General features: G+C 43.4%; 9 protein-coding genes across 16 annotated transcripts in view; 4 read left to right on the top strand and 5 right to left on the bottom strand.

Moving 5' to 3' along the window:
• Positions 1-33,977, bottom strand: part of mib1 (MIB E3 ubiquitin protein ligase 1) — a 78,253-nt gene extending 44,276 nt beyond the window's left edge. The window contains exons 1-13 of one of the 5 annotated variants that reach the window (XM_080778773.1): positions 32,863-33,977; positions 29,359-29,530; positions 24,069-24,198; positions 20,169-20,273; positions 18,576-18,642; positions 16,021-16,225; positions 12,824-13,007; positions 8,890-8,901; positions 7,844-7,976; positions 6,928-7,061; positions 4,831-4,938; positions 3,387-3,584; positions 1,516-1,667 (exon numbers count right to left, since the gene is read on the bottom strand). In XM_080778773.1, coding sequence (XP_080634899.1) covers positions 1,516-1,667; positions 3,387-3,584; positions 4,831-4,938; positions 6,928-7,061; positions 7,844-7,976; positions 8,890-8,901; positions 12,824-13,007; positions 16,021-16,225; positions 18,576-18,642; positions 20,169-20,273; positions 24,069-24,198; positions 29,359-29,530; positions 32,863-33,091 — 1,829 coding nt within the window. In that variant the 5' untranslated portion in view covers positions 33,092-33,977. Of the gene's footprint in view, positions 1-1,515; positions 1,668-3,386; positions 3,585-4,830; positions 4,939-6,927; positions 7,062-7,843; positions 7,989-8,301; positions 8,314-8,889; positions 8,902-12,823; positions 13,008-16,020; positions 16,226-18,575; positions 18,643-20,168; positions 20,274-24,068; positions 24,199-29,358; positions 29,531-32,862 lie in introns of all 5 variants that reach the window. The other 4 variants (XM_080778772.1, XM_080778770.1, XM_080778771.1 and 1 more) reach the window with 4 other exon arrangements.
• A 2,920-nt stretch (positions 33,978-36,897) lies between these two features.
• abhd3 (abhydrolase domain containing 3, phospholipase) lies at positions 36,898-57,201 on the top strand. The gene is made up of 9 exons (XM_080777486.1): positions 36,898-37,160; positions 38,562-38,725; positions 43,004-43,186; positions 45,318-45,363; positions 48,882-48,994; positions 53,406-53,579; positions 54,718-54,766; positions 55,979-56,144; positions 56,986-57,201. The coding sequence occupies exons 1-9, from the start codon at positions 36,999-37,001 to the stop codon at positions 57,162-57,164; spliced, it is 1,236 nt and encodes a 411-aa protein (XP_080633612.1). The 5' UTR covers positions 36,898-36,998; the 3' UTR covers positions 57,165-57,201.
• A 10,499-nt stretch (positions 57,202-67,700) lies between these two features.
• Positions 67,701-108,318, bottom strand: greb1l (GREB1 like retinoic acid receptor coactivator). Its single transcript, XM_080777671.1, is given in 36 exon segments — positions 67,701-68,128; positions 68,934-69,072; positions 69,889-70,092; positions 70,740-70,881; positions 71,207-71,410; positions 72,172-72,337; positions 72,773-72,977; positions 74,158-74,319; positions 75,137-75,276; positions 76,351-76,506; positions 77,484-77,586; positions 78,483-78,599; positions 79,113-79,461; positions 80,176-80,353; positions 80,768-81,036; positions 81,995-82,110; positions 82,688-83,033; positions 83,739-83,890; positions 85,390-85,594; positions 87,715-87,895; positions 88,300-88,497; positions 89,327-89,467; positions 90,009-90,137; positions 90,806-91,141; positions 92,240-92,428; positions 93,122-93,268; positions 94,789-94,935; positions 95,942-96,067; positions 97,218-97,361; positions 98,749-98,901; positions 99,369-99,545; positions 100,280-100,456; positions 102,703-102,826; positions 102,829-102,920; positions 103,751-103,916; positions 108,208-108,318. Coding segments are annotated over 35 exon segments (6,141 nt in total). The 5' UTR covers positions 103,914-103,916; positions 108,208-108,318; the 3' UTR covers positions 67,701-67,964.
• Positions 108,319-139,532: 31,214 nt separating this feature from the next.
• On the top strand, positions 139,533-200,719 carry rock1 (Rho-associated, coiled-coil containing protein kinase 1). 4 transcript variants are annotated; one of them, XM_080778107.1, is made up of 35 exons: positions 139,533-140,435; positions 155,015-155,096; positions 162,259-162,359; positions 162,711-162,848; positions 163,595-163,770; positions 164,783-164,867; positions 165,515-165,659; positions 166,593-166,731; positions 167,802-167,893; positions 170,941-171,076; positions 171,426-171,449; positions 172,727-172,796; positions 173,361-173,449; positions 175,125-175,173; positions 175,923-176,058; positions 176,962-177,053; positions 178,301-178,420; positions 179,225-179,351; positions 181,719-181,825; positions 182,486-182,636; positions 184,507-184,667; positions 185,634-185,818; positions 187,018-187,087; positions 187,525-187,628; positions 188,024-188,189; positions 188,829-188,922; positions 189,823-189,911; positions 190,596-190,787; positions 191,160-191,325; positions 194,643-194,761; positions 194,871-194,959; positions 195,396-195,474; positions 196,071-196,332; positions 197,499-197,706; positions 198,643-200,719. In XM_080778107.1, exons 1-35 carry the CDS (start codon positions 140,343-140,345, stop codon positions 198,692-198,694), a joined length of 4,188 nt encoding a protein of 1,395 aa, XP_080634233.1. In that variant the 5' UTR covers positions 139,533-140,342; the 3' UTR covers positions 198,695-200,719. The 4 variants fall into 4 exon arrangements, with proteins under 4 accessions (XP_080634233.1, XP_080634234.1, XP_080634235.1 ...); XM_080778108.1 differs by lacking the exon at positions 171,426-171,449 and having other exon boundaries at positions 170,941-171,100; positions 194,691-194,761; XM_080778109.1 differs by lacking the exon at positions 171,426-171,449 and having other exon boundaries at positions 170,941-171,100; positions 199,137-200,719.
• Positions 200,720-204,615: 3,896 nt separating this feature from the next.
• LOC308326240 (uncharacterized protein) lies at positions 204,616-206,334 on the top strand (the record flags this gene model as incomplete). Its single annotated transcript, XM_080779048.1, has 1 exon — positions 204,616-206,334. One exon carries the CDS (start codon positions 204,616-204,618, stop codon positions 206,332-206,334), a length of 1,719 nt encoding a protein of 572 aa, XP_080635174.1.
• A 2,664-nt stretch (positions 206,335-208,998) lies between these two features.
• usp14 (ubiquitin specific peptidase 14 (tRNA-guanine transglycosylase)) lies at positions 208,999-219,252 on the top strand. Its single transcript, XM_080777685.1, has 16 exons — positions 208,999-209,132; positions 209,966-210,111; positions 210,551-210,583; positions 210,686-210,790; positions 212,206-212,309; positions 213,985-214,043; positions 214,143-214,273; positions 214,433-214,513; positions 214,915-214,997; positions 215,665-215,779; positions 216,008-216,073; positions 216,216-216,308; positions 216,413-216,550; positions 216,669-216,729; positions 216,854-216,961; positions 218,267-219,252. Exons 1-16 carry the CDS (start codon positions 209,117-209,119, stop codon positions 218,410-218,412), a joined length of 1,485 nt encoding a protein of 494 aa, XP_080633811.1. The 5' UTR covers positions 208,999-209,116; the 3' UTR covers positions 218,413-219,252.
• A 1,215-nt stretch (positions 219,253-220,467) lies between these two features.
• On the bottom strand, positions 220,468-230,099 carry thoc1 (THO complex 1). The gene is made up of 21 exons (XM_080778822.1): positions 230,005-230,099; positions 229,751-229,824; positions 228,792-228,852; positions 228,591-228,660; positions 228,356-228,474; positions 227,777-227,825; positions 227,600-227,695; positions 226,944-227,026; positions 226,023-226,096; positions 225,415-225,523; positions 225,103-225,237; positions 224,493-224,593; positions 223,791-223,857; positions 223,507-223,557; positions 223,311-223,381; positions 223,079-223,174; positions 222,929-222,994; positions 222,371-222,454; positions 221,833-221,980; positions 221,643-221,727; positions 220,468-220,848 (listed from the first exon to the last, which is right to left on the bottom strand). Exons 1-21 carry the CDS (start codon positions 230,050-230,052, stop codon positions 220,571-220,573), a joined length of 1,965 nt encoding a protein of 654 aa, XP_080634948.1. The 5' UTR covers positions 230,053-230,099; the 3' UTR covers positions 220,468-220,570.
• A 6,761-nt stretch (positions 230,100-236,860) lies between these two features.
• LOC308326239 (aquaporin-1-like) lies at positions 236,861-238,903 on the bottom strand (the record flags this gene model as incomplete). Its single annotated transcript, XM_080779047.1, has 4 exons — positions 236,861-237,166; positions 237,699-237,779; positions 237,943-238,101; positions 238,541-238,903. 4 exons carry the CDS (start codon positions 238,901-238,903, stop codon positions 236,861-236,863), a joined length of 909 nt encoding a protein of 302 aa, XP_080635173.1.
• Positions 238,904-244,267: 5,364 nt separating this feature from the next.
• On the bottom strand, positions 244,268-247,546 carry LOC308326438 (aquaporin FA-CHIP-like). Its single transcript, XM_080779322.1, has 4 exons — positions 247,110-247,546; positions 246,054-246,218; positions 245,509-245,592; positions 244,268-244,705 (listed from the first exon to the last, which is right to left on the bottom strand). The coding sequence occupies exons 1-4, from the start codon at positions 247,470-247,472 to the stop codon at positions 244,520-244,522; spliced, it is 798 nt and encodes a 265-aa protein (XP_080635448.1). The 5' UTR covers positions 247,473-247,546; the 3' UTR covers positions 244,268-244,519.
• Between the last annotated feature and the right edge of the window lie 40,812 nt (positions 247,547-288,358).

Below are 288,358 nucleotides of genomic sequence, written 5' to 3'. Positions count from 1 at the left end.
AGGACTCTCGGAGGGTGACATGATTGCGTCCTTCACAGGTGTTTACCAAGGCGTGAATCTATTCTACGTCCGACACAGACATGGCAACGCCCCCGCCTGCCTCTGATTGGCCTACCCGTCTTGCCCCCATGGTCTCACCAGACTGTCCTATAAGAATCATGTCAGCTTGGCACGCCAGCTTGGCAGCCTTGTAAGTAACTAACTTGTGAACTTTAGTTTTTGTTAGAAGAGGCAAACTAATGTTGTTTATGCCGTTTGCTTCGATTGAATAATTGATTGAACACGTCGTACGTTGTGCTATAATTTGATTTGGGTGTGTTCTAAATAAACTGTTAAGTGTTGATTATATTGCGGATTAATCTAATTATAGTAAAAACTAAACGAATACTATACTACTAAAAGATAAATAATCAAGGGAAAAGAGAACTTACACTAAACGACTAAAGTAAAATAATGTCTCAAGTTTACACATACTGTACAAATAAATTATACAACAATCAACACACTTTATTTAAAAACACACAATCAATTATTCTATCAAAGCAAACGGCATAAAGCAATATTAGTTTGCCTCTTCTACAAAAAAATAAAAGTTACAGTCAGTCTGTCGCAGCGTGCCAAGCTGTCATCCTCTTGCATTATATCCTACTTGTATTATTTATTTATTTCCCACACCAACGGAGTAACCTTGCGGCAGACTATGTTATCTTCCACCTGGGAGGAAAGTCTGGTGCGGCGGCCATTGAAAAATAGCAGATCTACAAGCTCATAGCGCGCCACCGAGTGGCGCGCTACGAGCTTGTAGGTCTGCTATTTTTTGAAAAATCGAAGAACCACTGACATGGAAAGAAGACATTTTTTAGAATCTGATCTCAGACGCAGGCGGGGGGGGTGTTACCGTGTCTATGCTCGGACGTAGAAAAGAGTCACGCGTTAGTGTCTCAAACCATTTGAATTCTGAGAGTGTACAAATGGAACCGGAACGTTCTCAAAGAGTTACACAGCCGTTACCGGGGGGCCCATTCACTCAAGGACAACATTGAGACCCACTACGAGGGTAAGCCACTAGCCAGAGTGTGCCAACATGTAGCCTCGGAAACCCAGACGTTTTCATTTCCAGGGAGAAGGAAAAAAAAGTCTGGGTCCGAGTCCACTTCAATTCGGCATAGAGCAGCGCAAACATCGCTCTCTCTCTGCTGATTTCTGATCGTCTGCACCTTTGTTAAATTGACACACACACACGCTCCTCTCTCTCTCTCTCTCTGTCGCTCTAAGTAATTAGTCTCATGTCGCGCAGCTGCGCATAGTTTCTCCCAGCGGATCCTGCCGGGAGATGCCTATATGCCATAAAAAGCATAGGTGAGTTCCAGGCTAGCCAACATGCAACAATAGCAGCACAACACCACCACCACGACTCTGGTAGTTCTTTCCACAAAACGGCGTGTATTATGATGTTGCATAGAAGCGGACGGTCAGAGGTGATTATGGTTAAGGTCGTGTTGTGTTGTCTCCTACCTGGGGTTCCCGCGCAGTGCGGCATGGTGCAGGGCGTTGAAGCCGTTGTTGTTGGTGATGGTGACGTCGGCGCCGGCCTCCAGCAGCACAGACAACATGTCGTCCCTCTTCTTGCTGATGGCGTCGTGCAGGGGCGTGTCACCCTCAGAGTCCTGGGGGGGGGGGATAAATGAACCCATTTAGGACTGACAACCAGTGTTGTTTTCGTCGACTATAAAACTAAGACGAAAAATGTTCGTCGTCTACCTTTTTTCACTGGCGAAAACTAAATTGTAACTAAATGAAGACTAAGCTATGATGACTAAAACTGAGACTAAATATATTGACAATTTCGTCAACACATAAAAACTAGACTAAAATGTTAGGAAGGGACTAGTGGACAAGAGTATAAGACACACGTCATTTTACACTTCGTTTCATGCTGAAAATAGCCGATCTACAAGCTCGCAACGCGTCACGTTGTGAGCTTGTAGATCAGCTATTTTCAGGAAGTGGGAGGTGGGAAATATGTCATTACGACGGCATCAAGCCCCGCCAAAATACATTTTAGTCGACTAAATCAACCGTAGATTTAGTCGACTAAAATCTTATGATGTTTAGTCGACTAAAAGTAGACCAACACTAACACATTCCAGGTGACTAAAATGTGACTGAAACTAAATTAAAACTATTCAAAAGACTATGACTAAAACTAAAATCAAAATTTGCTGCCAAAAACAACAATGTCTTCTAAAATCGTGACAGTTATCTTCTGGAAAAACCCCTTATGTTTCTATACGAGTGGTATAAAAAAAGAAGGAAAAAACCGCCCTCCATCCCTCCCACCCATACTGCTCAGTGACAACCGCATAGAATAAAGGTCAGTCATGGAAATGATGATAGACGGTCGACCACAGTGGTATCCTGTCCATTAGCCACATTTTGACAGATTCTATGTCTTCTACATCCTTTCTGAAAAAAGCTATGTGTCCATGTCAGTCGTTCTTCGATTTTTCAAAAATAGCAGACCTGTACAAGCTCGTAGATGAGCTTGTAGATCTGCTATTTTTCAATAGCTAAAGCATAACATGATGCTAACACCAAAAGAGGTGCTTCTACTGAAGTTCCTTCAACAACAAAAAAATTAACTACTTTTTCATTTGTGCGTTTCATATATGCTACTGTGATATTTTATATTATATATATATATATATATATATATATAAATAATTTTTGTATTATGTAAAAAGGTGGAACTTAAAAGTGTCAACATTAGGTGCAATGGCCTATCTTCATGCCTACCAATATTATCTTAATTCTGCTATTTAACCCATTTTGACCGGAAACCCCCTTTGGTGTTAGCATTATGCTATGCTTTAGCTATTGAAAAATAGCAGATCTACAAGCTCATAGCGTGCCACCGAGTGGCGCGCTACGAACTTGTAGATCTGCTATTTAAAAAAAATCGAAGAACGACCGACATATAGAAACATAAGCTTTTTCAGAAAACTCTCAGGATGTAGAAGACATTTTTAAGAATCTGATCTCAGGTCAAAATGGGTAAGCTCAATTGGTATAGCTTCTATAGGAAGGCCACTCGATAAGCCCCTTTGGGGTTTTTTTTGGCATTTCCGGCACATCATGTATGTAACTAATCTCGTTTCTTGTCTTGCTTTCTGTCTTGTGGTTACATACATTATGTTATAATTTAGCTATTGAAAAATAGCAGATCTACAAGTTCATAGCGCGCCACCGAGTGGCGCGCTATGAACTTGTAGGTCTGCTATTTTTCAGAAAATTTAGATTTAATTTTTTGTTATTTCGACGTCAGGCCTAAATGGGTTAAACTCAACTAAACTAAACTAAAGAGCTGGGACGGGGTCTCTGTGTACCTGGAGGCTGGGGTGGCAGCCCAGGTCCAGCAGCGTTTTGACCACCTGCAGGTGGCCCTTGTTGACGGCGATGTGCAGCGGCGTCTGCCGGCGCTTGTTGCGGGCGTTCAGGTCGGCCCCGCCCCGCTGCAGCACCTCGATGACCGAGCCCTCGTCGCCGAACGCCGCGTGGTGCACCGCCCGGTCGCCGTCCTTGTCCTGGGGAGGACAGACATACATAAGACACCAGAATGACATTGTCCTTGTACTGGGGAGGACACGGTCACACACACATAGACACCAGAATGACATTGTCCTTGTACTGGGGAGGACACGGTCACACACAGGGCAGAATGACATTGTCCTTGTCCTGGGGAGGACACGGTCACACCAGGGGGGCAGTCAGACAGATATTTTGTGAAGCCACTAAGGACATATAATGGCCTGTTGTGGTGCTGTCATTGGGCCCAAAAAAACCCATATCCCCATAAAGGCCCATGTATTTGGGCCCAACTTCACCAAGACTGCATTACCTTAATAAACATGGTCATGAATACTTTCTGCTTCCAGTCACTAGTTTAAAATCTCATTTCTCATGTGATAATATTCTTTTTGGAAAATGATGGTCCCATTTATTAAAGAAATGACCATAAAGTCTGAGGGGCGTGGCTACCGTTACAGTCTATGAACGGGAGCCACCCCCCGTTCGAGTCAAAATAAAAACCAACTAAGAAGAAGGGGGGGGGAAGTCCCGCCTCGTTGTCTGGGCCAGCCAATGGCCAGCTGGGCACAAACGGATCTAGAAAGATGGCGATTTACAATACAAGGACTGACTGGCTTCATTTTACGTCCATATCAGTCCCGGCGAACGCTTTGTCCATATTCTTTTACAGTCTATGGGTCACACAAAGACACCGGAATGACATTTTCCTCGAACTGGGATTCTACAAAATGTCTTCTGAATCCTGACAGTTTTCTGTCAGTTTTCAGCGGTGCTCAAACCCTTCCATGTCAAGAACTGCCAGAATGATCTGTATTTTAAATAATTGTGTTCCTGTGACCAAGCAAATATTTGAGTTAATTCGAGTTAAAAAAAATAGCAGATCTACAAGCTCATGGTGCAGCACAGAGTACTGCGCTATGAGCTTGCAGATCTGCTATTTTTCAACAGTTAAGTTTAAAATATTTGGTTCAAAGCTAAGGTGACATGGATGGATGCGTTCCAGGCCTTAAAGGGTTTTAAAAACCACATTTTCCACTTCCACGATATGAAAACCGCTTCCAGCCCCAGATGTAGTCTGTGTGCAGAGGGGGTGCAAACTATCTCCGCTGACTAATAAGAATTTAATGGCGTGGTGGATGATAAGAGCGGGTGGGAACATTGAAGGAAGACAGAAGCTCTTCTCTGAGCGGTGCTAGCCCCTGCTATGAGCGACTGTGTGCGTCCGTCCGTCTGTGTGCATACCTCAGCCTCCAGGTCCACGCTGTGTTTGAGCAGCAGCTTGAGCACGTCCACGTGTCCGTTCTGACTGGCCGCCTGCATGGCCGTGTGGCCGGCACACTGCCCGTTCACCTGCACACACACATTTTAATCATTTATTTATGTCCACATAAGAGATACAAATACAAGGACACAAATATTTACAAGGTGCCGTACAGAATGCAGTCAGCAAATCCCAAACAAATACCCACACACCCTTCAGGGGTACAGGTAACAGCGTCTTCGCCATATTTGGCGGCTACCGATAGTGGAAGATATTGCACAGAATTTTGCAACACACACACACACACACACACAATATGAGTCTTTCTGGGCGCATGACGTGTTCGTTCCGACGTACCAACAGTCCCTAACTAACAGGGACGATTCCGACAGCCTACCCAAAACCTATAAACCACGGGTTCGTTTTAACCTGCCACGCATGTCGTCGGGAGCCACGGGTTGGTTTTAACCTGCCGACTAGGGTTAGTTTTAAGCTGCCGCGTATGCCGGGAGCCACGGGTCAGTTGTAACCGGCCACGTATGTCACGAGCGACGGTGTTGTCGGACTAATGCAGGAACTGGGGATGGCAGTCGAAAAATGATGATGAGGTCTAACCAACGTATGCACCCGTCTGTCTGTCTGTCTATCTCTGTGTGTGTGTGTGTGTGTGTGTGTGTGTGTGTGTGTGTGTGTGTGTGTGTGTGTGTGTGTGTGTGTGTGTGTGTGTGTGTGTGTGTGTGTGTGTGTGGCGCGTGCGTGTGCGCTCTCGTGCACTTGTGTTTGTCGATGTGAAGCAGCAGCATTTTATGTCGATCCACAAAACTAGCTGTTCACCTGGAGCACCACCAGCGTAGTAAGTGGCTGGGCGCGTGCGTGCGTGTGTGTGTGTGTGTGTGTCTGTGTGTGTGTGTGTGTTTGTGTGTGTGTGTGTGTGTTTCATTGCTAACTGCAGCACTGCAATAACTCAGAGCATAAATATTAATGCGGACTCCTTTGGGAGTCTCGAGACGTCTCTTGTCCTGGCCTGGCCCGGTGTGTGCTCGGCTTTAAGAAAATCATTCCATTGAAAGGCGCTGGGGCACCTGGCCAACACACACACACACACGTGGTAAAAGTACTCAAATGTTTTACTTGCCAATATAGAAATACTCCTCAAAATGTACTTAAAAGTATATTCAGTGATTTCACTCATAAAAACCTTAGGTTTCGTTTTTGGCTAGGTGGCAAAGCCTTTCAGCCAATCAGGATAGAGAGCCACCGGACAGGGAGGAACTCAGCACACTCTATAGTAGAGAGGATTATCACAACAAAACAAAAAAATAAGTGATATTTGAATTAAGTGAAATCACTGAATATACATTTAAAGTACCAAAAGTAAAAAGTACTAATTGTCCCATTTTAACAAATTAACTGCTGATCTACAAGCTTTCTTGTAGATCAGCAGAAATAGATACAGAAATGTGTATAGGGCTGAAGTGGATAATAATAATCAAACTAACTTGTATCTAAAGTGTATATATTTCTAAATAAATGTAGTGGAGTAAAAGCACAATATTTGCCTCTGAGATGTAGCAGAGTAGAAATAAAAGTATTGGATATTGGACACACTTAGTGACTCTTAGTAAAAAGTAATATGTCTCGTATCGCCTCCCAGCAAATGGGCGTACCCCCCCCCCCCCCCCCCAGAGCAGCCCTTTGTCAGGACAGATCCTCTGGCCCAATGCAGGACTATAGTGGATATCAGCTGGACACACTCGGAGCGCCGCAATGCACCTCCATGCCTCCGCTGGGCGCCGGCTTAATGCCTTTCTGATTGAGAGAGGAGCTAGCCAGCTAGCTAGCTAGCCAGCTAGCTAGCTACGGCCGCATGCTCCGGCCATGGTAGCTCAGTGTAAACTGAGCTGGAAGAGACCGAGTGAAACGATTTTCAGAATGAGGTGCTTTTGCCTATTAAATTACTGGATGGCGCCCTGAGCCTCCACCACCACCAGACAGGTAAATGAGACAATAATACATACATTATTATAAAAGACCCCCCCCACCCCCCAACAGCAAAGTGTGTTTGAGGCAGCACTTACGTCCACATCAGGTCGTTTGAGGATGTCCTCCACCTTGGCCAGGTCTCCATTAGCCGCAGCCTTGACCAGCTCCTCATTGATGTCTCCCGACTCCTGCGTCTCAAACAGCTTCTTCAGCAGCTGAGACAGACGCTCTGCAGACACACACGCACACGCACGCACGCACGCACGCACGCACAATGGGGAGAAAGCCATTATCAGAATGGTAATTTGTGTGTAGGTGCACAGAAGGGAGACAGAAGAGAGAGAATGTTAGACAGACAAGTGAGCCAAAAACCAAAGTTTTTGTGCGTTATTCAACCCAATAAGACCAATTGAGGCCAATTAAAAAAAAAAAAAATCTGAAAAAAACCCTACGTTTCCGTCTCAGTGGTTCTCAAACTATTTCATGTCAATGGCCACCGCCGCCCCCATCTCAAACTATTTTGTTCCAGGGAGCCGCAGAAGCAAAGATTTGCGTTGCAAATGTTCAATAAAAAAATAAATAGCTGATCTACAAGCTCAGTATAGCGCGGCACTCGGCCGCTGCGCTGCCAACTACATATAAATGTGGGGGGTCCTCGACATGAAAATGTTTGGAGAACGACTGACATGGAAACGTTGCATTGTTCATGAAGCCGCGGTGGACTCTGTGGCGGTCGTTGCAGCGCGGCTGTTGCAGCCTTAACCCATTTTTGGGCGTGAACCCCTTTCGGTCTTAGCATTATGCTATGCTTTAGCTATTGAAAAATAGCAGATCTACAAGCTCGTAGCGCGCCACCGAGTGGCGCGCTACGAGCTTGTAGGTCTGCTATTTTTGAAAAAATCGAAGAACGACTGACGTAGAAACATAGGCTTTTTCAGAAAACTGTCAGGATGAGTAGAAGACATTTTTTTTAGAATCTGATCTCAGGTCAGAATGTGGTTAACTTTTTACCTCCAGAGGCGTTGGTGACGGCCGAGCCCGACGGCGCCACCTTGGTGACGGCGGCGGGGTTGTAGGTCCACGAGGTGCCGCACACCTCCACCTTCAGGTCGCTGTCCGAGTAGATCTGCTGCACTCGGCCCACCTTGCCCAGGGTCTGGGGGAGGAGAGACGCACAGCACACAGACTCATTAGAAACAGTGGGTTACAACTAGGTAGTAGGCATGCAGCGATATATCGTATATCGCGATATATCGATATATCGGGGCTAGTGTGTGATAAGAAATGTCAGATTTTGGAGAGAAATGAGACAGTAGAGGCCTGGAGAGAAAATTGGAGAAAATTGGTCATTTTGTCTGGAAAATCATTGTGTTGAAAATATCGTGAACAATCATATCGTGAACCTCATATCGTGATACGTATCGTATCGTGAGTTGAGTGTATCGTTACATGCCTAGTTACAACCCCACCTTACCCAGGGTCTGGGGGAGGAGAGACGCACAGCACGCAAGACTCATTAGAAACAGTGGGTTACAACTAGAGGGTCAGTGAAGAAATCCTGACTTCCTGAAAGTTCATATAATGGCCTGTTGTGGCGCTGTCATTGGGCCCAAAAAAACCCCATAGCTCCATAGAGGTCCATGTATTTGGGCCCAACTTCACCTAGACTGCATTACCTTAATAAACATGGTCATGAATACTTTCTGCTTCCAGTCACTAGTTTAAAGTCTCATTTCTCATGTCATAATATTCTTTTTGGAAAATTATGGTCCCATTTATTAAAAATAATTACCATAAAGTCGAGTATGTTCTGAGGGGCGTGGCTACCGTTACAGTCTATGATTGGGATCCACCCCCCCGCTCGAGTCAAAATAAAAACCAACGAAGAAGAAGGGGAGAAGTCCCGCCTCGTTGTCTGGGCCAGCCAATGGGCCAGCTGGGCCCAAACGGATCTAGAAAGATGGTGACTAACAATTCAAGGACTGACAGGCTTCATCTTACGTCCATATCAGACCCATATTTCTTTATTTTTTTACAGTCTATGGTTTCAACCCCACCTTACCCAGGGTCTGTGTGCAGAGACACACACCACACAGACTCATTACAACAGTGCTTACCCAGGGTCTGTGTGCAGAGACACACACCACACAGAGTCATTACAACAGTGCTTACCCAGGGTCTGTGTGCAGAGACACACACCACACAGACTCATTACAACAGTGCTTACCCAGGGTCTGTGTGCAGAGACACACACCACACAGACTCATTACAACAGTGCTTACCCAGGGTCTGTGTGCAGAGACACACACCACACAGACTCATTACAACAGTGCTTACCCAGGGTCTGTGTGCACTGTGCAGAGACACACACCACACAGACTCATTACAACAGTGCTTACCCAGGGTCTGTGTGCAGAGACACACACCACACAGACTCATTACAACAGTGCTTACCCAGGGTCTGTGTGCAGAGACACAGACCACACAGACTCATTACAACAGTGCTTACCCAGGGTCTGTGTGCAGAGACACACACCACACAGACTCATTACAACAGTGCTTACCCAGGGTCTGTGTGCAGAGACACACACCACACAGACTCATTACAACAGTGCTTTCCAACCCTTTTCATATCAAGGACCATTATTTTACACCGACGCGCAACAGCCAACACCATCTTTCACCATCGGGGCGACGGTACACAGTACCTTCGCTGCAGGCTAGGGTGCTTAACCCATTTTGACCTGAGATCAGATCCTAAAAATGTCGTCTACATCCTGACAGTTTTCTGAAAAAGCTATGTTTCTATGTCAGTCGTTCTTCGGTTTTTCAAAAATAGCAGACCTACACGCTCGTAGCGCGTCCACTCGGTGGCGCGCTATGAGCTTGTAGATCTGCTATTTTCCAATGGCTAAAGCATAACATCATGCCAACACCAAAAGGGGTCCCCGCCCCAAAATGGGTTAAAGATGGTTTGTTACCATAAGTATAGGACTTATGAACAAGCAGGCCCCCCATCTCAGTTCTGTGCATATACAATGTAATGCAATGCCTCTTGGAACTATGACCGGTAGCCTTTTGTTGGCATTTTGTGTCGTTTGCGCTGTTAAATGTCGTCAATGAATTGTGTGATCTGTTTGTGTGTGTTCTTTTTACTGCATGCTTGGCACAAAACAAATTCCCGCAAGGACAAATAAAGTATCTACCTATCCATCTTTATTCTGCATTTGAGCCACCATTTTGATGGCATTTAGCCTCTCGGACCCGAAGCCTTTTGATGTCGTTGGATAAAGATTTTGTCCACAGTTCTAAATGGTGTAAGACTTCTTATAAATTAAGCAATGCAGATGTTTAACGTTAGTTTAACTCTCGAGAGCGTAAAATAGAAACCAAAATGGACATCCATTTGGTTTCATGTTACACTCTCAAGACTAAAAAGATCTATAAGGGTCCATTTAGCTGGGGGACCTACCCTGGAACCCTCTCAAGGACCACTGGTTGAAAACCACTGCATTAGAAGAAAGCGGTGGGCATTATCGGTCTGTGCATTGTGTGTGTGCGCGTGTGCGTGCGCGTGTGCGTGCGTAAAATCCGCTCAACCTAAATCAGTCAGCCATTGAGATATGGCGACAGCCATGAAGCAGAGCAGAAGGTTGGGTTATTCGGCTGAGAAGGAGAAGAGGAGTCAAGTCATCGACAAGCCTGTTTTACGTGCAAGGGAGAAAATAAACACCGACAGACAGACAGACAGGGGATCATCACAGGCAAACGTGACGTTTTTTCCTCTCATTAGTCATTCAAATGGCATGGACAAACTGTACAAACAGAGAGACATACAGAGAGACAGAGAGAGAGCAAAGGGAGCGAGAGAGGGAGACTCATCTATTAGCCAGGTTATCCCATTTTGACCTGGGAACGATTCTACTAAATATACCAGTTAAAAACATTCGCTTTGAAAGATATATATATATATATATATTCAAAGATGTGCACTACATTTTCACGATTTTTTCAAAAAAATAGCAGACCTACAAGCTCGTAGCGCGCCACTCAGTGGCGCGCTACGAGCTTGTAGATCTGCTATTTTTTCAACAGCTAAAGCATGACATAATGCTTAGTTTAAAAAACACCAAGAGGGGTTCCCGGCCCAGAATGGGTTATTCCACATCTATACAGCCAATAAACGGCATCCTCTCCCAGGGTTTGGGAGGAGGAGGAGGAGGAGGAGGAGGCAAAATGCCTTCCAATTTTCCAATCATATTGTGCCGTGGCTGCACGAGGAGGAGGAGGAGGGGGCACTTTGGAGACCGGCGCGGAGCAATACAGTACCGGGGCCCGTCCTGGAGGATGCTATCAATAATGGGGGGGTTGGGGGGGGGGGGGGGGGGACACTGCTGCAATAAGCGGCATCCGCGGAAGACAGACGGGGAACAGCCGTGGTTAGTGATCAAAGCTACAGCCCCATCTCGGGGTTTTAACCCATTCTGAACGGGAACCCATTTTGGTGTTACAGCATCATGTCATGCTTTAGCTATTGAAAAATAGCAGATCTAGAAGCTCATAGCGCGCCACTCGGTGGCGCGCTATGAGCTTGTAGGTCTGCTATTTTTGTAAAATCGAAGAACGACTGACATTTTCAGAATCTGATCTCAGGTCAGAATGGGTTAATCAGACCAGTGTGTGTCCAGTGGGAAACCTCGTATAAATCTGATCTCAGGTCAGAATGGGTTAAGGCTCATTAGCTGCCGAGAGGGGGCTAGTTTGGCAGGGATAAGTGGCATATTGTAACTAGAACCGGCGTTACACACAGCCAACGGGCGTTATGGAGGGCAGCAATGAATAAACTTCCATAATGGGGAAAGAATACAGTCTCTTTGAGAAAGAGAGAGGGGGGTGTAATCACTACTACCATAACGGCCATAATCTTTATGGCGTTCCAGGGCTAATTTGGCACAGAGGAATCTTTGGCGCGTTTGTGTTATCTCTTACACGGGAGATGAAGTCAGCACTGGCTAAAAGACCATAAGCGAGGGTAGCAGAGAGATTACAGTGGCTGTAAACACGTTGAATTGTTTCATCCAACGATCCGCCCTGTTAAATACGCTAAACCCGCTGTTTTGTTTAATTTTTTGAGTGGTGCAACCACTCCGACAACCAGCAATGTCTGTGTACACCTATGTAATGTATGTATGTGTTCACCTATGTGTGTGTTAATGAGCACCAGTATGAGTACCAGTAGGGGGCGCTGTTGTGCCATGCAGAAACAGAGAGAGAGAGAGAGAGAGAGTGCTGACTGTTGCCTGCTAATGAGAGAGAGAAACTCAAGAAATCAAGCCATGCTCTCTGGGCTGCTAGGGCTTCTGGGAAAATGAGCCCCAACGCAAGTGGACGCCGTTCGTTTGGACTACAACATGCGGTGGAGGCGGTCATTGTTTCGCATTGTAATGGCGGCTCGTTTTTCTCTTCAAGAACAACAACCCATCGGACTATTTTTCGCCGGATTTTCGTCGAACAAAGCTGCAAATACTTCGGCGTATGCTCCAAAAGGTAATAAAGACAATCTAGGCAGTGTGTGACACGAAAATGTGAGCTGTAATCATATTCCATCATATTCACATGCTTTTGGAGAGAAATGAGAGACTCCATGCAGTCAATTTCAGTAGTAGAGGCCTGCAGAGGGGAGCTGTATGTGTCTGTGACTGTGCCCAGGTGATGGTCGTTATTGATGCTCATTAATACATCAAGGAAGGCAATTATGTTTGCAATGTAGTTAAATAACAATTGTGAAAAAAGCTTGGGGGGGGGGAGATAAATCATTAAAAAAAATATTTTTTTGGTCATTTGTCTGGAAAATAATTGTGTTGAACATATCGTGAAAAATCGTATCGTGAACCTCATATCGTGATACGTATCGTATCGTGAGTTGAGTGTATCGTTACATGCCTATATACAAATGATACACTTAACGTTCTAAAAGCAGGAGACTCCTACCGGCAGCATGGCCTCGGCCCACTCCCCGTGGCCCCTCTGGAGCAGCTTGATGCGGTCGATGTCGTAGCAGATCTGGACCAGGTCTCCCACCAGGAACTGAGAGCTTCCGCCCTCCGCCCCGGCTGCCGCGTCTCCGCTGCGCACCACGTTGGCCTTGGTCAGCACCGCGGGGTTAAACGTCCACCTGAGGACACACACACACACACACACACACACACACACACACACACACACACACACACACACACACACACACACACACACACACACACACACACACACACACACACACACACACACACACACACACACACACACACACACACACACACACACACACACACACACACACACACACACACACACGTCAGTAAACTCATAACCAGAAAATGTCATAGCGATGTCATGTAACACAGTGACGGCTTATAGTTGCACAATATAATGGGTTTTTTTTGAGTGGTGCAACCACTCCCAAGGAACAGCAATGTCCGTGTCCGCCTATGTGTGTGTTGTTCACCTATATGTATGTGTCGGTTAATGAGCACCCGTATGAGTACCAGTAGGGGCGCTGTTGTGCCAGAAACAGAGAAAGTGAGAGAGAGAGAGAGAGGAGGGGGGGGGGGAGAGGGGAGTTGCACCACTCGGTTCACACGGGTGTGATTTTTTCCTCAACTACAGAAATCCGTACGCAACTAAAGTCATAGGAATTTGCAGTCAACCCCCCCCCCCCCTCCCCCTCCCCTTCTCCGCTCCCTCCATTGGCTCCCGGTCGCTGCCCGCACAGAGTAAAACACTCTGATCAGCCAAACGCAGGGAAGCTGGGAAGTACATTCACTAAAAACGCTGGAACAACGCTCCCAATGTCCCACACTCTTCTCCCTTCTGGCTCCAAAACTATGGAATGCACTTCCCCGTTGCAATCGGAACTGCAAACGCACTCCCCTTAAGTCCCGATCTTCCGCCGTAGTCTGAAAACCCACCTCTTCAGACTCTATTTTAGACGGTAATAATAATAATAATAATAATAATATATACGATTTATATAGCGCTTTTATGGGTACCCAAAGTCGCTTTACAGAAAGAAGTACAGACATATTTATTAGAAAACTATTTAAAGTACGTAGCACTTGCCCTAGCCTCGCTCGGCTCAACTTATGTAAATTAGACAGCATTTAGACATAGCACTCTATAGAATATACTCATGGTATCATTATATTAGATATCCCACCGTTAGGTTACGTATTACGTATGATTCTTGAGGACTATTGTTATGTATTTGATGTTCTACCATGTTTCGTTCATGCTTACTGTAAATCACTCTGGATTAAAAGGGGTTATATGTAGAGTTTACAATTGTAGTCACAACTATAAGACCAAAGCAATCGATCGATGGACTATTGATGGGGACTACGAGGAGAAAGCCCTATTTACAACAACTTTGGTTACAAATTTGAACCGGCAGTAATAAATGATCATATCAAAGTAATTAAACATTCAATAATTGAAAGTCTGACTTAATTTATATCCAGGCATGGCATCAGATCAAGCTAGGAACAAAATTAATTAATCATGCAAAAAAGATTTCCTCCCCCGAAGTACTAAAAAAATAAGAAGAAAGAAAAAGAAAAAAGATTGATGGGACAGATTACATTCAGAGGGAATATTCAAATACACATTTCTGACAACATCAGCCGGGCACGAATTTACTGTAGGCAAAGTAAGGTATTTGCCTTAACCCATTTTGGGCGGGAACCCCTTTTGGTGTTAGCGTTAGCAGATCTACAAGCTCATAGCGAGCTTGTAGGTCTGCTATTTTTGAAAAATCAAAGAACGACTGACATGGAAACATAGCTTTTTCAGAAAACTGTCATTTTCAGACAGACATTTTTAGAATCTGATCTCAGGTGAAAATGGGTTAATCGTTTACGTTTTTGCCTCCTCTCAGCCGAGAGGCTTATTGTGCATTATTTGTGTTGTCTTTCAAGGCTGCCAGACAGTGTATCAGACCGAAGAACACACATCTATTCTCTCTCTGTGTCCTGTGTGTCTGGAAGGTGTTGTTGGGTCTTTTGACACTCGAGTGGCTAGCCCATTTTGGGTGGGAACCCCTTTTGGTGTTAGCATTACGCCATGCTTTAGCTATTGAAAAATAGCAGATCTACAAGCTCATAGCGCGCCACTGAGTGGCGCGCCACAAGCTTGTAGGTCTGCTATTTTTGAAAAATCGAAGAACCACTGACATGGAAACATAGCTTTTTCAGAAAACTGTCAGGATGTAGGATTTTTTAGAATCTGATCTCAGGTCAGAATGGGCTAGATGCCTGTATGTCTAGCATCCCCCCAGAACCGCTTTTCACGGGTCACGACACACAACAACAATGTCCCGACCTCATTCTTCATTTGATTCTTGAGACAGCAGAGAGACACGCGATGGCAACCGGAGAAAGTAAAACGTTTTGTCCCGGGGCAAACTTTATTTTCGACACGAGGACGCCTCTAAAACCTGTAGGCGTACATCACCACCCGCACCGGGGGGAGAACCAGAGGACCCTCGTTTTGCTGCTTTTGCTTCTGTCGCCGGTCTCCACAGAAACAACTTTTTGGCATCTGCCACTTGAATTAAGTTGACTTGATTGATTGACATAAAAAAAGGGCCTGTCAGCTCAAACCCATGATGCAATACTTTGTTTTCCTTACTTTGTTGCTGCTCACAAATGTCAGTAGAATTACAAATTAAATCCAAAACCCTTAACTATTCCATTTTCCTATTCCAAAGCCGCCCCAGGTACATTTTTAAACTACAGTATTTTCAGCAATGGGATTATAATTTTTTCGGTGAGTAGATCTTGTTGAACTGGTCATTTTCAAAGTATCTCACAAGTAAAAAGAAGTGTGGGCACCCCTAGATCGAGGACTCAGAGCCACCAACTCAACCAATCAATGGAAAATGTGGTCCGCCTGCCTCGTATAGAGCATCCCTTTCATGACGACGCCAGGAAATCATTTCCAAATACATTTCATAAAGTATTTTTTTAAGACCTTTAAAGCGTCGTACAAAGCCAACTTGAGTTCACAAAACACAAAACACAATATTTTGGACCAAATATTTTGGTGGTGGTTTTGGGCTTGTTTTTTGGAGGCGAGTTTGGCTTATTTCTCTCACTAAAGAGTCGTTCAACACTGGCAGAACACCTCACCTGTTCCCACTGGGGTACTGGACGACGATGTCGTGGTCCTCGTCGATGCCACACACCGTCCCGGTGGTGGTGAGGGTCTCGAACATGCCGTCCGTCCAGCCACCGTGACCGTGCTGCAGGGACTGGACGATCTCCAGGTCCAGGTCGATGTTGACCAGGTCTCCGATCTGAAGACCACCGGGGTTCCTGTTTCCGTTCTGCTCACCTGGGGGAAGGAGGACGGACAGTCGGGACTCGGTATAAGAACCAAAAAAAAGGGAATAATTGCTCAATCCCCTTAACCCATTCTGACCTGAGATCAGATTCTAAAAGTGTCTTCTACATCCTGACAGTTTTCTGAAAAAGCTATGTTTCTATGTCAGTCGTTCAAAAATAGCAGACTTACAAGCTCGTGGCGCGCTATGAGCTTGTAGATCTGCTATTTTTCAATAGCTAAAGCATAACATAATGCTAACACCAAAAGGGGTTCCCCTCTTGGTGTTTTCAAGCGTTACGTTACACTTTAGCTATAGAGAGTATGCACATGCATGATTTTCCCATCAGGACACGCCCCCCTCATCTAGACTGAGAGTGGCAAAACATTGAGCAGCATGGAGTGTTGGAAGCGCTCGTTGGAAATCACTCAACCGTCCTGCGTATACCACCCGTTTATAAATGTCACATGATGCAGGAGGCAGCAAAATGTTATTGAAAACAAGCACTTCCAAACTCTGACACTGGCATTTCTTGACAGAAAGTAGCTCATGGCGTTTCTATGGTAGATGTTTTATGAAACAAACTTTGCAGAGAGAAAGAGGATAATTCAAGCTTTTCGTGCAGCTGCAATGTTGGCGAGTTTAACATTGTTTAATGCAATCAGACAGGACTTTTCTGTTTGGATGAATGGGCTGTCAAGGCCAGAAAGTCGGGGGTTTTTTTCAACTCAGTGGGCATTCCCGCATAACTTCCAGGTACGATGATGTCACGCGCTATACCCTCTATTGAAAAATAGCAGATCTACAAGCTCATAGCGCGCCACCGAGTGCCGCGCTATGAACTTGTAGGTCTGCTATTTTTGAAAAATCGTGAAAATGTGGCACAAATCTTTGAATATATATACTTTCAGAACCTTTTTAACTCAAATCTTTGCTTCTGGGGGGGTCTCTGGAACAACATATTTTCAGATGGGGGTCGGCGGCAAAATACAGATAATTCTGGGGGTCCTTGACATGAAAAAGGTTTGAGCACCACTGACATAGATACATGGGTTTTTCAGAAAACTGATTTAGAAGACATTTTGTAGAATCGAGCTCAGGCCTAAATGGGTTAAAAAGGTGGTGCAATTTCTTTGTTGAAATATGTGATAAATAGCTCTAAATTAGTATAGTAGTAATCCCAGCTCTTCAATCAACAGAGAATTAAATCTTCTGGTTAGGATTGCACTTTTATTCAATCAGGAGAGAGAACTCACGCGGCAGGATACAGGAACACATTTAAAATAAAACGCCATCAATATTCTATTTCTTTCATAAATAGGGAAACTTTCACTCAATAGGGACTCCTGTCCCAAATTGATGATGTCATATGCCCATATGGTCTACCCCAATGGAATATGGAATGCATATGCTAATAAAAAACAATGTAATACTTCCTACGGTTAATATGAGCATCAAAACAATATTTTAAATACTTATTAGCACGTGCATTCCATACATTCCATAGGGATGGACCACACATATGACGATGGGAGCAGTTCCTATTGAGTGAAAGATTTTTTTACACTCATTGTAATGAAAGAAATAAAATATTTAAGGTGAAAAAAAAATGAAAATAAACAAAACGATTAATTTTTTAATTTTTTAGAGGGCAAGTATAATTAGGCAAATTTTTCTTATTAGCCAGGGATCCATTTAAACACTTGAGCCCCATTTTAAAATGTCCAGAAGATTTCTACAAGCTCACAACGCGTTGCATCACAATGCTGAGTTGTTGTTGTTTCATGATTTAAAAATCATGAAAATATTTCCTTTTTTAATTTATTTTTTAATGTTTTTTTGAAAATGTAGGAAACAAAACAATAAAAGGGACCCATAAAAAAAGTGTCCGTGACGGGGCAGTATGTAATGGAGTGCAGCAGGCTATGCATTCTATAAAGAAAAGCGCTGGACTGTATAGGGGATGATGATGACGCCATCGCACTGTACTGTACTGTACTGTACTGTAGGGGCTCTGCTGCAGTGTTGGAACGGGCTGCCAGGCCCTTGCCCAGATACCCCTTAAAGCCAGGAAGTCACTAAGAAAAACATTTCCCTACTGGGAATTCTTGGAATGCTGTGCAGGCCCGGCAGGCATGACCCAACGACTACCACCACTACCTATCAAGGCAACCAAGCAGGTGTGACTGTGTAAGTGCTGCCATCTGGTGGCCTTGGCGTGTAACTGCCGACAGACAGACAGAACACACACAACTCTACCCTAACGCCCTTGGAATCCACTGCACCAGAACACTGGAGAGAGGGAAAAGGGATTGGTGCAATAATGAGGGTGGGCACAGATCACTGGGCTGTAGTACTTACCCAGGACAGGGCAGTGGTCACGGTAGAACGAGCCTCCTTTGGCGTCCTGCACGCATTTCAGGTCCGACTGGAGGCAGAGAGAGAATGAAATAATTAGCCTGATCATGAAGTGTGTGTGTGTGTGTGTGTGTGTGTGTGTGTGTGTGTGTGTGTGTGTGTGTGCGTGTGTGTGTGCGTGTGTGTGTGTGTGTGTGTGTCCCAGAGAATGGGGGACAACAAAGTTACCCTAAGGGCAAGCAAGGACAATGAAACATTACGTTGCTGCTGCTGGTGGAAAAAATAAAGCGTGTTATCGCAATATCGTGTTATGTTTTTTTTTTTTTGATGACTCAGTAGATGTGCAGCCACTGTGGCAGCGTTAGAGGGCAGAGATGATTACAAGGCAGTGCAGACATTCCTCTGAAGTGATGGGACCGCGTAGCAGCACTATAGGCCTCGGGAACACACACACACACACACACACACACACAAGTCCAAACACACACACACAAAAAAAAAAAAGACAAACCTGCGCCGACAGGGATTAAAGTTGATCTTATTGTGATGCTGATCTGCACAAAATAATTACTATACACTGTCAAGATCGTCCGTGGTCATTTAACTCAACTTCAAATGTTAACCAAATGGATTTGTGGTTAAATGAGCACTGAGGATTTGACTGTGTGAGAACACAGGAGAGGGAGTTTTTGTGTGTACATTTACTAGGCTGCAGTGGCTGGTTTCTTTTTTCTTTTTTCTCCCATGTACAGGTTTGTTTTTAGTTCAATGTTTTAAAAATGCCATTGACAATGAAGGGGAAAATGTACGTCATCTTGTCCCCAACACAAACATTAAATGCCATTAACAATAAAGACAATTTAATGTTTGTTTTGTCACCGTTTGTTTTACATCGCCATTACATCACCTAAATCAACATGAGTTAGACTTAAATATATTAGCGCCCCTCACGGTCACACGGGTGTGATTTTTACACGTGCTCACAGTCTCTCACAGAGTGGGGTGCTTGGGTTAAAGATGGCCGTGCTGAAGGGGAGGGCTGGTTTAATCTATGACTTGCTTAATACAGCAGCAGATGCCGTCTACGGACTACCTTACCCTCAAGACCGTTTCAGCCTATTAGGACAACAAAGGACAAGTCTGTTACACGGCCGAGAAACCTCATTGGACCCTTCGAAAAAAGGCAGAGGGGGTCTCTCCACCAATGAGAGATGAAGCTTTCCATCGGGGGGTGTGTGTGCATAGCATATAGCCAGAGCACCCCCTGATAAAACCAAGGACGCCCCGTGTCCCTCTCTCATGCTGACCTCCATTTTCAACCCCCCGCCACACACACACACACACACACACACACACACACACACACCCCGCCAAAAGGACCAGATTGCCTTTATCATGTAGATATGTCTCTCTTTTCCAGCTGCCTACACAATAAGTGCCTCACGCATGCTGGCTGCGTGGCTCCTCCAACAAAGCCCCTGGCAACCCTCTCTGCTCTGTGGTCAAACACAAAAGCCAACATCGGGCAGCTGATCCTTTGTTAAGACGTGTGTGTGCAGTGCACTGCGCGTGTCTAGAAACTGGAAGTTAACTCACCATCCCCTCGAAGCCCACTCTGTACAGGTTCTTGGCCCCGTTGTCCCACAGCACGTAGGCAGCGCTGTGGGGGCTGGCGGCGCTCCAGTCCTGGATCTCCGTCACCTGCAGCGGAGGTTAGGCAAAAGGCAACAGAACAAAACCCAGTATTAAGTCAAAGCCGGCTGACCTCGAAATTTAAAAAAGTTTCTTCTAAATCCTCCAGTTTTCTGAATTTTTTCACGATTTTTCAAAAATAGCAGACCTACAAGCTCGTAGCTATGAGCTTGTAGATCTGCTATTTTTAAATAGCTAAACCAGATTCTACAACATGTCTTCTAAATCCTGACAGTTTTCTGAAAAACCTCATGTTTCTGTTGTCAGCGGTTCTCAAACTATTAAAGGACCACAATAATTATATGTAAGAATTATATAGAATTATATGTAACAACTAAAGTATAACATAATCCTTAAGTCCTGAATGGGCTAGCAAAAGGCATTAAAAAAAAGCACTTCAAAGAAGTTGTACGTCAATAATATGTCTTTTAGCCACTTAGGCCCTAGAATCTTCTAGGGCATATTGCAAAAAATCTCCACCCTTTGTCATACAATGACAATCACATTATATTGCAGTATGGGAGGGCCGTCTACCGACTGGCTATGCACGGGGGCAATAATTTGCCGTTTTAGATGAGCACGTCAGCTTTATTTCTCCCAACGCCCACCCCATCATGGGACAGCGCGTCGGTCTGCGTGCGGGACAGGTATACCGTAGTAGCTAATGCATAAGACTGCATTGTCTGCAGTTCTGCATGCCATTCCATCACCATGTCGAGACTTCACGGAAGGCAGGGAAATGTCAGTGAGTGTGGGGAAATCGGCAAAGGACCCAACAATTTGATTACATTTTGATTCTTTTGACTCGCAATTTGATTATGTCTCGATTCTCCGTGCGCTGCAATTTCTTTTTTTTCCTTCTTTTTCTTTCAATATGCTCCACTTTTCTCTTTTTACCGTTTTTTACTGCAGTGGAAAACCTCTCAGGTGATTTTTTTAATATACCTTTGTGACTTGCAATTGTTTCCAGAGAAGCAGTAAAAACAAGGATCAAGCACAAATGCACTAAAACACTGCACTTGTGCAACGCACGCAAGCCGTGATCCCCCCCCCCCCCCCCCCCCCAACCCCCTTCTTTTTTTAATTAAAAGTGACTGGAGTAAAGTCATCTGAAATGAAAAATCTTTTGCATTAGCAGTCATTCCAGATAAGTCTTCTTTGTCGGAATCTGGGACTCTCTTTGAATAACTGTACAGCATTCCCAGAGGACACTCTGAACCTAAGAGGCAAGAGTTGCCAATGAGCAGGAGTTGTGGAGAAACTTTGCCTTTCAAGAGGTCCTTGGCTGCCGTGTTTAACAAGAATGAAACCAATGTGAACTTAAAAGATGTCAAGTGGGTCCACAATTCCACATTATAAAAATATATGCCCAATTAGAAAACACAGAATCAAAATGATCTACATGAAGTGATTTTAACCCGTTTAGGCCTGACGTCGAAATTTAAAAACAATAAAAAAAAATCTGAAAAACCTCATGTTTCTATATCAGTGGTTCTTAATATTTCATGTCAAGAACCCCAAAAATTACATGAAATATGCCGCCGCCCCCAATCTGAAAATATGTTGTTCCAGGGACCTCCCCAGAAGCAAAGATTTGAAACTCTGAAAGAATATATTCAAAGATTTGAGGCACATTTTCACGATTTTTCAAAAAAAAGCAGACCTACAAGCTATGAGCTTGTAGATCTGCTATTTTTCAATAGCTAAATTATAACATAATGTTTAAAACACCAAAAGGGGTTCCCGCCCAAAATGGGTTAAGGCCATGTATGCATTTGTACCCATGGACGAGGCTACAGCAATTTGTAAAAAATTGCAAAAAGATGGTCGGAGCTGTGTTACAATAATTAACAGTTTAGCCTTCAGTAAAAACACATTTCAAATAATTAGATCATACGAATGCTCATTCCAAGGCATAATAAATTAACCCATTTTGGGCGGGAACCCATTATTGGCAAAATATAATAGCAGATCTATATAATATAATATAATAGCAGATCTACAAGCTCATAGCTCGCCACCGAGTGGCGCGCTACGAGCTTGTAGGTCTGCTATTTTTGAAAAATCGAAGAGCGACCGTCATAGAAGACATTTTTAGAATCTGATCTCAGGTCAGAATGGAAAACTGTCAGGATGTAGAAGACATTTTTAGAATCTGATCTCAGGTCAGAATGGAAAACTGTCAGGATGTAGAAGACATTTTTAGAATCTGATCTCAGGTCAGAATGGAAAACTGTCAGGATGTAGAAGACATTTCTTAGAATCTGATCTCAGGTCAGAATGGGTTAAGCGGCCTTAGGAGGCAACATTCGCACCACGCTGACAGCTCATCTCGGCTACGGGACATGTAATAGCGGTTTTCTGGGGAGCATATTGCTTACAGCATCATAAAACAATAATGAGATATGCCATTAAATAACAGCAAAATGAATTCTTAAATTGCCTGCAGGGTCTCTTAAATTGAATACATTGGGGTCTCTGGGGCCGGAGTCAAAATACAAGCTCTTTATGGCTCTCTCTCTCTACATTTTAATAGACAACCTCATCAGACTGCAAGGACAATTTGTCTTCTCTGAACATAATATGAATTTGAATGGGTGGGGATGAAACCAACATAAGATCTTAAAAATAGGGACCTTTTATCATTGGGGAAATTCGGAGTTGAAAAAAATAGAAAAGTTAATGTAATTCGATAGTCTATTTTTTTTTGCCAAACAATTAGCCGGCAATGTCTATTTTAGAATAACTTCCCTAGAGTACACGAACAATTAAAAAACACAGCTAAACCTCGGCTGGTTCACAACTATCTGCAGTCACATTTCATACATAACAGGGCTGTCGTATAAACGATAAAAAGATTTAGCCAGATTAATCACACATTAATAATTCATCGTCAACGTTCATATTATCCTAAAAAGATAAATGACTCTCTCCGTCGCGCTCACCCAGTTGTTTTAGCCAATAGCCGCTGCCTACTTAAATTGTGCAGCACGTTTCTGGCATGAACCCATTGTGGGAACCCCTTTTTGGTGTTTTAAACATTACGTTATAATTTAGCTATTGAAAAATAGCAGATCTACAAAAGCTCACGAGTGGCGCGCTAGGAGCTTGTAGGTCTGCTATTTTTTGAAAAATCGTTAAAATGTGCCTCAAATCTTTCAGAAAGTTTTCATGATTTTTTTTTTTTATTCAGAACATTTGTATGACTTTTTTTTATTTATTTCGATGTCAGGCCCTGAATGGATTAACTTAGTATTTTCCCCATTCAGATAGAGCCACGCACAGGATTGTTGTTTGGATCCATCAGCCCTCAGATAATAGAGCGGCGAACACACAAATCCAATTGGAGGGGGTATAATTAATGTATTAATCATTTACCACAAAATCGTCATAAACGTTAGTTTATGTTATAAATAATCTCCAGAGCGACTAGATCCCGTAGGGGGTGGAGGAGGCAAACAGTCCATCTCAAACCAAACATTATGGGAATAATAAGAGGGCTAATAAAAATTACAGTTATGGTGTGTGCAATATTAATTGTGAGATTACCATAATGACGGTAATCATTAAAGGACCACTTTTCAACCTATCTTCATATAATAGGTCCTCACTAATAAATTAATAATCATGATAAAATGGCACGGTTTTTTTTCTACTCGGTCTGTGTCACTTTTTCTTTTTTTTTTAACCGCGGTAATGAACCCGATACCGCGGTATGCGTTACATACCGGCGGTATGGCGGTATGGCGGTTATTGCACCCAGCCCTAAAACATAGCTTTTTCATCCTCCCGATGATATCGCACCTTTCCTCTCCTGCCGTTGCCCCCGTCCTGGTCCTCCCACTGCCAGTCCACTCCTCTCACCACCCGGCCCCCGGTGAAGATCCCCCTGGCCGTGATCTTCTTGGACTTGCGACGGGACTCCAGTAAGACTCTGTAAAAACAACAAGAAGACACAGAGAATGGTTCTCCGTTAACCCATTTAGGCTTGACGTCGACATTTTTAAAAAAGTACATTTTTTTAAATGTATTTTTTTCTGGAAAAACCTCATATTTCTATATCAGTGGTTCTCAATATTTCATGTCAAGAACCCCCAAAAATTATATGTATTTGGCCGCCGACCCCCATCTGAAAATATGTCATTCCAGGGACCCCCCCCCCCCCCCAGAAGCAAAGATTTGAGCTAAAAACGTTCGCTCTGAATTCAAACATTTGGGCCACATTTTCACGATTTTTCAGAAATAGCAGACCTACAAGCTCGTAGCGCGCCACTAGGTGGCGCGCTATGAGCTTGTAGATCTGCTATTCTTCAATAGCCAAATTATAACATAATGCACCAAAAGGGGTTCCCGCCCAAAATGGTTTAATGTCACTTATTTTGGCATTGGCATTATTCAAAGCTGTAAACCAAGAACACGGATGAATAAACAACAACGTATGCTGGACAAGAACGGCTACTGAAACTGAAAGCATAATAGACGTAGACAAGACGCATTTGGCCACTGGGTGGCCTCCATATTGGCACGGGGCAACTTGCCACAACTCCACTGCAAGAAATATGCCTGCGTCGACAGAAGTTGAACCGACCCCTATAGACATTTTCGGCTGTAGTTTAGCCCATTCTGACCTGAGATCAGATTCAAAAAATGTCTTCTGCATCCTTTCTGAAAAAGCTATGTTTCTATGTCAGTCGTTCTTCGATTTTTCAAAAATAGCAGACCTACAAGCTCGTAGCGCGCCACTCGGTGGCGCGCTATGAGCTTGTAGATCTGCTATTTTTCAATAGCTAAAGCATAGCTTAATGCTAACACCAAAAGGGGTTACCGCACAAAATGGGTTAGTTTCTTTTCCGGGGCTTTTGTCCTCGGGGAGGAGATGAGAAAAGGGGCTGGGAACGAGCCGCGGTTAGATAAAATGTGAAATGGCAAAATGTCATTTCAAACCACTTTCACAACCTGGCAACGCCTATTTTGAGCAAATGTATAATTTAAAAAACCTTTCTAAAATAGCTTATCGACACCAGTGCACTGCAGTGCTATTTAAAATGATAAAATGGGGCTTAAAGGAGTAGTTCGCCCCAAGATATATACATCAATCATTTTCTATCAATTGCACACCCCATGAAGCCTTGAATTCATAGATTTTTGTTTTGTTTAGTTTATTGCGTACACAAACTAAATAATGTACATTTTTTTGTGGGTGAACTACACCTTTGAAGGGATATTTCACTTTAAAAAAACTATGTTTGGTCATTTTATCGTCTACTCAGGTTTATGTGAACACCACAGACAGTTTTTGAAGTTGCTTGATTCAGTATTTAGACATTTGATATTCATTTTAGCTGCGCCGACCCCTCCTAGACAAACCCATTGTAACTTCCAAATTCCATTTTAACAAGTTAGATTCATCGAATACACCAATCCTTTAATACGGTGACTAATTTTCAATTACGTTTTAAAATGTTTGTAGACCAGCCTCTCCTCTGTAGGGGCCTGAGTAGACGTAGATGAAATGACCGAATGTTGAAAGAAAGTGAAATATCCCTTTAAGTGGTTAAAAGAACCTGGCACGACGGTGTGATGGTGGAGGTTTGCGTGCGTTTCCTTGGTTGCCCAGAAAGTGTTGTTTATAAAAGAATTGTCAGCAGGTGTTGTGGCAGCAACATACTCATTTTTATTCATTTCCACCAATAGTTCCCCCAGGACACTATCCAGAGAACGATATCATGGAGGCCAAGTTTGAGTGTGTGGTCTTTTTTCTTTTTTTAATCACAATGGAAGGGAAGCCACACTCCTTCTGACATGGGGCCAGGCTGGTGGTTTACCTTAACCCATTCTGACCTGAGATCAGATTCTAAAAATAAATAAATAAATTAAATTAAATTAAAATTATATATATATATATATATATATATATAGCCATGTGCTCGAATGCCCACTGTCGGTGGGTAAATATCAGCCAGGAGGCAATTTGAGGTCGAGTGTTGTTGTATTACTAGTGTGGCTAGCAATGGCCACAAGTATAATATAGTTATATAGATGCCTAATAAATTGCCCAGAAGATCTTACGCCGTCAAACTACAATGCACCTGTAGATGGTAGACATGGCAGCTGGACAGTGCAAGTCCAACCAAAGCAAAAACAGCTTGTGGCCTCTAGACACTCCTCCTCCCCCCCCTGCAGCAGTCAGTGAAAGAATCTTAACAAAAGGCCCCCCGACTGCTATATGCCGGTCAGAGCGCCGTGGACAGGGGACACCGCCGGCGTCCATTGTGTGCCACCATGCACCGACTGTCTCGGGGGAACTGAAGTCACACTTTAGTTGAAAAGGCCGCCAGCTGTTGGGCCATGCGTTCGTCTACTCAACATCACAATAGACGGTTTCCCCTGAAACGCGGTTGAACAGGATGCTCCCCATCTCAAATATTGCCACGGTGCAAGCTATGGCGAAATGCAGCGTGGTTTTGCTCATTCAACGCTATCTGTGGGCACATTCACGCATTGTGGAAAAACACAGTAGGAAGAATGTATCCGTCCGTCCGTCTGTCCCCCCTCCCTCCCCCTCATAAATCAATGCTATTGAACACACTTTACGTCTGTGTGTTGGTTAAGAACATATTGAACCAATGAAAGGTATTTAAAAGGTGCTTTGGAAAAAGCCTCTCAACTCCATTGGACCCTCAAACTGTCTGCTAAAGCAGCTAACTCCACCACCTCTCCCCCTCGCATGCAAGTAGTTGGCAATGTATAAAGTCACAACACCAACTTGGATGAATGAGGCCGTTTGGCATCGTTTTCTTCATTTCCTGAAAAATGTATATTTTAATGTGTATTTTTCATTTGCTGAACATTTTGTAGGTGGTATCTTCCCGAGTAAATGTGTAAAATGCTATCAAATCTAAAGTCTTGCTTTCAGCCATTTTTGTAATAAGGACAAGTATATTTGCATAAATGAATACTGTATAACAAGACAATGATAAGATCAAAGTAAAAGTTCTACGACTTAAATCACACACGTTACTGCAGTGAAATTTGTTTCCTGCATTTGACCCATCTCTTGGAGCAATGAGCCGCAGCCAAGGAGCGGTGAGCTGCAGCCGTGCCGCGCTCGGGAATCATCCGATTAGTTGATTTGACCCCCCAATCCAATCCATTGATGCCGAGTGCCAAGCAGGGAGGCATTGGGTCCAATTTTTACAGCCTTTGGTATGACCTGTCCGGGGATCGAACCCCGACCTCCCAGTTTCAGGGCGGACACTCTAACCACTTGCGAGACGTGGCCAAAGCATTTCCGGAGGTCCCCAGCCCAAAACGTTGAGAACCCCAGATCTATACAAATACATCTTCTAGTCCTTTGTAATAAGACAGAGCTATAGGAAGGGTATGGCCTGGTCAGCCTGCAATGACATGCATAAGATCTGGTCATCCCAGATTAGTAAGATGTTAAAAGTAAAAAAATATTTAGGACGACCGTTGAGCCGATTCTACTCTATGGCTCCGAGACATGGACACTTTCAAAGAAACTAGAGAAACGGTTGGATGGCACTTACACCCGCCTTCTAATGAGAGCGCAAAATCTGTCTTGGAAGAGCCACCCATCGACTAATCTAATATACGGCAACCTTCCCCGTGTTTCTTCACTAGTCCAATCCAGAGGATTTTTGGTTTTCCGGCCACTGCTACAGAGCTGACAATGAGGTTATATATCTTCCCTTCTCCTCTGGAGTCCTGCCTCAAAGCAGACCAGAGGTAGAAAACTGTCGTTCCCTGATGTCATCGCTATAGGGACACATGCATCAGTAAGCAGGAACTGGGGGTGGCAACGAAGGACCGGGAAGTCTGGCGTGGCGTTGTGAAATCCATGATCTCGACCGCGGTCGAAAAATGATGATGATGAATAGGAGCTACTATTACTATCATTATTATATGATCATCATTGAAAGAACCTATCCTGGAGGTTGAGCTGTTGCCTGGCAACAGTGAGCAAGGAGTGGTGAAGACTGGACACATGCGTTGTGGTTGGCTGAGAGGCAGGTCTCAGACAAGGACTCTCAAATGTCACATACCGTAGTAGGTAACGGAGTGAACTGCTGGGTCACCCCATACACGAGGTGTTAAACTGCGTTCAGACTTCGATAGTCAACACTTTTTTTTTTTTGGCCAGGGAATCTTTCAGAAATAAAGGCGCTAGAGTGCCAAGCAGATGAGGCAGATTTTACTCTGAAAAGCCACGCCCTTCCATTTCCCCCCCAAAACCGGAAGGTGAAATCTTCCATTTACTACCTCGCGCTAATAAGTCTGATCTCTCTATTAGAAGCGTTAATGTTCTAAACGAGATGCTTGATGAAGTCAAAAATTAGGACGCCGTTCTGATCAAAACCACGGACAGCGCTGTAGGGAGATTGTTGGCCCGTAAACCAGGAAGTGAATGGCTGCGTGCGCAGCAAAAACAGCCCCGGGACGGACGAGCAAGGCGTTGCCTATAGCTGTAAAATAATGGATTTTAACGATTTAATTTGAGAGGACATGTGGACTCGTCTTTAGCATCATAAGTGTTATGAGCGGTGCAAATACATTACAAAGTCAATGCAAAGACGAGAAGTTTTCCGAACGGCCTTGTGGCATCTTCGAAAAATCCAACTGAAGCGACCTTCTTTCCAACCCTCCGACAATGACCCCCAATAGCCAATCAGCGCTGATGATGTCCGGAACCCCCAGAAATGTTTTTGGCTGTTTGATGATGTCATTCATCCAGTTCCAACTGAAGTACTGAACTGACCGCCGCGACTCAGCAACGGTGGAATATATACACACAAACCCTCTGCAAAGACATAGGTAGGAACTAATTCTGCTGCTCAGACATGATATAGTAGCCGGTAGCAGGAATTATATAAAATATATTGAACCACTCGTTCACCCGTCTCGAGTGGGTCCATTTGGTTACACTCAAAGTTACATTACTGCGTCTCTACAGCCAATCGGCGCGCGACACGAGCAAAGGGACTTTTGTTTGTTTTTTTACCAACGCTGACCAAAGTGAAGCGATTTACAACCTGTTGGAAAAACAAAACAGACCAACGCCGCAGAGACTAACCTCTCGCTGCCAGGAGTGGTGATCCGGTAGAAGCGGTGTCTCAGGTGATGCTTGTCTCCATGGTAACAGGTGGTGCAGAGGTCATAGTTGGTGCACTCGGCACACTTCCAGCGAATCCCGATGATGGGCTGTTGGCGGCAGGTGTCGCACATGGTCCCGTCATGCTTGATGCCTGAGGGGGAACGCAAAGCAAGGGGGACACCTCTCAGTGGGAGCTATAGCTTGTAGATCATATCGCAAGAATAGTCGCCCACCATTGTGACATAGTTGACATGCTATCGTGTGGTTGAAACTAAAATGGCTTTGGTTTTAACAACTTTAAGTTCACCCTATCCCCCTATCCTGGGCAGGTCAAAATAGGGAAACAGGAAATAGGCAAACATTCAGCAAATATAAGAGTGTTACAGGCTCATACAACTAAGATTTGTCCAACAGTGGAATATCTACACAATTAAACTATGTGTATACACTATAGAGCGCTATGTCTCATGTCTATTGTATACATGAAATGCTATCATAATTACATAAATTGAACCTTTGCATACACCTGTAACTGTAAGGTCGTCGAGGCTACGGCAAGTGCTACGGGCTAAGATGGAATCTGAAGAGGTGGGCTTTCAGACTACGGCAGAAGATTGGGAGTGAGTCTGTGAGTGAGTTTTGGAGCCAGAAGGGAGAGGAGTTTGGGAGTTGTCCCATAACATAGCATTACGGGTAGTGGTCGACCAATTAATTAATCTGCGTCGTATGCTTAATTTTTAATAATTGTCATCAGCAGATGGGCGATTCTTCTTTTTCTTCAGTATCTGCAGTTTAGAACATTGACTGATCACGATTAGCTTTCTAAAATTCTATGTGTCCATGAACATGTGCATGTATCTAAACACAGAGGTAAATAACTGTTTCACATTATAAATGTTGTATTTAATTAGATCAATCACTAATCATGAGGTTGTAGATTGGCTCTTTCCCGGCCCGAGAGAAAAAAGGAGAGGTCCAAGACAGACCGCTGGGGGAAGAACAACATGGTATATAGGCCAGGGTTTACCAGGCAGGGACATTTTCCACCCATTAAACATGTAAACAAGGGGCACCCCGTGGCTCACCTGTAGGCTGGTAAGAGATCAATCAACAGCTACAACTACTTCCCACAGCAGGCTCCAACCTAGCTCTGGTCCATACTAGCTTTAATGTCGTTGCATTTAGAGCCATGTTACCGATGACTTCCCGGGGCTCGCATAAATGCAGAGCAGTCTCTTGTCTTCAGCGTAAATAAAAAGAACATTTTTGCTACTCACCAATACAAAGGCGGGTTGTTTCATTAGAAAGCCTACTTTCCTTAGTGGAAGCACTCTGAGCCCCCCACCACACGTATAAAAAGGTACGTTTTTTTGGCCAGAAAGGGATTTGTTTTCCACCAGAATTTTTTTTTAGTACTTACTTACTCTACCGATATTTCCAAGAGAAAACCTTCATAGAGAATATATTTCCTCCAGTGAAAAATAAACCCCCTTCTGGCCAAAAAGTACCTTTTATATGTGTGGTGGGGGGCTCAGAGTGCAAAGTAGGGCTGTCTAAGACACAACCCGCCTTTGTATTGGCGAGTAGCGAAAACGTTCTTTTTATTTACGCTAAAGACGAGAGGCTGGTCTGCATTTATGCGAGTCCCGGAAGTCATCGGTAAGTAACATAGCTCCAAATGCAACGGCATTTATAGAGCCATGGACCAGAGCTAGCTCCAACCTAGCCCCGCAAGCAGAACCCGAATGTAGTAAAGTTTCTGACACTTTTAAGACTTTACTGCATTGGGTCCTGCTTCACGTGGGGCTGTCGCCAGTTACGCACAAACAAATACTATGTAAACACTCCATGAGACGGACTTCTGCGCGCTTTTACCATGGTTATTCATGTATTGACTTACGAATGTGCGAACTATAAGTACCTTACATACCATACCGACACATCTCCTGTGTCGCGGAAGCCGTTAAGTATTTTTAATCCATGATTGATTAAAAATGTCGCTTCTTCCTACCTTGTTTATTGACACCTCATTGTACCGCCTATCTGGCTAGCTAGTGGTGCTACAGCTATGACGGAGCAGATCAAAGGCAGGGACGTTGCCCGCAAAGCCAACCGCACATCGGGAGGCGGTACAATAAACGGTAAATAAACAAGAAGAAATCAAAGCGACATTTTTAATCAAACATGGATTAAAAATACTTAACGGCTTCCGCGACACAGGAGATTTTATCAGAGGTATGTAAGGTACTTATAGTTCGCACATCCGTAATCAAACACAATACAAAGCGCGGTAATAGCGAGCAGATCGAAGAAAGGTTGAGTTTTTTATATCCGCGTTCCAACAATCGCATTGGAAAATCTTAGCTTGACCAGGGACCCTACGGGTCAGCCCGGTTCGGTTCGGATTGGGCTGACCCAGGGGGTTCCGAGAGGGGCTAGCTCCAACCTAACCAGGGCCATTTGATCTCAAGAGTCTGATGAGGGCACTGTCACTAGTCTACCAATCTCCACTGATCTTGTGAAGACAGACCGCATCTAACCTGACAACTTTTTTGGCAGATGGCATTTTAACATTCTGTAATGAAAAAAATGAAAAACACCACTTTAAGAAGATAAGGAGCTGAACTGAACTCTAAACTAAACTGGGCCATGTCGTGTGGTTCCCCCACCCAGGCTGCCGGTCACTGTCACATTCATTTGGCGAGGATTAAGCAACAGACATAGATATAAAAATAACATACTAATTCCCATCATCACAACCCTAATGTCCACACTAAGAGCAATGTGCTTGCCCTGGTTAACTTTGCAGCGCAGGTAAACCCTTAAGTTCACATGATCTATTTTTAATTCATTAATTTGTAAACCTGTGTACACCCTTTTTTTAGACCCTTATTGCATCTGTACACTCTTAAAGAGTTAAATTGGGGATTATAACGTGGAGATAAATTATAACGTGGAGATAAACTCAACAAATTGGTAATAACAGGTTGCCATGGGCAACCACTCTAATGCAGTGCTTCTCAAAGTGGGGTCCGGGGACCCCCAGGGGCCATTGAGGGAGTTCAAGGGGGTCCCTAGCTAAATAATAGATAGTTACGAACCATTCCAAATGGACCCTTTATATGGGTCTGTAACTCAAGAGTGTACAAATGGGTCCATTTGGTTCCATTTGTACACCCTCTGAGTTAAATGTAACATTGATTTTACAATATGAATTGTGGTCCCAGAGATGGAAATGCCAGGGGGTCCGTATCCTTATGCATGTCAATGAGGCCGGGGGGGTCCTTGAAGTTAAAATGCTTGAGAATCAGTGCTGCCTGCTAGAGCCGCAATAATCTTCTCTTATGGGGGTCCGCTTGGCAAATCTTTTCAAATGGGTGTCCGTGGTGGGATGATAATAAGTGTAAATGTGGGTGTCCTTTACCTTGACATGAAAAAGTTTGAGAAGCAGTAAGCACTGCCTCTAAAATGAGCTTTGACTACCTGTGGGAGCGCTGTCAAAGATCCTCACGTCGTAGGCGCCGGAGCAGCGGTAGTTGGCCGCGGTGCCGTTGTCCCAGACCACCACCACCTCCTCGGGACTTTCGAAACTCCTGACCGTGCCGACGTGCCCCTCTCCGCCGTCCTGTTTGCCCCACTTCCAGTCCGGTCCGCGGAGCACCCTGGCCCCGACCCCCTCCATCATCACTCGGTTATTCCTGCCCGTGGTCATTGTTGTTGTTGTTGTTGTTGTCGGCGGCGAAAAGGAGGACCCCGCAGCAGCAGCAACGCCACAGCAGCGAGTTGTATGAAGTTAGCCAGCCAGGGAGCTAATGTTGCTACTAGTCCTTTTTTTAGTGGACGAACGTGAACAAGCAACAGGACACAGAAGCTAAACAGCTAGCTACCCCCACACCACCGCCACCACCCCAAGGAAGCTGTTCAACACCACCACGCACTTTCTTACATTAAAAAAAGAAAACTATTCTCGGCGCTTTCTTTCCATGTTAACACAACGAGATGGGGAAAGCGGTCACCCACAAGCTCGCGAAGTAGAGCCACATTGCTAGATGGTTGCCAAGATCTTTGTTGGCAAACTGGATGGATGTCCCTCCTCCTCCTCCACACAACAAGAATGTATATGCCACCTCTTACTGAGTTAGCTCGGTGGCTAATGCTTCGCTAGCAAGCTAAAAAAAACCTTGTTCGTTCCTGGGTTAGCAATGTTATCGTTAAAGAACTAATGTTGTAGTCCGCCCTTCTCCTCCCCGGTCGGTGTTGTTGAATGCGAGGGAAGGGAGTGCTGCTGGGGGTTTCGTCCGTTATTATGCTGCCTTTCTTTGTCAAACGGCTCCCCGCTGGAGTCAACTCAGAATGGTCGCCATTATTGTCAATCAGACTCAGCGTTGAAGCGAGTAGAGCAGCAGAGCTAGGCTGCTAGCCACAGACAGTGAGTACAGAGTCAGACGGAGGAAACCGACCACGCACGAAGACGCCGTCGACTCGGGTCCGAAAAAAACACACTCTTGTCTTGGGTTTGTTTGGCTTGGAGCGTCATTTGACTGGCCTGACCGACCAGACCACCGGGGCGGGGCGGAGCAACGAAGAGGGTCGTCTGAGAGGATGAAGATGCGAGCGAGGGTCCATAATGAATGTGCAGGTTAAAACTCTGTAATTCTGCAAACTGTTAATAAATACTTCAATCAATAAATGTCAAGGAACCCCAAATGAACATGTAGAATAGAAATAAATGTGTTGTTGGGAACAGGGACCCCTATACAACAAGTTCACAACTGTGAGCTTGTATGATATGATATATGATATGATATACTAGGCGTCTAGGCCGATATGATAGTACTTTATTGTCAGTTTGCACTGAAATTCGTTTTGCAACCCAGCGGCCTTGTATGCAACACATATACACATTTGACATAACACAGGACAAAAAAATAATAATAAAATACAGTTACATACATAGAAAACATAAGGGCAGAGAGCAATGTCCACAGCTCAGTCTAGTTCTGGCCAAAATCCTGATTAAGCCTCAGAGTTGATTGATGGACAAAAGACCTCTTCAGTCTGACCTTATTGTATGCTGTACATCAGCTATTGATTTATGATGTTATATTAGCTACCCTCAAGGACCCCTGTGGCTGTGGGGTCCTGCAGAGACAGATTCTCGTGCATGCTTTTATTAATGACATTAAATCAGCAATTTGTTCATGTCTGCAGAGTACTCAAGGCCGGTCTTCTGGTCTCAGACAGGGACTAATTGCAGGTTGAAAGAGTCCGAGTCATGCACCAAGCTCAGATTCAGAAATATTAGTTACATACAGTACATACATACATACGTACGTGTATGTACGTAGGTACGTATACGTATGTACATATGTACGTATGTATTGGATTAAAATGGGTGAGGGTTTAAAAAAAGGCAAAAGCATGCTCTATTGGACTGGCCTAAAAATTGGCCTGAACATTCTGAGATTAGTATTCGGTTTATTGGCCACCAGATGGCATACCTTGCAAAATATGCCCTAACCTGACCTGTATGTCAGTTTGACTGTTGATGGTGACCTTTTCAAGGTTGGTAAGGTCAATAAAGGTCTAGGGATTTAGAACAGCAGAACTAGACATTAGTTAGTAGCAGTATTAGTTAGTAGTAATTGGCTGTCGATGGTGATGGTTCAATGTTGGGTGGATGAAAGGTAACGTGTATTTATACATGTATGTATGTCTGTAAGAATGGTGGTCCCTTATTGGCAGGGCCGGTTCTAGGCATAGGCGAACTAGGCGGTCGCCTAGGGCCTCAACCACTGAGGGGGCCTCGTCACAGGGAGAAGATTTTTTTGTTTCATGTATCCCTTACATGGGCTACTGGCCACATGTGGCCCCCACCTAGCTTCTTAATTTTGATCTCAAAGTGCACCAGATTGAAGCATTTTCATGGCAAATTTACAATTTTTATCCGGCGTGGCAAAGCAGGAGGGGGGGGCCTCTGTATAATATGTTGCCTAGGGCCTCAAAAGGCCTAGAACCGGCACTGATGGTCGGGGGGGTAGGACCAAGGGATTTGGGATTTGTTTATAAACATTTTGGTATTTGTTTATAAACATGTGTGATTTGTTTATAAACATTTGTGATTTATTTATAAACATTTTGGGATTTGTTTATAAACATTTGGGATTTGTTTACAAACATTTGGGATTTGTTTATAAACATTTGGGATTTGTAAGTCTCATGGGGGGGGTAGGACCACTACCAGTTGACCTGTAGTAAGTCTCATGGTCGGGGGGGTAGGACCAAGGGATTTGGGATTTGTTTATAAACATTTTGGTATTTGTTTATAAACATTTGTGATTTGTTTATAAACATTTGGGATTTGTTTACAAACATTTGGGATTTGTTTATAAACATTTGGGATTTGTAAGTCTCATGGGGGGGGGGGTAGGACCACTACCAGTTTACCTGTAGTAAGTCTCATGGTCGGGGGGGTAGGACCAAGGGATTTGGGATTTGTTTATAAACATTTTGGTATTTGTTTATAAACATTTGTGATTTGTTTATAAACATTTGTGATTTGTTTATAAACATTTGTGATTTGTTTATAAACATTTTGGGCTCTGTATAATATGTTGCCTAGGGCCTCAAAAGGCCTAGAACCGGCACTGCTTATTGGCTGTTGACGGTGAAGTAACTAAGGTAGTAAAGGTACGCTTCAAGGTAGGTATATATATATTTAGATCGAGGGCTGGTCGTAAATTCGTAGAGGTCGGCAGTATAAATGCTCGCTCTGCTTGCGCACAAGTAGGCCGCATCCTGTCTGTAGGTCTAATAAACTGTGCCTCCTTCCCATGATACTCATGATGCTTATTAAGGTTTAATTTTAATTGGAGAAGGTCAGGACAAACACTGTGATGCAGGTGTCATGGTTACAGCTTATAGCTGTGTCAGTAGGCTGGATTATATGCACACACACACACGCACGCAAGCACAAACATACACACACACACACACACAGCCTGTGCAAATCAACATGCAGGAATCCAATTACAAGCTGGCATTAATCATGACTATACACTGTACTGACTCAGCATGCATTGATGAGAAATAATAGACCTATACATACCCCCCCCCCAGCCTGCAAACTGTTAATAAAAAGTAGGCTATAGCTATTCAATCAATAAAACTGAGGCAGATTTGTTTCACGTTTCTTCTCGGTTGCAACTTTGAATCCTCACGTATATATTATAATTATGATATTATAATCTCCTTATTGTCCAAATGATGTGTTTCTGGGTTGAACAGCCTATCACTATAAAAGCTGGATCTCCGCATTTAATAGTGTCAGTGTGATCATGTGTTGTAGAACCGCTTTAGTAATGGTAGGTGGCGTCGTCAGACTCTGATCTGCTCGAGTTTATGGAATCATATAGTTGGTCAGAGAGCGCCATCATCCGCCAGTGTGTATATCGCTCCGGCTCAGCTCCCCTTGACGGTCTCCTTCACACTAGCAGCCGGCCGTAGCCTACACAGTCAGCACCGCAGGCATCCAGACAAGAGCGCTGACATTTCACTCGAGCCGCAGCGGCCGCTATATCCTTGCAGTGCGAGGAGGGTGAACATCGAGCGACCTTGCAATGATCTCCCTGGACTTCAATTTCAACGTTTTGACAAGGGACCTCTCGTTGTACCTCGAAAACCAAGTGAAAGTCGGGCTATTTGGATCTGGAGTGGCTCTGTCCCTGGTGCTGGGTTTCAGCGCAGCATATACCTGCTACTACTTGATATCTGTAGCAAAGGTAGGGATCTAAAAAAAAAAACCGGCTGCTTTGAAGAACGTACCATTCCACGTTTCATATTATGATCATATCGCGGCCACCGTTGGCGTTTAGTCAGCGTTATGTTGTCCTCAGAGGAGCACTGCTGTAAGCCATTGCACCCTAGCTGCACTGCCGCTGCTTTCGCTGATGGATGGATAGTATTGGATACATAGATTAGGTTGCTCTGCATCCCTGAAGCTTATACGCCCGCACGTGTGATGTAATGTTGTGATGTGATGTGATGGGAGGCAGTGAAAGTCTATGCCAGTGGTTGTCAACCCTTTTCATATCAAGGCCCGTTATTAATTGGGTATTTGAGCCACGGACCACCATTTGATGAGATTTAAAAATAATAATAATAATAATAATAATAATAATAATATTTTGTTGACAATTCCATGCTGTATTGATGTTGGTATACCAAGATAACAGGCAAACATTGAATTGTGTAGACTTCTTGTGTTTAAAAAATAATGTTAGTTAATAGTTACATAATTATCTATTATTGTCCATTTGGTTGGCAACTCTCCATCATTTAGCTGGGGACCACCCCCTCCCAAGGCCCACTGGTGGTCTCCGGATCACTGGTTGAAAACCACTGGTCTAAGCTATTAGCTATACCCTTCAAGTGTGGTGTAGACCAAAATGAGTGGCTACCTATTAGTTACCAGTCAATATCTTAATCTGTAGGCAGTAGGCCTACATTTCTCATGACGCAGTATTCATTTGAATTTGAATTTGTATTAATTTGAATCACACACACACAAAGCTATAATGTGTGATAAAGTAGAAAAGCCAATCATGCAGTGTCTTACAGATGTGCTGCTGTCATGAGTTATGACCTGCTGCCAGTGTGACACAGTACAGACAGTGGGTGAGAGGTCAGGCCCAGCAGGACCCTCCTCTCTTCTACAATAAACACTTTAGATTATAGTCCCATGATCTCATAAAGATACTGTAGGCATACTGTACGTTGTGTGTGTGTGTGTATGTGAGTGTGAGTGTGCCTGCTTAGAGAAACCAGTACAAGCGATAAAAACGGTGAGTTTCCCACAATATGTACTGTAACATATATATATTTATAAAATCAGTGTGTATGTTACTCACTGACAGTCAGTTAGACATTGACCAGTAATTTGATACAGAACTAAAGACCAGTAGTAAAAAACAACAATGACTCTCCTTCGACTTCAAACACATGATTCACCAGTTCATTTGTCACTTGTGATGGTGTTTTTTTCTCCAAAAACATTGTAATTTTCTCGATAAAGGTTGCGAGACTGCAGCAACATCGGACAAAAACGTGTACTTGTGACAATCAACGCTGTATAGGACTTCTTTCATGCTAATGTGAGCTATAATCCACATTTTGTTTTGTAGAAACCACAACTCATCTCGGGAGGTAAGAAGTTCTATCAGTTTCTGAGGGAACAATGTCCAGTGGTGTCAGAAACCTACTACCCCACCTTTTGGTGCTGGGAGAGTCGCATCCAGACCCTGCTGAGACCCTTTGTTACAGCCAAACCCGGGGTCAGCTACAGAAAGTAAGTAGTAGTAAGTATAGTATTAAGTAACAGAAAATGAAAAATTGCTTTGTTTTCTTGAAAAGCAATTGCTTATCCCGGTTGAAATGGAGCAAACTGGTGGCGTGCGTATATGGCGGGATAACGAGGTATACACCTCACATGTGTGGGATATGAACTTAAAGATGGAACATTGGGCTGTAGAGTAATTTAATACCAGGAATTATATTAGCCTTCTATTCCAGGCCATGCTGAGGGCAGGGTTGGTTTATTAAAAGCATAAGAACTTTGCATGTGGTGACTGGTCACTTTGCGTCTTTGATTCCTTATATAATACAAGTTTCACACCATGGAAACAAATCCCACTCTTGCTCGTGACCGAGACTCAAAAGCTCAAAGGTGAATGCAGGGTGATTGTGCCGAGATGTCGGCCCGAGTCCACTGTAGCTGCTACTGTACATTCTTTTGAGGATAAACGGTACTATTGGCCAATGCTTTCCAGTTTCCATACCCCCGGCCCCCGCATTGGAATTATTCAAAACTATGTGTGGGGAGGGGTGTTTGCGTCATCCTCATCGGGATTAGGTGGTCTGTGGACCATGTGAACATTGCCACGACATTTCATTCATATGGTCATACATGTGTGGATGCGGTTGACCCATTCTGACCTGAGATCAGATTCATACGAGGTTTCCACTGGACATGACACACTGGTCTGATGAACCCATTCTGACCTGAGATCAGATTCTAAAAATGTCGATTTTTCAGAAATAGCAGACCTACAAGCTCGTAGCGCGCCACTCGGTGGTGCGCTATGAGCTTGTAGATCTGCTATTTTTCAATAGCTAAAGCATAACATAGTGCTAACACCAAAATTGGTTCCCGCCCAGAATGGGTCAAAGAGACTATAGACCGGAGCCCGGCTGTATAGAGCACGGAGTCGGTAACGATGGAAGTGGGAGTTCCATGCCCACACCCGGCTATGCAATACCCGTTGAACCCGTGTCAGAGTACCCGTTCCGCCCATCTGTCTGTGTCCCTTTTTATGCCCATATATGGAGATTTCCGTATCTGTCTTTCTTTGGCCGTTTATTCCTATATATAGTTCTGGAGTTCTGTGTGAGACATGCCACTATAATATGGAGTGTGTTGTGACGTCAGAACAGGTCAGCTCCATATTTGGAGCCCTATATATCCAGAGCCCGGGGCATAAGGCCTTTTGTGGCGGTTTTGGACAACTGTGTGTGTCCGACCGACTTGACACCGGGCACTGACTGCACCCACCTGTGGTGAGTGGAGAGTGGAGAGCTGTCTCCTCCTCAAAGAAAAATAAATAAATTGTACTCGTTCTAAGTTTCCATCTTGCTGACGTCATCATCGTCCAAATTAACTGTGTTGGTGCTTAGGGCGAACAGCAGCGAGTGGATCAGCTACATATTATGAATGATCTTGTGGTGTGGAACGTGTGTGTCCAATTTGAAGTCGGTGGTGCGAAAGGTTCTCGGGTTACGTGCATTACAGACGTACAGGCGTACAGACAGACAGACAGACAGACAGACACGTGGGTGCATTTATGTCCCAAATGTTTACAAATCTACAGGCAAAGTCCTGGCCTGAGGATCCATAGTCCATAGTTATCACGTTCCTTAAAGTGATGAGTGCAGTGTGTGGTGGTCGGTTTTTTCCCCAAGAATGCTTATAGGTTTATCTGTAGCATATTATTTATAAATTGGTATAGGTGAGTTGGGGACAAAAACATACAGTCATGAAGTAACTTGTTGGCTGTCCGTTCTTTACATTCAATTACCAACAACACATAATTATGTTATGGATATTTGCCCCAGGTGTTTTGTCCCGTCATTCGCATTGTCTCCAGCAAGGACATTCACATTACCTTTCATATTTTGACTGTATGCCCTCTATCGACGAGAAACACTTTCCTACAATGCAGAGGGGCCATGTCAAGTCCTGCAGATGCACCCGTCTATGATCAAACCCGGTGACATTGATGACATGTTCTGACGTTATCACATTTTCCCTCCATCCATAAGGCATCTACCCATAATCAAGTTACCCCCAAGTTTTACACCCTGAAAGCTGTCTGATGTATCTATCTGTGAGAAAGTCCGCTCCTAGTAGACTGCAGGGGTGTCCAAAGTGTGGCCCGCGGGAATAATGTGGCCCTGGGACAAATCTTATATGGCCCCCCAGCTTCATGCCTGAATGGAGGGTATATGCACATGCATAAAGCGAGTGGCAAAGTGAGTTTAATGGCGTTTAATACAATCATAGGACGTTTCTGTTCGAATGTATGGGCTGTCATGGCCAGAAAGTAGTTTTTTTACCGGGTGCACGGTTGGGGAAGTAACTTTTAAACAAGAGAATACCAGCACTCACGGAACTGTCCTTTAAGGCACCTTATTGTTTCATCATATGGTATGGTATAAATTATGCTGCGAAGCAGACAGCACAACAACGTACGCGTTTCGGCGTCTTTTCTTTTCTTTTACCTGGGTGAGTTTCCCAGAGTATATAATTTATAGAGTATATCATTTGTTAGTGTTCCGTGTATTGCTTTCTTTCTTCTTTTTTTACCAGCTGCTGTGTGTAAGCTCGTCTGGTGACGTTTGGTAACGTGAAAAGATCAGTTACACTACACTTTTTGTTCACAGCACACACACCTGACAAAAGACCGTTCATATTAAATATTGATGTTGGTTAAATTGAATCGTTTAAATGTGATGCAATATGCATCATGTGATTTTGTTATAGTCCGAAGTTATGCCAGGAGGTGTATAGTTGGCCCTTGGGTGTTTAGACATGTTCTAATATGGCCCCCTTTGAGAAAAGTTTGGACACGAACAGCGAACGTCGTATACCTGCTATAAAAGACCATCTCCTCACGCTTTGTGTGTGTTGCTCACTGTGGATTTGGGCCTCCTTAACTTTCAAGTCTGGCCTTAAGGGTGCATATTTTATGGTGGTTCTGTAATTTCATGCTGATGTCTCCATGCAGCACGGCATGTACTGGCCAGGTTTACTCTACTGCTCTGCTCTGCTCGTGTGTGTGTGTGTGTGTGTGTGTGTGTGTGTGTGTGTGTGTGTGTGTGTGTGCGTGCGCACATTGCCGTTAAGATGGATTGCACTGGCCCTAAATGACCCCATCTTCCAGCCTACATTTGTAGCCCCACTGCTTATTAATTTGCCCTATAATAACCATTAGTATTCCTCAGCGTTTATTTATTCTCCTTGAGTGTAAAAATAATGACCAAATGGACCATTTAAAGGGTCCACATGGTTTCATTCGTACACTCTCGAGTCGTCTCTGAGTTCAATTAACACCGAGGATATGACAGAGATACAGTACATTGGTGCAAGGTCCCCCCCCAGCCCCCCTTTCTCTCCAAGAGTGAAAAGCACTCTGACAGGACGGACGACCTCAGAGGAAATGAAACGCTCGTCACAATGAGCTGTGCGCACCTGTGCACTGCAAACCCCAGAATGTTAACCCCCGAGAGAGTGTATACCAAGTAGAACCAAATGGACGCGTGAGTTCCTTTTGTGCACTCTGCGAGCGTCAAGTCGGCACTCAGAGTTTTCCTCCTGTGTGGGAGGACTCCACTAAAGCAGCCATATGCAATTCCCTTTGACGCCGTCGTCGATTGACGTGTCGTCGGGGTAAATCATTTTACCTGGGGAATAAAAAAAAGAAAAGGTGTAACGCAATTACGCAGAGAAGCTTGTCAGAAAGGAGGCTTGTTGTACTCTGCCGGTGTACAGTTGCCCCCGACGATAGGTTCACTTTAGCCACGTGATAATTATGAACAGCTGCGAGAGACAACGTTCATTTCATACACTGTGACAACAGCGGACTCGACCGTTAGCGGTGACAATGACCTGCACGCCTGCTGTTGGAATTTAAAGATGTACAACAATGTATCGCATTTGTGTTTATCTTTGCAGTATTGTGTGATACCTAATTACCGTAATTTGCTTGTGTGCATAATAATAATAATGGCATGCTTTAAAAACAAGAGTCAGGCCCAACAAGAGTCAGGCGTCTCTTCCTGGTTTTTAGACGGCTGGTGGACGGAAATGACGCGGAAATGTGCGCGTTATGATATCTCATTGTATTCCTGACACGCAGTAAAGTCTGTCGGGATCGGGAGTCGAACCCGCGGCACACTGCCAGACTGGATTACCAAGCCACGGGTGCCTGGACCGCTGAGCCACACAGCCCAGGCCTTCTTGGTCTAGTATCCTTGTCGCTGAGTCGTTGGTGTACACGTGTTTCCGCAGTGAGCTCATCAAGGCGGCAGATGGAGGCCAGATCTCCTTGGACTGGTCCGACAACGATGGCAGTCCCTCTCACCCCGACCCGGCCACCAGGCCCACGGTGCTGCTGCTCCCGGGCCTCACCGGAACCAGCAGAGAGTCCTACATACTGCACATGGTCCAGCAGAGCCGCGATCTGGGCTATAGGTGGGTGGTCCTGTCCTCCTCCTCCTCCTAGCTGGCAGGCATGCAGATCCAGAGACTCACCGGGCATTGTGCCCGGCATGCACACGACGGCGGAGCCCTGGTTCATGCTTTTGTCACACACTTTTGTGTGTGTGCGTGTGTGCGTGTGCGTGTGTGCGTGCGCGTGCCATTGATACGAGCCATTCATGTGAATATGTCTTCATTCAGGTCGATGTTTGCAGAACACACAGTAACAATCCTTTGCATTTCTACTCCTTTGCGTTTAACTCCAAAGCGCGTACGCTATAGTATAAATGCAACTATAAATCAATGGTTCAGATGAAAACAAATGGAGCCAAATGGAGCCGTATGTATCTAGGCTTAATTTGTACACTCGTCTGAGTTAAAGCAACACTGGGGGTCAGGTGAGCAGGTGCAGTGGAGAAGTGGTGCACCCCTATAGTGTCCAGTGCTGTCTTGGCAAATCGCCAAGACAGACATTTGCAAACGCATCGATGCAGAGGGAGACCGTATTTTCTCTACCCCACCCCCGCTCTCTCTCCCCCTCTCTCTCTCTCTCTACAATTCTCTCCCCAAACAAACCACCCCCTTCTGTGTTCCCCGCACTACATTCTTTCAAACGGAACGTGGAAGGAAATGAGAAGACACAGCAGGGCAAACTCAGCATCTTTTGGCCCGGATCCGCCGCTGTCTGCGTAGACTTTAATGAGTCACAGTTTATCCTGCTGCGAGCTGCGCAGCTTACAGTATTATAGTCCCTGTCCGGCGAGGTTTGCTCTGCTGCAGTGGTGGCAGAAAAGTACCGGTACTCAATTGTTTTACTTAAGTAAAAGTATCAATACTGCAACTTAAGTCCCGGAATCCGAAATGTACAAAAGTATTGGTATAGAAATGTACCAAAAGTTAAAGGTACTCAAGTTGTCAAATGTATAATAAATAATCTTTTGAAAATAGACGATATATAAAGCTCTAGACTAGAGGGTATGCGCATAAAGTCAATGGCAAATCGAGTGGCTAAGTGAGTTTAACGTTGTTTAATATTGTTTAATACAATCAGATAGTCTTCTTTTCTGTGTGGATGTACGAGCTGTCAAGGCCAGAATGTCATGTTTTGCCACTCAGTATAGGCGTTCCTGCATTACCTCCGGGTATGATGATGATGTCTGTGTATAGGGCTGAAGTGCTGGTTACTGTATGTTTTGTAATAATAATACAAATTTGATAAAAAGTAACTAGTAACTTAACGTTTTCAAATAACTGTAGTGGAGTAAACGAAACGTACAATATTTGCTCTCCGAAATGTAGTGGAGCAGAAGCAAAAGTATACAGCAAATTTGACATGCTCATAGTGAAGCAGCACAAATACCTCAAAATTGTCCTTACAGTAGCTACAGTATACTTAAGTAAAAGTGCTTAGTTACTTTTCCGCCACTGGTGCTTCTGTGCTGCAGTGAGTGAGCGGTATACGTACTGTACTACGTAAGCACTCCCACCTATAGCCCCCGTTTGACTGCACCCTTGCAGCTGCTGACTTTACAGTGATATAGAAACAGTAGCTGTGGCTCCTGCAGATACTAGATGACTAGTGAGCCGTGTGTGTGCGTGCGTGCGTGCGTGTGCGTGTGTGTGTGTGTGTGTGTGTGTGTGTGTGTGTGTGTGTGTGTGTGGGAGGGACTTTAGTCTCCAGTAGCTACAAACAACATGATTCTATACAGCTGTGTCTCGTTATGATATCTCATTGTATTCCCAGTCCACTTTCTTAAAATGAAGAACATTTAGGAGGGGGAAAAAAAGTGAATTTGGGCCAAGGTGTTCCCGTGAATGTGCACTTGGCACAGTCAGTAGGCTATACTTGTAGACTGCAGTGATGCACAGTTTTAAAAGCACCCACAGTTGCAGTGTACAGGTGATTTAACCACTATAACAACTATAAAAAGGACTATTTTATTTATTATTAATTATTTAATTTCAACCTGACATTTCTATTTGTATAGGCAAGAAAAGGCGTAATTGGTGATTAAACGCAGAATCTGGTAGAATCAAATTCAAAGGGCCGACAAAAGATGGCTGTAACTGTCATTCAAATGTATTTAATATGAATTCATGAGCACGTTTCTTTTGACCGTTTCAGATGTGTGGTGTTCAACAACAGAGGGGTGTCTGGTGAAACACTGTTGGTAAGACTCAGTCACACACACGTATACATACAATGTTTAAAAAATAAATAAAATAGCTGCTCAATTCCTTTTAGATATATTCTTTATTTGAACACCAGAACACCAGAGATGTGCGTGTGTGGTTACAAAGGAAAATAGGATTAGGACATTGAGCATTATAGAAATATGCCCTCTTCTAGTGCTTCAGCAGTCAGCCGGCTCAGAGCACGTCTATTGTGCACACGTGTGTCATGTGGACAGCATGTACAGACAGACAGACAGACAGACAGGGCAGGCCATGATGTTGACCCATAGCAGGGATTAAGTTGCAGGTGGACAGATAGTGTATTTTATTGCCTGGCCCAAAGGAACATGACCTTGTCACGGCACGTGCACTAGTTCAGACACCTGGTCTAGCTGTCCTCCTATTCTCACAGTTATATTTAGTCAACAAAATGGGCCTAAGCTCCCGCGCAATGTCCGTCTGTATTAACACGCGCTACAGTGAGTATATATGCTTCTGGAGGGGCACATTCTTTTCATGTCTGCAGAATAGCCAGTGCCTTTCTTATCATACTAAATATACTGTCAGTGTGTCACCCATGCAACCATCTCCCTTCGTCTACAACGGGGGTGGGCAACTTTGACAATGGAGAGGGCCACTGCATTTCCACACTCACTGCAGAGGGCCACATTGCATAATTATTACTGTCGTAGCAAAAATAAATGACAATCTACAAGGTCAAAATGTGTCGCACTGCGATGCGTTTACTAGATTTGAATTGAAATCCTGAATAATCTTTTGCTATTTTTTTAAATTGGAATCCTGAAAAGTAACATTTTTATTTAATTTCAAATGCATTTAGTCATAGCTATGTTAACTCAACGAACTAAATGCAAACATACATTGGACATTAAAAAAAAGACATTAACATTTTACTATTTTACTTTAATTAGCTGAAATCAATAATATATCAATGTTGGGATATTGACCTGCGGGCCGCATTAAGTGATGACGGGGGCCGCCAGTCGCCCACGTATATGCTCTACAAGACATGGTGGTGTGTCTTGCAGCCAAGGTTTTAGCTGACAATGTTTCCTCTTGATAAATGTCATTGCATCAATGGCTTGTCTATGCCTTGCACTGTATAGCCGCCATTGTTGTTGTCCCACACTGACTATAGCTGCTGCACATTTATCTCAGAGAGAGAGAGACGGGCTCTGAAATGTGTGAGAAATGCAAAATAGCTCATTTGAAAGTTTCTTTGAGATTTGGTGACCTCAACTGAACTAAAATGAAAAAAGGACACTCGTGTGAAGTGAGGGGCGCTCTTATCGTCATATACAGATACAGTACATCACATTCCGTTCAGCTGAGCATATTCTGCATATTCCGCACACACTCACACACACACAAAGCTGTACATAGGAGGGGCTAGCGCCCCTCCAAAAAATAACTTGACACTATATACAAAGAACGTGACGGTGGAAAAACACCCTGGGTATTTGAGCAACATTTCATGAAAATGACTTAGCATTCATACGTTGTTGTCAGTGTGTTCCGCCAATTGTGAATAGACTCCATTGTTTAAAAAATAGGCCAGTGCTTCAGAGTGGCCCACTATGTGAGAGATGCCCTCTGTCTAAAAGAACAGTACAAATGCTACTGCCCTAATTCTAGACCTCTGCTTGAATAGCAGTTACAGTACATTTTCTTTAGCACACGTATCTCTATATGAGATCAGCCAAAACCTGCTGGTTCCCTTTATTTTTTTACGGTACCAAGCAAGGCTGAATAATTATGGTACAAGTATTTAATCTCGATCTCAGCAAGCTTGTGTGTACCAGAGTTTTTAAACGGGCTCTATTATGTTAAGTCACTGCACCTGTGTTGTGGCCTATGAGAAGAACACAGCCTGCATGAGTGCAGAAAAACAGGCATTTTACTTTCCCTGCGCATTCTGCTTGAATTTCAATGAAGGGCCATAGCTGAGGAGAGACAACTGCAACACAAGAGTTGGCCTTGTTAAATGGACTCCTCCAAGTAAGAGGTGATTTGTTGTGTTCGTCAAGTAAAGGCGATTGCCTGGCAAACAGTTTCGGGCTCAGAAAGATTAACCTTGTTTCCCAATGGGCATGGATATCGGATAGTGTTACATTTTTATGATGTAAAAACAACAACGTGACCTGGTTGTTGTATATATATATATATAGGCTACTGGTGGTATTGTCATTATGTTACCATATTTCTATATCCCCAACTTATTCATTTCCTTTGAGAAAACCTTGGTATTTTGGTTCAAGATTTCCTTAGTGTCTGTGTTTTGCTGCACAGATCGAATACCAACAAAGTCACCCTTTTACCAACTCGTGCCGGGCGTATACAGCCGGCAGAACTGCTCAGCCTGGTATTTATAAAGTAACCTAAAGTAACTTATGCTTAAACGGTTAAACCTAACCTTATTCCTAACCTTAGCCTCAGTAAAACGGTGTCAAAACCTAACCCTATTCCTAAACTTAACCCCAGTAAAGCTATGCCTAACCCTAAACTTATTTCTAACCTTATTCTCAGTAAAACTAAATAAAGAATACAAGAAGTGAGGTTGTAGAAAAAAGAGGACGAGATGGATTATGGGCGACGGTACCACAGATATGCATATGGGTCATGTTTGTACGCTATGTCCATGTTAGATATTAATTAAAACAGAGATACCTCGTATCTCCGTATTTTAACTTTTTATGTTTTTTCGCCACTTAAAGCTGCTATAAGCAATAATGTGTCAACATTTTAATGACCTTTATTTTTATTTTTTTGTTTTTTATTCAGACAGCCAACAATGGGTAAAACGCTTCCAAAAAATGTTAGTCTCTCTGACACATCTGGGGCCACAATCTGCATTCAAAGACTTTGCTAGATGCTTTGTCATAGGTCGATTTGCCTGTCTACTTCCTGATCGATTAGTCATTTCGACCGGGTTATTTTTTTCGACCAATGACACAGCTTCTAGGAACATCTTTGAATTGTGGCCCCTAGATGTGTCACAGACTATACATTTCTTTTGGGAGCGTTTTACTCATTGCTGGCTGTCTGAATACCAAAAAATAAATATAAAACAAAGTCATTAAAATGTTGACATATTATACTACTTATAGCAGCTTTAATGCCCTACTTCGTCACTTCATTTACGAATGAAGTGAATCCATGAATTTACTTCGTTTATGTTTTGGACATGAGCTGTATTTTGCGTGTCTTAAGTACCAGGTCTTATTCCCTAACATGAGTAAACTAAAGACCGGACTAAAGACCGGACACGCATCCAGACTGGAGGCGTGATCAATGCTCTTTGGCCACTCAGAATAGCCAAATGGCATTGATCACGCCTCCAGGTCTTTAGTTTACTCAAGTTAGGTAATAAGACCTGGTACTTAAGACACGCCAAAATACAGCCCCATGAGATGTCCACCCGACAGTGACTATTATGTATTTCAGAAGACAAAGACTGAATGAGTTGCATTGTGTTTGGATTGATTCCCCCCAGACTCCCAGAACCTACTGTGCTGCCAACACAGAGGACCTGGAGGCGGTCATCGAGCACATCCAGCAGAACTATGAACTGTCTCCAATTATGGCTGCTGGAGTATCCATGGGCGGGTGAGTTTAAGAGACCAAGCTGACCAAAGGTTGTCAATGCTATACCGTGTCACTTCACACTGAAGTGAAGCAGTCCGATGCTATAAGGCTTAGGGTTGACGACAAGGGTTACAGTACAGCATCTTGCAATGGGCCTGGGTCTACAAGATTCGCTATACACCACCAATATACCCATGTACCCGTCTAAATACTTCCTTAAGTTCCTTAATGTCAACGTCCACACTCACAACACCTCCAGAGGCAGTTCAACAGACCACGTGCAACCCAGATTCGGCTCAGACAAGGGTTTAAATTAATTTAGCTCCTACGCCACGAAAAATGGGGCACGCCCTACCAACAGCCAATAAGCAACGTGAATCCCTAGACTCCTTCAAAACCAATCTCAAAGAGCACCTACGGGCGGCTGCAATTTGAAACGGGCATTCATCGAATTGCAGGCACTGCATGGTGCCAGCTCAAGTCGACTCTACTCGACTTCCAGCCCTACGCTAAGCAATGCTAAAGTTAGGCCTGGGCCGTGGCTCAGCGGTCCAGGGACCTTGGCTGGTAGTCCATGCCTGGCAGTGTGCCGCGGGTTTGACTCCCGATTCCGACGGCCTTTACGGCATGTCACACGTTTCTGTGCTGCCACTGCTTGTCGTACGTAGTGCGGAGCCTCCCTCCCTCTCCCCAGCCTGCTGACAGGCGCCACCCCAGCCCATAGAAGACACCCAAGACAGAGAACAGTAGAAAAGCAAGACACTCCCAGTGGTGGAAAAAGTACCGGCACTCACATTTTTTACTTACTGTAGGCTAAGTAAAAGTATCAATACTGCAATATAGAAATACTCCGTTACAAGTAAAAGTCCGGAATTCAAAAGTGAAAGAGTGAAAGTACAAACGTATTGGCATCAAAATGTACTTAAAGTACAAAAAGTAAAAGTACTCACTATGCACACAGCCTGAAGTGACATGGCTCGGCCAATAGAATGACGGGGGGAGGGGGGATGGAAACTCACTTACTTCTGTGTACAAACACTGGGAGTTGTCTATATCTCCTTTAAGTAAATGTATACTTATAGTTCATCTCCGCTTTACTTCCTGTATCCATTGAAAATGTTTGTAATTGTCGGGGTGAAAATCTAAATATTTCTGGGCTGGGCTAAGCCCCCAATGTTTGTGACGGTAGTCAAAGGAGCTGTTCCCAAGTAGGCCTACTTGGCAAACTACTTCTCCAGAGTAGGAGATGCTCAAACGTTCCCTAGTTCAAGTCACTCAAGGGTAAGAATGCATTGTACTGCAGTAGAACGCTAGCTCCGCCAACAGCCCTGAATGTGCTGAATTCACCATTACAGTTTAAAGGACCACTTCAACCACTTTTCTTCATATAATAGGTCCTCACTAATGTTCATGATAAAATACCACTGGTGGACACCCGTCCACCAGTGACATCATCAATGGGGATTCCAAGCTAATAGAAACTGCAGGCTTTCTTTTCCTGAAAAGTTGCAATGCGAAAATGGAAAGCCCATCACACACCGTCTGCGGCGCGACGCGTTGCCGCCTGGAAAATAGAACGGTGTTCTATCGGCGAGCCAGTAAATTATCTTTATTGTTAAAGACATTTAATGTTTGTGTTAGCGACAAGATACATTTTCCCTTCATTGTCCGATAGCGTTTTTAAAACAAACATTGAACTAAACACAATCTGCATAACGATGATGTCACTGGTGGATGGGTGTCTGTCTGAACTGATTGATTGATTGATTGATTGATTGATTGAAATATTTATTAACAGTTTGCAGAATTACAGTACATTTCAAGCACAAACTCACTCACTGTGAGTGGACGACCCAATTAAGTAGGCTACAAATAGACACTGCCCACAGCCCTCCTATGAGACACAGACCAAGTAGGATTTTTTTTGTGTTTTATCATGAACATTAGTGAGGACCGATTATATGAAGAGATGTTGAAAAGTGGCGAAGAGGTCCTATACAATCACAGTGGCGAAAAATAAAACTTCCTGGGAACTCAGATTAATACAATCGTGGCTCCAATCCAGCTAAATTCAAATGAGCTAAATTCTTTCGCCTCGGGGGCCTGAACTGACCTGAACTGACCCCAGAGGCTGAACACCTCTCCCTCCTTCAGGGGCCTGCCGGCCTGACCTGAACTGACCCCAGAGGCTGAACACCTCTCCCTCCTTGGGGGCCTGCTGGCCGGACCTGAACTGACCCCAGAGGCTGAACACCTCTCCCTCCTTCAGTGAGCGTTGCCATGTCTGCCATGTGCAGTGGTGGACCAAGTGACCAAGTACAGTCAGTTACTATAAGTACTGTACTTACAAACTAATCCGACTTCTTCTTCACCTATAGGGCCCACCTCTATGCGGAGCATTTTGACAGCATAGGCTGGCCCAGGGTGGAAGACAAGAGTCAAGCAATTGAAGATGGGCCTGACTTTCAAAATTGTAAATGCAACTTTACCCTCCATGCCCTCAGTACCCACTTACTTGACTAATTACTTTAAAAAAAAGTGAGCAACACCCACAGCCATAAAACGATCTGGTGCCACCCATTTTTAAAACAAATATGGGCAAATTCACCTTCCAAAGCACTGCTAAGGTGTGGAATGCCCTCCCCCCCATCGCTCAAAACAAACAAATCACTGGCTTCCTTCAAGACTGCAGGCCTAAACATTCACCTGGTCAGCAGGTCAAAGGGAGAGGAGGTGATCGCCTCAGCCTCTTTGTGCAAATAATCCCCTTCCGATTAACCTTCGGCCCCAACCTGTGAATACTGTAGATTTCATGTTTAGAGGAAACTTTTTTTTTGTTGCTTTAAATTATTATTGTTATATCACTTACTGTTACTGTGTTAACTTATTATTCATTAGTCATGTGCGAGTGGATAGCACCCGAATGTATAAACAAGGCCGCAGTGAAATCCTTTTTTGGACAAAAATGCCTGACTGTACATTGTGCTGTTTGCATTTATGTTGCCTAATAAAATATTCAATCAATCAATCAAAAAAGTACAGTTTTGGGGTATTTATGCTTTACTTGAGTATTTCCAAATTTTCAATAATTATTACTCCACTACATCTCGGATCCAAATACTGTACTTTCACTCCACTACATTTATTTGAAAACTTTAGTTTCTAGTTACTTTGTAGAATTTGATATCATTTGGTATATTTATTCGTCCATTTGAAAATAGCTGATCTACAAGCTTACAATGCGTCGCGTTGCGACGCATTGTGAGCTTGTAGATCAGCTATTTGAAAACTTGAAATGGAACATTCTGCATAATGAGTACTTTCGGTACTTTCCAAACTTTTCCTTGTAACAGAGTATTTCTGTATTACAGTATTGAAGTAAAACCTTTGAGTACTGCTCACGTGAGTGGCATAAAGTGTTTATGAAACTGTTATGTAACTAAAACTAAATGTAATAGGTGTAAAGTCTGTCCACTTCATTGAGAGCAAAGTAAAAGCAATTCTTATTGAAAACAAAAATAAGTAGGTGAAGTCAAGTTCAGCTATAGCCGGTATATACCATGTGCTGCTGTGGGAAAAGAATAGAGAAATGTATAGCCACAAAAATACTAACCCAGTAAAGTAAATAGACCCAAATTAATTCTTACACTCTAGTTAAAGCAACACTGAGGATTTGGCTGTGGGATTTAAATCAAAGGGTATTATGGCGTCACACTGTTCCGAACACTGTGGGGAGCTTTAGTTGTTTGTTGGACATAATAACATAATAACTCAGTTTTAACCCATTTCAGTATTTAGTATTTCACTATACTTGCAGTTACTTTGTGGCTTTTTGAGTTTTGATTATTACAACAAAACGTGTGCATTAACCACTTCAGTCCTACATATATAGATTTCGGCCATTTGGAAGTGGCCGACATACAAGCTCTGCTATTTCCAAAATATGTTTTATAAATTAGAAAACGGGACATTCTGCAGAATTGTAGGCTATACGGCGCTGCGTTACTACTAGCCTATCGGGCCTTGCCTCTTTAGTCGACCGGTAACGCACAGTTCCTGTGGAATGGGGAACCCGGGTTCATCTCCCGGGCCGAGGCTATACATAATAAGTACTTTCTACTTCTGGGTGCTTCAAGTACATTTGTTGTTGCCAATACTTTTGCACTACATTACAAGTAAATGTTGAATTCCCGACTGTTACTTGTAACAAAGTATTCCTACATTGCCGTATTGACACTACCTGGTAAAACCACTAGGGGGAGTGGTTTGGACAACATTTCAGGCAAATCTTTCCCACCACTGAGCATTTCCCCCAACGCTTTCCCTCTCTTTACAATCCTGTCTATATCGCTCCCTCTCTAAAACTGATCATTCTGATTCAGATTCATTTTCTGATTCTAATTCTGATTCCTCTTACCTGGATGTGTTCCAGGATGATGCTGGCCAACTACCTGGGCCGTGCGGGCCGTGCGACCTGTCTGAAGGGCGTGGTGGTGTTCTCGGCGGGCTGGGATGTGTTCGAGTGCACCGCGTCACTGGAGAAACCCCTCGACCGCTTCCTCTTCAACTCCTACCTCACCAGCTGCCTGCAAGCCTCTGTGGACAGGTCTGATGTATTGATTGAAAATTGTTATGAATCTTGTTTGTAACCGCTCCTATATCCAGCAGAATAACAAACGCTCCAACTGATATATCTCAAGGTTGTTTATTTCCCCAAGACAACGTGGAAAAACTGCAACACAAAACATAACAATATCCTTTTAAACACAATATGAAACATGAAATATGAATGTCCTTGTTGTCAGTCAATCATGACGTCCGTATTATATGTAAACAAACACATGTACACAAACAATTGTAACATACCGTGTGCGCCTTCTGCAGATTATTTTAGGAGAGCTACTTTATCTTCTCTTATATTCTTTGTTTAAGGACAGTTTTTTTAGACTGGGAAGAGCTCCTTGCACCACTCAGTCAGCTTGTTGTGACTGAGTTCAGCTCACACAGGTGCAATCAATGCTGCCTCACTCTAATCACAGGGCTCTGCTCCTGCATGCCCTTCTAAGTCATAATGAACGGCAATAAAGGACCAGGCACCAGGCACCCACAGCATGCAAATACAATATGTACCCAAATAAACATACATATAATGTTCACATATACGTTTTCAGAAAGTATAAGCAATAAAATTGAATATTACAAAATACCCATTGCTGGGACAGCTACATTGTTTAAAAAGAATCTGCCAAATGATGGGTTTCTGAACTGCCCTCCTATAAGACAGACCAAGTAGGAAATGTAGTGGAGTAAAAGTACAATATTTGGTTCTGAGATGTAGTGGAGTAGAAATAAAAGTATACTGGAAATTGGAAATACTTGAATAAAGTACTTAAATACCTCAAAAATGTACTTATTAGACCAGACAGTGTGCCTTGTGGTTAGAGTGTCCTCCCTGAAACTGGGAGGTTGTGGGTTCGATCCCCGGCCGGGTCATACCAATGACTTAGCTCAGGTCCATACTCCATAGCCTTCTACTGCTTCAGTATAAGGCTATGGGACTTTCGGTTTTAAATCTCAAATCGAAATCAGACCAGCCTCTCCTCTTTAGCGTAAATAAAAACAACGTTATAGCGTGCGGTTTTAAAAACAACACTGTTTGTGATAATGTTTGTGATAATGAAGTTCACCTTGACCTCGACATTCAAACCATTCCATCTGCCGTTTCTTTCCCCTCTCCTCTCCAGACACAGACCAGTGCTTGAAAAGTGTTACGACATAGATCATGTTATGAAGGTATACTATATAGACTTTAACTTTCAACTTTAATAAATATACATATATAGGCTATAATCCAGTGGGGTCACCAACATGTCCGCATATACACGGACAAATAAGACTTGGTCATGTCCGTGACACATTTTTGATTTTCTGTTTTTACACACCATTATAATGTTCTTATTTTGATCATAAGACCCGACTAGTGAATGTCAGTCTCCAGGTTTTCTTGAGAATATGTATGACACTATTTACGGTACATTAGGAGTCTGTGAGAGGGAGGATGGCTGATTTAAGCAGTCACACCTGTGGCCCTGAGTCAAACTAGAACTGGACTCAGAGCTGGGTGTGGCTGCGCACCTGTTGTGCATCATGGACTTGATCAAGGCACAACAGGTTAAATCAATCATCTCCCTCTCACAGAGTCCAACTAGTACTACTAGTTCTCACATGGTTTATTTGCAAAGACCCGCGGGTACAAATGGAACCAAATGGACCCTTGCGGGTCCATTTGTACCCTCTCAGAGTTACAGACCTGTCATGGTCATTCAGGGTTGTCAATTTACGTGTTTCTGGTAATATTATTGTCCACTCATTTTGTAATATGTCCGTGGCAACATTTTTTATTTGGACAGAAATGTCCACCACGGGCCGACATGGTGACTATCCATCCAATCAAATAATTGATGTACCCATTGTCATTTTCTCCATTACGTTTTAAAGGAGAATTCCATGCTAGAAGGCTTTCTTATACCTTTCTTTGTAGTCATTACGTCCCCACCAAAGAGGTCCAGGTGTGTTTTTTGTGCAAAAACTCCTTATTGGCTATTTCCCCTACCATAAGCCCTCAATGAATTGCATTGAATTGAATGGGAATTGAATGGGGCTATGGGGTGTTTCGCTAATTCGCTTATTTCCATCGAAATAAGTAGTAAAGTGTGCCGCTTGGGATATTATTTACATTATGAAGAGAGGATATATACAAAGAAATTATAATTTTGAGCGATGGAAATAAGCGAATTAGCACAACACCCCATAGCGCCATTCAATTCCCATTCAATTCAATGCAATTAATTTAGGGCTTATGGTATAGGGAAATAGCCAATAAGGAGCTTTTGCGCAAAATAACACCTGGACCTCTTTGGTGAGGACGTAACAACTACAAAGAAAGGTAAGAATGCCTTTTAATATGGAATTTTCCTTATGGAACATGTTTTCTCCCTGGGCCAGGCGAGGACCATCCGAGAGTTTGACGAGCGGTTCACCTCCATCATGTTCGGATATCCCACCAACGACGACTACTACCGCGACGCCAGCCCCATCCACAAGCTGAAGTCTGTGCAGGTGCCAATGCTGTGTCTGAACGCCGCCGACGATGTCTTCTCGCCGTCTCACGGTAAGGTTTCGGCAAAGCCCTGCATGCTGAAACCGACGCGTCCCGTCGGAGAGACGCGTCGTGAGCTTGTAGATCGGCTGTTTTCAAATGGCCCGAAATGTATGTATGTAGAGGCTGAAGTGGTTAATGCATGTTTTTTAATAATCAAAATCTAGTAAAGTTTTCAAATAAATGTAGTGGAGTAATATAATAATATTCCAGTATTTGGATCCGAGATGTAGTGGAGTAGAAGTAAAAGCGTTAAAGTAGAAACACCTAAAAGAATTACTAAATGTAAAAGTACTTAGTTACATTCCACCACTGGCTGAATGCCCGACAGACTGGCGTCAGTCAGCCGGGACTTATAGAGCAGGCCAGAGCCATGGAGTAAGACAGAGTTACGCAAACTCAGTTTCTCCCTGGAAATAAAAAACCTTTCCGAGGCCAGTCCAATGGCGGCTCTCCGAGAAATAGGGACAAGTCCTGGACCGGAAGTAGGCAGATACGCAGTGGACCCAGGCTGCGTGATCTTAAATCCCTTTATTTTAGATTGTTTTGTAGTAAACGCACAACATAAACATTACAGAGACTTTAGTTGTTACTGTACAATACTTTAAAACAGTTGGCATGTTGCACACATGCCTAAAATGGCTCTTTATTTGCGCCACCCTCGTTGAAAACAATGTATTTCAAACTCTAGCTTGTCCAGCTTGTCTCCAGGCTGCATGAACAGCGCTCCGAGCGCTCGTTTTTCTGCCCCCTCAATATCGTAACTCTTTCATTAGATGGCTCTGGAACAGGCTAAAGAAAAAACAGAATCTTCTGTTGAGTTTCGCGTTGTTTTTGTTCTCTACGTCTACAGCCATTCCAGTGGAGGCTGTGAAGCAGAATCCTAACCTGGCTCTCCTTATCACCTGTCATGGCGGCCATATTGGTTTCCTGGAGGGCCTGTGGCCTCGAAAGAACACTTACATGGACCGGGTCTTCAAGCAGTTTGCCAAGGCCGTCATAGAGGGCGGACTCACAGACCTATCTTGCTAGGAGAACCAATTCCTGCTCATTCTTTTGGTTGGTTCCTTCAATTCTTCCACGGCACCTTTGTGTTTTTCCTTCCTCGGTTTATTTCATCATTCCTTTTCTTTTTCTTTTGCCTTGTTTTTTCTTCCTCCAGCCACAAGCAAAAAGAAAAGGTTTCTCATTCATACATTCGTATATCTTGTTGAATATTTGTTTATATGCTGCATTTTAACCATGCACTTATACCTCCATGTAGTAATGCTCAACAACTGTATGTACAGCCTTGCACTCAATATGATATTTATTGATAGAGATGTCCCGATATCCGATACCAGTATCGGAAAAACACTGCCCCATATGCCCTTATTTGGTCATATCGGGACATATCGGGATGGGCGAATGTGCCAGTCTAACCACCGATCCGACACAGGGGGGTTGACACTATATGGCAGGTAAATAAAATGTTTGGGCATGTGGAGTTTGCTTTGCCCAAACTGCAAGTTGCACGCTTGAGTGAGGAGTCTGCTATAAACACAACACGAGATATACAGGTATAGCTACCGGTAGATTAGATATCTATAAACACAAACACGAGATATATAGCTAGATTAGATAGCTATAAACACAAGTTACACAACACGAGATATGTCTATAAACAAACACCTCCGCTCTGCTCCTTCTCTTTCCACACAGTATACATAACACAGCACACACACACACGCACACACGCACGCGCACACACACACACACACACACACACACACATGCAACGTCCAGTTAGTGGCTCAAACAGTTCATTAACTCTACTATGATGGGATGTGGTATTTGGAACGAATGTATCGGGACATCCCTACTCATTGGTGGTTTATCATCACCATGTGCAATGAACAAAACTACTGCATAACATGAGTCATGGAAAGTACACATGTGTGTTCATTTAACTCTGAAAGTTTACATTTTAACCCATTTAGACCGGAGGCTGAATCTACAAATGTCTCCTAAAATCGTCACAGTTTTCTGAAAAGCCTATGTATAGTTCTCAAACCATTACATATCAAGGAGTCGCAAAATTATATGTAATTGGCCGCCGAACCCCCCCATCTGAAAATATGTTGTTCCAGGAACTCCCCAGAAGAAAATATATGAGTTTGCTATTATATTCAAAGATTTGCGCCACATTTTCACGTTTAAAAAAAAAATCTAAAATAGCAGATCTACAAGCCCCGTAGCGCGGCACTCAGTGCTGTGCTATGAGCTTGTAGATGTGCTTTCCAGCAGACGCGTCCTCATGTCTAAATGGCTTAACTAAACGTTCAGAGTTAGCACTCCAGAATCTACTTTGTATGAAGCATAATCTTTTACAACTCATCATATCAGTAGGATGGTAGTCCTCAGGGATTTTCTTTTAGTTACCCCTCTAGTCCTATCCTGTGGAGTTATGATTTTGTTTTATCATTGTATCATTTTTCCATTCAACATTTTGTCCAAGCAGTATTATGTCCCAGTTAACACGTTTCCTTGACGTTTTCCTGCATGCACTTTTTATTAACACATTCTATCTTTACAACCAAATAGTTCTACAAATATATATATTATGGAAAACAAATCACTAATGACAAGGAATGTTATTAAATGGCACTATTTTAGTTCATACTACTGTACCATGCCTTTTAATGCCCTCATGTAAGGCACTTGATTTCGTTAGATATGGGAGGTTTACCCCGAAAGGCCAAGCAGACCACAACTGAAATTCCACGGCTGTCCTTGTCCCGGTGTAGATGGGATATGTAGTCTTAACCTGTTGTTGGCTGTGCTTGGTACAGTGTTGTGACCGGCATATTTGCACTTAGACCTTTTTCAAAGCCGCCATTTTATCATCAAATGGCACGGTAAACACGGGTATCACCAGTGATACTAATTAAGTTTATGTTCCATTCAAGTCAAGTCAGGGTGCTGCTATTGTGCATGTTAGCTAAAAAGGCTATAACCTAAACTTCTTTGCCTTTTTCTTTTGTTTTTACTATATTGAAACACTTTTTTGAATAGTTCAAATAGCCAAATCTACAAGCTCACAATGTGTTGATGTAGATGTAGATGTGAACCATTTTAAAAGGTTTTTCAAAATAGTAAAAAAAAAGAACGTAAGTTAAGTTTAGGGATATTGGGGTTTGCATTGATGAAAATTGGGCCCGGAGAGTTTTGACTGCTACACTTTATGAAAAGGAACCTTAATTGTGAATTGAATTACTGAAAGGAACCTTAATTATGAATTGAATTACTGAAACGGTTTACCTGCCCCATTTCACGTCAATATGGCTGCCGTGAGAAATGTCAAACTGACTTGATTGAAGTGAATGGCGAACGCTGCGTTACAAGAAGATGCATGGCATCATGGGAGGGGGGGGTGGGGGGGGGTTGTCTGCAGGCATCTGTTTCATCAGCCAACAAGGACCAAAGGAGCTGGGAATGAGTTGGCAATGATAATAATAAAATAGAAACAGGCTACTGTACGGACTACTGTACGGGTTTCAACCGTTGCACCGTGTGAAGGATGATGGCTTTCCCGTTCCTGTTTGGAGCTCTTTGTTCTGCCAAGTGGCCACATTGAGTATAGCATGTGTTTCATCAATGTGTCCAGCCTGATTTACACATGCATTTTATAGTTGCGTGCCAAGGGCTCCATTTTCGTCACCGCTAAACCCCTTAGCCTTTTTATTTACTATTTTGAAAATCATTTTTGAATAGTTCAACTAGCTAATCTACATTGACACGTTGTGTCAGCTTGTAGACTGGCCATTTTAACTATTCAAAAATGTTTAGCAAAATAGTAAAAAAAAAGGCAAGGAAGTTTATGGATAAGGGGTTTAGCGGTGACGAAAGTGGAGCCCCAAGTGTGCTAAACGTAGCAGATTTACAAGCTCACAAGAAGCTGCGTCGCTTTTGCAGTCCCATCTTTGAGCTTGTAGATCTGTTATTTTCTACCACGCCATTGGTGCGCATCTAAGGCGCGAGTCGTCGGACCACATCCTGAAACCTATACGATGACATCACTGCATAAACCCCGTAGCGCGGTTTTTGTTTTTCGTGGCACATTGAATTTTGATTTTGTATACATGACATACTGTATAATGAAAGGAACATTCTATATTTAACATGTTGCAGCAATAACATTTTAAAAATAATTGTCTGTATAGTATCGTAGGAATATATGCACATTATCAACATGACTGTACAGTATTATGCTGTATTTAATAAATTATTAAATAGAGTGTAGTGGAGTCCTTATTTGTGTCTTCTGCCGTGTGGTTCAGCTTGTAATGCATTGTCTGTCTGTCTGTCTGTCTGTCTGTCTGTCTCCTTCTTCTTTCGCCTGACAGCGTGCCGCGGGTTCGACTCCCAAATCTCAACGACCGTTGCTGCGTGTCATTCCCCATTCCCTGTCAGCATCTATCAATAAAATTCCCCCAAAACTATATCTTCAACAAAAGAAGATCCTTCCGGACGGACTAGTGCATGCAGCTTTAAGCTCACCACCAGTCACGTGAGGTGTTAAGCCTGCAGCCAGAGGTCTTCACCCTTTGGTGACATTGAGTTGTCCTCCTGAAGGTTGGCATTTGACAGCTTTATAGCCACTCTTGCTTCTAGAGCTCATCCGTATGACAACGTGCGTCAGAGAGCACTGCATCTCAAACTCACTCACTCATCTCACTCATCTCACTCGCTTTTTCTTTGGCAACGGCGCATTTTGGGGTTCCTGGAATCAGATTTGTTCCTGCTCCTGTGTCGGCTCCTTGGCTCACAGACAGCGATATGATGCACTTTGCTACAGTAGTGGTGGCTCTGATCTGCCAGAGGTTGACCATATTATAATCCCCAGCCCTCTCTCTCTACCCCCAATAAGCCCACTGACAGATGGGCTGCATGGGGGTTGTTAAGAGTAAGCTATAGCAGATTGGAACCACCGTTTATTTTTGAGAGGTGCCTCCGGTCCACTACACAGCTATGTGTGTCCCTATGTGTGTACAGTACAGTATGTCCCTGTGCGCGTCTGTCCGAGCACGGAAAGCTGCAAAGTGGTATAACTCTGTCATTTCTCCACCGTTTCGGACGCGGGAAGGCTCGCCGGAACCGGGCCGCCCCCCCCCTGGGCGCCGTTCCTGGGGGGGTCTGGATGTCCAAGGACCCCCCGGGGACCCCCACGCGGTAACAGACGGACAGACAGACGCGGACGGAATGCAAAACATACTCTCTCCTCATGCCTTCAGCCTGGCGGAGACAAATATCTACAGCTGCAGCGGCTATATGTGTGAGAATGTAGGCTATCTACCCCATTTTATAGTATATACTGTAGCTATATGTAACTATAGCCCTAACCCTGGCCAAATGTATATGTTTGTGTTTGTGTTGAGATTAAATTGTCAAAATGAAATGACCAACTTGCATTCCCTCTATTATAGCGCTAACATAAAACCGCAAGACATGTTTAATCATGTAAGTATAAGCTAAGCATTTGAAAGTGGTGTAACGTTAAGTACCACATTGCCCAAGGGCTGAGTAGCTAGAAATAATATGTCATGGGAAATCATCAGGAGACATTCCCTCCAAGGCTTTGTGGTAACATAATGACATAACATCGTTATCACTAAAACCATTACAGCTGAGCATGAACATGTAAACCAACAGCCATACTGTATATTATCCACAGTTTCAAGGTAGGGAAAGTCATTTTCTTTGGTTAACCCATTCTGACCTGAGATCAGATTCATACGAGGTTTCCACTGGACACACGCTGGTCTGATTAACCCATTCTGACCTGAGATCAGATTCTAAAAATGTCAGTCGTTCTTCGAATTTTTCAAAAATAGCAGACCTACAAGCTCGTATCGCGCCACTCGGTGGCGCGATATGAGCTTGTAGATCTGCTATTTTTCAATAGGTAAAGCATAACATGATGCTAACACCAAAATGGGTGCCCGGTCAGAATGGGTTAAATATAAGTGTTAGTACTCATTCCTATGTGTTGAAAACATAGAGAAACAGAAAATGCATTCTCAGGTTGGGATACCAATTTTATCCGGTCACACCCATATCTGAAAAATGTATTTTCTGTTTATTAAAGAGCTGGAGAGACAGGGAGACCTCTGTTACTGAAGCATAGCATTACTATCACAATATAGTGATTTAACCTTTAACAAAAAGGTTTGTTTTAACCATAAAATATCACTTATAGTCCACAGTTTCAAGGTAGGGAAAGTCATTTTCTTTGGTTAAATATAAGTGTTCATTCCTATATATGTGTTCGTTCAGTCTCTCCAGCTTTTCATGAAACAGAAAATGCATTCTCAGGTTGGGATACCAATTTTATCCGGTCACACCCATATCTGAAAAATGTATTTTCTGTTTATTAAAGAGCTGGAGAGACAGGGAGACCTCTGTTACTGAAGCATTACTTCAGCATTACTATCACAATATAGTGATTTAACCTTTAACAAAAAGGTTTGTTTTAACCATAAAATATCACTTATACCTTTAAGCCCACTGACAGATAAACAAACGCTAAAAATGAATAGGCTACGTACACACACAGACACAGACACACACACACACACACACACACACACACACACACACACACACACACACACACACACACACACACACACACACAATCTGATAGGAAGGTATGTGACGTGCTAGACTTACTTCAACAGACAATTAACCCCCTTTTTAACACACAAATGAAGGCTTATGAGAAATCCAAACACTCCAGAGAGAAATTAAGCCCCTTTTGGAATCCTATAATGTTGCTACTTTTCCCAACAGAGCAATTACAACAAGGTGCAGGAATCAGCGTGCTGAAAATAGCCTTGGTGTTCCAATAATACCCCACAGGAGCTTGATGGAGGCTGATGAAAAGTAGTTCCCATTAAGTCAGAGGATCTAAAATAGCAAAAGTCCACGATGGAAATGCCCTGTGCTACAGTGGTGTTAGAAACAGCCATCATAACATCCATTAAACAGCCCAGCCATGCTCTTGATAACCCAGAGGGGTTACCCGGACAAAAAGATATACAGTGGGTGCTCCCACACTGGGCTGACCAGGAGCAGATACTGTACACTGCATGGCTTTAACCCATTTATGATACTGTAGTTAAATAGACATGGACAAGAAATTAGAGAAACGGTTGGATGGCACTTCTAATGAGAGCGCAAAATCTGTCTCGGAAGAGCCACCCATCGACTAATCTAATATAGGCCTACGGCAACCTTCCCCGTGTTTCTTCTCTAGTCCGATCCAGAAGAACACAGTTTGCCGGCCACTGCTACAGAGCTGACAATGAGGTTATATCTTCCCTTCTTCTCTGGAGTCCTGCCTCAAAGCAGACCAGAGGTAGAAAGCTGTCGTTCCCTGATGTCATCGCTATAGGGACACATGCATCAGTAAACAGGAACTGGGGTTGGCAATGAAGGACCGGAAAGTCTGGCGTGGCATTGTGAAATCCATGATCTCGACCGCAGAGATGATGAGTTAAATAGAGTCGTTTAAATGCGATGCATACCGGTATGTAGTTCCGAGGGTGGAGAGAGAGATGGTGTTCTGGAGGTTGGTAGACAAGAAGCTGCTGTGGTGATCTAGCATGCATGAATTAATGAGTGCAGCTAGTCCTACTTGTAGCCTCCCACACCTGTGTGCAGTGAGCAAGCTGCCAGCCACTCAGTCTTGATTGCTTGATTGAATTGATTGGCAAGTGAGTCTTTTGACATGTAATGTAACTTTGTTATAGTCCGGAGGTATATTATGTCAGTAGTTGGTGTTTTAATGTTATCTAATATGACCCCCTTTGAAAAAAGTTTGGACACCCCTGGCCTAGTGTGTGTGTGTGTGTGTGTGTGTGTGTGTGTGTGTGTGTGTGTGTGTGTATAATCACATTCCAAAGAGAGGTCACGAGAAACCCATCATTGTGTCAGGTTCATATGTAGAATAAGGGCAGAAGATCATATTTTCTTGTGTCATTTTTTGTATTTTATTATACATTCATAAATTTCCAACAACAAAAGCACGGTTCCAAAGTCATACGTTATGTCCACAGCCCACAACTCTGCAACAGTAAACATGAGGTAGATCACGCTAGCACGTTAGCCAAAAGGCTAATGCTGGGGGATGGGACGATGTGGAAAAATGGTACGATTATTGCGATTAACAATACGATCGCGATAATCAGAATATGATTAAAACTCTTCTGTTAACCACTTGCACCCCCAGCATCCATATTCGGAGGGGGGGGGTTAATTAGCCAAAGATCTGCTATTTTTAGGTTTAGTGAGCCAACTCGGGTCCAGTGTGCAACGGACGATTCCGCGATAAATAAAAAAATCTCTGCGATGTGATTGTTGAGCGTTTCTTTCATCGCGACGAACGACAATCGCGATTTATCGTCCCATCCCTACGCTGGGCCACTATCCAAACGCAGTTGATACTTCAGTGAGAAGATTGTGAGAAGCAACGTTGCATATTACGTTTATGTGTGCAGCTAATTATCAAACAAGACACATTCTGTGGGTCATTCCGAGTTTGATGAATGTCAAAGAGACTTGTGTCAATATTTAGGGCAGTGGTTTTCAAACTTTTTGTGCACCCAAGGCACACCGATGGACAAGTCAATGGACAAGGAATTGTAAAAGAAATGGATTTTCTTCAGATTAAAAAAAACAACAAAAAAAAAACAGTAAAACATTTGGGTATCAAATGTAATATTTCATACCACTCTGTATTGGGACATGTGTGCAGACAAAGTACTGATACAGTCATTTCAAAAAAGAAAATTCATAACTTGTATGAATTGGAATTATAATACGGTATGTAGTGTCACAAAATCCCAAGGCACACCTGGACTTGTCTCACGGCACACCAGTGTGCCTGGAGTTGGCACACCGTTTGGGAACCACTTTTTGGGGGGTATGGAGTCATTGTATTCGGGGGAGTTCACCTAATAAAGGTCTGGTGACATTAATAAAATATTTTCTTTTCTTTTCTAGGTTTTCGGAGCTCAATTGTACCCAAAAAAAACCCATGAACTTTTAACATTCAGTAGATTTTCTGTGGTCTGGGGCTTTGCAGGCCTCAAACAAGTGTTCTGATTTGCCTGTGGACTCAGTCCTGTTATGTAACAGTCCACAAATCCCATATATGACATAACAATTTGCCAGCAAATGTCACTGTTGAGGGACGATTGCCTGTTTTCATTACAGTTCAAAAGGCTTCCGAACACACAGAGAAAACCCCAGACCACAGAAAATCCACCGAATGTTCAAATTGTCAGGTTGTGTGTGTGGATGCAAATTAGAGGTCATAAAACCTAAAACGAAAAAAACGAAAAATAAATGAATGTTCATGAAACCTTTGAACTCATCAGAATGTTTTTGGTTTGTTTGGTTTTTGCCGCCGGCTAGTCGTATAGTGCAATATCACATCCCGCTAATAGCCGCTTACCGTTCAGTAGACATAAGACTCCATTCAACGTGGCGTCTCTCTTGTGCAAGGCCTTCATTGGGTGGTTCCGTTGAAGAAGAGCACACACACACACACACACACACACACTTTGATTTAAGCCAGCTCAGCATCATGCAATAAAAAGATTACACTTCACTAATGATTATCAGTCCAAAAAAAAAAAAACGCTCGTCAAATAAATAAGAATCCCGAGTCGCGACGGGATTTCTGAATTTCATTTTCAATAAACGTCCGACACGACGACAGTGTGGGAGGGGGGGTTACAAACACATTGTAATAATAATAAGAACACATCTAGGTAGATTCTTCTTTTTGCCTTTTTTTTTGCCGACACACAACAAAATGCAGACAAAGACATTTAGTGACCAAAAATATAATACTAAAAGTTACGCAATGCAAAAAAAAACCAAAAACAAAGATATCAGCAACCCTCCGCTGTTATAAGGTTGTTATAATATATTAATAATGTAAACTTTAGACAACAGACAGTAGTCCTACATCCAATTAATTTGCCCTTTCTCTCGGTTTCCCGGGGGGGGGGGAAACTATATTTCTTCATTCTCATTGGTCCGTAAAATGAATTAACTTTTCAGCTACCAGTGACAAACATCACTTTAAGGCATATTCTTTGGACGACCCTGTGCAGTAACATATTAAAAACATTCCTACCCGCTTTCAAGTATAACATATGAATTGACATCTTGGTCATCTGTTAAGACATTGTACATTCCCTTTCTTAAGGATTGATTATCCATTTTTCTTTGTTTGTTTGTGGGGGGTGTGGTGGTGGTGGTGGGGGGGTTCAGAGCATATTATATAACCTTTTTTTTTTACTACCAGGTGTTTGCTATGTGACTGATGAATTATGTGACAGGGTTTAAAGGTGTGTCTCGTTTGGTAGCCACAGGCACAGAACACTATTACAGGGGCAGAATCACAGGCACACAGACGACAGTTTGGCAGTAGGAGAGAGAAGCGTCACTGGGATTTTATGCATACACTGCATAGCATGAAATTAAGATTAATAAAAACATCGGCGACTGCGTGCGAACCGATCTCGTTGTCTCCCGCGCTTCGCTCTCCCTTTTCCGATTGGCTTATAACACTTATATAAAGTAACAGTAGCAATTGAATGGAAATCCTTCAGGTGGAAAAAAAAACCACACGCCCGCTTTTGCTCTAAATCAAATGCAAAAAAAAGGAGCACAACTTTGACTCTCTTCCGGAGAGAGAAAAAATAAAATAGATACTCGCAAGGATTTCTCGTCCGAAAGAGGACCCGATGCCATTATAAATAACACAAAGGCACGAGAGGGGGAGGGGGCGTTCCTCACAGTGGGGGCTCCACATTCGTGTAGCTGCGCCGCCCCGAAGCAGCTCGGATACATATACCCACGAGTCGCGCCAACGCCCCCCGCCGACATTGTAGAATCCGATGCTCGCGTTAAAGGACCTTCCAAGTGAAGCCAGGGGGAAATCCAATACACTTGGCGACTCCACAAAACCCGGTCAAACGTCCATGAGCATTAATACATTCCTTTGATGCATATAGGGACACGCGGGGGGCCAAGGTGCAGCGGAGCTGAGGATATCTTTGGTGAGCCACACTGGGGGTACCAAAACGCAACGGCACGGGGGGGGGGGGGGGGGGGGGTACTGATGGGCACAATGCACTGACCGAGGAGAAAAAGGTCCGTTTATCCATCGCTTGTATAACTCTCCTTAAAAACCCTGAGATTTAGAAGTATCGTCCAGTTATTGGACGTATACCGCAGTCACAGTCCAACAGTATACATAACTGTACAGTCTTCATGTAAATCACATTTATTATCGATGATAGTCTGTTTTTTTTGTTTTTTTTTTGCAGGGGATAGAACAAGCTTGGAACAAAACAACAGGAAAGAAAGATTAAAACGTTCATTAGTCCGCTGCGGCGTTTTCTCACAGCAAAAAGTCTCTTTCAGTTGCAAAAACGGTGCTTTGGTTTAAGGATGAGTCCCCAACCAAAAAGTCAAGAAGTAGCACTATAGCCCCCCTTTGTCGCTGTGCCATGGTGTATAGTGGACTATGATAGTGCAGGTTCCATGTAGCCTAGAGAGAGCCTCCATCGATGGCCCCACGTGTCCATTGTTGTCGTGGCACTTTGGGGGACCTCAACAACAGGCTATCCAGGATATCCTCTCTGTTAAAGAACTGTGATTGCCGGCTGTTTTTCCTTCCGAATCAGTGGTTATCCTTTCATCTGATTGTGTTAAAGTGGAGAGGGGGGGGACGACGACACTCACGGAAGGAGAGGGTTCTTCTTAATACGATCAAACATGGCGGCCGGTGAGAAAGAAGAGGGGCCGGTCCTCGCTGCAGTTGGCCGTCTGGAACTCGTCCCTCAGGCGGAACTGCCACTCGTCCTCCAGCTCCAGCCGGACGATGGTCTGACGCAGGGAGCTCCGGTCCTGGCTGATCACGCACAGAGTGGCACCTGTGTGTGAGAGTGGACATTATGGTGGTTATATCCCATTCTGACCTGAGATCAGATTCTAAAAAATGTCTTCTACATCCTGACAGTTTTCCATTCTGACCTGAGATCAGATTCTATTTTTCAATAGCTAAAGCACGACATGATGCTGACACCAAAATGGGTTATGGTGAAGATATGCTCATCTCCGTGTCCACTAACGGTGTTGTTTTCGTCAACTAAAACCGTGACGAAAAGCATTCGTCGGTTACCTTTTTTCCCCTGACGAAAACTAAATGGAAACTAAGCTATGATGACTAAAACTGAGACTAAATATATACTGACATTTTCGTCAACAAATAAAAACTAGACTAAAATGTTAGGAAGGGACCCACTAGAGAAGAGATAAGTAATTTTACCCTTGGTTGTGTGCTGAAAATATTATAATTATTTATATATTAATTAATATATAAGTATTTTTATTACTATAAAAAAAATTCAGCAAGTGTAAAAACAGTCTTTACGACGGTGTCAAGACCCTCCAAAATGCATTTCAATCGACTAAATGAACTGTAGATTTAGTCGACTAAAATCTCATGATATTTAGTCGACTGAAACTAGACTAACACTAAAACATTCCAGGTGACTAAAATGTGACTATAACTAAATGAAAACTATTCAAGAGACCAAATGACCAAAAAAAACTAAAATCAAAATTAGCTGCCAAAAACAACACTGGTCCACAATAATAAAACGTCTGGGCATTAATTGGGCAGCTGTTGGGGAGTGTGGTGCATGTGGCTAGACAAGAGTGGACTCGCGTTTATACCTTTGAGAAAGTGGAACTTCTTGAGGAGACCGGAGACCACAAAGGAGTCACAGAGATAGAGCAGCAGGCCACTGAAGACCAGGCCCTTGTGGTCGAGGTTGGTGGAGTGTGGGCGCGAGTTGATGTAGCACACAGGCACCTGCACGGGGCGGACAGCACAGACAACAACACAGCACCGTCAGTCATTCAGAACATCAACACGGAGCGGACAGCACAGACAGCAACACAGCACCGTCAGTACGGGGTGGACAGCACAGACAACAACACAGCACCGTCAGTCATTCAGAACATCAAAGGACAGCACAGACAACAACACAGCACCGTCAGTCATTCAGAACATCAAAGGACAGCACAGACAACAACACAGCACCGTCAGTCATTCAGAACATCAAAGGCATATGACTATACACGGTGAAATCTCAAGCCATTAAAACCCATTTAGGCCCGACGTCAAAATAAAAGAAATTGGGACAGTTTTCTGAATTAGTGGTGCTCAATATTTCACGTCAAGGACCCCACAAATGATATGTAATTGGCCTCCGACCCCCCCCATTTGAAAACATGTTGTTCCCCCCCTCCCCAGAATTATCTGTATTTGGTTCCATTTGTACACTCCATGAGTTACTGACCCATAACGGTCCATTTGGTAATCCTATAATTATCATTTAGCTGGGGACCCCCCTGTGTAACAGAGTGTCTTCTAGGTGAAAGACCATGCCACTGATTGAGAACATTATTTCCACCTGTGCTGATTAGCAAGATCCCCTGCAGCCTGTTGTAGCCTCTGAGTGTGTGCTGTGTGTGTTCAGTTCTGCTTTGAAAGAGTCACCAAATGCTCTCCAAGTGTGGTTATTTAGAATTTTAGAGTCCCAGAATATTACACCCTGGAACTCTCTCAAGGACCCCTATAGGGGGGGACCCCACTTTGGGAACCAACCACCGTGACATGACATACCTCTGGGCCGATGTTGAGATAGCTGTCGATGCACAGCACGGGGTTGGTTCTGTTGTTGACGGCCTTGGGGAAGAGCCGGTGGCTGCAGCTCTGGAGGAACTTCTCCAGGAGGAACTGTGCCGGCGCCGCCAGCAGGGTCTGCTCGCTGTCGGGAGCACACACGTAATGGGCCGGGCTGATGGGAGAACCCGGGTTCTCCATCTCCTGCGAAAGACACAAAAAAGACCAAGACAAACGTTGAAATAATAACTTAACCCATTTAAGGCCTGACGTCAAAAAGAAGCAAAGATTTGAGTTAAAATGTTCACGAATCGGCAATTTTTTACTACTTCTTGCACATTTTGTTTTCTGGAATTTCTTTCTTTTATTTCTAAATGAAATTGCTGGGGGGAAAAAATCATGAAAATCCCCCCCAAAAATGTGTCCGTCCTGACCCACTGTTTGGGAACCAGTGACTTAAGGCTCATACATACTCCAGTTTTTGGTGATAGGTTATCACCGTTTTAGGTGATAGCTTATCACCTCAAAAAGTATAAAACATTTCAAAACATTTCGGGAAGAAGACAACCATTGCAAAGTTGGAACTGTGCTTCCAGAGCGAGCCACATTTTTACGCAGAATAAAAATAAAGTTATAATAAACAATAATGGGAAGAACACAACACTAGGGAGGAAGCCCACTAATTATGCCTCAAACATGCACGTACATTACTCATTATGAAACGTGATTCATCTGAGGGGGAAAAAAAGCCAAGTAAACATTGAAAGCATTTACAACAGAACCCCTGGCCGTGTTCTGGAACAGAAATGAATGAAGCGGATCTATGACAGGAAACGTGAACAAAGACGCACCATGAGTTTGGGTTTAACCAGGAAGTCCTTGTGGCCTCCGAACGAGATGTGTTTCTTCATCAGGCTGAAGTGGTCAAAGCGACAGAGCAGCAGGCCACTGCTGTTGGCTCTCAGGTTGAAGTCCACTTCCTCACAGCTGTACCTGCAGAACACACCAAAGTCAAAGTCGTACGATTAGTCACACACACACACACACACGTTACCACAGTGAAATTTGTTCTCCGCTTTTGACCCATCTCTTGGTGTCCAACAAGTGTTTCCAGTGAGCCGACACGCACGACAGCAGCACCCTGACTCTGTTTGACCAGAATGGAACAGAGCCTTCGTTAGAATCATCGCTAACACCTGTGAAGGGGAAGTATAAGGGAAGGGGCCCCAACAAGGTATTTTCCAAAAAGGGCGTGTATGTGTGCATACTATAGCGCCCATTTGAGAACCAACTGGTCTGCTCCGGGTGTCGGACTCACCGGTTCAGGTCGTACTGGACGTTCTGCGTCAGGTCCACGTTGAGCATGACAAAGTCGTGGAGGTGGCAGCGGGTGAAGGGCCGGGCGGGCGGCCGGCGGGCCAGGCCGCTGCTCCACTTGCGCGTGCCACACATGGCGTACAGGGAGATCTTGGGCGTGGCCTCCATGTGCTGGAGAACCGTCTTCAGGGACACGTTGGCGAGGCTGGTGGGACCCCCCTCTGGTGTCTCGCTGTGGGGGGGGAAGGTGAAAGCAACGAACGGTAAGTAATGGTCATGGAATAGATTTGAGGTTTGAAGTTGCTTTTTCGTGACATTTCTGATGTCCATGCATGTTTCTGGAAGATGCTTCTAAACTTGTGTTCTATTGCTATAGTAGTTTGATCACTTGGAATAGTCTTTCGTCTTAAAACAGCTAATGAGAAGCTCACCACGGGATGCACACGCAGATTAGACACACAGACGGAACCACCATGCGGTCCAACATGCGCCGCTCCCGTGCTCGCGGTTAGGGTTAGGTTAGGGTTTGAGCCTGTAGGTTTGTCGGTCCAAGGCGCTTTACATAGATTGTGTATTACATTCACACACACACACACACACTGATTGCGGCGGAAGCCATGCAAGGCACCAACCAGCACATCGGGAGCAATTTGGGGTTCAGTGTCTTGCCCCAAGGACACTTCGACATGTAGACAGGAGGAGGAGCCGGGATTCGAACCGCCGACCCATGGATCATTGGACGACCTGCTCTACCTCTTGAGCCACAGTCGCCCCGACATATCATGTCTAAACTAAAGCTTGTAGATGTAGATCGGCTATGCTTTCACAGAAGACACACTGTGGCTTATATGGCATATACCAGCTATCAGCTACGCCCGAATTCTCTGAACGGCATGACCATTGCTCCTGTAACTCTATGAACAATGTGGACTGTATGAATGTTCCTAAAAACATAAAGCGACGTACCTGCTGCTGCATGGAGGCTGCTGGGCGTTCCACAGCACACAGGTGTCGTCCATCATGACGATGAACGGCCACACGTCCTGCCTCTTGACGCCTTGCTCCTCCAGGCGGTTCCTCTCCAGCTCCAGGTTGTGGTAGGACAGCTCTTTGATCATGAAGCGAGCAGCTCCTACGACACAATATCCAGACGTTACATAAATGTATACAACTTGTTCCTTTTTGCTTCTGGGATGAGCACGTTGCCAATTAATTAACCACAAAGTCAAAGTCAGAGAAAGTAAAAATGGTGGTTTTATGATAGTGAAGCCTAAACTGACTGAAGAACCATTAACTCATTTTACTAACCCTTTTGGTGTTAGCATCATGTTATGCTTTAGCTATTGAAAAATAGCAGATCTACAAGCTCATAGCGCGCCACCGAGTGGCGCGCTACGAGCTTGTAGGTCTGCTATTTTTGAAAAAACGAAGAACGACTGACGTAGAAACATGGGCTTTTTCAGAAAACTGTCAGGATGTAGAAGACATTTTTAAGAATCTGATCTCAGGTCAGAATGGGTTAACCGCACAGTCCCCCCATACATGCAGTAAAAACCAAGCAACTCACCGACTCCGGCGCTGTTGAACATGGCGGGCAGCACCAGCAGGATGTGGTTGGACCAGTACTTGCGGTAGTGGGGCATCTCGTACTGCTTGACCACCAGGATGTGGAGGTGCGCGGCGCCCTCCATGGCGTGGAACAGGTTGAGCAGGCCGTGCTCCTGGCGGCCCGTGGTGGGCGTGAAGATGGGGCTCTTCAGCAGACCGGGGTCCTGGAAGAGGAAGAGAGAGTGAGATACATAGACCAGATATATACAGAGAGATGGAAAGAGATTGGCTGTTTTCAGCATGCAACAAAGTGTAAAATGACTTATACTGGATCTCTTGTCCACTAGTCCCTTCCTGACATTTTAGTGTAGTTTTTATTTGTTGACGAAATTGTCAATATATTCAGTTTTAGTCATCATGGCTTATTTAGTTTCCATTTAGTCTTCTCCAGTGAAAAAAGGTAGTCGACCAACAGACAGACAGACAGACAGACAGACAGACAGACAGACAGACAGACAGACTTAAAAAATAAATTAATCAAAAGACTACGATAAAAAACTAAATGTGCCGTCAAAGTTCTCTTGATTCTCTTTCTCTTTACACTCTTTGGTTACCAACTCTCCGTCATTTAGCTGGGGACCACCTGGAACCCCCTCAAGGTCCACTGGTTCCACTTGCTCTCCAGACAGTGAACCCACCTTGTTGGTGACCAGGGGCAGCCTCAAGGCCTATTCATAGTCTTTTCGGTGGTGAGGTGACCACCACTCCGGTGGTGAGCTGACCACCGGAGCTGAAATAACGCTGAGCGGTGGTGAGTAAAAACAGAGAGAAGGGCTGGAGCGGTGGCGGTGGTCTGCTCTTCACCGCGGCTCTGTGACGTCATGTTGTAGTTCGGTGGTCACCTTAACCACCGAAAATCCAGACTATGTATGAGCCTTCATGCTCTCCAGTGAACCCACCTTGTTGGTGACCAGGGTGCTCTCCAGACAGTGAACCCACCTTGTTGGTGACCAGGGTGCTCTCCAGACAGTGAACCCACCTTGTTGGTGACCAGGGTGCTCTCCAGACAGTGAACCCACCTTGTTGGTGACCAGGGTGCTCTCCAGACAGTGAACCCACCTTGTTGGTGACCAGGGTGCTCTCCAGACAGTGAACCCACCTTGTTGGTGACCAGGGGCAGCCTCATGCTCTCCAGTGAACCCACCTTGTTGGTGACCAGGGTGCTCTCCAGACAGTGAACCCACCTTGTTGGTGACCAGGGTGCTCTCCAGACAGTGAACCCACCTTGTTGGTGACCAGGGTGCTCTCCAGACAGTGAACCCACCTTGTTGGTGACCAGGGTGCTCTCCAGACAGTGAACCCACCTTGTTGGTGACCAGGGTGCTCTCCAGACAGTGAACCCACCTTGTTGGTGACCAGGGGCAGCCTCATGGACTCCAGGACGCTGCCCTGCTGGCTGAAGACAAAGTGCTGCTCCTTGGACTTGGGGATGATGAAGTGGAGCTGCACCTCCTCGCCCAGCATGGAGGAGGAGAAGGTGAAGGCGTGGAAGGTGCACTCGGACAGCTGCAACGCACGCACACACACACACACACACACACACACACACACGCACGCGCACGCACACACACACACACACACACACACACACGCACGCGCACACGCACACGCACACGCACACGCACACGCACACACACACACACACACACACACACACACACACACACACACACACACACACACACACACGCACACGCACACACAACAAACGTTATCAATACAGCAATGTATAGAACTACTCCGTTACAAGTAAAAAGTCATTCGGAATTCAGAATGTACTTAAAAGTACCCAAAAGCAGAAAGCCGTCGTTATGCCCGAATGTCTCGTTTCAACGTTTTCAAATGTATGAAAATATCTTTTGCAAAACTCACTATGTACAACTACTGTAGATATTATGCTCTATCTTCAAATGGCAGAAATCTATATAGGACTGAAGTGGTTAACGTGTGTTTTGTAATAATAATAATACAAAATCTACAAAGTAACTAGTAACTAAAGTTTTCAACTACCGTAAATGTAGTGGAGTAAAAGTACAATATTTGTACATCTGAATTGTAGTGGAGCAGAAGTAGAAGTACTGAAAATTTGACATACTTAAACCCATTTTGGGGCGGGAACACCTTTTGGTGTTAGCATCATGTTATGCTTTAGCTATTGGAAAATAGCAGATCTACAAGCTCATAGCGCGCCACCGAGTGGCGCGCTACGAGCTTGTAGGTCTGCTATTTTTGAAAAATCGAAGAACGACTGACATAGTTATATGACACATATTATGCATATTTCTAGAAAGCCGCTGGGGAGAATGCGGGGCGTTGTTCGTACCTGTGTGGCAGGGCTGGCTTCACGGTAGTGGTGACACTGCTCACAGTGGTGAAAGGCATTGTGGGCCGCGAACCTGCTCAGGCGGATGGACACGGTCTCTCTCTTCGTCGACGTTTGGCTCTCTCCTTCTTTCTTGGCGTCTGCGCGTACCAAAAATAACAATCATTTTTCACTTGCATACCAAATAACAACCACGCGTAATCATATTCCTATAAATACATCCGTATATAACGGTTAAATAATAAATACACATCTTACATTCCAGTGAATACAGTCCCAATTACACTCCCACACAATGCCATTTGTTTAATTTGATCCATTCATGACTGTAGAGAGTGTACAAGTAGCAACGGGTAAGTTAGTACAGTCTCAGGACTAAATAAAAGCTGCAATTCATAACGTTGGCATCAAGGCCCGCCAAAATACATTTTAGTCGACAAAAATCAACTGTAGATTTAGTCTAAAATCTTATGATATTTAGTCGATTAAACTAGACTAACACTAAAACATTCCAGGTGACTAATATGTGACTAAAGCTAAATGAAAACTATTCAAGAGACTATGACTAAAACTAAACTAAAAATGTTCTGTCAAAATCAACACTGTCTCCCACATGAGAAACCACATTCCTAGCATTATTGTGAGGAATCTCTGCAGAACTGGCTGCAGTACTACTTGCCAACCAGTAGATGTCCTACCAGACACTGATTTCCAACTTTATGTACTGACCTGACACCAGATTCTACAAAGTTTTCTGAAAAACCTGTGTTTCTATGTCAATATCTCAAAACTATTTCATGTCAAGGACTCCAAAAATTATATAGATTAGAAGAAGAGTTAAAAACGAAAATGAGCTTGTAGATCTGCTATTTTTCAACAGCTATTCCTGTAAGAAATAGCCTACTGGGAGGGGATGGGGAGGGAAGCCTCGCTAGAAAAAAACATTTGGCAAAAAACCCACTGACTATTTGACATACAATGAAGTGGTTGAAATGTGACTCTGTGCTGACCTTTCAGACTGGTTAAATGTGACTCTGTGCTGACCTTTCAGACTGGTTCAATGTGACTCTGTGCTGACCTTTCAGACTGGTTCAATGTGACTATGTGCTGACCTTTCAGACTGGTTAAATGTGACTCTGTGCTGACCTTTCAGACTGGTTCAATGTGACTCTGTGCTGACCTTTCAGACTGCTTAAATGTGATTCTGTACTGACCTTTCAGACTGGTTGGCATCTTGTCAGTGTAAACAGGGCTGGCCTTTCTGAACTTGGGGTCGCGGGGGCAGAGGTCGAAGGGCATCTGGCGCATTTCCTCGATGTCGGGCCACCGGGTGCCGAGCTGAGCCACGGGAACCTCGGACGTCTCCGTCTCTGGAGGGGTTCAAACGAGAGCAATGAAAGGCGTGAGAGAGTTTCAATAAAACTCGTCCAATGCCGTTCGTCCTTAGCAGAGAATTAGTTAATCCTGCTTGGGCTTCACCCAGCTGAAGGCTGTTCAGCTGGTCTTATGGAGTGCTGCCTGCTCAGGACCATTGCTATAGCGCAGTGGTCCCCAAAACACTGGCTCGGGACCCCTTTGATGGTCGCGGACACATTTTTACGTGTCCCTTTATATGTTTTTGTTTCCTACATTTAGTTTTTAATTATGGTTATTTCAAAACACCCCCCCCCCCCCAAAAAAAAACATTCCCAAAAAAAGCTTACATTAAATGTAAAATTAAAAACAAAATTCAATTTTTCCCCAGTAATTTCAAAAAAGAAAAATCTAAGAAAAAGAAGCTACAAGCTCACAACGCGTCGCAAGCTTGTAGATCGGCTATTTTCACTAGTCCCGGGGCAAACATCTAATCTCTATCCAATATCTCTAAACAATTTAGGCATTCAGCAGACACTCTTAAAATCCAGAGCGAGTTACAGTGCGCAAAGAACAAAAAAGATGGTAATACATGAAATACATAAAAGATTATCAAGAATCATAGGTATTACGTAAGCCAACAGCCTAAGATAACATGGATATTAAACAGGGAAAGAATGTAAAAAAATAAACTTGAGTGGAACAACATGAAACAGCTTTGCTTGGTTAACCCATTCTATACGGGAAACCATTTTGTTGTTAGCATTATGATATGCTTTAGCTATTGAAAAATAGCAGATCTACAAGCTCAAAGCGTGCCACAGAGTGGTGCGCTACGAGCTTGTAGGGCTGCTATTTTAGAAAAATCGAAGAGCGATTGACATTTTTTTAATCTGATCTCAGGTCAGAATGGGTTAATCAGACCAGTGTGTGTGTGTCCAGTGGAAACCTCGTATGAATCTGATCTCAGGTCAGAATGGGTTAAAATCCTCACCTTCCTCCACCTCTTCCTCGTCATACACGTCCACCTCCAGCAGGCGGATGAGCATGCGGAACAAGATGCGAAGAAACTGCAGGTAGGCTCCGGTTTTTCCCACCTAGAGGGCGCGCACACACACACACACACACACACACACACACACACACACACACACACACACGTCAGGCAACGAACGCTGCTGCAGCTGCGACTTTCCTCCCGTACTCATTTCAACCGGACAACCTTTTCTAAACGTATATCCCCGGCAATGTTTTTTTTCGTGAATCATTTTGAACGCCACTGAACGCGACAATTTCATCACCACCCCACTTAACCAGAATCAGAACAGTGGTCGACTATAGGGTGTCTATTTAGCTATTTGATTTTGGGGCATAAAAAATATATTAGAAGCTTTTTTTTTAATCAAGAATTGATCGATGTCACCATGGTCCACATACAAAAAATGGAAAAGGGCAGGGGCTCTGGCACCACTTGGTGTCTATCTGTGCACGCCACTGAGCTTGAACTTGCCTCCTAGCTTGCCCCAGACTGGTACGTACTCTGCCTTGGGGTCTATAGGCTTACTATCAATGTCTTCACATAATCGTACAGTTAATATAAAAGGCATATATTCGGGCACATTTCAGCCACCTCTTTTGCCCATTAGGACCACACAACGTCATCAGACAGCGACGCTCACATACGGTAAAGTTGGTAACATCATTCCACAGGCCACAGGTTTCTGCATTACACCTTATATGTTGGAGCTAGAGCTTCTAGTCATCTGAATGAAGGAATTCAGGACGGGAATACCCCTTTTGGTGTTTTAATCAGACCAGTGTGTTGTCCAGTGGAAACCTCGTATGAATCTGATCTCAGGTCAGAATGGGTTAAGCATTATGTTCTACTTTAGCTATTGAAAAATAGCAGATCTACAAGCTCGTAGCTCGGCACTTGTATAGGTCTGCTATTTCTGAAAAACGGTGAGAATGCGGCCCAGATCTTTGCACTGACCTGTGGCGGTCCGCTGAGCAGCAGGCGCCTGGGGTGAGGCACGGCCGTGGCTTCGTAGTCGGCGTGGTGCTGCCGGGCCACCGTCCACTGGCGGTAGAACGCGCTCTGCTCCGCACCCTGCAACCAATCAATGATTGATTAATTGATTGATTGATTCCAGCTGCCTCCCAAGGAAGCCCACCCAGCCCATATATGGACTTACAGGAGACAATGAGCCGACATGACAGTTCACAAACAATGATCGGATGAATACTAAACTAAAAAAAAAACACCCCAAGCTTCTTACATGGCAGATTTACATAATTATAATTATATACAACATAAAAATAAAATTACTATTTTCAAAAGATTTTTTTATACATAATTATACAACTTGAAATGAGGCATTCTGCACAACGAATACTGTTACTTTTGGTACTGTAAGAACATTTTTATGTCAGTTATTTTGTATACTCAAGCACCCCTTTTGGTGTTCGCATCATGTTGTGCTTTAGCTATTGAAAAATAGCAGATCTACAAGCTCATAGCGCGCCACCGAGTGGCGCGCTACGAGCTTGTAGGTCTGCTATTTTTGAAAAATCGAAGAACGACCGACTTAAGAATCTCAGGTCAGAATGGGATCAAACCGACCTGCATGTGGTGCGCGGGCGGCGGTCTCAGCGGGCTGCTCCAGGCCATGTCGGCGTGAGGCAGCAGCGAGCAGGAGCTCAGCTGACTGCCCGGCGACTCCCCCGCCAGCAGGTTGTAGGCGGCGCGCGACAGGATGACGGTGCGCGGGGACACTCGCCGCCGCGCGGGCTTATTGGCGGCGCCGCTGCCGCCGCTACCGCCGCGCTGCGTGGACTGGCTGGGCCTCTGCTGCGCCGAGGAGGAGCACGGCGAGGAGGACGAGGAGGAGGAAGAGGAGGAGGACGAGGAGGACGAGGAGGAGGAGGCCAAGGAGGAGTTGGAGCAGACGGAGGGAGGCGCTTTGGACGACCTGGAGGAAGTGGAGTTGGTGGTTGATTTGGGGTTACGGCACAGATTTAGATTTTTTTTTTTTTTCTTTTTAGTCCTGTATGTCTTTTGGAATAAATTAACATTTCATTTAGTTTCGAGTCACATTTGAGTCATGGAAATGTTTTAGTGTTAAAGGGCCACTTCACCCCTTTTGCAACCAGATCTTATTTTAATGATGTTCTTTGGGAGACAAGAAACACTTTCCTGGTGGTTTTCATGCTTTGTTTTTATTCAAAAGTTTTTTTTTATTCAAAAGTTTCTTCTTCTTTTTTTTACGCCAAATAATAATGAATAATCAAACACAAATCAAACATACGAATCAATGAAAACGAAAACAGAAGAAAGAAACAAAAAACATAACACAAAAAACCCCAAAAAAAACAGATATTTCAGTATTTCAAAGTGTCCATTGTGCTCCATGATGTCATCGAGCTCACCACTTCCTTCCTGGACTACAATTCCCATAATGCTTTGGTGCACTGCTCCTCCTTGTGGATAGGGGGGAGGGCTGTCTTACATGAGACAACATGTAGTCCAGGTAAGCAAGTGAGCCCAGTGTCCATGACATCATGGAGCCCATGGACACTTTGAAATACTGAAATATGGTCCAGTTTTAGTCGACTAAATGTCATGAGATTTTAGTCGACTAAATCTTTTTTTTATCATAGTATTAGACGAGGAAATCAACACTGACCTGGAGAGGTTGGGCGAGTCGCACTCCTGTTTGACCCGGTGAGGAGGCATGCCGGTCGTGGTGCCTTCGTCTCTGGTGAGGACGCCAGCGCCCTCTGGTGGGCAGGAGGACATCGAGGGCTTCGGGAAGGACTCTGCCACGAGGTCCGAGGAGCTGACGCCGTTCTCCGCACAGGAGCCTGAGAGAGCGCACACGCACGCACACGCGCACACGCACACGCACACACACACACACACACACACACACACACACACACACACACGGAAAGGAAGAGGAAAGGTGTTGGCCTGTTAGAGGCGGTTTTCAAACAGATGCAAAACAAAAACAACACAAGACCCATAAAAGGGGGGTCTGCACTTGCACAAAATCCCCCAAAATGGCCGATCAACAAGGTTTACAACATGCCACGACGATTGTATTATGAGCTTGTAGATCTGCCATTTTTTTTTAAATCATGAAAATGCGACACAAATCTTTGAAAATTGAACATATATTCTTTCATAAGACTTTATTTTTTATTTTTTTTCGACGTCAGGCCTAAATGGGTTAACATTGACATGGTGGCCTCCTCAAAGGGAGGTCAGGGACCCACCGGAGGCTCTGGTGGCGGCGCTGCCGTTGCTCGGCGGCCTCTCCAGCTCGTCGTTGCCGTCGTTGTTGCAGTGCCCCCCGGTGGCCATCTTCTCCGTGGCGTCTCCGGGCTGCTCTCCGCCGCCGCGGGTCGACGCGGACGACGCCGACGCCGGCTCCTGGACCAGGCCCGCCGACACGTACGTGCACGCCAGGCCCACCTCCTGCTCCAGGGCGGTGCGCGTCAGGTAGCTGGAGTCGATGAGGCGCAGGTCGCAGTACTTCAGAGACCTAATAACGGGAGAGAAGAAGAGCACAATGTATACGTTAACCCATTTTGACCTGGGAACAGATTCTATAAATGTCTTCTAAATCCTGACAGTCTTCGGGAAAAAGCTATGTTTCTATATGTCAGTCGTTCTTCGATCTTTCAAAAATAGCAGACCTACAAGCTCGTAGCGCGCCACTCGGTGGCGCGCTACGAGCTTGTAGGTCTGCTATTTTTCAATAGCTAAAGCACGACAGGTCACAGTACTTCAGAGACCGAAGAAGAAGGCGAAGAAGAAGGGCACAAAATTCAGACCTGAGGACAATTCGACAATTCGTTTTCTAAATCGTGACAGTTTTCTGAAAAACGTGTGTTTCGGTCAGTGGTTCTCGAACTATTTCATGAATTATTATGTATTTGGCTGCCCCCGTCTCAAAATATGTCCTTCCCAGGGACAGAATATGTAAAGAAAGAATATATATATTCAAAGATTTGCGCCACATTTTGCACGATCTTTCAAAAACAGCAGATCTACAAGCTTAATAATGAAAGTGTCATGGCGCAGCCGCCCAGTCACGTGACCACGTCTGTTCCTTCTCAAAGCTTCCTTGGATGTATAGTCCAGGAAGGAAGTGAGACCAGTGTCTATGACATCACTGGCACTTTGAAATACTAAAAATATATTTAAAAAAAACACGTATTACACACATACAAACCCCCAGGAAAGTGACATTCCATAAATTAGAACAAAATGTTTAAGAAGTGGTGCTCTCTGTAGCTTGTAGATCTGCTATTTCCACTAGTTTGGGTCCCCGGGACGAGAGAGAGAGAGAGAGAGAGAGAGAGAGAGAGAGAGAGAGCGAGAGAGAGAGAGAGCGAGAGAGAGAGAGAGAGAGAGAGAGAGAGAGCGAGAGCGAGAGCGAGAGAGAGCGAGAGAGAGAGAGAGAGAGAGAGAGAGAGAGAGAGCGAGCGCTGCGCTACCTTGGGAAGGTCTCTCCCAGCGGGTCTTTCCCTGTCAGGATGACGATGCAGGGCAGCCCTTCCAGGTCCTCGTAGGTGCGCGGCGTCCATTCTTCATTCTCACAACCTCGCCACGCCTGCAGCAAAAAGCACCAATAATGCATTCATTAAATATTTATTTACAACGCCCACGACAGACTTTCACTTTCATTTAACAAAAACAAAATTTTTTGGGGGGCCGCCGAACAAATAATTAGAAAGAATTGTTGTCATGAGTTGTCACGATCCGAGTTGGCCTTAAAGGCTTAAAATATTTTTTTAAAAAAAATACTTCGTCTATGGGGGAAAATGCATGGGAAACGCGGGACTGTATATCGTCACACCCCTAAACGGTAATGACGATAAGTCACGACAGCTTGGTGGTGGTATACTATGGTAGCAGTAACTCACCCTGAGGGCGGCTGGTGGTGGAGTTCAACAAATCACCACTAGGTGGTAATAATAACTCACCCTGTGAAGTTCAACAATTCTACAACAGGTCGTTAAGAGGAGACTTGGTCTCGTTCCTGACCGCATCCCTGTCGTGGCAATAATCACGTTAAACAACACCCTCTCGTGTAATAATTGCTTAAATCACCACTAGGCGGTGGCAATAACTCAACCATGTGAAGTTCAAACAAGTCACCACCGGGTGGCGGTAGAACATCAACTCACCCGGAGGCGGGCGGTGAAGTTGCGGCTCAGGCTGAGCTCGGCGGCGGCGGGGCTCCCCAGCATGACGGCGAAGCAGTACTGCAGGCCCAGCTTGTCGCGCACGTCCTCCAGGCGCTCGCGCGCCAGCATGGCCAGCTGCAGCGAGGGCACGCGCACCAGCAGCATGTGGCCGCGGCCGCGCGAGCCCTCGCGGCACGGCGCGCTGATCAGGTCCTCCACCATGGCGAGGGTCTCGGGTGTGATGTGGTCGCGCAGCGAGGGCGAGGAGGTGAGCGCCATCATGGCCTCCGTGTACTGCTGGATGAGCAGGTAGCTGCGGATCACCATGCTGTGCAGGTGAGGGTGTCTGTGGGGGAGGGAGGGGAAAGGTACTCAGATGTTTTACTTGAAGCCATTCAGGAACCCCTTTTGGGTTTTTTTTAAGCATTATGTTATACTTTAGCTATTGCAAAAAACAGCAGATCTATACAAGCTCATAGCGCGGCACCTACGAGCTTTCAATAGATATTCTTTCACAGCGAATGTTTTTAACTCAAATCTTTGCTTCTGGGGGTCCCTGGAACTACATATTTTCAGATGGGGGGTCGGCGGCCTATTACATATAATTTTTGGGGTCCTTGACATGAAATACTGAGCACCACTGATATAGAAAGATAGGCATTTCAGAAAACTGTCAGGATTTAGAAGAATCTTTTTTTCTTACGTCTAAATGGGTTAAAAATGTTTCTCCTTTGAAAACAAAGCGTGGCCTGTGGTTAACTCAAGAGGCTATACTTAAACTAGCCTCGGAAACCCAGACGTTTTTATTTCCAGGGAGGAAAAAAAAGTCTGGGTCCGAGTCCACTTCAATTCGGCATAGAGTAGCGCAAACATCGCTAACTCTCTGCTGATTTCTGATCGTCACACACACACACACGCACACATGTACACACACACTCCTCTCTCTCTCTCTGTCGCTCCAAATATAGTTTCTCCCGGCGGATCCTGCCGGGAGAAACTATGCCATAAAAAGCATAGGTGAGTTCCAGGCTATACTTCAACAAACACCGACCTCTCCAGCAGCGTTCGAACCATCTTCTCGAAGGCGTCGTCACAGCGCAGGATGGGGCTGGCCACGCCCCACTGCAGGGACCTGCTGTAGTCCCGCAGGCCGAAGTACGACAGCTCGTTGTTGCAGCTGCTGTGGGGCGACTTCTCCCTCTGCTGGAAAACAAAATGGACGTCAGTCAGTGTTATTTTCGTTGACTTTAAAACTAAGACGAAAAATGTTCGTCGACTACCTTTTTTCACTGAAGAAAACTAAATGGAAACTAAATGAAAACTAAGCTACGGTGACTAAAACTAAGACTAAATATACTGACAATTTCGTCGACAAATAAAAACTAGACTAAAATGTTAGGAAGGGACTAGTGGACAAGAGATCCAGTATGAGTCATTTTACACTTGGTTGCATGCTGAAAATAGCTGATCTACAAGCTCACAACGCGTCGCAACACATATATTATGGCTTGTTGCTTAGCATTAATGGAAATGAAATAAATAAGCTCTAAAGCTCTAAATATGTTTTGGTGAACGGAAATGACAACTCCCTTACTCGGATTTCGGGAGGTGTAGTTCAAGACTCTATGTGGCATTCGGAGATTGTGGAATAGTTATGAGAGCCACTGTGTAATTCCATCCTCATGCCTCTAGGGGGTGTAACTAGACCACACAGCTGAGGCACTGACCACTGCAGAGTACACTTTTGAGGTATTTGTGCTTTACTTGAAGTATTTCCCATTTCCAATACTTTCGGATCCAAATATTGTACTTTTACTCCACTACATTTATTTGACAACTTTAGTTACTTTGAAGATTTTCATTATTAATACAAAACATACATTAACCACTTCAGCCCTAATGTATATAGGGCTGATCTAGGGCTGATCTACAAGCTCACAATGTGTCGCGAAAGCGACGCATTGTGAGCTTGTGGATCGGCTATTTTCAAAGATTATTAGACACTTGAAAACTTTAAATGGCACATTCTGCACAATTAACACTTTTCCTTTAAATTAAGTACATTTTGAAGCCAATACTTTTGTACTTTCAACTCAAGTAAAAATTTTTACTTGTAAAAGAGTATTCCTACATTGCAGTATATGTGTTGCATATTCTCATGTATGTATGCGTTGTTTTCGTATATAAAATTGAAGAGATTAATTTTGATAATGAGTAGTTTAAGTTGAAGCACAGTAATTATTTAATTACAGAGGGATGGGAGTATATACATACGTTTTTTACGTCTTCTCACTCCTTTTCGGATATGCTTAAGAGTTGTTGTTTTTTTGTATTTTACTTTGTTTCGTTTTCTTATATTTTAAGTTATTTATTTTAATTGTCCTTGTAATTAGGAAATGCAAAGACTTGTTTCAGTTTTTATTTATTTTGAACCCATTCTGGACGGGAACCCCTTTTGGTGTTTTAACCAAGCATTATGTTATACTTTAGATATTGAAAAAAACCCAGATCTACAAGCTCATAAGCGCGCCACCGAGTGGCGCGCTACGAGCTTGTAGGTCTGCTATTTTGGAAAAATCGAAAGAACGACTGACATAGAAACATAAGCTTTTTCAGAAAACCGTCGGGATGTAGAAGACATTTTTTAGAATCTGATCTCAGGTCAGATTTCAAACTTCAAAGAGAGCCTATAGACTCACCACCATGTTGTTGCTGTCCTCGGGGCTGACCTGAGGCCAGTGGACTTCGTTGTGGACGCTGATGCGCGACTGGCGCGTCTGCAGCGTGAAGGGGAAGCAGCTGACCTGCAGCACCAGCAGGTTGACCGCCTCCAGGACCTCCTGGCAGTTGACCACGCGGTCGGCCAGGCCCTGCAGATCGCCGTGGCACACGGAGCCAGACAGAGCACTGGGGAGGAGGAGGAGGGAGAGAGAGGGAGAGAGAGAGGGAGAAAAGCATTAGATCAGGGGTTCCCAATTGACACTAATTAGACAGACACCCATTTGAAAATACATGTGTGAGAGAGGGAGGATGACTGATTTAAGCAGTCACACCTGTGGCCCTGAGTCAAACTAGAGCTGGACTCAGAGCTGGGTGTGGCTGCACACCTGTTGTGCATCATGGACTTGATCAAGGCACAACAGGTTAAATCAGTCATCTCCCTCTCACAACATGCCAAGGACCCCCCCCCCCCCCCATAAGAGATGATTTTTACGGCCTCTAGCAGTGATTCTCAACCAGTTTCATTTCAAGGACCCCCCCAGTTTTACATGCATTTAGCCTATACGGACCCCCCATTTAAATGGCATTTCTATGTCTGAGACCCCAATTTATATTGTAAAAGTTATACAGACCCATAAGGGGTCCATTTGGTTCCAAACTATCATTTAGCTGGGTGGCCCCTGGAACTCCCTCAAGGACCCCCAGTTTGGGAACCACTGCATTAGGAATTAGGAAATAGCGTTAGCGTTTTATCCACTCTAACCGTTATTTTAAACTTTTAAAGCCGTTGAAAAATCTTAAGTAAAACATGCGAATAATTTTTTTCCCCTCCATCGATGTCATGACATGAGGCTCTGAAACACATGACCCCCCCTGTCATGTGACAGCAGCACGTGTTGAAGCACAGCCGTCCCGACTGCTGTGCTTCAACACGATTATGTGAAGGACAGAAGGAGTCATGTGTGCAGAAAAATTGATTCTAGAACGTTTCTTCTAAATCCTGTCATTTTTTTCTGAAAAACTCATGTTTTTATGATCTGTAATTGGTCGTGGACCACATCCCAGGAGCAAAGATATGAGTTAAAAACCGTTCACTGCGAAGGAATATATATATTCAGATATTCAGAAGATTTGCACACAGTTTTCTTTTTTGGTTAAAGGCCAAGGAAGTTTGCACATATAAACTAAAGGCATTAATTTGGCTTGAAGGACATGTTTCAACACACAACTAAATATAATGCAAAATGACAGAGAGAGAGAGAGAGAGAGAGAGAGAGAGAGAGAGAGAGAGAGAGAAGTGTAGTCTAGAATTAGTGACGTGTCATTGCCTTGTTATTTTAAAACAGTCTGCACCGACGCTTGAGAAAATAAAATAACACAACGACACAAAAGACCCAAGGCTGGACTTGAAGCCATAACAGCTGGCTGTGTTGAAGAGCCGCACATCATCAGACAAACAGGGGAGCGAGAGGGACTTCCCACTGTTGATGTTCACAGTCGTCTTTTTATCCCATTTTGGGCCGGGAACCCCTTTTCGTGTTTTAAAACGTTATGTTGTAATTTAGCTATTTAAAAATAGCAGATCTACAAGCTCATAGCGCGCCACCGAGTGGCGCTCTATGAACTTGTAGGTCTGCCATTTTTGAAAAAATCGTTAAAATGTGCCTCAAATCTTTCCGAAAATTGTCATGATTTAAGATTTTTTTGTTTGTTTCGACATCAGGCTTGAATGGGTTATTATCACATCACAGTTTTAACCCCCCAGAAAACAGAGAAAGGGAAGAAGAGAGGAGTGGGGGCGATTAGGAGATCAAGGCAAAGAAAGACCATTTAGAAGCTCGTTCCACACACAAACGGCACACTCGTATAGGGTCTCTCTTAGCTAATTTACAAGCTATACTGTATGTACCAGCCGTATAAAAACCAAGGAAGAGGGGAGGTCTCTCTTTTTCTAGCCTCGGAAACCCAGACGTTTTTATTTCCAGGGAGAGAAAGAAAGGTCTGGGTCTGAGTCCACTTCAATTCGGCAAAGAGTAGCACAAACATTTCTCACTCACTGCTGATTTCTGATCGTCTGCACCTTTGTTAAATTGACACACACACGCACACATGTACACACACACACACACTCCTCTCTCTCTCTCTGTCGCTCTAAGTAATTAGTCTCATGTCGCGCAGCTGCGCATACTTTCTCCCGACGAATCCTGCCGGGAGCTGCCTATATGCTTATGCCATAAAAAGCATATTATGTGAGTTCCAGGCTATACTCTTTTTTCACACCAGAGAAATGACCACGTTTCTCATACCTGGTGAGGTCGACGTGCGAGTTGTCGTGGATGAGGACAAACAGCGTGTACGGGTTCATCTTGACCTTCCTCATGAAGGCCTCCATCTTGACGTGCACCTCCCCGTCCAGGCGCACCACGTACTTGTCCGACTTCTGGTGGGCCGACGAGGCGTCCTCCACCCCCAGGTCCACCAGCACGCCTAGCAGAGAGAGAGAGAGAGAGAGAGAGAGAGAAAAAAGGGAAAACACAAGCCCCAAATTGATTAAATCAATTAATTACCAGCAGCATTATTATTATTATTATTATCTGTGGGTCTAGCCTGCTGACGTTATGCCACTTTTTAGCTGCGCTCCGCTGTTATGCTCAAATTAGTGACCCTAAAGAATTCTGAGGCAACATGGCTATTATTTTTTTTAACTCTCTGGATTTAAGACATTTTTTAGAATCTGATCTCAGGTCAAAATGCGTTCAAGAACCACCATGCTTCTGTGCGTTTATAGAATCTGATCTCAGGTCAGAATGCGTTAAAGAACCACCATGCTTCTGTGCGTTTATAGAATCTGATCTCAGGTCAGAATGGGATATATATATATATATATATACCTGATTGTCGGATGCGCTGTGCGGTCTGGTTGACCAGTACGTGGGAGGGCGGCACCAGCACCAGGAAGTCCACCTTGCAGAAGCGCCCCAGGTCCAGACTGTGGCTGCCCGAGTCGGCGATGGAGCACACCTGGGACAGGAGGCTCCGCGCCACGTTCAGCTGGGGAGGGTAGATCTGGAAGGCCTCGCTCAGCAGCTCTGTGGACAAGGACCAAGGGAAGAGAGTGGTGCATTTATATAGCTGCCTTATAACCTCGAAATGTAAAAGAAAAAAAGTCTTCGAAATCCTGGACATTTTTCTGAAATACCTACCGGTATGTTTCTATATCAGTGGTTCTCAAACGATTTCATGTCAAGGACCCCCACATTTGGCCGCCAACCCTCATTGAAAATATGACCAACCCCCCCCCCCCCCCCCCCCCCCCTCCCAGAAGCAAAGATTTGAGTTAAGAACGTTAAAAAAGGTTATATATAATAATATATCAAATATTTGTGCCACATTGCCACAGGGATGGGCAATTAATCGGCCGTCGCGTCGGTATAAAAATGCATTGTCGGTATCGATTCGATATCGACATAATAATTATATCAGTTTTAGCGGATATTTTATAAATAGCCTATCTACAAGCTTTTTTTTAATACATTTTGAAAACTTGAAAAATTACTACTTTGTACTTTTGATACTTTCTAAGTACATTTCGATGCCAATACTTTAGTACATTTTGAATTCCGGACCTTTGTTGACCCATTTTGGTGTTAGCATCATGTTATGCTTTAGCTATTGAAAAATAGCAGATCTACAAGCTCGTAGCGCGCCACAGAGTGGCGCGCTACGAGCTTGTAGGTCTGCTATTTTTGAAAAATCGAAGAACGACTGACATTTTTTAGAATCTGATCTCAAGTCAGAATGAGTTAATCAGACCAGTGTGTGTCCAGTGGAAACCTCGTATGAATCTGATCTCAGGTCAGAATGGGTTAAGTAGAACATGCGAGTACTTTCTGCCCACCGGTCTAACATGACACATACCTGACTCGGAGGGCGGCAGCATGCTGGCCGCCGCGGCCTCCTGGGAGTGGATGTGATCGGCGGCGTCTCCCTGGAAGGGCTGGATGACCTGGCCCTTGCGCCGCCGTTGATATCTGACCAGCTGCTTGTCCAGGTTGTCTCCTGTTATGGGAACAACCAGATCACCACCAACGGTCAACACGCCTGCAATGCTTGACGTCAAGTTACACGACTGACCCACCCAGGTGATGGCAATGATACTAATCACCGTATAGTCTTATACCGTGCAACATGAAAACTCCTGCTGGGTGGTCGTTAAAAGTTGATTCCTCCCTCTGCCACACGAATTGACAAATATATTGATGTTATGTTATATGTGTTGTATGTTGCGATACTTCCTCCCGCGATATATATATATATATATATATTGTATCGTTCTCCCAATATCGTGAGATTGATTAGGTAGTACGTTGCCCCGACGTGTCTATTGCGGACGAGGGCGGGTTGGGGAGGGACTCAGCCAAGTATACGAGTACGCTAGTAGCAGGCGCTACGCTACCCACAATGGAACACTCGTGGCATTATGCGAAATGACGCCAATTCCTGCCTTTGTTATGGACAAAGTGTTTGTTCTGCAAAGAGGTCTCGTATAGGTGCTCAGAGAGTTGATGTGGTGTTGTGGGTCCCCAGCAGCAACACTCACCCAGTGAGGTGGTTCTGAAGTGAGAGGCCAGGACGCTGACCTTCCCCGTGATGAGCTCGTAGCTGATCTCCTTCAGGAACTCGTTGGTCGTGAGCATGCCTTCCGCTAAGGCCCGTGCTTGGTACTTCCCTGCAACATGGCAACAGTATTTCATTACCAAAACATTGTCACAATCGTATGATATAATTCGTTTCGCCATGACTATAGACATGTTCTATTAAAAGGTGCTTTGGACAAAACTGTCTGTCACGCAAGCTTTTCGCAAAACAAAAGCTTTTCTTCATTTCCTGAACATGTTTGGAGTTATACCGGTAGGTGGTTTCTCCCCGAAACAGCAGAGACAGTCATGTATATTTTGCAACATGATCACGACACTAGCTAAGTGCACAATCGTCACTCTTAACCCATTTTGGGGGCGGGAACCCCTTTTGGTGTTTAGCATTATGTTACGCTTTAGCTATTGAAAAATAGCAGATCTACAAGCTCATAGTGCGCCACCGAGTGGCGCGCTACGAGCTTGTAGGTCTGCTATTTTTTGAAAAATCGAAGAACGACACAGAAACATGGCTTTTTCAGAAAACTGTCAGGATGTAGAAGACATTTTTAGAATCTGATCTCAGGTCAAAATGGGTTAAACATTTGTATTTAGATTTTCATCAATCAATCAATCAACCAATCAATCAATCATTATCACAGGTTTATTGATTGCCAACCAATGGTATATGAAGAAGCCTATACTATACGGCACTAACTAAAACTCACCTAACACGAGCACGCAGAATTCATTTAAAACTCACCTAACACGAGCACGCAGAATTCATTTCCGCTCATCTTGGACGCGCAGACGATGACCACGTAGGTGGGCCGGCCCTGCTGGGGGTGTGTTGCGTGCTGCTGCTGTGCGGCGGCCGACGCGGGGTCGGAGATGGAGCGCAGGGACTCGGAGATGCCCTCGCCCAGGGAGTTGTGGCTGACCAGGACCTGGACGCTGCCCCCGGAGACGCTGGCCTCCAGCCGGGCCAGCCAGGGCAGCTGGGCCGGGAGGATGACGGCGGGGCCGCCGGGAGGACAGCAGAGCATGGCCTTCAGCGCTATCTGCTCGAACTCCTCCCTCAGCGGGATCTGCTCCGAGCCTGGAGCAGCACGCGGAGAGAGAGAGAGAGAGACAGAGACACAGAGAGAGAGAGAGAGAGATTATTAGCACATGAAACAACTCCGAACCTTGACTTGCCTTTGAACGTTTCGACCTGGTGTTTGTTTGTTGGCTACGACGAGAAGAAAAAGAAAAACAGCCCCGTTGTAAGAATTTTTCACAATAAAAAAAAACACTTGACAATGTATTTGTACAGCCACTATAGCCAGCTAGTGGTGTGTGGGGGAAAAGTACTGAAAATGCTTTACTTAAAGTACCAAGTATCTATACGGCAAATGAATGAAGAACTATACTCTGTTGTAGGTAAAAAGTTCCGGAATTCAAAATGTACTTGAGTGAAAGTAAAAAAGTATTATTGGCATCAAACTGTGCTTAAAGTACTTAAAGTAAAAGTACTCATTGTGCAGAATATGTGCCAATTCAAGTTTTCATCTGTATAAATATCTGTTGAAAATAGCAGATCAGCTAATTTCAAATGGCCAGAATGTATTGCTGAAGTGGATAATGTATGTTTTTACATAATAATCCAAATCTGCAAAGTAACTAAAGTTGCCAAATAATTGTAGTGGAGTAAAAGTACAACATTTGCCTCTACTACATATGTTTAGCAGGCCGGTGTTTGCATACGACATAAAATAACAATTATTTAAACTTTAGCAGACACGCTTACCCGGTGCGACTTTACAAGTGCGAGATTAGAGTAAGTGGAGTGTCAACAAACAACAGGGTATAAACAGTGAAATAAGTAGAATGCAAAGAGAACAATGCAGCGCCTCAAATAAGAGACCAGCGTGCCAGTAAAACACAGCTGTCATAACAATATGCTAATTACTCTTCACTGTCAGGAGTCTGATAAGCATGTAAAATAGAGAGAAAAAGATAGACAAGACAAACCGGCGTATGTTTTGCCTGTGAATCAATTAAGTTACTGAAAAATAACTAACTAAGCAACGTGTATTTGTCCTGTTCTGCGGGGCCGCTGAACACAATTTACAATTTTTGGCATTTATAACCAAATGACCTGAAATGGGAGTGACCGAGAACTTGAATCCGACGCGTGTTTTATCATCAGTCTTACTTAGTCGTGCCAGATACTGCAAGGTGAGCAGGATCTTGGTCTCCACGTTGAGTGTCTGATTGCTGCTCAGGCCCAGGCTCTCCAGGGTCTTCTCCGTCAGCTGGCCACTCTTCTTGTAGCAGCTGACCAGCAGGGGGCTCACCACGATGTCCCCCACGTTCCCGTAGAAATAGGGTAAAGTGCCGTGACCTGCAAAAGAAAAAAAGGGCCATTTTAAGACCCGAGTTAAAAAAGCATTCACTTTGAAAGAATATATATTCAAAGATTTGCGCCACATTTTTTTTTAAGATTTTTCAAAAATATTTAGCTATTGAAAAATAGCAGATCTACAAGCTCGTAGGTCTGCTATTTTTCAAGAGCTAAATTATAACATAATGTTTAAAACACCAAAAGGGTTAAAATACGAATTATGTGTTTGCACGTAAGAATATTGACGCTGAATGTCACAATTATACAGCATTCTCTATCTAGAATGGCATTGCACCGCACTGCGTATTTAACCCTCATTTTAAACTTTATTTGTTGACAAATAGCAGATCTACAAGCTCTACAAGAGCTTGTAGATCTGCTATTTTTTGGGGAAATCGTGAAAACGAGTGCATACTGGAAAACCAGTTATTGGCAGCCATGGGGATTAAAACCACTGCGTACTCCCTATTCTGGGGAGCAGAACGTTCAGTGTAAAAACAGCAGATCTACAAGCTCACGGCGTTTCATAGTTGTGACGCGTCGCGAGCTTGTGGATCTGCAATTTTTTTCCCCAGCGAAGATATTCGGTTGTAGATTAGGGACATTCTAGGTGGTCAGAAAAACAAGGACACCACCAGGACCGAGACACACACAGAGACAGAGAGAGAAGCCAGTTGTTTGTGTTCTCCGTACCAATGAGAATGACAGGGCGAACCCCCGACGTGTTGAGCAGGTTGTCGGGGACGATGACCGTCTCTCCGGCGGTGACCGGGTGGGGCGTCAGGACCCCTCCCGACGCCAGCGGAGGAGGCTGCGGAGCGGCCATGGTCAGCACGGAGCCTGCTGAAAAACAAGACAAGCCCCTGGCTGGTCATTTACTGGGTCGGTGTGTGGTGTCTCATCACACTGTTACTTATTAACCCATTTAGGCCTGACATCGAAATGAATAAAGTCTTCTGAAAGAATATATATATTCAAAGATTTGTGCCACATTTTCATAATTTAAAATAAATAAATAGCAGACCTACAAGCTCGTAGTGCGCCACTCGGTGGCGTGCTATGAGCTTGTAGATCATGCTTAAAACATGCTTAAAACACCAAAAAGGGGTTCCCGCCTAGAATGGGATAATCAGTTACTTATTTATTATTATTAATATTATTTATTATTTATAGTTATTTATTAAGCACATTTTGCAAACGACCAAGGTCATCCAAAGAAGAGCTCAAATTAAAATCAAACAAGCTAAGAGATATAGAGCAATATAGATTCAAACAAGATGATTCTTTTTTTCTAAACGAGCAAGCAAATATACTCAACCGGGAATATAAAAGTGGGCTAAAAACAGCATCAGAACATTATTTTCTCTCCACTAAAGAAAAGCATCTTTCTCTGTTGCCATGACTGTGTAAACTTTACACAGTCATGGCAACAAGAGAAGATGCAAAGGCAACTGAGCGGAAACAAAATGACTATGGGACTCGAATACAAGGGAGATTATATGCCTCTCTTTTTAGGCGGAGAGATGATGGCCGCGATGTGTTTCTGTTCCCGACGAGCAGCTCCAAGTAGTTGGAAAAGATGTGAAAAGAGGAGCCTATATTAAGAACTATAATAGCCGTCTGACAGACATCCGTCCTCAATCTGCAGCAAAACCTCTTGCTTGAACCAAATAACAATTTGAACCAAATGACGTCAAGTCACTCAAAGGTTTCGTGACGTTCATTTTCCTTTTCTTTTGGGAATAATAAGAGGGCTAATAAAAAGTACAGTTATGGTGTGTGCAATATTAATTGTGAGATTACCATAATGACGGTAATCATTAAAGGACCACTTTTCAACCTATCTTCATATAATAGGTCCTCACTAATAATCATGATAAAATGGCACGTGTTTTTCTACTCGGTCTGTGTCACTTTTCATTTCATAAAAAAAAAGGAAAAAATACTGTTTTTTCTTTTTTTAAACCGCGGTAATGAACCCGATACCGTGGTATGCGTTACATACCGGCGGTATGGCGGTATTGCGGTTATTGCACCCAGCCCTAGCTTCGTATTGATATTCTGTGCACTCAATTTTTATTTTAAACTAGGCGTCAGTAAAAAAGGAGCAGCTATGGCGACTGGGATGATATCATCGTTTGTTCAACATAAACAAGGGCAGAAAGAGCAGGCTGTGGTTATAGTCAGTCAGGGGCCAATCAGAACAAGCAGACAAATGGTGAATTACAGCTTCAGATGGAAACGGAGCAGCATATAGGGGCGGAGCCAGAGGGATCACCACACCTGGGCGTGAGTGAGTGAGTGAGTGAGTGTGTGTGTGTGTGTGTGTGTGTGTGTGTGTGTGTGTGTGTCGGACTGACCTGGAGAGAAGGCGATTGGCCGAATGGCTGGCACGGGCACGGCGGTCGGCGGAGCGTTATTGGCCGCCAGCGTGTTGGGGTGCCAACTCCGGTGGCGCTTCTTGGGAGGGCCGGAGTTCATGGCAGAGGAGTTCATGGTGGGACAAGCTGAACAGCCAAGACAAAAAGAAAGAAAGAAAGAAAGAAAGAAAGAAAGAAAGAAAGAAAGAAAAAAGAAGAAAAGACGATAAACAAAAGCTCACAATACAAGGAAATCATTGGATTCAGCAGATATGCGTTGCTATGAAAGTTAATTAACCCATTCTGACCTGAGATCAGATTCATACGAGGTTTCCACGGGACACACACTGGTCTGATTAACCCATTCTGACCTGAGATCAGATTCTAAAAATGTCAGTCGTTCTTCGAATTTTTCAAAAATAGCAGACCTACAAGCTCGTATCGCGCCACTCGGTGGCGCGATATGAGCTTGTAGGTCTGCTATTTTTCAATAGCTAAAGCATAACATGATGCCAACACCAAAATGGGTGCCCGGTCAGAATGGGTTAATGAAAGACCGCAATCTACTTTGATATGTACGGTATACATATGTGTTTAATCAACTGTATTCTAATGCTGACCAACGGAAGTGACAGTGATATCTGACAGAACAAGTGATCCATCTCTTTGCTATTGTGCTTTGCATACTGTAATACCCAGTTTTTTGTGTTTTTGTGTTTGTTTGTTTTGTGTTTTGGTTTTCTCCTTTTTTGTGTATTGTATTGATTGTAGTTATAATATTAGGACCCTCTCGAATAGAGATACTGTATATCAATGGGGTGTGCCTAAATAAAGAATTTCAAACAAACAAAATAGCAAAGAATACATCAAATAAAGCTCACAACGCATCGCAATGTGACTGTGCTAGTGTGAGCTTGTAGATCGCCTATTTTAGCTGGAAAAACATTTAGTGTCGAGTAGTGGTGGACATTGGGAATTATACGCAGGAGGAGGGGGGGCAGGGAGGGAGCCCCAGACCTCCCGGACTCTCCCGGACACTCTGAATGTATTCTCACTCGGAGTGTGTGTGTGTGTGTGTGTGTGTGTGTGTGTGTGTGGGTGTGGGTGGGTGTGTGTGTGTGTGTGTGTGTGTGTGTGTGTGAGGGGTTCTTACGAGCGCTGTCTCCCATGTCTGCGCTGCGATAGCCCTGGCCTTGAATACCGACGGAGACCTGGGAGGGAGTCAGTAAGGGAGGGCGCGGGTCAATGCCAGGTCCGTTCACCCTCAGAGCCGTGGGCACTGCAGAGACACACGAACAAACAGAAACACGCACGCAAACGTTGAGTAGGGATTTCAAACATTTTAGACATTTTAAATGTATCGTTTTAAATGGCTACACAAAATTTAAAAACCCATTCTGACCTGAGATCAGATTAAAAAAAATGTCTTCTACATCCTGACGGTTTTCTGTCAGTCGTTCTTCGACTTTTCAAAAATAGCAGACCTACAAGCTCGTAGCGCGCCACTCTACGAGCCCAGAATGGGTTAACGGATACTGTGCGCACTAAGCCTACGCAATAAAGAGAATTAGAAAGTGTGAAAAAAAACATGTATCTCTTTTTTTTTTATGGTTCTACATACAGTGCATGGACATGTGCTTAAGACGTTTACCGTCTAGTAAGCCGAAGCAATAAATAAAGATGAGTCAGGCCCAACACTAAAGATATTGATTTCCTATAGATGAGTGGCTATTGCCAATGACCTGATGGGGCGTTTTTCCAATCTCATATTCACTGTGTATGCATTACGCTAAAACATTGATTGGTGTGTGTGTGTGTGTGTGTGTGTGTGTGTATGTATAGCCTTTTGCCTGTCAATATCACAACCTTGTAAAGTGGCTAATGGATAGCGAGGCCTTTAAAAAGCCATTATGGCATTCTTGTGCGCGTGCATGGAGGCGATTTGTTTGCATTCATATCAGTCTATTGTATTCACACGTACAGCCCTCGCTTATATAATATAGGTGAGGTATCGGTGTCTCTTCAAACTAACGAGAGCCTGGATACAAAATGGGACGGCGGCGCGAAAGTGTTTTAACTACCGGTATGCTATTTACAATATTGATTTCCCACATTCTATGCGGAGATTGGGACTTAACCCATTCTGGGTGGGAACCCCTTTTGGTGTTAGCATACGAGCTTGTAGGTCTGCTATTTTTGAAAAATCGAAGAGCGACTGACATAGAAACATGGCTTTTTAAGAAAACTGTCAGGATGTGGAAGACATTTTTAGAATCTGATCTCAGGTCAGAATGGGTTAAGCTAAACAAAATTCAATATGCAATAGGGAGAGAGTAGAGAGAGAGAGAGAGAGAGAGGCGGGCTGACTGAACACTGCAGAAATATTGGTTATATTGGAGAGAGGAGAGAAAGAAAAAAAAGAGGTCCACCTATTGGCAGAGTCTTGGTCCCTGGCGTGGAAGCGGCCTGTGGCTTGAGAAAGCTGCAGTCCCTGCTCACGTCCGGCCCGCCTCCTCCTCCTCCTCCTCCGAAGAACATCGATGAGGCCTGTGTGCTTCTCATTGGTGGAGACTCTAGAGAGGGAGAAACCAGAAGCATGCCGTTAGTATGGACGATGTGACAATTAGTGGACTCACTGAAATGGTATGTTTCGTGGTAATTTCAAGGAGCCTTAGTTTGTCATACAATCATCAGGCCGCACGGACAGGTCTCCCATTTTCATCTCTCTTGCGTCACGGCACAATTCTACGGGGTTGTGTAAACCACAACAGACGGCCATATTTTGAATCTATAGCCCCGAGTTTCACAACTATAGGCTTCTTGTGTGATCATCGGCATAGTCGATTTGAAACAACAGTGCTTTGGGTTGAACTCCTAACTAACACACTAGTGAAATCCCTTAACGGGGAAGAAAAAGTTAAACATTTACACTCTCGGTATAGTATAGACTATAGAATGAGACCGTTGTCGCGGCTCGCCTGCCCTCGCAAAGAGCACATACTGTACAGAGCCCCGATTGGTAACACAATAATTCTTTGGGGGGGCTTTGACGGTATTGATTTCTCCTGAACCTGGAGGGCTTTCAGAGCTTGTCAGCACGCAGCGATCTCACAAACACTATAGCACGCTGTGAGCCGTGCTGTGTTGCAACCAGGCTCTCGTTGTTAGCATAACTCGCGGCCTGCTATCTCCCTGACTGCGACCTTGAGGCACATCCTGCTCCCAAAAAAAAGAGGTCGGTCATGCTCACTCGGGACGCGGAGGAGGAGGGAGGGATTGGCCCCGGCCGGCCGCCATGATATATCCACCACAACCCCCCCCCACCCACCCCACCCCCAGCCCATAAACGGCTGCTGGTTATGGAACCCGTGTTTGCTGATAAGCGATCAGCGATGAGCTTTTTTGGGTGTTGCGTAATGACAGTATGTACAGAATGTACAGTATGCTCTGGAATGCTTTTTAGTCATAGCAAAAAAAAGGTTTGATTGCACCGTGAATCAAATGAGACCATCAAGAGTAGCCATGGGAACCGGAAACATCCACCCAGCGAGATATCTGGTGTTTTAGCTATTAATCCAGAATTTATATTATACTTTTTTTACCATATTTTTATTATTTTAGCATCCCGTCCCGCTATAGGCAACGCTTGCTTCCGTGAATCCACCGAAATCCAAAAACTATCTTTAGTTGGAAAAGGTTTGGGAACCACTGCTATATTGTGGAACAGTCTGTCTGGCTTTGGGTGCAGTACTTAGTTTAGACAGTTTTTGGTATAAAGACTAGTCATTGGGTTAGACCAGTCATTAGTCCTACAACTACAACCCATCTCAAACCCTCACCCTATAGACCTAACCTCCCACGGGGCAGCCCACCTAAACCTAACCTTAACCCATGTCTAACCGATGACTATAGTCTAAACCAAGTATGCACCCCGTCGGGCTACGCGAGAGCAGGTCTCACCTGACAGAGGGAAGGGGGAGTTGTTGCGTTGGTGTCCGTTGGTGCCTCCTCCTCCTCCGTTCTCCTTGCTGCTGCCCAGGGAGGAGCAGGAGGAGGAGCTGGGCTTGGAGGAGGTGGGGGCGCTGCCGCTGGAGAACTGACGCGTTTTACAGTCTGAGGGGGAGAACGAGAGCCACGAGAATGGAGAGAAAGAGAGAGAGAGAGAGAGAGGACAGAAATGTGACACATGCCATGTTGTATACAATTGGAAAATAATTACTCAATTGTTTTACTTAACCCATTTAGACCTGAGGACTAAAAGGTTTTCTGAAAAACCTATGTTTCTATGTCAGTTTCTATGACATTTTCATGTCATGGACTCCCAAAAATATATGTAATTGGCCACCGACCCCCCCCCATCTGAAAATATGTTGTTCCAGGGACCCCCCCAGAAGCAAAGACTTGAGTTAAAAGTTAAAAAAAAACGTTTGCTCTGAAAGAATATATATATTCAAAGATTTGCGCCACATTTTCACACGATTCTTCTAAAATAGCAGATCTACAAGCTCGTATAGTCTTATTATAGGACATATATAAGCCCTGAACGGGAGGGAGGGAGAGAGGGCTTCTTCTTTGCTGACCTTTCCAGCAGATGATGCGTCCTTTGCACAGAGCACCCTGCGGGTTCTTCACCAGGTAGTATTTTAAGTGCTTCTGCTTCTTGGGCTGCGTCGACAGCTTCAGGTTGATGTGGTTCGAAAACTCCGTGAAGTAGCGGAAGCCCTTCTCGCCGCAGCCCACGCAGTTTCCTGAAAACCCTGGGAATTGGAGAGGGGGAAAAAACATGAATATTTAATCGTGTTTGTGCGTGTGTGTTAACGTGCTTGTGCGTGCGTCTGTGCGTGCGTGCGGGAAAAAGAAAATGTAGCGTTTTTTGGTAATTTACTGCTTGTCTTCAAATGTTAAAGGACCACTTCACCACTTTTCAACCTACCTTCATATAATAGGTCCTCACTAATAATCATGATAAAACGGCACGATTTCTTTCCTACTCAGTCTGTGTCTCATAGGAGGGCTGTGGGGCAGTTTAGAAACCGTCTTCCGTCTACTATTATTACGAAGATAAGGTTGAAAAGTGGTGAAGTGGTCCTTTTTAACCCATTCTGCGCGGGAACCCCTTTTGGTGTTAGCATTATGCTATGCTTTAGCTATTGAAAAATAGCAGATCTACAAGCTCATAGCGCGCCACCGAGTGGCGCGCTACGAGCTTGTATAGGCCTGCTATTTTTGAAAAATCGAAGAACGACTGATATAAGAAACATAGCTTTTTCAGAAAACTGTCAGGATGTAGAAGACATTTTTTAGAATCTGATCTCAGGTCAGAATGGGTTAAGAATGTTATTCAGATACTGCGCTGTCTAGAGTGTCCTCCTCCTGGCCTGAGAGGGCTCGACAACGTCACCCCCCACCAACGTCACCCCCCCCACCAACGTCACCCCCTGATGAATTTAGTATTTTTTTTTCTTTTTTAGATATTTTTTTGGAAACAAACCTAAAAGTGCATTTTTCCCATTCTCGTCGGGCAGGAACCGCCGGTCCACGGCGCACACCAGGATGTGCTCGGGGGCGCTGGGGGACTTGGCACCGACCAGCTCGAAGCCAGCTGGGGCCTCGATGCTCTCTGTCGCCATGGAGACCAGACGCAGGTCCTTGCCGGCCTGACAGAAGCCTGAGGAACAATGAGATGGTTTGTAAATTCAGAGAGGGAGGGAAAACAAGCAACACACAGGACACAGTATATATACAGCAGGGCTTTTTACTTCTAGTGATTGTTGCTGGTCGACTAGTCGCTTAGTTTACTAGTCGACTAGCTGTTTAACCCATTTTGGGGCAGGAACCCGTCTTGGTGTTAGCATTACGTTATGCTTTAGCTATTGAAAAATAGCAGATCTACAAGCTCGTAGCGCGCCACCGAGTGGCGCGCTACGAGCTTGTATAGGTCTGCTATTTTTGAAAAACCCCGAAGACATTTTTAGAATCTGACCTCAGGTCAGAATGGGTTAATAATGAAACTGTCAGGATGGAATAGACATTTTTAGAATCTGATCTCAGTTCAGAATGGGTTAACTAGGCCTACCTATTATGTCATCTTTTATACATTTTGTATTTATTTTTTAATAATAGTTGTACATTTAGAAACTGTGTTCGTTGGTGACTATCTAAGCTGATCTTGAGGCCAGCAAAATATTTTCTTATCAACTAGTCAACAGTGGATTTTACTAGTCGACTAGTTGAATAGTCGACTAGTTGCTCAACCCATTCTGAACGGGAGCCCCTTTTGGTGTTTTAACTAAGCATTATGTTATACTTTAGCTATTGAAAAATAGCAGATCAACGCCTCCTAAATCAGTAGGTCTTTTTTCCCCAATTTCTTCTCCCAAAAGCAGATACATAAGCTCGCAGCGCAGCACGAAGTGGCGTGCTGTGAGCTTGTATATCTGCTATTTTTCTTAATAGCCAACGTATAAGCTCTAAAATGACACGGATACTTTCCCAGGTTTTGATGGGCTATTCTTGTGCAGAATAAAGTCAATATACAATTGCTTATAATCCATACGTACACATATTGCATTATAGGACGCTCGGCAATAACTTCCATACAATATGGTTAGTGTTATACAAACACGTACTGTATGCCTAAAAGCTACTGTAAACCTAAAGTGAATGTCTTTTCATTTTCATTTTGGGGTCAACTTTCAAATTTCGGGGTAAAGATAAGTGATGCAAGGTAGTGGTGATTTTTGTTGTAGCCGCACTCAAAGGTCCTGAACTTGGCACGGATTAATCTAACGTCAATATGTACTCAGTAGTACTGACATGACGTTTAACGTACCCTTATCCTTAAAGGTACAGAGTACTCGGAACTCAATCCTAGAGGTGAGTGTCAAAGGTCATGGCAATATGACATCATTATTTCAAACTAGATTAATACACAATTCGTTTTTCTTGTCTTTCTTGTTTCTTCTTCAATTCTATGGTAATAATAACACTACGATGGAACTATGGACGAAAACTTAAAATTAACACCAAAAAAAAACTAAATTAACTGGTAGTTTACTTACTGTAAACCTGTGGTGTGATATTAATACCGATTCTGATTCTGAATGATTTAAAAATAGAAATAGTGGAAATAGTACAATGCAGCAAGTTGTTCAATCAGACTAATATATTTAGCCAATTAGAAAAATATAAATAAATCTATTTGAACTTAATAATATATATATATATATACCTGCTTCTTGAATATTCGATTAACCTACATGAGCAAGTCAGCTATTGGTTCCAAATGTGGGTTTCAGATATGGACCAGATTCTACAAATGTCTTCCAACAGTTTTTTCTATATCAGTGGTGCTCAAACGTTTTCCTGTCAAGGACCCCAAATATTATATGCATTTGGCCGTCGGACCCCCATTTGGAAATATGTTGTGTGCGTGTGTGTGGTGTGTGTGTGTGTGTGTGTGTGTGTGTGTGTGTGTGTGTGTGTCCGGAAGCAAAGATTTGAGTTTAAAACATTCGCTGTGAAAGAATACATAAAGATTGCTCGTTTTTTCCCCAACAGCTAACGTTTCAAATGATGGTTAAGGTGGTTAACCCTTTTTACCCCTTTTGGTGTTTTAACTAAGCATTATGTTATAATTTAGCTATTGAAAAATAGCAGATCTACAAGCTCATAGCGCGCCACTCGGTGGCGCGCTATGAGCTTGTAGATCTGCTATTTTTGAAAAATCGTGAAAATGTGGCTCAAAATCCTTGAATATATATTATTTCAGAGCAGAAACGTCTTTCTTATTTCGACGTCGGGCCTAAATGGGTTTTAAAGCTAAAAGACGACACAGACGTGTTCCAGGTCTCAATGGGCTAGTGATGGTTGGGTTGGACGTTAGTGGTGTAGTGTGACGTTGAGCCCCCTTACCGTCCAAGGTGCAGCTTCCATCCGGGACGGGGGTCTGTAGGTAGGGGAGGGGAGGGCTGTTGCTGGTGTCCGAACCGTCGTCCTCCTCCTTGACGTCGCTGGAGGTCAAGTGACCGTTCAGGAGGTCCTGCTGGCCGCCCGGGGGGAGGGGGGCTCCCCCCCGACCCCACCTCCTCCGCCGCCGCTGTGGAGAGACAGGCTGCCCTTGGGCTTCATGTCTGAGGAGGGAGGAGGAGAAACACGTCAAGACGTCACTCACAACGTTGATTCACTTTTATGTCAGTGCGGTTCTCAAACTTTTTCATGTCAAGGACTGGACACCCCGAATTGACACTAATTAGCCTCGCGGACCCCCCCCCCCCCCCCCCTTTGAAAATACATGTGTGAGAGAGGGAGGATGACTGATTTAAGCAGTAACACCTGTGGCCCTGAGTCAAACTAGAACTGGACTCAGAGCTGGGTGTGGCTGCACACCTGTTGTGCATCATGGACCTAGTCCTGATTGGCTCTGAAACCACATGCTCTGAAACGCCGCCTATAAGCCAATGGGAGTGCCTCCTCCTAAGCCCCCTGAAGGCTGCAACGCGGAAGTGTTGACCCAGAGCCAGACTCTTGCTATACACCGCAGTAGTGTGTATATATAACCCCAAGCTCCCCAGGGAGGCTCTCCAACGCTGAAGCCGCTCGGCCTACTACTGGCCAGAGCTGGGGACTGCAGGCGGACCCGTGGATTCATGACGAGGAAACCCCCCATGCAGCTGGGGGTTTAACGTTGAGCACTCGATGAAAGCACTAGAACGTTCTTTCCCGGGTCCTTCAAAACGCCACTGAGCAACTTCCAACGAAAAGGGGACAGATGCTCAACGGAGAGCGCTTCTTTCACCTGGCAGTTAATGATACGCGTGTGTGTGTCGTTCTCACGTTTTGATTTAGCAGAGTGTGGAGCGTTGGTTTGGTTACCTTCCATGCTCCGGCTCCAGATAGAGCTGGTTTGGTTACACTTCATACATTACATAGAGTTACACATAGAGCTGGTTTGGTGTAATACCTTCCATGTTGTTGCCAGGGTAGGACTGCTCCGGCTCCAGATAGAGCTGCGTGAAGATGGGCTGCGGGTCTCCGCTGGTGGAGCGCAGCGACGCCTCGATGGAGTTATGGAGGGCCTCCTCGAAGCGCGCCGACTTCAGCTGCCCGGCGTACGAGTTCCCCATTATCTGCAGAGAGAGAGAGAGAGAGAGAGAGAGAGATAGATAGAGAGACAAGGAGAGTGGCTGAATGAATGACGACGACAGCCACTTGGAAATGCACTGCTCACATCGTTAAGCAGGAAGGGAAAGACGCAAGAAGGGAGAAAAAAAAGAAGAAAAAAACGGGCAGCGTTGCACGGCAACAACATGCTCTACGCAAAGAGTAAAGGAAGAAACAGAAAAGTGCTGGATGTCTCGCACACTGTGGACACGCACGCACGCACGGAATGTGGCGGCTTTGAAAACAGTGGAGTGGTGTCTTTCTTTTCCAGCAGCATATCCATTAGTTACTCGGTTGCTGTTACAGTATGTGTTCTTTGAGTTTACTTGAAGTGTCGTCCCGTCGTTGTTCTGTCACTTGAGCTTTTGGAGTGATAAAAGGTTCTTCTCACAATGGGCACGCGCGCGCACACACACACTCACACACACGCACACGCACACCAAAAAGTCACCTCTTTCTCAATTTTGTAGCCCAAGCGTATAAAGGCCATGGCTCTTTTTCTCTTCTGTCTTATTCTGTCACTCTGCCTGTCGTCCCCCCCCCCCCCACTCCCCCTTCCCCCGTACCCCAATGTCCACTTGGGGACATCTGCCGGGGTCGGCTGTGTGGGCCTGAGGTTGAGTGGCTCTCTGGTGGCAGGTGGCAGCTGGACAGAAGGCCATACATGTGGCCAGAATGAGAGAGAGAAAGGGAGAGAGAGACAAGGGGGGAGGGGAAGGAGAAAGAGAGAGAGAGAGAGAGAGAGAGAGAGAGAGAGAGAGAGGGAGAGAGAGAAAGAGAGAGAGACAAGGGGGGAGGGGAAGGAGAAAGAGAGAGAGAGAGAGAAAGAGAGAGAGAGAGAAAAGGGGGAGGGGGTAAGGAGAAAGAGAGAAGAGAGAGAGGGAGAAAGAGAGAGAGACAAGGGGGGAGGGGAAGGAGAAAGAGAGAGAGAGAGAAAGAGAGAGAGAGAGAGAGAAAAGGGGGAGGGGAAGGAGAGAGAGAGAGAGAGAGAGAGAGAGAGAGAGAGAGAGAGAGAGAGAGAGAGAGAGAGAGACAAGGGGGGAGGGAAGGAGAAAGAGAGAGAGAGAGAGAGAGAGAGAGAGAGATGAGAGAGAGAGAGAGAGAGAGAGAGAGAGAGAGAGAGAGAGAGAGAGAGAGAGAGAGAGAGAGAGGGAGGGACAAAGAGAGGGAGAGAGACAGAAGGGGCGAAAGCTGGGCAGAGAGAGAGAGAGAGAGAGAGAATGGTAGAGAAATACAAAGCGAGAATGAATGTAAAAAGGCTCGTACAGTAAGGCCTTCCCATGATGTCCATCTATTAAGAGGCCGGTTCTTCATTCTGTATCCAAGCGAGCAGGAATATTTCCCTGCGTGGGATGGGACGGGGAAGATGCAAAACAAACAGCTCTTTCGGCTCATTTCCTGGCACACAAAGTCTTTGCCTAAAATGCCTCCCGTTTCTGTCCTTGAGCCACATTTGACCTGCAGTTGACTAGTGTTGTTTTCCATGGACGCTAACAGCCAGAGAGCAGGCCAAGTGGAGAACCCAGGTTGAAGGCTTCAGCTGTCTGGAAACAGTTCAGTCACCTCAACAACCGTCGCCCACCTCTGAAGAGTTTGTGCAGCTGTCGGACGCCACTGGTTCCTCAAACAGCGGCTCGGGGACCCGTGTGTGGGGTCGCGGAACACATTGTTATAATGGGTCTCCTTATAGTTTTTGTTTCCTATACAGAAAACAATCAGTCATGAAGAAATGAAGAAAAAGAAGAAAAACTGAGAAAGAAGCAGGTAAAATAGCCCGATCTACAAGCTCACAGCACGGTGCGAAAGCGCCACGTTGTGAGCTTGCAGATCGTCTATTCTCACGAGTTTGGGTCTCATTTCTGGTGTATATACATTTCTTAAGATTTTTCTTTTGATTTCTTCATGAAATTACTGAAAAGAAGTCATGACATTTTTTTGCTATTTTGGGGCAACGCTTTATGAAAATGTTTCAAAATAACAATAATTAAAAACAAAATTAAGGGGACCCACTGTTTGGGGAACCAGTGGTATATTATAAATCATTCAGCAAAATGTGTATAGGACCTTGCGACGCAATGCCGCAAGTTGTATTTTGTCAATACAGTACAGGGGGGGGTGGTGGGGTGTGGTGGGGCGGGGATCAAGTTTGGAGCTGCCTTTCTCCTTCCAAAGGTGTCCTTTTGCACCCCACCACGCCCGGACAGGTTTTCGGCAGCAATGTTTACCCATAGGGACCGTCCCGGACTGAGAGAGAGAGAGAGGGGAACGGGAGAGGAATCTCCTTTGACCCAGAGACAAAAGGACAAGATTAACAGTGTCTGATTGTGTGTGTGCCGTCACTGGCGATAAGCAGCTTAAAAAAAAACAATCACACACACCCGTGTGAAGTGAGGGGCGATCCTTGTATACGTCATCATCAAGAATGGTACGGGGTCCCTTATTGGCCAAGGGTGGCACCGACCAGAGTGGAGAGTAGGAGAGTAGGGACACGCTTGATCTTGATATTGGCTATAGTTCCAAACATTGCTCCTAATGGCTGGAACTATCCCATTGAGACTGAGTGAGCACTTCCGCATTCCATTGTTACAATGGGAGTCAACGCTATAGTGTCGCCACTCTCTTACTATATATTACTCCGACATACTCAGGCGATTTGCTCAGACACACCAATAATGACGTCACCAATAATAATAGTGGTCCCTTATTGGCCAAGGGTTTTTTTTTAATCGACATATACCGACAGACATACCGACAGCCGATTTGCTCTGCAAGGCACATGTGACGTAAATTCTCCATTCATTGTCAATGGCATGTTTGCGTTCAGACAGAATACGCACCATAGCCGTTTATAGGATGGGCTATAGCCTAGCGCCCTCAAAAAGACGTCAAACATTAAAGAGGCCCTTTACATTTTTTACTTATAGGGCCTCTTTCTTCATCCCTTTTGCAACCAGATCTTATTTTAATGAGGTTTATATAGGACACACAAACCACTTTATATGTGTAATAATGATTAAAATAATATTTTAATCATGACGCCATGTTCACGACCAAACTCTGTCGCGAAAATGTGGTCTCACTTCAGCTTTACAGTTTCTTCCAGCGGTGAAATGTCCCTTTAACTACAGAAGAGAGAGAGAGAGAGAGAGAGGGTTAAAGGAAAAGCCTGGGCCCTAAGGGTGTTTTAGGCAAACGGTCGCCCGTTTGATTGTGCAGTCAAAACAGAGTCCTTTTTTCTGGCTCGCTGACCCTCAGGCCTCAGTGGACAGATTTGCCATTAACCTCGCTCCAGCCCAGAGGTGAACGACGTGGCGGAATGACCTTTTATCACCTGCAACCTCTCAAAACAAAAGCATGTCCGACGCGGCCTAGAGGTCGCCTATAACGGATGTTTCTCGGGGTGTGACTCAGAGGAGTGAGAGGCAGGCGTTTGTGTGGCCGAGGTCAGGTTGCGAGGGGAGGGAGGGAGGGAGGGTGGGGTATTTCAGGTGAACTGGTGGCCCCCGGACAGCGTTTGATGGATGAACAAACAGACGTTAACAAGTGGTCCGCATGCAGCGCTCCCTCCGGGGGAGAAAACAATTAGGTGTTCAAAGCAAAACAATGGGCAAAATAAGAGGTCTTTTTTTTTCTCTAAAGTGAACGGGTGAACTCGGACCGTCGGTCGGTCGGTCAAGTCCATGCCACTGCATGCTTCTGGGTGGTATTAACCCATTCTGACCTGAGATCAGATTCTAAAAAATGTCTTCTACATCCTGACAGTTTTCCATTCTGACCTGAGATCAGATTCTAAAAAATGTCTTCTATGTCAGTCGCTCTTCGATTTTTCTAAAATAGCAGACCTACAAGCTCGTAGCGCAACTCGGTGGCGCGCTATGAGCTTGTAGATCTGCTATTTTTTAAATGGATAAATCATAACGTAATGCTATAACACCGCCTAAAATGGCTTAACAGATTGGATGAATCTGACCCCCCGGGGCAAAGCAAGACGATATGATATTCTGCCCAGCGGATTCTATACCCGACAAACCCTATAGCACACAGTGTCGTCGCGCACACACACACACACACACACACACACACACACACACACACACACACACACACACACACTCTCTCTCTCTCTCTCTCCGACTTAAATGAGCACTGAGGATGTCGCTGTGGTCAGTATAGTGGAGTCTCCAGTATTCAGCTACGGTGCAAAAACACGGACAAGGAGCTGACGCATTAACATTAACGAGGTGTCTTAAACTGTACCTTTTTCTGATGGTTCCCACAGGCGGGTTCAGGGCGAAAGGGACTTTGTTCTCCACTCTGCTACATGCTGCGTCGCTACCACTCGGAAGAAGCTCTCAGCGCCGGCATCTCGTTCTCAGGGGCATCGCTTTAGACCTGAGGAAGGGAAAGAACGGAAAGGTTTTACTCATTGGAAAAAAGGGGGCAACCATTATACCGTCAATGATAAAAACGTTCGTGAAGGTATCTTAGCTATATATACAGACCGACAAACGTATCGTCGTTGCTGTATGGAAGAAACCACCGAACTCCATTTTTGGGAGGTTTTTGATTTTTCTTTTCATCAATCAATGCTGTTGAACATTCTTTACGTCTGTGTGTTTGGTTAAAACGATATTTAAACAATGGATAGTATTAACAAGTGCTTCCGCCAAAAAAAACCCTCCTAACTCCATGAGAACCTCAAACTATCCAAAGCCAAACCACCCTTTTCGTCTGTGTGTTGGTCAAAACAACAATGAACCAACGGAAAGTATTCAAAAGCGCTTCGACAAAAAGCTCCTAACTCCACTTGAGCGGGATGTTTCTTTTCATTAATTTCCTGAAAAATTAAAACATTTTGAAGAGATATACTGTACACACAAACAAGGCCCAAAATCCCATATAGGCTTTACATTACCCATTTAAAAAAAAAAGGGACACATGAGTTTAAGAACCACTCACACTGTGAACCTGATCTGGTGTGGTGTCATTTTACCAGCACCAGAAACAATTGCTGTCACTTGCACGCTCATTCACTGAATGAATAGGTGCCCTGAGAACTCTAAAGGAAGGCCAGTCAAACGTTAAGAGGGAATGCAACAGATTGCATCAAGCCCACCCCCCTCCCCCCCCCCCGGACATAATGTAGTCAGAATCAAGGAGCTGGAGAGGGGTTACGTGATACCATTATGGCCCTGGGGGTATTTTCATAAAACACACTTGAGTGTTTGACTTTGCGGGTCACACACACACACACACACACACACACACACATACGCACACACGCACGCACACAGCACAAGTTAAATTGAACCGTAGCGTTGTCTAGCCACTGACATAACAGATGCAAAGTTCCTTTCAAAACATTGACTGACACAAAATAAATGGGCCGCGTCATCATTTCTGACTGTGTGTGACTGTGTGTGTGTGTGTGTGTGTGTGTGTGTGTGTGATAGTGCTCGGTCTAGGGACGGTACGACTATGGATCTTTATGGCATGATTACAGTGAGATAATCACGGCTATTATACAATTCCACAAAACTGTATACAGTATGTAGAAGATCCCATTTGTAAATTAGAGGTTTTATTATATTTTCCCTGCAAAAAATGCCTTTGTTGGCTTTTTTGTAACCGTAACGCAAATAATACAGTGTCCAAATAATACATACACAATATAAATAGAGTATATTTATTTATTTTCACGATTATACTGAGCCTATGCGGTTGTGATTGTGATAGTTTAAAATCACAGTCAAAATTCTTCAAATTGCACATTTACGCACACACACCCAACACACACACACACACACACACACACACACACACACAGTCACACACACACAGTCACACACACACACACACACACACACACACACACACACACACGATACTCCAACACAGCAAGGACTGAAAAATCACTTTCTGTGTCTCTCTCTCTCTCTCTCTCTCTCTCTCTCTCTCTCTCTCTCCCCCCCTCTCTCTCTCTCTCTCTCTCTCCCTCTCTCTCTCCCCCTCTCTCTCTCTCTCTCTCATATGATGCTGGCTGGCATTGTCTGGCCATACTAAAGCTCCAGGTGTGAATGATTAGCCAACCACGGCAGAGTTAATCAAACTCAACATTTACACTGTCAACGGGAAAGACAGAAGACAAAATAGAAAATCCATGGAATCTCACTTAATGGACAACTAACTATAGGCACGTTCCGGTATCATCCAACTTGTGTGTACACATACTATACACACAAACACGTGCAAAAGAATTTGAACCCCACAACCAAAGCCTATCAGGAGGTCCAAGTGGCTGACAGCAGCAGAGAGAGACTCGAAATATTTGGATCCTTATCTAGCAGTGAAGGGCGGGTGACACAGACAGACACACAGATGGCCACAGAGATGAGACCACCGGAGCCGTAAATCCGGCACAGCCCAAGGTGCTCTCAATATACCAGTAACGAGTTCTTCTGGTCTTGACATTTGAGGCAGCGTTTTCGTTTTGGGCTGGACTTGCTGTCAAAGGACTTCACCTCCTCGAGGCCACAAGAAGAAGAAGGGGGGGGTTTAAGGCGGCGGCTGAGAACACACCTACACCTCTCCCACTCCCATGCATACACACACACACACACACACACACACACACACACACACACACACACACACACACACACACACACACACAAACAGCCCTGTGCGCAACTTGGGTACAAGTGCAAGTTCATGCGTTTTGCAGATGCATGCACAATAGTGAACGCGCACGCACACCGCACACACGCGCACACACACACACACACACACACACACACACACACACACACACACACACACACACACACACACACACACACACGCACACACGCGCACACACACACACACACACACACACACACACACACAAGCACCTCAAACTTCTCCTACTTCTACTACTCAAGTCAAGCAAATAAACACTGATTTTGTCAAGAGAAAAGTATGGTTAGGTAATTTATATATATGGGAAATCTATAGAAAACCGTAATCTTACTTAGTGCTGACACACAATTTATATGACCATGTCCAAGAAGCAATTTTGCCTTAGTTAGTGTGTGTTGTTAAAAAAAAGAAAAAAAGACACAACACACTGAAGTTAAATGGTATCCAGCTTCCATCCCATAATAAACACATCCATCTCTTATAATTTAAATTGCTGCACTAAACAAGCAACTAATGATGACTGGCGGTTTTTGGGCCAAACGATAATAAAGAAATAAAATAAAAACATAGCTTAGCTTCAGTTCAAATCTTAAAAGGTCATCCAGGAAGTCTATCCTAAAAATGTTCCATATTATTCGACTCCATCAGAGGGAGCTGACCCTTGACCCCCGACCTCCTTTTGTTTACCCCTTCATCTGCATAATTACATTACAGCGCTGATAACAGAGAGGACAGAGGCAGGATTCATCTAAACTTAACTTCACTTCTTGATTCAAATGATTTAGGCTCATTTATATCTAAAGCATAGTACCACCATTATTATAAAAAAAAATATATCAACCACTTTCTACCTGGTGTCCTTCTTTTATGATAATGCGTTTGCGTGAGTTTTTTTTTTGCCATTTAAGCCCTTTTTTGCCGGAAAAAAAGGGGGCTTACCGGTAAGTGGTTTACAAACACAAGGAATCCCTCTTGCTATAGGTTGACAGAGATCTAGCTTAAAGAGATGTAGTAAAACTTGACACTAGGTCATTGCTTTGGCCAGTAAGTCATAATTTGGTTACCATGTATTTTATATATAGTTTCATTTAACCAAAAATGATGTCTGAGAGAGCTTTAAAGGCTTCACAGAAATGATGCAGTGTTTCGGTAAAATATAAACATGACAAAATAATCGATCAAATAGGCCTATACTTGTGTGTGTCCCCCATTCACGTCACTCTTACGGTTTTAAAAAACATGAAAGGTCCATAGTGACGAAAGAAATGCAGGAATGAGAGCCAAGCTTTACTGTTAACATTAGAAAAGCTTTGTTGAAAGAGACATCACCCATCAAGACAAGGGGTGGTTGGGGGGGGGGTGAAATGGAGAGAGGGAGAGAGAGAGAGAGAGAGAGAGAAACGACTAACAATTCTCAGTGTCGTCCTGAATTAGGTGCTAAAAAAGCCATGAATGCCATGTTAGGCCAAATGCCATACGGTGACAGTGGCAACACTGTATTTACAAAGCGGCTTCCTGTACTGTACTGTGTTACTGTACCTTCCATTAGTAGTAGTAGTAGTAGTAGTGCCCCCCCCCCCTCAGCAAGCAGAGACCCAAACCATCCGAAAAGGAAACCCTGCACTCCCAAACCGACGAGATATCCACAGCGTGAAGAAGGGAAAAAAAACCTTTATTTCAAATATAGTCCGGTGTTATAGGTCCATTGGAAGGAAGGAAGGAAGGACCATTTGACTGTACTATACTGTATATCCAGTCAGGAGAAGAAGGAGGGTGGTAAAAAGCAGTATAGGATCCTTATCTGGCCTGCTTCAAGCCACCTTGGTCATGATACTCCAACACACAGCAAGGACTGAGAGATCACTCTCTGTCCCTCTCTCACACCACAACAGATCCCCCCCCCCCCTCTCTCTTGGTCACACATGCAAACAAACACACAGTCACACACGCATACACACACACACACACACACACACACACACACACACACACACACACACACACACACACACACACAGAGAGAGAGAGAGAGAGAGAGAGAGGGCCCTCCCCCTCAGTCCCCTATGCCCTCCCCTGTTCTGTGCCATTTGCTGAGGAGGGAGGGAGAGAGAGAGAGAATTCATCGGGGGCTCATTCATCTTGCCCCGCTGACCCCCCGTGGTGACAGATGCTCTTGGAGGGCCACAGACCCGTGTGGGAGGGGGGGGGGGAGACAAAAGAGAAGGCTAAACATCTTCCCCGCTGGCCTGGCACACAGCAGCGTGGCGCCCTGCCACGCGTGACCCCCAGCGCGAGAGAGCGAGCGAGAGAGGCCGCCACCACCACCATCACCGCTGGCACTGAGTAATGCGGATGTGGACGGAGGAAGCGCCCAGAAAAGGTGGAAAGAGCACCCAATTGTAGAGTCAAAGTTATCAATACTTTAATGTAGAACTATTATATCCCCTATATATATCACTATGCAAGTGAAAGTTCCGGAATTCAAAATGGACTTGAGTAAAAGGATTGGCATCAAAATGTACTTAAAAGTACCAAAAGTAGAACGTATAGTCATTGTGCAGAATGTCCCATTTCAAGTTTTCAAAATGTATAAAAAAAAAAGTATATTTTGAAAATAGCCGATCTACGAGCTCGTATACCGTACTGTAGATCGGCTATTTTCAAATGGCCGAAATGTGTATATGGGCTGAAGTGGTTAATGCATGTTTTTTGTTTTGTAATAATAATATAGTAACCTAAAGTGTTCAAATAAAAGTAGTGGAGTAGAAGTACAATATTTAGATCTGAGATGTAGTGGAGTATAGTAGATAAAAGTATTGGAAATTGGAATTACAAATACAAAGTACAAATACCTCAAAATTGTACTCAAGTACAGTACTTAAGTAAATCTACTTTCTTTCTTTTTTTTCTCCACGCATGGAGGAATCATTAAAATCAGATCTTCTCTCTCTCTCTCTCTCTCTCTCTCTCTCTCTGTGTCTCTCTCTCTATGCCACCCCCCCCTTTTTTATGGGGGGCCAATTTGGAGATAGGAGAACCAATCCCAGGCGACATGGGGAGAAGAATGTCAGGTCAGGGGGCTTGAGCATTTTGTCTCCGCTGTGTGGCCCGGGCTGGGCCGTCCGGCCGCGAGGAGGGACCGCCTGAACAGCCCCCTTTTTCTGGGGAGATTGACCCCTCGCTGAGTCACTGTGACTTTTTTACTCCCGCTATAAATACCAGGGGGGGGGGGGGGGGGCTCATCTGGTCAAAATAAATAAACGGAGATGCGCCACAAATCAACATGGCGCAGCGCAGGGGCAGGGGCAGATGTTAGGGATTATGTGTCATTATTAAAAGCCCTTTAGTGGGGTTGGTTTTTGCATTTATCATTTACAGTTACTGTTTTTGGGACCAAGCTTTTCCACGTTGCTGCAGTAAAAGTTCCTCCTCCCGTGTAGATTCTGAGTGTACAAATGGATGAAAATGTCTGCATGACTGAAGACATTTTTAGACATAGGAGGAGGAATGTTTCCAATTTAAGCATCGGTGGATAAAGTGCAGGCGTGTGGAGTGAGAAATCATTACGTGAGACGAGGCTGATGTGTACTCCCTTTGCGGGTGTACTAGTTCCAATCAACTGCAACGTTCTCGTACTCCCTCTGAAATCAAAAGAGGCTGGATTTTATCGCCCCCAAAACATTCCCTTCGCAAGCACCCAGTCCGTGTGTTATCTCACGACTTTGACTGGTAAACACAGCCCCAGCCCAGCAACGCTGCCAAGTCAAACTCCATCTCCACACTCACGGCCCTGTATCTTGTTTTGGCTGCCAGAAACTAAAAGTTACCAAATGCTGGGCTAATAAGCCTTATGTTAATAATTTACTGCAGCCTTGGCTCGTGCGCCGTGGAATGAAGAGGTTACCGTGTACAAAATGTGACATAGTGTTCTGCCCTTGAGGCTGCCATTAATTTATGTATTCTTTTTCTTCTTGTTTTCCTGTGAAGTAATTAATTTCCATCCATTAAGTAAAGTCGGCAAGAATTTGTCAGGTAAATAGTAGCTCCCCACTAAACACACAGCTGCTTGGCATCGGCGCAATCACTCTCAACAACACTCTCACCATGGCAATGAGTTACTCTTTACCGTTCAGCTCAGGTCACAGACATTATTGTGTGAGGTATTCAGAGTGAGTCAGACAAATATGACAAAAAAAAAACACAAAAGTGGGATGCGCGTCTACAGTGACAGACAACAACACTGTCTGGCATTGGATTAAAATGTTAAACTTAACGGCTTGTTCACTTCACTTAACCCATTCTGGGCGGGAACCCCTTTTGGTGTTTTAAGCGTTATGTTATACTTTAGCTATTGAAAATGGCAGATCTACAAGCTCATAGACATTCTTTGTCTATGCTGTTTTTGAAAAATCGTGCAAATGCGGCGCAAATCTTTGAATATATCTATTCTTTCAGAACGTTTTAAACTCAAATCTTTGTTTCTGGGGAGGTCCCTGGAACAACATATTTTCAGATGGGGGTCGGCGGCCAAATACATATAACTTGTGGGGTTCTTGACATGAAATATTGAGCACCACTGACATAGAGAAACATAGGAATTTCAGAAAAATGTCATGATTCGGAAGACTTTTTATTTATTTATTTCAATGTCAGGCCTAAATGGGCATCCAAGGGGCTTTGCTTCAGTGAGGGCCAAGACTAGACAAATGTTCCAGTTCATTGCCACTGACACCACGGCCGGCCGTTGTTTTAATCAAGCCGTATACGGCTGTTCTCACCTCCTCTCCAACGGTTCTAATAGGCCACAGGCGGTGTGAGGGACAGCTGTAAACCACCACTCCGGGGCCAATCAGGGTCTCCATTAGTACTGACTTAACGGGGGCCCTTCATGCAGGCTGCAGTCCTTTGCGTCAACCAGTCGTCGTCTAAACATTGGGCTTGAGTTTGACTGTGAAATGTGTCCGCTTGGCATTGCCTCTTGGACCACACACACATTATTCACCGCGTTCTCAGAGATCAGATTCTAAAAAAGTCTTGTATACATCCTGACAGTTTTCTGAAAAAGCTATGTTTCCATGTGAGTCGTTCTTCGATTTTTCAAAAATAGCAGACCTATACAAGCTCGTAGCGCGCCACTCGGTTGGCATGCTATGAGCTGGTAGATCTGATATTTTTCAATAGCTATGGATTATGTTTGGGGGGAATGTCAATTATACTTATACATGTAAGAGACTAATCGAAATATCATTCACTTAAAAAAAAAAGAGAGAAGAAAACAAGAAGAAGATAGATCACGTTGCAAATGAAATGAAATCACAGTGTATTATCGATAGACCTGTCCCGTCCCCCCCCCCCCCGTCACCGATGCCAATGAAGTCGCAAGTTCAACTGGGGGGAAGGAAGAGAGAGAGCCGTCAGTTGTGATTTATGTCACGAGTCCCCTGACTTTGACGTAGCCAATTTTAAATAGCCCCATTGGAAACGGAGATAATGAGTAAAAAGCCACCGGCCCTCAAAAGAGGGCTGTGCGAAAAAAAAACCCAAAAAACAAAAGGAGGCTAAGGGTCTGAATGGGCCCGCCCCTGCCCCTGATCCAATCCTTCATCGCTGCATTGAGCCCCCCCCCACACACACCCCCCCCTGCTAAAGGGCCCTGACAAAGGGGGGAAGTATCCTTGCCAACGAACGCCACCTGAGGAAAGACGAGTCACGTGACTAGCCTACGGGGGGTTGTTGTGGGAGGTCTCAGTAGGGAGGGAGGGAGGGAGGGAGGGGGGTCTTCCACAATAATCTTAACAGATTCCCAAAGGAATGCCTCTTTTCTGCTTTGTCTTTAGCTGACTCAGCAGTGGACCCAACACCACATGCAGTGTGTCGGGTTGGTTGTGGGGGTGAAGCAATCTGGACTCGGCTATAGCAATAAGGCCAATGTTAAGAGATAACAAATATAAGAGCATCCTTAGCAGAGATGGAGTACTTGTAGAGAGGCTGGGGAATTGGGAATTGGCTATATACTACATTGGGAGGGGAGAAAATGTTTTTGTTTTTTCTTTTGTCTTGAAGGGGCATGTTTTGCACGACAACAGTCTTGTCATTATGTCTGCCCACGATCTTTGTGATTCATACAGTACGTTTGTTTACCCCATAAGTCACTGATACTAAATTCTGATATTTCATTTAAATTTTCGGTGACCTGAGACCCCACTGTTACAAAACGAAAATAAAAAGATTTTGAAAAGAAAAGAGCATCCTACATTTTTTTTAAATAAATTAAAAAACTATTATTTACGTCTATTCGTAAATTTGCAAGAGGAAAAAACCCTGGTCGAACGTTCGGTAAATAATAGAAACAATGTGGCAAAGATGCCGTTTTGAACGTGCGTCGTGTGACTGGGAAATAAATAATATTTGTAATCTTTTTAGGTTTTATGACCTGACAATTTACACCCAAACAACCTGAACTTTGAACATTCAGTGGATCTTCTGTGGTCTGGGGGGGGGGTTGAAAATCAGAGCACTTCTTCGAGCCAGAAAACGGCCTATAAGACCACAGAAAATCTACCGAATTCAGTTTTTTCGGTCACGCGAGCACATCGATGGGGACAGACGAGGTATGAAGTACTACCAGGGAGAGCAAGAGCAACAACCACGGTGCAAAAACGACACGTGTCTCGGGCTAAAAAGCTGTCACTACACTAAACTGACACGTGAAAGAATAACAAAAACAAGCAACACGAGGGAAAAACCCAACAGCCGGCCGGCCGGCCGGGGCCCCGACACGTGAGAATTCCCACGACAAGAGATTCCAACCCGTTCCTTATTTCCTTTCCGCCCTCGCGCCACCGCCCACCTCTCTCTCTACCTGAAACCAGGGAAGGTGTGAGGACTCGCGCCGTCACTTACTGTCTCTGCTCTCATTTCCTTATAAAAAGCCCTGAGAAACCCCCACACCCAATACCCCGCACCCAACCCCCGCCCGGCCCGGACTACCTGCTGAGCCCTGAAGTGCAAATCGGCCACTAGTGAGGATAGCAGATGAGCTTAAAGGTCATTCATGTCTTTCCTAGCGGGGCCACACAAACACAAACAAAAGGCAAACATTCCAGCTGAATGCCATTGCTGAAGTCGGGACTCGGCAGCAGCAGCGGTGAGAAGGAGAGAAGGACAGAGAGCATGCTCAATGTAGATAATAGCCCGAGGGTGTGTGTGTGTGTGTGTGTGTGTGTGTGTGTGTGGATTATCTGTGGAACTATAAAGGGGGGTGAACCAGGGTTTAAGGCTTGGAGTGACCGGGGGGGACGGACGGACGGACGGTCGGTCGGGGGCAGGGATGGCTGTAGGGGGCTGAGGTCTGGTGATCAGCGGACAAAAGGAGCATTTGGGGCAGATGAAGAAGTCATCATCATTAAGTCACTGAAAGTTTACTGTCCAGTCATAAAAACTCATTTCGGAATTAGGGTTGCCGATGGGTGTGTGTAGTGTGTGTGTGTGTGTGTGTGTGTGTGTGTGTGTGTGTGTGTGTGTGTGTGTGTGTGTGTTGTATGTGTGTGTGTGTGTGTGTGTGTGTGTGAGAAAGGGGGTAGCATGCCTGGGAAGGACTGCTGTGGATTGCCGAGGGACTGTGGAGCCAATTCATTAGGGGACAAGCGGCCATTGTGTTCACACCAGGTTGATTGGAGTGGTGACCTTGCAACACACTCTAGGCACCGGCGGATGAGTTTAAGGGCAAGGTATTTAACCTTAAACTGAATCCCCTGAAACAAAAGGGGCCAGCGTTATTGAATATGGGATGATATCCGATGCCCCCAAAAGGGTGATCATAACACATCTATAGCCTCCTAATAAATACCCAAGCCTCCTCCCTAATTCCTACTTTTGAAATGATGTTCTTCGATCAGCCACATTCTGGGATGAATTTATGCAGCACTTTATTCAGTTTGATCAATAATAATGTGTCCGTATTGCTCGTATCATGAGTTACATTTGATGGGTGCGTTTAGACCAAATAATCTGACATTACTACCCCCTAAACGCACGCGGAGGCCACGGGTGAGTCTTAAAACCCATTCAGGACTGAGACCAGATTCTACAAAAATGTCTTCTAAAACCTATGTTTCTATATCGGTGCTTCTCAAACTATTTCATGTCAAGGACCCCAGAAAGTATGTATGTGATTGGCAAACCCCCCCAGAAGAGAAGCAAAGATTTGACTTAAAAACGTTCGCCCTGAAAGAATATATATTCAAAGATTTTCGCCTGTTTTTCCTAAAACAGCAGATCTACAAGCTCTTTTTTAAAGTTGTTGACATGGATACCCAAAAGTGGAAACCTAAAGGTTATCTCCAGAAAAAATGAAAGAGAAAAATGAAAAAAAGCAATGCAGCGTACTGTGAATGTTATCAAATGTAATCACATAAAAAGCCATATATTGGAGGGCAACAAGTTGCTTTGTTGCCATGTACTGTATGGAGAAACTATACCTACTTTTGTATCGGTATCGGTCGCCATCTTTTATCCCCAAAAGAGCCTATAGTTTTCCAAAAAAGGGACCAAAAACAGATAAGATGTGATCTTTGGGCTGTATATTGGGCCGGCCTGATAGAACGAGTCAATGAAAGTGAAGGATGAGTGACAGTTTACAATGGACGTTCATGGCTGCGTAATAAAACGGAAGGCCTGTAAGTGAACCCAATCTGCATTTTACAACGCCAGCCCGGGGTTGAACGCCAGTTCAACCTCTGTCTGAACAACAGACACAGGCACACACAGAAACCCCCCTAATGCATTTATGGACTTATTCAGGGCAACCATGCCGAATAAGACAACAGAGAAGAGTTCTATTTCATACTGTAAATCTGTCACCCCATTAGTGGTCACCCAGCGGCCAATGGTAAATCAGAGAATGGGACCATGTGGGGGGAGATGTTAGTACTAGTTATTGCAACAGTAGCATGAGCGGTCAAATTGATTTCTCTGGGCTAAACAATTATGTCAGCTCTTACGTATAAGAACCATTTGTTCCTATTAACTTCCCCCGCCTATATTCAGGGACACTGAAAATGTCCCTTCCTCGAAAAACACAGCAAGACAACATTATTATTATTCCTCTCATATAGGGGGGACAGCGAGCAGTGAGTCATGTTTCTTATAATATCACCATCTGGTCAACTCAACACCTAGCTTAGCTCATCCACCGGTCAAGACTTAAAAGATCTCGGACGATGATGGTCTGAGCGGTCCGGGGGCCATGTCGCTGGCCTTAAATTATTGTTTAGACAGCCCTGTTTGTTATGGGGTGTAAAAAAAAGGGAGCCATGGATCATGTTGAGAGTGCCAGTGCTATCAAAACATTGGCTCTTATCAGATGACAGGCGCGGTGGGGGTCGGGTTCCGCTTCCACGGACCATCCTGCACCGCACTCCACCCTGTCCCTCCACAGTGTTGCCATGTCGGGCTTATTATAAGCGACGTTGGGCTTCTTTTTCCCCGGTAAAGTCGATTGTAAATGTAATTTGTCGTTTTTTGGGTTGCGGTTTTTTGGGGACTCGTTTCCAAAGTGTAGTTGCTTATTATTTAGGCTTGTTTGCTAATGTCGTTCAAACCAGTGATTCACACATTTTCATGTCAAGGACCTCCAGATTTGTCCAACTAAGGACCCTACATCAAAAAGTAAGTCTGTGCCCAGGAACCCCCAGAACCTGGTTCTATGTTCCCCAGGTTCTATGTTCCCCAGGTTCTATGTTCCTTAGGGTTTAGGGTTAGCGTTATAGGTTTCTGGTTTAAGGACTTCAGTGTTTTGTACTATACAATTGCATGTATAAGTACAGAACAAAGAATGTTTGTTTTTGCCATCTGTGTTGAAGAGTCTGAGCAATTATGTTTTAGTTTATTTTATGCCAGTGTTCATTTTTAAGTAGCCTAGGCAGGCCTATCAATCAATGGATTGTTCAAAGAATGAAGCTTGGCTAAAATACTTTTAGTCTCACTAGAATTACTAAAATTACTAGGTTAGGTTTCTGGTTTAGGTTTAGGTTTATTCTAAGTGGGGAACAAAGAACCTTTTTTGCATGGTGGCGAACATAGAACCTGGGGAACATAGGTACGCTCCCCTCTCCATGTAGAATGAATATTGGAAATACTCAAGTAAAGTACACATACTGTACCTCAAAACTGTACTTAAGTACGGTACTTACGTAAATGTACTTACTTACTTTCCACCACTGGATATGAGCCGAGATATGACTGACAGTTCATAGATTACAAACTATGTGTAACAACACCCCATGTGTAACACCCCAAATGACGTGAACGTCTTATAGAATAACCATTGCAATAAAAATAATCAACCCGTTTAGAAAATAATTACAATGGTTTTTCTTTTTAAACCTCAAAATGTAGACAAAAGGAATGCAACACACAATAGGACCCAGACCCTTGAAACGTTTCAGAAAGGCAGACAACAACAACCCCTAACTTAATTTAGCCACGAAGTCACAGTGAGCAACATGTGGAGAGGAGTAGTAGAGGACACAAGAAAGGGCTCTGTTGTAGGCCGAGACAGGGCACCTTTTCAACAATGGGAGACCTTCTCCTTTCTTTACCCCCCACCACCACCCACCACCACCAGTGAAAAGGAGTCACAGAGAGCCACCTTGAATCCATTTGAGTGACACTCCGACAAAGAGAGGGTTCTTAATGTCCTGGAGGAAAGAAGGAAGAAGAACCCCCGCTCCTTCTTCTCCTAAACCGCAAACTTCCTAAACCGGGCGATCAGCTGTGTCCATCACGCACAGTTTCCTGACCCCCAGGCGCCTACTGCCGCGTCAGCACCCCCCCCCCTCCCCCCCCACGTTAACCCCCATCTCCACCTTCACCCCCACCTCCCCCCGACAGGTTCAGCCCCTTCTGTCTATTATTAATACAAGCCACAGGTTGCCCCCGGTGACAGAGCCCAGAACTTTTTAAATCCCATCAGTCCATCTCCAGTCAGTCAGAGCCACAGCAGCAGCAGGACTTTTTTGGGGGGGGGGGGGTTTGTTTTTGTCTTAACGGGGACAATGGGGGGATGACATCCCTTTGTCTCCGCTGTTTGGCGCCACACACACAAACCTTGCTGATGAGGAAAAAGTGACAGTAAAAAAAGCTATTCAGGAGCGATATCACTGATCTCCTCTCCCGTGAGAGATGTGAGCTCCCTCCCAGACTCATGGCCAGATGTAGCCATTTTAAAACAGGACTTGGGTTAATCAGTTTTAAAGTAAAAAAGTGGAATGATGAGGGCTAAACGGCTAAGTAGGAGAAAAGAAGAAAGAAATAATGATTTGTTTTTGTAAACATTTTTTTTCTCCAGATGTGTGACAGCCCATACTGACGTCACGGACCCATGCACAGCATCCATTTAATAGCCAACTCATCTGAATAAGACATTCTGTGGTGTTTGAGCTCAAGAAGCCAGGACAGAACGTTAGCACGCATCACTCACTGTGTGGACACCGAGTTCCCTATCCTCTGGGCCAAAAAATTAAATAAAATAAATAGAAAGGAGGTATTGACTTGAGAATCAGACGCTGCTCCATGCTGGAAAATATTTGTCCTATGACCTATATACTTCTACTTCATATATTGCGGTTGTCGAGCGGAAACCTTAACCTTTAACTTCTTGTGTTTTTTTTCTTCGTAAAACATAATGCAATACGTGATCATACTGCAGTGTTGCACAAACGTTCGAGCTTGTAGATCTGCTACTGTCTATTATGCAGTAATGTAAGCATAAGCAAGGGATAGGATTCGACTCATTCGAGCGAGCTTGCTGCAGTCAGACGAGACAGATAGAGAAGTGTTCAGCAACAGGGCTCAATCCAAACCAACGGTGTGTGTGTGTGTGTGTGTGTGTGTGTGTGTGTGTGTGTGTGTGTGTGTGTGTGTGTGTGTGTGTGTTGTTGCAAGCTTCATGACGTGCATGATGCGGGGAGGCTTTTAGGAGAGGTCTCACTCGAGTGGGCTCTCTCTGTTCGTCTCTGCTTTTCATTGAGACAAAAGCAGCGCGCAGTCACACGCGCGCATGCACGCACGCACGTCGCACGCACATACATACAAACACACACAGAGCAGCCAGGGAGACATCTGACAATTTCTGTTCGCTTGACAACAACTATAATATAATGAATAGAATGGAAAGGTGAAACTGATTTCTGACATCAGTAGCAGCAGGACTGATTTCTGAAATCATGTATGCTGTATCCTACTGATTTCACCATCACATATGCTGTATCCTACTGATTTCACCATCACATATGCTGTATTCTACTGATTTCACCATCATGGAGGCTGTATCCTACTGATTTCACCATCATGGAGGCTGTATCCTACTGATTTCACCATCACATATGCTGTATTCTACTGATTTCACCATCATATATGCTGTTTTCTACTGATTTCACCATCATATATGCTGTATCCTACTGATTTCACCATCATATATGCTGTATCCTACTGATTTCACCATCATGTAGGCTGTGCAGTGTGCACTATTCACTTCATCCTCATGTGAGGTATGTGCGCATCAACTTATTATTATTATTTTCGATTGACTGAGTACTTCATTGACATAAATGCAAACAGCATGAGTACAGAGTAGTATAAAAGACAAGGATGACCTTCCCAGCCCAGGCAGGAACACTAAGTACAGGCAGCAGTGCTAGGTCCTGGTCACCCTGGCCTTGGCCGGTCTGTGACAGCCTGTGGCAAAGAATGACTACCAGAGACAGACAGAGACAACACGCACACACACACACACTCACAGCCTGCTGCTGCCACACATTATGACCTTGTGTTTCACTAATAAGGAGAGCGAGAGAGAGAGTGAGGCAGAGAGAGAGAGAGAAGGGGGGGGGGGGGTGACCTGTTTGGATTGCTGTGTTTGTAAAAGTGTGTGGGCAGCGAGGGCAGTGGCGTTTGGAACAGTTATAGAGAGAATATGGGATCTGAAGAAAGAAAGAAAAAGCCACAATAGAGTGATAAACAATATCCTCTGTCTAAAAGCGTTCATGCTTTTCAAACAATGGTAAATGTAGGAAGAAGAGGAAGGAAATAATAATAATATTCAGTTAAATCATTGCAAACTATAGGAACTATAGAAAGATGTTCTTCGTGGTGGAGCGCATATATCTGCTCCAGACCTGGTGGCCTACCCAGGGCTGTGCAAGTTGTGGGTTAGTAGCCATTTAAAACCCATTTGGGTGTTAGCATCATGTCGTGCTTTAGCTATTGAAAAATAGCAGATCTACAAGCTCGTAGCGCGCCACCGAGTGGCGCGCTACGAGCTTGTAGGTCTGCTATTTTTTTTAAATCGAAGAGCGACTGACATTTTTTAGAATCTCATCTCAGGTCAGAATGGAAAACTGTCAGGATGTAGAAGACATTTTGTAGAATCTGATCTCAGGTCAGAATGGGTTAAGGCCCTGTGGATGCTGCATTGGGATAGAGCGTCCACTATGGACAGAAGTGAACATACAACTCTAATTTCATTTGATATGGCGTTTCTTTTAATAGGCCCCAGCTGCCACTAATTTTGGAAGCTAATTACATTATTAATTACATTATCAATCAAAAAAGCTGCTTGACGCACATTGTCAGGTTTTTTTTGTTTTCTCCTGATCGGCCCGATACCGATTTTGTTTTGCAAGGGGAATGTTTTGAATATTTCCAAAAGTATTATTACGTCAAAACCCACAACAAAACTGTTCATGTGTGTGTGTGTGTGTGTGTGTGTGTGTGGGGAGAGGAAGGGGAGAATATTTAGGCCTGTCACAAAGATGCAAATTGATATTATACTATCATCTGATTGACTTTTTATACCACTGAAATGGTATAAAAATGGTTTCTACAGTTCTGGTGAATTGCAGATCAACCGATCATCTTCAGTGAATATCGGCCGATCACCAATTGGCGGGCGGCCGATGGATCGGAGCACCTCTAATCCATTTAGCCTCGTTAATTACCAATTGGTTCTACAACAACTGAACCGTCTGATAATTTCCTACTCCAAATTAAACACTGTGCAGCAGCAGTATACGAGATTCAAACACGGTAAAAAAAACTCGTGGCCAAACCCCCCTATAATATATGACCCAGTTTTACTTTACAAAAAAAGCCTGCAGATCGACTGCTGCCATATTAGAATGCAGTCAGACGGCGCGAGAGCACACCATGTGCTCTTTAACCCATTCTGACCGGGCACCCATTTTGGTGTCGGCATCATGTTATGCTTTAGCTATTGAAAAATAGCAGATCTACAAGCTCATATCGCGCCACCGAGTGGCGCGATACGAGCTTGTAGGTCTGCTATTTTTGAAAAATCGAAGAACGACTGACATTTTTCTAGAATCTGATCTCAGGTCAGAATGGGTTCATCAGACCAGTGTGTTGTCCAGTGGAAACCTCGTATGAATCTGATCTCAGGTCAGAATGGGTTAAAAATAATGAGCAGAGTTGCACACACACTAGGCCTCATTTTCTGGCTGCCGCAGAGCGTTACGGTTCCACAGGGGACGGCATCTCTGCACAGTGGAGAATACTACTGTAGACAATATGAGAAGAACACACTGTTCCACAACAGCAGAGCGTTACGGTTCCACAGGGGACGGCATCTCTGCACAGTGGAGAATACTACTGTAGACAATATGAGAAGAACACACTGTTCCACAACAGCAGTGGGGGGGGGGGATTGTTACCCCGGGTTGCTCTTCTAACCCATTATGACTTGTGATCAGAGTGTAAAAAATCCTGACAGTTTTCTGAAAAAGCCGTGTTTCCATGTCAGTCGTTCTTCGATTTTTCCAAAAATAGCAGACCTACAAGCTCATAGCGCGCCACCGAGTGGCGCGCTATGAGCTTGTAGATCTGCTATTTTTTCAATAGCTAAAGCATAACATAATGCTTAACACCAAAAGGGGCTCCTGCCCAAAATGGGCTAATTTCAATATACTCCAGACCACAGATACATATCATTACCAATGAAAACACCCCCTACCACCACATCCTCACACGTTGCTGCCTCGTGGAAGCACTTCGGACGGCGATGCGACGGAGCCCAGCGTACACAACGCAGAATAGCGCTGGTGGAAAGTAACTAAGTACATTCGCTTAAGTATACTGCAGTATATCGAGTACAATTTCGAGGTACTTTTACTTTACTGGAGTATTTCACATTCTCAGCGGTTTTACTATTATACTGCTCCACTACATTTCAGAGGCAAATGTTGTACTTTTACTAGTCCACTACAAATCTACAATTATTTGAGAACTTGTAGTTGCTATAGTTGCTTTGTAGAATTTACATCACATTTACATGAATCACTTCAGCGGCAGCCCATATACATTTCGGCCGATTGAAAATTGCAGATCTACAAGCTCACAATGTGTCGCATCGCGACGCATTGTGAGCTTGTAGATCTGCTATTTTCAAAAGTATTTTTTTTTAAAATAGCAGTAATTTTGAAATGGGACATTGGGGCATAATGAGTACTTTTACTTTTGGTACTTTAAATGCATTTTGATATCAATACTTTTGTACCGACTTTTACTTGTAACGGCGTTATAGTTCCATATTGCAGTATTGATACTTTTACTTATGTAAAAACTTTACTTAAGTAAATAAAAAATAAAAAAGGGGAACGGTGGTAGAGGTGTGAGGTCACTGCTCATGCTGCAGGGATCCGATTGCAATGTGATGCAAGTTGTCTCTCACACACACACACACACACACACACACACGTCGCCCAGAGAAGAACTGTCACCCTTAATGGTTATCCGTGGTCTTTGTTCTGGACACGCTTGCTGACGAATGACTCGGGGGCATGTACTAGATATAAGTTCCATTCATTTCTGCCAGAAAGGTATGTCAACTTTGATCTGATGCAGAGGAACACTGTCTGTCTGTGTGTGTGTGTGTGTGTGTGTGTGTGTGTGTGGGGGGGATTGAGGTGTGTTCGGTCAGTCACGTGGTCAGTAAAGGGTTACAGGACGATGCCTGTCCTATACACGTCAGAAACCAAGATAAGTTGCAACACAACAGGAAGCACCATTTATCAGTCACATGCACATGCACACAGACACACACACACAGACACACGCACACAGACACACGCACACGCACGCACACACACACACACACACACACACACACACACACACACACATCCTTTCAACTGATTTCCATTGATTTCATCCCCTATTGCACTTTGCATTGCCTTTGTGTTTATAAAATGTGGGGGGCACTGGCAGTGGGGTAGAGTGTCCGGGTGGGAACTGCAAGGTTCCCAGTTCAATCCCAGGCTCCCCTCCCAGAGTTATAGTGTCGAAGTGTCCTTCCTTGTGCAAGACTCTGAACCACTCCTGATGTGCAGTTTGGTGCCTTGCATGGTTTCCTCCGCCATCGGTGTGTGAACGGGTGAACACAAATCTATGTGTAAAGCGCCTCGGATAAAGGCGCTATATAAAATGCACATCAGCCATAACCATATAAGGAGTTCCCAATGTGGACTGGAGTGTGTTGTCTGAACCTCAATCTGCCGTCAAGGCGTCAGGCACAAACAAATCAGTCAGCCCATTATGGTCATATATACTATACTGACGACATCAGGAATCTCCATATATGGGCATGAGAGGGACACAGACAACTCCATTCATGATGAGCACAAAAGACACACAGACAGACAGACTGGTACAGCAGGTACTCTGACAAAGCCAGTTTTTTTTTTTGGGTTTGTTTTTATGCCTTGTCTCATAATGTACCGGTCATGTGCTTCACTGCCTGCCTGCCTGTTTCGTTTTTTTATGTTTTGTGTGGGGGGGACTGTGAATGAAATTTAGCATCTTTGCTAATCCCGGTGTATTTATATGTTGCATTTATTTCTTTGTATAATGTTCACGAATTTGCTTTGTCCTGTCAAAAATAAACAGATAAAGTAAAGTAAAAGCTGGACACGAACAAAGACATGCCAATGGGTATAGGGGCTCCAATATCAGTGTAACAGAGGTACAGAATGCACAATAGGGAAAATTAAGCCTTTTGGTTTACACAAAGATAGAACTAGAAACACGCGCGTGCACACACACACACACACACACACACACACACACACACACACGAGAGCTTCCCTCACAATAAAACAGCACAAGATGATCACGCTGGATGGCCAGCCTTTTTGGCTGTACACTACGTACTGTACTAGGTAGGTATGTTCTCTGATCTTTCGTTGTATAAATTTCTCTCAAATCGTCAATCACGACACGATGACGTCCAAGTGCTGCGAGCAAGAACGGGATTATATATCTGGCAGGAATTTAAAGTCCACACAGTCAGAGCCTTTCCCCCCCTTCTTCACTCCCCCGGCGGCAGGTCATAAACACCTGGGCGTGAAAGAGACCGTCTCAACACCCGACCCGACACAACTTCATGGTCAGATGTTTGGGGGGGGGGGGGGGCAAGTTGTCTAGTAGTGACCATAGAGTAGACGGACCAATGCTCTGCAACGCCGGTATCTTCAGATAACATCATCCAGCATCCAAAGTATAGCTTAACCCATTCTGACCTGAGATCAGATTCTAAAAAATGTCTTCTACATCCCCGACAGTTTTCTGAAAAAAGCTATGTTTCTACGTCGGTGGTTCTTCGATTTTTCAAAAATAGCAGATCTACAAGCTCGTAGCGCGCCACCGAGCTTGTAGATCTGCTATTTTTCAATAGCTAAAGCACAACATAATGCTAACACCAAAAGGGGTCCCCGTCCAAAGTAGCTTAATGCTATATCAGTTACTGAGCTTTGGTGAAAGGGATGAGGAGTCAGGACACGCGTCCTCCGGAAGAACGTGATTGATTGTTATACGTTGAATTTTGAGGTACCGGTAAGAAGAAGAAAGAAAATCCAGTCACTACTATGGTGAACAGTGCATGGAAGGTCATTTTGTTAACAATTTGGCTAAATGACCACAAATTGACGTTAAATATAGAGCATGCAAAATAAATACGCGTTCGTTTCCTCACCCGGGTGCAGGTGAAACTAAGATATAACATCTGATGGGAGAGGGATTTTGGGGCGAGAAAGCCCCACCTCCAAGCCGAGGGGATCAATGCACATAAATGGAAGAGGTCACAGACCTTTGACTTCTGCTTTCAGCTGGGGGAGGAGCGAAGGCCTTTGTGAGATTGGGCTTTAATGATCCAATTGTGCAACCCTGGCATACTCCTTATACAGGAGATACAGTTTTTCCCCTCATGGGCTCTCCACGCTGTCTTTCTTCTTTTTTGTTTTTGTTTAGAAAAGCAAAGGGACAATAGAACCTTGTTTACCCGATCCTCATGGAAATGGATGTGCACGAGAATGAATTGTAACTTAAAAAGGAGGGGATAAACCCCATGCGATGAATCATCTTGTTTTCGAGTATAGATCCTTCACACAGATGTACAAAAAAAATACAATACAAAACAACACGTACACAAACAGAATCTCTCCCAGGACTATACCCACTCCCACAGCCACACTCACTTCCCGTCACATTTTATACTTTAAAATAAGCATTTCATTTTAGAAATGTGATTATTTTACAATTTACAAGATCTACAAGCTGAAAACGTGTCGCACTGCAACGCATTTTCAGCTTTTAGATCAGCTATTTTGGCAATATTTGATTTGGAATCCTGGAATTATTTTCTTTGCCATTTTTTAATTGGAATCCCAAAAAAGTTACCTTTTTATTTTATTTCAAATGCATTTAGTCATAGTTCACAAACTAAATCCAAATACATTGGACACAAAAAAAGGACAATAACATTTTCAGTTTCCAATTCCAGTTGTAATGCCAGTTCCTTGGTCAAGTGCACTGGGCATGAGTACCTAACTACTACATGCATGTTGTTGTTGTTAGGTACTACAATTTTGCTGTATTTGAGTATTTTTACTTTACTTGAGTATTTTCATTTCCAATACTTTTACTTCTATTCCACTACATCTCAGAGGCAAATATTGTACTTTTACTCCACTACATTTATTTGAAAACTTTTGTTACTACTATAGTTACTTACAAAACATACATTAACCACTTCAGCCCATATTGAAAATAGCCGATCTTCAAGCTCTTTTTAATTGTAACATAGTATTTCTATATTGCCGTATTGATACTTTTACTTAAGTAAAAAAAACAAGCTGTGAGCAATCTTTCCACCACTGCGTTCGGGAGAGGATTTTAAAGTGCATCCACTGAATAAGTGAATAAGTGCATTGGTAAGCACGAGGATCATCAGTGCTGTCCATGTCCAGCTGTCTTGCTTCTCCACTCATCACTCCCACATGTTTCAACCTCAATCTACTTCAACCCCCCACACACACACACACACACACACACACACACACACACACACACACACACACACACACACACACACACACACACACTTCACTTTCATGCTGCATTTTATGTACTTGGTCAATAAAGAAGGTCTATTAGGGGAGCACAACACTATGAATGCTATTGGGGACGTTCCAACAATTGTTGCGCTATATTTGTAGTACTAAAGGAAAATGGGCATTTAAAAAAGTAATATTTTGATTATATTCATGTTATGTACTATTAAAATAACTTCCCATGGCTTGCCTCTTTAGTCCAAAACTAAATATTAACAGAATAACACGATATTGACATTTTGGCCCATGGGCTCTGCACGTATGAACGTAAACAAAAAAGATCCCATCTTGTCCCATCCCTTTTGAAATATTCTGCAGAAAACACTGATTGACGCCGTAGCCTTGATTATTGCAAAAGGCTTTTTCAGCTTCAAACATAAATATTATAAAATAAAATATGGCCAAAAGAAACAAATTCAATTGGTTCAATAGAATTTCTACGGACGATATTGTGTGTGTGTGTGTGTGTGTGTGTGTGTGTGTGTGTGTGTGTGTGTGTGTGTGTGTGTGTGTGTGTGTGTGTGTGTGTGTGTGTGCGTGCGTGCTTGCGAGCGCGTGCGTGCGTGCTACTTCTAATTCTGATATTTGGCACATCTGTATTAGACTATCAGTGTCAATATTTTCTTAGCCCCTTTCTTTCTTTGTACACAGAGCTGACAGTGCAGATCTGGGTTCCTGGCATTCTTCACCCCCAATAAAAAAGCACAGGTTAAAAGTTTAAAAGGTTAAAAGAGAGACGCTTGTCTTGTCTATGGTCTTGGCACAATAACAGTGAGACAATCCACAACACTGATGCTTGATGATATTAGGCTAAAGTAAAGAGGCTAATTGTATGAAAGCTTTGGATACTAAATTGAACACTTTGAATAGACACACACACACACACACACACACACACACACAGAGATAGACAGACAGACAGACAGACAGACAGACAGACAGACAGACAGACAGACAGACAGACAGACAGACAGACAGACAGACAGACAGACAGACAGACAGACAGACAGTTGTGCGGCAGTTAATTTTGTCTAAAATGGTCAAAGCTTATTACAGCTCAATTATTCATTTTCAAATAATAGTCTTATTTGTTGTTGTCATTGTTTGATTGTGAATGAATGTATAGGACCTTAATGGAAACGAGACTTTCTTCGGTGCTATCCTTTAGGACCAAGTGCTGAACTGTACCCTTTGCTCTTTGCATTTTTCTAACAAAGTAATCAATACCATTTACAATTTAGGCATTTAGCGTCAATGGAAGAATCCAGGAGCCATCTAAGCAGCTTCATGGTTGTTTTGATACCCATTTGTGTTCAGGATTCTATCACACTGACAAAGCCGATTTCTCTAGCTGGAACTATTGCCGCAACGTGTTGCACATTGTAAGCTTGTCACCTCAGAAAAACAAAAGAATAAAACATTGAAGAAAAGCAAAATACCATCTGATTGGCTAGTCCCTTAAGACTGTTTGACTGTTTTCGTGATCCAGGAAGACAATCGGATGACGTGCAAGTAAATGTAAATTAACTGTAAGGGTGGTTCTTGTGGATGAGTCTTCATAGTAGATCAATACTCAAACTGATATGTTTCTGCTGCTGCAAAGACCACAGAGGAACCTGACGCCTCTGCATTCCTGACTGTATTGGTAATCAATCACCAGCCTAGTGCTTTTTGTTATGACACTGACCCCACATCTGAGTGACCCACACCACACATTGGTTTGTCATAACAGAAAATAATAAATTAGAGAAGGTGTGATCCTCAAATCCTGCAGGTTTCAATGCTATTAAATAAACAATAGAATACATGACTTGAGCGAAGAAGAGCTTTGTGACTGGAATGGCAAAAGAATAGGGCATAAATAGTACACATGGCAAGATGACAGGGTGTAAAGTAAATCACCATAATGTTACCATGGTAACAAAGGCTTAAAAATCGTACGCAGTAGATCCTTGAAAAATGAAACAGGCTACATGGTAAAAAAAAGAAAGGGAGAAAAAAGAGAGGAGAAAGGTATCTGTGCAAGACCAAAGATTAATGCTTACTGTTTGTAAGCCTATATTAAAAGTATAGTAAAGTATAGGCCATTAGGCCTGAGTATTTGTATTAAAAATATGAGACTGAAACTATGTCTCTCAAAATAAACATAATTTGGAGTAGACTCATTCATTGTTACTAACTGTTCATGCCAAAAGTATAATTTAAATAATTGACAAGAAAAACAAGGGGATGATATAGAATAGAATAGATGGACACATTCTGGTCACAGCGCTGTCACCACCACCACCACACAACCACATACTGTATGTCTCGCTTGCAGTTTCACCAAAACCAGCATGGTTTGTAAATTCAAGAAGAGCCCATTCAACAGTTGAAAGCCTAGTGTCACCTAACTGGAAATCGTAAAGAATTATGCAAACGCTCATGGAAAGTGATGTCTCCTTCAAGGCTAGAGAGAGAGAGAGAGAGAGAGAGAGAGAGAGAGAGAGAGAGAGAGAGAGAGAAACCTGTCCTATAGTGCAACAGTTGTGTCACAGGGGCTGCATTTATCTCCTCCCTAGATTAACTCCCAATTGTTCTCAAGGAACAAAGACAGCTAGTGAGGAAGCACCCCCCCCCCCCCACCCCCACCAAGGCCAGATGGTCAGCGTTCAGAAACCCCTGAACCCTCCAGCCCTTGCCCTCTCTGATAGCGTGTGTGTGTGCTCAGGGCTGAGACAGACATGGGCCACCCAACAAAGTTCACAATCCACACGGCCAGCAAACATCTCTCTCTCTCTCTCTCCACATGACATATTATATACTTATAGGCCTATGTTAAAGTTACTTAACTTGAGTAGAGAACTGATGCATGACAACTCAACATAGATTTAAAATAAAGTCACAATCAGCAACATCAAAAATGGTTTATCTACTCTGTTCATTCACTTGCACTAGTCTGTAAAAAACCTAATCTAGTAACCACATAAAAAATGACATTGATGGGCTTCATGAAGTCCAGTGTTGCTGGAATGGGAGATATAGGCTAGTGCAGTAGTAGAGCGTACATGTGTATCTGGTCAAGATGGATGGCTGGGCTCCGAGCCTCCGATAGGCAGCACGAGCCTGCAAATACTAACTTATATTCAGGACCTTCAGGTTAATCATAAACATCGTCCTTTGCTCCAATTAAAGCAGGAGAGAGTGGTCTTGAGACATAAGAATGCTAACCTTGCTTAGGACATGATGAAACATGGGGGGGGACAGATTAGAATCTGGTCGAGATAGACTGGTTTGGTTAGCATAATTACATTGACTGACAGACCACACACTGTCACTATGCCTCTTCTATCTAGTCGCTCTTATCTGATATTATCTTGACTCTGGCTGGCATGGCTGCTGCAACACCAAGACCATCAACACCTCCCCCCAGGCCATGCATTAATTAAAAGATGAATACAATCTGTGAATTTGGTTTTCACTTTCTATGTCTACTTTGTTTAACAAATGTATACGGTATACCCGACGTATGCAATTAATATGAACTTAACTTGCATGGGAAGATTAAGGGTTTGGCTTGGCAAGCATATGGCATTCATTCTGATTTAGTAGACAAACAAGTCTAATATCTTCAATTCCAAATATATACTGATTGATTAATCGATATACAACACTGTACTGATATGGACGACTACTGTTTTAAGGTGCCCTACTGTAACATCCCTAGTCTATGACCTGGCCAAAGGGTTTATTTGTTACCATAATAATGTGAATTCCATCGGCATAAATAAGATGTAGATCGATTTAGCTGAGACAGACTTTTGGGAGAACGCTATAGCTTGCCTAATAAATTGGTCAAATAATATATTGCCCATAAGGGGACGAGCGACATTAAAATACGAAGAGGAAAAAAAACAGTCTGATTCTTTCGTTATTTGGTTTTACGGACAGTCTCACTCATTAATAACCGAGTTGTCTACTTGGAAAAAAAATCTATGTTGTGAAGGCTATGTTATAAATCATGTTCTGGGCCATTTGCAATGAAATTGCAAACTGCACATTTATAGTCTTTTACAGCAGCTAACTTGGTAGCATCGCTGACAAGAAGAAGAGAGCACTGGGCTGCATCAACGCAGAACGGACTGGTCAACTCAACAACATAACAGACACAGTAGCCTACCTACTGTATGTATTTCATTCATCAACGCCGCTTCTTCCAGCCCAGTGCAGTCATGCTGAGACACTTGTTGTGAAAAGTGTGTACGAAGTAGTCATTGAACATAAATATCGCCACGGCATGCTTACCTTTCTTCTTTTTTTATCCGAATTGAACAGCGCCACGCCGCCACGTCCATCGACACTGAGTTAATAGTATACCTCTCTCTCTCTGTTCTGTTCTGTTCTGTTTGTTGTTGCTTCTTCTTCTTGCCCAATGCCGCTCCGAAAGGCTTTGACACTGTTGGCCGAGGGAGCCACCGAGTGATGACGTCAGTCAATTACTGTATGTACCATTTGGTTGCGAACCGCCTGCGTTCAATGCTGGGGGAGAGAGAGAGAGAGAGAGAGAGAGAGAGAGAGAGAGAGAGAGAGAGAGAGAGAGAGAGAGAGAGAGAGAGAGAGAGAGGGGCAGCCAAAAAGCTCGCGTACCGTACGTACGACGGTGTCGCGCGCCGAAAACATATAGCCCCGTCCTAATAACTCACGGGCCGTAGTGGAGACGTGGACGTAGAAACGCGTCGTGAGCTTGTAGATCGGCCGTTTTCGGCGCCGCGCGACACCGTGGTACACTGGTACGAGTACGACCGACGGATGGAGCATCATGTTATAAATTCCACACCAGTACAAGAAATACAATGTTCAGAACAGAACGTGCATTGGAGTTTACCGTACATACATCCACACAATCTTGCCCAAGGCTAGGTCAGTGACATAATATCAAAAATGTCATTTTGATATGTCACTGGCCTATAGCCTTTGGCAATATAGTGTGGATGTAAAGTAACTCATGCTAACTTTATTTACTTTAATAATAATAAAATAATAAAGTTTGCATAAAAGTAATTGTTTTGTTGTCAGTTTATAATAACGTTGCACATACATACCGGTAGCCAAGCCTATACACATGACATGAGTTTGTAGTTTCAAAAGCTTGAGAACATCTCCCTCTGTTGGTAGAAATGCAGAATCGCTGGAAATGAAGCGACTGTTGTGTTAATACGTTCAGCATACATGGTTAAATAAAAAGCAACAAAGAATAACGTTTCCCTTCAATGGACATTCAACATATGCATTTGACATTTGTGGATTATTAATTATTTGTCACTTATTTGAATGGACATAATAGCTCAAGTTTATTAAGCCTATTTAAATTCCAATGTTGATAGGCTTAGGCTCATGGACAGCTGTTTATTTAAAATGTTAGCTAATCCTTATAGATAGGCTATATAATATAAACAAATAGCTAGGCTACATAAAATAAAACAAGACAATTAATAATTATTATGAATGATATGATAATTATTAATTATAATTATGATATTTCCTCTTCAACGCGTGGATAGACAGGTGCTATTAATCAGTGGACAGGTGCTATTAATCAGCGGTTCTCAAAGTGGGGTCCGTGGACCCCCAGGGTCGTTGAGGGAGTTCAAGGGCCCCCCAGCTAAATGATAATTATATAGGAACCAAATGGACCCTTATGGGTCTGTAACTCAGAGACTCGAGAGTGTAGCCTACAAATGGAACCGAACTCTAATTGGGATCCCAGAAATAGAAATGTCATTAAATGGGGGTCTGCTATTTTCCAGCATTGGACCGTTGCACAGTGAAGTATAAACAAGGCTTTAGGATTTATAAGTCGTTTTTAGAATCCTCCTTCTCAGGAGCATATACACGGATTACCCAAGCCGTGCATATCCACGGATGCATGCCTATTCCCACTATAGGCTGAGGAAGAAATGCCACTTGACAGTTTTCAAATCAGCCTCATGGTGGCGCTACAACAGGCCAAGTTGCGTCTCACACACACACACGCACACACACACACACACACACACACACACACACACACACACACACACACACACACACACACACACACACACACTTCATAACATAACAATAACATAACACAGGTTACAGCAGACAGCTGTAATGTTAAAGGACAACTTTGTTTTTGTTTTCCAACCAAGGTTCATGTTTTATAGGTTGTTATTAGAGAAAGTAAAAGATATGGTAAATGGTGCATTTATATATCGCCTTTATCCAAGTCGCTTTACAGAGATTGTGCATTATACATTCACACACACACACACACACACACACACACACACACACACACACACACACACACACACACACACACACACACACACACACACACATTCTCACACTTGCAATGCTTAGAGTAGGATATACTCTGAGTTGCAATGGGACTGGTCCACAAGATTCGATACACCACCAAGATACCCATGTACCTGTCTAAATTAATGTAAACGAAGTCCACACCCACAACACCAGAGGGAGTGCAACAAACCATGTACAACCCAGATTCGGCACAAACAAGGGACTAAATTATTTTCGCTCCTATGCCACCAAAATGTGGAACGCCCTACCAACAGTCATTAAGACATGTGAATCCCTTGACTCCTTCAAAACCGTTCTCAAAGGGCACCTACGGACGTCTGCAATTCGAAACTGGCCCCCGTAAAATCTGAATCCCCCCACCCCCCCCCCCCTTTTTCCCCTCACTGTATATGTTTCTTTTCCCTTTTTGCTTCCTTTATGATAGTTCTTTAACTAGAAGTGTCTATTTGTACGTCTTTAAATGGCAATTGGATGTCATTTTGTTCCAAAAATGTGTTTTGCTAAAATCCACCTGTTGGTGGTGCTATAACAGGCCGTTCTGGAAAATGTGGGGCAGAGGCATATATACTCTAAAGGCAGAGGTTCATGTAATCCTTTACAGTAGAGCTGTTATTAACGTGTAATTATTTACAGTAGAGCTGTTGCGATTCTTTACAGTAGATATGTTATTAATTAACATGCAATCCTTACGCATTACGTAACAACATACAACATGAAATCCATTGTAAGAGATGAGAGATGTCAGTGTGTGGTAAACAACCACCCAACAGCTATAACAACACTGTCAGTTGTATAACAACACTGATGAAGGCTGGATAGCCGAAACGTAATTGTTCAAATATGAAATAAACTATATATAACTGAAGTCTTGGTGCTGTGTGCGACCCACTACCTTTATTTTGGTATAACAACATGAAATCCATTGAAGAGATATCAGTGCCACCTGCTTTCTATCTATATCTATAAACATATGACAGACCTTACCTTGTGAATTAATTCGAAATATTGAAATATTTCCAAATATTGAAGTATTTTGTGTAATGGTTGTGCGATCTGCCTGCCTGGCTTTAATAGAGCGTTACAAATACAACTGACAACCTGACAACTTCTTCTTCTTTCTTCCTATCCCCCCCCCCCCGACACGGTCGAGGCAGATGGCCGCCCACCCTAGAGTCAGGTTCTGCCTGACGTTTCTTCATAAAGGGGAGTTTTTCGTTACCATTGTCGCAATATTGCTTACTCTGGGTGGATCTTTGTTGGTTGTAAAGTGTCTTGAGACAACTTGTTGTGATTTGACACAATAAATTTGAATTGAAGTGAATTGAATTGAACTTCCAATGCTTCCATATGAGGAAATCAAGAAATCACTTTGGCGTTTCCATTCATACGAGGAACTCACGTTAAAATACGAAGTAATGCCTGAACAACTCTATTATGTTAAAAACGGATGGCTTGTGTTAACAGTGCTGCATGGCTGGCTGTCAGCCTGTCACTCAAGACGGCCGTGGGCCTGCCTTGTTCTTTTGCGGTTCGAAAGCAGGCGTCAGTGGCAGTATGCAACTATGCATATATGCAACATGTAATCCATCAGTGTAACAACAGCGTAACAGCAGTGTAACTACCAGTAAGACGGCAGGCAGGCTTTGGCATGGGGGGTCAGATCAACATATGGAATGAATTCTGTAGGCCTACTGGCCATACTGTATATGGAGCGTGTGTCTTGACTTTATAGGTTTTGATTCAAGGTTCAAGGCACCTTGAAACGACTCAACAGCTTCCACCTGCGTTGTCTACGTCGCATCCTGGGAATCTCTTGGCAGGACAAAATTCCCAACACAGAAGTCCTGGAACGTGCTCGCTCCACCAGCATGTTCACCATGCTGAGCCAGCGCCGCCTCAGGTGGCATGTCCACAGGATGGACCCCAGCCGGCTCCCCAGGGCCGTCCTGTATGGAGAGCTGTCAACAGGCTCCAGACCTCTTGGTCGCCCACGCCTGTGCTTCAGGGACGTTTGCAAACGTGACATGAAGCAGGCAGGCATTGACCACAACAGCTGGGAGGAAGCTGCAAAGGACCGTGGCGTTTGGAGGCGGACTGTCGCTGCAGGAGCCCGCCGTGCCGAGGAGAGACACATCTCCGTGTTGCAGGCGAAGAGACAGAAGAGGAAACTGCGTGCAAGCAGCCCCCACTCCTGTGCCAGGCCCCTCTCGTTTTGTCTGCACCAACTGCGCTATAGGGACTGTCACTCCGGAGTGGGGCTGTCCAGCCACAGCCGTCGCTGCAAGAAAACATGACCACCCTGCAGGCGCAATCCATCGTCATCACTGACGGACGGATGCCTATGAAGAGTCAAACTGATTTTTGTTTGGATTCCTTACAGACATGAGGTCAGAATCAGATTCAACATATGGAATGTCAGAACGGGTCAGCTCCATATATGGAGATCTAAGGGTTTGAGGTCAGATATAGAGTTGCATCATATATATGCAGATCTAGGTGATGATCCAGTATTCTCCATGTATGGTTATCCAGGGTTAGATGAGGTCAGTGTCGTGATCTTCATATATGGAGATGGCCATATATGGTGGCGTGACATGTCACGGGGCACCATATATGGAGATCTATATCACGTGATGTCACGAGGCCTGACCATATATGGAGACGTGATGTCACGAGGCGTGACAATATATGAAGGCATGGGTCGGTGACGGACGGGAGATGCAGGTTCATAGTAAATAACAGTGTAACAACAGTGTAAAAAAGGAAAGGTAGCCTATATGTTTACCCAGGGTAACTGGACTAAGCTCAATAACTTGTTTACAGCCAGGCCCAACAACAGTGTAACTATTAATAACAGTGTAACAACAGTGTAACTATTAATAACAGTGTAACAACAATGTAACAGTGAATCCATTACTAGACCTGTCTGTGTGTAACATTGGATTGCGCAGCGAGGTTGCGCATTCAAGGGGTTTGTGAGTGAGCGTCGTCTAGGCGCAACTCACTCACTCAAACTCCTTGAATGCGCCTCGGGGCGCATGCGCAGTGCGTGACGTTTCGAAGTCGCTTCTCCGGGGTGTTTGAACAGGAAGGCGGACATGTTGGTCAGGCTGTGGGAGAAAATCGGGCATCGTCTGTTTTCTTTTTTTTTTTTTTTTCTTTCGAAAAATAACATAGCTCAAAAGCTAGTTTATGTGTTTAGAATCTGAAAAGCACCACCCGGGCCTGTCATAACAGACCGAAGGTGACAATGTGAGGCGTGCAGCGGAAGGGCTGCCATTGAATGTTTTAACGAGAGCCGTGTTTTAAAACTGATCGAAATTTGGAAGAAGTTTTTTTTTCTTCCTTTCTCGCCACTTCTACTTTGCAGCTGTCAGACTCGTTTGTCTTTTTTTTTTTTTGGCAAAGGGCCTGGCACAGATATGGACACGGGCCTGGACTAACCTCGCCGCGGATCGAGCGTCGCTAGCCGAGGCGCTCTCTCTAACTTCAACTTTTCGTTACCTTTGCGTTTGAATGCAGCAACATTTTTTGAAAGCCTCTTCTCTGAGACTGCGGAGCGGCGGCATCCTGTGGAGGCTCCACTAATCTGTTGCCGCATTTATCTCCTGCTGCTGAAGTTGTCTGCCTGCCACTTTCGACTGACTGGGGAAACGCAAGCTTTTCTTTGAAAATGTGGCTTTTGTGTGTTAAACGCAACTGTAAACGTTCCGCGGTTTGTCAGGACAAGAGAACAAACACGTCTTTTCTTTGAAGTTTGGTTAAAGAGTTCACACGAAGAAAGAGAGGGGACTATTTGGCTAGCTAGCTACCACCGACTGCTAAGCTAGCTAGCCTTCTGGACTCGTCCGCTGCTCTGGTTTTTAACCCGCAAGAACAACAGTGGAACTGAACGGAACAAAAATGTCAGCTGGAGAAAGTTTGGAGGCTCGATTTGAGAAAATCGATGCCATGTTGAAGGACCCCAAGTCGGAAGTAAACACGGATTGCCTTTTGGTAAGTTTCTAGCCTGCTAGCTGCCTGGCTAAGTAGCTAGCCAATCAGCCATTCGGGGTCAGGCTATTCCTTGGAGTAGAAAAACACAGCGCCTGGGCGAGAGGAGACGGTCAAGTTGTGTTTCATTGCCACGGAGAAGTTTCTCTAGCGAAAGGTGTTAAGTGTGGCGCCTGAGAGTCGTTTCTATGCACTTTTACATCTAAAAAGGGTTTGTTAAAACTGAAACGTGAAGTTATCAGCAGTTGAGCCTCTTCTGTTTCCTCTTTCCCCTCCCACCCATGCTTACTTGCAGCCCAAATCATGAGTTTGTAATTGCAAAATGTAAGGTTGATGTTTATTCTCCACTAGAATGGATACCACAGCCTCCATAGGTCGTGATACTACTGTATTGTCAGATAGAAGGACTTGAGAATTGAAGAGGCGGTTACCACCAGTTGAGATGACGGCAGCGTTTGACAGACATCATCTGATCAACTAGGCTAGGGAGTGATTTGGGCAGCCAACCTTCAGACATCGCATAGATTTTTGCGCGTGTGAGCCCCCCCTTCAATGGCCAAGTAAGTGGAACGTAAGGTTTTAGACTTGTGGGTGGGCTGTTTTGCCTAGCTTTTTGGTAGCCTGGTAGTGATTTAGTTAGAAGTGATAGACTGTGTGCCTATAGTGGCCGTGTACCACCGCCTGCAAGCCTGTTCTAACCTGCAAACCTCCAGCTGCATCAGTACACCTGTTGCCTGTTCACCGGAGCCTGTCCTGGCTGCTTCCTGTGTCTGCCTGTGTGACAACTCATGAAAAGTGACTCTTTTGTCTGTGGAAAGAAGACTGCTGCTGTTGCCACACGTGTGCTAAACCCCAGAGCAACACCTCCAGTTTTTATATTGCGTGACATAATCAACGTCACTGGCACACTGTGCTGTGCATGCGACTGGATGCTCCTTTTTGTGAGCTAGGATTTGTTGATGATCGGCGTAGCTCGGAAGAGGTAGCGGCGACAAGTATTTTCGCAGGCATTTTGGCTTCAGCAGCCAGATGTGACTCATATGGCGTTCTCTTCTCTAGTCTGTACTGGGGGATCAAGCCAAAAAGCCACATGCAACACTATTGTGATTTGATGGAAGATTCTGGCCAGGATTTCCCGAGATTGTCTTTGGCAGTTTTGGAATTTACTCTAGTTGGAGCCCACTCAGCCCAGCATTGGCATTTGAACTATCATGGAAGGACCAGTAATAGTTTGTGTAGGCTGTATAAGTCTAAAGAGTAGTGTCATCGTTATGAAATCAGGTGTCAAGATAGTGATCATCCCATGTTAATTATCCATCCATTTGTAAGTGAGAGTGTACTAAATGTAACCAAATAGACCCTTGCTATGGTTCAATTTGTTACCTTTTTAGTTTTACTCTTACAAAGGGAGCATAAAAGCAGTGTTTTGGGGAGGAGGCTTTTCCTTTTGCCACACCCACCTCAGGAGTATTTCTGTCAGTGTAGGCTGCTGTAAATGCAGTCTGCTGCTGTTGACAAGAGAAGTTACCTTGCCTCTCTAACCTCCCAGTCCCACTCTAGAGAAAGGCAATTAAACTCACCTAAAAGTGCACACACTCTGCATTTTAATGGCTAAAAGCTGTGGGGACTGTTCTGTCGGCACCAGCTACACACACACACACACACACACACACACACACACACACACACACACACACACACACACAAGGGTGTTGTTCCTCTCTCTCTCTCCCCCTCTGCAATCTCTCTGATCAATGAATGGAGGCCTTTTGCTGAGGCACTCTCCACCACCACCATGCAACTCCACCCACAGCTTAATAAAATTCCATGCTAATCAAATAACCTCTTGTCTTTGACTGGCCTGGAGTCCCCTGTGTGTCTCTAAGCCATTCTGTGCGTCTGGAGAGAGAGAGAGAGAGAGAGTTGAGAGCAGGCAGGCAGCTCTGAGGTAGCTTGGGTGTGGGCTTCGTTTCTCTACCCATAAACCAAAATTATGTGGACCGAAGACTCATGTTTCTGAAAGGCCTTGAATCGGGACATTTAACTCATAAAGCAGCCTCCGACATGTTTGGCCATGAGTAATAGGTTCCCTCAAAATGCACAATGCAAGCCTTTTAGTGCCCATGTTTCTGTGCCTTTTACTCTGGCAGTTGCTATTGCAGTGTAGTAGGACTGGTGTTGTGGTAAATGCATCCCCCCCCTCTTCTTCAGAGAAGCCAGGCCTGCTGTTGCATGATGTTGACATTTTGGCCTGCACCTTCCCACTCTGCTCAAGGGTGGCCTATCAAGCTGCTGTGTTCTTCTAGCCCTGTCATCCCTTATCTACTCCCCCTAAATAATTTCTGCCGGAGAGAAGAGAGGGGCCTTATCTGGTGTTGTGCTGCCCACCATCACTGTGCTCCAGGCAGGCTTCTACTGAGGGCCATTCTGAACAGGCAGAATTCCTGGCATTGTGATGGGAGAGCTCGCTGACATTAAAAGGGCCGCATATTGTTCTGTGTGTGTGTGTGTGTGTGTGTGTGTGTGTGTGTGTGTGTGTCTGTGTGTGTTTGTTTGTTTTTTTCTGCATGCCTCCCAATAGCTCGCGTATAACTGCTGCTTTTAAATTATAAACCATGGCATTGAAAGGGGGGATTTAAAATGGTTGGCTTTACATTTTAGATACGGTATCAATCAAGTAATGAAAACAATTTTTTAATGGAATAGTTACTGTATGCTTGGTTCCTTTTTACGGTAGAGCTGATTCACCAGTTGGTGATGTGGAATGACTGAGCTGATATGTTGGAACTTGTTGGGTGTGGGCTTTGGTCTTATTTGAAATATATGAGGGCTTCCTGGCACAGCCTTTGTTGTTCCTCCTTTGACACTTAAGGAGTTGGGGTGCATTAGCCCCCACTACGTTTTGATCTCTTTCATCTCTTATTTGAACTTTTTAAATCTGTAATAATACTAATCGCAGGAAATAACTGGGCTTTTAAGGCTGTAGTAGATTGGTTCAGACCGTGATTGATGGGGGGGAATTAGGCATTTTTCTTATCCAGAATGACTTTGAATATGTGCAATGGTGGAGTAATCCTAAATGGTTTAATACAACTTTTGCAGCCAGCTTTTTGGCTTAATGTGTCAGAATAACGAATCACTTTAATATTGATAGACTAGGCCTTCTCCAGGACTAGGATTATGATATTAAAAATGTAATGCTTTTTTAGTTTACAGCATACAAGTGAAACTTCACTTTCCCCACTTTCCCCCCCCCACACAAAAGTAGTGTTTTACCCTGGGAATACACTGGAGTCGTGGAAGGAATGTTAATGGGTGTGACATTTCTTGAAGTTGTCACCTGGCATTAGTCAGCGTCGAGTGAATTGGATGCAATAATTGTTGCTAATCGTATCATTGCTTCATGTCAATTAGAGGTGTGGAAATGTGGATGATTCTGCATCAATGCAGTGCAGTGATGTGATGTAATCGAGTATCAGCATAGCCTATTAACATTTATTGTTGGTTTTCCCGGCCTTTGTTGGACAATTTAAGCTTTTTTTGGACGCCGGTGCTAATGGGGCGAAATTCAATTTAAATTTGAACACTGGACAATGGGTGGGGGCGTGAATAATGATTCAAGGAATTAACACTCTTATCGCCACCTAGTGTTCATTCAGTGATACCGCACAGTGCCAAATAGAATGTTTCAGTTCTCATCCGGGTCACACAGCCTCAGACATTCGCAGAAGGAGGTGCGACTGGTTTTTAGCAGGAGCCGATGGGGCTTAGCTTTCGCCAGAAACGGTAATATGTCGGGCGCGATGCGATTGGACAACACATTTTCTTCTGAGAAAACAAGCCGCAAAGAAACTACAATGAATGGATTCATAATGGTGTGCGCGCGCATCCATCCCCATGCTGGGAAGAACGCTGGTTTTGATATAAAGCTTTTGAACCAGCGGGTGAAAACCTATGGCCGCGATATAGCCCTGTTGGCAGCCTTCACGTATAAAAAAATACATAAATAGAGATGATCAGGACTCGAACCCGCGGCACACTGCCAGACTGGATGCCAAGGTGCCTCGACCACTGAGCCACGGCCCAGGCCCATCATGATTGTTTACATGATAAATAATTTTAGGCCAGTTGTTGGCAATAGGCATCCGGCGGGCCAGAACAGCCTGCAGCAATAATATCTGGCCCGGTAGTCGATCATTTTGAGCATATGATTTATTATACATTTTCTTCCATTTTACAATATTGGTTGTTGAGATACCTGCCCTGTTTGTTGTAGGGATTGCTCCGATCAGGTGTTTTGGTACCGAACCTGATCACCGATTGTTTTTCTCATCTTCGGCCGATACTGATACCGATCTTGTGCGTAAGGGGAAAATTCGAATATTTGTCAAATTATTATTTGTCAAATTATTTGTTTGTGTCTGTGTGGGGTGGGAGAAGAAGAAGAACGTTTAGGTTTGTCACAAAGATGCAAAATGATATACTATATATACTGATAATCTTATACCACTGAAATGGTATAAGACGGCTTCTCCAGATAGGGTATATATTGGCGATCACAGAAAGGGTAAGTTACCGATCGAGTCATTTGGAGTGAATATCGTCCGATCACCGATCAGTGGCCGATTGATCGGAGCATCTCTAATTTGTTGTAAAACCTTCTGCATAAAGCCGGACGTCGAGTAAAGCAGAATGAGTGGCAGGAAGCTTTCGTTGTCAGCTGAAATCCTCAATTTCAGATGACTAGCATGCAGTGTATTAACCCATTCTGACCTGAGATCAGATTCTAAAAATGTCTATTTGAAAATGACAGTTTTCTGAAAAAGCTATGTTTCTATGTCAGTCGTTCTTCGATTTTTAAAAAATAGCAGACCTACAAGCTCGTAGTGGCGCGCTATGAGCTTGTAGATCTGCTATTTTTAAATAGCTAAAGCATAACGTAATCTGCTAACACCAAAAGGGTTAAGAATAATGATGAATAAGATTCCTTGAATAATAGTGGGAAGTTGTGGAGCCGTGGAGATATGATTGACTGTTGACTGAAAGTTTCAGTATTCTACTGGTCTCTGTGATATACTAGCATAATCTCATAGCTACTTTTGCTATTTCCCTGGTTGTATCTTTTCGTTGTAGTTCTCTATCTGTATGCCAGGTCCAGTATGTATGTACAGTATGTATAAATGAAGAGATTGTGACGTCGTCTCTGGTGGTGCGCTGGAGTAGTTGGTGGCCTGATGCTAGATGTCATACATATTTCTCAACCAGAAGTGAACGTTGCTCTGTCAAATTTGTTCTCGAGACTAAAGTACTGAAGGAATACCAACACAGTCGAAGTAAACCCAGTAAAACTATGCCTGACCCTGAACTTATTTTGAACCTTATTCTCACTAAAACAAAACGAGGGCGTAAAAGAAAGGAGGGCGAGATGGATCATGGGTGATGACGGTACCTGTTGCCTACTGGGAGGAGGGCTGGGGACAGTTCAGACATCCGCCTGCCAGACAGTGATCAGTAGGCCAGAACAATGGCTCTATAAAGTTTATATTATACCATGCTACCTTGCAGGAAGAGAGAGGCTGTGGTTGGGGAGCCCAGAAGTTCATCAAGAGGGCTGTACAACCCACACATGTGTGGGTTGTACCCCCTGTTTGACACATGTGTGGTTTTTGAGCGGTGCCTAACCGCTCCATCGCACAGCTGTGTGACAGTGTGTGTGTTTGTGTGTGTGTGTGTCAGTTTCAGCACGTACAGCTGGGGTGACACTGTAAGAATAGTACAGTATAAATAGTACAGTGCCAGTACGGTACAGTACTACTACAGAACATTACTGTACAAGTAGTACAGTACGTATAGTTGCACCGCTCAGTTCGCACAGGTGTGAATTATTTTGTTTTACATTTCAGCTTTTTTGTCAGAATACGGTAGTCCCTTTTTTCCCCTCTTGTTGCAGACCCACACACACACACACACACACACGCACACCGTCGCTGTAGATAATGGCAAGTTTTGTCGGCCCGAGTAGTCAAGAAAGTGAATGGCTGCGTGCGAGCTCTGAGAAAGGCGTTTTATATCAATTACTATCTAAAGTCCATGTCTGCATGCCATTGGCATTTGGGTGGTGCAAAATGCTGTTCCCTGCTTTTGGGCTCTCTAATACAGGATGCCTGCCCTCATTCTAGTGACCTTTGCCTTTAATGGACACGCCTACCCCACCTATAAGGTGTTGCCTGCACTGATAACACAGCCTGACGGCGAGATTATTGAAAAAAAATAAATGCATATGAATTCCTGTGTCCACACGTCATCATGAAATAGGATTTGTTGGACCATATCAGTGCCACCCATGCATAACATCTCTAGGGCCTTCTACACCTTATACTGTCTGTATGTTTTGTAAACTAACATACAACCGGAAACCAGACCGTGGCCTTGTGGTTAGAGTGTCCGCCCTGAAACTGGGAGGTCGGGGTTCGATCCCCGGCCGGGTCATACCAAAGACTATAAAATTGGGACCCAATGCCTCCCTGCTTGGCACTCAGCATCAAAGGGTTGGATTGGGGGGGGGTCAAATCTACTACCGGTAATCAAAAGATTCCCGAGCGCGGCACGGCTGCAGCTTCACCGCTCCTTGGCTGCGGCTCACCGCTCCAAGAGACGGGTCAAATGCGGAGAACAAATTTCACTGCGGTAACGTGTGTGACAAATCGTATGACTTTGACTTTGACTTTGTCTAGGTCAAGTGAAATCAGCTGGCCTCTTTTTTTATTTATTTAAATAAGCTAATCACTTCCTATAGGGCAACAACAATGGCTGAGATGATCACTTCCATTCTGCAAATGATGAAATCTCACTTCCTAAAGATGAAAACAAATCTCACATTTTTTGTTGTGGTTTTCGGCACTGGGTCCATCCCCTATTGTTGGAACGGCCCACGGCTGCCAGTTGTAAACTGCTCTCCTCAGCTATTCGGCTAAGGGAACAACAATGGGCAGAGCTATTTGTAGATCTGCATTTCCCTCAACTGACCGACCATTGGCAGGAATGCAGACTAAAATGATCTAGTCTTAAACCACGATGAAACCTAGTGGTCCTATATTGGGGGGCAAACATTCTACGGAAATATCAGATCTACAACGTGTATATGAGCAATATACACTAAATACGTTTTGTGTAGAGCGGAATAAATGAGCTGACCAAGTATAGACCCTGGTCAACATAAACAGGGTTTAAGGGGTTCCTCCTTTTGATTTAGCCCTTGAACTTCACAGCCCCCCCCCCCCCCCCCCCAACACCCTCCCATCTCTTACTTACAAGGCCTAGTTCTATTGTCCCACTTACAGAGGAATCTGCACCCCCCTGGCTAGTAGGAGTTGGTTGGAAAAGCGAGTTGAGATCCCGGGGGTCAATGTTTAATAAGTTGGTTATTTGTGGTTGAGGTCACAAGTGCTGGCTGGCGGAGGCAAGGCATCATGGTCTTTTTTTTGTGTGTGTGCTTGCGAATCCAATACTCAGTAGAATCACATGAGCGCTCAGTCTCTTCTGTAGGGATAACTCGATTGTATTTTGACATGAAAGCCTTTATGACAGTGAGTCTCTCTCTCTCTCTCACTGGGGCCTCATAAGGAAATGGAATGCCCTTGTTGTACCATGCCTGGGTTCAGTGTCACCGCCATGCATCTAGTAGGGTTTGTTTAGCTATGCAGTCTTTCTAGGTAAGTGGGATTTCCTCTCAGTAGATTATGATGCACTGCAGGAGTGTGCATGTGTAAATGGCCCATTCTGACCTGAGATCAGATTCTAAAAATGTTTTCTACAGTTCGACAGTTTTCTGAAAAAGCTATGTTTCTATGTCAGTCGTTCTTCGATTTTTCAAAAATAGCAGACCTACAAGCTCGTAGCGCGCCACTCGGTGGCGCGCTATGAGCTTGTAGATCTGCTATTTTTCAATGGTTAAAGCATAACGTAATGCATTGCTAACACCAAAAGGGGTTCCCGCGCACAATGGGATAGGGGCTTTGGTAAAGAATACCTTCCGAAAGAATCCGAAAAGAGAACAGAAAATTGTCTTTTTTGTTAGATTTTAGATTCCTAAATCATAATATCCTAGTATGCATATTGCATATTTTGGATGAGGAATGAACCAAGGTCTAAATGTGTGGGTTTTTTTTAAAAAATATAAACATTTTAGAATATCAGCCACTCCGCAGTTCTGTTGCGCATATACACATGGAACGAAGCCTGGCTGGCTGCGCCGCTTTGTTGAATTGCCTTTTGCATGATGGGTAAACTGAGGATGTTGGCCTGCACGATTTTGTTCAGATGTGGAAGGCATTATTGTCTTGAAGAGGTGTCGGAAAGGGGAAGTGAGGGCTACAGATTTTGACTCGGGCCCACAGTCGTCTGCATGCCTTCTGCTGGCACGGAGTGCAGGAAGATGTGGCTGCATTGCCCATGGAAATTTTAACTCCCCAAGTTAAATGTCTGGAAAAAGAGAGTTGTGTGTGTGTGTGTCGTTCTCTCCCCTTATAAGCTTAAATAAATGGTTGCCAACCGCTGGGCCACTTTTTCTGTATGGCTATGAAGTTGCCATTAACGCGATGAGAACCTTTGTCATATCTCTGCTGTCGGGAAGAAACCACCTTAAACCTCAAACGTTCATTTTTCAGGAAATGAAAAAATATATACATCTTTCAGGAAATGAAGAAAACCTTATATTAACAATGTATACGACAATGTAGTACTGCCTGCAGCCTCACCAAAGTTGCTATTGTGAATTTATATATTGTCAATTAATTGCATGAGAGGAGGAGGAGGAGAAGAGGCGGTTGCGGTGGAGTTAGCTGCTTTAGCAGACAGTTTGAGGGTCCAATGGAGTTGAGAGCTTTTGTCCGAAGCGCTTTTGACTACTTTTCATTGGTTCAGTATTTTTTTTTAAACAAAAAACTAAAGGTTAGCACTGATAGCACTGATTTATAAAAAATAAAAAATAAAAGGAGTTAGGGGGTTTCCAACCGACCGCAACGATATTTATCCTTATTACCCAGTAATCCCGGAGATGTGTCGCCATGCATGCCATCTTCCCTAGCCCATTTTGGGCAGGAGCCCCTTTTGGTGTTGGCATCATGTTATGCTTTAGCTATTGAAAAATAGCAGATCTGCTATTTTTGAAAAATCGAAGAACGACTGACATAGAAACATAGCTTTTTCAGAAAACTGTCAGGATGTAGACGACATTTTTTTAATCTGATCTCGGGTCAGAATGAAAACTGTCAGGATGTAGAAGACATTTTTAGAATCTGATCTCAGGTCAGAATGGGCTAGCATCAGCAGAAATGAAGAGAAGCCCCTGCTAGCTCCCCTTTTGTTTTTCTTAGAAAATGTTCCCAAGACTGCCACATATGATTTGTAGTTAGAAGTCCCAGTGCTTGAATTGAAACCTAGGCCAGTCGCGCCACCACCTAGTACGTAGCTGAAGTAGCTGAAGCAGGGTTAATCTGGGCCTGTACCACCATATTATGCAGCAATAATAAAGGAGCCGAGGCATGATTTATCAGGGTCTGTACTAGCACTAGACAGCCCATTTTGATTTAGTTTTTGTCATATTTTACTCTGAAATGCTTCTAGCTTTAGTCGAGTAAATATAAGATTTTAGTCGACTAAATCTACAGTTGACTAGTTGACGATGACTAAAATGTGTTTTGGCAGGTCTTGATGACGGTGTAATGCTGTAATGCCTGATTTTACACTTGGTTGCACTCTGAAAATAGCAGTGCGACGCGTTGTAGAGCCTGTAAATCGGCAATTTTTCCGCTGTTGACATACACGTATGGCAGAAACACCAAAGAGAACAACCATGCCAAGCGAGAATCATCGTGTCGGTGAATAAAGGTTGCACGTCGACAATTAAGGCTGGATATTGCCAACAACCTCACCATCGAATCGATGCGTATCGCCATACAGAGGCCACATATACCATAATTGCATTGTGATACGCGTTGATTTTGAATAATGACCGTGTGTGCTGCTACAAAATGTACCAGTCCTAGAGCACCGATGACCGATTGCCAATGTTTTGACTAATATATTGTCAGAAAAATGACTAAAACTTTTTTAAACGAAAAGCAAGGGGGAAAAAAATACAAAATGAGAACAATTAATGCTTTGATGGATACATGCAAAAGATTGAATCAAATATATTAATAACTGTCGGTGCAGAAACCGATCCTTATGTTAAACACAATTAGAGAATGTGGAAGAATTGTTGTTTTGATCAACGTTTACCATAACAAAGTATTCTTTAGTTTTGGCTCTGCGAGCCCGGGTATCATCAAATGGTGGGCCTTTTTAATAAACCATTATAATGAATAATAATGGGCCTTGATATGAACTGCTTTTCAGATAAATGTTGAGCCTTTTGCAGTGTTTGCCTGTAAACATGCTGTGACGTATAGTGTGTTGTTGTCGTCTTGTCTGTCATCTTTGTTTTGGTTATCTTCTGGGAGACGAGGTCCATGTGTACCCCCCCCAAACACACACACACACACGCTCGCTCCCGCGTCTTTTTGTTTGATTTGCTCCTGTGAAACCTTTCAAGGAGGGGGGGGGGAGAAAGTGTTTCAAAACTTTTTTCATATTTTCCTACTGTCTATTTCGTATTCTGGAGTGCTTTTACCATCCTGTGGGCTTAGGTTCCTAGCGTGGCTGTCTTTAGGGTTTTCTTTGTTTTTTCCTTCATTTGTTCTCCTCCTGGCAGAACATCCTACCTCTCTGTCGGTCGGCCCGCGATAATGCCAAGCACGACTCAAAGACAAGTGCCGATTGAAAATAAAGCTCCGCATTGCAACTTTGCACTTGGGGATGGATAGCTTTCCCCCCTCTCTCTCTCTCTCTCTCTCTCTCTCTCTTCTCCTTCACTTTTTGTCGAGAACTTGTTTGGCCGCATACTTAAAATAGCTCTCTGACGTGTACAGTCCTGTTAAGGAATGTTACTGCGGCTGTCCAGAGTTTCTCTGCGGCAGGAAGTTATGCAAACGTGCATTGCTGAGCACAGAGCTGTGTGATTAGGGTCCTGGAGGACTCCGTTCCTCAGCTTCTTTTTTTTCTCTCTCCCTTCTCCTTCTTCTTCTTCCACACAGCAGCAGCAGCAGCGCAGGCTGACTAGTTACTGTATGGTCAAAAAGGCTCCATTTTTTCCCACTGCCGTTCCATAGCCTGCCTTGTGTAAGAGAGTCCCTTTTGCTGCCCTCCTCCCCCCCTTCTCTCCACCTCCACTGCTGTGACTGACTGACTGAGAGGTGGTGGGGAGGAGGTGAGGTACATGGCAGGCTTTGATACATGATGAATCATGACTGGTTTTTCCCCCCACAATCATCTTTACTTTAACGTCCAGTCGGCTGTTGATTCGGTTCTTTTTCTTTTACTATAGTCTTTCTTTACCCCCGCTGATTATGTCCCTCTCTCTGAGACATCTACAGTGCCTTCGGGAAGGCCCCCCCAGTTCCCATCCTACTTTCTTCTCCTCCCATTCTTCTTCTATCTCTCTCTCTGTCCATCCTCCCTTTCCTCCCCCTCCCCCTCCCCTCCCTCCATCCCTGAGGCATTTTCTTTTCTCATGTATATTCCTAGGGGGGGGGGGGGGTGTTTCCATGGCCCTGACCTCTACTGTGCTGCAGGAGCCACAGAGGTTTCTTAAGAGGATTCCTCGACTTGTCTTGAGCTGCTGCTGATTCACTGTGTTGTGTGTGTGTGTGTGTGTGTGTGTGTGTCACCATTGTTTTGCTCAGAGGTGCAGAATGGCACTGTCTCATTACTTGGCAGGGGCTTCCCTCAGTGTTCAGGTGTTCCAGGCTTTGGTCCTAACGAATGCGTGTGCGTTCATACAGATAACCTGCTAATGGCCCGTCTCCTTTGAACAATGACAGCGGTTCTTCTTTTGTGTAACATGTCCCCATGGTTTATAGGCACATCTTATCCATGTGCTGCGTTCACACGGGCAGACGCAAAAGATGCAAAGCTACGCAGCGTATTTGTATCCACGTAGCTGATGTTGGAACCGGCGAAACCTTTTTTGTGTGTCTCGTTGTAGCCGCTTTTGCAGCAGCTACAAGCGGCATCAGATGTATCTTTGCATCTTTGTGTCGCTGGCCCTCCATTGAGAATGAGCGGTAGACTGTATCTTTGCATCTGCCTGTGCGAAGCATTATGGTTCTGTACTATAAATGTTCTCATCTGCAGGGTCAACTCTGCAAGCGGGGTGTCCCACACACACACACACACACACCGACTGGATGTTTTTGACCGAGGCTCTAGTATGTTAAGCGTTTGTACGCTCGCTTTGTGTCAACCATCCTGGATTAAAGAAGATTAGATTGAATCCGTGCCCGTGGCACTTCTGCTATGGAGGATAACTAGCCCTCATGTTTATAGCTGGTGGGGGGGAAACCCACCCACCCACCCACCCCTCCCTCCCACCCACCCCTCCTGCATTCTGGTGGTGTCTTCAGCGTTGAAAGCAGTTTGACATAATTCTGCACAGCAAAACTAAATAGTGTGTAGAATTGTGCATGCAAAGGCAAAAGGCATTCTTTACACTTATCACATGACCTTTTTGTTCTGGGTAGTTCACTGTTGGTATTCATGTTTGATGTAGAATTGATAACACTGTGTCATTCACCACTGCATGCTCTGACAGCTGTCTGAGATAATGCCGTAGCGCGCAGGGTTTATTTGAGATAGCAGAGGCAGGTCAAGCTTGTCCAACTTGCAGTGCCATCAACATACATTGTAGCTCTGGGCGGAAACAGGTGATTTCAATTTGAAATATAGCTGCGAGCAGCGATAAGGCGGGACCAAGGAGAGGGAGAGAGAGAGAAGGGTGGAGAGAGAGAGAGAGAGAGACAGAGAGAGAGAGAGAGAGAGAGAGAGAGAGAAAGAGAGAGAGAGGGGGGGGTGGAGAGAGAGATAGAGAGAAAGAGGGAGAGAGAAAGAGAGAGAGGGGGGTGGAGAGAGAGAGAGAGAGAGGGGGTGGAGAGAGATAGAGAGAGAGAGGGGGGGTGGAGAGAGGGGTGGCGAGAGAGAGAGAGAGAGAGAGGGGGGGGTGGAGAGGGAGAGAGAAAGAGAGAGAGAACAATATGCACAAATAAGAATCACAGGCTGAGTTGTCGCTACCCGGATTTGAACCAGTGACCCTGTGGTCCAAAGTTGAGAGCTCTACCGACTGAGCTAAGCAGACACTGTCAGTTGACTCATTCTAAACAGTAACATGCAGTATAGGTATTAGCTGCCAACCGTATTTGGAAGACGTATTAGTTGCATGAGAGGTTTCACAAAACAGCATTTTCGTTGGCTCATAAAAACTTCATTTTTTCACTTAAAAGAAATCTGTTACGATTTTTTGTTCGTTTAAGTCCAAAGTTCAAGTGTAGACGTTTTTGTACATTTTGATCAAAGATTCTGGGAGGAGATAGATTTTAAATGGTTTTCATATAATTCAAAATGGTGGGTAATGTAAAGGTCAGAGGTCAAAAGTCAGAATACGAAAGTTGTTCACCATGAGGAGACAAATATGTGTATCAAAGTGTCATTGCCAACGGTCAAACGGTTCATGAGATATGCAAGTTCAAAGTTTGCATTTTCAGTGCTATAGCGCCACCATTTGGCCAATGGTCATGGGCTTCACATGGTCACTGTTTGGCATGGCCCTCTACCAGATTACAGAGTTTCGTAAAAACCGACTGCACGGTTCAGTCAGAACAGCTATCACAAAACAGCATTTTCGTTGGCTCATAAAAACTTCATTTTTTCACTTAAAAGAAATCTGTTACGATTTTTTGTTCGTTTAAGTCCAAAGTTCAAGTGTAGACGTTTTTGTACATTTTGATCAAAGATTCTGGGAGGAGATAGATTTTAAATGGTTTTCATATAATTCAAAATGGTGGGTAATGTAAAGGTCAGAGGTCAAAAGTCAGAATACGAAAGTTGTTCGCCATGAGGAGACAAATATGTGTATCAAAGTGTCATTGCCAACGGTCAAACGGTTCATGAGATATGCACGTTCAAAGTTTGCATTTTCAGTGCTATAGCGCCACCATTTGGCCAATGGTCATGGGCTTCACATGGTCACCGTTTGGCATGGCCCTCTACCAGATTACAGAGTTTCGTAAAAAGCGACTGCACGGTTCAGTCAGAACAGCTATTTTTGGCGGAAGAAGAAAAAAAAACACAAATACAAGAAGTGACCAAAGTCACTGCGTGTCTTCTTGGTCCCTTAATTAGTTAGTTTTCGTATGTTTTTAGACATATGTTCTATACTAATCGTGCCCCCTATACGTAAATCATTCCACACGGGGGGCTAGCTACAGTGAGTCTGGATTAACCAAACTTTTAAATCATTTTTATGGATAAATTCTTAGCAAACGTCTTAATATTTAGGCTGGCAGTGAAATCTGAGCTTCGTTGGTCTTGTGAGATATCTGAAGACCAGAAAAAGCACCCTTGGTTGCTTTTTGTTTGACGCTGACAAGCCGAGACGTGACAGGCTGTAGTACTGATGTTTTATTTCCTTTCTTCACCCCCTGCTCCAGGACGGCTTGGATGCGCTGGTGTACGACCTTGACTTCCCCGCCCTGAGGAAAAACAAGAGCATTGACAACTTCTTGAATAGATGTAAGTACTAAAAGCACATACAATGCCTTTCGCTTCATCATGGCCTCCTTTTTCACACCCCTCCCTCCTTGTCTTTCGCTTCTATCGTTCATATTTGCAGACCCCCCCCCCCCACACACACACACACACACACACTACATATTGGCATAAGCCTCAGCCCAGGAACGAGGGCTTCTTTTTATTTTTTGGGTCAGTGCCTCCATGCAGGCTCCGGCACAATTGTGTCTGCTGCGTGTTCCCCCAACAAAGGGGCTTTCATGAATGGTTGGTGACCCACATGATGCCTATCATGATGGCTTCCATCTATCGCAGACTGGGGGAGCTATGGTAGAAAATACAAGGGCAGAGGAAGAGTAGGGATGCTCCCGGCCGGTTTTTTTTTCTTCTTCGTGATCGGCCGATACCAATCTTGTGCGTAAAGGAGAAAATCTGAATATCGCCCCAAATTATTATACGTCAAAACCACCTGTCAAAACTGTTCCTGTGTGAGGGGAGGAAGGGGAGAATGTTTAGGGCTGTCTCAAAGATGCAAAACGATATTATATTATCTAATATAACAAGGCTTAAGTTGGTCACGTGCCAAAAGCGGTGGACAGAAACTGGTCTACAGAAACTGCTGTTGCCCCACAGGGGCAGAAACAAGGCCTTTTAACCAGGCTACTTGCACACACTGCAACTCGCTTACAATTCGCAAACCTGGCAACACTGCTCTGTGTTCTCATAGGCCCACCAGGCCCGCCCCCACACTACTCTTCAGTCTCACAATCAGCCATCTTGCTTTTTAGGGCCCTCGCAGGATAACAGAAAGAAGGAAGGGGAGAAATTAGTGCTTATCCCTTCTAAATCCCTGTATTTACAAAATAAAACACTCAGCGAATCCCTTAGTTAAATCAACATTGTTCATTGTCACTACTTGGATTGTGCCGAAATATTTACGTTACACGTATAGCTTTTGCTATTTTCGCCTGCCAGCCCACCGCCGACTACACACGCCTGCACACACACACACACACACACACACACACACACACACACACACACACACACACACACACAGGAATGGCTATACGGCGGCGACACAGCAGTGCAGCGTTATAATTTTCAGTTTCATTAAATAACTGTCTTTCTCAGCGTGCGCACGTGCGCACACAACATTATTCAAGTGAAATGCGTAACGCCAATATTGGGCTCAACTACGTTCACTTAATGGGGCCAGTCCTTCACAGTGACACACGCGTTAGATGAACCACGCGACCGGGATGGTTTCTACCCCTCAATGTCGTGCATTTGCTGCGCCCTTCTAATGCTGCGCCACGCCTACTCTATACTGCTCCATGCGACTCGAACAGCGTCAGCAGCAGCAGCTCCGAGCCTCCGTCAGAAAGGCTGCCCACACCACTGCACAGCCCCACACCCAAATGAATCGAATGAATGAATAAGGCGCTTATATCGCTTTTGCTCAGTGGATGGGACATTTACATTAAAAGCAATCGGATGGACGCGTGGATAACGGCATGGCTGTGTGCAATCGGAGTGAAAGCTTCCATAATCCATATAGCTTCCATGCTAGCTGCTTCAGACACAGGGGAGGGAGAAATAGTGCGAAATAGCGCTTATGCAACAATTACCCTTAAAACAAACACCTCAACTCGATGTCATTGTGAATCAGAATTTCGAGCGAAAAAAAGTGTGCGTGTGTGTGTGTGTGTGTGTGTGTGTGTGTGTGTGTGTGGGGGGGGGGGGGGGGGGGGGGTGTGTGTCGCGTCGCCCTCCAGCTGCAATGCGAGTGTGCGCTGTGTGCAGGGCACACTACTGAGTTTAAAACACAGCTGAAACATGAAGTGGAGTCTGTCCAACGACGTCGAGTCTGTGGGGGCTATATGAAGAATTAAATAGCCCCTTTTAGTCCCCATGAGGATTTTCGTGGACATTTTATATTAACATTACAGATTTTCTGGGAATTATTGACACTCTGTGACTCTGTCACAGACTGCATACTAGCGTATTTACACATGCTCTGGAATTCCGCCGGCTGTTCAGAGGTGTTAAAAGTACTCAAATGCTAATCGGGTTTCTTTTGTTTTCACCTAGCCAGGTATTATATGCCTACAGTACAGTGCCCATAGGCGGCGGGTGTGTAAGGCAGCAACACTGACACTTTCAGCGGAGTGACTCGAGAAAAGACCCATATCGTCCAAAATAGGCTAATCCGTCGTTGTCTGTGTATAGGCTAATTCATTGGTAAAAGTATGCTAAATAACTCAATTTTAGACCATTTGGGAAATAAATAAATCCGCGGCGGAAAGTACAATGTGCATGCACACAATATGTAAATAAATAAATGTGTTACATTTTCTTGCATAAACACAAAGAGCTGTTTCCATAACTGCACAAATTATTGCACATAACATGAGTAGCTGTTATAATAACATAATAACATAACATGAGTAGCTCTTTGCCTGCCTGCCTGTCTGTCTGTCCATGAGTAGTTATTTGTCTGTCTGTCAATGAGTAGCTGTCTTACTGTCTGCCTGTCTATGAGTAGCTGTCTGCCTGCCTGTCTATGAGTAGCTGTCTGCCTGCCTGCCTGTCTGTCCAATTGTCCATGAGTAGCTGTCTGTCTGCCTGTCTGAGTAGCTGTCTGCCTGCCTGCCTAATTGTCCATGAGTAGCTGTCTGTCTGCCTGTCTATGAGTAGCTGTCTGCCTGCCTGCCTGCCTAATTGTCCATGAGTAGCTGTCTGTCTGCCTGTCTATGAGTAGCTGTCTGCCTTCCTGCCTGTCCAATTGTCCATGAGTAGCTGTCTGTCTGTCTATGAGTAGCTGTCTGCCTGCCTGCCTGTCCAATTGTCCATGAGTAGCTGTCTGTCTGTCTATGAGTAGCTGTCTGCCTTCCTGCCTGTCCAATTGTCCATGGGTAGCTGTCTGTCTGTCTATGAGTAGCTGTCTGCCTTCATGCCTGCCTGTCCAATTGTCCATGAGTAGCTGTCTGTCTGCCTGTCTATGAGTAGCTGTCTGCCTGCCTGCCTGTCCAATTCTCCATGAGTAGCTGTCTGTCTGCCTGTCTATGAGTAGCTGTCTGCCTGCCTGCCTGTCCAATTCTCCATGAGTAGCTGTCTGTCTGCCTGTCTATGAGTAGCTGTCTGCCTGCCTGTCCAATTCTCCATGAGTAGCTGTCTGTCTGCCTGTCTATGAGTAGCTGTCTGACTGCCTGCCTGTCCAATTATCCATGAGTAGCTGTCTGTCTGCCTGTCTATGAGTAGCTGTCTGCCTGCCTGCCAGCCAGCAAGTTGGTTAACAGAAAATAAATTGTTATGGCTGAGTAAAATAAAATACAATAAACACAATTTGCCTGAAAATAGATTACCCAGCTATGACCTTTTTCATGAAAAAAATGTAGTAGTGATATGGCTGACTGAGTAAAATAAAACAATCTACCTGAAAATAGATAGCTATAAGTGAAGAACTATTAATGGCAGCTGGGTTTCATCATTCAAATAAAATAGAATTCTGTCCGTTTAGCTATAAAATTATTTCAGGGAATAGGGATACACAGTATATGTCTTTCATTTGCATTGCATCTCCCCCCCCCCCCCCCCCCCCCGCCCCAAACTTTTATTGTCGTTCGAGTAATAGTACAACTCTAATAGTATTACTTATAATAATGTCATTAAAGATAACTTCTAGTACTAGTAATTCTAGTACTATATATCTGATTGACTTTTATACCACTGAAATGGTATAAGACTAGAGAGGTGTCAAAAAAAGAATTAGAATCGCGATTCCCGTTATGAACGACTCAAAATCGATTCATATTTTCCAAAAATCTCTCTTTTCTTTTCCTTTCTTTTCTTTTCTTTTTTTTGTGGCATGTCTTCAGTCATTTTCAAGTTACTGTAGTCACTTCAGTCCTATGTTTTGAATCAAGAATCATTTAGATTTTGAATCGAATCGTGACCCCAAGAATCTGGGACACCCAAAGATTCACAGCCCTATATATATGACGGTTTCTCCACATAGGGTAAATTGCCGATCACCGATCGAGTCATTTGCAGTGAATTTCGGCCGATCACCGATCGATCGGTGGCCCATTATCGGAGCATCTCTGAGTAAAAGTCTGTGTAGGCGGAGTCTGAGAACAACCGTAGAGTACCCAAGTCCTGACATCACTCGTTCATAACCTGGGTCGCACACGTTTTTCTCCATGGAGAATAACATTGGGTCATCTTAGAATCGTGGCTCAAAAATAAACCCAACTGTCTCTCTGATATTGTCGGGGAGGTGGCTCTGTATCGTTTATAACTGGTAATTCTGCGGCAGTAACAACATCGTTTTTATTTTCTCGTCGTCGGTTGATTCTTCATAATTATCCAAAATCCTGCGTTCACATGGGCACATGGCCAAAAGACGCAAAGATGCAAAGCTACACAGTGAATTTTTTGCTGTTCGCTACAAACTACAAACTTGCACTTTGCATCTTCGTGTCGCTGGCTTCCATTGACAAATGAATGGTAGACTGTATCTTTGCATCTGCCCGTGTGAACGCAGCATATTAATCAAACCGCCATCGCCATGTTCATTTTTGTTTATTTTTGGAACACAGTTCTCATTTGACACTATATATATATATAGAAAAAGAAGTCTATGGGAATTCAGAATGTGGGCAAAACGTAGGATAGACTTCTGTGCTTTATGAGGATGGTGTAGAAAGTTTTAAGGATAACCATGCAAAACGGTTATCGTTGTTGGAAACCTTGTATTTCCAAAAAGGCTTAATAACCTGTGTTCCTGTTCCAATGGCTCTATTGTAGTTATTATTCAGTCAGTAGTCTCAAGCTCTTGTTAATACACTTTTCACTGATACACTGATGCAGGGAATTATTGCATTTTTCCATATCGTTATTATCATTTGGCTCAACCTCAACATGGCCAATAAGGATATTTAACAACCAACATTTGAAAGCTGATGTGCTTTTATTGCAAATAGAAAAGTTTCTGAACGTCTCGGCATCGCCACGTGCTGAAAATAGCTGATCTGCAAGCTCACAACAACGTGTGGCGGACGCGACGCGTTGTGAGCTTGTAAATCTGCTATTTTCAGCATGCAACATGTCGTACAACGAAGAATATACTAGACCGTTTCATGTCTGCATCTTTGTTTAGTTTTTTCGGAGTTGATCAGTGAGCACGCCGCCGCCGCTTGTTACGACTCGCATGCGCACATGCGCATGCGCACATGCGCAGGCACGTCACTCACGTGCATGGCAGGCACTCAGGCCAGAGGCAGGCAAAGAGGGAGAGAGAGAGTGGACTCAGCGATTGAGCCAAAAGAAAGTAATATTTTCTTATCACACAGTTAAAAAAACAAACAAAAAAAAATGATCGGTTTTATTTATTTCTTTCCTTTTTTCAAGTATCACCGGTGCGACCTCGTTAAATTTTAAGTAGCACCTTAAGAAATTAAGTGTAATATGCGACCTATTAAGTCGCACGCTGGTGCGTGGAGCCCTGTACATATTACATAAGTATGCGTGCCCCGGTTATTTTCTGTAGTCTGCTCTTGACTGCATATTGACCCCATGTGCTGCTACAGCAGCAGTTCAGTTGTGTTTATATCATGACTTTTATTAAATTGTTTTATTTCTTAGTCCCAACTGGGGCCGTTCAAGACATGTCCAACAGTCCTGCCAAACTGTGAAAGTTTGAATTCTCTTATTCCAAGTGCCGCTGCTGACTGCAAACTAGTGAGTGCTGAGCCTTGGGGGCGAAAGCTGTCATTCCGCGTTTGTTCAATTAGTTTTGGTACAGTACTTTTAGTGTTCAACAAGCCAAGCGTTGGAAACGCTGTGATGGACATTAATGGACTTTAAGCTGTCTTGTGAGAAAAGACCTGTCGCCAATGGCATGCGCTGCCTCAAGGGCTCTCTCTGGTCAACTGAACGCTTTCCAGGAGCGCTGCATGCATTCTGCAGTGCAACCACCACCCCATCAAACATCAAACTGAACTGCTCTGTTCATAATATTTACAAGCCCTCGTTTTACTGTAGAAAAAGAATGTCCTATGAGGAAATTCTTTGAATAATAGTAGTTTGTTTGTTTATGATTGCCGACCCCTCCCACCCTGCCAGCTCTCTTTTTTTGCACCCTCTCTGCCCTCAGGTAAGAGACTTCGGTCTCTAAAGTGCAACACCCTCCCGCGTTAAGAACAGCACTTATCCCGAGGCTGTTCGCCTTCCTGAATGCCGACCTCTCTTTTCACTCGCACTTTACAGCGCGAAGCTGCGATGAATTGCTATTTATTTAGCGTGAATTGCAAACGATTTGCATTCTTCTTATTTATTGGCCCCTCTCATATGGGGGGAAAGGGTACTTTTGTATCTTTTTTTCTACTGTCTGAATATGTGATGTGAATATGCGTCTATTTGTACGTGTCTGTTTTTAGAGCACTGAAACAAATTCTAATCGACTCTGTTGACATGGCAAAAAAGAGTATTGAATCTTGAATCTTCGTACATTTGTTTCATCCAGCCAGCTAGTTATAGGAATCTTCTTTAACCTAAGTGGAAATTACTTCTTCTAATAGCCTCAGCCATGACTTATTTTATTTTTAGATGAATTGAACTTGGATGCCCCCCCCCCCTCTTCCATGCACTCATTTTTTGTGCCCGCTGTGACCCATGTGAATCAAATGAGTATCCCCTTAGTTCAACTATGACCAAATTTGGCTGAGCAGTGAATGTCGTCTCCCCTAGGGGAGAGCCAGCATTGTTGCATCAGGGAGAGGCCTGTTCTCTCCAGTATAAAGCAGCAAAAGTACTCCCAAGCCGTCCTCTCTCAGCTGTGCAGACGAGGTCCATTGTCAACGAAAGGGAAGGTTTCCTCTCCCGTTCCTCTTTGCCAACAAGTGTGGAAGTTCTCCATAAATCCACATAAATTTGCCCTCGTTTTATCCGGACAAAGCAAAGCACAACACCCACATTTGGTGAAAGGGGGAGAATCATAGCCAGTAAGCTAAGCTAAACCATCCATGTCCTGCAAATGTCACTAGTTTCAGCATTTAAAAAAATTATAATAATACTGTATATACTTTAGGTTTCTGAGGATAAGGCTCTTCCACTCATGAGATCAATGCAATAATGTTGTCTTTTGCTTCTGTTTTCCCAGATAAGGATACGATTAGTAAAATCCGGGATCTGCGCATGAAAGCCGAGGACTATGAGGTAGTTAAAGTTATTGGGAGAGGAGCGTTCGGCGAGGTGCAGTTGGTAAGTTTCCCCGTTGTCGCTTGTTTTGTTTTAGTTTTCTTTGTTTTAAAAGTGTTGTGTGGCACTACGCACACAATGTGTTTTAACAGGCCTTATACTATTGCACATATAGAAAGTATACATCCAAAGTGTTGTATTATTATTATTGGATTAATATTATCTTCTACTTTTTGGCATCGCTAAATACCGTCACTTTCACTTCATTTGATTGTTTTCCCAAGAGCGACCGACCCCTGAAAGGGCATTTAACTTTGATTTTTAGCAAAGTCATATTGTCTCACTTCAGGGGCATTGTTGCCATATTATTATCCCTTCTGTATATTAATCCCACCCCTTTTGACTCTTTTCCAGGTTCGACACAAAGCAACGAGGAAGGTCTACGCCATGAAGCTGCTGAGCAAATTTGAGATGATCAAGAGGTCGGACTCTGCTTTTTTCTGGGAGGAGAGGGACATCATGGCCTTTGCCAACAGCGCCTGGGTAGTGCAGGTATAAAAAAAAAACGACGAATGGCTCCTTTCAAAGCTTATTATTATTATTATAAATATCCTCACGATTTTGCAACGCAATTTCTTTTCACCCAGTGTCAATTATCTAATGTAAATCCTGGGCGCTATATACGCCCTCTGCCAACCTTGGTGAGAGCAACGGTGCATATGCATGAGGAGTCCAAGCCGTTTCTTTTCACCTGAGGGGGGGGGAACACACGTAATCCCAACCAGTTCCTTTCCCCTCCCATCAGGCACCCCCCCCCGGCTGGCCAGGGGGAGGCACTTCTGTGAGACTTCAATAGCATTCAAAATAACCTTTTCATGAAATTAAACATTTTTTTCTGTGGGGTAGGGTAGGTATACCCTCACAAAAAACATGCAGTAATCCTGGTCTCTTAAACTGCCTCCCCCCTGGCCAGCCGGGGCGCCTGATGGAGGGGAAAGGAACTGGTTGGAATAACGTGTTCCTTCCACGCGCTATATACGTCCAACCAGGGGAAACTTCCCCCCCACTGTCAGGTGTAAAGGAGAAACTTGGACACTCGGGCATGAAGGAAGCATGAGTTCAAGTCCGTTGCTCTCCCCAGTTTGGCGGACGGAGGGTGTGTGTAGAGCCCAAGGATCACATTAGATAATTGACACAGGGGGTGAAAAATGGGGTTACAAAATCGTGGGATAAAAACCATTTTAGTAGTAAAATGAAATTAAACAATTTTTCCGTTTTACCCCCCCCCCCCCCCGCAGCTCTTTTTTGCCTTCCAGGACGACCGCTACCTCTACATGGTGATGGAATACATGCCCGGCGGCGACCTGGTCAACCTGATGAGCAACTACGACGTCCCAGAGAAGTGGGCCCGCTTCTACACGGCCGAGGTGGTCCTGGCGCTGGACGGCATCCACGCCATGGGCTTCATCCACCGGTAAAACCTATACATCTAATGTTTAACCCATTCTGACCTGAGATCAGATTCAAAAAAATCATAATGTCTTCTATACATCCTGACAGTTTTTCATTCTGACCTGAGATCAGATTCTAAAAAAAGTGTCTTCTATACATCCTGACAGTTTTTCATTCTGACCTAAGATCAGATTCTAAAAAAATGTCTTCTATGTCAGTCGCTCTTCGATTTTTCAAAAAGAGCAGACGTACAATCTCGTAGCACTCAATATTTCATGTCAAGGACCACAAAACATTTCTGTATTTGGCCGCCGACCCCCATCTGAAAATATCTTGTTCCAGGGACCTCCCACAGTAGCAAAGATTTGAGTTAAAAACTCACTCTGTAACAATATATAATTAAAAGATTTCAGGCACATTTTCACGATTTTTCAAAAATCGCAGACCTACAAGTTCATAGCGCGGCACTCGGTGGCGCGCTATGAGCTTGTAGATCTGTCATTTTTCAATAGCTAAAGCATAACATAATGCTAACACCAAAAGGGGTTCCCGCCCCAAAATGGGTTAAAATCACCATTCATAGCGAGACACAGTATTGAGTATGAACTAGTTTCATTTATAAAAATCTAAAAAATAATTGACCGTACTCATTATGTATGTAAATAAGTTATGCATGCACAGCATCGTAATTGTCTATTATTTACAAAGTGGGCTTGTTGCAGTGAAGCCCTTTGCGAGGCATTGTGACAACAGTATATGTGTTGGTATTATTATCTGTATACATTCTCTGAGAATCTGGTATCAAATAATAAGGAAAGCATATAAACTACCTGAAATATCTGCTTATACGCCTATACATTATAATCATGCTTTCCCCCCCTTCATTGGATAAGAATAGCTTCACACTCTGGGAGAATAATGGCATAAACACTTTATCTGACCTCTATATTGGTGTTATTATCTGTGACGCGTGCAGTGCTTTGACAGTGTATCACAGCGTGTCTCTCTCTCTGCTTTGCTTCCTGTCTCCTCAGGGACGTGAAGCCTGATAACATGTTGCTAGACAAAGCAGGCCACTTGAAGTTGGCAGACTTTGGCACCTGTATGAAAATGAACAAGGTATCCCATTTCAGTCTCTAGTGTGTGCCACTAATATGACGAGCATTATTATCACACCACTCGCACGGTTATCTGTAGAGCGTCGCATTCCGTCCCCCGTCCCCCCTCGAGAGACCCGGAAAGGAAAAGAAATCCCCTTTCATTTTCCTCATAGTATTTATTTGAAGACGTTTTACGGCGCGGGAAAAAAGCCAGCTCTTGTCGTGACGAATCGTGACAATAAACACAAAGTTTTGGGGCCAAACAAAGTAGGAAAAAAATGGCAGGTTACAACACTTTTTCTTTTTTTTCTTCCTTTCTTCTTTGTAATTATTTGTTTGGTCCAAAATATTGTGTTTGTTGTCATGATTAATTTTGTCATGACTTCGTACTACGCTTATAAGGGTCTTTAAATAAATATTTTCTGAAATGTCTATGTGGGGAAAAATGCATTGTGGATTCATTTCCCGGGCCTGGCGTCGTCATGAAAGGGTGGCGCGACTGCGACGCTCTTATAGAAGAGATAATGTGAGTGAGTGCCGTGACAATTAAAAAAAAAAAAAAACATGTCTTGTGTTTACATTACACCACACCCGCTGCCATGCACCTGTTGTCTCGTTAGTGTGATTGAGATTTGCCTGTGTTGTTGCCCCTCCCTCTCCCGTCAGGACGGTATGGTACGATGTGACACCGCGGTGGGAACGCCGGACTACATTTCGCCCGAGGTACTGAAATCCCAAGGAGGAGACGGATATTATGGCCGAGAGTGTGACTGGTGGTCCGTGGGAGTCTTCCTGTATGAAATGCTCGTTGGTGAGTGTGACTATCAGTGTTGTTTTTGGCAGCAAATTTTGATTTTAGTTTTAGTCATAGTCTTTTGAATAGTTTTCATTTAGTTTTAGTCACCTGGAATGTGTTGGTGTTAGTCTAGTTTTAGTCGACTAAATCTACAGTTTATTTAGTCGACTAAAATGTATTTTGGTGGGCATTGATGCCATCGTAAGGACTGTTTTTACAACCAAGTGTAAAATGACTTATACTGGATCTCTTGTCCACTAGTCCCTTTCTAACATTTTAGTCTAGTTTTTATTTGTTGACGAAATTGTCAGTATATTTAGTCTTAGTTTTAGTCATCATAGCACAGTTTTCATTTAGTTTCCATTTAGTTTTCTTCAGTGGAAAAAGATAGTCGACGAACATTTTTCGTCTTAGTTTTAGTCGACGAAAACAACACTGGAAGGTGAAATGGCCGTCTGGGGGGACCTCAGCTGCCATGTTGAAATTTTGAGTTCAATTTAATAAGCTTCTACTACCGGCATAAATCATGTCAAGAGTGCTTTATGAAATGAATAAAAACTACATAAAATACAAAAAAATACTGACGGAACAGGAGTAAGACAAAAGAAATGAAAGCGATTTATTCGCCAGGGCCTGTGTGTGTTGGGCAATGACAGGAAAGGCCATGATTACAGTTTGTCACCTTTTGTATGCAACCTATTGAATCGAAAGGAAGGGTTTACACGGAGTGTTGTTGCCGTGGCACCTATCCTGTGTTTCATACTGCTATTTATTCTCCCCCAGAATGGTACATTCCAAGCTCTTGTGTCTGGCCATGTTTATGTTGCACTGCATTGCTTTTTTTTTCTCCTTCTCCTCGTGTTTGTCTATGATTGTTCCATCATGGGCAAATCGCTGTGTGGACATAGCAGTAACTCACGGGGCTGTGTTTTGCGTTGTTGTGTACAGGCGACACGCCTTTCTATGCCGACTCGCTGGTGGGGACGTACAGCAAAATCATGAACCACAAGAATGCGCTGACCTTCCCCGACGACAGTGACATCTCCAAGGACGCCAAGAATCTCATCTGTGCTTTCCTGACGGACAGGTGAGATATTAGCCACAGAATGGAGCCGCCACGGTGTGGCATCGTGAAGAGGAGGGCCCTTATCTTAAGAGCCTTCCCTTGCTTTGGGGCATCGAGTATCCCTCCTGCACAAATGCATTGCTGTAGGGAACCAAGGAAGCTCTGAGAAGGAAGGGAAGTGGTCATGTGACTGGGCTGCGCCATGACACTTTCATGGGAGCCAAACTCAAACCGGAAGTGCAATGAATACATGGCAATGAATGGAGCTGGCTGGACCAGCTCATAACAAACATTATTTATGAACAATTGAGACCTTTTGTAAAGTAATCACTTCTGGAAAATAACAGAAGACATATCACAGGTTGTTTTCTAATCACTTACTTTTCGATGTGCACAGTATATAATTTTATCTGAGGAGCTAAACAGCAGCAGGTATCGTTTCTGGCTCCGAAGTATCGCGATATTTTGCTGCCAGACAGGAAATGGTGGGAAGTCTCGCGATACTTGGTGCGTTCAGAAAGGTACTTTGTCCTCTTTAGATACCATACCTCTATAAAAATTACACAGTGTACACATCGAATAACAACACAGCAGACAATAATGTGTTACATGTCTTCTGTTATTTTCCAGAAGTGATTACTTTACAAAAGGTCTCAATTGTTCATAAATAATGTTTGTTCATGAGCTGTTCACTGAGGGTCCCTGTAACAACGTATGTGGTGCTCCTTGACATGAGAGAGTTTGAGCACCACTGATACACTGTTTGCCAGGATTTAGAAGACAATTTGTAGAATCTGATCACAGGTCTCAATGGTTAAACTATAACCTTACAGCTAATAAGGTTAACGACCAGAGGCAAAGACTTGAGTTAAAAAAACGTGCGCTCTGAAAGAATATATAATTCAAAGATTTTGCGCCACATTTTCTACGATTCTTCAAAAAATAGCTAAAGTACCATTCAAATGATGATGTCTGATGCCACAAACGCATTACAATCATAAGTCGAGCAGCCATAATGTGACAGAACGTTGATCACGCTCTCTCTCTCTCTCTCTCTCTCTCTCTCTTCTCCTCCCGACGCCGTTCACCAGGGAAGTGCGACTTGGCAGGAACGGCGTGGACGAAATCAAGAGGCATCCTTTCTTCAAGAATGACCAGTGGACATGGGAGAACATCAGAGAGAGTGAGTTGTAATCATCTGGTATACATTTGACTTTTAATTGTAAAATGGTGCATTTATATAGCGCCTTTTTTTTTCCAAGGCGTAGATTGTGTGTTCCTTTCACTCACTCACTCACTCAAGCACTCAAGCACTCAAGCGACCCCCCCCCCCCCCCCTTGCTTTAATGGAGACGATCACGGTTGTCAACAACATATCTTAAGTTGTAGGGCTGATGTTCTAATCGGCAGTCCTCTGTGTGTGTGTGTGTGTGTGTGTCTGAAATGCTGATAAAAATGTTGTTCTGCAAAGTTTACTCCAGTGATTTCACTGGGGAAATATCCCAATTCTAAAACTACAACCTTTTACTTCTTGGGTTTTATCCACTGTCAGTCCTATTGTATACTTCCCCACAAAATGCTTTATGGGAATTGACAGACACGAATAGACCGAAAGGAGAGTTTTCTCTTTTCAATCAAAGAGGAAAAAAAGAATATTGTAGTTTCTATATTGACTGACTGTAAAAGTCATGTTCATTTAAACTGAAATGCTCATCGAAAGCATATGTATGCCTTTAACTGCTTTTGCAAATGGCCAAACAGTGACAGGAAACTCTTGAAAAAAGGGGTCCATTCATGCTATATCCTCTACAACAGTGCTTCCCAAACCTTTTAGCCTGTGATCCCAAACTAGTGAAAATAGCAGATCTACAAGCTCACACCGCTTTGCTTCGTGCCGCGTTGAGCTTGTAGATCGGGGCCCCCCCCCCCAAAAAAAAATATATATTTTTTTTAATAATTGGGGGACCCCCCAAAAATAATGTTGTTTGTTGTTACAGAGTGAACATTTTAACTCAATTCTTTGCTTCTGGGTTGGGGTCCCTGGAACTACATATTTTCAGATGGGGGGACGGAGGCATATTACATATAATCTTTGGGGTCCTTGACATGAAATATTGAGCACCACTGATACATAAACACGAGGTATTTCAGAAAACTGTCAGGATTTTGAAGATAAAAAAAAAAAAATCGACGGCCCCTCTGCCACGCCTTTTAGCTATATGGCTACATCAGCTGCCCTGCTTGACCCTGGTTTGAACGATTATTACCAAGTAGTTTTACCCAAAGGAGATTTAGAATGAACGATTGCGAATGAATGGAAATTGCTGCACACTCTGCACAGAGCCCCTGCAGGTCATGGAGGTTCTTGTTTAAAGGCTAAACTTTGTAGATTATAAGCCTTTTTATCTACTTATCTATCACAGGCAATATCCAGAAGATATACCTGTATTCCTCAGAAGTTTCTTGAGGAAAATATTCATAGCCGATAACGGTGTGGAAGATGACAATCTGTGTAATTGGCGGTTGAAGCTTATCGGCAGTGACACTTCTAGTGATGTATTGTGTTTTGGGAACATTTTTTGTATAAATCTATAGCCTAAAGTTTTAGCAAAAAAATCTATAGCCCTAAGCCTATAGATTTAGGACGGCCAAGGACAAAATATTTCTATTTCACACATTCTTACATGACCTGTAGGCTAGCTCTGTGGAAGCCCTCGTTTTAAAACTTAAGTCTTGTGTAGATCTACAGGCTTGTAGATCAGTGCCAAATTGTGTGTGCGGCTGTGCGCGACTCCGACGCACACCGAACTACAAATCACCCTTGACAAGTGCCTTGTTCCTTAAACCTATAGTCCTGAGGACAATTCTACAAATCTTCTAAATCATGACAGTTTTCTGAAAAACCCATGTTTCTGTGTCAGCGGTGCTCAAACTATTTCATGTCAAGGACCCCCAGAATTATATGTATTTGGCCTCCGACCCCCCATCTGAAAATATGTTGTTCCGGGGACGCCCCTTTGAAGCTAAGATTTGAGTTAAAAACGTTCGCTCTGAAAGAATATATTCCAAATTTGCGCCACATTTTCGCGTTTAAAAAAGAATTAGCAGACCTATGAGCTTTCAGATCTGCTATTTTTCAATAGCTAAAGTATAACCTAATGCTTGAAACACCAAAGGGGGTTCCCGCCCCAAAAATGGGTTAACCATAATTTAATACATATAGACATGCCTGTCTGATGTGTATTGATTTGAGCGTAATATGCTACATGCCTGCCTGTCACTTTTGCAGCAATAGAAACCTTAACCTCCTCTTGTATGATGAAAAGAGATGTTGTGTATTGTATATTTTAATGTATCGTACCTTTTTCGTTTGTTTGGACCCAGTGTTTTATACAATGTCTATAGAGCCTCGCAGTCCCGCCCCCTCGAGAGACCCGGAAAAGAAATCCCCGTTCATTTTCCTCATAGGCTTTTCAGAAAGTATTTATTAAAAGACGTTTATGCCGCGGACAAAGCCAACTCTTGTCGTGACAAATCATGACAACAAACACAATTTTTCAGGCTAAACAAAGAATTAGAAAGTATAAAAAAACGGCAGGTTACAACACTTTTTTGTTGGTTTTCGTCTTTGTAATTATTTGTTTGGTCCAAAATATTGTGTGTGTTGTCATGATTTGTCACGACAAGAGTTGGCTTCGTACGACGCTTAAAAGGTCTTTAAATAAATACGTTTTTAAATGTCTATGAGAAAAACGCATTGGGATTAATTTCCTGGGCCAGGCGTCTACATGAAAGGGGGCGGGACTGCGACGCTCTATAGAGTAACCAACTAACTAGTCCATACGGTGTCGCTTTGCTGAAACTAAATGTCGTCTCACGACGTGTGACAGAGTGTTAATGGAGCGTCTGTGGCTCAGGAGGTAGAGCAGGTCGTCTAATGATCCCTGGGTCGGCGGTTCGAATCCCGGCTCCTCCTCCATGTCCTCATGCCAAAGTGTCCTTGGGCAAGGCACTGAACCCTACATTGCCTCCCAATGGTCGCCACCATTGGTGTGTGTGAACGTGGGAAGTGAGGACGCTGGCGTCGACCGTTCGCCGCTTCCTCTCCCAATGAATGAATGAATGAATGGACCTTTTGAGTAAGCACGTAGTGCACAGAAACTCCCTCCATTATTATTATTATTATTATTATTATTATTAACTTCTCTGAATGCTGTGTTCTTTGTGTAGCGGCGGCCCCGGTGGTGCCCGAGCTAAGCAGCGACATTGACACCAGTAACTTCGACGACATCGAGGAGGACCGGGGAGACGAGGAGACCTTCCCCATACCAAAGGCCTTCGTGGGCAACCAGCTGCCCTTTGTCGGGTTCACGTACTACAGCAACAACCAGTGAGTTTGAACCATTGTTGTTTTCCTCCACTAAAACTACAACAACCAGCTGCCCTTTGTCGGGTTCACGTACTACAGCAACAACCAGTGAGTTTGAACCATTGTTGTTTTCCTCCACTAAAACTACAACAACCAGCTGCCCTTTGTCGGGTTCACGTACTACAGCAACAACCAGTGAGTTTGAACCATTGTTGTTTTCCTCCACTAAAACTACAACAACCAGCTGCCCTTTGTTCGGCTTCACGTACTACAGCAACAACCAGTGAGTTTGAACCATTGTTGTTTTCCTCCACTAAAACTACAACAACCAGCTGCCCTTTGTCAGCTTCACGTGCTACAGCAACAACCAGTGAGTTTGAACCATTGTTGTTTTCCTCCACTAAAACTACAACAACCAGCTGCCCTTTGGCGGCTTCACGTACTACAGCAACAACCAGTGAGTTTGAACCGCTGTTGTTGTTTTCCTCCACTAAAACTACAACAACCAGCTGCCCTTTGGCGGCTTCACGTACTACAGCAACAACCAGTGAGTTTGAACCATTGTTGTTTTCCTCCACTAAAACTACAACAACCAGCTGCCCTTTGGCGGCTTCACGTACTACAGCAACAACCAGTGAGTTTGAACCATTGTTGTTTTCCTCCACTAAAACTACAACAACCAGCTGCCCTTTGGCGGCTTCACGTACTACAGCAACAACCAGTGAGTTTGAACCGCTGTTGTTCCTCCACTAAAACCTGAGACGAAAAATGTTCGCCGACTACCTTTTTCCACTACATGAAAGCTAAAGCTGACTAAGACTAAATATACTGGCGATTTCGTCAACGAATAAAGACAAAACTGTTAGGAAGGGACTATAGTGGACAAGAGATCCGGGTATACAGTAAGTCATTTTACACTTGGTTGCATGCTGAAAATAGCAGATCTACACGCGTTGTGGGCTTGTAGTTCGGCTATTTTCAGCAAGCGTAGAATCAGCCATTGTGATGGCATCGAGGCCCACCAAAACACATTTTAGTTGACTAAGTCACCCGTAGATTTAGTCGACTAAAAACTCATGACATTTAGTCGACTAAAACTAAACTAACATTAACACATTCCAGGTGACTAAAATGTGACCAAAACTAAGTGAAAACTAAAATAGAAACTTGCTGCCAAAAACAAACATCACTTACTACAGCAATTGCCAGTAAGTCAACCAGTAAATGGATTAGTTGCTGCAAACAACATGTGTACTCGGTAGTAGGGGTGGACGATTATGAAATGATGACCGATCTCATTATTATTTTGTCATTCAAATCTGTGAAAATAAGGATTATTTGGGACCGATCCGACACCGATATGGCATTTCTATGGCCGATTTCATCATTTCATCATGCCACTGATTATATTGTGCACCAATACTCGGACACTTAACCCATTAGAGACCTGGATCTGTGTCACTTCAGCGTTTAAAACACGTGAACCATTATTTGATACTTTAGCTGTTGGAAAAGTTCATACGAGCTTGCAGAGCTGCTACTTTTGGAAGGGGAAAAAAAGTGAAAATGTGTGCAAATCTTTGAATATACAAATATATTATTTCACAGCAAACGTTTTTAACTCAAAACTCCTGTTGTATCCTCCAGGATTCCCCGGCTCTCCAACACCAAGACCAGTGACAAACGCAGCAGCTCCACCAAGGAGGACAAGAGTCACGTGAGTTAGTGGGAAGGGGGAACTAATAACATTTACTGTTTGAGTTATTTAAAACAATAGTGAGTATGACATTATGAAATATAATATAATACTATTTTGATTCGATTAGTTGTTTACAAAGCCTATAAAAGGGAAGAGAACTTAAATGTATAATCCTGGTCTCTTAAACTGCCTCCCGCCTGATGGAGGGGAAAAGGAACTGGTTGGAATAACGTGTTCCTTCCACGCGCTACGTCCAACGCTACCCCCCCCCCCCCCCCCCCCCCCCCTGTCAGGTGTAAAGGAGCAACTTGGACACTCATGCATAGAAGGAAGCATGAGTTCAAGTCCGTTGCTCTCCCCAGGTTGGTGGAGGATGTGTAGAGCCCAGGATCACATTAGATAATTGACACCGGATTTATGTTATTATTCATGTTCTATCACCTAGCACCTTTTTTTCAAAATTGCAATTACAAAGTGCTTTAGACGCTGCTGTGCATCCAGGTTGAAGACGTCTGTGTGGACAGACGCTGCTGTGCATCCAGGTTGCAAACCTCTTTTCTCTTGTCGTTTTCTTGCGTTCAGTTGGAGAACCTCCAGAAGCGGATCTTCCAGTTGGAGGAGCAGCTCCACGGTGAGATGCAGCTGAAGGATGAGATGGAGCAGAAGTGCAGGTAATGGCATGGCTCACTTTATTCAGATCATAACCCATTCTGACCCGAGATCAGATTCTAAAAATGTCTTCTACACCCTGACAGTTTTCCATTCTGACCTGAGATCAGATTCTAAAAATGTCTTCTATGTCAGTCGCTCTTCGATTTTTAAAAAAATGGGATAATGGGCTCTATGCACTAGGCGTGTAACGATTCACTTAACTCGCCATACGATTCGTATCACGATATGAGGTTCACGATACCATTTTTCACGATATATAAAAAAATATATATTTTAAAGAAAAATGACAGTTTTTATTTTATTTTATATAATTTATCTTCCCCCCCTGATATTTTTTATTTAACTATATTGCAAAAGAAGTAGCATAACTTTTGACAGTGCAGAAACAATTGCCTTCCTTGATGAGCATCAACGACCATCATCACCTGGGCACAGACACACACAGCTCCCCTCTACAGTCACAGACACACACAGCTCCCCTCTACAGTCACAGACACACACAGCTCCCCTCTACAGTCACACACAGCTCCCCTCTACAGTCACAGACACACACAGCTCCCCTCTACAGACACACACAGCTCCCCTCTACAGTCACAGACACACACAGCTCCCCTCTACAGTACTCTACTACAGAAAGTGACGATCTTTTCCCTCCAAAAGCACTTTAATATGATGGAATATGACTAAAGCTCACTTTCTTTCTTTTTTTATCGATTTTTTTATTTCAATGAATCGATTCATATCGTCGGGATTAATATCGATATATCGTTACATGCCTACTATGCACACGGAATAAGTCTTCCTACTTCGGCCGCTTCCCTACTTCTTTCACGGGTGTTAACGATGACGGTAATTATTACGGCTCTGTTCCATTTAGTGTACAGTGGTTTTCAAAGTTTTAAATCTCAAGGTGCCCCCCATAACTCAACAGACCCGTTTCGGGCCATTTTGGAACCCACTCAAGGACACTTTGAGACCCTCTGGTGTAGTTTTCCTGGTGAGCCGACACGCACGATAGCAGCACCCGGGACTCTTGTTTGACAAGAATGGAACAGAGCCTTCATTAATATCATCGCTAATACCCGTGAGGGAAGTTCTTTCCAAAATGGCGTGCATGCATAGAGCCCCTTGCCTTGATCTTCGGATGGAAACATCGAACTGAAAACTTTTTTTTTTTCTTTCCAAAATCGCTTTCATTTCTTCTCTTGGCCACAGGGTTTTACAATTTAAAAAGTACAGTTTGGGAGAGATAAAGTGAATATACAAAGGCAATGAAAAGTATAACGTGGGGAGAATTGAGAGAAGACAAAATCAATGTGTCAAGTGTGCTAGAATGAGACATACTGTAATATAATCATTCACTTCATTTACAAAGTTGGTCCGTAACATACATATTTGACCCAGTTTGTCCACAAGTTAATAAACACAGCCTTCTGAATATGGGAAGAATTATTCATCTTTTCCATATCATAGATGTCATTAACTATATCTACTCCTGAATAGATAGTGGGGACCTTGGGAAGCAGCATAAAACTAATAAATATATATTATACTAATACTATGTACTTATACTATACTAAGTATTCATCAGGTCGCCGGACAGATCGATGAGAAGTATGTCTTGAATTGAAATGAACAGAAGATGAACATGCTTTTTTTAAATTTATTTTTCAGGACATCGAACACCAAGATTGACAAGATCATGAAGGAACTGGATGAAGAGGTGAATTATCCATTTAACCTCGCTGGGATTAGAAAGGGAAGTGTGCATTGACAGAACAGCACACATATTGTGGGACTGGTGTGCAGGTGGTTAGTACAAATCACACAATCCTGATGTTACAATCGAGCCGCTTAAACCATTTGTTCATAGAGCGAAGCAGTCCCGCCTCCTTCGAGGGCACATGGAAGGGAATTTCCCATTCATTCTTCCCATCAGAAAGTATTTATTATAGGCAATAATTCGGAAAATATATCCTCAGGCCCTTGTGCTTAATACTCGTCCAAAGATCCCTGGGTCGGCGGTTCGAATTCCGGCTCCTCCAGTCCACATGTGGAAGTGTCCTTGGGCAAGACACTGAACCCCACATTGCCTCCAATGAGTCGGTCGGTGTTAACTTGCCACCATTGGTGAATGTAGGAAGTGAGGACGCTGGCGTCGACTGTTCGCCGCTTCACCTCCCAATGAATGAATGAAATGAACCGTTGTACCTCCCAATGAATGAATGAAATGAACCGTTGTACCTCCCAATGAATGAATGAAATGAACCGTTGTACCTCCCAATGAATGAATGAAATGAACCGTTGTAAAGCGCTTTGAGCACTTGGAAAGGCGCTATAAAAATGCAATTAATTATTCATTTATAACATCCGTTTACGATGGCCGGTACGGGTGAATGAATGAATGAACGAACGCAGGGCGTAATGTGTTCAGTTAACATATTGTTTGGTTGTTTTCATCCCTGCTTACAGGCCAACATGAGGAAGAGTGTGGAGGCCAGCGTGTCTCTGCTGGAGAAAGACAAGATGATGCTGCAGCACAGGTCCACCGAGTACCAAAGAAAAGCCGACCAGGAGGCCGAGAAGAGACGCAACTTGGAGAACGAGGGTAAAGAAGGTTCCACTGACGTGTTATTCACATGGTGCTGTGAACACAGTGAAGTTATGCCCGGTGATGTCGTGTGACATGTGCTTTAATGGTGCAGTCTTGTGTTAAAAAGCCTTGTTGTGCCGTAACAACCACTTAAACCAATTCCTCTCTCTCTCTCTCTCGCTGTCATTTGATCTGGCCCCGAGCACATGTCCCCAAAATGGATTACTTGGTGTGTGACAAAGGTAGCCTGGCATGCCCTTTTCATCTTGCTCACTTGCCAGCGACGCGTCTGGGCCACACGGCAAAAAAACACCTCATTGTCTTAACCCGTTTAGACCTGAGCTCGATTCTACGAACGCCTTCTAAATCCTGACCGTTTTCTGAAAAACCCCATGTTTCTGTGTCAGTGGTTCTTAAACAGTTTCATGTCAAACCCCCCAAAAATATATGTAATTGGCCACCAACCCCCCTCCCCCCCCCATCTGAAAATATGTTGTTCCAGGGACCCCCCCCCCCCCCAGAAGCAAAGAATTTAGTTAAAAAACGTTCACTCTGAAAGAATATTCAAAGATTTGTGTCACATTTTCACGATTTCCCCAAAATAGCAGACCTACAAGTGCCGCGCTATGAGCTTGTAAGATCTGCTATTTTTCAACTGGGTTAAACACGGCCGACTGCACTAAGAGGATTCACAAGTTCTCAAAGTCATTAAGTTGTTTTTAATCGAGGGTTACATATTTGAGAGAGAGAGAGAGAGAGAGGAGAGAGAGACGTTTGCTCGCAGTGCAGTGAACATTCAGTGGCAGCGTAAATATTTGACAGATTTATTTTGTCTAAAGGAGGCTGCGAGTAACACAGAGGCACTTAAATCACGAGGCTAATATGTACAGTGTGTCCCCCTTTTTTAATGTTTTCCAGTGTCTACGTTGAAGGAGCAGCTTGAAGATCTACGGAAGATCAGCCAGAACTCCCAGGCCTCCAATGACAAGATTACTCAGCTTCAAAATCAGGTATGATAACAAAGACTATGTTCTTTTACTACCTTGGGGAGTATACATGAGTTCATATACATTGGAACAAATTTAAACAAACATGCCATTCCCCGTGGATTTATGCAGGGGTTCTCAACCCGTGGGTCGCGACCCCTCGGGGGGAGGGGTCCCCAAATTATTATTTTTGCAACTGAATGGCTGGAAAATAGAGAGCTTACACATAGTACTTTCCTTAATGATTATATCTGGGTTTCAGTATTCATTTATGATATATTTTCTCTATTACCGGTAGTAAGGTTATTATTTTTTGTTTGTATTGGGGGTGGGGAGGGGGGGCCGGGGGTCACGAGACATGGCCATGGCATTTCCGGGGGTCCCACCCAGCCAAAAACGTTGAGAAGCCCTGGAATAATGGACGTGTTTCGGCTAAAAGCTAATTATCAGCACGCCGATAAAAGGCTTTTCTCTGAAACTCATTCGTCCTCGATGAATGGAAGTATTGATCCGTCAATATGCTGGTATTCTGTTTGTTTTGATACTGCACCATATTGCAACAATTTGAGCCATTTATTATGCGAAAATGTCCCACGTTTCTAAATCGGTATTGATGTTGCATAATGTGTGGAAGTGGAACATTTTTTAAATGGGAGGACTCAAAATGATTGCAACAAATGGAAAAACACCATCGTCAATCATTCCCAGTGATGATTTTACTTCTTTTTTTTTTCATAATATGCGAAGAAAAAGAAAAACTGAGAAGCGAACAAACTGATATCGTCTGCTTCCAAGACCCCAGAAAACACAAAGTATCAGACAGTAATATAACATGTCATGGCATCCCGATGGGTTAACCCATTTGGTGTTGGCATTATGTTATGCTTTAGCTATTGAAAAATAGCAGATCTACAAGGTCATAGCACGCCACCGAGTGGCGCGCTACGAGCTTGTAGGTCTGCTATTTTTGAAAAATCGAAGAACGACTGACATAGAAACATAGGCTTTGTCAGAAAACTGTCAGGATTTATAGTAAGACATTTTTTTAGAATCTGATCTCAGGTCAGAATGGCTCAACCTGTCGGGAGTACGAACCAATGAACGGTGGTGACACACCCTGAGTTTGAATGTGGCTCAGTCAGCCTAATACATCTCTCTACTCCAGTTCTTCCTTATTTGATGATATCTTAACATTCCCTCCTGCCTTTTTTCTCTGTGTGTGTGTGTGTGTGTGTGTGTCTGTCTCTGATTGATTGATTGATGGATGGCAGCTGGAGGAAGCCAACGACCTGCTCCGGGCCGAGTCGGACACGGCGGCGCGGCTGAGGAAGAGCCACACGGAGAAGGACAAGGCCATGAGCCAGCTGGAGAGCCTGAACCGCGAGATGCAGGTACATGTGATCCATTTTGTTCTACAACAGCAGACCTACAAGCTCGTAGCGCGCCACTCGGTGGCGCGCTACGAGCTTGTAGATCTGCTATTTTTCAATAGCTAAAGCATAGCATAATGCTAACACCAAAATGTGGTTAAAGTTCTCAAAGTCGTCGCGACCGGTTTCACTCATTTTGGATTCCATATATACGATTGTTTTATAATATTCGTTTTATTTGGAAAAAACAATAGATAGATAGATAGATAGATAGATTTCTTTATTTTTGTGTCATGCACCAAAGGCGCCCAGCCCACATGGACTTACAGGACACACCATAACATTGCTTCAATATTGCATTGTGTACAATAAACAGATTTGTTTTGTTGATATTCCATTTTTTTCTTTTTTTTTTTACACAAACAAAACATTCTGCCTTATTTCCCACGCCCTGCATAAAAAGTCTGCCAAAGCAAAAATACCTTTCCTAAAACAAAATTCCAGTTTTTCATAGTCCTCCAACCAGAAAAAGTCAGCACAGATGGTTGTCATTTTACAAAATAATATATGTCTTAATTCTTCATATAATGGGCAGTAAAACAAAAAATGAATTTAATTTTCAATTTCTTTTAAATCAAAGTGTGTGTGTGCGTGTGTGTGTGTGTGTGTGTGTGTGTGTGTGTGTGTGTGTGTGTGTGTGTGTGGTGGCTCCTTGCACGCCGTTTCCCACAAATGACATATTAGGGGACTTATTGGCCCTAGCAACCTTTTTTTTCAGTCGTGAGAGTTTATTTTTACCTTTTTTTTTCCTTCTCCATGTTGCAGGAGAAGATCCGTGCCGTGGAGGTGGAGAAGGCCCAGCTGGACAAAGAGCTGCTTCTACTGCAGAGCACGCTGGACTCTGAGAGGAGGAGCTACAGCCAGGACTCTGAGGAGATCCGAGAGCTGCAAGGTATTCTATTATATACAGTATATAACTAGTGGAGGCTCACTTCAAATGGGGGTTTATTGCACAATGAATGAATGAACAACAGAGTGGCGCGCTACGAGCTTGTAGGTCTGCTATTTTTTGAAAAATCGAAGACCGACCGACATGTCGACATGTCGGGATGTAGAAGACATTTTTAGAATCTGATCTCAGGTCAAAATGGGTTAAAATAAAATAATAAACTCAACCAAAGCACCACTCTCACACTCCACCAGGTCCAGATCGGGGTTGTAGTCTGTCTGTGGACCTTTTTTGACCCAACACTATACTCTCAGATCATGATACAAGAGAGGATACAATAACATGGATCTCATTCTCCAGCTCAGTTCAGATCAATGATTACCAAAGCATTGGTGGAGAGCAGGCGCATATCTACTACCATACAGGCCAGGCCAGGTCAATTCCATTTGAAAAACATGAAGAGAGAGAGAGAGAGACAAACACCAAACCTGAGAACTAGTGGGCAGCGCATTGGTGCGACCCTCAATCACCCCCATAGGAATGCAAATGGCTGCCTTTCACTTTCAGTCTTTGGGGGGGGGGGGGCATCACCTCGTCTTGACAAGATACAATCTCTTTGATAACCTTTAGTGTTTCTGATTGGGGTCGGGCGGGGGAGGGTGGGGGGAGTGACGACGATGACGACACATCTCGCCTGCCCCAAAATTCAATGTAATTCCTGGAATCGCCACTGATGGAGAGTAGAATACTTCCATGGCACACAGATATTGTAGCAAGACTGTGGCTTCACTGACTGTGGCTTGGATAGAAAAAAAATCACGGTTTGTATTTGACTGCATTTTTTGGGGTTAAAAAAGACAGCTGCAGGATGGCACATTTAATCCATTCAGGCCTGACGTCGAAATAAAATAAATAAAAAAGTCTTCTAAATAATGACAATTTTCGGAAAGATTTGAGGCGCATTTTAACGCTTTTTCAAAAATAGCAGACCTACAAGTTCATAGCGCGCCACTCGGTGGCGCGCTGTGAGCTTGTAGATCTGCTATTTTTCAATAGCTAAATTCTAACATAATGTTTAAAACACCAAAAGGGGTATACCCGCTCAAAATGGGTTAAACGGATCCAGAAAAACCGGGCTAGATTTTTTCAAATGTAGAAAGAAAATGACCTCAGTTGTGGTTTCCTGGATCTTCAATTAAATAAATAAAAACTACTAATCTGCTCTCTTTTGAGCCCCAGTGCAAAAGACACAGCTGTGGAAATGTCCACCCCCCGGTAATAATATCAACCGTCGCAATACATCACTTTAACCCACTGATCATCTGAAACATGCGCTCAGGCACTGTGACAACGCCCAGAGCAGTTAAATCGGCCTCTGATTAATCTGTCAGCCAACACATTTTTTTATATATGGTACAAGTCTTTGAAAAACCTCATAGGATGTACTGAAGTGGTATAGGCGGGCGATGCTCTCTGACATGTGGACAGATCGGTAGTATTAATGAAATGGAAGCTGTATGCTACGTAAAGTATGACAACATTGCGCGGTGTGATGACACGGAGCATGCGATAATAATGGAGGTGATGACGGGAGGAAAGGCTGCCGTACTACAACATGATTCTGCATATTCCAGATTCTACAAAATGTCTTCTAAATCATGGCATTTTTCAGAAAAACCTATGTTTCTATGTCAGTGGTTTTTAAACCATTTCATGTCAAGGACACAAGAAATGATATGTATTTGGGCGCCGACCCCCATCTGAAAATATTTTTGTTCCAGGGACCCCCCCAGAAGCAGATAAAAACATTGAGTTAAAAACTTTCGCTCTGAAAGAATATATATTCAAAGATTTGCGCCACATTTTCAATGGCTAAAGTATAACATAATGCTTAAAACACCAAAAGGGGTTCCCGTCCTGATGCAGTGAGTGGTCTTTTTGGTTAAAATAAGTACGTGTTAAATGGCTGTATAATCTGAGTCTGAGTAATAATTGCTATCGAGGTCTTTTGTAAAGCTAAAACGCATTTCTAAGTTGAGATACCAAGTGATGACATGAAATGTGCGGACAAAAGTGAACCCCGGAACACTATAAAATGTCAGCTGATAAATGGGTCCTCTCCTGCTTGGATGAAATTGGCAACGCACCTGGAAATAATATTTGACCACTGTCATTAGACTTAACAACTTGAGCCAAAAAAATCTTTTTTTAAATGGCTGTATAAACAAAATGGATAAACGCACGACTGATACCAATGTCAGACAATGGCCGATGTATCGGACTCTAGTAATGGCAATTTCCCTCCGAAATGTGCGTCTCTACCGTTGAATCCTGGTAAATAGTTTGCCCTTTTTTGTCTCCCATTCTCAGCAAGGATGGCAGGAATACAAGAAGATAACAAGAACTTGAAGGTCAGCATTTCCAAAGTGGAGGGAGAGCGCAAACAGGCCCAGGAGAGGAGCAACAACCTGGAGAAGGTATGGAAGCACACTTTTACTTCCTGGGTCCAGGTCAAAGGGCAAGGACGGGAATGAAGTAATATCAGACGGGCGCTGTTGTACTGTACTCTCTATTAAATTCTCTATAAAAAAAAACTCTATATTGAATGAGGCCCAAGTAATCGGCAGACAACGATTTATGGTCTTGTTGATTATATTTGTGATTATTTGGCTCTGCCAACAAATCATATTATAGCAGCAACATCATATAATATAGCACAGTGGTTCACACACGTTTTAGCTCGAGAAACTAGGACCCAAACTAGTGAAAATAGCAGATCTACAAGCTCACAATGCGTTGCTTCACGCTGCATTGTGATCTTGAAGATCGGCTATTTTCACTACTCCTTAAACATTTTGTTTTATAATTTATGGAATTAATTTGACTTTTTCTTCATGAAAAGAAATTGGGGGAATGTTTGTTGAAAATGTTTTGAACTAATAATTCAAAACAAAATGCAGGAAACAGAGGGACCTATGGATCCCGACGACCCGCTGTTTGGGCAACAGTGATATATAGAGGCCATGTTTCTTTTCTCAGCTGACTAAAAATGTGTGCGGCTTTGTGACACTTCCCCATCTCTCTCTCTCTATCTCTCTCTGTCCCCCCTCCTCCTCCTCCTCCTCCTCCTGTCACAGGAGAAGAACAACCTGGAGATAGACCTGAACTACAAGCTGAAGACGCTGCAGCAGCGCCTGGAGCAGGAGCAGACGGAGCACATGGTGACGCGAGCCCAGCTCACCGACAAATACGAGTCCATAGAGGAGGCCAAGTCTGCTGCCATGCATGGTATGCAAGCACCCCCCCCCCCCTTCTCTCTCTCTGTGTCTCAGTGTCTCTCTCTCACGCTGTCATGCAGTCCTTCCATGTTCCCTCTCTCTCTCTCTCTGTCCCCGCACCCCCCTTTTACTTTTATTTGTTTTTGTGCACCTCATTTCCCTCCCCTCTCTTGACCCATCTTCGTCGATGTCTCTCACTCTCTCTCTCTCTCTCCTCCCACCTGCACCTTTGGGGCGGTGGAGCCACTTGAACAGACTCGTGCCCCGGGGGCCTTTATGGGTAGCAGGAATTCAGGGAGTGTGTGCACTGCACTGCACTCCACGTGGCATGCCAAGACTGTGCCTTCGAATGTATTATTTATATCCTTTATTAACTGTTTAATTTAATTTTTATTATTATTATTATCGTGGTTTTTATTTTATTTTATTGTTGCTTTTTTTTTTTGCTTTTTTTTCCGTCTCTTGTGATGGAACCGGGGAGGGTGGGATATATGTGGGGTTGTTTGTTTACCAAAATTGAAAATCCTATAAATAAATAAAAGACTGTGCCTTCGCCACAGTATATGAACCAGACGAGCTCTCATTACCGAATCCCAGTTCGATTTGTGTGCATGTTATTCAGCGTGATTTCAGCCTCTTGCCTAAGATGTCGCTCGGTTTAAATATATAGTGTTCACCGTGTCACACTTCTAGTTTTAGACCAGTGGTTCTCAAAGTGGATCCTCTGGGTTCCTTGCGGGGCGTCCAAATGGGCCCTTACAGGTCTGTACCTCTTGAAGAGTGTCGAAATGTTTGTACACTTTGAGAGTTACGGAGGTCCTTGGAATAAAGAGACATTGAGAACCACTGCCTTAGACGTCTCACCCTTGTGCGATGTTGTTTCATGCTTTCTTGTTCCGAACCTAGCTCGAGTTAACATGTCAAAAAACAAAAAGAAGCTTTCTTTCATGGCATCTCAGGATAGATGTAGAGTAGACCTGTTTGACAGTGCAGAAACATACTTGCCTTCCTTTGATGTACTAATGAGCATCAACGACCATCACCTGGGCACAGACACACACACAGCTCCCCTCTGCAGTTCTCTTACTGCTCTACTACAGAAAGTGACTTCATGGTCTCATTTCTCTCCAAAAGCACTTGGATATGATGTGATTGGATTAAAGCTCACATTTCATATCACACACACACCATAATTCACTAGCAACCCTATAAAAAATACAAAATAAAAAATCGATTGAGCGGAGCCGTCCAGGCACCTAGGCCGGTAATCCAGCCTGACGGCGGGTTCGAGTCCCGAGCCCATCGGACTTTGCCGCGTGTCTCCCCCTTTTCCTGTCTAGTTACTGTACCCTATCAATAAAGGCAAAAACGCAAAAAAAAACAAAACAAGCCCAAATTGATTAAATCAATTAATTACCACCTGCATTATTATTATCTGTGGGTCTGCTGCTGACGTTATGACACTTTTTTAGCTGCGCTCCGCTGTTATGCTCAAATTAGTGACCCTAAAGAATTCTGAGGCAACATGACTGGAGACGAGGCAGCCAATTAGAACTGCTCGACTAGCCATGCCGTGCAGACGATGGGATGTTATGGGTTGTTGCCAGTGGTGGCAACTGTCGTGACAGAAATAAGCTAAGCAGCCTCCAAAGACCAAACCAGGCAAGCAACTGTGAATGAATCCACGTTAGGCTGGAAATATGCAGGCTTGGCAACCAGTGTTGCCCAACTGGTGACAGAGCAGGCTCAGCAGAAAATGATCTCCTGTCGGGACTTTCACAAGCTAATATTGACCAAATCGATTTACGATATATATGTTTACACTCCGTCTCTAACTTACTGCCCCCCTGTCCCCCTCCCCCCCCCTCCCTCCCCCCCAGCGGTTCAGCACAAGGTGTCGGAGGAGAGCGGGGCGCGGATGCGGGCGGAGGGCCGCGTGGTGGAGGTGGAGAAGCAGTGCTCCATGCTGGAGTTTGACCTCAAGCAGTCGGTGCAGAAGATGGAGCAGCTGATGAAACAGAAGGAGAGGCTGGAGGATGAGGTGACTAATTATGGCAAACCCCCTTTCAGCTGCCCTTTTTTTGGGCAGCAAAAATGTGATTTGAGTTTTTTTGTCGTGGTCTCTTTTCAATAGTTTTCATTTAGTCACATTTTTAGTCACCTGGAATGTTTTAGTGTTAGTCGATAGTTTTAGTCGACTAAATCTACAGTTTAATTTAGTCGGCTGAAATGTATTTTGGTGGGCGTTGATGCCTTCGTGATGACTGTTTTTACACTTGCTGAGAATTGCAGATCTACAAGCTCCAACCAAGTGTAAAATGACTATCTCTTGTCCACTAGTTCCTTCCTTTAGTCTAGTGTTTAGCCTGGCCGTCCATTATTTTAGACAGATGTCATAGGACAAAACATTTCAAAATGTTTGGTTGCACTTTGAAAATAGCAGATCTACAAGCTGTAGATCTGCTATTTTCAGAGTGCAACCAAGCATAAAATTACTACTAGACCCCTCCACTAGTCCCTCCCTAACATTTTAGTCTAGTTCTCATTTGTCGACGGAATTCTCAGTATATTTAGTTTCAGTAATCATAGCTCCGTATTTATTGTTATCGTTTCTTTTAGTTTTCATCAGTGGGGGAAAAATTTCCCCCCACTGGTGTTAGCATTACGTTATGCTTTAGCTATTGGAAAAATAGCAGATCTACAAGCTCATAGCGTGCCACCGAGTGGCTTGTAGGTCTGCTATTTTTGAAAAATCGAAGAACGACATTTTGTCCCCCTCATAGTTTTAGCGGGTGGTAAATCATCAACCCTCCGTTCCTCCAACCCCTCTGTGTCCAGGTGAAAGCTCTGCGGGTGTTGGCATTACGTTATGCTTTAGCTATCGAAAAACAGCAGATCTACAAGCTCGTAGCGCGCCACCGAGTGGCACACTACGAGCTTGTAGGACATTTTTCCCCTCATAGTTTTTCCCACTCCGTTTCCAACCCCTCCTCTGTGTGTCCTCCAGGTGAAGGCTCTGCGGGTGCAGCTGGAGCAGGAGTCCAGCAAGCGCCTCCAGTCCCAGAACGAGCTGCGGAGCCGCTCCCAGGACACGGAGCGCCTCCGGGGCTCCGAGAAGCAGCTCAAGCAGGAGATCAACTCGGCGCTCGAGAGCAAGCGGGCGCTGGAGTTCCAGCTGGCCCAGCTGACCAAGTGAGAATCCAACCAGTCCCTCCCAACAACAGGGCCTATACCTCCCTCCATTTTTCAGAAATGTCCAAACAAAATAGTAATAATACTAAATAGGTTCTCAATGTAATAATGGGGGGGGGCCCAAGGGTGCTCTTTTTAGATGGAGTCCTATACTTCAACAACGTTAAGAGTACTGTACTGAGTAACTGTATTCTATTGCATCCCAGGACCCCCCCCCCCCCCCGGGAGGGTGACATGATTGCGTCCATTCTCAATTTTAGTGAGTCTAAAAGCCCTAACCACAAACCATGCAACGCCTTGCAACATGCAACTACTTGCAACCATTATTCCCAATGGCAGTTGGTTGGTTGGTTGCATTGGTGTGGTTTGTTTTGTTGCAAGGAGTTGCAGCTGGTGTGGTTTGGGCCTAAGGATGCAGGCTGTTTGCATCACTGCAACTACAAGCCCACAACGAGAAGTAGATGTGCTATTTTCGCTACTTCTGAAATGCTTGACAATTTCTGAAAATATAAAACGAGTGAATAAAAGGCGACACTTAACGCCATGTCACAATATTCATATCACAATATTCCCTTTTTAAGAAACCCAGCGTCCAGACTGATTTGCCCGTTTTGTCAACTGCTGCTGCGCCCAGTCGGTCGGTCGGTCGCTAAGGCTCTTTGGAAGTCGAGGCGTAAATGGCCCTACAATTGCCTGTTATTCTCCAATAAGAGCTATTATTCCAGCTTAGAGGGGGTGACTGAGGCAAAGCTGCTCGCCGGCAATGTTTACACCACAGGATTAGGATTTACCCAGAGTCCCAACTCCCTCCACCCCTTTTGCTAATCCCCTGGCTGTGTCTGCTGGGAGTGGTTGCAGTTGTATAGTTCCATGTTAAGCACAGGTCCTGGGTCAGCTGTTTGCCTTGTGTTTTACTAGGACATTTTTAGCACCGTCTTTTGAGTTAAAGCAGTGGTTCTTAAAGTGGGGTCACAATGTGTGACGTTGTGAGCTTGTAGCTCTGCTATTTAATCCTTCAAAGTTGCCCATACCACCCATGACCAATATTTAATTTTTTTACCTGTCACCTGGTACAAGATATTTCTAATGTCCGCAGCATATACATTTCGGGTCCTTGACATGAAAACCACTTGAGTTAAACTGTTAAAGTATAGAATAAATGAAATATTCTGTTGCAATAATGTGTGTTTGTTCACCAGGCAATACAGGGGCAACGAGGGACAGATGAGGGAACTTCAGGACCAACTTGAAGCCGAACAGTATTTCTCTGTAAGTAAAATGTTATGTTATACTTTAGCTATTGAAAAATAGGTCTACAAGCATCTACTACAGAGTGCCGCACTACGAGCTTGTAGATCTTAAAAATGTGGTGCAAATCTTTGAATGTATATTCTTTCAAAGCGAACGTCGTTTTTTAAATCAAATCGTGGGGGTGGACGGAAACATGGGTTTTTCAGAAAACTGTCAGGATTTAGAAGGCATCTAAATGCCTTAACCAATTTTGGGCGGGACGCCTTTTGGTGTTTTAAACATTATGTTATAATTTAGCTATTGAAAACGAGCTACGAGCTTGTAGGTCTGCTGTTTTTGAAAAATCGTGACGATATTTATTTCAGAAAACTGGAGGATTTAGAAGCTTCTTTTTAAAACGTCGACGTCGGGTCTAAATGCATCTAAACGTCCTCTCTCTCTCTCTTGGCCCTCAGACGCTCTACAAAACTCAGGTCAAGGAGCTGAAAGAGGAGATCGAAGAGAAGAACCGCCAGGTACAGGACGCTCAGAAGAAGGTGCAGGAACTGCACAGTGAAAGGTAAGACATGGAACTGGATCTCTTGTCCACTAGTCCCTTCCTAACATTTCAGTCTAGTTTTTATTTGTTGACGAAATTGTCAGTATATTTATTCTTAGTTTTAGTCATCATAGATTCGTTTTTATTTAGTTTTACTAGTTTTAGTCATTGAAAAAAGGTAGTCGACGAACATTTTTCGTCCTAGTTTTAGTCGACGAAAACAACACTGGTTGTCGCATGTCATTGCCTCGCGTCGCAAGTGATCCAGTTCAAAGGTGCATTACTCTGGTGTGCGTGTGCAACGCGTACGCCGAGTCACGAAAAAACACTTGTTGCCGCGGAGACGAGGATGCATGTTTTTAGAGGCAAAATGTCACGGTTTCGTTTCAACTTGTTGCGTCTGGTGTGTCCTTTAGGGACTCCCTGTCGGCCCAGCTGGACCTCACGGTGACCAAGGCGGAGTCGGAGCAGCTGGCCCGGGCGCTGCAGGAGGAGCAGTACTTTGAGCTCAGCCAGGAGAACAAGAAGGCCATCACGAGACACAAGCAGGAGAGCGGGGAAAGGGACGCCACCATCTCACGGGTAAACAAACAACCAATGCATCTATTACAGACTATATATATACATTTGAGCGAATTGCGAGCCCACGTTCCTCTGTGGGCGGAAGCTCACGTTTTTTTGGCGACACACAGAGGTGGCGACATAAAGTTAATTTCTCTTCAGAAGCGTTGAGCATCCAGTTTTCGGTGAGAGAGAGGGCGTTGAGCGAGGGCCGTGACCACCGCAGCGCGACGTCGTGTTTGTAGTTTTCGGTGGTCACCTCTTCACCGAAAACTGGACTTATGAATAGGCCTTTACTATTGTATAACCACGATGCAGCGTACAAATCGACATTGAATGACACGCTCGTCCATGCAGTGCAATGCATGTTGGGTTACAGGTGCATGTTGGGAAGCCGAGTTTTTAGTGTAACACCAATTTCATGTTTATTTTTTGGGTTTTTTCCCCCTTAGACTTGATTCTAGTTTATGACAACAATCATCCTCTCTCTCTCTCCCACACGTGTTAATATTCACACAGTCATGAAGTGACATATTTCTGTCTGAGCTGCAAGTGGTGGGACATGTAGAACAACGTTCAATTCATCATCATCCACTTTGAAACATTGTTTTAAAAAGGTGCTATATAAATCAAATCCATTGTCATTATCATCATCCGCAGCTGGAGGAATCCAATAAAACCCTGACCAAAGATGTGGAGAACCTGGCCAAGGAGAAGACGGAGATAGATGAGAAGCTTCATTCCCAGGAGGAAGGTTTGTCGGCCATGTTTGTCTTGTCGATGCCTCACTCGTCCCCATATCAACAAGTGGTTCATCACGTGAACTCTAGCGTCCCTATTCTGGGGGGAACATTCAGCATTAAAAAAAAAGCTGATCTACAAGCTCACAACGCGGGCCGTTGCGAGCTTGTAGGACGTTTTTTTAATTCATTTTTTTGACAGACATTTGGTGAAAAAAAGTATAGACCTCTGGGGGATATGAAATATAATCCTTGCTGTCGGGAGGAAAACACCTAACTCCATTTTTGAAGTTTTTGCACAAATCGAACACCCTTTACGTCTGTGTGTAGGTTAAAATACCATTGAACCAATGGAAAGTAGTAAAAAGCGCTTTGGACAAAACCCCTTAACTCCATTGGACCCTCAAACTGTCTGCTAAGGCTTCACTCGCGCCTTTCGATCTAGCATACAACATTGATGCATGCAGGATGTAGGCAAAGGGTTAAGTGTCATGGCCGCCCCAATGCATCTCCAATGGAAGTCACATGGTTTGACACAACATTTCTGTCGTACGGCTTTCGGGCTGTGTTTCGACTGCCCCCCACCCCCTCATACAACAAAAATGTTGTGTCAAACCATGTGACTCCCATTGGAAATGCATTGCGAGCTTGCGTCGGTAAACAAGTCTCATCAGCTATACATCAATCTGTTGTGAAGGTGTGAGTCAGGCCTAAGGCAGCTAATTCCCCCTCTCATGCAAGTCATTGACAATATATAAAGCATTGCTTGTAGTGTAGTATTGCTTTGTTTAAAAAAATAATTACCTGGAAAAATGAACATTTTGGAGTTAGGTGGTTTCTTCTATACTGTAGGGCTTAAGAAGTGGTTACTGGTTTATCATGCCGTACTGAGCCCAGACTGTCTCCCCTCACAGAGTATGCAGCTCAGAAGGAGGAGATTTCGAACACAATCAAGGCCAGCTACGAGAAGGTCCTCCAAACGGAGCGCACGCTGAAGACTCAGGTATGGATCCATGTCCTGTGTTACGAAACCAACCTATACCTACCGTATAGACCAGGGGTGTGTTACGAAACCAACCTATACCTACCGTATAGACAACTTTGACCACGGAGAGGGCCACTATAAGATTTCTCACACTCACTGGCTCCACTTTACATCTCTGAACTACTGCATGCAAAGCCAAACATACGTTCTCTCAGTTCCAACAACTAGACTCAAAAAACAAAGGGTGACCGTGCATTTGCAGTGGTTGCCCCCCACTTTATGGAATGCCCTGCCCCCTTGAGTTAAAGAATGCAGAGTCTTGTCGACGGTTTTAAGAACTTGTTAAAAACGTATTTATTTCGTCAGCACTTTATTTTATAACATGATTGTTTTACCTTGTTGTACAGCACTTTGTAACATTGTTTCGAAAGGTGCTCTATAAATAAAATGTACTTACTTACTTCCAGAGGCATATTACTGTGGTAGCAAGTTGCGACAAAATTTGTCAAAATGGGTTAACCTGTGGTTCAGTGACGGTGGAGGCTGCGTGTGGCCCCCCCGGGGGCCGCCAGTTTGCCAATGCACGGCATAGATCCTTGTCCTGTGTTTACAAAACCCTGTTAAAACCCCCCAGCTGAGAAGAAGCCCAGGCTGATATGAATATGAACCCAGTCTTATGTAATCTCAACCTCCCTTTATCAGGCGGTGAACAAGCTGGCGGAGATCATGAACCGCAAGGACATGAAGCTGGACCAGAAGAAGAAGGGCAGCACCGCCGACCTCCGCAAGAAGGAGAAGGAGAACCGCAAGCTGCAGGCGGACCTGAACCTGGAGAAGGACAAGTTCAACCACATGGCCATCAAGTACCAGAAGGAGCTGAGCGAGATGCAGGCGGTGAGTTCAGTGGACGACAAACTACTCGTTGCTGTAACCCAGGGGTGGCCCACACCCTCTTTTTTTGTTTCGGGACTTGAGAGCTTTCTAAATAGCCTCGGAAACCCAGACCTTTTTATTTCCAGGGAGGAAAAAAGTCTGGGGTCGAGTCCCCACTTCAATTCGGCATACAGTAGCGCAAACGTCGCTCACTCTCTGCTGATTTCTGATCGTCTGCACCTTTGTTCAATAGACACACGTACACACACATACTCATCTCTCTCTCTGTCGCTCTAATTAATTAGTCTCATGTCACGCAGCTGCGTCTAGTTTCTCCCGGCGGATCCTTTCTTTCCCTAACCGTGCTTCTCCCCCCACCCCCGCCCCCCACAGCAACTGTCGGAGGAGTCGACGTATCGCAACGAGCTGCAGATGCAGCTGGACAGCAAGGAGAGCGACATCGAGCAGCTCCGGGAGAAGCTCAACGACCTGCAGCTGCGCATGGACAACTCCAGCGTCACCAGCCTGCAGCCCGACGAGACGGACAGCAACATCGCAGGTAGGGCCTCTGTCTCTGCCGGGGGAACCCCTTTTGGTGTTAGCATTATGCTATGCTTCAGCTATTCAAAAATAGCAGATCTACAAGCTCATAGCGCGCCACCGAGTGGCGCGCTACGAGCTTGTAGGTCTGCTATTTTTGAAAAATCAAATAACGACTGACGTAGAAACATAGCTTTTTCAGAAAACAGAAGCTTTTTCAAAACTTCTTTGAATTCGATCAAGCTGGAAGCTGATACTACTCAGAAGTGGCAGATATACCAAAAGGGCTTTAAGCTACTGCTTTACGGATACCTATGTCATGCAAATGATGTAATTTTAGTTATTTTTCTTCCAGAAAATGTACCATAGGTCAGGATTTAGAAGGCGGTTTTGGAATCTGCCCCAGGTCTTTACTTTCAGGGTTCAATGGAGATTCAATGACTCCATATAACTTTTCGAATTATTAAGCAAATATTGTTCTCTCGGTAGAATACGACACACCTGGTGGTGATTGCAAGCAGTGACATCAGGGTGTACTAATTAACTGTCTGATTAACTGCACCGTATCATTTAAAGTCACACTTAGCATCCTCTTGTAGCATAAAACATGACGGAACCATTTTAGAGGATTTTCTAGACAGGTGACGAGGTGGAATACTGTATAAAAATAACTTTGTTATAACGTTAATATGACAATTTATACAATGTGCTTTTTTTTTTAAGCCAGCTAACACAAGATGATGTAGGGCAGAGGCCACTGGTAAAAACAACAGACAAGTGTAATGTAATATTTGTATTACTACACAGGTAGTTCTTCTGACCAAGCAATTGGTTGAAATAGGCTCTCCAGCCGTGCTAAAAATGAGCATGACGGCACACCTAACACAAGAACGGATTAATCGCATTTAGAAATATCATCAGGTGTGCTGATTTAGCGATTAGACAAGAGTTTTGTGAGAGCTTGGCGTCAGTTATTATGGTGGTACTTGGAGAGACAGATATTTCCTGAGGTGGTACTTCGGTATAAAAAGGTTGGGAACCACTGATGTAGGGGACACTTTGTTTATTCGTTCACTAAACAATCCACAACCATCGTGTTTTACCTTCTCTTGTCTTCAGCCATGATGCTCCGACAGCTAGGACATTGCATGCACTCTGAACTTCCAAAAGTGAGCAGAATTTCTCCTCCGGCGTCCTCTAGTTGAATGTATAAACGCACCAGTAGTTTCACCACAGCTCTCCATTCTACTCTTATTGGTTTCAAGTGTTTGGTGAAGTGGTTCATGGTTCATGCTAGGTTCCAAGAATATCTTTGTGTGCATACGAATAAAAATGGATAGCTACCCACCCTGAACTACACCACACACACACACACACACACACACACACACACACACACACACACACACACACACACACACACACACACACACACACACACACAAGGAGCAACAGAGCAGCCGTTGTCTCTCAAGGTTTTATTTTGAACTGGAGAATGGTATATCTGTATCCAAAAGAAAGGCAGTAACGTTTTGCTGTGGGTTAAATGATGTCGACAGAAGCACAGTGTACACATTAGGAAATTTATTTTTTATTGGCATTAACAGTTGCACTTTAAATGCTAAAATCATCGACTGCAGTCACGTACTCTGCTGTTTTCTCAGTTATTAAAGTACTTTAGATGCTACTTATATTGTGGATCAGGTATTGACGACTAGTGCTAGGCACCTTGCGTGCATTTTATTTTATTTAGCAATGTTGGTAGGTCACCAGACCTACCGGTAGATCAAATGGTGTTTTTTTTTTATATATACATTTTGCGTTGACATGCTTTTGGAGTACCAGGTGTGGGTTTGCCACATAGGAGAACGCAATGAGGGCCTTTAACCCATTTTTGGGCGGGGAACCCCTTTTGGTGTTTTAAACATTATGTTACAATTTAGCTATTGGAAAAATAGCAGATCTACAGTAGGTCTGGTATTTTTTTTAAACTGGAGGATTTAGAAGATTATTATTGTTTTTTTAATTTTGAAATGGGTCAAAGTCTTGACAATCGCAGGAAAGCGTGTGAAATTCAATTTGCTTTAGTAAGTTTTTCCAACCATGGCGTGGCACTATTTGAATTGTCCTCGTGTAACTCCAAACAAGTTAAAACAGACTTGATTGAATTGCTCGCGAAGCGAACTATACTCTTGTCCCAGGTGCTCTGTAACTCATTGATTACTGGTGTCTTGTCTGTTGTTAAATCACTTCTCTCATCTCTTATTTCCCTCCCTCCTCCATGTCCAGTTGGTTCTCCTTGCTCCTCTTGTCTTTGTAACTTCTATTCTTTCCCCTCTGTGAGTAACTTTTGGAGTGTAGGTGCCTGCCTTTGTGCCTCTTGGCCTGCACTTGCTGTTGCTGCCGTTGTATATGCTCGTGTCTTGTGGCCTTCTTGTGTTATTTTTCCATTCTCTTGTATCAGGGGTGCGACATTCTCTTGTATCAGGGGTGCTTGAAAGAAGCACTGTCTTGAGTGGGGGAGAGAAATTATCTTTCGTAATTGTTTGAGTGTATAGCCCCAATGAGGCTCTCAGACTAGAACACACCAGAGATCACTCTCAGCACCTTTCAAAACGTGTCTGGAAACTGAACACACCCTTTTTTTCTTTTTTTTTCTTTTTCCAGTTCTGTGTGCTTCAAATACTAGTTAAAACACCTATTATTTTGTTGGCAAGTGGCATGTTCACCTCAGATGTAGAAGTATAGTGCTCTGTGGAGACAAGAAACTCCTTCACAAAGTCATGTTGGCACTCAAGCTCCCCCTCTTAGTTCACTATCCCCCCTGTAGCTTTCGTTGTGCCAAAGGCATGCTTCTGCACTTTCAGTTGGTATCACTTTAACATAATTACCAAGATAGACCAGCCGATAGTACACATCACTGAGGATATCGGTTCTGTTTTCAGTGAGGAAGTTGGTGACCAGGCTTGTGGTGAACTGACAAGAAGTGAATGAAAATGTATTTAGACTGAATCCTTTTCACACACACACACAAAAATACAGAAAACGTCCTGCAACGGCTCTAACATGCTAAGAACAATTTCTTAACCCATGTTTGTATGTGTTCTCATGCATTGGGAGTGTGAAGTAACGGCATGGGATATCGTACATTAATTCTTGTCACTTACTCCCAGTTCAGTTATATTAAAGTGAAACCCTTGCAGAACTCTTGTGTCTGAGTTCACCTGTTTGTTTTGAAACCTTTGCAACCTTTGTCACTTTGAATCGTTGTCGTATATATCGCAGTTAAGTTTGAATTGAAATCACTGCATGGCGTTTTTTTCCCCTCCCCTACAGTGTCAACGCAGAATACTTTGGTATTTACTTCCTCTTTGCATTTTCTAGAATCGAGACTGGAGGGCTGGCTGTCCATTCCTAATCGTACTAATATCAAGCGATACGGCTGGAAGAAGCAGGTACGTGAAGTTTCCTCCATTAACCTTCATAATTATGAACTGCTTTGTTGAAATATGCTGCCACAGCCCTTTGAGGCCAACACCTTCATTGTCTTTTTGATGCCTGTAGTATGTGGTGGTGAGCAGCAAGAAGATTCTGTTCTACAACGATGAACAAGATAAAGAACAGTCCAACCCATCTATGGTACTAGATATTGAGTAAGTATCCTTTTTATTATTCTGTTCTGGTTCTCTTTTGACTTTAGAAAACATTATTTCCTTGTAGAGGACATTGTTGTTGTAACACTAAATAAAGGGCCTTTTCAAACGGGAAGCGAGGAACGCACACGTTGTTGCGCGTTCACGTAACGAGCACACGCGCAACAAATTCACGGGACTGCGCTCGCGTAAATACGCTTGCGTTGTCGCACCGCGACTTCGCACCGTGCAAAAAAACGCAGATCTCATTGAAAATAAACTATAGGCGCGTTATATCGCTTCACGTTTGAAAGGCCCCTGAAGGATATAAACCGTCAAGTTTGCCCTTTCGTGTGCCAACTTACTACTTGTTTGTCAGACTGTTCAGAGGGAGTTTGTCAGCATTTAGTGTGGTGTTACGGACACTTCATTGCTAATGGTTTGTGGTGCATTACAGCAAGCTGTTCCATGTGAGAGCAGTTACACAGGGAGACGTGTACCGGGCTGAGACGGAGGAGATTCCAAGGATATTCCAGGTAACTGTAGTTCACTGGTTCCCAAACCTTTTCATGTCAAGGACCCCCTAAATGATACTCATTAGCCTGCCGACCCCCCCCCCCTCCCCCATATGAAAATGTATGCCAAGGACCCCATAAGAGAAGGTGTTTGCGGCTCTAGCAGTGCTTTTCAGCCATTTTTAATTTCAAAAGGAACACGCTTTTGACCTGAATTAGGCTAAGGTCCCTCATTTAATGGCATTTCTATCGAAAAATGCCCCAATGTATATTGTAAAATCAAAGTAAATGTACGGTTCCATTTGTACACTCTCTGAGTTACAGACTCATAAGGGTTCCTAATTATTATCATTTAGCTGGGGGACCCCCTGGAACTCTCTTAACCCATTTTTCGGGCGGGAGCCCCTTTTGGTGTTAGCATTGTGTTATGCTTTAGCTATTGAAAAATAGCAGATACAAGCTTACAGATCTGCTATTTTTTGAAAAATCGAAGAACGACTGACATAGAAACATAAGCTTTTTCCAGAAAACTGTCAGGATGTAGAAGACATTTTTTTTAGAATCTGATCTCCGGTCAAAATGGGTTTTAAGTCTCACTCTCTGTCCACGACGTCCAGATTCTTTACGCCAACGAGGGCGAGTGCAGGAAGGAGGTGGACATGGAGACGGTCCCCCAGGGAGACAAGACCAACTGCCTCCCCCACAAGGGCCACGAGTTCATCCCCACGCTGTATCACTTCCCCTCCAACTGCGACGCCTGCGCCAAGCCGCTGTGGCACGTCTTCAAGCCGCCGCCCGCCCTGGAGTGTCGCCGCTGCCATGTCAAGTGCCACAAGGACCACCTTGACAAGAAGGAGGACGTTATCGCCCCTTGCAAAGGTAAAACGTGACACCATGCAGGGGCTTTGGTGGGTGGCAGCCGTGTGGTCTATAGGAATGGCGAGCTTACGAGGGAGGGTGCAGTACTTAGTTCAGACTAGTCATTGGTCCGACAAACGACAAGCCACCTCGAATCCTAACCATAACCGTAACCGGGAGCACGGGAGCAGCGCATGTTCGAGCCCATGTCGGACTAAGGTTCGATTCATACTCCTAGAGCCGAATAAAAGTCGGTTCGGCTCTTCGGTGCTACTGAACATTTCTGACGAGCCGAAATCATTTCGGCACTACAGCGCCGAAACGGCGGTAAAATAGGAGTATGAATCGGCCCTAATGCTCCGTGCCACAATTCAGAGCTATCAAAAAATACCTGTCCTTAATTGCATTGTTGGTAACTAATCATTCATTGCAGAAACACAAACCTGTTAACATTCTATTGATAAACAAAACCATTAATAATGAACTGGGGTTTTTACTGTTACTGTACTTGATTGACGGAGCATAGTTTAATGTTTTGTTTACCCGTGCCAGCCACTCTACATTTGACCACGTGTGCTTGTCTGTCCCTATGTATGTATCAGCACGGCATGAACAGCTGCAGCATGATTGCAACTCAATTACACTAATTAACTAATTAACACAAACGAGAGACAGTGCATCACACACACACACACACACACACACACACACACACACACACTGAATAACAGTGCCCACACACAAAATAATGTAGTGGTACCACAGTGAATACCAGCGCCCGCATATCAAATAGACTAGCAGCACCGCCTGAATATAAGGGTTACACCACCCCATCTCGTTTAATATTGCTTAACTAGCAGTCCGACAGGCATTAGTCCGACAACACCCGTCGCTCCCGAACCTGCATGGCCGCTTACAACTAACCCGTAGACGGGTTAAAACTCACCCGTGGCTCCCGCCATGCGCGGCAGGTTAAAGCTAACCCGTGACGGGGGTATTGGTTAGGGTGTCTGACTCATGCACTGTTAGTACGTCGGAACCAAACGCATCACCAGTCCTGAATACCAGCCAGCACCCAGTCACATCAAACAGTAGCAGTACAGGCACCGCTTATACTTGGCACAGGGTGTGAAACCCAAGGTGACTGTGTGTGAGGTCATGGGTTTAAAGAGTTTTGTCTTTGGCAGTAAACTACGACGTGACCTCTGCCCGAGACATGCTCCTGTTGGCCCTGACCCAAGACGAGCAGAAGAAATGGATCGGCCACCTGGGCAAGAAGATCCCCAAGACGCCTCCCTCCACCTTCTCCAGGGCCTCGCCGCGCACCATGTCCACTCGCTCCGGAGCCAACCAGTCCTTCCGCAAGAACCCCAAAAGCATCACCGGAAAGCCAAGGTAAAACCTCAACGCTCTGTTTCTGTTTCTCTTTTTTAGACCCAGTGCTTCCAAAAATGTTTCAGCCCGTGACCCAAAACTGAAATTAGATAGATATTCGCCCCCCCCGGGGACCCAAACTAGTGAAAATAGCAGATCTACAAGGTCACGCGATGTGACCTTGCCCACCTCCTATCCACACTTTTCCTGGGCTGTGTGTGCTCCAGTTCCTGTTGATTTCATTGGATATCATTGGTCATCTGACCAGTTTCATTGGCTTTCATTGGATCAAATCGACAGGAACTGGAGCACACACAGCCCAGGAAAAGTGTGGATAAGTACCAATTTGTTCTATAATAAGATCTTTCTTGTAGATCGGCTATTGTAGATCGGCTATTTTCACTAGTTTTGGATTATGTTTAGAAATGATAATAATTGAAAACCAAATGTAGGAAACGACACCTAAGGGGACCCATAACAATGTTTGAGGAAACAATGCTTTAGATCACAGGTTTTATACATTTTCTCATTTTGTTCTAGTTGCAAACAAAATGTCATTATAGGAAGACAGTAGCACGGCGTGCACTTGAGTCACTGAGATGTACTATTTTTTTAAATCCATTTTGGGCAGGAACCCCTTTTGGTGTTTTAACTAGGCATTATGTTATACTTTAGCTATTGAAAAATAGCAGATCTACAAGCTCGTAGCGCGCCGAGTGGCCACCTTTAGATCTGCTATTTTTGAAAAATCGTGAAAATGCGGCACCCAAATATTTGAATATATATATTCTTTCAGAGCAAACTTATTTTTTTTCTTTTTTGACGTCGGGCCTAAATGGGTTAAGCAAGTTAGCGAGGGTGTGCTCCAGTCAGAAGAGCTATTTCTGTCCCTCCTGGTGGACGTGGATGTGGTCAAAGTCAGTCATATGACGGTCTGTTTATCTCCTGTGTTTATAGCAGAGCGCAGTCCAGCCTCCAAGCAGCAGACACCACATCCAGCACTTGTTGACAACGTCTAGGTTTTAGATTTGTTTTCGTCCTTTCAGATTTTTTGGACCCTCTGCGTATTTATTTATTAACCGTGTCCGTGGGTGTTTTCTAACAAGCGAGCCACTGCTCTTTTGGCTGCGTTGTTGTTGTTGCTTGGCTCCTGGGGGTTGTTCTTTCCATTGACACTTTGGGGGATACTTTGTCTAATAATTGGCGCTTAAGTATTGTTGGGTTTCAACGACTAACACATATAAGCCACTCTTCGACCCCTGCTGTTGGCGTGTTGTGGCCCACGTTGAATGTTTGGCATTTCCTCTTATCAAATATGACGCAGAAGTGTTAACGGAGTTTGCAGTGGCTCTGCCTGTCGTACATTAACTTAGTCTGGGTACTAACCGAGTTAGAGAAAGGTCTTGGCGTGCTTTTACTGGACACCTGTCTCTGTTCTTTTTTTCTTCCAGCTAACCGCCTGACCCATTGGATTATCTTTTTGGACTCTGTAATCTCCTCCCCCCCCCCCCCCCCCCCCCCCCCCCCCTCTCTATTAATTATGAAAAGTCAAACAAAAAAAAAGACCAGCGCTGGAAAATTGGGACACTTGTCAGACCTGAGGTATCAGGGACATTGAGGCCTGTTCACCCCCACTTTCCCGTCCTTCCTCCAAACCCGAGACACACACACACACACGTACAGCTCAAGCCTCCAGAAGATGTCTCACTTCGTTGTAACCAAACTATGGACCTGAACAAGAAGGAGGGACACGTGGCACCATGTGTTGCTTCATGATGGAAGAGGATGGATGAAGGGGGTTTTGCTGGGACTCTTGTATCATGTATGTACTGTACATGGTCCACACTGAGGTACTGTATAGTGCAGGTATTGGCTTAATCTGCGCTGAGTGGCTGGCTGCATCCCGGGGGGGGGAGGATGAAAGCGTATTTTGTATTCCCTTCCCCCGCCTGTAAAAGCAGATACTAATGCAAGCATACTTCTGTTTCCAGTTTAAGAATGACTTTTGACGCCTTCATCCGACGGACTTCAGTGGCCTTCTGAGTATTGGGAAATGAGTATTAGATATTTTGAGTATTGAGTGAGGAGCATGCAAGAAGATCATCATTTAAATCTATGCATTATTTTTATTATAATAATTATTTTTATTGCTCCAAGCCATAAGAAAATTCCATTGTAATGGCATATAGGAGACCTAAAAACTTCATTGATTTTTTTTTGTTTGTTTTTATGTGTTCATTGGGTACATTGTTTCTGTAATAAGTTTGTTTTCTTGTATTGTTTTTTTTTTTTCATTTCTTTTTTTTTTTGTAATGTATTGCCTTACATTGATTCATAGATAAATGGTTCAAAAGGAAAAACATTAAGTTAACAAATGTAAAAACTGCACTGTTTGAATTGTAAATTATTTGTAGAAGACTAAACAGGTGTAGCATTTGGCCCACCTAGTGCCTTAACGTTTGGATAATGATTTTACCGCCATATCTGTTTGCGTTTATCTCCAAAACAAGACAAATCTTAACTCTTCCACCTTATTTTTTAAAGAAATCCTTTGTTTGGTTTTTATCAGAATTTTCCTCTCTGGTTTGAATATATATATATATATATATATATATATATATATATATATATATATATATATATATAGCTAACCTATCCATGGATATGGATGGATTGCGATGTGTCAATACAAATTCCAGAGTCCATTATCAACATGAAATGTTTCAGGATGGTATACCTGTAGGCTAAGGCCTGTCAATGGATGCCCTCTTCTAAGTTTAAAAGTGATGTGGTATTGTCCCGTTAATGCAACCCCCTCCCCCCCCCACACACAGTGTACATAATTAGAGAGACAAAATGCTCATGGAAATACCTCCACAAGAATCAAAAATGGTTTTATACATGTTTTGTTCAGTTGAAAAAGCACTGGAACTATGATCTACTCTTATTTTTGTCTTGGAGGAATTGCATGTTTAATTGCATTGGAGGCCGCACTGATGGATATGTGTCAATAAACATATCTTTATCTATCATTCTCTGTATTTAGGTTCCCTTTTTGTTTTGCTGTGGTTGAGACTTCAGGGCTTCAATAGTTTATTCAATCGGGCATCTACAGTACATGTTGTTAGAAGTGCTCTTAAAGCTTTCACAGGGTATGTAAAATGTTGATTTTTTTTGTGCTTTTAAGAAAATGTGAGTTAAAGACTTTAAATGTGGCTTGGAGGGTTGTTTGGTCCATAGAAATCAACGTGATTTAAAGTTCTATATTTTTATAGAAATCAAGTATTTCGTTTGATCTTAAGGTGTATATTTCACTTTAAAACACTTCTGGCGTCATTTTAATGTCATCTACTTAGTCTTTTGTGTGCACCCCAGGCCCAGACTGTTTTTAAGTAGTTTGATTCGACATTTAGTGATTTGATATGTGATGTTCATTTAATCAGACCTGCCCCCCCCCCCCCTCCTATATGAGCCCAGATTCTACTTCAAAGCATGTTGGACTCATTTAAATCAACCACGTGCTTGTGGTGTCCTAATGCATAAAGCGCCCTTCATATTTTAGTTTAGTTTTGTTTCCCCCATGTAAAACACTTACCTAATTGATGTATCTCATAATCTGCTGCTGAGCCAATCAAATTAAGCCATGGGGAAATGAACCCAGGAAACGGGTATACTACCTTCTGGATGCACAGAGCCTATTAATTAACCAATTTTCGGCGGGAACCCCTTTTGGTGTGTCAAGCATTTTGAAGCACTTTGAACAGGCATAACTTGTGTGTGTGTGTGTGTGTGTGTGTGTGTGTGTGTGTGTACGTACAGCTGCAATACTGTTCGGCCCTAAACATAGGGATGGACATAGGCACATTGCTGTTCCTTGGAGTGGTTGCACCACTCAAAAATAGCTAGTAGTCACTGCCAGCCAGGTACCTTGTCATTTGTGGTAGTAGCCAATTTAGCCGTTATGCCAATTAATTCCTCCCCACACACATTTCTGTTATCACTGCTGTTGCATGCATCCTACCGACTCACCGGGAGGACAGGGACTCCCGCCCAACATTCCTACTGACGGGTGCCACCGCGACCCATAGGAGTACATGCAGTGACCAACCTTGACCTTGGTGGTGACGGTACGTGACGGGCAGGCCCGCCACGCTCTCCAGCACCACGGTGCTGGTGCTGACGACGGAGCCCAGGTTGTGGATGGACTTCTTCAGGCCATCCGCCTCCGACCGGAAGTCCAGAATGCTGCTTCTGGGTATGGGGTGTGTACGTGACCACCAGTGGTCAATGTGTCCATACCTTTACAGTCTATATGGTCCATACAGACAAATGCCAAGTCTCTTGAGAGTTTTCTTCAGAATATGTATGACATGAGTATGACACTGATTTACTATGACACATTTTAAAACATGTCACGATCTACAAGGCGTTGTAAGCTTGTAGATTGCTATTTTCACAATGTGTTCATGCCATAAAATAGGGATTAATGTGTTAGATTATAGAAAATCTAATGTGAATTTTCTTTCACAGCTATTCATGGGTATATGAAGAATAACAAATCTCAAAAAAGAAACCAACGCACTTCTCCATTATTTGATTGATGGAAAAGGCAATAATGGAGATAAATGAAGCATAGTGTTTTAGGGCTGACCTAAGGGTGATGGTCAGCTCGCCGAGTCTCTCACTTAGATGCTTCTTGACCAGCAGCATATTTGTTTTACTTTTTCACCTGTGATGATATTTCATTTTGTTGTTGTTCATGTCATGTCTATGAATTGATTGCATAGGGCCTAAATGGAAACAAGACCACAAGATACTATTTTGGTGCTATCCCTTTTGTACTGAGTTTCTTGACTGTACCCTATTGCTGTTTTTACATTTCTATTCAATCAATCAAAAAAGCACATGGTCTCGGCCTCGCTGCCGTGACTCTGTTCTGTGAAGTTACTGCTGTTGATGCCGTCCTGCAGGCTCTTTTTTTCTCCAAACTATAACTATAACTATAACTATACTTGAACGCAACAATTTGTCTTACGTGTAGAAATCCATGTCGTAAAGCCGCATCTTCAGTAGCTAAAGAGTGTGGGGTCACTCATGCCCCGAAAATAGCTGATCTACAAGCTCTTAACACATTGCAGCGTTGAGCATTGAGAGCTTGTAGATCCGCTGTTTGATATTTTTGGCCAAAAGTGTCCTTTTTAGGGAATTTCAGCCCCTGCCTCTCTAACATTCTCTGCACGTCCCTGCTGTACCGAGCCTGCAGGATTGGTTGATTGCAGAATGGGTACATTTCACATGAAAGCACAACTCAATACAAAGACTGTTACTGTGGACGACACACCGATTAAAGCATTGCACTTGTTTACAACAGGATCCACCATTTTCAATTCATCAGAGCTTTTAGAGACGTACAAATATACACTTCTATAGCCTATATAAAAAACAGGAAATCTTGTAAGGCGGTAAAAAGGGAAAAGAAACATATGCAGTAAGTGGGAAAGTGGGTGGGGTGGAGTCAGATTTTATGGGGGCCAGTTTCGAATTACGGACGTCCGTAGGTGCCCTTCGAGAGCGGTTTTGAAGGAGTCAAGGGATTTGCATGTCTTAATGGCTGTTGGTAGGGCGTTCCACATTTGAGTGGCATAGGAGCGAAATTAATTTAGTCCCTTGTTTGTGCCCAATCTTGGTTGCACACATGGTTTGTTGAACTCCCTCTGGTGTTGTGGGTGTAGTGTAGACTTCGTTGACATTAAGGGAGTATTTAGACATAGACATGGTGGTGTAGCGAATCTTGTGGACCAGACCCATTGCAAGATGCTGTACTCTGTTGTTGTGCCATTCCAGCCTGTCAAATTGGGCAGGGGTGAGGTGGGTTCGGGGAGTTTGGCCAAGTAGTAGCCTGACCAGTTTGTTTTGGGAAGGAGATGTCCAACTGAGATGTCCAACTGGGCCTGCAGGACCTGGACATCATGCACACACAAACAATATGCTATTAATTAGCCACAGTGAGTGAATTTAGTATTTTTTTTAATTCTTCATTTAACAAATAAATAGTTCATAACTGCATTTAAGTGACATTAAATAAATCAAATGTAAACACGTCTCGTGAAAGAGATTAAAAGGTTAAAAGGAGAACAGAGACAAAAGAGATCAATGTATCTGTAATCTACTATTGACACTTGTTGGTAATCGATTGGTCACGCCTGCAGAGGGAGCAATAAGAGTGAGAGAAATTTGAAAGCGGGCTTGTTTGTTTCGTTTTCAGCTGCTGACAGAGAGGAAACACTTTTTTCTCCAGTGTTAACTTTACTGACAAGTCTCACTCTCCCCTTGTACAGGTATAACAATTGGTATTTCTGCTCATGAATAATTGAATGTGTTGTCAACTTGTCATGATGTTTTGTTTATAGCTTGAGTGACTTTGTGGAGTGTTTTGAAAGTATTATTGTGGATCCGTGCCCAATGCAATGCAGCACATGGCTATGATAGGTGCAGTGTAGGCCTACAACGTTGCTAATGTGTGTGGGCATTTGGGCAACTCGCGTGCATTTTATTATAATAGGCAGAAAAGAGGTACCGTTTGTAAACACAAAATCGTTTTAGCTTAACTCTTAAGAGTTAAGCTAAAACGATTTTGTGTTTACACTGGTTTTGCACTTTAAATTGATTTAAGTTCATGGTCATTTATACAAAGTATACTTAGTCTTACATCAATATTTACCTTTTGGGTTTGACCTGTTGGAAAAGAAAATATAAATGGCATTACATACCTGAATACTTGAATTTATAACTTGTATGACAGCAGCATGTGCCAACATTCTTGAGCTCTATTCTAATATGATGATCAGGATCAGATTCATTACTAGTACCGAGTATAGTAGCATTCAATAATTACATGTTTTTCCCCATGTTTATTTTCAGTGTATAGAAATGGCGTGTGCCAGCAGTCTCCTGTCTGAAGAGCAGTACCTGTGTTCTATCTGTCTGGATGTGTTCACTGATCCAATCACCACTCCATGTGGACACAACTACTGCAACACCTGTATCACACATTACTGGGACACCAGTAGTGTGTGTCAGTGTCCACTATGCAACGAAACCTTCAGCAAAAGACTAAAGTTCTCTGTTAACAAAGTCCTCTCTGAGCTGGCTGATCAGTTCAGGAAGACACACAAGCTGACAAACCATTCCAACGCAAACCAAGAACCTGTTAAACCAGATGAAGTGTCCTGTGATTCCTGTACTGAGCCAAAGCTGAAGGCCCTGAAGTCCTGCCTGGTGTGCCTGGCCTCCTACTGCGAGACTCACCTGGAGCCTCATCTGAGAGCCACAGCGTTTAAACGACACAAACTAATCGACCCTGTAAAGAACCTGGAAGACATTCTGTGTAAGAAACACGACAGACCTCTGGAGCTTTTCTGTAAGACTGACCACATGTGCGTTTGTCAGTTCTGCACAGAGTCGGACCACAAGTTACATCAAATCATATCTCTGAAAGAGGCATACGAAGGGAAGAAGGCTGAGCTGGGAAAGATGGAGGCTGAAGTTCAGCAGATGATCCAGGTGAGACAAGTGAAGATTCAGGAGGTCAAACACACTGTACAGCTCAGCAAGAAAGATGCAGACAAAGTGACAGCAGACAGTGTGCAAATGTTCATGGCTCTGATCAGATGTGTTGAGCGAAGCCAGGCTGAAGTCATTGACGTTATTGAAAAGAAGCAGAAAACAACAAAGAAACAGGCTGATGGCTTCATCAAAGAGCTGGAACAGGAAATCACAGAGTTAAAGAAGAGAAGCTCTGAACTGAAGCAGCTCTCACACACTCAAGACCCGCTCCACCTCCTCCGGAATATCACACCCACCAACATCCCTCCACCCAGCAAGGACTGGACAAACATCAACGTCCATTTGTCTTCGTACGCGGCGACTGTGAGACCAGCTGTGACTCAACTGGAGAAGACACTCAGTCAAGAGATTGAGCTGCGGAGGACACCTTCAATCGAAAACCAGAAACGGACCATGAAGTCAGTATTAAAAACTACTTTGCGAATAGGCGACGAATGGTACTTGATATACTATCGGTGGTTCAAACAGTGGAGGTGTTATGTAGGATTTGACGATTTGAACAGTGTCGGACAGCATAGCCTCTACCCTGGACCTATTGATAACTCTGGACTGTTCTCAGACCATGAGACCCAAGTCCTGAAAAAGCACCTTGTAGATGAGCGTGACTATGTCCTAGTTCCTACTGAAGCATGGAACAAGCTGGTCAGCTGGTATGGTTGTGTTGAGGGCCAGAGAGCCATTGTCAGGAAAGTGGTTGAAGATGTATTTGATTGTAAAGTGGAGGTCTATTTGTTGGAACTAAACTTGTTTGAGAATGACAACAGGGACAATATGGTAACGCGTCAATTCAGTCGAGCTGACACTATAGATACCATAGAGAAGGAGATGAGGTTGCTTTTTGAAATTCCATCAGAGAAGGAGACGCGGCTGTGGAAAATAAGCATGTGGAACACGTACGAGCAGCTGAACAAACCAGGCAGCACTGTGCAGGATGCTCGTCTGCGCCATGGATGGGAGTTTCTTAAGATTGAACGGAAGAACGAGGATGGCACGTGGCCCAGAACTAGGGCCACATACAAGTAAGCCAAACTCCTGGACTAAATGGCCCGACACCGACGCTCAAACACTGTCATGATATCTTATTTCCAACTACTTCCCGTCTGCATTTACACCCTATTCTCCATGTGCATCAATCACACTCATTATTCACACCAACACCTTCTTTGCTCACACTACAATTAGCAGTGCAACATTTCAAGGGTGACAACGTCGCAACGATGCGTGGAACTAGAATCGAGACCGGCCGGGGTCGAGTTTCTAGTCCAGTCAATGTGTCAGCCATGCCTGACTGAGCTTGGTTGAATTGGAGTTCATAAGTGAGGGAGGCAGGGAGCGTTCTCTGTACTAGGTGTTCGGTCTGAGCAAATCGGAGCATGGGAAGAGAAACAAAAAGTGACCAAGTTTGGAATGCCCTGACGACCCCTTCCCTCAAAAAATGCCAATCACAGGCCTGAAAGTCCACCTTTCAGCAGGCCAAAGGGAGAGGAAATGATCGCTCCTCCTCCTCCCTTAGACAAGTGACTACCCCTGCCTCTTTAAGAACCCCTTCTTTTCCCCCCCAACCTGTACACGTCTTTTAATTTTTTTGGTGGTTGTTTTTCATGTCATGATTAAGAGTTTAATAAAAATCCAGTACCTGAATGGAAACAAGACTGCAATGGCTTTTCCCGGTGATATCCTTTTAGACAGAAGTGTTTGACTGTACTCTGTATTGTTTACATGTATGACTAATAAAGTAATCTAATCAATCAATCCTCAGGGAGGTTTTACTATGAGGTTCCGGTTAAAGGGGAAAACTGAGTGGGTCCATTAACAGCAAAGGGGAACACACACTGAGCTACTGGACTATAGTGTTGAGGAATGGAAATCTGTACAAGGCTTTTGCTGACTCCCGTCCTCCCTGTAAGGAGAGGACGGTTTTTGGGAGTGTTTCTGGTCTCATTTTATGATGTGGAGATCAGAGTTCATTCTTTCACTGGCTGCACCTTCACTGAGAACCTATCCCTACTTCAGTCCATGTCCTAATGATTCACACTGATTAGACTAATTTAATCCTCAGTTTTACATGAAAATGTTCATTTTCAACAAAGACAACACGTACAGTAGGGCCAGGCTATGTATATGGAAGGGCTATTCTTTGTGTCATTTAAAATCAAGACTTTAATTGTTGTTCCTAACATACATCATGTATTCTATTGGCAGTGGTGGAAGGTGTAATTAACTTTAAGTACATACAGTATCAAGTATTGTACACTAGGCTACAAGTACTATACTTTGGCTGTTTGAAAAATAGCAGATCTATAAACTGACAACCTGTGGCAAAGCTTACAGATTGGATATCTTCGATAAAGCTGGACAGACACTAGACTAGAGTATATGTTATAACTTGTCTCCCTGCTCTTCTTCTATTGAGACATTTAGGTGAGAGAGTATGGGTACAACAGCAGTGGAAACAAAAATGTCAGGGGATGTTTACAAGTCCAGTATGTGATATTGTTTTGTTAAAATAAGTTTTAAATAGCTATATTTTGATAGTAATCAAGTGTTTGTTCAGTAACAGGAGTCTCTCTGTCTCTCAAGCTCCAGCAGTCAACAGATTGAACAGAAAATGCTTTTTCAGGTCGGCATACCCATTTTAGCCAATCGGCGTAGAGAACTCACTGAATCTAGGATAATCGGATGGTGATGACAAAAATAAATTAGCAGACAAAATTGGAAATGGAACACTATAAAATTGAAGCTGATTATAAATGGGTACTCTCTCCTGATTGGATAAAACTGACCAGATGGTTATCACTAGTCATCACAAATGTGATGAAGTCATCACTTTTGGGGTGGCTATGGCCGAATTTAGTGTTTTTGTGCGAGAACTAATGCTTGCATAATGAAATTGTGAAATATTTGCCGTAGGTTGTTATATCCCCTTATAATGAATGTAATATAGAAAATATTTCATGCCAATAAAAAAACATAATTATTTATATATATATATATATATATATATATATATATATATATATATATATATATATATATATATATATATATATACACACACACACACACACGCACCAAATTTCCCACTTTATAAATAATTATTTTGTGCATGAGACTTTGTATTGGGAACTTAACTCTGCAGATGCTTGTGAGACCACGCCACCACATGGTCACATAAGTTAACAACACATGCTTAGAATAATATTATGATAGAATAACTGTAAAATATTAGCCCTGAAACATAGCGTCATGGCGTCATGTGAACCATGGCTAGTAAAATATAAAAGTTCTTCAAGTTCAACCCATAGATATAAAGATTTAGACTCTAAAATGTCAGAATCGATAAATACATATACGAGAGTCTAAATCTAACTCGATAAACTGGATGGGCTGTGCTCACTGCTCGTCATTAATCAGGTGTTTAAAGAATTCGGGTCCAAAGGATTCCTTGAGGGGGTTCCAAATCAAAATTAATATGGGGGTTGAAATTAAACAGAAAGTTTGAGAACCACTGATATAATATCATATGCACCTTAAGTTGCTTGCCTTCTGAAAAGGTTTTTTTTTTTTATTGGCTGTCAGGTGACTGTCAGGTGGGGTATTCGATCCCTAGATCGACTCGATACGCATTCCTGCTAGTCAATCCCAGAGCGCGTGGTCGTGGATCAGTGTTCAGCGTGTGTTGTTGCAGCGTCATTCTGTATGAATGAAGTTCGCAGCCAAGTCAACTACACACACACACACACACATTCGCGCCCCGGTGGACAGTCTGTCAAAAGAGAGCTGAAGGAAACAAAAGTGGCCAAACATGCCAGTGTTTACAGGTAGGATGGTATTGACGCACCACATTCGCTGGGATATTATGTATAAAACCTCACACGTGTTTTTAAGTCAAGTGTTTTCGCATGTTGGCTAGCGTTAGCAACACTGGACTGTTAGCAGGCTGAAGCTAGCCAGGCCGTCTTGGAGGAATCACTATGAGGAAGATGTGCACTAAAGTTAAAATACCAAATTATGATGTTCTCATCATAACATTAATCAGTGTTACTGACTAACTGCGTCAAATGAGTGGAGTAGTCTGCGTTAGCCTGGCGCCTTCTGCTAGGAAACTGATTTAGCGGCAAGCTAGTTAGCTAGCTGGCTAGTTGTCAACTTGTTTATAGCTAATAATGTCAACACATTGCTGCCGCGTTACCTGCTTCTCTAGCAGTACATTTATATAATGATATCAGATCAAGAAGAGTTAGTAGTACATGTTTCTACTAGCAAGTAAAGTATGCAAGACAAACGAGTCAAATGACTGACTGTTTGCTTGTTAGCCAACATGATATTGCCAACAGAAGTTAGAACGTCTTCCAAATTGGTTTAGTAGTTATATCAAAGTATTAGCTACACATACCAGCTGTCATCTTTAACTTTAGAGCCATAGCTAATAGGAAACCATCTGAGCACTTTTGTACTGCGTTCGTTTCTGTTGCCTTGTATGCAACAGTTACGTACAGTATTATGCTGTGTCATCATGGTTTGATAACATTTGAATTCCGCCATTCTGCATATTATTTTGGAAGCTAACTAAAGTAATAACCTGTGCTGTAACTGTGTGTGTATCTGTGTGTCTGTGTGTGTGTGTGTGTGTGTGTGTGTGTGTATTTTTTAGTAAATGTGAAATGGGGTAAGGAGAAGTTTGATGGAGTTGAGCTGAACACAGAAGAGCCGCCCATGGTGTTCAAGGCTCAGCTGTTTGCCCTGTCAGGAGTTCAGCCAGAGAGACAGAAGGTCATGGTGAAGGGAGGCACTCTAAAGGTAACAATGAAGACGTATAACGGTGATGCAAATAGCCTGCATCCTTAGACGCGCTACATTGAGAAAAGACGCAGTCATGTCACCCTCCGGGGATGCAATACTGTACTCAGTACTGTACACTTAACGTTGTTGAAGTAGGACTCGTACAATGTCCCTGGGACCCATCTAAATGACCATGCAATGAGTCCTGGGACCCATTACTTTGAAAACCTATTTACATCACTGGTTGTATGCAGCCTCACTCGGAGATGGGCAATAGGTTTCACATTACAAATATAATGCACCCATCATTCCTTAACACCCATGACAAAAATCTACAATGACACACTTTTAAGTAACTACTAGTCAGTAGAGCATGCTTAGCTTGGGACTTCGGTCTTGTAGTATTTTAATGGACAATATGTGCTAATATATATATATGTCTGTACTTCTGTTGTAGGACGATGAGTGGGGCAACATCAAGCTGAAAAATGTGAGTGAATAGCGGATTTTTAAGTGTTTTGTGTTTGTCCCGATTTAATTGGGAGCAAGCTGAGTGCTGGCCATTGAAAGTGAAGATGAATGTCTCTTGTAGGGAATGACCCTGTTGATGATGGGATCCGCCGAAGCCCTGCCCGAGGAGCCGGCTGTCCGACCCATGTTCGTGGAGGACATGACCGAGGAACAGCTAGCATCAGCGGTGAGTTAATGTAAAGGTTTACCGGATGGATTATACGTCTATATCTTTTGTCTCTATGTCTTTCTAAGACAATATTTTGATGAAGCTGTTTACAATACATAGGAGGCTATTTAAGTATTTATAGAACTATTCATATTATCATGTACATGCTTCAGAGCTTTAGCCTGATTAATGACTACAGGTGCCACCTTCACAGCAGCTGCTTTTTAACATCTAGTGGTTTTAGGTTTGTTCAGACAAATGCACCTCTCTACCTTCATTTGATTAGCTAGTTACCACTACAATGTTTGCGCCCTTTTAACAACTTTATGCTATGCCTTTAAAACCGGTGCGTTGGTGCCAGTTTCGGCCTAACCACAAAAATGCTTTGGTATCAGACTAAACAAGGTTCACAACCACCTGAACTGCTTGACCATGAATGCTCTTATTATCTGCCATGTGTTGCAAATCTCTAAAACAAAAGTCCAATAGAGAGTTTTGGTTACTAGATTAAGGTGGAGAGGAGACTTTTTCCTACATTTTCAATAATTTGTCTAAAATTGGAATAGGTCTTAATTGGATTAGGCTTATTCTTACTATGACCTACCTTATATGGTTTACGATGCTGTTTTACATGACTATTTATATTCTGTTGTACATTTTCTTCATCTGGTTTTCTGCTGGTTTGTTTATATTCTGATTGGTTGGTGGTTGGTGCTTTAGAATATTTCTTGAAATACAATGCATACGTGCTCCCTGGACGATAGTCGCAATGATTTTGGCGACCAAATGAGAAATTACCTTTCCTTTTGTGCCACCTTTAGACCATAATTTCCAATTTCCCCACACACTATCTCAAAATCTAATGGACACTTTGCCATGAAAAGGAATGTGCTCAGAAGGAATGAACCCTACTGATTTTTAAGGGGAAGATTGAAGTGCATTCTGTTTCTTGGAAGAACCCAAGGTTAATTAAATGAGGTTAGGAAGCATGTGCTATATGCAGCCAACACTTCCGTGTTCAGCTTCCTTGGTCTCAATTGCGCATGGTGTTTCTTTCCTTCCAGGGAGCAACATGGAGCTTTTCCTCTAGCTCCATCCTTCAGTCATTTTCTATTCGAGTGTAAGGAGCAGCATGAGCTCTAGAGGCTGCTAAAAGAAAAGTTTACCGCTGTCTTCTATGATGAGAAGTTCGGGTATGGAGTCTCTCTCTCTAGCTAGATAGAGAATTCGGAACAATCCCTGTGCTCAGAGCTTAGGGGTAGGACTAGGACAGAGTCTGTCACCCTAAATAGTGGGCGGTGTGGCTATTGCTGGGCCCTTTACTCTTGTTGTTCCCATAGTGAGCCTTATGAAAGTTAATAAAAAGGAAATGAAGATGCTGTTTCCTCTTATTAAATAGAAGAACTAACCCCTTGTTTTTCTATGGTCCAAAGCTGGAGCTGCCTTGTGGGCTGACAAACCTGGGCAACACCTGTTACATGAATGCCACAGTGCAGTGTCTGCGCTCTGTGCCAGAGCTCAAAGATGCACTCAGAAGGTAGGGTTTCTTCTAAAATGTGTTTATCCGAAAATGTATGCAAAGCCTAGATGTATTTATTTTGCGATCTGTGGGTACTGTTGAAATGTACAGTGCTTTTTCTTGTCAAACATGGACCAATGTTTTGCTCCTATTATTAAATGTTATTATTATATGTTAATGTGTTTCATCAAATTAATCGTGTTATCAGTCTTGGTATCAATGTTTTTGTGTATACTGCGGTGTTGGCTTGTAGATTTCCTTTTTGTATGCAACGCCGGTGTAAATTGGCATACATTGGGTTGTACATGTTTTTGGTACTCTGCAGTATTTTTGAAAACCGCTTGATGAATGTACAGTTTTCCGTCGTAAGTCCATGCATGACTGGACGCGGTGGTTACACCGTAGGAGAAAGGAGGGACACCGCCACTTGTCAGGTTCAAGAGCATTTATTTTTTAAAGAGCAACGTTTCGGTCTTGCGACCTTCCTCAGGCTAATGACCTTTTCCCCTGCCACATCAGCCAGACCTGCCTGGTATGCGTTCCCAATGCAAGCAGGGAGATATAATTCCCCACCTGGTCCTTGGTCTGCACGGTGACCTCTTACCAGCGCCTGCCTGGAAAACGTCCCTGGGGAGGGGACCAGGAAGCATCCTTACTTGATGCACAAACCACCTGGCTGCTTTCTATGCAAAGGAGCACCACTCTGGGAGGATGGTGGCTGTCCCACCATCCTGAGTGAACCCTGTTACCCATTTGACAGCTTGTGTCCACGATCTTGTTCGGTCGGTTCATGACCTGCATTTCATTGCCATAGGCGAGAGTAGGAACGATTATTGACTGGTAGATCAAGAGCTTTGCCTTTTTCTTTTCATCAAAACGGTATGGTACAGAAAACTCATTACAGATCGTTCATATGGGGTCAGGAGTCAGGACTCATTCCCTACCCAGAATGGGCAATGCATCAGTTTTCTGCTGAGAATCAGATTTAGAGATGCTGAAGCTCATCCCAGCTGCTTCACACTCTGCTGCAACGGATCCAGTCAGAGAGATCTGGAGGTCACTTAACCAATGTCATCAGGAGGACCACACTGCAAAAAGCACTGCAGTCCTCAGCTCTCCGTAACCCTTAACCCGATCTTCCACAACTGCGCCTCGAGATCCCGTCAATGAATAACACAAACGCGATGGGTATCTGCGCAGCTCTTTTGGAGGCCAATCACCCACCGAAAACAAGTCCAAATTGGCCGTCGGTAGAGCTCCCCTCACCCCCATACTTCCACAGCAGTTCCCTCAATATATATCCTGGGGGACCCGGTTCTATTCCTTCTCCAGTTCCACTCTTGTCATACGTTCATTTCAGAATTAGGGCCTCTTGTGTTCAGTTCTACACTTCTTGTCAGACATGGTTAATTTCATGCGTCTCTTCCTGCTGAAATGGTGGGGTGCATACTTACCGGTAGTTTAGTTTAGACTAGTCAATAGTCATTGGTTAGACATAAGGTTGGTGAGGGGTGCGTTAAGACGACCGGTTTAAGGTTGGTGAGGGGTGCGTTAAGCGTTGGGAGAGGGTTAAGGTTCGGTTTAGGTGTGCTGCCCTGTGGGAGGTTAGGGTTTTGTGAGATAGGTTGTAGGACTATAGACTGGTCTAACCAATGACTGCACTCGAAATTGTCTCCTTTTCTCCACCTAACAGGTACGCGGGTGCTCTGAGATCTTCAGGAGCTAATGCACCATCCCAGTATATAACGGCAGGTTAGAGGGAATTCCTAGATTAACAATATATATATATATATATAGTATACAATATAGAATGTAAAAGTGCAAGAGTGATTATTCTGTTCTCATCCTCAGCCCTTCGTGACCTGTACGACACCATGGAGAAGACGTCTTCCAGCCTCCCACCCATCATCTTGCTGCAATTCCTTCACATGGCCTTTCCGCAGTTTGCAGAGAAGGGAGACCAGGGCCAGTACCTCCAGCAGGTAAGGAACTCATCTCCACTACCAGTGTTCCTACGCCCACCACCAGCACCCAGAAGGCTCTAACTTCTGATTAGAGACAAAGATGGCTACTACTATTTGAGTGACGGGAGTGCAACCGAATCCATTTCTATGACCGTATTCCCTTTTGTGTTCTGTCAGGATGCCAACGAGTGCTGGTTGCAGATGATGAGAGTCCTTCAGCAGAAGCTAGAGCCAGCAGAGCCAGAGACTCCAATGGAGGTAAACAAAGCATCTCTTTATTAAAAACCCATTTAGACCTGTTTTCTGGGAAAACCCATGTTTCTATGTCAGTGGTTCTCAAACATTTTCATGTCAAGGACCCCCGGAATTATATGAAATTGGCTGCCGGACCCCCATCTGAAAATATGTTGTTCCATGGACCTCCCCAGAAGCAAGGTTTTCAGTTAAAACATTTGCTGTGAAAGAATATATATTCAAAGATTTGCGCCACATTTTCACGATCTTAAAAAAATAGCAGACCTAAAAGCTGGAGCTAAAAAGTGGTTCCCGTAAAGAATGTGTTAATATACAGCTATATTATAATAATGGATGAGCAAGGTATTGGTAATGTAGAAGAAATGAGAGTGTATTGAACATTTCCACCTTTTTATTCTCCCTAGACCGAGTCCGAGGGTGGAACTGTCGCTGCCGCTACAAAGAAGAACTTCATTGACCAGTATTTCGGTGTGGAATTTGAAACCTCGTATCCTTAATCAGATTTGTGTTTGACTTGGACATTTGAATTATGTTTGAACCCGGCGAATTACATTTTTAAACTGTGGTGTTTTTGTATATAGCCATTGGAGCACAGAAGGCCCTTTTGAAGTGAAACACTTGGGGCTATGTTTGCACAAGGTACTTCCGTTACCTCTGCAATAACTGGAGACGGCTACCATGTATCGAGTGAATGATAATGCAGATAGGTTGTTTGCAGTCTCATAGGCGGGTTATGTATGGGTGGAGAAAATAACTTTTGTGAAAAATACACAAATGGCTAAGGCTATTCTCAGCACTTAAGTAAAAACCGGTGAGGCATGCCTTGCTGCTAAATGGATAACTATCAAAGATAAGTCTTAGTAAGAAGCAAAAGAACGTTCCTGTTCTCCCTTTGAGCTTCTTCGGTACTGTATTTATGAGCATTGTATGTCTGTCCTGTTTTTTTTTGTATTGTTTTTGTTACTGGCTGTGTCACTTATTTTTGCCTCTTGTCTTGGCCAGTTCACACTTGTAAAAGAGACTTCAGTCTCAATGTGTTTTTTACTGGGTAATTTTTTTTAATTATTATTAGTACCACTATAGAGCCCTAATGATACATCAGCGGTTGAATGTAGCCATCTGTCTGTCTTTTTCTTAACCCCTCTTGTACTCAGTATGAAGTGCACAGAGTCTGAGGAAGAGGAGCAAACGAAGGGCAAGGAGAGCCAGCTTCAGATCAGCTGTTTCATCAACCAGGAGGTGAAATACCTTGCCACGGGACTGAGGCTGGTAAGTATCACGCTTGGGGAGGTTTATGGTTTCTGTGCTGTATCCAATTTAATGGCTGTGAGCCGCATCCAGCGAGATGCATCATGTCCACTTCTGGCAGTTGGAATAGATGCTATATTTTTGCTCGTCTCTAGTGTGACAAGACCACACACACACACACACACACACACACACTGGTATGTCTATCTCCATAGTAACAAGATCTAATGTGTTTCTTTCCCCCCCTAGAGACTGCAGGAAGAAATCACGAAGCTGTCCCCATCTTTGGAGAGAAATGCCTTATATATAAAATCTGTAAGCTTCTTTATCATGCCCAAGTTGATTATAAAATGAAAAAAAGAAAATAGGTCAATATCGATCTCTGACTTGACAGATCAAACGACCCAAATGTATCTTATTTATTTGAAGGGGTTTTGTCTTGTTTGCATCCTCCCAGTCAAAAGTCTGCCGTCTCCCTGCCTACCTGACTGTTCAGATGGTCCGTTTTTTCTACAAAGAGAAGGAGTCTGTCAATGCCAAAGTGCTTAAGGTTGGTGTTTTTTTTATATTTGTGAGGTTTGAAAATGAGTGGAGCTCCAAATTCAGAATTAAAGAGTTTTTTTAAAGCTGAAATATCACCGTCTGGTTCAATAGGATGTCAAGTTCCCCCTCATGCTGGATGTCTACGAGCTGTGCACTTCTGAGCTCCAGGAGAAAATGGAGAAAACCAGGTCAAAGTTTAAGGAGGTGGAGGAGAAGACGCTGGAGAAACAGGGGCAGCAAAAGGACCAGGTAAGACTGGCTTAAATACGTCCCAGCTCTTATAATCACATTTGCCATTTTATGTCTATGCAAGTGTAATTTTGGCTTTGAATGGTGTCACAACCTTTTGCTGTTTTTCTTGCAATAGTTGAAGAAACCAGTCACAACAACGAAAGCAGTAAAATATGAACCTTTCGGCTTCCCTGACGGTAGGTTGGTTACATTGGTGCTCCCATGTTGCTATACCTGTATGTCCCCTATAGAGCTAATATTGTGTTCTATAAGCTCGGGGGAGCACAACGTGTTGTAACGACGCTCTTCTGTTCCCTACAGACCTCGGTTCCAACAACAGTGGCTACTATGACCTACAGGCGGTGCTGACACACCAAGGTCGCTCCAGCTCATCAGGTCACTATGTGGGCTGGGTCAAGAGGAAAGAAGGTAATCTTTAGTTTATCTCTCTGCTTGTCAGGAAGAAACTCCAAAATGTTCATTTTTTTCCAGAAAATGAAAAATATACTTTTTTCAGGAAAATGAGAAAGCAAAGCAATACTGCCTCGTCAAAGTTGGTGTTGTGAATTTATAAATTGTCAATTACCTTGCATGAGAGTGGCAGAGGTGGTGGAGTTGGCTGTTTTAGCAGACGGGTTTAAGATTTTGTCTGAAGCGCTTTTTACTTAACCTGACGCTGCCAGATCCAAAAAGCTTGCTACACAAATTTGTTTCACAGCTTATTTGGATCTGGGATCGCGGAAGCAAATTCGATGACGGGGCTGTTCCTTTTTTTCAAGATACATGGTAGATGATTGGATGGGAGCGTCTGTCTATCACCGTGTGGGCGTGCAAACACAACCAATCATATCGACGTGTCTATATACCGTCACATCCGCATCCCGCCTTTAGCTCACGCTGATTGGTTCGGTACGAAGCAGATCTGACTCAGGGCTCAACTCCGTCAGAGATCCCAGATGAGTGTTGTGTTGGGGAATATGTTTCCGCAATACCGCCCTCATCTGGCAGCGTCAGGTTACTTTTTACTAGGGATGCGCAATAATTATCGTCCCGATAGCAGGAATTATGACATAATAATTATCGTCCCGATAACATTATTAATAGCTCAGATAATAATATATTGAATATATATTTTTTATTTCATGTATTTTCATATGCTTGCAGTTATGCGAAATGATTATTCGTTTCATCTGCTGATGGTATTTGCTGACAAAGCACCCATCGTGTAATGGGTATAAAATGTAATGCTTAGGTCAAAGCTATGTTAAATGTACCGTTACTCAACTAGTATTTTTTTTATGTATGTGTCTATATATTTTCATTAACTATCAGTATCGCCGTATCGGTCTTGAGAAGCATGAAGTTATTTATCAGTATCTGTTTCAAAAAACCATTATCGTGCATCCCTACTTTTCATTGTCTCAATATGTTTTTAACCAACACACAGACACAAAGGGTGTTCAATAGCACTGATAAAAAATTAAAGAAAATCAAGTCCGGCAATCTCTAGGGGTCCACTCAAAAGTCCCCAGAGAGATCTGTCCTGAAAAGAAATATATATATTAAACGAAAATACAAAATATTGTCAGATTGCGGTCCCATGGCCAAATACATATTAATGTAGGGGTCCTGTTGACATAGAAACCCTAACAGAAAACACAAGTATCATAGTAGAAATGTCATGCCTCTAGTCTGTACTACCTATAGAAAGTAATTGGTTTCTCTGTCCTACAGATGAGTGGGTTAAGTTTGACGATGACAAGGTGAGCGTGGTGTCTCCAGAAGACATCTTGCGGCTGTCCGGTGGTGGAGACTGGCATATAGCATACGTTCTACTCTACGGACCCCGGCGGCTGGAAATACTTGAAGAGGAACAGTAAAAAAAGAAAATGCAAGAGCTCTAAAATAGAACCAGAAACGACATCCTACATGCATACAAAAATGCCATTTCCAAGCACTGTCTGCATAGATGTGCAATAAACCTGGGTTGTCTTTCAAATTTGATTACCATAACTTTTTTTTTTGTTGCCGTTTTTATAACTGCCACGGATACTTGTAAAACACATTTCTCCATCAAAACGGAGTTGAGTATTCTTACCAGTTTATGATTAGAGATTTGGGGAAAGGAGGATCCTGGATCCATGGAGGCGTTTGTCTTGTTCTGCAGGTTTCATTAAATGTTTTATACACATTGTATATTTTTTAAAGCCTTCGATAAAAGGTGCTCATGTCATAGAATCAAAGTAAACCAGTTTGTACAGAAATGTGTGGCCAAGTTATTGTACTTGGACGCATCCAGGCTTGCATCTCTTCAAATTGGATGCATTATGAAGGATCTTAACACTGTTTAAGACTCTTCGTCACTTATTGGGTCTCTGGATAATTCTGTTTTCCTAGTTTAGATTTTCTGGCTTGCATCAGCTCTGCTTGACATGCTATGAGGTGCTGTCCCCTCATTTTCTCAAAATGTGGGCTTTGGATGATGCGAGTAGAGTCCAAGCTCAAAACTCAAACTCGGGACTGAGGTTTGACGAGCCTTGCATGATGTCCTTGTTGGAAATGATTTTCAGAGTTCACACAGCTGCTCTGACATGATGCTATGCTTCACTCTCTTCATGCAGTTCTCCCAGTCACATTGCCCCCAATGTTAAACGTCTAACCTTCCACTCTGTAATAACTTGACTGGTGGGTTTTCATAGATGGTGAAAATAAACTGTTATACCAAATGTGTGACTTATCTTTTCTTAACCCATTCTGACCCGAGATCAGATTCATACGAGGTTTCCACTGGACACACAATGGTCTGATGCCGGGATACTCAAATAGATTTACCTGTGGGCCACATTACAAAAATGGCAAGGGGCCAGGGGCCAGTAGATAAAATTACCAATTTAAAATTACCAAATTGTCTATGAGTAGCTGTCTGCCTGTCCAATTGTCCATGAGTAGCTGTCTGCCTTCCTGCCTGTCCAATTGTCCATGAGTAGCTGTCTGCCTGCCTGTCCAATTCTCCATGAGTAGCTGTCTGTCTGCCTGTCTATGAGTAGCTGTCTGATTGCCTGCCTGTCCAATTCTCCATGAGTAGCTGTCTGTCTGTCTGCCTGTCTATGAGTAGCTGTCTGCCTGCCTGCCAGCCAGCAAGTTGGTTAACAGAAAATAGTTATGGCTGAGTAAAATAAAATACAATAAACACAATTTGCCTGAAAATAGATTACCCAGCTATGACCTTTTTCATGAAAAAGAGTAGTGATATGGCTGACTGAGTAAAATAAAACAATCTACCTGAAAATAGATAGCTATAAGTGAAGAGCAATTTCCGCAATTACCATTTCCGCAATTTCCATTTCCACCATTTCTGCAATTACCATTTCCGCAATTTCCATTTCCGCAATTTCCATTTCCGCAATTTCCATTTCCAACTATTAATGGCAGCTGGGTTTCATCATTCAAATAAAATAGAATTCTGTCCGTTTAGCTATAAAATTATGTCAGGGAATAGGGATACACAGTATATGTCTTTCATTTGCATTGCATCTCCCCCCCCCCCCCCCCCCCCCCAAGCTTTTATTTTCGTTCGAGTAATAGTACAACTCTAATAGTATTACTTATAATAATGTAATTAAAGATAACTTCATTCAGATTTATTTTTATTTCATTTTCCAGATTTTTTTTAGATTTTCATTGGTGGGCCAGTCATAATGGTCCCGCGGGCCTGATGTGGCCCGCGGGCCTGAGATCAGATTAAAAAAATGTCAGTTGTTCGATTTTTCAAAAATAGCAGACCTACAAGCTCGTAGCGCGCCACTTGGTGGCGCGCTATGAGCTTGTAGATCTGCTATTTTTCAATACCTAAAGCATAACATAGTGCCAACACCAAAATGGGTTCCCGTTCAGAATAGGTTAAGCATCTTACAATCAATGGAATAATTCACTGATTACTTGGAAAAACATTTATTAGATGTTTGCTTCTAGAGCTGAAAAAAAAAAAGATAACAAATTACATTTAAAAAGAACATTAGGCGACTAGCAAAATCATCTTTATGCCTCATTGAGGCTGTCTGCGATCTGGGAGAAGCCTGCGGCATTGAGGGCTGCGACCAGGTTCTCCACGGTGGCTTGTGTTGGGTCTCTGTCCTGCCAGGCACACAGGAGCAGCTTGGCCTGCATCTCTATGTCTTCGCTGTCCGTCTCGAACTCCCGCACCTCGGCCGCTTTCATCTCCAGCTGTGTGGCCAGGGTCTTCCACTGACCACCCAGTTTGGCTGCAATGTCGTCCATCTGCAGATTTGTCACCAGCTTGCTCTGCATGCTCGGACCTGGACCAAAATAAAATACTAAGTGAATGCAAGCTTTTTTTAATAGTTTGTTCATTTAAATGTCAATCTCGGGAACACTTTAATGGCTGCTGCATTTACAGTATGAGACGTACCCTCTGATACTAATATGTGTTAAATTTAGAGGACAAAAGTACAGTGAAATCTACATAGTACATGTGCTGTCAAAACCCCAAATTGGCCTAAATTGAATCACTGGTCAGTCAGCACCTGGTGACAATCACTGATTGGGGAGAGGCACAGAAAACAGGAAGTGTTTGTTCAGTATGAGAGCAGCAGCAGTGGAGAGAAGCAGAACAACTGAAAGACTAACCAAACATTGGAGCCGGGAAGACCGAAACCTGTCAAGCCATCAAGGGGAATGCCACTGGTGCGTTAAGTGTTCCTGCATTGCAGTTTATTTTATTGCTTAATAAATTTGATGCAAGATATTTATTGTTTTGTGCTGCTAGGCCACATTTAACTGCTATAATTAGCTATAATAGTTTGATTTAAGTTGCATTTGGTTTCATGTTATGGTAATACGCTCTCAAGAAGTTACATAATTGGAGACTTTGTTACTTTGATCAACGTTGGCCTGTTATCTCTCCTATGGTACCAACATTAATACAGCATGGCATTGTGGACAAACATCTAAGTTTTGGGTCTAAATCTCATCAAATGATGGTCCGTGGCTCAAAGTTTTCTCCAGCTCCCGCATAATAAACAAACGGCAGGTGGTCGAGGAAACGACATTGAGGGGTGCAAGGACACCAACAAGGAAAGGGGGAACTTACTATCATTGGTCTCTTTGAGAAGGTTATCTCCGTTCTCGTCGTCATCCTCCTCCCCCGTCTTGATCTCCTCCGAGGGGATGTCCTTCTACAGATGAGGAATAATCAGAATGCAAGCATTAATATGAACGTCTTGTGACATCTCTGGGTACTGGAGTGCACAGTTGGAATATTATTGAAAAACTTTGCTCACCGGCAGCTCTTTGGCCAGTTTGCTGACCATGCTGTCCAGGTATTCTGCCAGGCTCTTGAACTTCTGGGGCATGGGCTGAAAGAAGTGGGGACTCCTCCTGGACAGCAGTCGTAGAGCTCGCCAACCGTAATTGGAATTTCGCACAACCCTGATTTTACCGGGAGAAAGGAGGAAAATGTTTATCCCCAAGTTGAAGTTAAAGACACTTGTATCGTCACTGTCAGGTTCGAAAACCTTCCCTCCATCCATTCACATACTTTATGTATACTGTGTGTGTCGGAAATAATTACCGGTACATATGTACTGTATATATTATACATATTTTTTTTATATTATACTGTTCGTTGTAGCGCAGTGTCATTCAAGTGTACTAAAAGTTCAATATGACATCTCCACCATACCACTCTGAGGGTGTAGATCTAGGTTTAAGTCTGTGTTTCATAACGATGTAATGAATACATTTCCTGAAAAGTAATGGCTAATGGAACAGTATGTTGCGTGTGACACTAACTCAAGGGCTTTTAAAGTGAAGACATACTTGTACTCATCCTCCACCATGTTAGCGGGGTCGGCCTGTTCAATGGCCTCCGTAAAGAACTCGTCCAGAGACGGCATGAACTCCCTGGATGGAAGACATTCACACACGGAGATGAAACAACTTCAGAAACGGAGAGCGAGCACGGTTACAGAGTACAGACTAGGCTGTATATGCTAGCTAGTGCATGGGTTTTCAACCTGTGGTCTTTTGGCCCCCTGGTGGTCTGCAGAGTTATTGCAGGTGGTCCCTGGCCATGCATTTTCTGGTAATAAAATGCTTTGAAAACTAGATTTTGTTTTTGTTCCAACTCATGATTTTAGCCTGTGATAAACCCATGGAATGGTGCATGAACCCCCACCACTGTTGTGTCAGGTGGGTCTATGATGGACCCACCCGACACAATAGTGGTGGTCCCCCAGGTTGCTCTTAGTGAGGATGGTGGTCCCCTGGGTCAAAATCTGTTTAAAACATTTTTAGAATCTGATCTCAGGTCAAAATGGGTTAAACAAGATGTGCTTTGATTAACTGTACAACGTAATAAAAGTCTACGTCACTGACCTGTTGTCTGAACTGCAGGCCTCCATGTTATCGTGGTTCAGGTTCCACAGTCTGGTCAGCTCATCACTGGAACGACACACACAGGGTCATACAACAGGAACCCATTGGGTCGTTTTTGAATTGTATTCACGTAACATCGAGAGATCTTACTTCCCCATGAAGATCTTGCGGTCCGGCCCTTTTCCTAGGAAGTCTTCCGGAGCTTGTCTTTTCCTGGTGGGCCTCTTGGGTTTGTCTTCTACCGTTCTGTGGGAGCCAGAGAAATCAAGACAAAGAGCATGGCATCATCAAACAGTTTCTTGCACTTAAATGCTGGCTTAACGTTTGCACATGTCTAAAATGACCTTCCATAATTAAAACTAAAACCAAGTAGTTGTCGTACCTCTCTTTGACAAAGCTTGCGCATCCCTCGTTCTTCCAAACATTCCAGTTCTCCTCCGTGTTCAGGATATGCTGTGAGAGATATAAGAGGTGGTTGACCAACAAGTCAAATCACTTCTGACGGAACTAAAACATAATGCCATCGCTGGCCAAATGCATTGCACTAGAATAGATACATTCATGTCAACATCACTTACCTCAACCATGGTGGCAAACTGGTCTCCATCTGGCGGGATCTCTCTCAGCAGCTAGAGTTTAACAGTTGAACATTAGCTGAAGTTTGCTTTCCCCCCCCCCCCCCCCAAGACTGGAGCATTTACATTAAAAAAAATATATATATACACACACACTCGTATATCTACTGTATATTCTAATACCTTGACATATTTGTGTACATACCGTAACAACCAATATAATGTAAACAGCAATATGACAGTCTTGTGTACAACAGTGACATTTGCAAGGAAGATTAAAGACTAACCTGGTATACCAGTTTGGTTGTCTCTTCAATCCACGCAGTCTGGTCATCATTGAGAACACAGCTGGAACTGAAAGATAGTAAGAGGCAGCAAATAGATTTCAGTAAAGTGCAGAGATAACATATTCCAAATTGCTTGCTAAAAATAAAAGAACTGGTTTCCAGATACTGGGTCGGGACCCATTTGTGGGCCGCGGACACATTGTTATGGGTCCCCTCATATTCCGTTTCCTAAATTTGGTTTTGAATTATTATTTCAAAACATTTTGAAAAAACATTCCCCAAAAAAAATGCTAAACTAATGTATTAAACCAAAATTCAATGATTTTTTTCCAGTAACTTCATGAAGAAATAAAATAAAATAATGTAAAATCTAAGAATCTGATCTAAGAAATTCCATAAATTAGAAGAACAAGAAGTGGTGAAAAAGTTTGGGGAACCACTGTTCTACTAGCCTAGAACTCACCTATGCTTTTTATGGCATAGGCAGCTGCGCGACATGAGACTAGACAGAGAGAGAGGAGCCATGTGTGCGTGTGTATGTCAATTTTACAAAGGTGCAGACGATCAGAAATCAGCAGAGAGTGAGCAATGTTTGCTACTCTATGCCGAATTGAAGTGGACTCAGACCCAGACTTTTCTTTCCTCCCTGGAAATAAAAACGTCTGGGTTTCCGAGGCTACTGTTCTACATGCAGCGGGGTACCTTTTGAACTTGACCTGGCCCTTGAGGTACTGGAAGAGGATGAGGTACTGCAGGAGAATGTGTCGCCTGAAGTTACTGTCACTGAGCTGCAGGTCCATGAGCTTGAGGAGGCCAGACAGAACCACACATGACAGAGAGAAAGACCAGGTAAGCATTCTTTTTCTTAACCCATTTTGGGGCAGGAACCCCTTTTGGTGTTGGCATTATGTTATGCTTTAGCTATTGAAAAATAGCAATCTACAAGCTCATAGAGCTTGTAGGTCTGCTATTTTTTGAAAAATCGAAGAACGACTGATATAGAAACATAGCTTTTTCAGAAAACTGTCAGGATGTAGAAGACTTTTTTTAATCTGAAAATGGGTTAATGTACTGTATAGAATGGCACCTTTCACAACAACGTTAGAAAGGTGCTTCACATTTATACAACCAAGCCGAGAGACAAACTGAATAACATTCCAAATACACACACACATAAATCACAATCTAACCTAAAGGACACACAGCCATATGACTTAAGTCCCAGGTGGGTTTGTGGAAAACACTAAAACGAGAAACAAAAATATCTTTATGGGAGTTTATTGCCGACTGTCCTACATAAATCCGTTCTCACCTTCTCACTAGTGAGGAACTTGGCAAAGTAGACGTGTTCTCCACCAGATGTCCTCAGGTCCTCTAGCTTCCTCTTAGACAGCTGCATGTCATCCAGTTTGTAGCTCTTGAACACGGCCAAGGTCTCGTCCGAGTACTGAACGGGACAAAGAACAACTCTACTGTAAGTGCACATTCTGACCTGAGATCAGATTCATACGAGGTTTCCACTGGACACACACACACTGGTCTGATTAACCCATTCTGACCTGAGATCAGATTCTAAAAATGTCCATCAGCACAGATCTTGCTTCTAGAGTGGAAGCGGCTTTACCTTGAGGAATGTCATCCAGGAGAATTTATCGTAACACTGCACGGGGTTTCTGAAGTAGTCCTGCAGCGTCCAGAACTTTCTGTATAAGTTGTAGTCAATCGGAATGGAACTGAAAAGTCAAACGTTCAATCAATGTTGTTGAATGGATTAGATCATTAGATAGAAGCTTTGAATGACAGAAAGGGACCAATGTGAAAGCAAGGAAATATGGATGGCTAATTCTTAGATCATGGTTTTAGTTATGTAGACACTGACGTCTCCTAATATTTAACCCATTTTGACCCGAGATCAGATTCTAAAAATGTCTTCTACATCCTGACAGTTTTCTGAAAAAGCCATGTTTGCCATGTCAGTCGTTCTTCGATTTTTCAAAAATAGCAGACGTACAAGCTCGTATCTGCTATTTTTCAATAGCTAAACCATAACATAATAACACCAAAAGGGTGTCCCGCCCAAAATGGGGTAAACTGCAATGGTCTGATTATGACAATAAAAACCAAAGAATATCAGTGAAAATGACAGCTTTTTAACTGAATTGCATTGTTGTTGCCGTCGATAAATAGAATCATTGATCTGTGAGTGCCGTTTGTTTTGATGCTACCACTTACCACGGTGCAGGTACGTCTTCTTCACCCATCTCTCCCTCTTCTACCTCCATTCCATCTTCCTTTTCTTCTGTGTGCTGCCATAGACCAAAGTTTTAATTTGAGTAAATAGGCCATCTACAATCTCACAATGCATTCACAATGTGGCTCGCCTAGCTTGTAGATCCCCCCATTTCGGCTTATGTTGTACAACAAAGTATATAGGGCCTACGTGTTTAACAAGGTACTGATAAGAGTGTCGTGTATGGGAAAAATGTATTTCATACTGATTTACAACATTATGAATACAAGCCTATTGTATAAACCAGCTAAAGTAGAAGCTTGTTTGTTTTTTTACTGTCCTGATAAAATACCACCCTGACACTGACCTTATGTTTGTACCCTGAACTGTATCACTTCTCTGTACATAAAGAATACTACTCCTGTAAATCTTTAGAGAAGTTGGTTCCTTTCCTCGGTCTACGACATTTAAATCATAGGGGGGGTGAAGGTGTCAAAGCGAGCATCCTGGTATTGTTGACCTGACGTGTTGAGGCTGCTTACAGTTGGTACTTCCTCTGTTCCTTAGCAATGACCCCAGTAAGTGGACCACATTTAGCTGAGTGGGTAGAGGGGCAGCCTGGGAAACAGACGGTTCCTGGTTTGTGTCCCGACCTACGCGTCCCTGAGCAAGGCATTCCTAACTCGCTCCCCCGAGGCACTGCCCACGTAGTGCCCACTGCACCCGATACTTAGAGGACGGTTTAAATGCAGAGCCCACATTTCACTGCATTATGCAAAATAACATGAAGTGACAAAAGAGTGTGAGCCACTACCACTAAAAGTGCTTGCAGACACACTTTTTTGACTTGTTCATGAACAGACCCTTTTTTTTTAAACATGAATTTCCATCACAAATGCCTCAACCCATTGGCGTTTGTTTACCTTTTGTCCAAGGGTGCTCTCTTGTTCATTCTTGTTGTATACCGTGATGTTCTCCAGGTTGAACTGGCTTTGGAGATTGAGGCCTGAGAGAAGTAGAATAAATAGCTACATGAGGAGCAGGATTATGACCCATTATATTTAATTGAGGAGGCAATGCTTGCACACCTCCCCATTAAACACTTAAACCGTCTATACTTAGTAAACTGGACAGGAGTTGCTTCTATACTTCGTGCGTCACAATGCTTTGCCAGCTTGTAGATCTGCCATTTTAGGCAAATGTTCCCCCGGAATATGCTGGGATGCATGTGGTTAATTCACTATTTGTCAGCCTTCTGATTGGTCCCCGATTGTTTATGTTGAATTTGCTTAAACATTACATTTGGAAAAAAAACGAAAACGTGTGCTGCACATGATGGTGATGTTTCTTTTTACTGACACCAAGTTTAAAATAAAAATGTAATGCACAGAATATCAATATGAAGCAATTGAAAAACGTCATTTCAATGGTAGTGGATGGAGAGAGAGAGAGAGGATTTTTGGAAAGGGGCTCAACAATTTACAATTTCACGGGTGGGACTTGACAAAGGGTGAATTGGCTTCGGAATCTGACATCGATTCATCACATCAAATGCCATGTATACAAATTAACCACTGACCCGATTTCTCAGACAGAGGGAAGAGACGAGCCAGGAACAGTTGGATTCTCCCGCAGAATACTGTATTCTGAGATTTGGACAGCCTCCTCAACAGATCTAAAGAGATGAACCATGTGTATTATTACCTTTACTCCATTTATGCACCGTGATGAAAACGTCTACAAATATTATCCTTACCGTTACACATCCTCAACAAGTAATTCTTTCCAGCGGTATAGAAGGAAGTCTGAAGGGTAGAGGAAAAATGCACATTTAGGTCACATTCTCACCTCAACTTCGGTAGACTCGATACGAATGGGCGGAGAAGTTTTTAATTTGCCGCGTTTGTGTTCACACTGCGCTCATCAACCGCAGCAAGGAAACGCAACAGGGAACTTTATCAATGATAAACCGTCTCCAACTGTGTTTACTGTTCACATTTGATGCGGATTGCATTCACACCTGCAGTGAATTCTAGTCCGGTGCGCTTGCGAAGCGAAACCCCCGTTTTTTGGCGAACTTGCATGCCATTGTTTGATCCGCACCAGCATTTGAATGAGCCTTCACACCCGCCAAACGAAGTGCACTTTCCGACGATACGCAGCAGGATTCGTTTTAATCGCAGTAAAGCATTCTGGTGTGAATGCCACCTTAATAGAATCAAACAGGATATTCGATCTGGTCTTCAATGGAAACAATGACTGTGGATATCTCCCGATAACACTTCAAACACCTTTACTGTAAGCCTCTAAACTAAGGGTTAGGCAGCCAACTTACCGATTTCCATGTGCCGACATTCTCCTCCACAAAGGAGAATATCCTGTCACATTGATCGAGAGGCAAGCAGTCGAGTACGTCTCCCAACAGGACGAATGGAGTTGTAGCAGAGCAGATACCTGCATGGAGAGGGCTCTTCATTAATGTCTTAAGTCTTAACTGAATCATGCCTGATCATTTCACTCACAAAGTGTTAAAATATAAATGGAATGATTGTTCCACAATAACATCCTACCTTCTGTAACTGCATCGATGCTGAGGTATATGAGAGACAGATAATCCTCACTGCTTGCCTTCTGTTCAATCTGCAGGAAAAAATTAAATAAATGATGCTGGCTCAGAATCTCCAACGAGCCATAGTGCCACAGTGCACATCTATTATGTGTACAGCTGAGATCAAAAATAAGAATTAAAAAAAAAAGAAAATAATACTTACAATCTGATCTCCCAGAACGCCCCTCAATGATTGGTCAAGTGTCGTTTTCTTCTCCGTCTCACTGGTTGGGAGAGGGTAAATAACACGTAATGTATTAACAGTAGCCACAAGCAACTTTAGATGCTAAATGGCTTGGGTTATCCGCTTTGTCTCCGTCAAGACTATTTGTAAAGATCTACCATGCAGAGCAACTTTCTGTCAATAAACTGAATGTATTGGCCTGGTCCCTGGCTCATGGGTACCCAGGCAGCCTGGCTGGTAGTCCAGTCCGGCAGTGTGCCGCGGGTTCGACTCCCGATCCTGACGGCCTTTACTGCATGTCAATCCCCCCCCCCCCCCAGCTGCACTGGTGAGTAAAGGTAGGGTACGTGAATTTATTTGGTTAAAATACGTGTTAAAAGCTCTATATTCTGATAGTACCGGTACTCATTGCTATATAGAGTGTTTGTTCAGTAATAGGAGTCTCCATTTGTCTCCAGCTTTTGTATTAAACAGCTGTCAGGATACAGATTAATCAAGTGGAATTGTAAGTGATGATGACACAAAGAAATGAGCAGGCAAAATTGGAACTGAAAACACTAAAAGGTAAGCTGACAAATCATACATGGCTACTCTCTCCTGATTGGCTGAAATGTTGTTACCTACCCTGATTACCCTGATTATTAAAGAGCTGTAGAGACAGGGAGAGTCCTGGCTGTTACTGAACAAACAGGTATAGCAATGATTGATTACTATTACAATAGTGATTTAACCTTTTAACAAAACACTTTTAGTTTTACCCCAAAAATATCACTTACACTTACCCTACCTTTAAAGAACAAAGATAGGACACAGACTTTCCCATTTGGGCAATTTCCCGAATGGGCTCTCAATGGACGGATGGAACTTTGCACATAGCATCTAGCAGATTTTTGCTTGCGGCTTAAGACAGTATTCTTGTATTCAGTTTGTTAACTTACTTTCCAGGAATCTGGTTGAAAGCGTTGATCAGAGGCTTGCTGTTTCTGCCCGCCAGAGCATTTGCAGTAGACGCCTGTGTGTTTATGTGAGCAGAGGAGGGAAATGTAGCTTAGCCATTAGCACTGATAGTGAGGAGCAACACAAAAGACAAAGACACAATGAAATAACCAGGCTGCTATCGTCTCAATAAAAAAGGGCACTTGTTCATGAATGCGTATTTTCAACAGGTAAGACAACTAAGTAATTTCCTCACCGTAAATTTGTCTCTAGCGTCGACAAAATTAAATAAGGACGGCGACATGTTTACTGCTGAGAGAGCAATCTGTCACTAGTATAATAAGTATATACTTCCGGGTGAACACTGAACATGAATGTCCCTCTATTTTATTGAAAAATAAAAGAAGAACGTCCATGCATAAAGACGCTTCTTTATATATAATTAGAGTTACTATATTGTAAATTATAGAAGAAAGACACTTCACAGAGAGACATTTTATTCAAATGCAATACATTTTACTAGTTAGATAAATTAGGAGAAGGCATAATAAAGGCATGTCATACACTGGCGGTGCCAGAGGGTGGTAGTATTGTATAATTGTACACGTTTTTTCATGGTTTTCTCATGCTCGAGAGAAATTGTAATATTTAGTATTTTCCCTCAGTGTATTTACTCCACACACAGCACACATATTGGTATCTTTCTACTGTTTATTATTATTATTATCTTTTATTATTATTATTACAGTATTATTTATTTATTCATCCATAATTCATTCATTCAAATATTTTGTAACAATATGTAACAATTCTATGTGATGCGTTTTCTCACCTGGATTATGATACATATTTTTGTTCAATAAATAAATTGCACAGGCTACTGCGGCAAACTGTTGTGGCAATTGACTGTCCTGCACTAACTATGCCAGAGGATGGCAGCATTTTACACTATACACCATGTATTCTCCATAATGGAGTTATAAACTGTCGAATACATGTATCTGTTATCTGCTTATAATGAAGTGAGTTGACACTGCTTGATGCACCTGAGTTTATTGTTTTATTTGTGGTGTGGCAGTAGCTCAGGATGTGTAGAGTAGCTGTCTGGGAACTGGAAGGATCTCAGTTTTATCCCTGGTTCCTGACCTCTCCAGGCTTCACATATCGAAGTGCCCTTGAGCAAGTTGGTTGCATGTGTAGCAGAGTGGCTCCCAGCCTCAGCCGGATGGCATAAAAAGTCTAATATCTCTCTTGAATCATAATCATAGGGAATTCTCTTTGGGTTAGTGTGGTTAAGATGTTGCATTTCCACTCAGGAGACCCAGGTTCGATTCCCAGCTGTTACATCGGTGCTCTGATCTGGATTGGGTTTCCTGGGAGGAGGTCAAAAGGTGCGTGAGTATAGCAGAGTAGCTCACAATCTTAGCCTGAGTGATGGCCTGATCTCCCCCAAATCCGTTTCCTTTGGCTTAGTGGTTAAGATGTTGGCTTTCCACGTGAGAGACCCAGGTTTGAATCCCTGGCGTTACATGGTTGCCTCTGCCATTGGTGTCTGAATCAATAACTGTAAAATGCTTTGGATAAAAGGCACTACTATATGTAGACAATTTACCCAAGGATGTGGATTAATCCTCGTGAACACCAATTGGCCACTTAAGCACCTGTAGACATTTTATCGTATTTATATCATGTAAGATATAACTATGAAATATTACGCTTCATATACCACCAGAGTTTTAGGGTTCCTAATAACATACAACATACCTTTGTTCCAGCCACACACCCAGAAACGGAAGACAGAACCTATATGTTTGCAGTGGATCCATTCAATGTATCAAAATTATTTAGTAATAAGCTCTTGTTATTACGTTTCATTGATTCAATATTTATAATACTCAGACACCTTTAATCACTTTCAAAATGAGAGCAAAGTGTCCTGTTAAGTCAGAGAGCCACATAGGAGGGGCCTTGTGCACGTGCGGAATAGGCCGAGGGCTTGTAAAATACATTCACTTATTTAGGGAGCGTTCAAATGGTGTGTGGATACCTTTTCTTTTCACTAGTTCATTTATAATGTATTTATTTGTATCCAGCACCTGAAATTCATTTTGGACGTGCATGCATTTCCTTGCACTGCATAGGCTGAGGGCCCATATTTCAGCGTTGCCCCATATACATTTTTTTCCTCCATGAGTCACATCATTTAATCTTGTCCCTGCATTTACCATTCAACACCTGACATCAGCTTAATCATGGAGCTGTTTGCACAGCATTTCATATAGAATGGAAGCCATACATTGGAACGTGTAACATGAAACATACATGAAATTGTATACTTCTTCCCGGTATAGCCATCCATATAATCGTGTCCAAAAATGCTCCTTGCATTTCTTCCCCGGATTTAAGGTTGACATGAATCTCCATGAGAAATGAGCAGTGGGAATCATAGTAATTGCTCTGTTTTACTCCCTTCCATTCCTAAGGAGAGATCTATGATATACTCTCAATGTGTTCAGCTATCTCTGCTTCCAGGTAACAGGTGGCCGTCGGTTAACCTTGATATGAAAACGTATGGCATTCAGGGGTTTTGGGACTTTAGTGGAGATCATGAGAATCTAGTTGTGTGTGTGTGTGTGTGTGTGTGTGTGTGTGTGTGTGTGTGTGTGTGTGTGTGTGTGTGTGTGTGTGTGTGTGTGTGTGTGTGTGTGTGTGTGCCGCGCGTGCGTGTGCCCTCATGAAATATTGCACATTCATAATTTGATATGCTCAATTATTAAAAAAATGTCATTAAGGACATTTGAGGTGGCATAGCAGCCGCATCAATGATTAACTCTCTGGAACTTTCTTCCATAAAGGTTATCACCAGCAGCAGTTTCGTCATATTTCATCAGCTCCTGCTGATGAATCCACCGACTTGCATAGAGAGGTCATTTATTTTGTTGGTGGCACCCTCGTGGGCCGAATAGTTTCCTCGCGTGTTGTCACAGAGCTTTGATGTCATTTAATTATGTCATTTAATGAGTTCATTCGATGCCCTCGCATCGAATGAATGCACAATCCCTAGAGGCTCAGCGGTTACAAGAAATATCTATGAGGATTGTAAGGGTTCTGAGTCGCTTGTCTGCCGTGTCAGCTGTGTCGAGGCCGTCGTTAACTGAACGTCAGGGTGTTATGATGTTATATACAAAACTTGTGAAAATGGGGCCTGGAACGTTGGAAAGAGCTCAAACATAATTGTCTTGTGTTTATTGTGCACAGTTGCACACACTGCAGTAGAGAAAGAGGGAAGCCATGATTGCTTTATTATACAGGTTTGAGTGGCACCTTGTTTCACTTACACAGAGTACTTTCTCTGCTTGCAATGACAACCTGCTCTAAATTAACCGCCCGTTAAACACTACACAATTCACAAAGGAGTATGGCTCCTCACTTGACACAACGTTTATTGAGCCGTTGCCAAAATCTGACGAAGAACAGAGAGGGAGTGAGCATGGTAAGTTACTCTGTGGCTGCAGATAAGGCCTCGACAACACTCAGCACAGAGCCCTGTAGAGATGAGGTGGATAGGGTTAGTGGGGTTATATAGTTAACGCATAAACAAGTTAGTCTTAAAACTCCCTCTTATCTGGGGGAACACCACAGCCACTGTTGGGATTGATGGCAGACGTTTTTTTTTGTTTAGTTTAAATAAAAAGAAAAGCAAATAAAGTTTAAAAAAAAAAGGAAAATGTAAAACATTACATTTAGGGCAATCTGGGAAAGATCTGCCATGCAGACCTCTGAATCTGTTTTTAGAGATTACATTTAGGGTATTTGTTGGTGTACTGTAGGCAGTTTAAAAACAGTGGAATTGCATTAAATATTGCTCTGCACTAAGACATAATCACACTGAGCTCAACACAGGAGCCAAATATGGATGTGAACGATTCTAAGACAAATGACAAAAAACGAGCAGTGTCCTTGAAACTTGCTTTTTTGACTTTGGAGGTTAAGCTTAACCCATTCTGACCTGAGATCAGATTCTAAAAATGTCTGTTTGAAAAGGACAGTTTTCTGAAAAAGCTATGTTTCTATGTCAGTCGTTCTTCGATTTTTCAAAAATAGCAGACCTACAAGCTCATAGCGCGCCACCGAGTGGCGCGCTATGAGCTTGTAGATCTGCGATTTTTAAATAGCTAAAGCATATAGTAATGCTAACACCAAAAGGGGTTCCCGCCTAAAATGGGTTTTAATGCAAGTAAATGTGAGACAGGCTTGTCACATGAGATGACTGAGCCTCACAGTTGCAAACAAATGAACAAATAAAGAGTCACAAACTATGTATGTACTTTATTTTCTATTTTCCATAATTTCATTTGTTTTGATATTTGATATTTTAATGTTTTATCTTTTCATGTTGTAAACGTGTGATGCGACAATCAATGAGAGTTGATGAACATTTCTGTAAACTTGCATCCATTGATCATCTCGATATGTCGACAAGAATAGACACAACCGGTGTGAGCTCTCTGTTGCCAGAATAAAAGCATACTGTACACCTTATTCTCCTTGCGGGCCATTACATTATTTATTGGAGTTGAAAACATGTGAGGTTATTAATGATCGTATCGCACCCAGTACAGAACAACATCAATGCTTAAATGAGATACAGATTGTTGTCCTGCAGCAGAGTGCTGCATGTTCAAAGCCCATCATGAATTCACAAACGTCAATGTGAAACCAGTGATGATAAGTGCGGGCCCCATAAATAATTGGCAAAATTATTTAAGTGAATGGCTTAAACTAGAGGTCCCATCCGTACAATCTGAACTAGGAAAGTCAGCCTTTTGCTTCGATGCCCCAAACAACATGGAACACTTTACAGCAAACATTGAAAATGAATACCCCAATATCCTATATGGTCAATTTAATAACCTGCTTTTGAACCTCCCTACCTCAATATGTAACTGTTTTTAACTTATGTATTGTCTCATTGTCTACAAAATATGTCTATATGCCTTACATGAAGATTAGTTTTGTGTATTACACCTGCATGTCTTAAATTGTTTTTTATAGCCTACTGTATGTAATCTCGTCAGCATTGAAAATGAGGGAGAACCTCAATTGCTCTTTCGAGAATAAATAAAGGTTTCAATCAATCAATCAAAAATAGAGATTTTGATAATATAACCTTAATATAAAAATATATTACAAAATGTCATGGTATTTCTTCTTTAAAGTATAGATACCGATATGTATATATAGGAACTTAGAGTATACTACATTCAAGCCGGAACACAATTGATATTAATCACTGAATTAAAATAAACCTGCTAAAATAGACATGCTCTGAAAAACCACGGCTTGCCCACCCACTTGCCGTTGTCCAGTGGTCAGATGGGGTTGACCATGAACACTTTCTTTTCCACCCATTAGGTTTCCATCCAAGAATGATTTGCTTGTGGTATGTAAAGTCATTTGGTGGTTATTCAATGATTAGCGCAGGGTGTGGAGACTGTTAAGTACGCAGAGCAACATGGGATGTCAAGAGCGGTCATGTGCAGTTGCGCACTACTGGAAAAGGAACAGTAGGCCTTGTGATGCTGCCAAATGGGAAATGAATTCTCCCTCATGTCCACTTGTCTAATCATACTTGTCCTGCAGGATAACGAATAGTGTTTTAACGTGCAGTTGATTCACATCCTTTCAGTTGTCCCGCTATAAGGCCAGACATTCTGGAGTGCAGCCAAATCCCTTCAATTAAATCTCATTCCAGATTTGCAAGATTCTATAAATCCTGTGTTGACAATAGGGTGTTGAGAATGCAATCGCAAAACAAATATTTTCAATAAAACAGAGGCTACATTCTCTGCCTTTACTTTGTGCAGTGCAATGCTGTCCAGCCTCTGGACCATTAATGGTCCACAATATTGTCACTAGAAGAAGCTGAAGGGTGGCGTTCAACATAAATATAGCCCATCTACAAGCTTAATCTTGCAAATGTAGCTCGGCTAATGACTGCTATTGCTGGCGAATTAATCTGGCACAAGTGCAGTCCGTTTTACTAAGTATAGATGGTTTAAGTGGTTAACTGCAAAATCAAGATAAACATTAGTTTACAGAAATATTGCAAATGAAATCTCAATTTAAGGAAAAAGTCCTTGCATCCCACTAAGTTTTCAATTGTACAAATCAATAGTGAGAAAATTACTGTTAATTGCTTAATGCTTAATTTATGGTCTGCCAATGACCAGCATACCAGCAATCTCAATGCACCTCAGCAGTCAGCATTGGGCCGATTGTGGGCTATTTTCAGTGCATGACACAGTATAGATCAGGCTTAAGACGGATGTCAAAAGACTTTACGGTCAACCGCTTACCATATTATTAAAATGCCAAGCAAAAATAAATGCGTTTTGGTCCGATTGCTTTTACAATGCTGTGTAGACAGCCCCAAGCATCTGAGCCAGGATGTGTAGACAGAGCATCCAAGGCCACTGTTTTGGCAGCAGAAGTTTACAGCAGGGTTCAGATGGGCTCCGCTGACAAGACCCAAACAGCAGACACCAGTGTGTCAATAAATGGCCAACACAAAGGCCAGGGAGATCTTCACTTCCTGGGCTTTCGCCGTTTTGCATTTCCAATAATAGTATATATTATAACAATGATTATGAACATATAATCATATCAGATTCTGCAGCCAACAGCTCAACCTTTTACATCCATCCCTCCACGTCTGTGTGTCGTTTCGAAAATATTGAACCAACGGATAGTAAAAAAATAAGAAAAAACGCTTTGATAAAACTTCTGATCTCCATTGGACCTTAAAACTGTCTGCTAAAGCAACCAACTCCACCACACTTTCCCTCTCATGCAAGCAATTGACAATATATAAAGTCACAATACCAACTTTGATGAGGCAGTATTGCTTTGTTTTAAAAATAAATGGTTCTTAATTTCCTGGGGGGAGGGAAAAAAAAAGTATATTTTTCATTTCCTGAAACATTTTGGGTGGTTCTTCAGCATTTTTAGATCATCGTTTATAGTGTAATTTGTGCAAAAGGGTAGTAGGTGGAATGAAAACGGGAAAGAATGTCTTGCAACAAGATGTTTATATAAGTTTTATTGTCTCTTTAAAGTGAAGAACCCTTCGGGGTGATGCTCGCTTGATGATGATGCTGCTCGCCATGATGATGCTTGCCATGATGATGCTTGCCATGATGATGCTGGCCATGATGATGCTCGCCATGATGATGATGCATATGCTCGTCGTCATTAACATCCTCCAGAAGTGGCGCTCGGTCAATGTCGTCGTCCTCTGGGCCAAAGCAGCACAGGACTTTGGCCCTCTCTCTGAAGGCCTCTTTCCGAGGTATTAGCAGGTAATCGTAGAGGAGAGCTGCTGCCAGCCCTGCACTCATGGGTGCTGCCCAGTATAGCTGAAATGGAGAAACAAGAGGGAGTCATGACTCATGACCCATACATACATGCATGTCCATTGTGGCTTGAAAGAGCTGAGGGATAATATCAATCATCTATTGATAGGTCTAATGTCATCAGTTGGAAAGACCCATAGCCGTAGTCCTAAATGGGTTACTTAAAAGAAGACTAGTACTACAGCAGATTATTAACACATTGTGAGCTATATGCAGCTTGTGCAAGCATACAGTATAGCAACACCATTTTCAATGCACACCGACACAATCTCGTGAATTTGCTTACATGTAGTATAAGGTCAGCCTTATATAGACTGCCATGTTTTAACCTGCTGAAGTTTTTAACCCGAATAGTCAACGATCTCAGATATATATAAGGTGGCATGTTGAGGATGTGTTGAGCTTGTAGATCTGCTAGTTCGATTTCACCTAGAACGACAGGCCTAAAACAGGAATGCCAGTGGTAACATTTCTGAATCTCATAATCATGTTTTGGTGTATAGTGCAATGTGTCACTTTATACTGTGGTACATACCCAATGATCCTCAAAAGACTGCTGAATAAGTGCAGGCCCAAAGGATCGAGCTGGGTTGATCCCACACCCGGTGTAGCTGATCTGTAAACATCAGAGCACAGGAAGAGAACACTTACTTTGCCTTTTCTGGCACCGATTCATGATTCTATGCAAGCCAAGGTTGTGAAGGCCGTTCATATGTCATGCCAATCCATTGTATTGGGCCACACAAAAAGAGGGGAAAAAAACTTTGATGTATACTCACTCCTGCGAGGTGTCCCACTGCAACGGACAATCCAATAGCCAGAGGTGCAAACCCGTTAACGTCACGCCGCTCATCAGTCACCGATATAACACACAGGACCAGCTGGAACGTCAGGAGGAATTCCACGGCAAAACCTTGACCTGGGCTGATGTCATTGAGCTACAAAGGAGACAGGAAGAGAGTTAGAATGTCCTCCCCGTGCCTCATCATAACTCTTGGGAACTTCAAATTAAATTTTGCATAATTTGTAATGCACCATAGACGGATGGGTTTTAAATAGCCTGCCCCAATCAGAGTGAACATGAAGACAATTTAGTAACACAGACCAGGCTTTCCTCCAAGGTGGAAAGCCTGGTGACGAGAGGTTATAGCTCTGAGATGGCTGCCTGAGCTAGCCCTGTGGGATGCATCTTTTTTTATACATTTAGCACTCTTTGGCGTTTACATAAAAAAGGGGGTTGTCAGCAGTCATCTGAGAAGGCAGATTCTTAAATGAAAGACTCGAGAAGTACAGTATTGAGGAGAACAAGATCAGGCAATTTCCCCAAACGCCTTCCCATTTATACAACATCAGCAAACTATGAATTCACATCCTTACCTTGTTAACGCCAAGGGAATTTTGGTGTTCCTGCCTGATGCCATATACAATAGCACTGCCCACCACTGCTCCCAACATCTGAGCCAAGATGTAGAAAAAGGCTCTGAGAAAGCTCATCTGGCAGGTGGCCAGAAAACCCAAGGTGATGGCAGGATTCAGGTGGGCTCCGCTGATGTGACCTATACACTGGGCCAGCGTAGCAATGGTCAGTCCGAATGTTAACGCTACCTTCACTTCATAGTCAGGATAAGTATCATATTTGTCCCCTATAGCAGCTGAAATGCCAATAAAGATGAACATGACCATGCATAGAAACTCAGCCAGAACAGACCTCCAAAATGACCATGTTTTGATTTCAGACATTCTGTGAACTGTACGCTTACTATGCTAATAGTCTAGTCTACTCTAGGCAGTATTCTGTGAGCTATATAGTTCTCTATACAACACTACCCTCCTGCCACACCATGAAGTGAATGAAATGATCAATTTGCTCCAGGTGTCTTTATTTAAAGGATCAGGTGGGCCCAATCAACTGAGACGTTTGCCATCTTAAAGGGCATCTTGAGTTTTTTTTTGTTATGTTGTTATCACTGATACACAAGGATTCTTTTCATGGCCACTACAACCTAGCACTAATAAATAGATTATCTCTCCTATGGTTTTTTACTGGTTAAATAAAGGTTAAATAAAATAAAATAAAATAAATACAGCATGGAATTGTGGACAACATGTTATTCAACAACAGCAAAATATGCGAAGACAAGTTTTGGGTCTGAGAGGCTATAAATGTCATTGGTGGTGGTCCGTGGCTTAAATGCAGAATAAACAATGGACCTTGACAATATGAAAATGTTTGAAAACTGCCCTAGAAAGGCAGACTAGACACACTCCAGTGAATTAATTGGCAGACACTCCCTGAGCACTGATCAGTCCTTCAAGCGCCCTCTTTAAAATCCTCCGGTAGCCACGCCCCCTCTCCCCTCCACACAACTACACACACCTGCGTCCTCGCCGTCCTGCTGTAAACAAACAAAAATAGTTGAAAAACAACTTATAATGTAACTTTACACCTCATGGAAGTTGAGTGGAGTAGTCTGGGTTGTTAGCCTGTTAGGAAGTGAAAACTGCTCAGGGACAAGTAAGTGTGTGACAGTCAGACAGTTTTAAGTTAACAAACTGCTTGGTCGATTCATTGTATTCATTCTGCGGGTGAGTTAGATGCTAATTGCTAAGCATTAACTTGTGCGCGTGTGTGCGCATGTGTTTGTGTGCGTGGGTGGGAGGGTGATATGAATTATGAACAAACATAAAGGTGCTTGAAGTGCTGTGTGCAACTGTGCATGGGTCCTATTATACATTTATAGAATAAATATGCAGAGTAGACACAATGTTTTGTTTGGGGTGTCACAGCATCAAATCCCTTTATGAAACGCCATTCTTAACTGTTTACAACTAATGATGGTTTAATTGAAAGTAATGAAGTTGCACATCTAGATTTCTATCTCAATTTATTTCAAGGTAGGCCTATACCCTAGTGAAGTCCACTGTAGTCCAGGCATGTCCAAAGTCCACACAGCTTCCTTCCTAAAATGTATTATTTTTCTGATATAACATTACGTATATATGACTATATGTACACCTATGGCTGTGTTGACAGGATATAATAGGCTATTATGTACTGTATACTACTAGACTGTAATATATATGTAACCGGAAGGATGAAGTAGCCTATACGTTCAGTATACAGACTGTGTATGTGGCTCTTGGTGAGCTCACTTTCTTTCTCTCTACCTTACTTTAATACTTATAGCTTATGGTGTCTCTGTCAACCTGCTCCACACAGGTGCACGAGTTAGGGTGATGACCCCAGACACCCAAGCTCAGCTTTTTCGACAGCCCTGCCCTGAGTCCATTCTCCTGTGACATGCTGGACCCTATAGGTCTAAATCCCTGACCACTGCACGACGCCAGAATGTAAGTAAGTAATTAAGTAAATTTTATTTATAAAGCACCTTTCTTAACAATGTTACAAAGTGCTGTACAGTGACACAATAAAATCAATCATAATTAAAACAGGACAGTAGAACAAGCAAATAAGAACAACATAATCAAGTCAAATAAAATCAGAAAAATGTTCCCGAAATAAAAAAGTTTTCAGCAAACTTTTAAAAATATTTACAGAATGCTATGTGCAGTATTAAACATCCAAGGCTGAGTGAGAAGATGGCAGCCAGGAGAATGTGGCTGGTCGGTGCCATTGATACTGGGAGGAAAGTATAGTGGCCAGCTAGCCAGATGTATGGACGATGGAGACGATGACTGGAGATGCCGCTGGAGGGCTCATCATGGAGAGACCTGGAGGCTCCTCTATCTCTCTGGGTTCCAAAGTTTGACCCTGGCATCACGTACACAACTGAAGTCAAGTAGTAGAAGACGGCTCAAGGTAGGAACTTTGTTTGTTTCTTCTTTGCTGCTGCTTGTGTTGTATGCTGCCATGGGCATGGTGTATACTAGTGTGCTTCAAGTTGGTGTACTATTACTGTCATTTTGGGACCCAATGACCCGGGTGGCAATGCAACATGTTCAGTGACTGTTTGTGGCTCTGGAATTGAATGCTGATGTCTACTACACTGCTACAGTTTGTATGTTGTGTTGAAGGTACTGTACAGTATGTGAGTTGTAACTGGTAACGGGTGAGGGAACAATATGTGTGTACACTGCATGTGTACAGTATGTGGCTCTTGATCACAAGATCTATTTATTTTGGTTCAACTTCGAGCTAGAGGTTTTAATTGGGCTTTGACATAACGGCCAACAATTCCAAATGCAAACGTTCAATTGATAAAAAGGTTGTTTTGTGGTTGCTGAGGTTCCCTGTGAGTTATTGTGACAGGGTGGCTGACTGCATTGGTTTATGACTGGCATGATGGCAAAGACTGTCTCTATAGGCCTATTCCCCCTTTATTTTTCCTTCCTGTCTTGAGTGTACAGTGTTTGATGAGGTCAGATCAACATATGGAATGTCAGAACAGGTCAGCTTCATATATGGAGTTCTAAGGGTGGCAGCGGGGGCAGTGTCTTGAGTGTACAGGGTTTGATGAGGGCCCAGGTAGGGCCTGGCCTTAATTTTCGGGCCTGTTGATAACTCTAGTGTTCGCCAGCTGCCGGGCACGGCTGCACTAATAACTTTGGGGCATCACGTGATGTCACGACTGACTGACTGACTGACTGACTGACTGACTGACTGACGGGAAATGCACAATTTCATAATTGACTGCGAAATGCGGTCGCAATAATGACTTTGAGAGCTGTTTCAGTGTACAATGTAAGTCAATGAGGTGCTAAATAATAAATAATACATCATCGCACAACACTCACCGAAGCTTAATTGAAGAGTAAATCTACTGGCTGTTCTATTCAGCTATTCTGATTTCGTTACACTTTTGTAGCAAATCACAATAGGAGGCAAGACGATAAAGCATTTTTCAGGGCACTGTAAGTAAATGGCAAACGCAATCACCAACATTAATGTTATGTACGCCTGAAAGGCATTCTACTTTGCTATGATACATAATTTCTAACAAATAATCAACACCATTTGAGTGTGAGCAGAGGGAGTCATGGAGCTTTTGTATGTTCTCACAACACGGGTGTGTATTCAGCACTCTCATCTACAGTAGCGCATACCTCTGGGCCAGCAGATCTGTTTACCAAATCTAATGATAGTTTATTCTTACTTAAGTTAACTCCTGTCATGTAGTGATAATCCTTGAGATCCTATTAAAGGTGGTGAGTGACTGGTCATTCAGTTTGCATAACTCCTCTCTGAGCAAGCGCGAGATATACATTTGCACAAGCCATACGTGACAGAAAGACATGTGAGTCAAATAAGCAAGACATGTGAGCCAATTAAGCAAGATGGGATATGGGGGGAATAGATGGAAAACATGATGTGTTAACAAGCAGATTTCTACACTACCTATATATAGTGACATCCTGTATACTTTGTTTGAATAGTTTGTTTGACTAGTTTTAACAAGCAGATTTATACAGTATATATAGTGACATCCTGTATACTTTGGCATGTAGTATCCTGATAAAGAGCATATACAGCTTAGATGTAAATGAGTACAGTATCATTGGATGTGAGCAGTGGTGGACAATAATGAAGTACATACTTAGCTAGTACACCTAGTTAAAAAAAGGTGTATCTCTTCTGTACGTTACTTATTTGTATTTCTTTGGATATTTACTTTCACTCGAGACAAATATTGTACTTTTGACTCCACTACCTTTCTAATAAGTAAATTAGGAACGATCCACTTAAGCCCTATTCAAATATAGTTGCAATGAATGATAATATGTAGATGTATTTTCAAATGGCCGAAATGTATATAGGATTGAAGTATTTAATGTATGTTTTGTAATAATAATCAAGGTAACTAAAGTAACTAAAGTTTTCAAATAAATGTAGTGGAGTAAAAAATACAATATTTTCCCCTGAGATGTAGTGGCGTAGAAGTATTGAAAATTGGAAATACTCAAGTAAAGTACAAATAATTCAAACTTGTACTTATGTACAGTACTTAACCCATTCTGAACGGGAACCCGTTTTGGTGTTAGCATCATGCTATGCTTTAGCTATTGAAAAATAGCAGATCTACAAGCTCATAGCGCGCCACCGAGTGGCGCGCTACGAGCTTGTAGGTCTGCTATTTTTTGAAAAATCGAAGAACGACTGACATTTTTAGAATCTGATCTCAGGTCAGAATGGGTTAATCAGACCAGTGTGTGTCCCAGTGGAAACCTCGTATGAATCTGATCTCAGGTCAGAATGGGTTAAGTAAATGTACTTTACACCACTGCTAGTTGATTAGTATGGCCCTACGACATGGAAAATGTTCCATTCATTGTCCCTCAAAATTGGGGACTGTGATGAAGTGATAATCTGAAATGTACAGTAGCGTTACCGTAGCTCAAATCCACTATATGAGAAACAAATGCAGTTATGCCACGACGTCATCCATCCATGACTCCATTTGTTCAGTTTGGTGTCTCCATTATGTCAAAAATGATACTAACAGTATCAACCACTTAAAGTCACATTGGCAATTTATTCAAAACTATTGGCTATTTCTTTCCATCCTCAGAGAGTCATAATGTACTGTAGGCTACTGTTCATGACCTTATAGGTGTGCTAAACAAAAGAGCAATTCACAGTTTATATGGAAAATGGAAATACTATATGTACTTGTAAAGCACCAAACTGTAACTTCTGTAACTTGGAGTATTATTAGATGTTTATCCCTAAATTTCCACGACATACTCAGAACAACATTTGTTACCAACAGTCAGGTGTTTTTATTTTACTTACAAAAGTGATGGACAAGACACACATAATACATTATACAAAAGAAATATAAGTCATTGCTCATAAAGGTACTTAGAAATATGTATACAAAAACAAACGCATAGAATACTGATGAGGGAAGACATTTTTAACACACAAAAAGTAGCTCACTTGAGGTTGTTACAAATCTAAACACATTATGCTCGGGCGGCAGTGGTCTGGGTGCAAAATGGTATGTAGTCAAATTTGAGTGAATTAGAATTAGATCCTAAATGACTATTACCACCATAAAAGACCTCATGAAATAATCATTGGCATTTCACAATGGCATAAATCACTGACACGCCGAAGCAAATTCAATAGCTCCCCCCCCCCCCCCCCCCGTCTTTTTACAAGAGTCGATAGCACCGATCCTCAGTACTTCAACACTAAACGCTGGTGCTGAATTCACTGAAAAACACAGAGCGTTCATTCAAATCCAAGTGTACAAACGGAACCAAAATGGACCCGTATATAAGAGTCCATTTGGTTCCGTTTGTATCCATTTTCTTTTCTCTCCATTTGTTCCATTTTTGTACACTCTCAGCGTTAAATGAACACGTCTGGGACTTCATAGTGCTGGTTGTTTACTACTTTGAGGAGGACAACTCCACGCCTGTGGCTTCGTGATCGGCTCCGTTGACGTCGTAGTCTCCCACAGGCCCGCTGACGAGGACCTTCAGGCGCTCGGGGAAGTCGTCGAACTTGGGGTACAGGAGGAAGTCGTAGATGAGGGCCGCGGCCACGCCTCCGCACATCGGCCCCACCCAGTACACCTGCGTTATGGGTTAAAAGATCAGATTATTACCATGAGTCTAGTCACATGAGTCTAGATCTGTGTCTGGGACTGGAACTGCACCTCCTCTGAGATCTCTTTTGTAATTTTCTCCCTTCGTGAAAATTTCCATTTAGGCTTAAAACCCATTCTGACACGAGATCAGATTCTAAAAAATGTCTTCTAAAATCAGACCAGCAGACCTACAAGCTCGTAGCGCGACACTCGGTGGCGCGCTCTGAAACAATGCAGTTGTTCTCAACATTATATATATTTTTTTTCCTTAAAAACGCCATTGACAATGAAGGGACATTTTCGTCATTTTTCGTCACACACAAACATCACAATTGTCCATGTTTGTTTTACATCACCATTACATCACCTAATCATAGCAACTTGAGTTAGACTTTAATATATTAGCGCCCCTCACTTCACACTGGTGTGATTTCTTTTTTAATTTCAAGGACCCCCATGACTCTGAGAGTTGCAGACCTGGAAGGGTCCCATTTGGAACCCCCTCAAAAAACCCCACTTTGAGAACCTCTGAAATCAAACTATCACATGGTTGCATTGGAGCGATATACATTCTTTCCCTTGTTAGGCCTATGTGGTTTTTATCTGTGTTGGGCTAATAATAAAACAATTGATGTTATCACACGTTGACTTTGTAACATAATGGAGGATTGCTGGTTATTCAGTTATTGAATTGTCTAGGCATGGCACAGACTGTACAATGGCCCCTCACACAAGAATGCGAGGCATTAGAATAGTGCGCAAGATTGCGCGTTCTGATCTGTGACTCACCCAGTGGTGTTCGCCGAAGTTGTTTAGGATCAAAGCCGGGCCGAAGGAGCGCGCGGGGTTGATTCCACAGCCTGTGTAGCTGATCTGTGTTCAATAACAAAGAAGAGACATTAGATAGCTATAGTTTTAGTGAAACGCTTTGGTGGTCTGACTTTTGCCAGACAAGACCATGCAGGGAGCTGCAGGTATATGATATTAAAAAGATGTTTTATTGTTACATTCCGTTTTTAGACAATATAAGACAATATGATTGTTAAGTTGCCAGTGAATGTGTGTGTGTGCGTGATTGTAAAGTGTTTGTGTGTGTGTGTGTGTGTGTGCGTGTGTGTGTGTGTGTGACTGTGTGTGTCTGTGAGAAAAAGATAAGTGCATGAAAGTCTGTGGTAGAGGTTCCTGTACATGGAGAGATCACACATTGGCTTTGTGTTCTAACCACCTTTCCACAGTATATACTAGTACTACGTACAGCACAGGCTTTGTGTGGGTAAAAAACAAGATACTGCACCGTGCACAACAACGGCTAGCAGAAGAACCTATTAACTTACAGCTGCCAAGTGTCCCAATGCGACCGAGAGGCCAATGGCTAAGGGTGCCGAGCCGGTGACATCACGCCGCCTTTTATCAGTAACGGCAATGACACAGAGGACCAGCTGGAAGGTGGCCAACATCTCGATACCGAACCCTTGACTAGCGGTGAGACCGGGGCTGAGCTGTGGAAGCATGGGGTGGGGGGGGGGGGGGAGCGGAGGGGCAAGCCAAAACAACAACATTTTGTCAGTTTGCATTAGTGTTAGATGTTTTCTCATCACTAGAACTTCCCATTTAGGAATTAGCTGGCAAGTATAGCTGAACTGGCCCCCATGGGGGGGAAAAAAGCAATTCTTCATTTGGCTTAATTATGTATGACAGCAATTGGGCAAAAGACCCTGCGAATGCCGGACTGCTCATTTATTTTCAAATTACGGTAATTACATTTTTCAATACTACTATAGTCTGCGGTTAACTTGGAGGCACTATAATACAAATACATACATATAGGACTCTCCTGCCTGAGTCGATCTCTCAACTCGGGCAGGTGGAGGTCATGCCTTGTACTGTATATAGTCGGTCAATGTTTAGCAAGACATGCAATTACTGCATTAAGACAAGTGTTGTTTATTATCACCATGGAGAACAAGTAGTCCAGTATAGTCAAAAACCTCCTGCATTTTCCAGAATACAGCGCGGAGAACTTCCCAAATGTAAGACATTTAATCACTGTCACATGATCATGTTAAAGTGCTTTCATCCGGTGCATCACAGCGTGGTATAATTGTGCATCAGCACCACCACCACCACCATCTAATTGTGAGCAATAATAACAACTATAGTGCCAGCACCACACGTTATCACCACGCTACATGCATATTCATATGGTATACCTACAAACAGTTTTGCACTGTTCTTTTTACTCTTACGGTAAAAGTTTGAAAGAGATGCACTCTGAATACATTAAATGACAATGAAAGTAATTACATTTCTTTAGCTCTGCACACACATACAACAACATACAAAACAACAACAACATACAAAACAACCACGAGGAGTAATAAGACACTTACCTCATTGAGCCCCAGTGCAAGAGTCGAATTCGGACGCGTTCCGTACACGATGCCGCTGCCCAGCGCCGAGCCCAGCATCTGGGCCACGATGTACATGAGCGCCTTGAAGACGCTGATCTGGCAGCTGACCAGCATGCCCAGGGTGACGGCGGGGTTCAGGTGGGCGCCGCTGATGTGCCCCAGGCTCTGCGCCAGCGTGGCGATGGCCAGTCCGAAGGTCAGCGAGACCTTGACCTCCTGGTCGGGGTTGGCGTTGTTGGAGTTGCCGATGGCCGCGGAGATGCTGAGGTAGATGAAGACGATCATCCCCACCATCTCGGCCAGCACGGCCCTCCAGAAAGCCTTGTCCCTGAACTCTCTCATGGTGTGGCTTGTATGACAGTGCAGCTATAGAGAGAGGCCTGTGGTGGTCCTTAGTGCTGTGTGTGTGTGTGACTGTGTGTATACACTCACTCACAAACAGCAACAGGCTGCATATATATGGCTGAGGGCTGATAATGGTGAGGGGGCGGGTCCTAAAAAGTGAAAGGGAAGGCCACACTGAATTAATGAGAAATCCAAAAGGCTGGTCTCCCACTTGCCTCCCTTCCTCCTCTCTCTCTCTCTGGGTTCCCTCCCTCCCTCCCTCCCTCCCTCCCTCCTCCTCCTCTCTCCTCCTGCCCACTCCTGGGACCTCCCCGTGCACCTCGTTGTGCTCTTTGGACCTTTGTGTGTGTGTGTGTGTGTGTGTGTGTGTGGTGGTAGTATATTGGCCCCAAAAGCTGCTGTATAGACACTAGACAGTGGGTTAATGTTGCCCTTGCACAAAAGGCATTGGAGTGTTATTGGTGGGATTGATTCAGAGTCTATGATTATGAGTCAGGGTTTGTGATTTAGAATCATCTGTCGGTGATCCTATAAAACGCTCTCCTCTTTTAACCCATTCTGGGCGGCCGGGAAGCCCTTTTGGTGTTTTTAAGCATTATGTTATACTTTTAGCTATTGGAAAAATAGCCTACGAGCTTGTATAGGTCTGCTATTTTTGAAAAATCGTGAAAATGTGGCGCAAATCTGGAATATATATTCTTTCAGAGTGAGCGTTTTTAACTCGAATCTTTGCTTCTGGGGGGGGGGGGGGGGGGTCCCTGGAATAACATATTTTCAGATGGGGTCGGCGGCCAATTTCATATATTTTTGGGGGTCCTCGACATGAAAATGTTTGAGAACGACTGACACAGAAACATGGGGTTTTTCAGAAAAGAATTATTAGAAGCAGCAAAGTTCTGCTGTTTATTAAACACATGCACGTAGAAAACGTATGACTTTAAACGTAAGTCCTATTATTGTGGCCGAAAGATATATGCGAGTCAGTGTACCTGTATAGCAAGATGGGAAGAAGAACATGAAGCGACAGAAAACCTGATGATCCATCTAGCAAGCGAATTACCGTGATACCTCTATAGTGGCATCCTGCATACTTTGGTCATGAAGTTTGCTGGTGAACCCTAACCCCTAATGTGTCTAACCCTAACCCCTAATGTGTCTAACCCTAACCCCTAATGTGTCTAACCCTAACCCCTAATGTGTCTAACCCTAACCCCTAATGTGTCTAACCCTAACCCCTAATGTGTCTAACCCTAACCCCTAATGTGTCTAACCCTAACCCCTAATGTGTCTAACCCTAACCCCTAATGTGTCTAACCCTAACCCCTAATGTGTCTAACCCTAACCCCTAATGTGTCTAACCCTAACCCCTAATGTGTCTAACCCTAACCCCTAATGTGTCTAACCCTAACCCCTAATGTGTCTAACCCTAACCCCTAATGTGTCTAACCCTAACCCCTAATGTGTCTAACCCTAACCCCTAATGTGTCTAACCCTAACCCCTAATGTGTCTAACCCTAACCCTATGACACATTCTGGAATGCCTTTGCTGTCAAACTGCAACGGTCAGCAAAGCTCTATACGTTATGATGAAATGAACATGACGTGCTGTTGAACGTGGGTTTATTTCCCCTCACTTTGTTGTGGTTTGCATTACAACACATTCATTCCAACATTACATTACAACACAGTGAGTGATCGGCAGTGTTGTAAAAGTAACTAAGTACATTTACTTAAGTACTGTGCTAATTTTGAGGTATTTATTTTGTACTTTACTTGAGTATGTCAACTTTTCAGTACTTCTTTTTATTTCTACTCCACTACACTTCAGAGGCAAATATTGTACTTTTACTCCACCAGTACAATTATTTGGAAACTTTAGTTGTTACTTTGTAGATTTGGAAAACACATACATTAACCACTTCAGCCCTATACATTTATACGGCCACATTGTGATCTTGTATTTTCCAAATGATTTTTTTTATACATTTGAAAACTTGAAATGGGACACACTGTATAATGAGCACTTTTACGTGTGGTACTTTAAGGACAATTTGATGCCAATACTTTTGTACTTTTGTGAGTACATTTTGAATTCCGGACTTTTACTTGTAACGTAAGTAGTTTTTATATCGAAGCATTTATACGGAGTAGTTTTTATATCGAAGCATTTATACGGAGTAGTTTTATATTGAAGCATTTATACGGAGTAGTTTTATATCGAAGCATTTATACGGAGTAGTTTTTATATCGAAGCATTTATACGGAGTAGTTTTTATATCGAAGCATTTATACGGAGTAGTTTTTATATCGAAGCATTTATACGGAGTAGTTTTATATTGAAGCAAGTCAAAAGCATTTGAGTACTTTTATTTCCCCACCGCCGGTGATCGGTACACTTGTCATGATCTAGTCATCCCATTGACGGACAGAACATAGGGAAGGGCTACTTACTGAGAATCTCTGACGGCTCTCAACACCCTACCCCCCGCCCCCGCATAAAGGGCTCACTCAAGATGTTTCAGGACCGCCTGTCGCGGACTGGCCTTTCACGTGAGCTTTGGATTAACAGGAGACAGAGAAAACAGACATGAGGGGGAGAGAGAGAGAGAGAGGCGGGAGGGAGGGGGATAGAGCGAGCGAGCGAGGGAGAGGAAAACAGAGCCTGCGTTGCATTGGATCTCTTTTCAGTCAAGATGTGTCTCCGTTAATAAAAAAAAGGTTTTAACCTATACAGCGCTATAGCAATGGGACGATGCTCTGGAATGTTTCTTTTTGCTGGACCATGAGGTGGAAACATGATGGATTATATAATGATAGAGTATTGAAGGTTAAATGTGTTTTCTTCAGGCTCCACTATGGTGTACTCCGACCTGTAGTTATACAGAGTATTGAAGGTTAAATGTGTTTTCTTCAGGCTCCACTATGGTGTACTCCGACCTGTAGTTATACAGCAACTCCAGCGGTGGAAAAGCACTGCAAGGCCATTTAGTTAATGCTTGTTAGATATGGAGTAATGGGTGTAACGGGGTAAAACATCAACTGTGGGAAAACGACCAGCCTGTCGTATACCTGACCTCCAACGCAATCGCATGTGACGGCAGCCACCCGCCCACTGACTGAACCACAGAATAAGAAAGCAGTTAGACTCGGTTACAGATATGCATGTATCACATTTTTAGTTGGATACAGATACCTTTAAAAAAAAAAAATGTTTTTACAAAGCCAGCCTTGAAACTTTTAATGCCAATGTAGCTATAATCTTTCTTTCATATTTATTTTTGAGACATCCGCGGGGGCGAGACGAGGGAAAGTGTTCCCTTCTAAAAATTACACTGTGAAACCTTCAATGATTAACTGTACCGTTATATGGCTCCTAGTTGGGACTCTCTAAATGTGTGTCAGTGCGGCGCAGTTGTCTCTGCATGGCCAACCAGGAAGTCTATGACAGACTGCTGTCATGATGATAAGAACAAGTTCATTCAGAGGAAGGAAGTTTGATACTCCTGTTATTTAATTTCTTGCACGCACGCACACACGCACGGCACGCATGCACGCACGCACAGACAGACAGCCGCCCTGGAATGATGAGAAGCAGTCTCCTCTCTCATTCTGTGTGCCCCTGGTTCCATTCCTTGATGCCAATGCCTTTGCGTACTGAGATATGCACGATATGTACATGTCGGAGTTGAAGGGAGGAGATGAGTACAGGCCGTCCCACACCGCAATGCTCTGTGCGGGACGACCTCTTGTACTGTGTGTGTGTGCAGATGAAATGCCTTTGTTTTTAGAGCACGCTTGTGGTATCCTCCATGTCTGTGGGTGATCTTGTCAAAATGTTCCAGTCCATGTCATGTCCATTCCTTTTTTGCTGCTTAGTGGCCTGCCTCGTGTGGTAGGGGTCCATGGTGCTCCTGCCTCGTGTGGTATAGTGAATCAAGAGGGGTTTATTTGTCACCACCTGAGTACTGAGATACATGTATAGCGAAACGTTGGCGGGACATATGCTGCGGAGACGAGATAATACAAATATATACAGTATAAAAAGTAATTCTAATGGATGAGATAGGATTAGCGGAATGACAGTGTGATAAACCTCTCAAGACACACCTGGGGACCACGGACTGGCCCAGGGAGAGATTGAATATACTGGCACTGCAGGAAGTCAGAGCAGGTCTTGATGACCGGCTCGGGGATGCTATAATCTCGGCCGGGCTGCTTTCCTGATGCTCAACCCTTTCTTCACGTCCTGTTTACAGACAACGAGCATGCTTTCTGCTACAAGGCTATATAGAGCACTCCCTTCCACCAGGCCAATCGTACAGGCCAGTGCTATAGCATGTATATAGCCTCAAACCTTCTGTAGAAAGCATTCAGCTCATTCATTCGGTGCCGTGTCATTAGTCAGAAGGTTCATTGTTCCGAAATGACTATCCCTATCCCCATCTCTAACCCTAACCTAAACCTAACCGCAAGCACGGGAGCAGTGCATGTTTGGACTAACGGGACTTCGGATCTATGGGCAGTTCCCATTCATTCGCCACTGTAGTATAGCAATCAGTAGTCGCTCTCACACACCGACAGTCAGCAAATGCTTTGAGAGGCTGGTGAGGGAATACGTCTGCTCATTCTTTCCTTGTGGAAAAGAGTCCCCCTTGGTTGTACGGGTGTACAAAAGAGTCCCCCTTGGTTGTACGGCTGTACAAAAGAGTCCCCCTTGGTTGTACGGCTGTAAATAAGACAAGAGAGACCGAACTTCGCAACGCTCGACACGCCAACTCGCGCCCCTTCAGGGCCGGTCGGTGGTGTCTCCCGTGGCTCAAGTTTTGTGGAGTTGGCGCTCCTCCGTCATTGTCTACGGGGAGGTTTTCACAGTGTCATTTGTACGGATTTGGGGATTTTCTAGGCGTATGTATGTACGGAATTGCAATTCCGTGCTATTTCTGGGTAGATATTTTAGTCCTGCCAAGAAGTGCACTTTGCAAACGTCCCGAGCGTCAGCATGACTCTTGAGTATGTGCAAACGGAGGTTACTCATGACTGTGCTGTCTGCTGCTTTCAAGTCTTTATCAGGTGATTCACAGGAGGGAAGATTCCTTGGAGAGTTGCAGTGTGCTTGTTATTGTACACTTACAATAAACTGGAATCTTTTTTCAGATTCAACTTAACTTCAGCTTCACCTTTTATTGGCACAGGTTGCAATTCTTTGTCGCAGTGTGCTTGTTATTGTACACTTACGGTAAACTGGAATCTTTTTTCAGATTCAACTTAACTTCAGCTTCACCTTTTATTGGCACAGGTTGCAATTCTTTGTCGTACAAGCTCCCATCATTTGCTGTTTTCAAGAAAGGGGAATAGAAAGAAAAAGAGAGGACACAGGAGGAAGGAGAAAGAGAAATGTAAAATATTCCTAATATGAATAGAGTCTATATACATAAGGTGTACGGTTAAAAGACAAAAATGGCAATGGAATGAGGCTGTTAAAATATCAGCAGATAGTAACTGATATACATAAGGTGAATAGTTTAAAGAACAATAACAATAAAATAGCAACAGATATGGAAACATAGTTCCTTGCGTGCGTATAGTCTAATATGCAGGTGAGATCATCAGGGTTCATTAGAGGGAAGCTTAGTGTTAAAAGCAAGATGTCAGGCCAGGGGAAAACAACTTGGTTAAACTAAATTAGTTGAGTACATGTACTTATAGTTTCTTCACACCTTGTGGGTTATCACTTTGGAGAAAAAGTGACCAGAATTTACTTGTGGCAAGCGAGTGATAAGCATTCCTCCCCTGAGTGGTTTATGGTAGACTTATAGCTGGAAGAGAATACATGGGAGGAATGTGTCTCTGAAACAAGTGGTCAAACCAACACCTATCCTCTGGAGGACTGGGAAACCGAGATGGCCAGCTCGTAATCGAGGATCTAACTATACCATACAATACAAACCTACTGTCTGTCCCGCAGGAATTCTCTTAAATGCTACGAGATGTTGTGGTGTCTGCTCTGTGGCTGCATGTAAACAAAATGTAAAGCATACAGTAATGCAAGTGCATGGGTGTTTAAATATGGATCAAGATCGTAAGGCGGGTCCAATCTGTACTGACATAATGTCCCGTACTATTGCATTCTATAACTGTCCGGCATGCATAGTTGATTAGCGGTGATCCAAAGAAGAAGAATATTTTCTAATGGACAGTTAATTATGCATGTCATAAAGCCACAGGACAGAATGGCACTGCTCAAAATGTTGTGTAGTTTAACTCTACATTTGTAGTTCTCAAACCTTTTCAAGTCAAAGACCACCAAAATTATATTATATTTAACCACAGACCCCCCCCCCCCCGTCTGAGAATATATTGAGAAGCATTTTGAATGCTGAACCACTGAGTAGAGTAGAGTATCTCTGCCTTATCAGACGTTAAGAGACACTGCCCTGGTTGATGTCTTGTCTATAATTGTGTTGTCTATATAACTTTCCGAGGGCCCTTTTTAGTGGAGAGTTGTCAGTGTATGAGGCATCCCACATGACTCTACTACCCACCGGCTGAATTGTGAGATGGTTTGCCTATTGGCCGAGGAATGTGGAGAATGCTTCAAAACACGCATGTAGCATAAACACAGTTTAAAGGTATGTGGGAGTGATTTATATCAACAACTACAATAAAATAAAACGCTCTGACAAATTGAAAGCTTTAGCAGCGGGACATGTTCCTCTTGAAAGGAATGGTTGACATTCTCTTGTGTCATGGAAGGGTCACGGTCAGTGATGGTTGTGGACTCGGTTCTCCTGAAGATAATTCGCGGTTCAAACGTAACGACGCACATGATCATTTTGATTGGATTATCTTTATTAATAATCCCCCCCCGAGGGGGAAACTTCACTAGCTGCCACAAGTCAACAACATCATATGAACGTATGATGTTGACGTATGCAAACATTAGTGTAACACACGCATGATTCACAAACATACACTATGTACATGTACAGTACGTTGCACTCAGTATTACATAATACAACGAGAGAACATCACTGGAAAGTCTACTTCTTAAGCACAGCAAGGGTAGCCGTCATATTGCAAAATTAGCTTTATTTTATTCCTGGTAGACAATTCTGTGTTGAATGTAATTGTCTTTCCCCTTTTATTTACCCAGGGTAGTATAGCTGCTCATTTTCACTCAGCAATGCCCTGCACATAGAAACACACAGACAGACAAACGTCTTATACTGTTGGCCACTATAAGCAGCTCCACTGGAGCAGTTGGGGGGTTCAGTGCCTTGCTCAAGGGCACTTAAGTTCAGCGGTGTTGGGTGAGTGATGATGACCAATCACTTCCCGGCCCAGATTTTTTCCTGCCCATCCGGGGAATCGAACCGGCAAACCTTTCGGCAACAAGGGAGCTCCTCTAATAACCCTTAGGCTGCCCCTAATGCAGTGGTTCCCAAAGTGGGGTCCGGAGGTCCGTGACGCATAGCCAGGGTTTTTTTTTTTTGCCAGTGAATTGTGCTATGTGTGATATGTGAGTTTACCATAATCACAGTAATCCTTAATCATATTCCATCATTCCAGAGCATTTGGATAGAAATAGACTCCATGCAGTCACTTTCAGTTAGTGTTGTAGAGTCTGTGACTACTGTGACCAGCTGATGGTCGTTGACTCTTAATTGATGGTTCCAATGGCATCTAAGTGTAAGGTTGCAAATATGCTCTGTGTTGCGAGGATGAGGGGGTACCTGGAAAAATATCTTAAAAAGTTTGGGAACCCCTGCCCTAATGAATAATAATGATGCATTATAATAATTAATCTATAGAGTCAAGCCATTTATGGTTCCTGTGCTTTTTTTAATCACTTTGTTGATTCTGTATATCTGACTTTGACTGGGATGCTTTAAACCCAGCAATGGCAAACTAGAAATTACTGCATTGCGGCCTCCGTCGACCATTTGCAGTTTACATCCCTGTCTGTCCAGACACGGACGTACCGAATATGATATGGCTTTGAAGGAATGAACGTGTTTTTTTGGTTGTTGTTGGGTTTTCTTTAGGGTTACAGTGACTTTGACCTTTGACCGCCACATTCTAATCAGTTCATTTCAGTCCAGTTTTTTTTTTGCCAAATGTCATGAAATTCGCTCTGCGTTCCTGAGATACCGTGGATGGACATGGGAGTCACAGTGACCTTGACCTTGACCTTTTAACCACCAAAGTCTTCACGGCATCCTTTTTTTTTTTTAATTCAAAGAAATTCGAAAGAACAAAAATGGCAGATCTACAATCGCGTTGCATCGCGTGAGCTTGTAGATCGGCTGTTTGTTCGCGACACCATCATACAAAGTAATAAATGGGGTTTATGTAGTTAAGTATTTTGTGTGAAATGTTTACCGACCCAGCAGCTGTCGAGGTACAGTAGCACAAAGGGATGAATTACATAAACCCATCGCTCTGAAAGTATGAATATGCAATACAGATGATTTCTGTTCTTTTGGGGAGGTTTCTGTTTTGATGGTGGAACATCAAGAACAGGAGCACAGGCAAACCCACACGGTCACTGAGCCATGAAACTGCCTATGACAGGGAGGAACTCATTTGACTAATTGCTCAAATCTATCTAATTGGTTCATACAATTTGGACAGGGAGAGTTGTGTCCAAAAAAAATTTTTTCCTTCCTCCCCCGGACACATTCAAAAGCTTGCCTCGTATTGATCACTGTCACCATCCTTTTATAAAGTAACACAACTGAAATCTGCTGTAATTGTAACCAAAGTATCTCCATTTGAAAAAGAGCGTGGGTATACAAATTGATTCATTTGTTCTTCAAATGGATGTTTTGACTAAAAAAGGAAAAAGAAAGCCCATTCTTCTCTGTGACCCCACACTGACGAGGGGGGGGGGTGCATTTAGCTACAAGCGTGTGAAAATAGACAGAGACAAAAGGCCTGAATGAATGGGGTGGGCTGTACACAGAGTTGGCCACAGTCATAGGACTACTCGGTTTGATGGCCAAGCCTGTAACTGTCAGATATATATGCGTCACAGACTGTATGCCAGCCGCAGACCACCTGCACGCATTCTTAAAGTAACCACCGGTGAGCAAACCTATACAGTATTCAAAAGGCCACTGTTCAAACCTAACATTAGCCTAACATTAGCCTCCGAATCCCCAATGACCCGACGAGGCCATTCATGGAGGAGTTGAAGCCCGCCTGTCGTCAAACTGACCTAGTCAAACATGGTCGGTTATGTAACAAATACAGACATTCCAAAAAATGTGCCAAACAAGAGTCCTGCTGGCAGCCACTTAGAAGCCATGCTGCTCCTTAACAATCGAAAAGACCAAAGGGTTCCATCCTTTTTAGACGCCCTGCAAACGTTTGGCCTGGTGGTGATGCTGCTATAGACGAGAGACTATACAGGGGTCACCACAATAAGCAGGGTTCATCCTCCGGGGAACGTTTGGCCTGGTGGTGATGCTGCTATAGACGAGAGACTATACGGGGGTCACCACAATAAGCAGGGTTCATCCTCCGGGGAGCATGGAGGTGCACAGAACATTGTTTTGGAACCTGTTGGACCTGGGGCAGACCCATTAATATTTTCATTCTTTAGATTCCCACTGGTAGGACTAAAAATAAACGGACATGACTAATGTTCATATTCTTGGTAATGGTATGCCATTGTTTGGGGGTTTTTTTTTTGCTTTAACAATGCCTAAATATTTTTAACCTGTGACTGAAAAGTTTTAAAAGTTCCGAGGTTCTCTGGGTGGTGATGATCATGAAGATGGCGATGGTGATGATGATTATTTTGGTGTTCATGGTGGATGTATGTTTGAAGTTGCGGCTTTGGCTCCTGATAGACAGCGGAATCATCCTGTCCTCACGTTTCCCCCTAGTGTCCTTTTTTTTTTTTAACGACGTGTTTATATAATACCCAAGGTATACAGTATAGTGGTGTGGTGTGGCTGGTCCCAGACAGGAAACATTAATAAGTCCTAATGTCTCTTTAATGGTATTCGGTAGCTTATCTGACTTCCACGACGGGGAGTGTAATTAGGGAGCAGTTGTATACCGTGCACTGTACTGTTTATTTTTGCAGCGACCATCATAGGATATCCTCTTATTCTGCATGTGCCACGCAACAAAAGACCAGTTGTAAAATTGTATTCCATTATATAGACCATTGATCAGCGACGTTGGCAGCTCGCCCAACAATGTGCATTCCTTCTTATAGGCTCTATTCTACAGAATGACTTTTGGAATGTTTTTCGCTGCATCTTAAAGAAAACAAGTTTTCAAAAAGCCGTGCAAAAAGGGGCAACATTACTTTGTTTGACCACAAAGTCTATAATAGCCTCCTGGAATGTTTGGAGGGGACGTTTAATTATTTATTTATTTACTTATCTTAAATTGCTTCTCACCTATTGCAACAGTAACGTTGAGGTTTATCTACGGGAGGTTCATATAACTAAACTAAACATTAACCAATTAGTCTTTGAAGGGATTCTGAGCTCACTCGCTGTGATTCTTTTAAAATGCTGCTTCTTTGGCTTCTCTCGAAATTAGTCAATTTTCATTCACTTTTTTAATTGTGTTGGTGGAATCCAAGAAGAGGTTTTAGCACTGCTTTTTATATGAGCCCCTTGCAATTTGGCTCTGCATAGGAGCTTATGTAGGTCTTGGATTTAAACTCCCGCTATGTGTGTGTTCTTTTGAGACGGGGCAGGTTCACAAACATACTGGTGGCCTTTTATTAGGGCCCCCGACCCCCTCAATTGTCATGCATGCGGCTGTCGGCTCTTTTGTCTTTTTATGACTATTGTGAAGGCCTCATGCATGTCTCCTCCACCGCTGGAAAATGTACACAAAACATTTTTTGAAAGACATAGTCGGGGGGTCTGTGACGCCATGACAACTGAATGTTAGAGACTCCTCCCAGCTTTTAGAGGGCCTTATCATGCATCTCTATGGAGGACACCTTGCCTAGTAACCACACCATGGATGCAGCAAAGACTGACAGTATTTGGTGGACACCGATCAAAATTCTGGGTGAAAATGGTGACCGTATCAACGTTCCCGGTTTGATCTCAGATATTCCCTTATTGCCTCGGGGTCTTGATATCTCCGTTTCTCAACCCGCCCTCTCTGAATAAATGCTAATATGAACGCTGGACATAAAAAATTACCCCAGGACGGAGAGAGTTTATCTAAAAGTCAGTAAAAGGAAGCACAAAAGTTCAGGCAAGGATTTATGCATCGTTTAGTGTCATATGCGGTATCAACTGCCTCCCCTTGCAGGTGTTACACATCTTTCCCGAGATAACATGACTTATATGGCCCCCGGATTTTTTGGGGATAACACAGTTATAAAAACAAGTTTATAAAACAATAAAGGCTGCCTGATAAAGGCATGGACTTAGTACTCGTCCCACGCTCGTCCTGGGGCTGATGGGCTGCAGGCCAGGGTTCAGAATGTGGTAGTTCTTGTAAATAAAATCTAAAACGATACTGGTGGTCTGGCGTGATTAGCCCACTGACAATGACGGTATACATAATTATATGGGATTCCATTTATCTCAGTACGGTGTGAAAATCAATATGCAGAGACTTGAAGCGTACTTTACGTGGGTGATTTTCTTTACCATTTAGACCTGAGGTAAAAACATTCACTTTGAAAGAATATATATTCAAAGATTTGCGCCACATTCCCCCCCCCCCCATTTTAACCAAGCTAGATTCACCAAAAAACAACCCGTCCTTTATTCTGGCGACTGATACTGCCCTCCTAATACGTGTTTATTTCATTCATTTTTTCATTTATTTTTAATAATAATAATAATTTATTTTATGGAGCCTTGTTTGGAGACCCTGATGAATATAAACACAGACACCCCACGTATTAGGAGTCACCACTAAAGGTGTTTTCGATTAATCGAACTGGTTATAGGGTTTGTACTGTATGGGAAGGGGGCGGGGCAGCTAAAATGAATATCAAATATCTAAATCAGGGGTTTTCAACCGATTGTGAACAAGGGACCACCACCCTGACTTAGAATCGACCTGGGGACCACTGTTGTGTTGGGTGGGCCTATATGGGCTAAGATTAGTGCTTTTGTAAGTTAACACTTGCTATGCATCCCATGAGTATACATCCCTCTCTCAACCGTTGACTATACTACTGGTAAAATGTCCTAATAATAATGACTCAACCAGACAATCCGGTGCACTTCCCCCTTTCTTGAGATTCTAACTCCCTTTTCTGTTGAATTTCCAACTTGCCAGTAAATGACTACGTGGATGGACTTTTCATTCTTTAGATTCCCACTAGTAGGATTAAAAATAAACGGGACATGATTAATGTTTTAGTTGTTTTATTTATTGTTTACTGAATAGGACATAGCAGTGGGCGTGGTTTTCTGGCACCACTGAAAAATATGCCATTCATTTTTTCCCATGTAGGCTATGGATTTACAAAAATATTTATATAATTTAGAATCGAGCCAGCCATCAGGATCCTGGTGAATCAGGACATGTAGTATATCATATAATTAAATATATATTTTCAATATATATAGGTTTTATGAGGTCTTGAATCACCAGGATCCTGGATGTCTTTATTCTAGGATTAAAATAACTGATATTTAAATATGTTTTGTAAATCTCAATGCGAAAAACGAATGGCACATTGTGTGGCCCTGCAGGAAATGATTCTCCATTAATTTTCTCCATAGGCTTTTCAAAAAGTATTTATATAAAGAGAGAAAATTAATGGAGAATCATTTCCTGGGCCACTCGTCGTTCTGAAAGGGGGGCGGGACTGCGACACTCTATTGATGAACAACTTAATAAGTGTCTCTGGGGGTGATAACATAAGCCTGAACAGAGGATGAAATGACCCAAAGTCTATTTAAAAGTAAATTATCAATACTCCAATGTAGAAGGTACAAGTAAAAGTCCGGAATTCAAAATGCACTTGTGTAAAAGTATAAAAGTATTGGTATCAAAATGTACTTAAAAAGTACCAAACGTAGAAGGTACTCATTATGCACAATGTCCCACAAGTTTTGAAATGTATACAAATATATTAACAATAGCAGATCTACAAGCTCACAATGCGTTGCGAATGTGATGCCGCTGCGACGCATTGTGAGCTTATAGATCAGCTATTTTCAAATGGCTGAAATGTATACAGGGCTGAAGTGGTTAATGTATGTTTTGTAATAATATATAATCTACAAAGTAACCAGTAACTAAAGTTTTCAAATAGTTGTAGTGGAGTAAAAGTACAATATTTGCCTCTGAGCTCAGTCAGATGTAGAGTAGGAAATAAAAGTACAGAAAATTGGAAATACTGGCCAGTAAAGTAAGAAAAAAAGGAAATACCTCAAAATTGTATACTTAAGTAGTGTGATCACTGTGTGATGTCTGATTTGTTCTTCTCTTCTCTGTTTTTAAGACGCCTGAGTTCGACCTCACTCTAAAGGGCGAGGTCACGTGCACGCATCCGGCTTGGTGACAGCAGACTGCTGGGCGAGCGCTGGCGCTTTGGCACGGGGGGTCCCCAATCCCCATATCATCATAATTATGGAATTAATTCTGTACTGGCCATATATGGAGCGTGTCTTGAGTGTGCAGGGTTTGATGAGGTCAAATCAACATATGGAATGTCAGAACCGGTCAGCTCCATATATGGAGATCTAAGGGTGGCGGGGGGGGGGCAGTGTCTTGAGTGTACAGGGTTTGATGAGGGCCCAGGTAGGGCCGGGCCTTAATTTTTCGGGCCTGTTGAGAACTCTAGTTTTCGCCGGCTGCCGGCTGCACTAATAACTTTGGGGCAGGCCCGTCTAGAGTTTAAATGGACAGGTATCAGTCAAAAGGGAGACATCAAAGAGGATGGATGGGGAAGGATCAACATAATGGAATGTCAGAACAGGTCAGCTTCATATATGGAGATCTAAGGGTTTGAGGTTTGAGTTTACAGTTTCTGGCCAAAGGGATCTGTGACCAACTGACTGGCGGGGAAATGCACGGAAATGCACGATTTCATAAACAATCTCAATCAATTCCATATGTAACCTACAGACGGAGGTGTTTTCACTACATTGTGGTTGGTGGGATGTGCTTGAGAAAGCCTCCCATGTGAGGCCATGATGTTTGTCCACAATGAAATAGTGAGCGAGGGTCGGGTGGGTCCTTGTTGTTGCAACACAGCTTAACACTTCCTCACATTGAGCAGTGTGCTGGAAAGTCCATTTACTCAAGTGCTGTACTTGAGTAACATTTTGAGGTACTTTACTTTACTATGAGTATTTTCAATTTCCAATACTTTTACTTCTACCCCACTACATCTCAGAGGCAAATATTGCACTTTTACTCCACTCCACTTTTAAAATGTTTAGTTACTAGTTACTTTGTAGATTTTGATTATTACAAAACAACGTTAACCACTCAGCCATATACATTTCGACCATTTGATAATAGCAGATCTGCAAGCTCACAATGCGTCGCGGACTTGCAGTGCGACGTATTGTGAGCTTGTAGATCTTCTATTTCCAAAAGATATGTACCGTATATACATTTGAAATGAGATATTCTGCATAATGAGCACTTTTACTTTTGGTACTTTAACGACACTTTGATGCCAATACTTTTGTACATTTTACTCAAGTAGCCTACATTTTGAACTCTTTTACTTGAAATGGAGTATAGTTCTACATTGCAGTATTGATACTTTTACTTAAGTAAAACAATTGAGTACTTTTTCCACCACTGATAAGCTGACTAAATCCTGGAATCCTGAGCAAGACTCTTTTTCGCCAGGCACTTATAGAGACACAAATGAGTTATTACATTGTAAACTATACGGCGAAGCCTCCTCCTAATCCCATGGGGAATCCTCTTCATATCACTGGCACTTAATCATCCAAGTGACGGGCGATATATGTATCATTATTTTTTTTTAACATTTCAACAACTTTTTAAGTTTGTTAAACAAGAGTTGATTGAGCATGCCAATGTCTTGGCCAAATCGTTACATACAATGTAACCTTGTTTTGTGTGTTAAAGGGATAGTTCAGATTCTTAAGTTGTATGAAATACTTGCCATTAATATAGTGGTTGCAACTGTATTCATTGATTGCCCGAGTCCCGTGGTGGGAGTTCTGCTCTGGTTTTGGTCAATATTAAGTAGTTCCGGTCATTTTGTGGGGGGCACTGGGGCCACGAACGTAATTTGTATTGTTGACCTATTTCTAAACTATTAGCGCGCACACTGAGACATGGACACACGTTGCTGTCTATCGGAGTGGCTGGCACCACTCAAAAACAGTCAGCCTAATTGTAATAATTTCCCAACGGAACGATTATTGTTTGCAGGTAAGAATGATTGATGTGAGGCAGAGGTGCATGAAAACTATATTAGTTGAAAGCTCTTTTTGGTCCTAAACAAACACTACTATGCTGCAGCTGTGCTGAATTAAGCCCTAACCACACCAAAGGATCAAGAGGGTTTTAGCGTTGTCCCTGCGGTGTGATACGTCTTGTTGCACGTTGACCCACGTTGACCCTAGTGATTCAACGCATGGGATTCAGTGGCCCAAACCACACCAAAGGGTCAAGACGGTTTTACCGTTAACTCCTTGCAACCGTTTGGACCCAAGGAGTTGCATGGTGACCCGTTGGTGTGGTTAGGGCTTTAGGCATTATTTAATTAATTAGCTGGCTAATGGCTTTGCATTCCTACCTTAGATTCCACATTTCAATAACAATGTTGTGGTATAATCCAGAAATGTCTATTTTCACTATAGCCCCTCAAAAGATTCAAGGAGTTAACACATATCCTTCAAGGGGAGACAAAAAAAGAGCAGAAAAACAAACCATATTTCCATACGTCTTGAAGTGCCTATATATATAAGAACGCCCACTCAAGCTCCCAACAAATCAAGCAAGACGTGCAGGCCAGCTATAGGCAACGATGAGATAGACGCGCAGCAACACCACTAGAACAGGGTTCTCACATCCAGACACGTCGGAGGGTGTATGCTGTCAACATGATGACATCCATGACCGAGTGCGTCAGGGATCACCATACAATTTAGGTGCAACGTGTACAGCCATAAAACTGGACAATTTGGATGGCACGCACTTACGGGCTGTCGAGGATTGATTGATTTGGTAGGACATAAACCACTGGTTTGTCCTGTTGTGTTGGGGGGGGGGGGGTTTTCTAACTGTGGTTTGGGTTGTGGATGGAGCTCACAGTACCACCCACCCAAGTATCTATGTATTTATTACATCTGTATTTCATTTTAGGGCGAGAGAAAGAACAGGCACAGGCACACACACACACACAGGCAAATAAACACATTGATATTCAAAACCACCCAAGCATTGACGTTTTTTAAAATATGCTGATGTCAAGTAGGTACAGAGAACATGAGTTACTGGCGTGGTGGAAGGTACTGTGGAGCTCGAGTGCAGATTCCATACGCCAACCCCTCTGATGCCTCTTTCTAGGAAACGGAAACATATCTCAGTGGCAGCTATTAAGTGTGCTTTGTGCTAGAGAGAGAGAATCCCCAACGAGCCATATCTCCTTTAGTCGTGTGCCGGTAGTGGAAATGCTACTACATATTTATCAACGCTTCAGATAAGCACCCATGCCTTTTCTTCGAGATAATTCATGCTTATCTTAGATCCTTTAAACGTGTTGATTGCTCTTCCAATCAACTTGAGACTATAGCGCGGACGGACGGGCGAAACGTTGCTGTTTTGATGAGCAAACGTATCGTGTGTGGAACGTTCCCTTTTTTTAAATGTTCTGCTTTTCAAATCAAAACAGTGATTATTTTTTTCCTGTGTAAAATAAGGCCTAAACAAAATTGCACCAGTAACGATTATGAATAGCTGGAAATTTGTATATATATATATATATATATATATATTATTTTTTTAAGGAAACATTTACATTGACACCTGCTCAGAGAAACACCTGCTCTATAGCTGGCTATACTGCAGATATACCTCACTATGGGTTAATGGTATATGGCACCATGCATGAAGTGTCTTTCAAATGATGAGAACTCATCAACTCTCGAGGAGGATAAAGTCATATCCATCTATTGTCTGAAAGGCACAGGGTCGCTCCCTCACTGACGACATGTAGAGAGCACTACATGTGCAGCACAGTATAATGGGTCCATAATACAAACGCACCACATGTGGGTGTGTCGTGTATTTGTGTGTGTGTGTGTGTGTGTGTGTGACCATCTGTACTCACACAGACTAGGGGAAATAACGGCACCATATGGGACAGAATGACGAATTAATGGACGGGGATGGGCAAAGATAACAATGTTCCTCAATGCTCCGGGTCTAACTATTACCGTGCGCACATACGTTACGCTTCCTGCACACCTTTGTCAACACGTGCTTCAATTAAGGAGGAATGCACTTCTTCGTGACATCCCAGACTCTCATGGTCTCTCCTCCTCGCACGCCGGTTTGATTTCCTCGGAGTACGCCGTAGGACAATGGCTGGAAATGTAGCGAGATGACAACAATCACTCGGGGTCCGTTTTCTCCTGATATGTCTAATCACCACAGGGAGAACGTCCGAAGGTCAGGCTTGGATACCCACCCACTGCTTTGGGTTGCATTGGTTTCCTCCCAGTGAGGTTCCCAGGGCGCAAAGAATAAATAATTATAACTTTACACATGTGTGGGGTGTAATGCAGTGGTTCCCTAAGTGGGGTTCGGGGACCCCCAGGGGTCCTTGAGGGAGTTCCAGGGGTTCCCCAGCTAAATGATAGTTAGGAACCAAATGGACCCTTATGGGTCTGTAACTCAGAGTGTACAAATGGAACCCAATGGAACCGTTCCATTTGTACACTGAATGGGGGACTGTAGCATAATTCAGGTCAAACCGGGGGGTGGGTGGGGGTTATGATTATTGAAATGAATAAATACTCACACCCGTGTGAAGTGAGGGCCGCTAATATATTAAAGTCTAACTCATGTTGATTAGGTGATGTAAAACAAACGGTGCACAACACAAACATTAAACGCCATTAACAATAAAACATTATGACGTAAATTGTCCCTTTTTATTGTCAATGGGTTTACTAAACAAACTTTGAACTAAAGACAGACATTAAACCTGTGTATAAAAATGGTTGAAAATCACTGCTAGTCTTTTATGGGGGTATATAAAGCATATATTTTCTAATGGGGGTCCGCAGGCTAATATAAGTGTCAACTTGGGGGTCCCAAGTAGCTCCACTTTCCTCCCAGTACAGTGTACTGAGTACACAGTCAACAGTGTACTGAGTACACAGTCAACAGTGTACTGAGTACACAGTCAAATGCTCAGTGTTCATTTAACTATAGTGGAAAGAAGCAGTACTCAAATGTTTGACTTAAGTAAAAGTATAAATACTGCAACGTAGATAGATGTACTCCGTTACAAGTAGAAGTCCCGTATTCAAAATGCACTCAAGTAAAAGTACAAAAGTATCATCAACAAAATGTACTTAAGGTACTAAAAGTACTCTAAGTACATTTATTGCAGAATGTCCCATTTCACAATTTCTAAATTGTGTACAAAACCTTTTGAAAATAGCCGATCTGCAAGCTCACAATGCATCGCATCGCGACGCATTGTGAGTTTGTAGATCGGCTATTTTCAAACGGCCGAAATGTATAGGGTTGAAGCGCTTTACGGTTATGTTTTCTAATAAAAATGGAAATCTCCAAAGTAACTAGCTTTTCAAGGATGCTCATGCACAATTATCCCAATAGCTAATGGAGATTCTCCACAATAAATGTATTATTTAATATATATATATTTTTTTTAAAATCGTGATATCATGATGTTGCTCACATTAACATGGAACAACATTTGAGAAAAGCGACATGACACCCTAGTTTTAATGATTACCGTTGATTACCAATGCCATGGTGTTGAACATGCTGCTTTCATTATAGTCTCACGACTTGCAGGAGCAATAAATCAGGAAGGGAAAAAAGGTTACCAAATAACCCCCGTAAGAGAGAATACATTACATACAGTATACACCAAAACTGAGGCAACAAATTAAGATCGATATGAAAAGTCACAGACAAGTGTGTTTTGGCTTCACACTTGTCTGTGACTTTTTAAATATCCTTCCTAATTCATTGAAACCAAAATCCTAACACGGCAGGGGTGATATCATCACCATGACTATAGTCACATTATATATCATTGAATCGCGTTCTCTAAAGAAAGGAGAATAGGTTCTCCTAGAGATGCGTTCCGTAACCGTCTCCTTTAAGTAAACCAGACCCTTTCAGAGATGACTTAATGGGATCAGTGTGACTCCATGACTCCACTTGTTGACCAGCGGAACAGACGGCGGAATGTGTCATTGCGGCATATCGTTTGTGTTGTTTAATGTGCTTTAATTGACTTGTTGTCTTGTCTCATTTAGTGACCTCATTCAAGATCTACAAAATGTTTTTGTCAACCAAGTGCGTGCTTCCACTGTCTCGTCTTTTGTGCGGACTTGGTATTGTTTTAGCTTCTTGGGCTGGAAGAGGGAGTCAGTGGGATGATGTGGGATGATGCCAAAGCATTTTTGAGGCCTTTTGACCATTGTTGTGTGTGTTGTGGAAGCGACTTTAACCTTTGATGAAAGACAATTCAAGGAATTGGGGATCAGATGGTGATGATTTGACATGCGACCTTGTGGCAGCAAACGATCAGATAGCACAGAAGACGGTTCCAGCATGAGCAAAACTTCAAAACAGCAACAGGAAGGAAGGAAGGGATACTCATAGATGGGGTTTAAATGGATTATTAGTACCATAGTTCATTTGTAGTGATTGGAATGGCCACACAAGAAAGCTACAGAAAATCATGAACACATCGTGTGATTTCCGTGACATTGTGCAAGCACATTCCCACTAGGCAGAGGAAGAAATGCCACATGAACATTTTCAACTCGGCCTCATGGTGGCGCTATAACTGGCCGAAAAGTGTTTTTACCTCTAACTGCACGGATCTGTGGATAACTTTGTATGCCAACTCCCTAGAGGCCAAGGAAAAACCTTTGCCTGGAATTTGTCACATCTGCTCTTTATAGCGCCATATTAGAAAATGTGTTTTACATATGTCGACCAGGAGGCCGACATATGTAAAACACATTTTCTAATATTACTCCTTCAGATTTTATCCAAATTTCACGCAAATCGGTACACATGCTCTCCATAGTCATGTGATTTCTCATAATCCACCCTCATTGGCTACGATTGGCTTCTAAACTTTTCAGGAGTAGCCCGCTTTGTACCCGTTTTGTACAAATCACCACAACTCCTCAACGCAGCGTCCGATTGTGGTGAAACTGTGCATGCATATTCCCACTAGGCTTTGGAAGAAATGCCACTTGACAGTTTTCAAATCAGCCTCATGGTGGTGCTACAACAGGCCAAGCCGCGTCACACACACACACACACACACACACACACACACACACACACACACACACACACACGTTTATATTGCTCCTAAACATTTTGCCAAATCACACACACACTCCTATCCTCCTGGTGGCTCAGCCAATCAAATCATCGCTATGGGGTGATCACTGATCACCCCATAGAGATGATTTGATTGGCTGATCACTGATCAGCCAATCAAATCATCATGTCACAAAACAGACGAAGCGGTTCATAGGAGGAGGCGCTATAGCGCCCTTCAAAAAAGTAGAACGTGAATTTCTTGCATACCAACTGCCAAAATAGTATACGATAATAAAAGTTATGTATAGGGTAAGTATAAGATCATTATTTACAAGGGAAAGCAGGAGACAAAGTGACTATAGGTCCACTTGTTTTCCTCAGACTATCAGGTTGATGTGGTATCTGGGAGTCTTGTAACAGGTCAGTCTATACTAGGGTGTTGCTGTTAGGACAGGGCAGCGGTTTTTCCGCTGTGGTCACAATGACGGCGTGTGTCATTAATTTATCTACATTTGCACGGCCGTTATCCAGAGTGACGGAAAAGGGGTGAGAAGGCCTGCTGACCTCTGGACAACTCCCACAACTCAGACTTCACTATAGTCTTCAGTGGCTATACTGAACGCTGGCTTTTATTCACTTTTGTTTTGTCAAAAGACTAAAGAAAAAAACACTTCCCATTTCAAGCGCCACACAAGACATTGTGAAAGGTTCCAGTGAACTGTATATGTGCATAACCGATTTGAGGAAATCCAGATGCGTTATCAGGAAGAATTTCTATCTCATCTTGCGTAGGATATCGGTGTCTTTTGTGGCAAATAAACAAACTCCCTTTCAAGGAATGCCCAAAAAAAGAAACGGGGGGGGGGGGGGTGGGGGGGGGGGGGGGGGGGGGGGGGGGGGGGGGGGGGGGACTGCCTGCCAGCATGATGAGAAAGCATTTTGGTTTCCCTTCCCATGCTTGCGTGGCGTTCTACGTAAATCCAGTCGGTGTGACAGAAGTCGGTGCTATGGGCGTCAGAAGGCTTTGATGTAGCAAAGCTGCTACCCTCTTCAGTGACTGAAACAATGTGGGGCAATGGTAGGCAACTGTTGGGCCTGACAATAGTGCACGTCTACCCCCTGCCGCTCGTGATCAATGAGAGAGAGAGAGGGAGGAGGCGTTCCTGGCAGAGTGGAAGGGGATGTGGAATGTGTCCATCATTGTATACTCTTCACATTATCTCCATGGAAGGGGGCGTGGGATGAATATATTGGTCATAACCGTGTGTTGCGGTTTGAACCCGGTTCCTTAGAAAACGTAGAGAAGCAGAAATGAAAGTTAAAAACGTCATGTTTTTACAGTATATACGTGCACAGATGATGCACGTCTTTTCTCTGTTAAACTGTTTGCGCAAACCTGGGCATAATACCAGTAAAGACAATCGAGCTCACGTCTCCCATGATCCTCAGCAGCCAGTCGCTGCATCACAGCTTCTTTGTTTGGATGTGTCGGCTCCTAAATCTCAAATAAACGTTGCAAAACAGAACCGTGGAAGTCTGAATCAGAGGGCGCTGGAATCATGACAACTCGCACGGGGGGCCAAGGAGAGTTCAGTGGTGACGACGACGGCCGCTGATGTCAGCTGAAACGGCCACAGGATCTTCTCACAGACCGCCGGTCGTCCCCACGGGTGCAAAGAATGACTCTCCTGTCTCCCATTCTCCTGGTGGTGCCTTATCAAGGGAAGGAACTAATCTGGGAGCTGCTTCCCTGCATTGTGTGTTATTGTTCCCTTAGGACGGGTAGGTTGCATCACTGAGCAGGAGGATCATACGCGAGGAGGGTGGCCCAAGGTGAGGTTGGTTCTGAAGCCTTCGAGGAATGTAACTTTGTTTGCCACCAAAAGGGAAGGATGCAAAACAAACCAGAACAGTGCCAGACTGCCAGTTCTTATGCTCTATACTGGCACCTGTATATGAACTGTATAATGAAACTGTGACGTCAACAACACCCCGCAGATGCTGTTTCTCAGTAGCCCCCCCCCCCCCCCCCCCCCCCTTCACTGGCCCCTTTGGCATGTGTAATAACCCTTGAAGCAAACGGAGCTGGGCAGCCTACAGTACATCTGCCTTCGGCTCACTAACTCACTTGCAACGGGACTTTTAACGATTTCATTATCCTCTCCAACCTGATGTCCATTTAACAGCTGAGTCGCGTAGCTGCATGGCAAAGAGTCGTATCCCATTCACTCCACTTTGGCAGTCGACCCGTGTCCGAGACACACTTTGCCAAGCTTGGCAAAGTATAACAGACAAAACAATGTCACTATGACAGTGCAGCCCACTGAGCTATACCACCACCACCCCCACGTCTAAGGATATCCTCCTCTCTCTGCCTGCATGGTGGCAGCTCCTCCACATCGTTCTTAAATGTGTGAAGCAATCAAGCAACAGATGGCTGCAGTCAGTATCCAGACTTATACAGAATAATAAGCAGCTGGGGAAAACGTAGCAGAGGTGTAAGGAACCGTCAGTGTGCACCGTGTTGAAGTGCTGGAAAAACTGTACACAGCAAAAGGCCTAGTTAGTGTACAAATGTGTTTGCTAAGCACTTGTCTTAAAGGGACAGTTAGTTTTCTTTTTCTCCAACCAAGGTTCATGTTTTAGGTTGTTATTAGAGAAAGCATTCGAACATAGGGTTGTGTGTGTGTGTGTGTGTGTGTGTGTGTGTGTGCGCGCGCGCAACATGTATGTACACATTCAGTAGATCCCTTGATCTTTTGTGGACATGTAAATTTATGATGTCTAGTAGGACTATAGTAAATAATGACAAATAAATCGCTATAACATTTTGTAAAATTCGCCCCATGTTCGAATGCCTCCGCCCCCCCTGTCAAAAACGTCTAAAATCGCTAAAACGAATGGAAAAGCAAGAACACTCATCTTTTACTTTCTCTAATAACGACAAACTAAAACATGAACCGTGGTTGAAAAAAAAACCGCTCTGTTCTTAGTGCGATGGACCTGCACTGCAACTGTAGCACACTCGAGGGAGGGCGAGCTCCAAAAATGGTATACCACTTTTAAAAGTGGTATATATACCACATTTTATAGAGGGGTATACCAAAGACCACTTTTGGAGCTCGCCCCTTATGACTTGGTCTGCTCTTTGCTTCCTTCGACACTGAATCTCTTGCCCAGAAATAGCAGATCTACACCCGTGTGAAGTGAGGAGCGCTCTCTATCATCACACATCATCATATACATCACATTCCGTGCTCGGCCAATTAAAGTCATCACGGATGTCATTCCGGCCCCCCAATCACTTTTGGCATCCTCACTTTTCTGCCCTCCCTTTTTTATCTTCAATTTATGTATACTTTGCTCAGACCAATCAACATCATCATATACGGGTTGATCAGCCATTCACGAGCCAATAATGTTCGTGTTTACACAAACCCGAAAGGCTGGCGCCCCTCAAAAACAGCCGCTCAAAAACAGTCCCCTAGGCCAGGGGTTTTCAACTGATTATGAACCAGGGACCACCACCCTGAATGAGAATTAACCTGGGGACCACCACCCTTACTGAGAATTAACCTGGGGACCATTGTTGTGTTGGGAGGGGGGATACCGTCGTGGTGTGGGGGAAAGAAATTAACCTTCCATATTAAACTCATGTTGCTGTTCATTGTAACTTACTAATAGTAAGCAGACACTTGCGGTTGATTATGGGCACATTTCTTTATAATGGTGACTCAACCAGGCAATCCGGTACGAGATTCTAACTCACTTTTCTGTGGAAGTTCAGAGTAGACATCCCAGTAACTGATGACATCGACATAATTTGTCACCACATCATTTACTGCATTGTTTCTCAACTTGTGGTCAATACAATAAATTCAAATACGAATCTTCACTTTCCTACATTACTAAATGCATGGTCAGGGACCACATGCAACACCTTCACGGACCACCAGTGGTCCACGGACCACCTGTGAAAACCCATGCCCTAGGCAACAGCCGTGTCCTAGGTGGTTACGATTAGCGACCTACTGTATGTGGGTGGGCTAAGACTGAGCCGTGCATGTCTGGTGAAGACTGAGGTTATAGGGTTAGGGTTTGGGATAGTGTTAGCAATCGGTCAGACTAACAGGAGGTCGGAAACAATGACATGTTATACCGTTGACATACTGTCAACGGTAATTATTAGTCATCGCTTTTTTTTTTCTTTTCTTTTTTTACACATCCCTAAAGTGGTTAAAGGACCACTTCACCACTTTTCAACCTATCTTCATATAATAGGTCCTCACTAATAATCATGGTAAAATGGCAAGATTTTTTTCCCTGTGTCTCATAGGAGGGCTGTAGGCAGTTCAGAAACCATCATCATCATTAGGCAGATTATTTTCTAAACAATATTTTTTCATTCAAAGATGGCTTCCATTTTCGCATGGCAACTTTTCAGGACTAGAAAGCCTGCCGTTTCTATTAGCTTGTATTCCCCATCGATGATGTCACTGGAAGACGGTTTCTGAACTGCCCACAGCCTCCTATGAGACACAGACCGAGTAGGGAAAAAATGCACCATTTTTTTCATGAATATTAGTAAGGACCTATTATATGAAGATAGGTTGAAAAGTGGTGAAGTGATCCTTTAAATAAACACTATGCTGTATTAAGCTAGCGTGGGCTGGTCTGTGTGGCCTTCTCATGACCAGGGCATGAGGCCAGGTCAGGACTTCCTCGCGGAAGGCCTTGGGGCATTACTCAACCACTAGTCTGGACTTGATCCATCAGCCACAAGGTCTTCATCACCGTGCCATGGAGACTAAACTCCTCCCGCGGGCATAAGAGTACTTCATCAAAAATATCCAATGGGAACCCTCCCAGATATCCCCATGTGCCGTATCGGCTAGTGTTTTGTTCAAAAATCATCCAATGGATTTAGCAGACACCTCTTAACTGCCCACGGGGGCATTGTACCTGTTCCACTCCCGTTATTCTGTTCAGATCTGTCAGCAAAAGCAAATCAGGCTCCACCTAAATAAATAGAGAGTATCCTCCCGCAGAAAGAGAACCATTATCCAGCCGATATTGACGTAGGGGAACCGTGTGACTCTTGCCACAGATTCTTTCCGTTTAGAGTTATCTGGAATCGGGTGAAAGATAAACGTTGTAACTATAACGGTGTCACTGTCCATTGGATTAACATGGAGTATGTGTAAGTAGTGTTCTAAAGCCAGTACTGTGATCGTTACTGAGTGATCATGTGTTAAGAAATTCACCTCATACACATAAACCCCCAGATGTGAAAAGTTTTAATGACATTTTGCTGCAAGGCACAAGTCAGGAGGAAGAGACGTGATTATTATAATCTATTATAAGTTGCATTGTAGAAAGTGGTTATACCCGACGATCCATGCTGCAAAGAGGACCCGTGAAAGGTGCACATAATTAACCTCCTCTCGAAATGAGTCCAGCCTAGAATATCATATTGGAAATGCTTAATTGCTTTAATCACCATTAAATGGACGGGTTCATTTCAATATTAAAACCAATTGTCCTTTCATTTCTTGCTACAACTACTGGGGACGAGACGTGCTAATGATTTCAATTTGCTTTTCTACCAACCCCCCGAGCAGCGAGGGGATAAAGGCCATTGAGGGAACTTGGACACAGGCCCCCGTGGTTGAAAAGAGATCAAATGTGCGAGTAAAGGGGCCCATTTCAGACATATGGTAATACGAGTTGGCTGCCAAGAGGCTGCTGCATGCTGCTGTCTGCAGGAGCACCAAACTCAAGATGTGGACAAGAAAGCTAAATCCTAGAGACAAAATTATTTCTAGAGAGAGAGAGAGAGAGAGAGAGGGAGAGGGAGAGGGAGAGAGAGTGCTTACATTTCACACCAGTAATGAACAACCGGATTATAACATCTGGAATAATCTAATGATAACACGATGCGTTCCACAACAGCACTGCAGGCCACAATCTTCTTTGGAACATGGCAGGTTAAGTAAAGTGGGACAGGGACCTATATGTACAATTTTACAGTCAAAGCTCCAGAGTCCATGCCAACAATAAAATGTCTTGTTTTGACACGTCTTACCGACGCAGAGATGAACACATGACGCGTTTCCCATAACGCATGCGTACGTACATGGTACAACACAGGCCAGCTCTAATGAGTGGCAGACATTCAAGCGGGTGAACATCCTTAACCCATTCTGACCTGAGATCAGATTCTAAAAATGTCTTCTACATCCTGACAGTTTTCCATTCTGACCTGAGATCAGATTAAAAAAAATGTATTCTATATGTCAGTCGCTCTTCTATTTTTCAAAAATAGCAGACCTACAAGCTCATAGCGCGCCACTCGGTGGCGCGCTATGAGCTTGTAGATCTTCTATTTTTCAATAGCTAAAGCAGGTGTCCTCAGAAGGTGTCCTCAGGGGCTGTATACGCGGACCCGCTTGTTGGGAGTGATTGCCGATATCTTCGACCTCTCCCTCTCCCCCAAGCTATTGTTCCCACGGGGTGTGCACAGATGTGTCCGTCTCCAAGTACCCCCGAGTTAACGCCGAGGAACAACCGGAGACCTATAAGTATAGCCCTCAACTCGATTGTCAGTATAGCAGCTTTTAAGAGGTTGTCGAGGGACTTAATTTGTTGGAGTCTTTCCTGCTACACTGCAGGGACCACATGGGCGATTAGTATCGCCATGGTTCTTCACTGCCTTTTGTCACCTGGAGAGAAGTATAACGGTGTGTGAATGCTATTCGTGGACGCGTACAGCTCAGCGTTCAAAACACAATATTTCCTGCCAAACTTGACACCAATGCTCAGTTACGACATTGAGGGGGCAGAAAACAGTCCGGTCACGTGGTACCGTATATATATCACAGTGTTTGTTGATGTGACAGATATGCAGAGGAGAGTATATATTCTGACAGCCAGGTGTATGCAATATAATATAATATAATATAATATAATATAATATAATATGCATTAATTAATAGCTACTGATGATCAGCTGTTAGCCCAGCCCTGTATCTCTGTCCGTGGTGCTGAAATGATCAAATCCTGCCCCCCCCCCCACACTTGCTCTTTCTGTTTATATTTAGGTCCCAAAGAAAAGATTGCCGGGCAAGGTGCTATACAGTATGTAACCTTTGTAGCGGGTGGGAGCGGATGGGCAACAATAAATTATGGGCAAGGTATGATGACCGAAACCATTGCACCTGCGCAAAGAAAGCACGACCGCAGCTCCATTGACGACGTTGCAGTCGTTGCAATGACTTCAAGTTAACCCATTCTGACCTGAGATCAGATTCTAAAAATGTCTTCTACATCCTGACAGTTTTCATTCTGACCTGAGATCAGATTCTAAAAAATGTCTTCTATGTCAGTCACTCTTCGATTTTTCAAAAATAGCAGACCTACAAGCGTGCCACCGAGTGGCGCGCTTGTAGGTCTGCTATTTTTAAATAGCTAAAGCATAACATAATGCTAACACCAAAAGGGGTTCCCGCATAAAATGGGTTAATTCCTCTGCATTCACATCTCCTGTCTCGCCGCTATTGTCAGGGAGGTGCCTCTGTATCGTTTACGACCGTCACATTATGATACAGTCTGTTTCTAGCGAAAATGTACCTAATGCAGTAGCAGTAACAATAGCGTTTCCTCTCAGTCAGTTGATTCTTCATATCCATATGAGTGTAACGGTCGGGATGACATGTTTATTTTTCAAACACAGTTATTATATGAGGCGGTCTAAAAATCCCCCAATGGGGATTACAATGCAAAACAAAATGAAGTACATGAACCCGTGTATTTGCGCCCTCTATCGATATTGACGTCAGACTTCGGTGCTCTATAATCATTCTACCGCACCTTCACCGAGGGCATCCTGACGAGCTGCATGACCGCCTGGTGTGATAAATACACCACCCTGTTCCCTACAGAGGGGGGAGGCGGGGAGGACTTTTATGAACTAAATACAAATACATTGGACATAAAAAAGACATTAACATAGTAATGGAGTCGCCAGTTGTATACAGTATGCACTACTATACCATTTGGAGGTGAGCCTCCCTCCCGTCTGTGCCAAACCAGTTCAGCATAAAGGACCGTTGCCACATGGGCTGCTGAATAGGCGTATATAGAGCTGGCAGAGTCTGTGTCTGCCATGCGTTAACTTTCTATGGTATAAAAATGAGCTGGAACGCTCCTCTTCCCAGTCGCGAACATCACGCTCCAGTGCTCTCGGTGCCTGCAGCGTTTTGTTTCTTCCCTTTTTTGGCGGAGCGCCCTGGGCTCTTAGAGCAGACAATAGTTCAACTTTTGGAGAGGAGCGCCCGGTAATTTTAAACGACCCGATGTTGATTGTTACCAACACCAATGCAGATGTCCATGTTTATGTTGCTATGTTTGCGCTAATAAATGCACATGAGTTTGACGGGACTTTGGAGCACTGCAGCGAACGGTTGGAAGGTTTGAACGTTATGTGGGTCCGGACAGCGCCCCCCCCTGGACATGATATCCAAAGTGCTCCACACCGCGTATATAAATGCTTTCTGTGGACACAGATCCCCTTGCTGTCGCTATACACAAAAACAATATCGCAGACCATATTTCCATGTTATCCGAAAGGTATACATACATATTGGGTTTTTTTTGCTCCAATCCAGGACCTGGATTATTAGGAGCACATCGCTGTCCTGCTTTTGTGAGGGGCCGCTGGGTTCGGGATCTATAGGAATATAGCTGTTCCACTGCCAGCAGCTCCGGTTTGGGTCACGCAGTAGTCGCCCCTCGGTTGAGGGAGCAACTACAGTAGGCGGCCACTCTCTCTCTCTCTCAATTCTTCCCCTCTCTCGGGGACAGGACAGTATACTGTACCCACCACCAGGCCCCAGGTCACTGACATCTGTGTCCACGATGAATGGTTAGTTGGGGTCGAGAGGTAGGCCATGCGGGACAGACGGTCCCGTAGCTGGTGTGACATGCCTCGTTCCACTGGAATAGCCCTGTGTGCGTTAACCCATTTTAGGCCGGGGGACCCCTTTTGGTGTTTTAAACATTGTTATAATTTAGCTATATGAAAAATAGCAGATCTACAAGCGAGTGGCGCGCTATGAGCTTGTAGATCTGCTATTTTTGAAAAATCTTTGAATATATATTATTCTTTCACAGCGAACGTTTTTAACTCAAATCTTTTTTGGGGTCCTTCACATCTATGTCTATTTCTATGTCAGCGCACCACTGACATAGAAACATGGGTTTTTCAGAAAACCGTCAGGATTTAGAGAAGGCATTCGTAGAATCGTCCTCGGGTCCAAATGGGTTAAACAGGGTATAGGGGGGCTGGCTATTGGCTGCAAACATGCTAACAAAGCAACGACAGGAGAACGCCATTCTATACTGTCCAGGAACCAGGAAACTCCACAGCGTTCCTATACAGCATCCATCCCGGGGGGCTGCATGGCCACAGTCGCTGACACTGGTCACTTTACTTTTATAGGTGGGTATATATAGCGACACGTTCACTGCCGATCACATGGCCCCAATACCTCCTGAATGCTGGCCAGCGCTGCCTTGAAAACGGCAGGTTGTTTGAGTTAGACACCGATTGATTGCCAGTGTTTCTGAGAGACGCTGACCAGGCTATAGGACCCTCTCCATTACATTTTCAAAGTGGTGCATGTCAGAGGCCAAAAGGCATGCATGAACTATACAATATCTTTTTAACTTGGCCTTTCTATAGTTCCTTGGACATACAGTCATGTCCAGGGGGTTGTACTTGTACGTCATGTCCAGGGGGTGTACTTGTACGTCATGTCCAGGGGGTGTACTTGTACGTCATGTCCAGGGGGTGTACTTGTACGTCATGTCCAGGGGGTGTACTTGTACGTCATGTCCAGGGGGTGTACTTGTACGTCATGTCCAGGGGGTGTACTTGTACGTCATGTCCAGGGGGTGTACTTGTACGTCATGTCCAGGGGGTGTACTTGTACGTCATGTCCAGGGGGTGTACTTGTACGTCATGTCCAGGGGGTGTACTTGTACGTCATGTCCAGGGGGTGTACTTGTACGTCATGTCCAGGGGGTGTACTTGTACATCAAGCTGCCTGCCCTATGGGCCTCATGGCTCGGCAAGTCTTACATTGCTGGCAGGAATATTATATAGGCATGTAATGGGGGTCGAGTAAGAAACCATCTGGCTTAACCCATTCTGGGAGGGAACCCAGCAGAACCCAGCGGATAGCAGATCAAATAGCAGATCTACAAGCTACGAGCTTGTAGATCTGCTATTTTTGAAAAATCGAAGAGCGACTGACGTAGAAGACATTTTTAGAATCTGATCTCGGGTCAGAATGGAAAACTGTCAGGATGTGGAAGACCTTTTTAGAATCTGATCCCAGGTCAGAATGTGTTAAGGCTACGGGCCTCAAAGCCTGGTAAGTTGCCTTGTAGGTTAACATGCCTCTTGGCCTATACGCTATACCCTTTGGGACCTCCTTATTTCACGCTCTAGTTCTCTCTCGTTCATAATGGTGCTGACTGCTGATTGGTCGAGTGGTTTGCGAGATTAGCCGCAGAAAGACACTGACAGACACACAGACCCTATTCTAGGCGCCACGGCATATTACATATTAATTAATTAATAAGCTGGGTATATGTATCTATAACTGCCCAGTACTATCACTTTCAACAGACTCACTTAGTTGGATGAGCTTTGTTTGTGTTCTCACAGTGTTGGTGCTTGGGCTGGCTCTCCGAGGCCAGAAACGTCCTCCCTGCAATATTGACCTGGGCAAACGGTATCCAATAATGTATCCCAAGACACCCCATCAATTAGGCATGGGAGTAAGTATTTCTCTCGACTAAATGGTGCAACAGGTTTGATTCCCTGTTTTTGTTTCCATTTTCTCAACGCCGGTTTGAGTTGCATCCAAATTTGTATTATTATTATTATTGTACATTATTATTATTATTATTATTATTGTACATTATTATTATTATTATGTTCCTAAACCCTGTTTGAAGATAAGGCCCCTTCCAGTTTCTGGGGTTTTTATATGGATAAATATATGGATTCCCCTGAGTCTGAAATAAAGATTGAATTGAATTAAGGGCCTTTCTCGGCCCCACCCCTCTCCCATTTGTTTATATAGAGACACACGGGGACTACAAATGTCACGCCCCCCAAATGAGACAGCGTCCCCACTTCTGGTCCGTTAGAACGTTGTACTGCAGCTGCCAATGCAATCCCTATGAGAGGCATCATAAAGTACCCTAATTTCACTGGTTCATTACTGAGGCTGTAGCGATTTATTTTTTGTTCCGATAAAGTGTCCCATATGTTTGATTTGTCCTTTTCAATGTCACATACCTGCCATCTCAATATACATCCTACAGTGTATACCTATACTCCATCAGTTTGTGAAAAGTGCTAGTCAAAGTGGTCGCACGGTATATACGTAACGGTTGCATCCCTGGAGGTTTTCAATACCCAGATATATTTGTTGTATTTCGTTTTATATGTTATGTATTTGTTGGAAAATGATGTAAACAGCTTCTTGCAAGACTAATTATTAATACTCATCTGGAGAATTCACTAGGTAGTTGAAAATGTCAGGATATGTCACTCCTCCATTCAGCGGGGTTATTTTCCCATGCAACTATTCAGCCAAGTTAATTATACAAGTTGAGGTAGGTAGAACATATTAGTAAGCCAGTGACATGTTCAAAATATAGACATGAATGAACAAAGTCAGTTGGGATCGGGATTTATTATTGAGAATTCCACTCTTCAAAGTCGGCGCTCGTAGCCTCGTAAAGGCAGTGACGTCCCTTTAAAGCGACAGGTTCTCTGTCTGTCGTCTCCCCTCTGCTCTGTTAACATTATGGGTAACTCATTCAAGTGGTAAATTAAATGGGAATTACAGCCTCAATTGAGAAAACAACAATATATGTTGACAAAGACACTTCATACATTTGGAATCATATTTTTTTATTCAAATCAATATAGTCTTCGGTTCATTTCATATTATTTAAAAAGCACCACTGCTCAAAAACTAACATCGAAAATAAACCAAAAATATTTCCTCTTGCGATTTTGACATTTGAATGTGCCATTCACTCAGACCCTGTCACGTTTGCTTACACAACCAAACCCCCGTCGTCAATTGCATTGGACAATGAATTGAAAGTTGCAACATTGCAGATTTTTCTGTCCATTTATCAAGACTATATCAGGGCATGTAGCCAGTCATTGTGATGACAGCCTTTTGCTAACATATAAACATGCTTTCCTAGACTGGACTGTTGGCTTTGCTTTTCTTGGCAAGCCTGGTCTGTTTCTTGCATCCTGTGTGTGTGTGTGTGTGTGTGTGTGTGTGTGTGTGTGTGTGTGTGTGTGTGTGTGTGTGTGTGTGTGTGTGTGTGTGTGTGTGTGTGTTTGACTTGTAGTAGCCATGCGTTGGTATCATATAGACTCGCCCATACACGTGTCTTGTGGATATTCTCCACAGCAAAGGTCCCTTTGCACACTGCTGCGTTTTTCGGATTTTTCGTTTTTTCCACCTTAACCCATTCTGACCTGAGATCAGATTCATACGAGGTTTCCACTGGACACACACTGGTTTGATTATCCCATTCTGACCTGAGATCAGATTCTAAAAAATGTCAGTCGTTCTTCGATTTTTCAAAAATAGCAGACCTACAAGCTCGTAGCGCGCCACTCGGTGGCGCGCTATGAGCTTGTAGATCTGCTATTTTTCAATAGCTAAAGCACAACATGATGCTAACACCAACATGGGTGCCCGGTCAGAATGGGTTAAGACTTTTGTTCGTCAGTCATATACTGTCTTTAACCCATTTTGACCTGGGAACTATTCCGCAAATGTCTTCTAAATCCTGACTGTTTTCTTGAAAAAGCTATATGTTTTTCTATGTCAGTCGTTCTCAAACACTTTCGTGTCACTTTTCACGATTCTTCAAAAATAGCAGAGCTATATGAGCTTGTAGATCTGCTATTTTTCAATAGCTAAAGCATTACATAATGTATATATATAATATAATGTATTCTGATCAAATTTAATCAGCTATTTTTGGCCATGTGCCTGCAGCTATATCATGCTTGTATAGGCCTAAATCCCCATTTAGACAGATTATTTTCTGTCTGTTAATTTCATATAGCTAGTAAAACAATACCATGACTGATTGGATTGATCACTGTGGTACTGTACAATTCCAGTGCGATTCCAGTATGTGAGATACAGATAAGGCCTTATCGTGATTAACTCACAAAACGCTGTCGCACACGGAGCCAAATACAACATGATCAAAACAATCCACTCAAAATGTTCTTAATGGGTCTGTTTTCACACAACACTGTTGTTGATGTTATCTAGCACAGGGGTTCCCAAAGTGGGGTCCATCCAGGGACCCCCAGGGGTCCTTGAGGTAGTTCCAGGGGGTCCCCGGGCTAAATGATAGTTAGGAACCAAATGGACCCTTATGGGTCTGTAACTCTGAGAGCTAAAGGAACATTGATTTTACAAAGTTCCTAGAGTTACAAATGCCATTAGAAACGGGGGGTCCGTAGCCTAATCAATGCATGTCAAACTGGGGGGGTCCTTGAAATTAAATTAGTTGAGAATCACTGCCAGAGCTGTAGAAATCTTCTCATATGGGGGGTCCCTGGCATATCTTTTCAAATGGGGGTCTAATAAGTGTCAATTTGGGGGTCCTTGATATGAAAACGAGCAGTGCTGTTTCACTATGTTCCACAAGCAGTCCAGCACAGTACAGTACAGACTACAGATGATTTTGGTTTAGCTTGTTTTACACGGCATACACTGATATACTGTATGCATATGGAAAGTGTGAGTACAGTGTAGATGGAAGTTTTACCAGCGTTAAACGGTGAACTCAACTCCGCCGCTCTCAGTGTGTTGAACGATCTTATCTAGGCAAACCGTAGCCCTATCGAGATAGAATTTACGACCGTGATTCATCATGACCGGCCGTAGAAAATGGGGGGCGGCCCTATAAATGTATTTAACAACTTTTTTAAGTACTAGGAGGGAATACTGGTGTCATAGAGTAGTAGATTACAATATTAATTCATTTGCAGGAGGCGAGCCATCAGGAGGGGGAGAGAGAGAGAGAGAGGCTAATCTCGTAAACCACTGAAATCAGTGCCAAATGCATTGTGCACACTGCCACTATAGGCCAAGGAGGATGGAATATAGATTTTGAAATTAAATGTTTATTTAACTTAAGTTTATAACGGAAGTTAAATCTTGCCAAATATAGAAGCATACAACATAGATATACCACACAGACGTCCAGTGGTGGAAAGTAACTGGTATTTGTACTTGAGTATTTCCAATTATCAATACTTTTATTTCTATCTCGGGTGGCAAATATTATACTTTTACAATTATTTAAAAAGTTTAGTTATTAGTTACTTTGTAGATTTTGATTATTATGACAAAACATACATAAACCACTTCAGCATCATATACATTTTGGAAAATAGCGATGCGACGCATTGTGAGCTTGTAGATCTTCTATTTTCAACTATGTCTATAACTCTGTACATTTGAAAACTTCAAATGAGACATTCTGCATAATAACTACTTTTAGTACTTTTAAGTACATTTCGATGCCAATACTTTAGTACTTTCACTCAAGTGCATTTAGAATTCCGGACTTTTACTCGTAACGTGTAGTATTTCTATATTGCATTATTGACACTTTTACTTAAATAAAACATTTGAGTGCTTTTTCCACCACAAGTCTGAGATCCTCATGGGAGCCATGCTGTTATCAGACCCTTCCTTGTTTATATTCATCGACGTCTAGACTCTAGATGAGATTTCTTTATATCACATGCCAAAAGAAATGACGCTGTTCACGCGTAGTTTGGGGTACCCCCCCCCCCTATCTCCAGAATACAGGAAACATCAAAAGTGTTTAGATAAACATTAAACCTAATACCGTGCCAAACTGAAAATACGGAAGGTGTGTGTGTGTGTGACCTGGATGTTGTTTTAACCATGTATCCTGTCATTGTAAGATGGGAACAGTGGGCTAAAAAGCACCAGCCGATGACACAAATCGTTTTGGGTATATGCTTAAAAGAAAAACACACACGTTTGATATTTCTGGGTTTAGATACTTTGTGCAATTATTTTCTTTTTAAAGACTAGTAGCCATATCGGAGGAGACCTGAGGCTTTCTTCACTCTCCCAATGACTGATTGTGGGGGTTAGCAGAGATGGAGTACTTGTGGAGAGGCTGGGGAATTGGCTATATACTAAATTGGGACTTGAAGGGGAGAAAATGTTCTTGTTTTTCTTTTATCTTGATTCCTACAGTACGTTTGTTTACCTCAGTCACTGGTACTAAATTCAGATATTTATTTTTAATTTTTTCTATAAATCTGTATATATACATTCCTCAGTGTAAATGTATATATTTGTAACCTTTTTTTCGTACCCAGGGTAGGTGCTGAACACACACACCCTGCGCATACTCACTCCTACAGAGATAAAAAAGAAAACAGTCGTTTTTGCTGCGTAGTATGAGCATTATGAAGGTAACCCTGTGATCTCTTCAGTGGAGAAAGACCTCCTTGTTAAGCGATTGTGCAGAGGAGACAGCCTCATGTGCATCCAGACCCCCCCCCCCCCCCCCCAGGCCTCCGAAGCAATTAAGTGTAAATATATACCTTTCCGTATCAATTTGTGATGTTGTAAAGAGAGACCTTTTATATAGGTCGCCGACGAAGAGGTCAGAATTCCCACAGACATCACAGTTTTTATCTTTCCTGGTATCAGGGGCATACCTCGCATTCATGTGGAGGCCACCCACATGCAGTCTTTTAAATTAATGGAGGTTTTGTGTGTCAGAATATGTAAGCATTGTGTTGTATTATTTATCACTGTATATACAATAAAACACAGGGCTTGCACTCCCCGTTGTATTGTATGCAGTCCATATGGGCACTGACCAGAAAAAAAGAAAAAAACTGCGGGCGGCTTGGCCCGGTTCCGCCGAGCCTTCGGGGACGTGTATACACTAGTATGCATTACATAAGGACACACATAGCTCCGTAATGGAGCAAGAGGCACCGCTCAAAAAATAAGCGTTGTTATTTCTCTATTGTTAAAGAATGACCCCGAGGTGAGCCCTCAGTGTGTTATCGTAGACGTCAGCGATGATAACATGTCTGGAGTGATTGACTGGGTTTAAAGCCCATGATACCTGGCTAGAGAAAACAGACGGAGGGGAACAGGAATTCATGCTGTGTGACTTAACGCATTTTGTGCGGGAACCCCTTTGTGGTGTTAGCATTATGTTACGCTTTTGCTATTGAAAAATAGCAGATCTACAAGCTCATATCATACGAGCTTGTAGGTCTGCTATTTTTAGGAAAATCGTGAAAATGTGCCTCAAATCATTGAATATATATTCTTAATGAGTGAAGGTTTTTAACTCAAATCCTTGCTTCTGGGGAGGTCCCTTCATGGAACAACATATTTCCAGATGGGGGTCGGCAGGCAAATGCATAAAAAGATTGGTCTCCTTGACATGAAATATTGAGCACCAGTGATCTAGAAACGGGTATTTCAGAAAAACTGATTTTAGAAGAAAAGAAAAATTGAATCTGATCTCAGGTCAGAATGGGTTAAAACACATTCCCAAGCACAGATCACGGGGTGTGGTCTGATGTCGGTCCCCAATCGTAAAAGAGTTCAAGTACAGCGATACAGAATGTCAGGCCCCCCCATGGGTGTTTTTTTCTTTTTCTGACAAAATAGGTTTGGCAACGCAGTTTGTGCGGAGCTCCTTAATTCCTCACATTGTTTGGTACGGTGCGGCTTCATCATTATTCATTAACAGTTCTTGACACGTTCCCTGGGACCGGGGAGTATATACTGCTTCTTCTCTAGTGCTTATGAAATATGTTAAAAAGGCACTCTTCAAACTTCTGTTTATCCTCAAATATCAAACTAAAAGATGTGTATAATCGCCAGTAGCTTGGTACCGTAGGTCCCTGTATAGGTGGTCCGACCACCTTGAGAAGAGCTGATATTAACCCATTTTGAGCGGGTGGTTACATGCGTTATGTTATAATTTAGCTATTGAAAAATAGCAGATCTACAAGCTCATAGCGCGCCACTCGGTGGCGCGCTATGAGCTTGTACGTCTGCTATTTTTGAAAAATCGTTAAAATGCCTCAAATCTTTCAGAAAATTAGAAAACTTATTTTTTTAATTTCGACGTCAGGCCTAAATGGGATAATATGCTTCTAAGGCCCGAGCACAACTGGGAGAGATGTGCAGATGTGCTCCGTTCATGATGTGCAGCTAGCTATAGCGCTTATTGCTCAACTTGACGTTGCAACTAATGAAGAGAGGATTTCGGGGAATTCAGCGGGCAGCATCTTCTGCTAATGTGGGAAGTGGGAAGAGGAGAAGGAATGGGGGGGCAGCTCACACAGTGTCTGATGGCTATCTTTTTAGGAGGCACCATGTGGTATTTTATTCTCTGTCCACTGTACTGTACTCCTCTCTGCTTACACGAGGAGGTGATGTATATAAAGTAAGTAATAATGTATAGCAGTGATGTAGACTCCGTGGGGGCGGGGCAGGGCTCCAGCCCCCATGAGGAATTAGACCCTGAATATGGATATACAGTATTTCAGAGGCAAATATTGCACTTTGACTTCACTACAATTATTTGAAAACTTTAGTTGCTATATAGTTACTTTGTAGATTTTGATTATTATATTATTACAAAACATAGATAAACCACTTCAGCCCTATATACATTTCGGCCATTTGAAAATAGCTATTTGTAACTTTTATCCTTTTATTTGAAACTTTAAACACTACATTCTGCACAATGAGTACTTTTGGTACTTTTAAGTTCATTTTGATGCCAATTTAGTACCGTTACTCGAGTAGATTTTGAATTACGTACTTTCACCATGTGTTTCTATATTGCAGTATTGATGCTTTTATACTTAGAGTAGAGTACATACCACACTTTTTCCACCACTGCATGAAAAGAAACAGGGATATTATGGAGGGGGAGGACGAGGTCAGCGGCGGGGGCATGTATGCATGCACTACGCATTTCTTTATTTATTTTTCCTCCGAAGGAAACGTACAGTTCCTTGACCTTCTGAAATGGCACGCTGGGGAGTAAGCGGGAGGGATTTGTTCTCCTCCACCAGATGGTCTAACCATTGGCAGTCCTAGAAGGCATTTATAGCCACAAGGCGGGGTCTATGCAACACGTGACTGACTGCGCTGTGGAAGAGCATTCCGATACGAGTATTACTACCGTATAGTCACGTGTTCACTCACGCGCACGATATGGGGCGGGGGGTCATGTTGACCTTCATACTGTATATGCAAACCCAAAAATAAAACACTTTTTGTCTGGATGGGGGGGGGGGGGGGGGGGCTTGTTTGTTGACTGGTGCACTGGTGTAATAAATACAAAGGTGATTTCTTGCATCATGCATGTGTGTGATTACTGTACATCCGTCACACAGTCCATAACCATACATCACTACTATATACATGTCTGATGAATGATGGCTTTCTCTTGTTATGGAGGTTTATTGTGTGCGTGTGACTTCACCAGAATCACCGTCATTTGAAGTATTTTCTTTTTTCTTTTAAGATTTGTTTTTGGCTTTTTGCCTTTATTGATAGTTATTAGTGAAGATAGGCAGTTGGGAGAGAGAGAGAGCGAGAAGGGGAGAGACACGCAGCAACGGTCGTCATGAACGGGACTCGAACACGCAACACGCTGTCAGGCCCCAGAGCCTATATATATGTGACATGCGGCCTGGACCACTAGGCCAGCGGGCATTTGAAGTATTGATTGAGATAATAACGGCAATTAAATAAAAATAAAAATAAAGTGTTCCGTTAACATGAAAGAAGGGTCAGAGTTTGAAACTAATGCACAGTAAATCAGTGTTGAGTGTGCACAAAACGGACCTGCATGTAAGCCAAGGGATTATTATACCACTGAAGGGTATTTACTGTGAATAGGTCACTGGCCTGCTGAAACGCTAAAACCCCACCATTGCCCTCTAGTGAAAACAGAGTAGGAAACAGTCTACCTTTACGTGCTTCATACTATTCCACAGTAAAGATCTCAAGACACAACTCTCTATTGGTCCTTGTTTTCAATGTCTCGGTGTAATGCTGTGGTTGTCAGTGTGTTAAAGTAAATTGACCCGTAACAATTGAAATCATTTGATTTAGACTAGAGTTAGTTAGTCCTAATGAAATGATTAATATGTGAAATCAATATTAACCACACCATCTAGCGTCCTAATTTTGGGGCAAACATTCACAGAAAATTGCAGATCTACAACTCACAACAACAACAACTCATCGCAACACGTTGTGAGCTTGTAGATCGGGGAAGAGATGGTGGTGTAGAGAGGGGGAAAAGGAGGCAGCCTTCTTGTCCCCTCTTGTTAAATGGTTCCCAAGTTTTAAATTGATCGTTTGATAAATCTGCATGTATATGCATCAACTCTGTACAAAATCTTAACAATATAGATTAGAGCGTCGCAGTCCCACCCCCTTTCAGAACAACGAGGACAATAATTCCCCGTTCATTTTCCCCATAGACGTTTCAGAAAGTATTTCTTTATTAAGACCTTCAAAACTTCGGACACAGCCAATTCGGCAGGTGACAACTCATGACGACAAATAATTATATAGAAGGAAAAACAACAAAAACAGTGTTATACCCTACACTTTTTTCCGTCTTTAGCCAAGGGAATTCACTCCAAAATCAGTAGTTTAGTCTGGGGACATGGTGTTATCACATTTGGTTGCCCATCCTATTCAGAAATGTATGTTACTTATACAGCCATCATAGTAAATCTATACATTACATACATGTATAACATACAAACATACATGCACGGCACGCACGCACGCACATATGCACGCACGCACATATGCACGCACGCACATTCATACAACCACCCGTCTGGGTGTCTGCTCTGGCTTTGTTTGCACCCCAGACAGTTTTTAAGTAGATTAAATATTTTGATGATTTGATATACATTTAGTAATACTGATTCTGTCAAGACGGCTATGGCCGTTTTTAGCCCAAGGAGTGTTTTTCGTTCAAAACTAATGCACGGAATGGATTCAGAATCATGAAAACCCCCTGGTTTGACACGTCACACTCGGAAACCCAGACGTTTTTATTTCCAGGGAGGAAAAGGAAAGTCTGGAGCCGAGTCCACTTCAATTCGGCATAGAGTAGCGCAAACATTGCTCACTCTCTGCTGATCTCTGATCGTCTGCACCTTTGTTAAATTGACGCACACACGTAGACACACTCCT

This window comes from Protomyctophum bolini (genome assembly GCF_963924005.1).
Source record: "Protomyctophum bolini genome assembly, chromosome: 12".
Lineage (NCBI taxonomy): Eukaryota > Metazoa > Chordata > Actinopteri > Myctophiformes > Myctophidae > Protomyctophum > Protomyctophum bolini.
This window is presented reverse-complemented; position numbering and strand designations above follow the sequence as displayed.

Bases quoted from the DNA above. Each gene is read 5' to 3' on its own strand.
- abhd3 (XM_080777486.1), top strand. From the start codon at position 36,999: ATGATCTCCCTGGACTTCAATTTCAACGTTTTGACAAGGGACCTCTCG. The intron at 48,995-53,405 runs GTGAGTTTAAGA...GATGTGTTCCAG, and splicing joins GCTGGAGTATCCATGGGCGG to GATGATGCTGGCCAACTACC. The intron at 54,767-55,978 runs GTATACTATATA...TCCCTGGGCCAG, and splicing joins ACATAGATCATGTTATGAAG to GCGAGGACCATCCGAGAGTT.
- rock1 (XM_080778107.1), top strand. From the start codon at position 140,343: ATGTCAGCTGGAGAAAGTTTGGAGGCTCGATTTGAGAAAATCGATGCC. The intron at 171,450-172,726 runs GTGAGTTTGAAC...TGTATCCTCCAG, and splicing joins ACGTGCTACAGCAACAACCA to GATTCCCCGGCTCTCCAACA. The intron at 177,054-178,300 runs GTATGATAACAA...GATGGATGGCAG, and splicing joins TTACTCAGCTTCAAAATCAG to CTGGAGGAAGCCAACGACCT.
- usp14 (XM_080777685.1), top strand. The intron at 212,310-213,984 runs GTAGGGTTTCTT...TCCACCTAACAG, and splicing joins CTCAAAGATGCACTCAGAAG to GTACGCGGGTGCTCTGAGAT. The intron at 216,962-218,266 runs GTAATCTTTAGT...TCTGTCCTACAG, and splicing joins CTGGGTCAAGAGGAAAGAAG to ATGAGTGGGTTAAGTTTGAC.
- thoc1 (XM_080778822.1), bottom strand. From the start codon at position 230,052: ATGTCGCCGTCCTTATTTAATTTTGTCGACGCTAGAGACAAATTTACG. The intron at 228,475-228,590 runs GTAGGATGTTAT...CTCTCCATGCAG, and splicing joins CATCGATGCAGTTACAGAAG to GTATCTGCTCTGCTACAACT. The intron at 220,849-221,642 runs GTAAGTTCCCCC...ATTTTGGTCCAG, and splicing joins TCTCAAAGAGACCAATGATA to GTCCGAGCATGCAGAGCAAG.
- LOC308326438 (XM_080779322.1), bottom strand. From the start codon at position 247,472: ATGAGAGAGTTCAGGGACAAGGCTTTCTGGAGGGCCGTGCTGGCCGAG. The intron at 245,593-246,053 runs GTAAGTTAATAG...TATTGAACACAG, and splicing joins CATTGGGACACTTGGCAGCT to ATCAGCTACACAGGCTGTGG. The intron at 244,706-245,508 runs GTGAGTCACAGA...CCCATAACGCAG, and splicing joins ACTTCGGCGAACACCACTGG to GTGTACTGGGTGGGGCCGAT.